Source organism: Tetrahymena thermophila (genome assembly GCF_000189635.1).
Source record: "Tetrahymena thermophila SB210 genomic scaffold scf_8253915, whole genome shotgun sequence".
Taxonomy (NCBI): Eukaryota; Ciliophora; class Oligohymenophorea; order Hymenostomatida; family Tetrahymenidae; genus Tetrahymena; species Tetrahymena thermophila.
The window spans coordinates 1-285,148 of NW_002475974.1; the positions used below are offsets into that span (position 1 = coordinate 1).

The 285,148-nt window shown below is 23.0% G+C and overlaps 74 protein-coding genes across 74 annotated transcripts in view; 42 read left to right on the plus strand and 32 right to left on the minus strand. All coding sequences in view use genetic code 6, as the record gives it.

Moving 5' to 3' along the window:
- Nucleotides 1-1,034: 1,034 nt before the first annotated feature.
- On the plus strand, nt 1,035-2,982 carry TTHERM_00687260 (hypothetical protein; the record flags this gene model as incomplete). Its single annotated transcript, XM_001026927.2, has 2 exons — nt 1,035-1,253; nt 1,391-2,982. Coding segments are annotated over 2 exons (1,662 nt in total), but the record flags the coding sequence as incomplete, so codon positions are not given.
- A 110-nt stretch (nt 2,983-3,092) lies between these two features.
- On the plus strand, nt 3,093-5,806 carry TTHERM_00688270 (hypothetical protein; the record flags this gene model as incomplete). Its single annotated transcript, XM_001026929.2, has 2 exons — nt 3,093-3,702; nt 3,756-5,806. The coding sequence occupies exons 1-2, from the start codon at nt 3,216-3,218 to the stop codon at nt 5,804-5,806; spliced, it is 2,538 nt and encodes an 845-aa protein (XP_001026929.1). The 5' UTR covers nt 3,093-3,215.
- A 993-nt stretch (nt 5,807-6,799) lies between these two features.
- TTHERM_00688280 (hypothetical protein) lies at nt 6,800-7,129 on the minus strand (the record flags this gene model as incomplete). Its single annotated transcript, XM_001026930.3, has 1 exon — nt 6,800-7,129. One exon carries the CDS (start codon nt 7,127-7,129, stop codon nt 6,800-6,802), a length of 330 nt encoding a protein of 109 aa, XP_001026930.1.
- Nucleotides 7,130-7,641: 512 nt separating this feature from the next.
- On the minus strand, nt 7,642-8,508 carry TTHERM_00688290 (ELMO/CED-12 family protein; the record flags this gene model as incomplete). Its single annotated transcript, XM_001026931.2, has 1 exon — nt 7,642-8,508. The coding sequence occupies one exon, from the start codon at nt 8,506-8,508 to the stop codon at nt 7,642-7,644; it is 867 nt and encodes a 288-aa protein (XP_001026931.2).
- Nucleotides 8,509-10,496: 1,988 nt separating this feature from the next.
- On the plus strand, nt 10,497-13,936 carry TTHERM_00688300 (DnaK protein; the record flags this gene model as incomplete). The annotated part of the gene is made up of 4 exons (XM_001026932.3): nt 10,497-10,685; nt 11,009-11,819; nt 12,261-13,366; nt 13,427-13,936. 4 exons carry the CDS (start codon nt 10,497-10,499, stop codon nt 13,934-13,936), a joined length of 2,616 nt encoding a protein of 871 aa, XP_001026932.2.
- A 2,295-nt stretch (nt 13,937-16,231) lies between these two features.
- On the minus strand, nt 16,232-20,602 carry TTHERM_00688320 (zinc finger transcription factor sma protein, putative; the record flags this gene model as incomplete). The annotated part of the gene is made up of 8 exons (XM_001026934.3): nt 20,030-20,602; nt 19,421-19,555; nt 18,761-18,901; nt 18,554-18,640; nt 18,311-18,448; nt 17,470-17,613; nt 16,657-17,178; nt 16,232-16,591 (listed from the first exon to the last, which is right to left on the minus strand). Exons 1-8 carry the CDS (start codon nt 20,495-20,497, stop codon nt 16,232-16,234), a joined length of 1,995 nt encoding a protein of 664 aa, XP_001026934.2. The 5' UTR covers nt 20,498-20,602.
- Nucleotides 20,603-22,940: 2,338 nt separating this feature from the next.
- On the plus strand, nt 22,941-24,231 carry TTHERM_00688340 (SF-assemblin/beta giardin protein; the record flags this gene model as incomplete). The annotated part of the gene is made up of 5 exons (XM_001026936.2): nt 22,941-22,953; nt 23,051-23,361; nt 23,537-23,665; nt 23,874-24,097; nt 24,156-24,231. 5 exons carry the CDS (start codon nt 22,941-22,943, stop codon nt 24,229-24,231), a joined length of 753 nt encoding a protein of 250 aa, XP_001026936.2.
- A 986-nt stretch (nt 24,232-25,217) lies between these two features.
- On the minus strand, nt 25,218-33,455 carry TTHERM_00688350 (RAVE protein 1 carboxy-terminal protein; the record flags this gene model as incomplete). Its single annotated transcript, XM_001026937.2, has 26 exons — nt 25,218-25,327; nt 25,385-25,535; nt 25,584-25,724; nt 25,780-25,927; nt 25,983-26,151; nt 26,216-26,294; nt 26,358-26,579; nt 26,641-27,584; nt 27,646-28,098; nt 28,160-28,225; nt 28,276-28,664; nt 28,718-29,392; nt 29,452-29,846; nt 29,914-30,185; nt 30,242-31,279; nt 31,346-31,424; nt 31,480-31,623; nt 31,685-31,813; nt 31,875-32,263; nt 32,324-32,400; nt 32,461-32,560; nt 32,642-32,723; nt 32,788-32,855; nt 32,914-32,978; nt 33,062-33,192; nt 33,306-33,455. The coding sequence occupies 26 exons, from the start codon at nt 33,453-33,455 to the stop codon at nt 25,218-25,220; spliced, it is 6,666 nt and encodes a 2,221-aa protein (XP_001026937.2).
- Nucleotides 33,456-35,628: 2,173 nt separating this feature from the next.
- TTHERM_00688370 (hypothetical protein) lies at nt 35,629-36,981 on the plus strand (the record flags this gene model as incomplete). The annotated part of the gene is made up of 1 exon (XM_001026939.1): nt 35,629-36,981. The coding sequence occupies one exon, from the start codon at nt 35,629-35,631 to the stop codon at nt 36,979-36,981; it is 1,353 nt and encodes a 450-aa protein (XP_001026939.1).
- Nucleotides 36,982-37,633: 652 nt separating this feature from the next.
- TTHERM_000688379 (EF-hand protein) lies at nt 37,634-38,636 on the plus strand (the record flags this gene model as incomplete). The annotated part of the gene is made up of 2 exons (XM_012800797.1): nt 37,634-38,095; nt 38,181-38,636. The coding sequence occupies exons 1-2, from the start codon at nt 37,730-37,732 to the stop codon at nt 38,634-38,636; spliced, it is 822 nt and encodes a 273-aa protein (XP_012656251.1). The 5' UTR covers nt 37,634-37,729.
- A 704-nt stretch (nt 38,637-39,340) lies between these two features.
- On the plus strand, nt 39,341-42,700 carry TTHERM_00688380 (beta-Pak interactive eXchange factor Src-like 3 domain protein; the record flags this gene model as incomplete). The annotated part of the gene is made up of 7 exons (XM_001026940.2): nt 39,341-40,418; nt 40,481-40,688; nt 40,753-40,835; nt 40,891-40,994; nt 41,050-41,221; nt 41,274-42,496; nt 42,560-42,700. The coding sequence occupies 7 exons, from the start codon at nt 39,341-39,343 to the stop codon at nt 42,698-42,700; spliced, it is 3,009 nt and encodes a 1,002-aa protein (XP_001026940.2).
- A 1,114-nt stretch (nt 42,701-43,814) lies between these two features.
- TTHERM_00688390 (3-ketoacyl-(acyl-carrier) reductase) lies at nt 43,815-44,641 on the minus strand (the record flags this gene model as incomplete). Its single annotated transcript, XM_001026941.1, has 2 exons — nt 43,815-44,167; nt 44,221-44,641. The coding sequence occupies 2 exons, from the start codon at nt 44,639-44,641 to the stop codon at nt 43,815-43,817; spliced, it is 774 nt and encodes a 257-aa protein (XP_001026941.1).
- A 669-nt stretch (nt 44,642-45,310) lies between these two features.
- On the plus strand, nt 45,311-49,075 carry TTHERM_00688400 (ankyrin repeat protein; the record flags this gene model as incomplete). Its single annotated transcript, XM_001026942.3, has 4 exons — nt 45,311-48,112; nt 48,165-48,308; nt 48,366-48,521; nt 48,575-49,075. The coding sequence occupies 4 exons, from the start codon at nt 45,311-45,313 to the stop codon at nt 49,073-49,075; spliced, it is 3,603 nt and encodes a 1,200-aa protein (XP_001026942.2).
- A 1,589-nt stretch (nt 49,076-50,664) lies between these two features.
- On the minus strand, nt 50,665-52,255 carry TTHERM_00688410 (hypothetical protein; the record flags this gene model as incomplete). Its single annotated transcript, XM_001026943.2, has 8 exons — nt 50,665-50,856; nt 50,918-50,988; nt 51,042-51,375; nt 51,428-51,724; nt 51,790-51,908; nt 51,968-52,050; nt 52,102-52,174; nt 52,234-52,255. 8 exons carry the CDS (start codon nt 52,253-52,255, stop codon nt 50,665-50,667), a joined length of 1,191 nt encoding a protein of 396 aa, XP_001026943.2.
- A 1,072-nt stretch (nt 52,256-53,327) lies between these two features.
- TTHERM_00688420 (hypothetical protein) lies at nt 53,328-53,630 on the plus strand (the record flags this gene model as incomplete). Its single annotated transcript, XM_001026944.2, has 1 exon — nt 53,328-53,630. One exon carries the CDS (start codon nt 53,328-53,330, stop codon nt 53,628-53,630), a length of 303 nt encoding a protein of 100 aa, XP_001026944.2.
- Nucleotides 53,631-56,337: 2,707 nt separating this feature from the next.
- On the plus strand, nt 56,338-57,643 carry TTHERM_00688430 (MSP (major sperm protein) domain protein; the record flags this gene model as incomplete). Its single annotated transcript, XM_001026945.2, has 8 exons — nt 56,338-56,357; nt 56,425-56,551; nt 56,619-56,717; nt 56,779-56,850; nt 56,936-57,082; nt 57,142-57,354; nt 57,406-57,481; nt 57,543-57,643. The coding sequence occupies 8 exons, from the start codon at nt 56,338-56,340 to the stop codon at nt 57,641-57,643; spliced, it is 855 nt and encodes a 284-aa protein (XP_001026945.2).
- A 2,349-nt stretch (nt 57,644-59,992) lies between these two features.
- TTHERM_000688439 (transmembrane protein, putative) lies at nt 59,993-60,331 on the plus strand (the record flags this gene model as incomplete). Its single annotated transcript, XM_012800798.1, has 1 exon — nt 59,993-60,331. One exon carries the CDS (start codon nt 59,993-59,995, stop codon nt 60,329-60,331), a length of 339 nt encoding a protein of 112 aa, XP_012656252.1.
- An 809-nt stretch (nt 60,332-61,140) lies between these two features.
- Nucleotides 61,141-64,207, plus strand: TTHERM_00688440 (protein phosphatase 2c; the record flags this gene model as incomplete). The annotated part of the gene is made up of 3 exons (XM_001026946.1): nt 61,141-61,393; nt 61,490-61,951; nt 62,127-64,207. The coding sequence occupies 3 exons, from the start codon at nt 61,141-61,143 to the stop codon at nt 64,205-64,207; spliced, it is 2,796 nt and encodes a 931-aa protein (XP_001026946.1).
- Nucleotides 64,208-64,700: 493 nt separating this feature from the next.
- On the minus strand, nt 64,701-65,341 carry TTHERM_00688450 (transmembrane protein, putative; the record flags this gene model as incomplete). The annotated part of the gene is made up of 2 exons (XM_001026947.2): nt 64,701-65,241; nt 65,289-65,341. The coding sequence occupies 2 exons, from the start codon at nt 65,339-65,341 to the stop codon at nt 64,701-64,703; spliced, it is 594 nt and encodes a 197-aa protein (XP_001026947.2).
- A 341-nt stretch (nt 65,342-65,682) lies between these two features.
- Nucleotides 65,683-66,832, minus strand: TTHERM_00688460 (Rho GDP-dissociation inhibitor, putative; the record flags this gene model as incomplete). Its single annotated transcript, XM_001026948.3, has 7 exons — nt 65,683-65,757; nt 65,823-65,947; nt 66,003-66,141; nt 66,214-66,290; nt 66,341-66,422; nt 66,481-66,546; nt 66,659-66,832. The coding sequence occupies 7 exons, from the start codon at nt 66,830-66,832 to the stop codon at nt 65,683-65,685; spliced, it is 738 nt and encodes a 245-aa protein (XP_001026948.2).
- Nucleotides 66,833-67,958: 1,126 nt separating this feature from the next.
- TTHERM_00688470 (dynein-1-alpha heavy chain, flagellar inner arm I1 complex protein) lies at nt 67,959-82,196 on the plus strand (the record flags this gene model as incomplete). Its single annotated transcript, XM_001026949.1, has 17 exons — nt 67,959-68,219; nt 68,323-68,489; nt 68,643-69,499; nt 69,565-70,189; nt 70,249-71,348; nt 71,409-71,620; nt 71,680-73,311; nt 73,376-74,196; nt 74,252-76,887; nt 76,937-78,249; nt 78,314-78,784; nt 78,838-79,869; nt 79,926-80,367; nt 80,424-80,640; nt 80,702-81,236; nt 81,292-81,899; nt 81,974-82,196. 17 exons carry the CDS (start codon nt 67,959-67,961, stop codon nt 82,194-82,196), a joined length of 13,152 nt encoding a protein of 4,383 aa, XP_001026949.1.
- Nucleotides 82,197-82,696: 500 nt separating this feature from the next.
- Nucleotides 82,697-84,135, plus strand: TTHERM_000688471 (hypothetical protein; the record flags this gene model as incomplete). The annotated part of the gene is made up of 8 exons (XM_012800799.1): nt 82,697-82,980; nt 83,036-83,137; nt 83,189-83,278; nt 83,334-83,423; nt 83,481-83,570; nt 83,621-83,695; nt 83,745-83,930; nt 83,991-84,135. 8 exons carry the CDS (start codon nt 82,697-82,699, stop codon nt 84,133-84,135), a joined length of 1,062 nt encoding a protein of 353 aa, XP_012656253.1.
- A 428-nt stretch (nt 84,136-84,563) lies between these two features.
- Nucleotides 84,564-89,791, plus strand: TTHERM_000688473 (hypothetical protein; the record flags this gene model as incomplete). The annotated part of the gene is made up of 13 exons (XM_012800800.1): nt 84,564-84,632; nt 84,693-84,851; nt 84,900-85,148; nt 85,206-85,377; nt 85,636-85,929; nt 85,982-86,353; nt 86,410-86,897; nt 86,954-87,371; nt 87,435-88,149; nt 88,203-88,347; nt 88,494-88,871; nt 88,932-89,014; nt 89,059-89,791. 13 exons carry the CDS (start codon nt 84,564-84,566, stop codon nt 89,789-89,791), a joined length of 4,275 nt encoding a protein of 1,424 aa, XP_012656254.1.
- A 2,472-nt stretch (nt 89,792-92,263) lies between these two features.
- On the plus strand, nt 92,264-92,754 carry TTHERM_000688475 (hypothetical protein; the record flags this gene model as incomplete). Its single annotated transcript, XM_012800801.1, has 2 exons — nt 92,264-92,423; nt 92,477-92,754. 2 exons carry the CDS (start codon nt 92,264-92,266, stop codon nt 92,752-92,754), a joined length of 438 nt encoding a protein of 145 aa, XP_012656255.1.
- A 1,768-nt stretch (nt 92,755-94,522) lies between these two features.
- On the plus strand, nt 94,523-96,554 carry TTHERM_000688477 (transmembrane protein, putative; the record flags this gene model as incomplete). The annotated part of the gene is made up of 8 exons (XM_012800802.1): nt 94,523-94,682; nt 94,793-94,853; nt 94,905-95,317; nt 95,374-95,511; nt 95,568-95,591; nt 95,754-96,006; nt 96,061-96,412; nt 96,465-96,554. The coding sequence occupies 8 exons, from the start codon at nt 94,523-94,525 to the stop codon at nt 96,552-96,554; spliced, it is 1,491 nt and encodes a 496-aa protein (XP_012656256.1).
- Nucleotides 96,555-98,635: 2,081 nt separating this feature from the next.
- TTHERM_00688500 (calcium-translocating P-type ATPase, PMCA-type protein) lies at nt 98,636-102,479 on the minus strand (the record flags this gene model as incomplete). Its single annotated transcript, XM_001026952.3, has 5 exons — nt 98,636-99,323; nt 99,376-99,977; nt 100,139-101,115; nt 101,381-101,509; nt 101,741-102,479. 5 exons carry the CDS (start codon nt 102,477-102,479, stop codon nt 98,636-98,638), a joined length of 3,135 nt encoding a protein of 1,044 aa, XP_001026952.1.
- Nucleotides 102,480-103,286: 807 nt separating this feature from the next.
- Nucleotides 103,287-105,245, minus strand: TTHERM_00688510 (CDP-alcohol phosphatidyltransferase; the record flags this gene model as incomplete). Its single annotated transcript, XM_001026953.3, has 11 exons — nt 103,287-103,387; nt 103,447-103,618; nt 103,703-103,886; nt 104,049-104,148; nt 104,207-104,300; nt 104,358-104,524; nt 104,591-104,630; nt 104,714-104,845; nt 104,953-104,962; nt 105,021-105,041; nt 105,121-105,245. The coding sequence occupies 11 exons, from the start codon at nt 105,243-105,245 to the stop codon at nt 103,287-103,289; spliced, it is 1,146 nt and encodes a 381-aa protein (XP_001026953.3).
- Nucleotides 105,246-105,990: 745 nt separating this feature from the next.
- Nucleotides 105,991-107,020, minus strand: TTHERM_00688520 (pyridoxal-phosphate-dependent protein; the record flags this gene model as incomplete). The annotated part of the gene is made up of 2 exons (XM_001026954.3): nt 105,991-106,727; nt 106,789-107,020. The coding sequence occupies 2 exons, from the start codon at nt 107,018-107,020 to the stop codon at nt 105,991-105,993; spliced, it is 969 nt and encodes a 322-aa protein (XP_001026954.1).
- A 1,545-nt stretch (nt 107,021-108,565) lies between these two features.
- On the minus strand, nt 108,566-109,091 carry TTHERM_00688530 (hypothetical protein; the record flags this gene model as incomplete). Its single annotated transcript, XM_001026955.2, has 2 exons — nt 108,566-108,602; nt 108,658-109,091. 2 exons carry the CDS (start codon nt 109,089-109,091, stop codon nt 108,566-108,568), a joined length of 471 nt encoding a protein of 156 aa, XP_001026955.2.
- Nucleotides 109,092-110,288: 1,197 nt separating this feature from the next.
- Nucleotides 110,289-112,182, plus strand: TTHERM_00688540 (PTEN tumor-suppressor protein C2 domain protein; the record flags this gene model as incomplete). Its single annotated transcript, XM_001026956.3, has 4 exons — nt 110,289-110,582; nt 110,853-111,158; nt 111,215-111,430; nt 111,496-112,182. 4 exons carry the CDS (start codon nt 110,289-110,291, stop codon nt 112,180-112,182), a joined length of 1,503 nt encoding a protein of 500 aa, XP_001026956.2.
- Nucleotides 112,183-113,136: 954 nt separating this feature from the next.
- TTHERM_00688550 (D-alanyl-D-alanine carboxypeptidase family protein) lies at nt 113,137-115,848 on the plus strand (the record flags this gene model as incomplete). Its single annotated transcript, XM_001026957.2, has 3 exons — nt 113,137-114,127; nt 114,221-115,423; nt 115,481-115,848. 3 exons carry the CDS (start codon nt 113,137-113,139, stop codon nt 115,846-115,848), a joined length of 2,562 nt encoding a protein of 853 aa, XP_001026957.2.
- Nucleotides 115,849-116,623: 775 nt separating this feature from the next.
- On the plus strand, nt 116,624-117,382 carry TTHERM_00688560 (KdD6; the record flags this gene model as incomplete). The annotated part of the gene is made up of 1 exon (XM_001026958.3): nt 116,624-117,382. The coding sequence occupies one exon, from the start codon at nt 116,624-116,626 to the stop codon at nt 117,380-117,382; it is 759 nt and encodes a 252-aa protein (XP_001026958.1).
- A 2,417-nt stretch (nt 117,383-119,799) lies between these two features.
- Nucleotides 119,800-121,206, plus strand: TTHERM_00688570 (amine-terminal domain alanine racemase; the record flags this gene model as incomplete). Its single annotated transcript, XM_001026959.3, has 4 exons — nt 119,800-119,933; nt 120,025-120,683; nt 120,789-121,025; nt 121,091-121,206. The coding sequence occupies 4 exons, from the start codon at nt 119,800-119,802 to the stop codon at nt 121,204-121,206; spliced, it is 1,146 nt and encodes a 381-aa protein (XP_001026959.1).
- Nucleotides 121,207-122,560: 1,354 nt separating this feature from the next.
- Nucleotides 122,561-124,142, plus strand: TTHERM_00688580 (hypothetical protein; the record flags this gene model as incomplete). The annotated part of the gene is made up of 3 exons (XM_001026960.2): nt 122,561-122,619; nt 122,709-123,429; nt 123,492-124,142. 3 exons carry the CDS (start codon nt 122,561-122,563, stop codon nt 124,140-124,142), a joined length of 1,431 nt encoding a protein of 476 aa, XP_001026960.2.
- A 683-nt stretch (nt 124,143-124,825) lies between these two features.
- TTHERM_00688590 (hypothetical protein) lies at nt 124,826-128,014 on the minus strand (the record flags this gene model as incomplete). The annotated part of the gene is made up of 10 exons (XM_001026961.3): nt 124,826-124,896; nt 124,941-125,052; nt 125,106-125,399; nt 125,453-125,686; nt 125,743-126,370; nt 126,427-126,995; nt 127,052-127,407; nt 127,480-127,611; nt 127,690-127,777; nt 127,856-128,014. The coding sequence occupies 10 exons, from the start codon at nt 128,012-128,014 to the stop codon at nt 124,826-124,828; spliced, it is 2,643 nt and encodes an 880-aa protein (XP_001026961.3).
- A 923-nt stretch (nt 128,015-128,937) lies between these two features.
- TTHERM_000688599 (small nuclear ribonucleoprotein) lies at nt 128,938-129,663 on the plus strand (the record flags this gene model as incomplete). The annotated part of the gene is made up of 4 exons (XM_012800803.1): nt 128,938-129,045; nt 129,180-129,251; nt 129,433-129,571; nt 129,629-129,663. The coding sequence occupies 4 exons, from the start codon at nt 128,938-128,940 to the stop codon at nt 129,661-129,663; spliced, it is 354 nt and encodes a 117-aa protein (XP_012656257.1).
- Nucleotides 129,664-130,504: 841 nt separating this feature from the next.
- Nucleotides 130,505-137,083, plus strand: TTHERM_00688600 (Sm protein; the record flags this gene model as incomplete). The annotated part of the gene is made up of 2 exons (XM_001026962.2): nt 130,505-136,705; nt 136,760-137,083. 2 exons carry the CDS (start codon nt 130,505-130,507, stop codon nt 137,081-137,083), a joined length of 6,525 nt encoding a protein of 2,174 aa, XP_001026962.2.
- Nucleotides 137,084-137,791: 708 nt separating this feature from the next.
- On the plus strand, nt 137,792-141,842 carry TTHERM_00688610 (hypothetical protein; the record flags this gene model as incomplete). The annotated part of the gene is made up of 6 exons (XM_001026963.2): nt 137,792-139,087; nt 139,152-139,619; nt 139,676-139,975; nt 140,305-140,574; nt 140,631-141,060; nt 141,127-141,842. The coding sequence occupies 6 exons, from the start codon at nt 137,792-137,794 to the stop codon at nt 141,840-141,842; spliced, it is 3,480 nt and encodes a 1,159-aa protein (XP_001026963.2).
- Nucleotides 141,843-142,544: 702 nt separating this feature from the next.
- TTHERM_00688620 (cation channel family protein) lies at nt 142,545-147,294 on the minus strand (the record flags this gene model as incomplete). The annotated part of the gene is made up of 6 exons (XM_001026964.2): nt 142,545-143,548; nt 144,054-144,618; nt 144,678-144,815; nt 144,864-145,266; nt 145,380-146,092; nt 146,305-147,294. 6 exons carry the CDS (start codon nt 147,292-147,294, stop codon nt 142,545-142,547), a joined length of 3,813 nt encoding a protein of 1,270 aa, XP_001026964.2.
- Nucleotides 147,295-148,513: 1,219 nt separating this feature from the next.
- On the plus strand, nt 148,514-151,214 carry TTHERM_00688630 (hypothetical protein; the record flags this gene model as incomplete). Its single annotated transcript, XM_001026965.2, has 2 exons — nt 148,514-149,135; nt 149,374-151,214. 2 exons carry the CDS (start codon nt 148,514-148,516, stop codon nt 151,212-151,214), a joined length of 2,463 nt encoding a protein of 820 aa, XP_001026965.2.
- Nucleotides 151,215-151,832: 618 nt separating this feature from the next.
- On the plus strand, nt 151,833-154,323 carry TTHERM_00688640 (hypothetical protein; the record flags this gene model as incomplete). The annotated part of the gene is made up of 2 exons (XM_001026966.2): nt 151,833-152,282; nt 152,545-154,323. 2 exons carry the CDS (start codon nt 151,833-151,835, stop codon nt 154,321-154,323), a joined length of 2,229 nt encoding a protein of 742 aa, XP_001026966.2.
- A 1,326-nt stretch (nt 154,324-155,649) lies between these two features.
- TTHERM_00688650 (NLI interacting factor-like phosphatase) lies at nt 155,650-159,907 on the minus strand (the record flags this gene model as incomplete). The annotated part of the gene is made up of 9 exons (XM_001026967.2): nt 159,712-159,907; nt 159,554-159,630; nt 159,232-159,374; nt 158,507-158,995; nt 158,001-158,444; nt 157,406-157,946; nt 156,674-157,358; nt 156,496-156,611; nt 155,650-156,438 (listed from the first exon to the last, which is right to left on the minus strand). Exons 1-9 carry the CDS (start codon nt 159,791-159,793, stop codon nt 155,650-155,652), a joined length of 3,366 nt encoding a protein of 1,121 aa, XP_001026967.2. The 5' UTR covers nt 159,794-159,907.
- A 1,353-nt stretch (nt 159,908-161,260) lies between these two features.
- On the minus strand, nt 161,261-163,488 carry TTHERM_00688660 (histone-binding protein RBBP4 or subunit C of Caf1 complex protein; the record flags this gene model as incomplete). The annotated part of the gene is made up of 8 exons (XM_001026968.3): nt 161,261-161,308; nt 161,367-161,621; nt 161,799-162,003; nt 162,129-162,319; nt 162,443-162,766; nt 162,947-163,034; nt 163,173-163,317; nt 163,467-163,488. The coding sequence occupies 8 exons, from the start codon at nt 163,486-163,488 to the stop codon at nt 161,261-161,263; spliced, it is 1,278 nt and encodes a 425-aa protein (XP_001026968.2).
- Nucleotides 163,489-164,070: 582 nt separating this feature from the next.
- TTHERM_00688670 (FAD-dependent oxidoreductase) lies at nt 164,071-166,033 on the minus strand (the record flags this gene model as incomplete). Its single annotated transcript, XM_001026969.3, has 3 exons — nt 164,071-164,720; nt 164,779-165,244; nt 165,389-166,033. 3 exons carry the CDS (start codon nt 166,031-166,033, stop codon nt 164,071-164,073), a joined length of 1,761 nt encoding a protein of 586 aa, XP_001026969.2.
- A 4,064-nt stretch (nt 166,034-170,097) lies between these two features.
- TTHERM_00688690 (hypothetical protein) lies at nt 170,098-171,636 on the plus strand (the record flags this gene model as incomplete). The annotated part of the gene is made up of 1 exon (XM_001026971.2): nt 170,098-171,636. The coding sequence occupies exon 1, from the start codon at nt 170,269-170,271 to the stop codon at nt 171,634-171,636; it is 1,368 nt and encodes a 455-aa protein (XP_001026971.1). The 5' UTR covers nt 170,098-170,268.
- Nucleotides 171,637-172,200: 564 nt separating this feature from the next.
- TTHERM_000688699 (transmembrane protein, putative) lies at nt 172,201-172,950 on the plus strand (the record flags this gene model as incomplete). The annotated part of the gene is made up of 1 exon (XM_012800804.1): nt 172,201-172,950. The coding sequence occupies one exon, from the start codon at nt 172,201-172,203 to the stop codon at nt 172,948-172,950; it is 750 nt and encodes a 249-aa protein (XP_012656258.1).
- Nucleotides 172,951-178,297: 5,347 nt separating this feature from the next.
- TTHERM_00688700 (EF hand protein) lies at nt 178,298-181,915 on the plus strand (the record flags this gene model as incomplete). Its single annotated transcript, XM_001026972.2, has 9 exons — nt 178,298-178,842; nt 178,928-179,319; nt 179,380-179,483; nt 179,556-179,724; nt 179,797-180,058; nt 180,120-180,725; nt 180,906-181,096; nt 181,151-181,353; nt 181,409-181,915. The coding sequence occupies 9 exons, from the start codon at nt 178,298-178,300 to the stop codon at nt 181,913-181,915; spliced, it is 2,979 nt and encodes a 992-aa protein (XP_001026972.2).
- Nucleotides 181,916-182,652: 737 nt separating this feature from the next.
- Nucleotides 182,653-184,046, minus strand: TTHERM_000688719 (tyrosine phosphatase; the record flags this gene model as incomplete). The annotated part of the gene is made up of 8 exons (XM_012800805.1): nt 182,653-182,835; nt 182,893-182,955; nt 183,009-183,167; nt 183,221-183,454; nt 183,510-183,602; nt 183,655-183,837; nt 183,887-183,966; nt 184,022-184,046. 8 exons carry the CDS (start codon nt 184,044-184,046, stop codon nt 182,653-182,655), a joined length of 1,020 nt encoding a protein of 339 aa, XP_012656259.1.
- Nucleotides 184,047-185,393: 1,347 nt separating this feature from the next.
- Nucleotides 185,394-188,074, minus strand: TTHERM_00688720 (dual specificity protein phosphatase CDC14A; the record flags this gene model as incomplete). The annotated part of the gene is made up of 8 exons (XM_001026974.1): nt 185,394-185,466; nt 185,522-185,778; nt 186,007-186,144; nt 186,248-186,313; nt 186,598-186,942; nt 187,175-187,471; nt 187,625-187,698; nt 187,927-188,074. 8 exons carry the CDS (start codon nt 188,072-188,074, stop codon nt 185,394-185,396), a joined length of 1,398 nt encoding a protein of 465 aa, XP_001026974.1.
- A 3,382-nt stretch (nt 188,075-191,456) lies between these two features.
- Nucleotides 191,457-192,704, plus strand: TTHERM_00688740 (hypothetical protein; the record flags this gene model as incomplete). The annotated part of the gene is made up of 1 exon (XM_001026976.2): nt 191,457-192,704. The coding sequence occupies exon 1, from the start codon at nt 191,517-191,519 to the stop codon at nt 192,702-192,704; it is 1,188 nt and encodes a 395-aa protein (XP_001026976.1). The 5' UTR covers nt 191,457-191,516.
- Nucleotides 192,705-194,730: 2,026 nt separating this feature from the next.
- TTHERM_00688750 (tetratricopeptide repeat protein) lies at nt 194,731-196,875 on the plus strand (the record flags this gene model as incomplete). The annotated part of the gene is made up of 1 exon (XM_001026977.4): nt 194,731-196,875. The coding sequence occupies exon 1, from the start codon at nt 194,851-194,853 to the stop codon at nt 196,873-196,875; it is 2,025 nt and encodes a 674-aa protein (XP_001026977.4). The 5' UTR covers nt 194,731-194,850.
- A 1,180-nt stretch (nt 196,876-198,055) lies between these two features.
- On the minus strand, nt 198,056-198,943 carry TTHERM_00688760 (hypothetical protein; the record flags this gene model as incomplete). The annotated part of the gene is made up of 2 exons (XM_001026978.3): nt 198,056-198,256; nt 198,515-198,943. The coding sequence occupies 2 exons, from the start codon at nt 198,941-198,943 to the stop codon at nt 198,056-198,058; spliced, it is 630 nt and encodes a 209-aa protein (XP_001026978.1).
- Nucleotides 198,944-199,803: 860 nt separating this feature from the next.
- On the minus strand, nt 199,804-201,806 carry TTHERM_00688770 (tyrosine phosphatase; the record flags this gene model as incomplete). Its single annotated transcript, XM_001026979.3, has 8 exons — nt 199,804-199,962; nt 200,083-200,424; nt 200,598-200,663; nt 200,717-200,887; nt 200,941-201,132; nt 201,185-201,295; nt 201,348-201,601; nt 201,725-201,806. The coding sequence occupies 8 exons, from the start codon at nt 201,804-201,806 to the stop codon at nt 199,804-199,806; spliced, it is 1,377 nt and encodes a 458-aa protein (XP_001026979.3).
- An 899-nt stretch (nt 201,807-202,705) lies between these two features.
- TTHERM_00688780 (DNA repair helicase (Rad3)) lies at nt 202,706-207,458 on the plus strand (the record flags this gene model as incomplete). Its single annotated transcript, XM_001026980.2, has 6 exons — nt 202,706-203,101; nt 203,236-203,656; nt 203,730-204,623; nt 204,682-205,007; nt 205,057-205,386; nt 205,440-207,458. 6 exons carry the CDS (start codon nt 202,706-202,708, stop codon nt 207,456-207,458), a joined length of 4,386 nt encoding a protein of 1,461 aa, XP_001026980.2.
- A 1,023-nt stretch (nt 207,459-208,481) lies between these two features.
- On the plus strand, nt 208,482-209,987 carry TTHERM_00688790 (DJ-1/PfpI family protein; the record flags this gene model as incomplete). The annotated part of the gene is made up of 1 exon (XM_001026981.1): nt 208,482-209,987. The coding sequence occupies one exon, from the start codon at nt 208,482-208,484 to the stop codon at nt 209,985-209,987; it is 1,506 nt and encodes a 501-aa protein (XP_001026981.1).
- Nucleotides 209,988-210,839: 852 nt separating this feature from the next.
- On the plus strand, nt 210,840-211,820 carry TTHERM_00688800 (EF-hand pair protein; the record flags this gene model as incomplete). The annotated part of the gene is made up of 5 exons (XM_001026982.3): nt 210,840-210,869; nt 210,951-211,051; nt 211,162-211,309; nt 211,405-211,543; nt 211,651-211,820. 5 exons carry the CDS (start codon nt 210,840-210,842, stop codon nt 211,818-211,820), a joined length of 588 nt encoding a protein of 195 aa, XP_001026982.1.
- A 717-nt stretch (nt 211,821-212,537) lies between these two features.
- TTHERM_00688810 (chromosome condensation regulator RCC1 repeat protein) lies at nt 212,538-218,539 on the plus strand (the record flags this gene model as incomplete). Its single annotated transcript, XM_001026983.2, has 24 exons — nt 212,538-212,676; nt 212,739-212,802; nt 212,883-213,046; nt 213,096-213,254; nt 213,351-213,398; nt 213,459-213,543; nt 213,597-213,645; nt 213,696-213,738; nt 213,788-213,858; nt 213,907-214,062; nt 214,119-214,259; nt 214,309-214,457; nt 214,513-215,121; nt 215,175-215,446; nt 215,507-215,790; nt 215,841-216,041; nt 216,100-216,206; nt 216,266-216,441; nt 216,638-216,714; nt 216,766-217,047; nt 217,188-217,507; nt 217,561-218,059; nt 218,114-218,262; nt 218,317-218,539. Exons 1-24 carry the CDS (start codon nt 212,667-212,669, stop codon nt 218,537-218,539), a joined length of 4,338 nt encoding a protein of 1,445 aa, XP_001026983.2. The 5' UTR covers nt 212,538-212,666.
- Nucleotides 218,540-219,486: 947 nt separating this feature from the next.
- On the minus strand, nt 219,487-230,755 carry TTHERM_000688820 (beige/BEACH domain protein; the record flags this gene model as incomplete). The annotated part of the gene is made up of 23 exons (XM_012800806.1): nt 219,487-219,527; nt 219,585-219,671; nt 219,751-219,898; nt 219,959-220,055; nt 220,110-220,288; nt 220,346-220,594; nt 220,654-221,161; nt 221,221-221,366; nt 221,436-221,654; nt 221,714-221,755; nt 221,814-222,000; nt 222,072-222,180; nt 222,251-222,812; nt 222,875-223,096; nt 223,139-223,494; nt 223,545-223,701; nt 223,750-224,410; nt 224,464-224,572; nt 224,630-227,274; nt 227,390-227,796; nt 227,868-228,665; nt 228,725-228,877; nt 229,355-230,755. 23 exons carry the CDS (start codon nt 230,753-230,755, stop codon nt 219,487-219,489), a joined length of 9,483 nt encoding a protein of 3,160 aa, XP_012656260.1.
- A 1,119-nt stretch (nt 230,756-231,874) lies between these two features.
- TTHERM_000688831 (hypothetical protein) lies at nt 231,875-233,863 on the minus strand (the record flags this gene model as incomplete). The annotated part of the gene is made up of 4 exons (XM_012800807.1): nt 231,875-232,592; nt 232,676-232,956; nt 233,333-233,574; nt 233,674-233,863. 4 exons carry the CDS (start codon nt 233,861-233,863, stop codon nt 231,875-231,877), a joined length of 1,431 nt encoding a protein of 476 aa, XP_012656261.1.
- Nucleotides 233,864-234,886: 1,023 nt separating this feature from the next.
- TTHERM_00689830 (tRNA modification GTPase MnmE) lies at nt 234,887-237,744 on the minus strand. Its single transcript, XM_001026986.2, has 7 exons — nt 237,585-237,744; nt 237,256-237,532; nt 237,108-237,202; nt 236,840-237,055; nt 236,651-236,782; nt 236,386-236,588; nt 234,887-236,322 (listed from the first exon to the last, which is right to left on the minus strand). The coding sequence occupies exons 1-7, from the start codon at nt 237,705-237,707 to the stop codon at nt 235,779-235,781; spliced, it is 1,590 nt and encodes a 529-aa protein (XP_001026986.2). The 5' UTR covers nt 237,708-237,744; the 3' UTR covers nt 234,887-235,778.
- On the plus strand, nt 234,914-235,669 carry TTHERM_00689820 (exonuclease; the record flags this gene model as incomplete). Its single annotated transcript, XM_001026985.1, has 1 exon — nt 234,914-235,669. The coding sequence occupies one exon, from the start codon at nt 234,914-234,916 to the stop codon at nt 235,667-235,669; it is 756 nt and encodes a 251-aa protein (XP_001026985.1).
- Nucleotides 237,745-238,009: 265 nt separating the features above from the next.
- Nucleotides 238,010-239,239, plus strand: TTHERM_00689840 (peptidyl-tRNA hydrolase). Its single transcript, XM_001026987.2, has 7 exons — nt 238,010-238,206; nt 238,282-238,396; nt 238,460-238,578; nt 238,630-238,715; nt 238,775-238,848; nt 238,940-239,002; nt 239,121-239,239. The coding sequence occupies exons 1-7, from the start codon at nt 238,054-238,056 to the stop codon at nt 239,198-239,200; spliced, it is 690 nt and encodes a 229-aa protein (XP_001026987.2). The 5' UTR covers nt 238,010-238,053; the 3' UTR covers nt 239,201-239,239.
- Nucleotides 239,240-239,869: 630 nt separating this feature from the next.
- TTHERM_00689850 (caltractin) lies at nt 239,870-240,382 on the minus strand (the record flags this gene model as incomplete). Its single annotated transcript, XM_001026988.3, has 1 exon — nt 239,870-240,382. One exon carries the CDS (start codon nt 240,380-240,382, stop codon nt 239,870-239,872), a length of 513 nt encoding a protein of 170 aa, XP_001026988.1.
- Nucleotides 240,383-241,751: 1,369 nt separating this feature from the next.
- Nucleotides 241,752-242,126, minus strand: TTHERM_00689860 (transmembrane protein, putative; the record flags this gene model as incomplete). Its single annotated transcript, XM_001026989.1, has 1 exon — nt 241,752-242,126. One exon carries the CDS (start codon nt 242,124-242,126, stop codon nt 241,752-241,754), a length of 375 nt encoding a protein of 124 aa, XP_001026989.1.
- Nucleotides 242,127-243,691: 1,565 nt separating this feature from the next.
- Nucleotides 243,692-246,486, plus strand: TTHERM_00689870 (DOMON domain protein). Its single transcript, XM_001026990.2, has 3 exons — nt 243,692-244,005; nt 244,064-245,335; nt 245,463-246,486. Exons 1-3 carry the CDS (start codon nt 243,715-243,717, stop codon nt 246,345-246,347), a joined length of 2,448 nt encoding a protein of 815 aa, XP_001026990.2. The 5' UTR covers nt 243,692-243,714; the 3' UTR covers nt 246,348-246,486.
- A 1,753-nt stretch (nt 246,487-248,239) lies between these two features.
- TTHERM_00689880 (DOMON domain protein) lies at nt 248,240-250,835 on the plus strand (the record flags this gene model as incomplete). Its single annotated transcript, XM_001026991.4, has 3 exons — nt 248,240-248,524; nt 248,581-249,846; nt 249,951-250,835. The coding sequence occupies 3 exons, from the start codon at nt 248,240-248,242 to the stop codon at nt 250,833-250,835; spliced, it is 2,436 nt and encodes an 811-aa protein (XP_001026991.3).
- Nucleotides 250,836-251,515: 680 nt separating this feature from the next.
- TTHERM_00689890 (cation channel family protein) lies at nt 251,516-255,986 on the minus strand (the record flags this gene model as incomplete). The annotated part of the gene is made up of 3 exons (XM_001026992.2): nt 251,516-252,489; nt 252,548-253,080; nt 253,138-255,986. The coding sequence occupies 3 exons, from the start codon at nt 255,984-255,986 to the stop codon at nt 251,516-251,518; spliced, it is 4,356 nt and encodes a 1,451-aa protein (XP_001026992.2).
- Nucleotides 255,987-257,047: 1,061 nt separating this feature from the next.
- On the minus strand, nt 257,048-260,362 carry TTHERM_00689900 (cyclin-dependent kinase-like Serine/Threonine kinase family protein; the record flags this gene model as incomplete). The annotated part of the gene is made up of 10 exons (XM_001026993.2): nt 257,048-257,550; nt 257,606-257,876; nt 257,933-258,283; nt 258,337-258,387; nt 258,445-258,522; nt 258,579-258,824; nt 258,947-259,026; nt 259,133-259,750; nt 259,925-260,122; nt 260,179-260,362. The coding sequence occupies 10 exons, from the start codon at nt 260,360-260,362 to the stop codon at nt 257,048-257,050; spliced, it is 2,580 nt and encodes an 859-aa protein (XP_001026993.2).
- Nucleotides 260,363-262,316: 1,954 nt separating this feature from the next.
- TTHERM_00689910 (nucleotidyltransferase) lies at nt 262,317-263,130 on the minus strand (the record flags this gene model as incomplete). Its single annotated transcript, XM_001026994.2, has 2 exons — nt 262,317-262,347; nt 262,574-263,130. 2 exons carry the CDS (start codon nt 263,128-263,130, stop codon nt 262,317-262,319), a joined length of 588 nt encoding a protein of 195 aa, XP_001026994.2.
- Nucleotides 263,131-263,815: 685 nt separating this feature from the next.
- Nucleotides 263,816-265,960, minus strand: TTHERM_00689920 (alpha/beta hydrolase fold protein; the record flags this gene model as incomplete). The annotated part of the gene is made up of 1 exon (XM_001026995.1): nt 263,816-265,960. One exon carries the CDS (start codon nt 265,958-265,960, stop codon nt 263,816-263,818), a length of 2,145 nt encoding a protein of 714 aa, XP_001026995.1.
- A 1,439-nt stretch (nt 265,961-267,399) lies between these two features.
- TTHERM_00689930 (hypothetical protein) lies at nt 267,400-270,014 on the minus strand (the record flags this gene model as incomplete). The annotated part of the gene is made up of 2 exons (XM_001026996.1): nt 267,400-268,839; nt 268,920-270,014. The coding sequence occupies 2 exons, from the start codon at nt 270,012-270,014 to the stop codon at nt 267,400-267,402; spliced, it is 2,535 nt and encodes an 844-aa protein (XP_001026996.1).
- A 3,111-nt stretch (nt 270,015-273,125) lies between these two features.
- Nucleotides 273,126-276,889, plus strand: TTHERM_00689940 (hypothetical protein; the record flags this gene model as incomplete). The annotated part of the gene is made up of 7 exons (XM_001026997.2): nt 273,126-273,581; nt 274,019-274,141; nt 274,204-274,368; nt 274,433-274,519; nt 274,581-274,742; nt 274,804-274,902; nt 274,967-276,889. The coding sequence occupies 7 exons, from the start codon at nt 273,126-273,128 to the stop codon at nt 276,887-276,889; spliced, it is 3,015 nt and encodes a 1,004-aa protein (XP_001026997.2).
- Nucleotides 276,890-277,857: 968 nt separating this feature from the next.
- Nucleotides 277,858-280,892, minus strand: TTHERM_00689950 (tRNA intron endonuclease, catalytic carboxy-terminal domain protein; the record flags this gene model as incomplete). The annotated part of the gene is made up of 14 exons (XM_001026998.2): nt 277,858-278,085; nt 278,232-278,865; nt 279,216-279,266; nt 279,320-279,412; nt 279,459-279,554; nt 279,608-279,687; nt 279,740-279,938; nt 279,996-280,085; nt 280,138-280,227; nt 280,288-280,377; nt 280,422-280,514; nt 280,569-280,646; nt 280,695-280,775; nt 280,843-280,892. The coding sequence occupies 14 exons, from the start codon at nt 280,890-280,892 to the stop codon at nt 277,858-277,860; spliced, it is 1,953 nt and encodes a 650-aa protein (XP_001026998.2).
- Nucleotides 280,893-281,510: 618 nt separating this feature from the next.
- TTHERM_00689960 (GPCR-chaperone protein) overlaps nt 281,511-285,148 on the plus strand; it is a gene marked incomplete at both ends in the record, with an annotated part of 4,255 nt that continues 617 nt past the window's right edge. The window contains 6 exons of the mRNA XM_001026999.3: nt 281,511-281,549; nt 281,706-281,820; nt 282,032-284,050; nt 284,110-284,244; nt 284,301-284,749; nt 284,815-285,148. The exon at nt 284,815-285,148 is cut by the window's right edge and continues 343 nt beyond it. Of these exons, the coding sequence (XP_001026999.3) occupies nt 281,511-281,549; nt 281,706-281,820; nt 282,032-284,050; nt 284,110-284,244; nt 284,301-284,749; nt 284,815-285,148 (3,091 nt within the window). The remainder of the gene's footprint in view (nt 281,550-281,705; nt 281,821-282,031; nt 284,051-284,109; nt 284,245-284,300; nt 284,750-284,814) is intronic.

Below are 285,148 nucleotides of genomic sequence, written 5' to 3' on the forward strand. Positions count from 1 at the left end.
CAACCCCAACCCCAACCCCAACCCCAACCCCAACCCCAACCCCAACCCCAACCCCAACCCCAACCCCAACCCCAACCCCAACCCCAACCCCAACCCCAACCCCAACCCCAACCCCAACCCCAACCCCAACCCCAACCCCAACCCCAACCCCAACCCCAACCCCAACCCCAACCCCAACCCCAACCCCAACCCCAACCCCAACCCCAACCCCAACCCCAACCCCAACCCCAACCCCAACCCCAACCCCAACCCCAACCCCAACCCCAACCCCAACCCCAACCCCAACCCCAACCCCAACCCCAACCCCAACCCCAACCCCAACCCCAACCCCAACCCCAACCCCAACCCCAACCCCAACCCCAACCCCAACCCCAACCCCAACCCCAACCCCAACCCCAACCCCAACCCCAACCCCAACCCCAACCCCAACCCCAACCCCAACCCCAACCCCAACCCCAACCCCAACCCCAACCCCAACCCCAACCCCAACCCCAACCCCAACCCCAACCCCAACCCCAACCCCAACCCCAACCCCAACCCCAACCCCAACCCCCAACCCCAACCCCAACCCCAACCCCAACCCCAACCCCAACCCCAACCCCAACCCCAACCCCAACCCCAACCCCAACCCCAACCCCAACCCCAACCCCAACCCCAACCCCAACCCCAACCCCAACCCCAACCCCAACCCCAACCCCAACCCCAACCCCAACCCCAACCCCAACCCCAACCCCAACCCCAACCCCAACCCCAACCCCAACCCCAACCCCAACCCCAACCCCAACCCCAACCCCAACCCCACTAAAAATTATCTATGAAAATTAAAAATTAACCCAGAGTAAATAATTTATTTAATTTGGTTTCTTCTTATTTAGATTAATATTATAAAGTTTACTGATTAGAATTTTAATGAGCTAATGAATGAGTGATCAAAAAGTAAAATTTAATTAATAATAAAGATATCTTTGACTTATAAAGTAATAATAAGTATAAGTTATAATAAATTAATATTTTTAGAATAATATACAATAATTTATTGGTATTTTATTAACAATTTGCAAAAATAAAGAATCATAAAATAAAACTTAAAAATGTCATTAAGAACTGACGATATCGAAGGAGCTCGTCCTAAATATTTTGAGAAGCAAAAACTAATAGCAAAAGCTTAATAGTATAACAATAATTCGAATATATTTTCACCACCAAACATCAACTAGCAAAACATGCTTATGAGAAATCCTGATATTTATTCAGTAATCAATTTAATAATATGAACATATTTAAGATGGATCTCATACTATTTTTTTATCTATTTACTAAATATAATTAATTTATCTCTAATAAATATGATATCTTAATTAATAACTTATTTAAATATATTTTATCTAAGTCATAGGTGTTAAATTAAATTTAATAGCCACCATAATAGCCAAGTCTATAGTAGCTTGACTAAGGTAATATTATTAACAATGTATAAGGATCAGAGAAATCGATGTATTAAATAGAATATGGAAACTAGAATCCTAGCATACTATAAAATAGAGTATCTTAGGACTATAGTAGAAATGCTGGTAGAAATCCTATTTATCACTATTCGTAAGATTAGGGATATGGCAAGATGATGAGTGAAAAGCAATACTAAGAATAGCTAGTTATTAGAGAAATGAAAAAATTTAAAGAACAGTAACAGATTATTGAATAAGATAAAAGGCGCAAGGAGTTAGAATTAAGGGAATTAGAGTTATAAAGAAAATAAAGAGAATAGGAATAGCTATAAATCTATTAATAGTAGCAAGAAGAAAATATGAGATAGTTAAGGTAGCAAGAATAAGAACGCAGATAACAAGAAATAGAAAATTAATTAAAGAAGTAAGAAGAAATGAGATTGCATGACTAAATGCTGTAAGAGAAAGAAAGATAGATTAAAGAAAAAGAAATGTAAATTTAATAGCAACAATAATAGAGGAAATCTGCAAACGTAAATTAAATGTCTATCAATTCATAAGAATTGCCAAATAATTTATATTCTTAAGATGATATACTTGCTAATTAGTAAAATCAAATGTCTCAACCTAGAATTCCTTCATCAAGCTAAAATAATCCACAACTACCTTCGAATTAATATGGAGATGCAAACTATCCAGATATTAGAAAAACTCCTGTTGTTAGTAAGAATTAGTAGATTAATTCATCTTCCCCCCCTGCAAATGCTAAATATTTCAATACACCTCTGCCTTCTCAATATTAATAAATCAATGCAGATAGCATGGAAAATTAAGTAAATCAAATATAGTAATAACCTTCAAAAGTAAGTTAACTTGCTGCTAAATAAATACTTAGTCCAATGTCTGCTCTATTAAAGCATAGTAATGAAGTACCAGATTAAATTAAGTAACAAGCTCGTCAAAAGCAAAAACCAACAAGGATTTTAGCTATAATAGATAGTGATAGTAAGATGAGAGAACAAGTAAATAAATTCTTTAATGTAAGAGGAGTTTATGAGTTTGAAATATTTAGTCTTCCAGGAAGTGGTGCTGGGTTACTTTACGATAAAGGATGGAGAGATACTTTCATGAGTTGCTTTAGCTTCATGAGACAACAATACGATTTTACTGACATTTATATATTTAGTTCTATTGAGAGTGCTATGGTTCCTTTCTGGTATGAATAAAATAGTAGCTCAAGCTAATCTTTAGATAAGATTTTATTAAAAAATTATCATATTGATGTACTAAAATAATCTGTTGGTATCTTATAGTAAAATGTATCTCAGGCAATTAGAGTCTCCTCTTTCTTATTTGATAATAGAGGCGGATCTGAAAAAATATTATGATTTTACTTCAATTTTGTATGAATATATTTCTTTTTTTTGTCATTAATTATTTACAATTAATAAAATATCTTAATAAATTAATGTATTTTCATCAATTATTTATGGGCTAATGTATTTTGTAGTAGAATATAATTGTTTAAATAGCTCTCTTGGATGTTTTAAAAATATGAATTAAATGAATAAAAAACTGCTTAAAATATTATGTTACACTTTTTTATTCATATTTATTAAAAATAAAAAACTTCCTAAATTAAGTTAAAAAAATTTAATTGTTAATTTTCTGATTAGTAATAAAAATATTTCTAGCAATATTAGCAAGCATTTCTTCTACTTATAATTAACAAATTTATTAGTTTTTGTAAAATAAATATTTAAGGCAGTAATGAATAAAATAAAAAATGCATAATAAACTCATTAATAAGAACTCCCTAAATAATTTAAAGAAAGTAAAGTGGCTAAGGATGATAAAAAATTCTAAAAATTTATAAAATGGGTGAAAAAAAATAGAAGAAAAGCTGAGAGGTTTAATGATAAGATAAAAAAATAATAAATTTTGATGGAAAATCAAAATTACAGTTTTGAATTATTAAATAAAAAGGCATAGCTGCAACATCAGCAATAAGATTAAGCGAAAGTAGATAAAATAAATAATTTTAATTTACTTAGTCCAGCTTAAAGATCTAGAAAAAATTCAGCTTATTAAGATATTAACAGTATTAAATAACTCCATTTACTATAGCCTGATTAAATTAGAAAAGAATCACAGTTAATATAAAGCCCACAACTAAAGGATTAGAATCAAAAAAAAATATCTTAGGAGAATTTAGTGTTAGAAAATGATGTTGCTTTACAACAAAAGACATCTTCTTGTATGGAAAATTATTTTTTATCTCTTTCTTTAAATATTTAAAATTATATTTAGCTAACAATTAGAACGAGTTACTTTAAAAGAAGAAAGAAAAAGATTATAATGACTTTAAGCTTCAAATTAGAAGAGAAATGATGGTAGATGATTCAATAGGAGGTAAGCTATCCTATAAGCTTATGCTGAAGATGGAATAGTTTTTTGAAAGACATTAATTAAAAAATCCAAAAGAAAAAGAAAAAATTATTAATCATCTCCATTATGAAAAAGATGCAAGTACTCTTTAGAAACCCATAATTGAATAAGAAGGAGCCTATAAAGATGACAAAGATTTTATTAGACGAGACTCATACTGGGCAAATTTATTTTAAGCTGAAAACAATAACTACGCACTTAGAGCACCTGATTAGTTTTAATATGTTAATGAAAATGATTTATATTTTCCTTTAAATCAACAAAAAATAGATATTTACATATCAGAAACCATTTAAGATAAAATAAACAAAATAAATTCATTTAGATTTCAAGATAAAATCAATAAAAGTAAATAAATTATATAAAATAGAGAACAGATAAGAAAGCAGCTGTAGAAGGAAAAAGAATAAAAAGAATTAGAATAGAAATAAGAAGAAGAACTTATGCTTGATATTATGAAAAAACAGTAACTGAAAAAGGAACAATAGTAGCTATTTGATCAACAAATAGAAGAATAATAAAATCCAAAATAGCAGATTCATTTAAGCTAAGCATACTCAATTAATGAAGGAAAAAATACAAAAGAATTATATTCAATAAATTTACTTAACACTACAGCAACTTAGGAAACTCGTAACTCTCAAACAATAAATTCTTAATCTAATTTTTTAGATGCACATTAATCAAAACGTAACTATACACTTGGTATTGACAACATAGAATTTGAAAAAATCTGTAATTTTGAAGAGCTTAAATAAAAAAAGAGTGCCATAAATAAGCTATACGAAAAACTTTTTCCTTAATAAAATTAGCAAATCTAAAATGAAAAAAATAACAAAAGTAAATTTTTCAAAGTAGAGGAAACATAAAAAAATAGCATCTAAAACATATTTTAGAGGAATTCAATAACAAACTCACCTCAAGGAACACAATCCAAATAACAAAGTTACTCTTAAATACATAAAATACCACAATAAAAAGGCAGCTTATTATTAGATTAGTAATCCCAATTATTTTAGAAAGAATAAAATAATCAAATTGTTAATCAAGATTTGATGAAATCAAATTCATTTTCAAGGAGATCAACTATTCAATTAAAAAAAGAAAAAGAAAAGAAATAGTAATTGGAAGCTCCTGCTAAACTGTAAAAGTAATACTAAACATACTTTTAGCTAAACAATATCCCTTATATGTCAGAATTAGGCTTAGAGCATCAAAATCAGTTAAAGTATTATGCAAATATTTTAGAAGATTATTGTCCTAACCCTTTCGAAAAAATAAGTGATTTAAATGATATTATAAATTATTATGAAGAATAAAACAATCCAGAAATCATTAAAAATTAAATTTATAGCAAAGTTAAAAAACCTACAAAACCAAGATTTGAATTAAAAAAGTATGATGAAATAGAATTTCTGCAGAAGAAAGTTAACTTTTAATATCGTGAGCGTAATAAAACTGACTAGCTGAATATCGTAGATTAAAATCAAAATCAAATACTTTCTCATAATTTGGATAAAAGAATAAAATCATTCAGCACAAAATTTATCAACAGACCTTAAACTGCCTTTTACAAGGAACGGAAAGAAAACCTAACCAAAGAAAATAAGCAAGAATTCGAAAAAGTTAGCGATTTATCTAAAAATTTATCTAAAATAAAAACTTCAGATAACAAAACAGCTAAAACATAAATCAGAAGAATGTAGAAGTTTAGTAATAAGTAGTTTTTGTATACACCATAAGAACATAAACAGATCTAGTATATTTTTCCTCCTTATCCTCTTAAGTAAAAAGAAGAAAACAATAAAACCACAAGTATGATATTCAGAAGTGCAAAATAAATAAAATTAAACTCAAGTCAAAGAATACATAGTGCCTTAGCATAAGTAAAAAAAAGCAATGATGTGGTGTGACAAATAATTAATTGAAATTCAAAAATTATTTTAAATTATTTATTTATTGATTTATATTAGTTAAAAAACCATATTAATTACTTAAAATAATCATTAAATATTAAGATTTACAAAATTGCTATTATTAATATTGCTTTTATAGACTTAATTATTTTACAAAAATACAATAAGATATATGGATGATATGTATTCTCAATTTGTAAATATTTAATTTTAACTTTACTTTTTAAGTTACAATAGGAATAATTATTAGTTTAGTTGCCATGAGTCGAAGAGTTTGTATTTTATATAAAACCTTAGATAATAATATATATCTATATTAATAATAACATTTTTAGATTTAATGCTTGTATAATTTATTTAGTTACTATTTTATTTATGTTAAAATGATAAAATCTAAAAATTTTAATTGATATTAAAACAAGATTTATTTACAAAAATATTAAAATCTTTATGATTTATAAGTTTTAGAAGTGAAAACCAATCAATTATACTATTGATTTAAGGACATTATTGTTATATTTTTAAAATGTTTTTAAGCATAATTAAAATTTATTCAATTATTTTAGCATTTGTATATTTAGAAATAATTATTTTCATGATAAATTTATTATTAAAAACTAACAAATTATATTTACATATTTTAAAGAATAAAAAATTCTAATTAATTCAGTAGTTATTAATTATAGTTTTTCTAGACTAAAAAAATTCAATGTACTAGCTAAACAAAAACTTATCTTTTTGTTGCTAAATATATATAGATAATGCTATATTTTTCTTAAAAAATCAAATAATTAACATTATAAAAATGAGGTTTCTATTTTTCATATTATTAATTTAACTAAATTTACTAATCATATTATCAGTGAAAGTACAACATATAGTCAAATATATTATGGAAATAGAAATTAATATTATTAGATTTTATAATTTTTTATCATTCATTAATTTTGAATATTTAAATTCAATGATTATTATTGGTAGTAGTCTTTCTCAATAGTTGGGAGTGTGTATTTGCTTAACACTTTGAATTTCAAGTTTCTTCAACCAAGGTTAACTCCAAACTTCTACTTCAAATACATTTTTACCTTCTCTGATAACAAATTTATAGAGAGCACCACTGACGATCTTCTAGTAAAATGCCTCAGGATGTAAGATACCATTGGAAGAAATTAACTTTAATTCAGCAAGACGTTGAATAGCGGCTTTGAAAGCAGATCCATGGTACTCTTCTTCATACTCAGCAACATGATATCCACCATCTTAAGCGTAGGTAAATGATATACAACAAGCAACAAGTGCAACAAGTAAAAATTTGTTCATGTTTTTTATTAGTTCTAATTTTTTTTTAATTAAAATATTAATTATACTTTAGAAATTATATTCATAAATCAAATTGTATTAATAATTAACAATTTAAATGTATATTTCTTATCATTATTAAATGAGGTTGATTAGCATGTAAATTATAACCATTCTCAACTAATAAATACATTCCAGATTAATAAAATATGAAGAAAAAAAATGAAATTTTATGATAAATAAATTAAAATTTTTGCTTTAATTCTTTTATTAGCCATTAAATGAATTGAGTGAATATTATAAAAGTGGATTGACAAATATCGATATGGATTATCTTAAAATTAAAATAAATTACTACAGTAAATGAATCCTAAATGAAATTAATATTATCATTTATTATTATATAGATTTTTTTCTTAATTTGCATCTTAAGAAAGACTAAGTAAATATGCTTTGTTGCTTATATTTTATAAAAATAAAGAAATTTTATACATTTTAAAATAAAATATAATAATGATAGCAAATTATTATTTTCATTTTAAAGCTTTAAAAGCTCTTTCGAACTCTGTAATATTGAAATACTCTTATCTTGAGAGGACATTTCTAAATTTCTTTTTAAATTGTTGTTCTATTTTTGGAAAATCTATAAGAGTGGTTTTAGGTTGAGATTTACGAAGGGCAATCCAAGAATTAAACATATCTTTCAAAACAATATCATGCATTTTATTAAATGTATCATCATCTTTTACTAACATTTAACAAAAACTTTTGAAACTTTGTCTATCACAAAATACATTTCTATCTTTTTTTGGATCTAGGTGTTCTGCTAAGTGTAAAATTTGCTTCAAGAAGAATGTTACATTTATGGATGATAAAGCAAAAAAGAAATCATTTTAGGGATTACTCATATCTTTTATAACCAATTCTTTATTGTTTTTTGTGAAGTGTATTATCTATAAGAGAGATAAAACTCCGCCACCTCTAAAATCAGTGCAGGGATTTTTGTTTTAAAAGCCATATTTAATCCATTCTTCATTTTTGTAATTTTCTTTATCCATGGCCGTTTCAGTAAGTAGTTCCCAAAGTTCTGCTAAAATCATAATATGAGTTTGATTTTTTTCATCAAAATATTGCTAAGTATCTTCTTTGAGCATACCAAATGCTTATATTTCTTACTAATCCAAATCATAAGTGCGACTCATACAACTTCCAAAGAGCCACTCCCATGTAGATCTATTTTACCTGTGTGTATCAGGTTCTTGATATATTTATTTTATTTTACCATTTTCTCTTTAAGTCTATTTTATTAATGATTAATTTTGCTAAGCTTCTTGCTATTCTATATCATAACTTGGAATACTTTTGCTTTTGATGTGAATCATTTACTCATTTTCACTCATACCTTCTCCTTCTATTTCCTTAAAAAAATTGCTTTTATTTTTAGTTCTATTCCTATCTTTGTTAAGAAAGAAAAAAATGATTGAGGATATCAATTTTGTATAGTTTGGTTGTATTTGTTTGTTATTAATTAATATTTTAAGCTTTATATAATGGATTAAAATTTTAATTGTTATTTCTTATTGGAATTGTTTGTTATAAAATCAACTAAATTTTTAAAGAAAAAACCCTCGAAATTATACAGAAACGTAAATATTTTTTTTTATTTTCCTTGTCAGCTTAATTTTTTGGTATAGATTAGCTCCATTTCATTTTTTTATTCAAAATAAAAACGCGAAAAATCATAAATGATCAGAAACTGCTAACTAGCATGCATAACATGTGACAAAAGAATATTACTTTTATATAATTTGTGTATATTTGAATGATATTAATTAATATTTTAAGCTTTTACAATCAATTAAAATTTTGATTGTTATTTTTTATTAAAATTATTTGCTATAAAATCTACTCTATTTTTAAAGAAACAACCCTCGAAATTGAAAAGAAATGTAAATACTTTTATATGTATTCCTTGTCAGCTTGATTTTTTTGGTATAATTAGATCATTTTTTTTATTCAAAATAAAAACTTAAAAATGATAAATGATCAGAGACTGCTAACATACATGAACAGCATACAACAACTATAATTTTAAAAATATTTTGAAGTTATCTTATTTTAAAGGCTTTTTGTAAAATAAATAATTGTTTGCTTCCTAAAACAATTATTTTACATTATTTATTAGCAAGAGCAGTAAATAACGAAAAACATCTAGACTTTTAATAAATAGATGATACCTAAGTAATGATTTAAAGTTCCACTTGCTTTTTAAGCATTTTCGCAATTGATTAAATAATAAACTAATTATAATTTTAAAACTAATGAGGAAATCAACAATGACATTTACTGCTGAAGAAATCTACAATTATTTGAAATATAAATATTTTATTAGATTTTTTTATGAAGTTTTAATAATTCTTAAGATAGGAAATAAGCAATCTATTTTTAGAATTTAGAAAATTCTTTTAATCTATATTAATATAAAATTTTGATAATTTTTATTAGATAAAAAAAATTTTAATTACATATTGAAATAGAATATTTATTTTATTAATAATTAATTTAGAATTTGATGTTTATTTTTATAAATTAGGAAGGATTCCAATTCAGCTGATTCAGTGAATGCTAAAGTAGGAGAAAAAAAATATTTATTATTCTAATTACGTGTCGGACAATTGATTTTATTAGATATTAAAGCTCATTCGTCACTTTTAATAGTTTTGGAGTTTTTCTTGTTTTTTGTTACCAAAAATTAAAATCGACAAAATTAATTAAAATGCTACTTTGCTTTAATACTAATAATAAATTGAAAGAAATTTTCTTTGATTATTAATTAAAAATATCTGTTATTGCTATAAATATACTTTTTATGCAAAAGCTGGGGCATTATTGGGTATAAGAAAAGTTATTTTTTGTAATAAAGGATTAATTCATCAAAAATAGTATAAAGTATAAATGAAAATTAAAAATAAGTTCCAAAAAAACTCTAGTAGTTTACATACGAAATGTAAATGTAAAAAGCTAAATTTAAAATATACGAAACATAGCTTGTTGCAAGTGTTCTATAAATAGAATGAAAAGAAGAATAGAATGAATGTTCAGAACAAAAGAACAAATAAGATTTTATATAAAAATAAGTAAATCGAATATTATATGTGGGAGATACGAAGCTTCTCGAATAATTCTATAAAAAATAGTAATTATGAATAGAACTATAGAATTCTTCTATCAAAAAATATATTTTTTTTGAATGAATTAATGAGTAGGTGGGGGATATTTAAAAGATATATGATAAAAAAATCAAATAAAAAATATTTAAATTTATACTAAAAAGAAATTAAAAACAAGAAAATCTAGATACATATTCATATAAAACACAATCTAAAAAATGTCCCAAAATCAGGCTTTGTAAATAGGTGCTATTGGTATTGATTTCGGTTCCTCAAGATCCGTCATTGCTGTTGCTAAAAGAGGTGGTGTCGATGTTATCGCCAATGAAGCCTCCTTGAGAGAAACTAGAAATATCGTAGGCTACGGACCCGCTTAACGTTTTACTGGTGAAGCTGCTAACGCTCAAGTATGTTATTATTTTTTAATTTTTAAATTATTTAACATTAATTCTACCTCTTCCATTATGCAATTCTCTAAGCTTAAAATATAGAATTAGCTTCAGACTTACTAAGAGTTTATTATATTCAGCAAATATATTCAAAATATCTCTAATATAACTAATATACTCATTAATTCTAGACACATTTTGATTTCCCATTTTTAGAGTCGTTTCCATATTTTTTTATCCATTTTCATATTTTGAAAGTCTGAATCACAAATGAAGCAAAACAAACAAACAAACATAGCCTCTCAATATAATATTTAACTAATTGTTTGTTTTATATAAAGGCAAAAAGCAATTTCAAGAACACTGTCTCTTTCTTCAATAGACTATTAGGTATACCTGCTAACTACCCCAACCTTAAAAATGAAACCAAGTGGATTTCTTCAAAAGTAAGCACTAATGAAGAAGGAAAATTAGTTCATGACGTCTAATATAAGGGATAAAATGTTAAGCTTTTACCTGAATAGGTTACTGCTGCTATGTTGGGTGATATTCGTAAAATTATTACTTTAAACAATTTACCCAATCACGAAGCTGTTATCTCTGTTCCATCATACTACACTGAATAAGAAAGAAAGGCTTTGAGAGATGCTTGCCGTATTGCCGGTTTGAATCCTCTCAGATTATTCAACGAAAGTTCTGCCATCTGTCTTTCTTATGGTCTCTTTAGAAAGGCTGAATTGGATGCTACTACCCCTAGACATGTTGCTTTTGTTGATTTGGGTCACTCTAAATTCTCTGCTTTCGTTGGTGCTTTCACCAAGGAAAAGCTTTCCATTGTCTCACAAGTACACGAAAGAAACTTGGGTGCTAGAGACATGGATTGGTTAGTCTTTTAGAAATACTGCAAAAAGTTTGAATAATAACACGGTTTATCAGTCAGTGAATCTAAGAAGGCTTAGCTCCGTTTACTCGATGCTATCGAAAAGTAACGTAAGATCCTCTCTGCTAACAGTGAAGCTGATTGCAACTGTGAATACTTAGTTGAAGATTGCGATTTAAATGAAAATCTTACTAGAACTGAATTCGAATCTGTTATCTAGCCTGTCCTAGCTCGTATTAAGGAATCCATTAATACTATTATCGAAGATTTGAGTAAATAATTAATTATTTTTAAATTTAATAGGAAATTTTAATTAATAAATTTCAATAATCTTTTGCTAAATAAAAATAAATAAGAATAAACGAACTAACTAACTAACTCATAAATTCTTATTTATTTATTTAAAATAAAAAATTTTTTAAAACAAGGAAAAAACAAACAAAAACATCTTTAAAATTAGCTAAAAAAAAGCATCTTATTAAATAAATATAAAAGCATCAAAGATAAATTTGAATATATTTTAATAAATAAATAAATAAAAGTATTTATTTGCACTTAATATTCTAATTAATTAATCAAGATATTAGAATATAAAAAATAAATTAATATAAAATAAAAGAATATTCGAATCATGAATTAATTAATTAATTAATCAAGCATTTTTGAATTTAATTAAATCTATCTTATTAAATATTAAAATTTAATTAAAATAGAATCTAAAAAAATCGAACTACACAGTGTTGAAATCATCGGAGGTGCAGTCAGAATTCCTGCAGTCCAAGCTATCATCTAAGAAGCTTTCAATGTCCCCACTCTTTATAAAACTCTTAACCAATCTGAATGTATTTCTAGAGGTTGTGCTATGATGAGCGCTATGGTTTCTCCTTAATTCAAGGTTGCCCAATACAATTTAGAAGAAGCTAACTATTATTCCATTAAGATGAGCTGGGATTTCTTCAACAGAAACGAAAAAGGTGAAAAGATGGAATAAGAAGGTAAAACCAATGTCATCTTTGATAAAGGATGCACAGTTCCTAATGTCAAATCAATCACTTTTAATAAAAACGATGGTATCAATATCAGTCTTTTCTATGCCCAACCTCCTGAAGGATTTGATGCTCAATTAGCCAACTTTGTTGTTGCTCCTTGCAAACCAAAAGAAACCGAATTTGGAGTTAAGATTAAGGTCAAGCTTGATAAGGATGGTCTTGTTAATCTTGAAGAAGCTCAACTTGTTGAAGATTACACTGTTGAAGAAAAAATTCCAGTTAAGAAGGATAAGCCTGCTGCCACTGCTCCTGCCCCAGCTGCTAACGGAGAACAACCTGCCCAATAAGCTCCTGTCTAAGAGCCTCCTATTGAATACGAAATAAAGCAAAAGAAAAAAACCAGACACACTGATTTATCTCTTGAATTCGTTAGCTTATACTATCAACAAACTAAGGAATAATTGGAAAACTTAACAAATGTCTAAGCAGCTCATCTTTAAAGCGATAACTTAATTATTAATACTTTAAATAAGAAGAATGATTTAGAATCTTTCATCTACAAGTGGAGAGGTTTGATTACTGGTTCTCATTAGGCTTATGTTACTCCTGAACTCTCTAACAAGTTAAATGAAAACCTTAACTAAGCTGAAACTTGGCTCTATGATTAAGGTGCTGACTCCACTCTCTAGGAATATTCTAACCGTTTAGATGCTCTCCAATAATTGACTGTTGCCATTGATAGACGTTTCAATCAATACACTCACCTCCCTGAAGCTATCAACAACTTAAAGAATGCTATTATAACTGCTGAAAACTTCTATATTTCAAATGTAATTAATTTTATTATAAAATAAAAAATTATTTAACTCAATTTAAATTAATTTAAAAAGGATGAATAATATGCCCATATTTCCAAGGAAGATAAGAAACCTCTCTCTGATGAAATCGATAGATTAAGAATCTGGTTGAACAATGCTGATAATGTCTAAAAAACTATCCCCTTGACATCTGATCCCGTTGTTACAGTCGAAGAAATTACCAATAACATCAACAGTTTGTCTAATGTAATTTTTTTAAATTAATTTTTAGACTTTATTTTAAAATTTGTTTATTTGAAAAGATTTACAAGCAAGTTGCTTCCAAGCCTAAACCTGAACCTAAGAAAGAAGAAAAACCAGCTGCTGATACTAAGATGTAAACTGAAGGTGATAATAACACAAACAATTAATAAAATAATAACAATGGTAATGCTAACAATATGGACATTGAATAGTGAGAAATAAGTAATTGATAGATAAGCTACTACCTAAGTAAACGATTAGCTTAAAACCATAACAAATCTGAATAAACATAAAAGCTAAAAAATAATCTATAAATAAATATTTATTATTATTATATGATAAAACATATTTATGAATGATATAAATAATATTCCAAAAATATTATTTGTTTTTTGTATTTTATTTTAATTATATTGTATTCACTCATGTTTCCATTCATTTGTGAATATAAGCTGTCTTTAGAATTTATTTTAATTTGTTCATAAATCACTCACTCTTCTCAAATTAAATAAACATAACAATATTCCAAGTCATTCAAATCATTTGAAAGTTAATACGAAAAAATCCTATATTATTTAGATTATTTAATTAATATTAGATATAATGATATATTTTATTAAATTTTCTACATTTCTTTTTAGAATACAAATTATTTGGAATTTGTAATAATTCTATTAAAAATGAAAAATTTTATAAGGACTAAATTTGATTTGGTTTAAAAAAAGTTAAATTATCTAAAATAAATAAAAATATCTTCTGATCAATGGTCAAGATAAATTTTAAGCAAATATTTTTATTTAAATTAATTTTTTTAAATTTTTTTACAAAAAAATTATTTATTTAAAAAATGAGATCTAATAAATATAAAAAATTATGTTTTGATTTAAGAAGCAATTTCAAGAATTTAGAACATTAAAAAATAGTTAAATAAACGTGCTCTAGTTTTTTCTTTTTCATGTTGCTTAATATATATAAAAAACTTTGTTTTTTATTTATCAAAAAGAGAAAAAATATAATTTTGATGAAATATTTCTATCAGAAAGTTACTCAGTTATGATAGCGCAATACTAAAAATATTAAAAAATTTTAAGGGAAAAGCTAAGATCAATATTTATAAGTAAATTTAATCATATATTGATTAGTATCCTTTTACTTTAAATAGTAAATTGATATCTATCCAATAATTTTTTAAAAAAATATGTAAACCAGATGATTTTGATTAGAAAATAAATTGAGTGGAGAATTTTTCAATAAACAAATAAGTCAGCTTCGATAATCATATAATAGGTAAGTAAATAAACAAACAAATAATTTTGTAGAATGTTCAAGATTTAAAAGTGATAAATTATACAGCTATTTTATAATTTTATTTATATTTGATTAATTTAAGCTGTTCATTTTCAAAATATAATTAGTTTTTTATATTGTAATAATTAAACAGCTAGCTCAAAAAAATTTTGTTTCAATTTCTGAAATTATAATAATGGTAATTTATAAATTGAGGAGAAAGAGTTACTGATTGTTATTTGTAAATGCTTAGAAATTTTCAATTAATGGGAAAAAATAGATCATTAATAAATGCCAGTTTAATAATACTTATTTTTTAAATTCTACTAATTCATTTAGAGCTGCGTATAAGCAAAATATATAAATTTCAGTATCTCTGCCCAGCAAAAAATCACCAACATATTATATTCAAAAAGTATTAATAATTAATTATTGATTAGGAAGCAAAAGTAAAAATACAAATAATTAATTATCTTAAAAGACATTATTATATAAGTTAATATATAAAAAATACAGATAAGTTCTTATTTTTTAAATAGTAAAAAATAGTTTTATATCAAGTAAAATCATATAAATAAATATGTATTTTTTTTAGATAAAAAAAACATAGTTAGCAAGTTTCACTAAAAAAATTATATTTTTGAAAGAAATAAAATATAAAAATCATAATTTAATACGTATTTTCTAAAACTCTAAAAATTACAAAAGTATGAATAAAAAAAGATGTAAGAAGCTAAATACAAAAATTTAAATTAAAATGATTATTTAGCAATGAATATACTCTTCTGTAAATATTTGAATCTACAAAAAAGCTTCGCAAACATTTTATAAAAGTCAATCAAATTATATAAAAGCACATCTTTTATATAAGAGATTTTATACAATCTTGGTATCAAAAGTTTTGATTGATTATTTAAAAAAATTTTTAACAATGTTGGCATAAATAGATAAAAATAACTTGCTCGAAGCAAACTTGCTAAATTTTAGCTATTGAAAAATATGCAATTAATAAATAGTATTTGTTTAAAAGATGGTTTCAAAATAGTTTTGATTTAGGAGTTGTATATTATGTGAAATTTTTTTAACGTAGCAGTAGTACATTGATTATATAGCATATAATAGTTATATTTGAAATTGTTTTACGAATAATTTAGTAGAGTTGTATTTAATAGTTTAATAGATATTGAGGTATGGGCATCTAATAGGATAGTTAACACTATTAAATGCAGAGCCTCGCATATTTTTTTTTGGTATTTTTTTAATAAATAAGTTAAGAAGTAAAAATTTAAGCATCTCATTTTTTGTTTTTGTGTTATTCTTTTTTTTATAAATTAAAAATGACTAAAATCATATATGGAAACCCCCTTAAAATTAGCAATTTTTATATTTATTTTAATTATTAGGTGAGATTGGATGAGGGTTTTAGAATCCATACCATTATGGAGGATTAGAGCGATAATTATATGGGTAGTATGGTTTTTAATGTTATTCATATTAATAGAATAACTACATTTAGCACTACTAATACTAATATTTAATTCTATTCATTTCTTAAATTGATTAGATGTTCAAAAAAGGATGGGCTTACTAAGGAAGATTGAACTAATAATTGCACGATTATTATTCCAAATCTTATGACTCTTTTTTTATTTATGGCTGGCGCATTTTTTATTCAGAATTCTCAATATGAGTACAAATATTTAATGGCTTTATTTATATATAAAATAAATCAGTAGTATAAATAAATTTAATAATTTACAAAAGTTAATTACTTATTAATCTTGGACAGTAGAGGTTTAGAACAATTCGTTTTCTTCTTGCTTTACAAAATTTTGGTATCTTATTTTATTGAGTTGGTCAGCCTTTTAATGACATTCAGCTTCATATTTAATATTAATTTAAGGCTCCAAGTTTATGTCTTAATTACCTTAAATCGCAGGCGTTGGCGTTGAGATGATTTGGGATATTACCTCATAGTTACTATTTTATTGTTCATCGTTTTACTGCATCATGTGTTTAAAACTTTCTTAGTTTAGCGTAGACATTTAAGTTTCTTCTCTATATTGCACTTAGATTTTGTACAAAATTTTTTTTAAGCTTGAATTCGCTTTTCTATACTCGTTAACATCTATTACAGAGCTAACTTTTCTTTTTCTGTTTAACTTACTTTAACCTATTTAAGGAGTGCTGGGGCTAGTATTTTAAGTGCGTTAAGAATCTTAAATATACCAATCTTTTTCATTTACGCCTGAGTGGAGTTAATAAATTGATTTGTAGATTGAGATAAGATTGTCCTAATTTGATATAATAAAATGAATGACCTTTTTTAACTTATCCAAGGGTAAAAAAATAAAATTCAATAGTTTTGTTTGGGATTTATACGAAATATTTGTTCTTTTATTTTTCAAAATCTATTTCAGTTTTATGTGAAAAGAAAATAAATAAATAACAAAAACAAATTTTTTCTTATCTTAAAGTGCAAATCTAGAAAATTTATATTTAGAGTATAATAAAATTATATTTAATAAATATACAAAATATGAGTCATTTTAGATACTCTTTAATTGAATTTTAAAAGCTATTACCTTTATGCTTTGAGTTTCAAAGTGATAATAACTCAAACGCTCTTTTGTTTCTTCCTAATCACTTTTAAGATAATAAAGACATTTCGAATCTTTTGTACATTCAAGAGCCTTTAAAACTTTTTATATTTTTTTCTTACGCTGCACCTAATGTTATATTATATGATGATAAGAATACTAAAAATTATAGGTAGTATTTTATTTATGCTTAGAAAAAGTCTATAAAAAAAGTATATTTTTACAATAAATACCAAAAAAAATTTGTTAGTTTTTATAGAAATATTTATAAAAGCCAAACTGAAGTTGACAAATTTTGTTATTTTTTTCCCTTAAAAATTAGAGGCATAAACTAAATTTAAAACTATTAAAAAAAGTTTTCAATTATAGTGGAAGGTATTTTTTGAGTTTCCCACCCTGTTTTAAATCACTAACTTAATTATAAATAAGATGATCTATTCTTCAAAAAAGCATTAAGGGAAATTAGTTATTAATTTCCAATATTTTTTATTACTTATTTATCCTTGTTTTTTTAAATGTTTATTCTCTTCTTTGATAGATCGCTTGACGGTCATTTGTTACTTTGATAGATATTTAGATTGTGCATGTAAGAGATATTAAAGAAAAATGCACAATTATCTTTTATGATCTTATTAATAAATCAAAATTAAAAAAACCATATTTAAATATCTATTCCTATTTTCCATAAATAGAGTTTTGATTTAGATTTCACTCTTACTTTTGAAAAATCAGAAAAAATTTTCAAGCACCTGTTTTACAAATGCTTTCTTTGTACGCACCTCTATACAAATGATTAATGGAAAAAACTTGGAAATTTGAAACTTACTTAATCTTCCTTATCTGTTGCACCTTGAACATAGCTTGTGTCATCAATCATAATTTCCATTGTGTGGTTTTTTTATATTTCATTTCCAGTTTGGCATTTGCTGAATTCAGTGCATATTTTTTTAACTTTGTTTTGAACCTTTTTTTACATATTTAAAATTTTTGTAAATAGTGTTTTTCATATCTTATTATTAATAAATTAATGAATGTTATGTTTTGATCAAATCTGATGATAAGACTTTACATCACTTTCTGCTGGAAATGTCTTGCTGCATAAATACAATTTGACTGCTTATGAGAATCTTACAGAAAGAAACAATGGGTGAATTATCTAGTTATCATTAAAATTTTCTTAATTATTTGATATTAACAAGTAAATGAGCTTGTTAGTTTTTTGTACTCATTTTTTAAAATCAAAGGAAGTTATTAATTAAATTTATAATCTTCGTACTTTATGCCTAATATTAGGAGATGTAAAATAAAGTAATAACCCTTCAATATTATTTGATATCATAATAGGTTGCTATTTGCACTTTCTTTAAAGAAGACTCTAAGTTAGCTCTATAGGTTTGAAATAGCTAGTATCTAATCCCTTGAATTATTTAAAAAATTTGAAAATTTTTAAGATTTAAAAGAATGATTTAGATAGTTAGCACTATCTCAAACAAGCATCAAAGAGAATAAAACAATATTTTTTAAAAGTTAAAGAAGCTCAATCATTTCTTAAATTGTAATATATGATAAATTATTTGCTTTGGTATTTGTAGGATAAAATTACTCTAAATAAAAAAAAAAATTTTATTATAATAACCTCTTTGATTGATTTGTCATTAATGAATTTTTGTGATTAGCTTAATTTAATAAAAATTGTAATCAGCGTGAAAAAATAAAAAATTTTTTCAGAACTCAAAAAATAGATTAAGAGTAAATTAATAACCATTTTCAATTTATGTTTTTTTTGTTTATTTATTTATCAGTCAGTAATGAGAACACTGTTTGTAAATATCGATACTCTTTTATTATATTAACTTACAATTATTCTTTTTTGAATTGTCAATTTATATATTTGATTAAATTAATTACAGTTTTTAATTAAAAGCTATAATATTACTTTTTCTTGATGACTTTTTTTCCTAGATTTAAGAGAGAATCCACCACAAATGGAAAGACCTATTAGTTCTAAGTTATTACAGGAACTTTCTTCTACTTACTTAAAAGCACATATTGCAATATGATGGATACATCTCTATTTTATTTAAAATTATAAGAATGTATTAATGTGTTTGGTAAACTGTTTCTTATAAATAATTTATTTAAATTTTGAAACCATTACACCAAAAATGGATTATAAATTCATAAAATTTATAAGCGATTTATAAATGAAATAATATTTTTTTATTTTTGTTTTTAGCATAATTTAGAGACTTGATTATTAGAGACTCTAATATCATAAAATAAATGTGAATATTTGCATTAATGTGTTTATTTTGATGGAAAAAGCAGCTTTGATAAAATTCTTCATAATTTATATTTGATTCGCCTAACAGTTTAAAAATTATGATTTATAAATTATATTTTTATAAACATAGTCAGTTAATGAATTCAATCAATCAAATAAATGAATGAATAAGCTGGGTAAATAAAATAGAAAACTAGTAAATTTTTATTTAATAATACGGTTTCTTCAAAATGTTAATATTTTAGCTTATTTATTTATTACTTTTTTATTTTGTAATTTTTGAGGAGTATTCAACTTCAAGCCTTTTAATTCAGTTCTTTGTAAAGATTAAATAAACTGGGAATCCTCGCCTACTAACTCTGTAACTTTTATCACTTCACCTTTGAGCTAAGTTACTTGCACTACTTTTAAAAGAATCCCATGATCAAATCCTTAGTTAGAGTTTTCTATTACTATTGTTGGAAGCTGAACATTATAATAAGCAGACCAATAGCCTGCATTCTCATCAATCTTTTCATACTCAATATTTTTCATTGGGCGAGAGAAAAATACTTCAATTTAAAAGGGTAGCTTCTCCACTTTCCCCCAATTTAAACTTTCTTCGCTTTTTGGTATGTTTAATGTAGTAGCATTATACCTTATAACTCTTTCTTTAATGCAGCATAGTTATTTTTAAACATTTTCTGAAGTAGTTTATACTATTTTGTTATCAACATTTTAATGCTTCATTTGAATGAAATTTTTTTTGTTCTTCTTCTATATTTATTATTTATTTATTAATCTTAATTTCTTTTTGCTTTAACTATTAGTTTTTTTTGTGTGAGCTTATATTCGATTGATAGGCCAATTTATTTAAATAAAAAACATAACAAATAAATTTCATTCAATCCTTTAATAGAATTAACAAAATTTAGAAAGTCAAATAAACAATTTATTTTCAATATATAATTAATTAAATTGCTTGAAATAATATTATGTAAGTTTTTGTGTGTTAGCTTATTCAAATTTTATACCACTCTATATTTTGGTTAGTTTATTAAACATATTTATTTATTATACGTTATCTTTTATTTAAAAATCTACTATAAATATTCCTGAGAGTAAACATTTTATGCTATATTTTTCTATGAATTTTATTTTAATAAACAGTCTTAAAGTTATTTTGGTGATAAAAATAATATTTTTGTCAGACAGATTATTTGTTTATATATATTTAATCATTAAACCATAATTGGGTTAACTAAATATTTTTTGTTATCAATTTATACTATGATTAGGCTTAGTAAATTATTTATTTTAATCTTATTTCATACTAGCATAAAATAATTTTAATCAATTCTATTGTATAATTTTTTATTTTCTTAGTAAATTAATTATTTTTTAGTATGATTGATTGATTCATAAAATTTTAATTTGTTCTTTGCATATTCTCTTTCTTTAATTAAGTAATATTTAAAAATCATCTTAATAAAAATGAATATATACACTAAAATTAGGAAGAAAACTAGATACAAAAACAAGTTTATATTTTCAGTAATATGATCAACAAGCATAATATATTCAACAATAAATTAGTTAAATAACTTATTTTCATTTTCGCGGTAATGATTTTTAAAAAAATTTGTATTGAGTATGTTATATAGTAGAATACATGTTTAATTCTACTTAAGATTAATCCAATATAAAAGTTCCATGATGCGAGTAAATTTGTTTTTAACAGAGTTTTTTTTTTGAATGAATACCAAAATTTTGGTTTCTTAATCATAAAAAAAGCTCAATTTTTGTTAAATAAAAAGCATCTTAACTATTCCTTTGTTTTATATTAAGTTAATAATTTTCAAGCTTATGGAAAATACAAAAATGTAAAGAAATAAACTATCTTGCATAACTCAACGAAATAAATAAGTCACATAAAAGCTTAAGTAATTATTTTTTTTGAATGTTTTAAACAAATATTAATATGTCATAAAAAATAGATTCTTATAAACTATTTCTATTAAATGAATATTTGATTCTTTATAAAATTTTTATAATATACATATTTATATTATTTATTATTCTATAGATAATGCTATGATATATGAATAGTTTAAATGCTTTGTATTTCTTATAAATATATCCAATAAAATTATTTAAATTTAAAAAAATGCTCGAATTTATTTATTTATTTAAAATAAAATATAATATAATAATTTTAGCTTATATTTTAAAATGTAGGAAACTAAATATTTTAATTTCATAAAAGAAACAATTAAATTTTATGAATTTTAATTAGATTTGCGCTATCTAAAAAATATCATAAAAATTTAAACGAGTATATATCAATTTTTTTAATGGAAGCAAAATTAAATTTTTATTTTAGTAAATACCAATTTTGCAAATAATTACAAATAACAAACTTTTGTTTTGATAATTTAATTACTAAAATTATCAAATAGCAACATTTTATAAAATAAATATTTAGAAAACTAATAAAATACTTAATTAAAGTAAAATCACATAAATATATTAATTATTAACATTAAAAGCTTCGAAGTATAATTTAAATTAATTGGGGAAAGGAAACAAACAATTGATGCCTATTTGTATTTATTTTATACAAAACAGATGAAAAGCATTATTAATTTAATTAAACCTAAATAATATATCTATAAGCAAATATAAATATTTTTCAAACAACTCTATTTTATAAAAATATTTAAATTTTATTTTAAAAATAATGAATAATTTTTTCAAATAAAAATGACATTTAAATTTTTAAAATATTTTCAAATTTATTAATTTTAATAATAAAAAAGACACAAATTAATAAATTTTATTAAACAAAAAAATATCCAAGATATTATCTACAATCACATCATTTTTTGAGCTGATAAAGATAACTGGAAAAAAAAAACAAATAACTAAATAAACAAATAAACAAACAAACAAAAAGAAATGTATCAATTAAGAAAAGATTTATTTATGAAATTTTAATAAAAATTGGTTTTAAATATATTCATGTATTTATGTGTGTATGAACGAATGAATGAATGAATGCATGAATATTATTTCCAGTCCTATTTCAAAGGAAGAAATAAATTTTTTATTTATAAATAATTCATTGATACTAATAAATTTTTGAAATTATAACAGACGAAAGATAGCAATAAAATAAATAAAATACCAAGATATGTCATTCAGAGGTTAGATATTTTTTTTATCCAAAAGAATATTTTAGCTTTGAGCTTACAAATTTATAAAAACCTTTATCTTAAAATATTTTAACCATTAAATTAACAGTCTCTTCTCCCCACAACGAAAGAATAGCTAAAATTAGCGAAAAATTGAGCCAAGTACAATCCAATGCTAATAATGATCGTTCTGCAAAATTAGATTAAGGCGAATAAAGAATTAAATTGTTAGAAGATTCATACACTGAATTCGAAGAAAAGCTTGAAAAAAAAGTCACAACTATTAGAGAAACTATTTAAAAACTCTCCAAGCTTGTTTAAGAAGATAAGTTGAACAGAGAACATCATTTCGAGCAAAAACAAAAAGAAATTGCTTCTCTTGATCAAAAGCTTAGCTCTGCCATCGAAAGTGAAATTGCAGTAAACTAAAAATTTAAATAATTTTAAATTAGAATTTTAGCATAAGATTAATAAAGCAACAACACATAATCAATAATTTTATAAAAATGGATTTCGATTATAATTCTGTTTGATTATACTTTTAGTGCAAAAATGATTAGCTATTCTAACATTTATTATTATGAATTAAATAAAGTCAAGAAAAGAAGGTGAAAATAAAATTACTAGAGCCATAGATGAAAAGACAAGTGTTATTAGAGATGAAATTTCAAGAGAATCTAAAATCAGAAATGAAACTATTGAAGAAATCAACCGCAAGTTAGAAGTAATCATTTATTTCCTTATTTTTTGCTTACTTTCTTATACTCCTTAGTTAGATAGCCATTAAATTTATTGAAACAAAGATTGTTAATACAAACAAATAGTTCAAAGATTTAAAATAAAAATTTGATAATCGGAGATATCTTATAAACATACATATAATTTACTTAGAATTTTGATAGAAATATTTAAATATATTTTTTCAACTAAAGATTGAATTGCCCAAGCTCAGAGATGAAGTTAATAACGAAAAAGTTCAAAGAGAGGAAATGGATTAAAATATTATGAAGAAGACCACTGAAGAACTTGTAAAACTCACTAACATAATATAGTAAGAAAAGAAGGATAGAGAAGAAAGCGAGTAATCTATATTTGATATGTTGAAAGAAGTAGTACACCGTGTAAAGACTGAAATCGAAAATGAAAAGAAGAATAGGTAAATCTTACTAATTAAATAGCAAATAAATAATTTAATTATATTTCTAAATTAAAAGAGAAATGACAGAAGAAACTCTTCTTGGTTTATTAGAAGACACTTGCAACAAATTAAATGCTGCTGCCCTTGTTTGAACCAGTATAAAATCATACACACACACATACATAAATACTAAAAATAACTTGAAATTTTTGTATATTTTATAAAATTTAATAATAGCTTCAAAATGCACTAAAATTCTTACTGGATTTGTAATGTTTGTTATATATTTTAAGTAATGTTTAAAATATTTTTCAAATTAATTTTCTTGTAAAGTTTTTTTACTGATTTAATTAAATTTACAAAAAGTATTTAAATCAAAATTAAATTGCCCTTTTGAATATTTAAAAATCAAATACTGTTTCATTTATCTAAAATTCTTTTACATACAATATTATTTTTTATTTAACAACAAAGCCATATTTTTATATCGTACTAAATTAAAAAAAGAAAATTTAATCTACAGTTGTAAAAATCTTGTTAATTTAATGCTTTAAATATCATTTTATCCATACTATCTTATTAAATATTATTTAATCTATAAATTTTTTTGAGCAATTTAAATTAGCTTAAAATAATTTTAAAAAATAACTCTATATTTTAATAAAAATTAATCAAAAAAAATTCTTAGGAAAGTTAAAAATTAATTAAAAAAAAAGTTTTAACCATAAAATAAATATTGTTAAACTAAATATCTAAATTCCTTTGAATGTAATATGTTAACTAATATTTTAGATGAAAAGAAGGTGAATAGTTATAAAATACTTTATAAATATGATATCTTTTCTAAATTTAGTATTTTTGAAAGACTTTGAGCTGAATTTAAAATTAAAAAAAATTATAAATTTTATAACTTAATTTAATTGAAATTAATCTATTAATGTCAATTTAGATTATTTCAATTGGATTTAGAATATAAAAAGACTATTTAATTTTAATTTATTACTTGTCACATTCTTAAAAAATTTACTACATTAATTGTATAATACAAACAAATTACATAATTTTTTTGATACATTAATTATTTATTTATTTTTATGTTATTTTTTACAGTAAATAGACTGACTGATTGACTACCAACTCATAAAATGGCTGGATGAATCATTTATATAACTCCATCTGAGCTAGAAGCAAACAAACTATCATTAATTTACAAAATTTAAGCAACTGAAACTGGAGGCCTCTTTTCAACTAATAAAATTAGCATTATTTTTAAATTTTTAAATAAATAATTTTTAAATATTTTACTTTATTTGAAAACTTAATATTATATGACAAGTGAAAACGTTTCAAGTTCAAAAATCTTAATGAAGCCGTCACTTGTTCCTACTACAAAAGCATTTTCTCTTTTATTTAGGAAAGTACATCTGTATTCTTAGCCAAAGGTCTAATCCTTATTCTAAAAAAAAATGAAAATTAACTTAATATCTATTTAAATGAAAAATACCTCAATATATCTTTTTATGTCATTTTTCTTAGTATCATATATTGATATCAAGCATTTCTTACTATTTGTAATTAATATTATATTTTTGTTGCTAGAATAATTAAGGAAGTTGCCTGGTATATTTTTTATTTCGCTTTAGCTCTGTTATTTGTTAAAATAAATGAATAAATATCATACTCTTAATAAAGAAAAATACTAAATTCAAAGGCATCAATGTGTCAAAAATAAGCAACTGATAATTAGTTATAGCAGCTATCATAGACCCATGATTTATAAAGCAAAAATCATTAATTTATCTTTATTTATTCGAAAGAGCTGAGAAAAATGGACTGAAAAGTTTTGTGCTTTTTTTTAAATTTAAGAATTATTTTTGTTTTTAAGATTAAATAAATTATTTACTTTTTATGGAATTTCCACAAATACAAACTTCCAGATGAGTCAATACCTCCTATTTTTTCACCAAATTTAGATATTTTTAGTGTTACAATAGGGTCTTTGCTTTGGTAATTGAAATCATTAATCTTAGTAAATTTATTGCATGACCAAATCTCAACAATACCTCTGCCACCTTTTTATTTATTTATTTATTTATTCATTCATTTGCTTTAATCAATTTAAAACAAAATTTATACCTGTAAAGAAAATTGGTAGATTTGGGTGGGAAACTATGCAAAGAGAATCAATTTCGTTTATATTTTTGATATTTCCATACTTTTTAAAAAAATTTGATTAAATATTATATAAAAATTTCTAAAACAAATAAATTAATTTTACTTTAATCAAATCTGCTACTTCTTATTCAGTGTATTAATCAAAATATGTATATCTAAATTTGTTAAGTTTCACTTCTTGATTAAGCAAATCTCTCCTTATTTATCTACTATTAAGAAGCTTTGCAGCCAATTTTATAACTAAAGGTTTTTGATCTAACTGCTGATTTGTTACTTTTTGAACAGTTCTCCTATCTTCAGTTGCTGGATCGATTGAGAATGTTTCCTAAAATTGTATTCAAATATTCAGATTATACTAAAATATATTGTATTAATTAATTAATTACTTCTTCACACAAAGATAAACCATCTTAAAAACGAGTCTTATTCACAATTTGTTCTATCAAATCAACTTTTCTGAAAGTTTTATTTGTCAGACAAATTATTTCACGATTTGTACTCTAATAATTATTAATGCAGAACCCTCTTAATTATTCTTACTTTACTTTGATTACTTCTATACCACCTTTAAATATTTCCTATTTCTCCTTTTCTTATAAAAGTGACCATTCATAGTTTGGATGGCGATACTACTAAACAAGTATTTTTGCCTTAAGATGGTGATAAAGATTTTCAAATTTATCAAATTATTTAAGGTTTTATTTAAATTAATAAATCTCATCTGGATCAGCATAAGAAGGGAGATTCTTATAATAAGATGCATGCTAAAAATAGCTAGAATCTTCAAATATACCCAATATCTAATCTAAAATCCTATTTTAGTCAGAGGCAGAAAAGTGTTTCATCAATGCTTTAAATATTTTCTTTTAATTCTTAGCATAAAATTCAACTTATTTAATAATGTTGATGTAATTAAATTTGTCTAATTAGCAATCCATCTTTTCATATCCTTTGAAGTTCTTTGAAAGAATAATTTCCAAGTTTTTAATTGACATATATCTTATCATCGAAAATAGGATCATTTTGTATTTATTATTTTAATTATTTTCTTAATCATCATTGTTAAGATTTTATTTTGAAGAAATTTATTCCTTTTTATCTTCTAGGTGTTGATAGGGCGAAGTAGGGAAAGCTTCTGCAAACATATCTTGGTATCTTGTAGCTTTAGCGTTTTTAAACTTTAATTCTCTTGTTTAGTTAGCCTTTTCGATGAGTTTATTAATTTTGAAACTATACTTCATTTCAAATGACTACTACTTTAAGATGGACTTTTCACTGAAATCGCTTACTTCCTTTAATATTTCATTGACCTCCAAAAATTATTCTAAACCTGTTTAAAATAATAATTAATTTAAATTTTAAATTCAAGACTGACTAAATGGATAATTTACCTAAATTAAGAATAAAATAGCAAAATAACTTATAAAGTTTAAAAGAATTTATTTCTATCATGATATTTTATTCACTCATATACTTCGACTGCTAAATGTAAACAATTGTTTTCTTAAGTTATTCTGTGATATAAATGCAATTCATCCAAAAATGCTATTATTTCAGCTTTAGATTGTTATCAAAAGTTAAGCTATAGAACAAGTGTTGTGATTAAGTGCAAAATTTAAGCAATAATGAAATAGCATTTTCTATTTCTCCGAGAGCGATTTTCATTGAAACAGAATGTGAGAGTGACTTCATTTTTTGAATTTTTTTGTCTGCCATATGGATTAGAGTTTTTTCATCAAATTTTTATTAAATATATGGATCTATGGTGTTAATCTTAAAATAATCAGCAAGTTCACTTATATTTTTTCTAAGTTTCATAAAGTAGTTATCCTAGTCTTTATCAGCTTTTTTATTTAAATCGTATGTATAATTAAGACAAAAGATATAATATTATTAAATATTTACACAAGCTCCTCTCAATTAAAAAGTCAATATGGCTTGAAACCAATTTCTAAATACAGTTTTTAACACCTTTTTTATAAAAATTATTTAAAAAAATTATCAAACGAATAAATTCATACTTTAATCCATTTAAGTCTCTTCTTAATTAGTTTTATAGAAAACTAAACCTAGTAGAGGAAGTTTTATGAGGTTGTAAAATTGCAAAGACAACTTTAGATGAAGAGCTAAGTTTTAATTTAATTCAAGAGTTTCTTCTTCCTCTTAATGTTCCTCAAGGCTATTGCTTGAATTTTAGGGTGAGCCTAAAAAGTCATCAAAGATACTACAATCATCCATTTATTTTAAGAATTTCTTCTAGCTAGCGCTGCATTCTTGAAGCTGATACTTAACCTTATGAGAGTTTTTAAGCATTTCAGCTAGTAGAATTGCACTTGGATGAAAACTGCTCAAATCAGGCTCAAATTTTGGTTTCCAATCCATGCATGTTTTCTTACCAGCTTCAGCGAATCTAAAGATTAAAAAATAAATTAAATTTATTTGAATATTTATAAATTAAAATACTCAGTTTTTTAGCCTTCTTCATAATCTAATTCATAGAGAGCATTCACAGATTAAACATATTTACCAAGAATATAATAACCAATATTTTAAAGGAAAACGTCATTCATTTATTTACCTACATCTATAAAATGTTATTATACTACTCGCTTTAAAATAGGCTTATCTCCTGTTTCAAATAGCTTAAGAGTTAAAATAGCTAACTAAATATCTTCTAATTTTTCAATCATAATGTTTACTGCATCATCTAATTTACCTGCTATAAGATAGAAAGCTGCACATTTTTCATATTATCCTCTCTTTTGAAGTTCAAAAGCATTATTTTCAAGTTTTTATTTAATTTTTGATTGCTCACTTAAGAAATCCTCCTTTTCTTACATACTCATGAAGTCTAAATCTACCTTTGTATGAATATACTATTTTGCTTTTTGTAATAAATCTCTTTAACCTAGAGCTCTCCTTCTGATTGGATCAGAAGTTGTTTGAAATAGCTCATCCAATTTATTTATCAATATATTTAACTATCCTCCTAATACATACCATAAACTTGCATTATTCAGATTAATTTCACCTTGATTTTCTACTTAAGCACTATCTTTTAACGCTTATTCTCTATTAAAGAACGTGATAGTAGCTATTTCGTTTAAGTATTTCGTTATTTGCAAAGTATCAGTTTACCTGTTATTTAAATTTCATAAACAACTTATTTATCTATACATTCATTAAATAAAGCTTACCAAAGTGGATAACAATATCTTCTTAGAATATCCCATTTAAGAGATCTAGCCTCTAAGTATTTACCAAAAAGCTCATTTGATATAAAATCTTTAGCTTCAGAATGGCATGCCCACACTATTTCTTTTGTGAATAATGACCTTGGTTTATATTAAGCTCCACTTATAAACTTCTAGTTGTTAAATATAGAAACGTGGAACATAAACAACTTGCCGAATATATCAAAATCATATTTTTCTTTTAAATCTATCAAAAATTTGACTAAAGTTTCTAAGAAAGCTGTTTGATTACCCTCAAGTCTAAATACATCTTTTTCTTCTTGCAGAACTTTTAAGATGTCATACAAAAATTAATCAGATCTATTTGTGGCATAATCCTTTTATTCAAAGATGTCTTCCTATTAGTAAAACAACAAAAAAGTTACTTTTATTTGATTTTGTTTTCAATTAAAATAAATATATTACAGAAAGAGTATTTCCAATTATAGAGAGTTTAGATACTAAAGATTAATTAGGTAGATCAACATCTTCGAATTCATTCTTTACTTTTAGTGTTCCAATTTTTTTTTGTAAGAACAGGTGATAAAGCTTAGTGATGCTAAATGAAAACTTAGAGCTAACGTATCTATTTTTTATCAAGCTGAGCAAGCATTTGTACAAGATAATTTAAGCAACTTCAAAATTACCTATAGTGAGAAGCTCATATATGAATTCAGGGTGGTGATGAGGTAAAATTTCTTATTTTATTAGAATTGAAAATTAAATTTAATAAAAAAAGCTTTAACTTTTTTACTTAATGAAGACACAATTTTGCGATAAAAATTTTCTGGTAGCAACGTGTGCTAATCTTAAGAGGTATCAAGTTGATTAATATCGATAACTTATTCGTTAAAAAATCCATTAAAACGCATGATCGTTTCATTAGTTTTGATAATCATTTTTAGATCTTTGGTAACTATAATTTCATAGTTTGAAGGCTAAGTAAAGCGAGAGAATCTTTTGTAGTAAAGATCATTAGATTTTTTATTTTATTTTACTAGGTTAATTACATAACTCTATTTACGTTTATCGAATTAAAGATTGAATAGCATTAAATAATTTTCAACAGCAAGAATAAAATTGTTATCGTAGAAATGTTTAACCAATATACTAACCTAACTAATGTCGTAGAGCTTAGTGTCAACACCATAAAGAAGGTTTTTTAAATTAAATTTAGTCAAAATTTCTTTGTCTTCATTGTAGAATTCAATTTCATTATTAAAAGTTATAATATAAAAAAGCTATGGCTTAGAGTTTACCCAACCTGAATATTTAATAAAATCAACTCTTTTTGTATCTGGTTTACGAGAAATATTTTAAATTTTTTTAATTTCAGGGCCTTTGACTTCATAAAAACAAATTTGTTTCTCTTCTCTAGTTAAAAGTTTAAAGCTTACTTCTCTTGAATTGTAGTTGTAAAGCTTAAATTTTTAGAAATAATCAGCAATTTCATATCTAAACAAAACCTCTATCTAAAAGCTCTTCTTATCATTAAAAGCTTCTTAATTCAATTTAAATCTCACTGCAATCAATTTATTTGTGTTAAGAGGATAAATTAAGAATTCTAATAATATTTCTCCATTCTCATTTTAGTATTTGGAGAGTGTCTTGATTTGATATTCAAATTAACTCTTCTAGTAAGCTAAACCAACTATATCTTTAGCTTAATCTTCTATATCTAATTACTGTTGCAATAACTTATTTTCTTAATGTACTAACTGAATTATCTCTAAAACCTTCAGCTTATCATCAAATATAAAAACATTATTCTTATAGTGTTCAACTAATTTAACTAATTCATTTAAAAATATTTTAAAAATTAATATAATTGATATATTTTGGCTTTTAAATTTCTTACTAACTTATATTTTACTATTAAAGGACCACTGCCAATTACTGTCTTCTGAGAGAAAGTCATACCTTTGTGGGAATATTTGCTTAAGATTAAAAAAATATGGTTAATTTATCAAATTCATTTTTAAAAATAGTTACTTGATAAGGAGAAGCTTAATAGCATAGATTTTAATTACTGTCTAAAGTAATAATCGAGTCTGAACTATCATCGTAAGAAAAATTCTAAATCTTACCATACAGCCTCTTATTAGTAATGTAAGTTTTGATATCATTTGGCTAATTCTTTTATTATAATTATATGTCTATTAAAAACAACATCATTTATTAAATAATATCAGCTTACAATATTTTGCTAAACCTTTACTAAATTTCCAAGGTAGTCTAACCCATAAAAGTGAATATATTCGCTATCTTTACGCTTTTTTTCTTAAGCATAGAGCAAAAACCTAATATACTTGAGTAATCTAGGATTCTTATTTTATTTATTTTAAAAATGATTAGAAATAAGTTTAAAATAAAATAAAATTATTTACATTTAAACTAGAAAATCTTTCTATCTTTGAAGTTTTTGAAATATTTCTTAAATGTGAAATACAATAAAGATCCATAGAAGTATCTTTCAAAACTATGATCCAATCTAAGGAAGTAAAGTCATCCTTTTCATATAACCCATAGCTGTTTGTTTGGTTACTTATTGATTAATAAAGATATCCTAAATCTTTTTTGGCATAGTTTGAGCTGAAGTAGACAAAGCTAAATGAAAGAGAGCTAATGTTGTTAATGTTTTCCAATTAAACTGTATGAATATGGAAAAACATGGCTTCATCTTCAGGAGATTCTTACCAAACTTTAAGGATACCTTATACATCTATAGAAACAATAGTGTTAGGCCCATATGGTTGCTAAGGAGATTTGATGCTATCTAAATACATTTGTTAAATTTGTAATATATTTAACTAAACTAAAATATATATATATATACCTCTAAATTTATAAGTTTTTATATCATTTTCATGTTTTAGAACATAGTTTGTTATGTTGTCACTTGGCGTTTGTTATCTTTTTGATATTTTAAAAAACATAATTCAATATAATCTAAACATCTCTTTCTTTGTATACCCTTCATCTAAATAGCCTGTATGATTATCCAATATTTTTATAAAATCCCATACAAAAATAATCGAAGAGACTTCAGACATTGTAGTAAAATATCTTGAATCTATATAGATTGAATAAAAAATTAATTAAGTTTTGAATTAACCAATAAGCAATATTTGTATTTGCAAAACTATTGAATTACCTGGAGAGAATTTAACATTTTTGATATCCTCCCTTACGTTCAAATTGAATATTGGCTAGATCTTAGATACAGTATTTACATTCTTAAATTTTTTGAAGAAAAATTCTTAAAAATTAATTGCATTGTTAGAACATTTAATATATTACATTTTGAATATCAAACAGTACATTCCATATTTTAATTGAGTGATCTGAACATGTGATCAAGTATTAATCTGAAGTTATTAAAAATTATCTTATTTTGCCTGTTAATTTATTTAATTCGTAATTTACCATCAAAAGAGGAATAGCCGTCCTTTATGGATTCCTTTACTCTTTGATTATACACTTTTTCCCATCTTATTTGTAAATAAAATGTTATTGAATAAATTGAATTAAGGATCAATTTTAACAATTTTTTTTGCATAAATGAGTTAATTACTTTATTGAAAAGTTATCTGAATCATAAAAAGGCTATAATATGCTAAACTCTTCCTTACAAAAAACAAATACTAAACCCTATGAACTACTTGTAGCAACTGTCAAAATTTCTCCATGGAATTACCTAACAGTCTAATTTAAAATAAGAATATTTATTTCTTTATTGTTTCATTAAATTGCGTATGTGTAGATAAATATATTAATGACTAATATGACAAATTAATCAACACTAAAATCTAAAATACTTGAATTTATTCAAGCAACTCAGAACTAAAAAATATAAGTTTCTCTTCTGAAAACTAAATTAAATAGCTTAATCTATCGTATGTAAGTATCTTAACTCTAGAGTACCTATTACGAGTTCTATTATCTATCTACTATTATTAAGAATTCATAATGAATTAATGACTTTTATATAAATATTATATCTTTAGGTTTATTTTATTTTATTTTGTTAAAGACTTGTCCTAATATATTAAAAGTATTAATTAAATTTAATGAGGAATAGAAACTAATCAAACTTATCTATGCAAAGATATAGATTGATTTCTGACAAACTAAATATTGGATCATATAAAAGGAAGTATTGCAATTTAAAAATTTAAATAAATTATTTTATCAAAAAGGCTGCATGAAAGATTTAATAATTTTTAATTGAAATTTTATTGGTAGTTAAAATAAATTTACAAAAAAATTATCATAAGATTTATTTTATTTTGAAAAATAATTTCTATACAACTTAAGAATTTTAAGAAAAAAATCAATAAATTTATCTATATTAAGATAAAGATCAATTAATTTCTGACAAAAAAGCAAATTTAATTATTTAAAATTAAATTATTTTTATTAAACAAATTAATATTTTATAAAAGATAAAATAGAAATCTAAAAAATCTAAATTTGAATTGAGTTTTTATTTATTTATAATATCCATTCATTTAAGAACTTATTTTTTAGAGATATTTATTTAATTAGTGAATGTAATCTAATATCGATTTACATATTTCTTAAATGATTTTCTAAAAAATGTGCTATTAAGAAAATCTAATTTGATCTAAGAAAGCAAAAAATAAATAGTTAGGCAATATTATATTTTATATTAGTTAAATTTATTACTTTTGCAGAAATTTAAATGGTTAGAAATTTTTTAAAATTCATTTTTTTGCTCACAATTTCAATGACTAAATATTTTTAATAACCATAAGCTCCTAACAGATATTTATAATTAAATATAAAATGCAACTTGAAAATAAATCACCAAACACATTTAGTTAAAATCAAAAACAGTTGAGCCCAATAAAGGAAGAAAATTAAAGCCTTACTTTAGAATAAGAATTTTTTTGAAATATTAAAATTTATTTTGATTTTAAAGATAGAATTTTTCTTTTTTTTTTATTATTTCAATTGTTTCTAAATTATGGAAGAATAAAATGTTTAGATATTTTCTCATATTTAGTTTATTATGATTAATCAAATATTTTAAATTTGTGCTTTTTAAAATGTGTTCGTTATTATTATATATTTTTCCTTCTATAAAATAAACTTATTTCAATAAATTTTCCAAATAATTTAATGGATTTATATTTTTTTTCAGTTAAAATCAAAAATTGAATTTATTTAAAAAATTGCTTCTATATTAGGTATTATATTTATTTTTATAAAATCAATATTTATTTAATTTTATATTTTGAATATTTATTTTTTTATATGATATACTAATTCCTAAATGTATTTGTTACACCAATTTATTAAACAAATGCTTAGCACAAAATGTATTTAACAAAATTATAACTGGAATAATATGATGTTAATTTTTTTATAAAATTAATTAAAAATGATCTTGTTTATTATTTTATATTCTTCTATCGCGCTTAGTCAAATTAAAAATAACTAAAACAGTTTTCTATGAAATCATTTTTTGATATAAGTTCATTATTTTTATTAAAAGTTAAAAACCTTCTTAATAAATTATTCCACGAAAATGCTAATCAGCTTTTTTATTGCTTTCAGTAAAAAATAAATATCTAACAACATAATTAATTTAAATAATGAATCTTATATTGAGAGATATATATATATATATTTAAAATAAGATTATTTGTACTGAATTAAATATATTAACAACTTTGGGAAATAAACAAGTAAAAGCCTATTAATAAAGTTTATTTAAATACAACAAAGAAGAAATTTAATTCCATTCGTTATCATTACAATAAAATTTAGAATTCTTACTTAAATCAAGATAAAAAGAAATTTTTATAGATATATCTTTAAAAACTAAACGTTGATAAAAATAAATATAATAAATATCATTTCAAAAATTAATAAAGTTAGTATCTTCACTTGACGCCTCCTCCAATTTATTACTGAAACTCTAAAGCGCAGCCAAAATTTTCAAGCTCTTACTAACATAACTATAATAAAAAATCTAGATACCTTTTAAGGCTTATTTTTGGATCTTACTTGAGATTTAAGAACTTAGACGCTAAAATAAACAGATCATAAACAACATAGATTTTAAAATACAAAAAATAAATACATATCAACCTTAAACTGTATCTGGTAAAAATGTGTGATCTGATTTAAATTAGTTCTGACTACCTTTCAAAGTAAGTACCTTCACAGCAACCAACTACTCCATAGTCATAGGGCACGAATTCTACAACCTTGTCTCAAAAAAGCCAAACTGATAACTTTGAAGCTAAAACTGAAGATAGTCCATCAACTTCATCATCAACTCAAACACTTCAACTGGTTGGCAACTTCTATAAAAATATTGATTCACAAGAAAAATAAAATATAGCTGATAAAGATTTAAAAAATGTGCCAACTTTACCATCCCAAAATGATCCTATCTAAAACCTGTACTAAGTTGACACTCTTAAGGAAAAAATGATTTAGTAATATTAATAATTAGATAGATTTTCACTGATCCAAATGTTAATAGAAGAAAAGAAAAAAAATCATAATCTACTTAAAGCCTATACAAGAGATACTGAAAAATTAAAGTCTGAAATTTTGTAGTTGTAAAGAGAAATAATACAAAATCAAGAAAAAGAATATTAAAGCTTAAACAACAACAATAAAAACCTCTAAAATCACAAGCATTCTCAATCTGTTAATCCCAACATCTTTAATTCATGCAAATCTGAATAAATTGAAAGAATTTGTTAAAGCTGCGCAGATTCAGGCTTGAAAAGAATACAATCTCCTATAAATAGTGCTTTTAATTAAACCTTTTCAAATTTACAATAGCAGCTTTAACAAGATTAAATAAATAACTTCGGAAGTGTTAATTTAGTTCAAAGCTATAGTTCTAGTATAAGTAATCCAACTTAATTAAATAAATAGAAATCAAATGATGAGAAATAATTTATATTTTCTAGTTAAAATTCAAAGCAAAAATTGCAATCTAATAATTTCTTATACATTTAAGAAGCTATTCCTCTTTCTTAGGGTTAAGGATAGCAAAAATAGAATCAAAAAAAAGAAAAAATCTCTCAAAGCGTGAATCAAATCAGTAACTCCAACCCTCTGAGTAAATCAACTACTGAGTATGAATTAAAGTATAGACAAACCGAAAAGCTACTTAAATTCCTTGAAGATTTAGTTATCAAGTGTTCTCCCAGCATCATGTTCAAAGATCAATAAAAACCTAGTGAAAAACAAATATGGAAATTTGTTAAGACTATGACTGAAGAATATGTGAACATGAAGAAATAAGAATTAATTAATTCTTAAATAATAAATTCTTTAAAAGATATTTTTAAAGCCTCTTCATTTGAAAAAGTAGTCCAACTAGCCAAGCTTTAATGTGAAGAAGTATCTATTTTAAGAAAAAAAATGTACAACCAAAATTACCAGTAGCAAATTCAAGTATAATAACAATTTAGTAGTATCAACAATAGTAACAATATTTGAATTTGGAATGGTTTAGGTTGACATAAAAAGTAAAAATAAATTTTATGTTAATAAAAAACAATAAATTTATTCAAATAGCTATCAATAATAAATCAGCTATTAATAAATTTGACAGACAGACTCACTTTCTAACTAAAATTATAAATTTTCCTAAAATTTAAAAATTACAATTAGATATATTTCGATTAAAAATAGTGTTAAGCTATTTTTATTTATTTCAAACGATTGAGGAATTCTCCCTCTTTTCTATATGCTATTTATAACAACTATTAAATTTATAATTAATTAATTAATCAATTAATTTAAATAATACTCCTTTGTTACGTCACTATCTATGTTTATCAATTATTAAAAAATTTAGTTTCTTTTATTTAAAAATAAAGACTTTCATTTAGAATTTAAAAAATCTTTTAACATTAATAATAATTTACAATTATATCACTATGATAATTTAACACTTCAAACAATTAATCAAAAGTATCAAAAGTTAATTAATAATAATTAAGTATTCAGAATATATAATATTCAAACATATTGAGCAAGAGTATTTTCAATTAATTTTTAAAAACGCATTTGTTTACTCAAAAATTTTGTTAATCAAATATCTTTATCTATGTGAATTTACCAGTCAGTCTTTATTATATAATTATGTGTAATTAATTATATTTAGTATTTTCAATTCTATAAACAATTTATAATTATTATCATATTTAAGTAGAAGAGTTAACTGCTTATTTCTTTAGAGATCATGAATAATAATAACGGAAATGAGTTTTTTACTTTTAGAGATACTCCTACTGCTTAGCCTAAAGGACTATCATAAGTTTATTCATCTTAATTCTAATAATCTTAGAATTAACCAAAATCTTCTGTATTACAAAATTCTTCAAAAGTGATTTTTAATCCAAGAAAATATGAAAGATCTGGATTCACTATTGATCAGATTGTAGAAATGAAGCAAACGTTTGATATGTTTGATAAAGATAAAGGTGGCACTTTGTCTTATGATGAACTTAAAGAAGCTATGCAGATTTTAGGTTTTGTTTAAGAAGATGATACCGCTTTAGATAGAATCATTGAAGCAATAGATGTAAACGGAGATGGTTAGTTAGGAGTAATTATTTATTGATAGAATTAGTTCAATAATTTATTCATCGGTCATTAAATTTTCATTTATTTTTATTTATCATTTAAAACAGTTTGAAGAGTTTATGAATTTGATGTTTGCTAACATTGCAGAAAACGATTCTGATACAGATTTATAAAAAGCGTTTTCATATTTCATAGATTTAGGAAATTCGAAGTTTTTATAAGATGACGACGACGATGAAATAGTAACAGTCAGATCTTCAAATAAAAAATAATAATAGAAATAGTAAAAAAAGGAATAAAATTTATTAAAGAGTAAAATTACAATTTAAATGTTGAGAAACATTGCTAAAGAAATTGGAGAAGATGTAGAAGATGAAGATTTAATTGAAATGCTTGAAAGAGCAGATAAAGATGATGATGGATAAGTTGGATTTTAAGATTTTAAATACATAATTAAATGGTAAAATGAAGAGACAAAGGCTGAGTTTGAATAATAAGAATAAAAATAAAGTAAAGCTTAATAAAAAATAAAAAGCTATAATAATATTTCTTAAGAGTTTTGAATTTAAAGCTCTGATAAATCTATTTTATAAAATATCATGAGAATATAATCACAATATCTTGATAAAGAATCTACCTTTTTTTTAAAAAAAAGCTTATGGAAAATAAAATATCAGTGATTTTTATTGTTAAAATAAATTTATTTAGTAAATTTGTTATTTATTTAAAAAATAGTTTAAAATTTAATTCCATATTATTGTAATGAAAATTAAAATAAATTTTGGTAAAATTTTTAATTAAATTTCAGATCTAAATTTATAATAAGTTTGTTGAATTTTTTGTTAAAATATTTTGTAAATAATTTTATTATATGGTTTATTATAGTATTTATTCAATAAGATTAAACATGTTTGTACTCAGATGTTAAAAAATTCAAAATATCAAGAATGACTGAGTAAATAAATATTTAAGTGATTGAGTGGTTGATTATATGAGTGAGTGTCTGTTTAAAAGTAATTCAAAATATGTTTGATATATTCAAAATTATTTATTTAATAAATATCATTAAAAAATTAATATAAACCAGTCTATTGAATTAAATTTGAATTGAAATAATAATTAAATTTGCATACTCATCACTAATAAGCAAGAAAAAGAGTGTTTAGAAAAAAATCCCATTCGTAATAATAAGCAAATAAGATTTTATTGATATCATTCATTCATTTAAAAAATTATCTTAATTTTTGAATATTATCATATATTAGATATGAATCAAACAAGATAAAAATTAAACACTGTAGTTAATAGATCTGGCTCTGTTAACAATAGGAGCGTAGGACTAGGGTATAGTTAAAAATATTAGCCTTAGTTTACAAACTAGAATTATTTAGAGTAGCAAGCCAAGAAAAAAAAATAAAGTAGTTCAATACTAGGTACTAACAATGCCTATAATGCTGTTAATACAAGTCATGATGGAAATAAAAAACCAAAATATATAAATGTAAAAAATTCAATTGATACAACAAGCTTTAATATCAATAGTAATGGAAATATTATTAATGATATCTCTTAAAATTAAGAAAACTCAAATCTTTCTACAAAAAATCTCCCAACTTCATTTAAAGCTTATCTCACTCAGAACTCATAAAATATTTAAATCGCTGACTAATATCCAACAAGTACTACTTCATCTAAGTAGCATGGATTACCTTAAAAACCAAATAACACTATTAATACTCATTAGTTCTTTAATTAGTCTTCTTAGTTAATAAGTAATAACTTTTAATCTAGCAATCAGCATGATAATAGCATTGTTGTTCATACTAATAATGATTCCCCCTCTCCAGTAAAGATAATGCCATCGAAAATATTCAATAGATAATCTTTAAATCTGGGAAACAATAGCAACGCTACACTAAGGTAATCTATTGAAACAAGAATTAGCTATAACAAGCAAAATTAAAGTTTCGACAGGAGTTCATTTCACCTGACACCATCAAATGGGAATGGTAATTAAGGGAGTAATAACAATAGTTTTAACTAAGTCAAGTAGCAGTAATAATTACTTTAATAAAATATACATCTCATAAATAAAGATGCCTCAAACAGGAATACAAATTAGCAAAATAGTTAAAATAACATGCAATCAACAATTTAAAATAACACATCTATCAATTTAATGAGTTTAACTTTACCAAGAAATAGCAGCGGAAGTAGTAAAGATGGTGAAAATAAGTCAAATCAAAATATTAAAGTTGTTGAAGATATAATAGATACAATACTTTTTTAATAAACTGAAAGCTAGCAAATTCAAAATTTAATTGAGTAAAACAAAAATTTATTAGGTAATTTTAAACGTATTAATTAACATTTGCATAATTTGAATTTTCTTTTTTTTTAAATAAAGCAACTCAGTAGGCCCTTGGAGCAGAGATACAGAATCTATCTAACAAGGTGTAATAATATGAAAAAGAAATAGAAAAGCTAAAAGAAACAATAATATAAGAAAGGGAAGAGAGCAAACAATAATTAAAGGAAAAAATAAATGAAATGAGAAACTTTTAATAACTGATTTAAATGCAAACTAACTCTTACTAAATGGAAGATGAGTTAAAGTAATTTAAAATTTGTATTTTGCCTATTAAAATGTGTAATTACTATTTAATTAATAACTAAAAGGTAACTAATCGTCAATATTTTTGAGGTTGCTTTTATTTCAAAATCATATGAAACTAAAGAATAACAACAGCCTCTATTCGAAAGTATTTTTCTCTATTTTTTTGAAAATAATAATGAAATATTATTATATCTTAAAAGCATAAAACATATTCTTTAATCTGCTTTAGGCAAAGCTGAAAGATTTAATGCAAAAAATTAATCCTTTTGTTGTTAATATGAACATGCAAAATTTGTTAACAGAAGTAAATTTAAGCTTATAAAATATGTTTAAATTGTAATTAATTTATTTCTTTTTAGCATGGAAATTAAATTAGAACTGAACTTGATCTGCATATTATGAAGATGAAGACTAGTAATATTTTAAGGAACAGTGATTAGTTAATTAGCCCAAAAGGAGTCTTAAAAGCTCTTTCTTCAATTCATCAAAAGAAGAATTCTAGCCTAGACACAACAAATAATTCAAATTCTTGTACTTCAATTATTTATTTATTCTTAAAATAAAATAAAATTTGTTAAAATAGTTAACTTTGGAAAAGCTCACAGTAGACATATTAGTGCAAATAGTAATTCTAACGATTATGGAGCTAAAAACTATCTTTCTATGGAATCTGCTTCTGGATTAGAAAAAGAAAACAATTAAAATTTGTGTAACCTTCTACCTATTGGATAATAAACGTTTTCTTAATAAGATTTCGAGTAAAATAATAATAGTAACATTGCAAATACTAATGGATAGTTTTTATAATATTTATCTCCTCCTTAATTTTAAGAAGAAGATTAAAATAAATTTAAAAATAATTAAAGTAGTTTCAGCTTTTAAATTTAAGCTAAGCCAACTCATATCGAATAACAAGTGACAAATCAACAGCAAAATTAGTAATTTTAAAATTTCGAAACTCTGTCAGCAATACAACCATAAAACTAGGGTGGATTTTATCAGTAATAATTATCAGGAGATAATTTCAATAATTTTTCTTTGGTTTAATAGAATAATTAGTAACCAACATAAAATTATTACGACAACCTTAACAAATAAAATATGCATGGTGGAAACTTTATCTAAATGAATAACTAAATAATTTCTAATAACTAGCCATTAAACTAAAATTTGCAAGAAATTATTTAAATTCACTAATAAAATTAATAAAAACTACAGCTTAACAGTAGCAATCCTCACCAGAAATGTCAAAGCTAATAATTCTTCTAAATTTAAGAAATGAAAGAAAATGATAAAAATACTAATATTTTCAAGTAAGAAGCTAAAATAAACAATAACAGACATCATTCAAATCCGCCAACTTTGAATTCCTTTAATTATAATTAAAATATTAATAAAAAATAAAGTATAAATATACAATAATATTAATAAGAATACAGTAAAAATGAAAATATAGATTCTAACTAAAAGGTCGACAAAGAGATAGAAATAAGTAAGCTTTCTCCTTGTTTTAATAGTTCATAAGAAAACTCTAAAAGAAGTCTTTACTAATCTAACGCTCATAATAGTTTAAAGAAAATTAATAAATAAATTCATGGAAAAGAAAGAATGTCATAGATTCTGTTCTAAAATGATGATAAGCATCCTAACATAAGCTATGATGCAATGAGAAGAGTAAAAACAGAAGCTGATGATTAAGCTAACTTAGACGAAGATTATGAATTTAATTATTCTGAACATAGTCTGTTCACAAGTAAACCTTCGACAAATCTAGTTGTTGCAAAGTACGAGTACAAAAGAAGAAATGTATAAAATAAATTATTTGATATAAAACTTTTTTTAATTTTAAATTATTAAAATATATAAAAGGAAAATGAACTCTCTTTTAGCCAAGGAGATCAAATATAAGTAATATAAAAAAATAAAAAGAAAGGATGGTGGTATGGTATTTGTAAAAACTAAACTGGATACTTCCCTTGCAATTATGTAGAAACAATATAAATGGAATGAATTTAATTTTAAATTTTACCATTAATATTAAAAATATTTAATTAATTAATTTTTAAATAGTAATTTTATATGTATTTCATCAATTTTAATTCCTAATTATTTTTCAAATAAATAATTATAATAATCTACATGGTTAATTCTAATTTCCCAATTTAATCTGCTGTGCTTTAAATAAAATCTTCCACTTTTTAAAACATAAAATTTTAAAACAATCAAATATTTAAAATAAAATAAAATTTAATTAATTTTAAGATAAACAAGTGTACTATATTTCATTCATTCATTTAAATACTAATAAATTATTTTTAAGTTATGTAACTTAGAAAATATCAATTTAATTTGATTAAAATTTCAAATAAATATTAAATTGTATCGTTTTTTTATTTTATGATGCTTTTTTATTTTTTAAATTTCTATAATCAAAATAACTCTATTTAATTCAAATTTAAAAATAAAAACTAGATTTACTTTAGTAATTTTATTAAACATGTTAGTTAATAATTCTTGCCCTAAGTAATTCTAATTATCTGACATAGATAAATTTATAAAATAAATTAAATTTATTATTTTATTATTTATTTATTTAAAAAAATATTTTTTGAAATTTCTTTTTATAATTTTTAATTGTTTTGTTTGAAATAAATAAAATTAAAAATTTATTGTTTAAATAAATATAAAATCTTATAATATTTTCAATTTAAAAAAATTTTCAAATATAAATAGCTGGAGCTACTTTAATAAATTATATTTATTTGTACTGTTTTATTATTTATTTATATAATAACAAACTAATTTATACTCTATTTTTCAACATTTTAATATCAAAAAATTAAACTATTGAATACTTTTTTAATTAAATTGTTAAAAATTTTATTTAAATTAAATTTATTGCATTATTATTTCATTTATATTTTAATATTTTTAATTTCTTAAATTATAAATTATTTATTTATACTGAAATATAAATAGCTGAAACTAAATAATACTTATTTTAACTCAATTATTTTAATTTTAATTTATATTTATATTCTAATTATTTTTATAAATAAGACATATCTTAATTAATTTTAATTAAAAAATTTTATGTCAAATTAGTGTCGCTTACATATAAGCTTCAATCTGCTGAATTTGCTGAATCGTGGGATAAAGTTGTTCCTGTAATTTAAGAGGCAGAATCTGTTGTTAAAAAGTAAATAGAGGCAGCAATATCTTCAGGCTTTGTTAGAATTGTATTAGCAGCCTTCCTGTCTTTTAAAAATAAGATGACTTACTCTTCTAAAGAAATTTTATTTTATTATGCTAATTTTTATATTTCTCCCATAACAGGAGGAGTTGATACCCATCCAGGACATATTGCATTACAAGTTATTCCTTCTTATGCTAGCTCTAAAGCAACAGCTTTTGTTAAACCAACTATTCCATGCTTTGTAGAACAGTAAGCAGAATGGTAAGCACCACCTTTTATACCTTTTATATTTAATTGAAATTAAAATATATTGCTTTTAATAATATTTAAATACCTTTCTAAGATGCGACATTAATTATTCTTCCATATTTTTATTTTTTCATGTAAGGTAGAAAGTGTTGTATTAAAGCAAGAGGAGCCTTTAAATTGATTTCAATTTGGGATTAAAATATTTCCATTGAAGTATCTTCTATGGAAAGGTAATCAAATCTTCCAGCGTTATTTACTAATATATCAACTCCTTAATGTTAACTAGAAACCATTTTAAGATAGTCTATTCTCTCCTTCTCATTTGCGAGATCAATTTGATTATATTGAAGTAAATCATGCTTAAAGCCCTAAATGTTTTTATCTAATCCATTAGCAACTACTCTTATTCCTTTTTCACAAAAGTATTTAGCTGTGCTTAGTCCAATTCCACTACTGGCACCAGTCACCATTGCAGTTTTAATTGTTTTTTCTACTAATCTGCTCATTTATATTTATTTTTAATCAGTAAAAAGTATTTAAGATTTTTAATCTAGTAAATAATATAAGACTGATTTTGCAATAAAATCTTTAAAGTACATAAATCTTATATAATCAAATTTATCTTTTAAACATAATCATCAAAGTAAGCAAAATTCTTTTATTATATTTCAAAAATGACTACAAAAAATTATATTTTACTTTTATGATTTTGATAAAATTCATAAATATTTTTGAAATATTTGGAAATTTAAAAGCATAAATTTTTAGCATATCATAATTTCGGATAAACCAATTATATAATTAGACAATCTGAAATAAAAAAATAATTCTAATCCATGAAAATAAAAATAATTTTTGTATTTTGAAAAAATATTAATAATATTATTAATTTATTTATTTAGATAGAGCTTAGATTTTTATAAAATATAATTAATGCATTTTTTAATTACTTTCTCATTATTGGTTAAAGAGAACTCTGTGAATTTCGGTATTTGATCTTTACAGATGCTATTTAAATATAAGTATGAGCTTATCTTAAATATCACTAATTCGAAGCTAATGTAAGGTTCTAAAGTTATAAAAACAAATAACTTGTTAAAAGTGTAAATTCAAATTATTTTTAGATAGTTTTCTTAATTCTTTCTGTATTTTTATAAAAAATCTCAAATCTCTAAATGGAACTATTTAAAAATGCTAAAATTTCTAATTCAGAATCCAAATTAGAATCAAAAATAGGCATATTTAGCAGAGTTTCCTCTGCAAACAAAATAAAAAATATTCCAGTGAGGTCTACATCAGCAGAATAAATTTAAAAAGAACCACAATTGAACATTAATCAACTCTATACAAATAAAGAGCTCACAAAATTAAAAAAGACTGTGAAAAAAAACCCATTCGATCCTACTGCTTAGCTCTTTATGAGGGAAATTCGTAGATAAGAAGCTAAGTAAAACAGTTTTTAAAGAGATGAGAATAATTTTATGAACAGAACTACATTTCGCTCAGATTAAAAACGAAATTTTTCTAGTGATGATACTTGTAAAACAAAATCTCAATCTTGCTCTAATATTAATAATGTGTCCAGGTAAACAAATGTGCATCATTTAGACTAATCCAACACTGTTTAAAATATTAAGCTTTAGGTAACGAACACATCAAAAATATAATAAGATAATCTAAACATTTAACCAAAGTTTTTGAATAAAAATATGGGAGCATAATTCACAACCAAAGGATCAGCTCGTAATTTTGAGTGTCTCAAATATAGAATGGTTATGTTTTAAGAATATGATAAAGCAATTGAGCAAAAAAAATAGAAGAATAATAATAGTTTTAAAATGATATCCAGTAAAAGCCAACCTAAAGCTTTAAAATAGCAATTAACAAGTGCCTTAGTTTAATTAAAGGAATTTTAAGATTAAGATGAAATGGATAAAGCAGTTACAATTGTTTCCAAGGGAATAAACGGCTCTGAAATTTAATAGAGCTAATAACACAAAAATACTGTTAATTTAGAAGAAAATGAAAAATCTACTTTAAGTCGTTTATTTACTTAATCTGGAAGTAATTCTATTCATTTCAATAAACCATCTTTTAAAAATTAAGGAATAGAACAACTGAAAAAAAATATGCAGGACGAAAGTCCTTGGGTATATAGCACGTTCTCAAGATAAAATATGATTAACTAGGTTAAGGAAATAAATAAATAATTATACTAAAAAAGATCAAATAGTGCATGCTAATAGTAAAAAAGCTAGTTTAGTATAAATACGATGCTAGATTAAGAAAATATTGGAAAAATAAACATTACACAATAAGAAAATAACCAAAATGAATAAAATGCAAACAATCTTTAAAATTTAAACCATTAAAAAATAGACCCTGAAGATAGACCTGTTTATTTTGATGTGAACACAGGTAAAAGAACGTTGGGTGTCACAGAAAATGAAAGAAAAATGTTTGCTAGTTTTTTAGCTGATAAAAATCTGAATGTACTTTTATATAGTAGAAAATTCGATGTAGAACCTAATGGGCATCTTCAAAAGCATTTACAAAAATTAAATCAATAAAATTAAATTAATTAACAGATTCGTGATAAGTTTAATCAACAAATGTTAGATAGCTAAATTAAAAGGGAATAACAAAAAATAAATTAAGAATTGCAAAATAAGCATTTATACACTGATGAAGCTACTCCTAGTATGATATTGGCAAATAATAATACTTCTAATTTTTTATGGAATAAATCTAATAATAAGGCATATAATTCCCCTAGTAATCATTTATAAGAAAGCCAGTTACCCTCAAGTCGGTGTTCTTCAAAAGATCAAACACCTCGTACACCTGGAACAATTACTAATTTAGTATCTAAAATGAGCAAAAATTAATTTATCTCTATAAACGAGTTTTTAAAATAAAATGAATAAACTGGTTAATTTAATTCGTAAAAAAGCTAAGAGTCTTCTTCGGTTTTAAAAGCTAAAAAAATAAACTCGTTAATAAATTAACAAACTCAAAATTTATTGGAAATGAAATAAATATCTTTTGTAAAGCAGCAGAGCTCATCATAGAATAATGTAAGCTCACCATAATCCAACATGTATATTCCTCTTAATAGCGAGTATGCTAACTAAGCAATGCAAACTATTTAAGAAAAAAATTCTTTTAATTCTATTACAGATCCTTCACCTATTATTGGTGGTATGAAAAGTATTAGCCCTATAAAAAATCGTGGTGAATCAACTATAAAATTTTCTTCTTATAATTAAATTATCGAAGGTAATTTATAAGATTTACAATCTAAATCAGAAACTAACTAATCACCTTCAAAAAATGCTAACTTTACATATTTCTTAAAAATGAGGTAATAAGAATTAGAAGAAAATTAAGCTTTTATAGGATTTTTAAGAAGCAAGTCTAATTCAAAAAATTAGAATATATCTTCAGAGCCCTAGATTCGTTTAGCAAGTGGCAGTTTAACAAATACAAGTAGAAAATAGATAAAAATAAAATAGCATATATAAGGTTCGCAAACAACAAGAAACTATGCTTATCCTAATAGTTCTCTGGCCCATATCCCAGAAACAACTACTATGAACTAAATAAGCCAATAAAGTTTAGGATAGAGATCAAAAACTATTATAATTTAACACCTAAAGAAAAGCTAAGAATTATTAAATAGTTTATTCCCAACAAAAAATGACCCCTAGTTAGAAAGAGAACAGTAATCCGTGTTATTAGATAAATATAAATATTTAGTTCCTAGTGAAAAAATCACAAAAGTTAACTTGAAAAAAGAAAGAAGAAAGTAAAAAGGTATTTCATAAAAGCTTCCTAAAAAGATATTTGATGATTAAGGGATAGTTTTTGGTAGAAATCCATTTTTAAAATTTAAATCATCTAAATTAATGAAAATACGTCTAAACTTAGTAAAATACCTTTAAAAAGTGAAACACCTTAATATAAATATTTACGAAGTAATTTATAAACAAAAAATATTTAAAAATATAAATTATTCAATTATAAAAGATTGTAGAAAAGAAGATATTTCCTCTCAATCCATACGAAAGACCAGGTGCTTATATTTTTTTAAATCTTTGTAAAAATGGCACATCTATATAAATAGAAGAAGTATTAAAATAAAATTAATACCATGTTAATGATTTTAATGAAGTAAAATTTTTGTTAAATATTTAAAATAATAAAATCTAAATTCAAAATAATAAAAAGCTTAACTAAACTGGACTTATAATAGCAGCTTATCACAATAACTTAGAAGCATGCTTGGTTTTATTAAAATATTTTTCTGATCCAGATATCATAGACTCAACAAATAAGACTGCCTTATACTATGCTTTGAAAAATAAAAACCATCAATTAGTCAGAGTAAATAAATTTGTTTTAAAATATTTTTTATTTAATTTTTAAAAAAAATATAGTACTTATTCTTTTACAGAGCCAGTCCATGGAGTAGATAAATTATCAAATATTCAGAAATACAAATGGATGAAGAAATGAGATAAATATTTGAGATAGCTAGAGTTGTCCATTTCATGATCTTATTACCATATAATTATGATGAATAAAAGCTTTGGGAGGTCTTTTTAAAAGATCCTCTTCCTGAGTTACTTCCAGAGTCTTAAAATGGCAGCTAATAAGATAGTCAGAGTGAAATAGAAAATTAAACTCCTAATTATAGCTTCTTAAACTAATAAAACTCAAAACAAACATCAAGCTTAAATCATAATAAAAAAAGTGTACATTCTATAGCTGACATTATAAATTAGAAATATGCTTCAATATCAAGCAGTACACCGCTAAATGAGTATCAATCAATTAATTCAATGCAAAAATTAAAAAATGATGATAAAGATAATAAATTTGAAGACGAATAAGAAATTTACTATGGAGATTTATTTAAAAAACAAAATTATAGTTGAAAACAATAATTTAATTGATATAAAATATTTACTACTAGCATACACTATGGATTATACTATTACCCATAATAATGCTTACATATTCTTCAGGTTAGAGATTATTTTGATCTAAATGCTGTGAATATTTTTAGAAAATTTTATAAATACCTAGAGTTAAATTAAAAAATAACTTTAAGTAAAAATTTTTAGTTTTTTTTGAGTTAATTAACTTTAATGATGAAGAAAAACTGAATGTTAAACATGAAAAATGAATTTAATTAAAAAATTTCTTCATGATAATATAAAAATAAACATAAATATTTAGTTATATAACTATAAAAATTGATAAAATATTTAGTCAAAGCTTTGTTTTATAAAAATATTTTTTTTGTGTTTTTTGGATATTTTATTGAGAAAAAACTGATTTTTATTATGAAAATATATTTAAATAAGTAATAAAAAATGCTTATTTAAATGAAATTTTATATGCATTTTTGATATATATATTTAGCAATTTTAATTTTATTATCTAAATATTTTCAATTATTACTTTTTTTATTAAAAGAATTTTCTGCAAAACTTTTAGATTTATTTTTGAATTTATTTTATTTGGCTTTATTTAATCCTTAAAACAATAAATTAAATATCTAAATAAGATTTTATTTTTAACGATTGATAAATCATCCAATAAATAAGTTTCATAAGTATTTTATTTTAGAAATTTTTGAGTAATTTATAAATATTAATGATTAAGAATTACATAATGTAAATCTAAAAGTTATTGTAAATATTTATTAAGAAATCATTGTAGCTAAATATGAAAATAAGCATAAGTATTTATTTACTTATAAAAATTTATAAATAATTTATTAGAAAATTTAATTTGGTAAAAATATTTTATTTTTAGCTTAAGGAAAAATTGAGATTAACAATGAAAATATATTTAAATATTTATTAAGAAACACTTAATACTTAATAATAAAAATTACATTTTTCACATTTTTATTATATCTCTATCATTTATATTAATTCTTTTATTTAAATATTTTCAAATTTTTTCTTTCTTCATTTAATATTTCTCCAAAACCTTTAGATTTTTTAACTAGTTTATATAATTATGTAATCTTTAAAATTATGAATCCTAATATGTAAATATTCATATCTATTTAATAATAAGTATTGATTGATTGATGAGTCATTTAAAAATTAATTTCAATAAGAATTTATGTTGTACATACTTGGATATTTACAATTATTATTGACTATAAAATACTCAATTTTAAATACGAAAATCAATCTAAATATTTATTAAGAAATACTAAATGTAACTATTAAAAAAAATTGAAATATTTTTTCACTTTAAATAGAAATAATTCACTAAAAAATTTAATTTGTTGAAATAATTTTTTATAAAGGTAATAAATAGATAGTTATAAATAAATAACTAAATTTAACTTTAAGTAATATGAAATTATTTCTTGAATTTACTTTTTATCATATTTTAGTTAAAAATATTGATTAGGTTAAAAAGATAAACAGAAAGTAGTTACATCAATTTTTAATCAAATAATATCAAATAAAAATTCAGAAATTTATAAATATGTTAAAGATCAAACCAGCTGAGCATTTGGAGATTTATTATCTTCAAAATGTTTTTTAGCTTCTCCTATTAGAATTTATTTGATTGAATTAGTAGAATGAATTCCTCTTAAATATTTATTGTTCTTAAGGATGTCGTCTGCCAAATGTTTAACTAACTTTTCTTCTATGTTAGATTTATATTTTTACTCTCCTACTGTAGTCTTAAAAAAATAAATAAAATAATTTTAAACAATTCCAAAACACAATTAATAATTTAGTTACTGATTTATCCCATTCTTCTTTACTTTCGTTTTTAATTTTTTCTACTGTTTCTTTTATGCTTTGCATTGTTACTATTTTTAAAATATTTATTTTTAAATATTAAGATATACTTATTAAAGTTTACATCTGGATTTAGCAGAAGCATTACTTTTGCCTTCATTATTAACATTATTTTCTCCTTTATTAGTTCTTTTTTCGTCAACTAAATCCATATATTCTTTCATTTTTTAAGCTTATTATTCTTTATCAGTTTTAACTTATGAATCGTAAATTGAAGGATTTGTTTTTAATTCACTAACTCTATCTTTTATCGCTTTTACCATACTTTATACCTCAAGATCATTTATATATTTGTCATAATCTAAGTTACTAGCAAAATTAAGTAGATCATCACACTCTTAATTATCTTCTTCTTCAAGCTACTTTTCAGTTTTTGCCCATGCAGGTTTTTCTTTTTTCTTTAAATAGTATTAATTTTAATATATTTATTTTCTTATAATACATTTTTACATTTTTCTTTAAGGCACTAGTTTATGGTCTTGCTTTTTATATATGATTATATTACTATTATTATTATTCATGCTCATATTTCTGTTAAACTGGTTCACTTAGTATTTTTTCTAACTAATCTGGATTGATATCTATGCTATTATCATTATAGCTTTGATTATTATTATATTAATTTTATGACTAGTTTTCAAATTGATGCTAATTAGCTTAGCTTTAAGTTTAGAAGTCTGCTTATTGACTCTACTATAAATGTTGTTCTCTTCTTCTGTTTATCAAGTTAATAGATTATTATCTCAGCTAATTATCGTTTAAAGTATAAAAAAGTATAAGTAGGAGCTTATTTAATGAAAAAAAAAAATTACTCTATCCTATCTATCTATTTTATCTAAAAATTATTAATTTTTAGATTGAATTTAATCCCTAATAGTTCTTTTATATCCTTCAAGCCATTGCTTATGCTTTGATAATACATAATGAACTCCTGTATTAAATATAAAATATTTAATATTAATAATAGCTTTATCTTAAACTTTTAACAACTTTTAATTGGCTTGTTCATTTATATTCTAGGAGCTGGGTTTAAGCCAAGCTACTCTTAAGCCTCAACTCTTGAGACAAATGGTCTAATTAAAATAAATAATGAATATAATCACTTTGGTAAAATAAATTCTGACCTATCTACAGCTTATTATATTTTATCATTAGGCCTTGTACATATCATAAGACCCTTATAATTTCCTATTCCCTCTATATATAACAAACAATAAATTAGACATTAAATTTTTGATAGCTAAATGATTGATTACATTTCATAATATCATCTCCCATTTGCTTATGATAGTATTTTCAACTAATAATCGATAAATTTTAATAAACTTTAGTTAGAAAGAGAAGGTTATTTAATAAACAAAAAAGGCTTATTAATATTTTATATAATCAGTGGGAATAAGTGATTTATATTGACAAAGCAGCATTTAAATTTGTTAAGTTTCACAATAATTAGCATTGCGTAGAAATAAATCATTAAAAAAAGTAGAAAAAAATTAAATGATTTTTTTTATTATTCTTGATTGTTTAATGAAAATTTCAACATTTCATTTTTTTAAAGAAATAATTATAATAATAAATAAATAATTTCAGTTTTAAGTTTACTGCTTAATTTAAATATTGCAAAAATTTGATTAAATAAAATAATAACATTTTTATAGTTTTATTATGTAAAATAATTAAATAAAAACTAATTTGGTAATTTAGCTTTTTTTAACTTGTTTTTTTTGGAAATGTTTATTTTTAATTGCTTATGATGTTTTTAACTTATTTGATTAAAATATTTCATCATTAAATAGATCTTTTATTTGTTAAATTTAATTTTTGCTATCGTTGAAATCAAAAATTAATTAACAGCTTTTCTGAAAATTAAATTTGAAATAAATACAGTAAATTATCCATCAAATATTTTATAATTAATTAAAAGCACAATTTATTTCCAATACAGGGGATCTATTGGAAGTGCTTTTACTCCCTAACACAAATAGTTTTTCACAAAGCAATCCTTAGCTAAATCCACCAAGTTTAGCTTAGCTTTTATAAAGGGAGAAGTTTTTGAAAAGGAAAAATGCTAGTGCTAAAAGATAAAAACAGAAGCTTAGCATTGCGATAGCCACGTAACCTGGACAAGATGACTTTATGAGCGGTTTAAGGATGAAGATCATAGACATACTTATTGCTTTTTATCAAATTGAGAGCGAAATCAAAAGATTAAATTTTTAATCCATCCAAAAATTCCTGCCATCCTATCAGTTTTTACATGGTGTTTCATTTTAGGGGGTATTACACGTGATGATCCAAACAAGTTTTTAATTCCCTTTATCATCACAGGAAGTCTTACAAACTTTCGTAAATGCTCATCGCCTTCTTAATGAAAAGATATTATACATTTCGGTTAAAAATGTATTGCTCCAAAAATAAAAATCAAGTAGATTTCGTAGCTCAAAGTAAATCGCTCTAAGTATTAAATATTCGGATTACTTTAAACCAACTGTAATGCTTTCATCCCCAGGTTCATCTCTTTCCTAATTATATATAAAAATATTTTTTAAACCTCTTATTCCCCATAGGTAAAACGATGAAGAAAGATAGATAGACTACTAAATACTAAGCTAAAGATTAGAGATATAAATTAAGTATAAGAATAAATCTATGAATTAAGAATTGCTAAATCTAAGATAAAATATTAATAAATAAGATTAAAATTAAGATATTATTAAAAAAATAAATAAATAAATAAAATCAGCCCTTCTCTTTTTTAAAAAATAAAATCAGCCCTTTAAAATAAATAAAACAAAATATAAATAAAATATGAAACATAAAAATAAAATAAATAAATAAAACTTAAATAAATAAATTAAACAAATAAAATCAAATATTGATAAAAATAAATTAAAAAAATAAAAGTATTACTTAAAAAACTAAAAACACAAAATAATATATTTAAACATTCATTTAAATCATAAAAATTTTTAATAAAAAAATATTAAAAACATATAATACATGAAATTTTACTATTAAATTTTCAAAATTATATTTATCTTTAATGACATTTTTTACTTTACTAAAAAGCTTAAATCACTATTTTTAATTATTACATAATCCTCATTAGATAAGATAAAAAGAAATAGATAAATAGAATTATAAGAGATATTAATTTAATTTTAATAAGTTAATAATTAAATAATTTATTATTTATATTTATATTTATGGCTCCGAATACAATTATTAATTAAAATTTATATACAATTGATAATTAATTAAGCACTTATTTTTTTTCAGACCTGCCTTTCGTGTGTATTTGTATTAAGTGTGATTTAAAATTTAAAAAAATAATTTCTATCTAAAAAATGGGTTTAATCAGGAATTAAATATTTATAATAAAGTAATATTTAATAAATTTATTCTCTAAATCTAGTATGTTACTCTTTTGTTAACTATACAAATATCAATATTGAATTGCCTAAAAATAATATTAAAATTGAAGACATATTTAAGAAATATCTTTTTTCTAAAACTAATATTAAATCAGCCAAGATTAATCATAATATGAAAATATCTGAACATATTTATATACTTAAATGTTATAGATAATTTTGAATTCAAAATAAATAAAAAAATATTTTAAGATACCAAAATGCATTTATCAAATTTTTATTACTGATTAAGCTAAATTCTAATATAAATTTATTAATTTTAAATTATAAAATTGAATTTTAAAAATTTATTTTCTATGTAAAAAATAAAAATAAATTTCAAAAAGTTTATAATTTCTTTCTCCTAAATAAAATTACTCTTGAAATACAGTTTTCTATTTTATAATATTATTAATTAAAAATATAATGAATGTAGAGCTAATCAAGCTTTGCGCAGATATAATTTTTATAAATTATAAATAATAGACAAATAATTAGTAAGGTTTTGGAAATATTAAAATATTATTTAACCAAATTATACTATAATTTTTAATTAATTAAAAATGTATTTTAATCAAAATAAAAGAATCAGATTAAATTTGAGTTAATCAAAAAGTAAAAGCAATTAATCATTAATTCTTTCTGATTCATAATATTGGTATTGTATTATTAATTTTCCTTTTATAAAAGAATTTTTACTAATTTTTGAACAATTTGATTTAAAAAATTATAATTTTTTTGAGAAATCTTATTTGTTTGATTGCCTTGGAAATTTATAATTATTTAATTAAAATTTTTGAAAAAAAAACTTTCATCAGCTTGAGGAGAAAAAAGAAATTAGATAAATAAAATATGATTGATTGATTGTCTATAAACTAAAAATTTTTTTCTTAAATCTAATTCCTTTGGCCTCCTTAAATTGATAACTATGATAAAATTATATTTGAAATGGAATATAATTTTAACTATTATTAAGTTTTTAAGTACTTATTAATCTAGTTTTTTAATCTTGGTTATAGAGATAATCTATAATTTTATGATTAATAAGTAATAAATACGCTTATTCGTTTACCAGGAATCCAAAAACAAATAAAAATGCTGGAATATTTTGACCCAATCCCGACCCATCCGACCCAGTTTTTATTTTTTTAAATATTGTTTAAAATAGATTAGATTGAGCAAATTTTTTAGACATGGAGCATTGAGCGATACTTGTTGAGCTGAAAAGGAAAAAAAAAGAAAAAATAAATTAATTAATAAAAGAAATAAAATTTAAAACAAAAATAAAAAAATAAATAAAAATTAAATAAATAAACATAAATTAATAAAAAATTAAATAATTAAATAATTAAAATAAAAATCATAAATAAACAAACACAAATAAATAAAAATAAATTAAAATCATATGAAAATATTTATAATTCAGATAAAACAGATAAACTTAATTAACATTTTTAATAACACAATTTATTTTTTTATAATTACTGCTAAATTCCCGCCCAATCTTTCTAAAAAGTATAAAAATTTAAATTTGTTTAAAAATATATATCATTTAAAATTCAATTATTTTTTAACAATATCAATCGCTATCTGGCTAATAATTTACAATTGCAAAATTAAAGGATTTTTGGACTAGATTTTATATTTTTGTTTAGAACTAATACTAAATATATCTTCTAATAAATATGGAATAATTACCACTAACAAAACTTTGATTTTCTAAATAAAGAATTGTATTATATTATTACTTTTATTATCAAAATTTTCTTGTGAAAACTAATATTACCTAATGTATGATTGATATCAAGCAAAATAGATATTTATTTATTTTTTGCTTGATTGATTGATTGATTTTTTAATTGAAAAAAGTTTGAGCAAAAATTTTTATCAGAATCTACTTTTTTTCTCAAAAAAATTATATAGTAAAAATCAACAAAATAGGATAAAATGAGTTTGTATAATAAATTGTAACTATTAACTTAAAATAAATGTAGTCAGTTATTCAATTTTCCTAAAAAAATTAATTTAAAATAGATCTTAGAAAATTGCAGCGTTAGAAATAAAAGAAAAAAGGGTTGATCTTTCAAATGATTAGAATGGAAAATCATATTCAGGAAAAATAGAAATCAAAAATAAGCACTCATCAGAAGTTGCTTTTAAGGTAATTTAGATAGATCTTTAATATCAAAACTTAGTTTCAATATTAATAAATAAAATATAATAAATAGGTTAAGTGCAATTATACAGCTTTCTATTCAGTTAAACCTTCTACTGCTATTTTACATCCCAATGAAAAGATATAATTAAGTGTATAAATGCATATAAACGTAAATATATTCTAATAATACTAGTAAAAAGATGAATAATTTACTCTTTTGATATCTAAAGGCTTTAAAATCGAACTTTGGTTAACATAAAATTTAAATTTTGGCATACATTCTTGAAGACCAAGATAAATAAGTTGATTTTACATTTTGCGATGTTATTTTATTCCATTTATCAGTTCTTTAAAAAAAAAAATTTTTTTATGTACTTTTATAAATAGAAACCTATTGATGCTAATTCTATAGATAATTATTTTAAAGGTGAGAATGCAAATAAATTGCAAAAGAAAGTACTAGATATCCACATAGCTTAAATAGATAAATTAGATATGTCTCAAATTTAAGAAGTTGCTGAAGTGAATGATTAAGTAAAATTATATTTGTTTACTCATTTTTAAATAAATTCGATTTTAATAAATAAATATAGTTAGAAAGCGCTAGAGGAAGCCTTTAATATTAAAATATAACCAAATTATAGTAAGATCTAGGCTAGGAAGCTGTAGAAAAAAGATAAACTGAGCTTTAAACTGAGCCAATTCAATTACCAACTAAAAGAGAATATTATGGTAGATAAGCATCAGATATGGAGTATAAGTATAGTATTTTAAAATAGAAATTAGAAGAATAAGAAGCAATTTAAGTAATATATTAGATTTTAAAGAATTATAAATATATTGATAAAATAAAACAGGTAAAAATTGAAAAAGAAATATAATTTTATGAGTAAAAATAAAAAGAAGTTTAAGATTAAACTACAAACACTAAAAGTAAATAAATTAATTAATATTTTTCTTAATTAAATTAATATCTGTTTGGAAAATTAAAAAGGAAATCTCAATTCTTTAATGATGATCGTTTACTTTTTAGTAGGAGTGCTTATTTGTCTATTTTTAAAATCTTAAAATATCTTATTTTTCAACAAAAGCTGAAATGAAAAGTCGAAAATCAGAAAATTTTATATTATACTTCATATAATTAATAGATTTTAACAATAGATTAAAATTAATATTTTTATTATTTTATAACTAAATATTTTTGCTTTAAATTTAAAATTATTATTTCATATTAAGAAAGTTTTGTAATTTATATTTTATTTATTTTTATAGTAATGTATTAAAATCAATATTTTTATTTATTTTAAATTATTAGATTTAGTCAAATACTTCTAAACAATAAAACAAAATTAATTTTAAAGAAAATTAAAAATAATATGGGAGATAATTGGATTTTTTCAATATTAAATTCACAAAGAAATTTTTCTAAAATCAGAAAAATTCGTATCTTATTTTTGAAATTTAAATTAATAAATATAAAAGAAATAATTAAAAGAAAATTAATAAAAAAAAAATAACAAAAGCAAAAAGAAAGAAGGTTTTCTATCCAGGAAGTTTTTAATAATACAACATTTGGAAAAATAATCATCCTTCACCCCAAAAATATTAAATGTATAATCTTTAAACTCTAGTAAAGGTGTCATTCGATATCCAGAAAGTTTTTAATCTTTAAGTTTTTAATCCACAACTAGAATAAGAGATTCATATTATTTAATATAATTTTTTAACAAATAAATTAAGAATCTCTTTCTGTCACATGCTTTTGCGTTTAAACTTTTTCGTAAAACAAAAAAAAAGTATCATAGATTGTCAAAAATATTTTAAGAAAATTAAAAAAAATCATACTCAAATACATGTATGTGATCTCTCTTAGTATAAAAAATATATAAAAAGTATTGTTTAAAAAAATCTAAAAATTAGTTGAGAAGAAAAAGAAGAAGATGTCCTGCACTTGAGCGATTGAAAAAAAAGAAAATTAATAAGAAAGAAATTTTTAAAATTTAAAAAGAAAATTTAAAATTAAAAAGAAATAAATAAGTTTTGAATAAAATTACTTACAAAAGTGAAAAAAATATAAATCAAATATTTAAAAATAAAAATAAATAAAACTAAATAACTTGATTATTTAAATCATCTAAAACTACATTAAGATTATCTATTATTTAATTTTTATTACGAACCGTGATAAAAATATTTATTGAAGTTACATTTTTATTTAGTTATAAAATCTAATTATAATTTAATAAACAGCTAAAATAAATCAAATTTAAATTCAAAATGGCAAAAAAATATATTTAATCAATTTATTAGAAAAAAAACTTAGTCTTACTCTTCTTTAGTACAATTAATTTTTTATTTGTAATAAATAATATTTAAAAATAAAATAAATACTTTAATAATTAAGATTTTAAAAATTTCAAATCACACATTTCTTATTTTTTTTCAAATTTAAATTATGATTTTCTTATTATCAACGAAAAAAATAAATTATATAGATTTAATTTAATATCTAAACAAGTTAATCAAATAATTATATCTTACAATATATATATTCATCAATAAAATATTCAAAATAAATTTCCTCCTATCAAATATTTTTAAAATAGCAAAATAACAAACTAAAAAAAAGCAATAGAAACAATTATCAAATATATATCAAAAAATTATAAGATTTAAATCAGATAAAAAATTTTAATTAAAACTAAATATTTTAAAACAAAAATATTATCCGCAAATAGATACTTAATTTGATGTTGAAGATAAATCACAGTTAAAATAAGTTTAAAAAAATTTTTAATAAAAGCAAGATCTTAAAGAAATAAATTTAAAAGATCAAAGATAGTATACAAAATAATCAAGAGGTAAAATATAAAAATTGAGCTAAGTGACTAATTAAAAAGATTATATTTTAGTCAATAAGGTTAGACAACTTTTCTTCTAGTTTAATACTTTTTTTCGACATTACTATTTTGAATTACGGGTTATCTTAACTTACTGAAAAAATAATTTACATGAAAGCAAATGCAAAACTAATAACTTTTAGTAGCATCACAAAGGTTAAATTTTATGTTTTAAATCCGTTATTTAAATGATTATGTCTAATTTATAAATAAATTAGTCAATAAAATTCTGCTTATCTTTAATATTGCTATTTGCTTGGTGGGTTCAATAAAAAAAATTAAAACTTTTTATCGTATTTTGTAAACCAAATAATTTAAATAAATTAGTTTTCGATATTAATTCATAAACAGAAAATCATGAATCATTAATTGATATTACTGATTGTCGAATTATATTTGAATTCAAATAAAAAGGAATTCTTTGTGACAAATTTGAAGTAGAACTAGATACATAAATATAATATATTTCTGCAAATATTCTCAACAAATTTTTGGTTTAAGCTCTTTAGAGGTATTGAATGTCTTTTAGGGTTATTTTTAAATAATGCTATACCATATAATTAACATCATATTTTTAAAAATCATTTTTTATATCAGTTATTTAAATTACTAAAGCACACTTTGTTATTTAGATCTACTAAATGTCGTTATAATTACTATATTATCCTTTAATAAACCTAATATTGGTTAATTATTATTTTAATCATAAAATGCTTATCTTCAAGAATATTAGTAAAGCTATATTATCAATTGTAAAATAGTAGTGTATTAAAAGATAATTATTATATATATAAGAGTTTTGAGACTTAGGACTACAAGAGGCATTATTAAATTTATGATTTCTTCTCAGATATGCATTAGACTAAAATATAGTTATAAATGATTTTTCTTAAATTTTTAAATCATAAGAAATATTTTTTCACTATGTTTTAAGATAAATATATGTAATAATCAGTTTATAACCATTCATCCTTCAACCCATTACATTCATATTTTTTAAAACTCTACTTTACTTACTTTTAAATTCAATAATATTTTTGAAGAATTATAAGGCTTAGTCAATGATGTCATTTTTATCTAATAAGATCTCTTTAATTGATTATTAAATTTTAAATAAAAAGGAATAACTAAATATAGTTATTTGAGACTTTTGGTAGATAAAAAATTTATTAATATTATTTAAATTTCTTAAATTATCAATGAAAAAAAAATGTAATTAAATGATCTATATTAACTAATTGTTTATTTTTATTCAGTATTATATTAAAAAACAACTTGTGTGAGTTATACCAAGTTGAATTAATTTTACAAAATGGGTTTCGAATTAGTTTTCTGTAAATATTTAATTTGATAATTGAAAATAATTAAGATAAATTTCAGTTTACCAATGTATTTGTGTAAATATTTGACAAATTTGAAGAAAAAGTATGATCTATCTCTCTCGTTAACGAAATTAATAAATGACCAACGATTGATTGATTGATTGGGTATTTTGTGTTTGGTGTATTTTGCACTAATTGATTAAAGATTAATCAATAGTAATAAACATACAATCTGCTTAATCTGGTAAAATAATAACAAAGATTAGAAATTAGACAACGTAATTAATATTAATAAATATTTGAGTAATTTCAAGATTGAAAGAGATATTATTTACTTTAAATTATAAATATTACTTTTACTTCTAGATAAATGAAACCATATCGTTAGTATATTAGTGGTATAAGAGATAATGTTAGTAGATCTCTTGATGTCCATAATGATTAAAATTAGTAAAATCATAACTTTGTAAATTAAAATAATAGCTTTAACCAACAATCATTCGCCAACAATTACTTTGGTATAAATCTTAATAATAGCTATAGTCATTAAAATAATCAATAGAGTAATGCTTAATCAAGCAACAGATACAAATAGAGCGCTAACTATGGAATTAATTCTTAAGGTAATATATTCATCTTAGATAATTAATGAACGAAATAAATACTATTTTGACTGTAGAAGCTAAAAAATGCTTAATAATTATTTTTTTAATATAAAGAGAGAAGAGTAAACTAAAAAAGACAAGTTACAAATAATGTAAATAAAAGTTATAATGGCTTAGTAAATAGAGGGGGAAACTCTCAAAATGGTTCTTTAAATTAATCTCCTTAGTATTAAATACCAAATTAAAACAATACTATTAGCTATGAGTAAGATGGAAATAGTGGAACGAATGTTATTTTTAATAATTATTTAAATAATACTATAAATGTTGATAGAGATGTTAGAAAGTAAGCAGGACACATTAGGAGCTATAGCAGTACAAACAATTATAATGAAAAGCAAGAAAGATTAAAAAGTGTGTATGGATAGAGGTAATCTTAAAGTTCAATGGATAATAGTCATCCTGCACCTTTAGGAAATAATTAGAATCATAGTTTATTTGTTAACGGTATTATTTAGTCAAATACTCAAAATACCAAATCTCACTCACTGAATCCGAGTAGAAATGGTACTAGAGGTAATAAAATTATTAAAATGCTTAATTTAATTTTCTAGTTCATTAAATTTAACAAAGTAGTTAGTTATTGGTTCTATACTAATAAAGTATTATAATTTGAATTTAACTACTAGTTCACTAGCCTAACTTATTTTAATAATTTTAAATTTATTCTTGTTTTTAATCTACTTAATAGGAATAGAAGAGTAGTAGTAAGCCATTCCTAATAATGTTACCAACAGTGTTACCCCTAACAAAATGAGCTCCTTAACTCCTAGAGAAAACAATGTATTAAGGAAACTAAATGTAAATGGAATGAATAACAACAGTTAAAATAGATAAAAGAGAACTAATTCACCAAAAAGCAACGGAATATAAATAAATAACCTCAATAATATATAAATATAAATTCCTCATGGATAAAGTGGATTAAACTCGAGAAATGGCTAGCGTGCTGGCCTAAATATGAATTAAAAGTAGATACTCATGAAGAATAGATAAAATTCAAAGCACAATTACACTTTTACTAACTATCTTAATATGGGAAACTCCAAAAATACAACAGAAAATGGAAATAATATATTAAACACAAGGATATAAATAGCTACTCCTAGCACGAACACAAATAGTCTTAGCAGTTAAGCGAAAAATAATTCTACTTCAAAGAATGCATCAAGCAAAGCTTTCATTCAGCAGCTAATAAAAAATTAACAGCAATAAATGGAGCAAGGATAAAAAAAATAATTAAATAAAGTCGAAAATCAAGAATATCAGAATTAACAAAAGTTAGCTAAACAATAACCGCAACTTAACGGTATTGGATACAATATTTAAAAAATGTAAGCTTAGTAATAACAAATGCAATAATTAAATTAAGCTCCTAGAAATATGCAAGAATATTTATAAGAAAACTCCATTGAACATGTAAATAAAGATGGATCTCTTTCTGCTAATACTAACTCTAAAGAGAACTCGCGTCCTAATTAAAATATATAAAATACATAATTAAATATATTAAATTAAAAGAGAAATTCTTTTGAAAATTAAAATAAAAATAGCAACGTTTCATACTAAAGGAGATTAAAATCTTCTTAAGGAAAATACGGAAGAGGGGCTTCTAATGAAAATTCGCATGTTAAAAGTCATAGTGGAGCTCATTCAAGCTTAGATAATTATAAATAAATTTTAGAAGCGAAAGAAAGAAATGAAAACACCATGCGTCGCTCTCTCAATATATCAACAATTGATAATTCTATGTTGGAATATGTTAAACCAACATTTAAGCTTAACATATCTTATCGCACAAAACAAGGAGTGCTTGCTTCAAACCCAAATAAAACTAATTAGGATTCATACATAATTTAATAGAACTTAATGAATAAAAATAACCAACATTTCTATGCTGTTTGTGATGGTCATGGAACTTATGGACATCATGTTTCTTAATTTATTAAATAACAACTTCCAGTACTACTCTAAAATGATTGGTAATTACTTTCAAATAATCCTAAGGCTGCTCTTTATAATGCTATTGGTTTTGCTAATCATAAACTTTCTTTAACTGATATTGATTGTATGTTTTCAGGTACTACATTGGTATCAGTTTTACTCTAAGGGACAAAATTATATAGTGCTAATGTGGGAGATTCTAGAGCAACAATAGGTCGTCTAGATTAACGTGGACCAGTGGCTAAATATGTTCCTCGTGCGCTAACACGTGATCATAAACCAAATATTTAAACCGAAGCAGAGAGAATTATATAATGTGGAGGACGCATTGATACTTTTAGAGATTAAGAAGGTAATCATTTAGGTCCTTTGAGAGTGTGGCTAAAAACAGAAAATATTCCTGGGCTTGCTATGTCTAGAAGTATAGGTGATAATTTAGCAACATCTGTTGGTGTGACTTGGGAACCAGAAATTTTTGAATTTGATATAGATAAAGATGATAAGTTTATGATAGTAGCTAGTGATGGAGTTTGGGAATTTATTGAAAATGAAGAAATAATTAGCATGATTTCACCATATTATGATAATAATGATTTAGAAGGAGCATGTGATCATTTATTGAAAGAAAGTCATGCAAGATGGACAGTTGATGACGACAGTGTTGTCGATGATATTACATTTATCCTCATATTTTTTGAGCATGACAATCTTTAAAGCAACTCTAGACCAAACTCACGTTCTTCATCATCATAAAATAGAAACCCTAACTATCTTTTCCATTCAATAGATAATTCTTATCTTTCATATAATAATCAATAAAGTAATTGAGTAAATTAATCACAACAAAAATATATTTGATGAAAATAATTAATTAAATTGAAAATCAGCATTAATTGAGTGTTTAAACTATTAAAATAAAAATATAAGAACAACCTACCAACCTTCATACAAACAAAAATACATATACTTAAAAAACTACTCTAACCTATTCTTAACATGAAAATGATAATTAATTAACTAATTAAAATTGTAATACTTTTAGAATAATAAAATAATTTCATAAATTCTATGAAAATATCAAATAATTTCAAAAAAATTAATTAAATATTCTAAGCTGAATAAGCTGCTGCATTTATGACTAATAAGTCGGAGAGCACAAAATTAGTCAGATTAAACATTTTAATGGTATATATAATATATTAAAAAAGCGTTTATTAAGCCTTATATTAAAATTTATACACATTTCTACTTTGTAAATATGCTTATTTATAAGTTAAAAGTAAATATATTGTAAAAGGTTAATAAAACTGCATCTAATATTTCACTAAATTGTTTCTATTTATTCTGTTAATTCCTTATCTTTTTTCACTTTAAGCTTCTTCTTTTTCTTTTTTTTTGAATGATTTACTTATTGACCTTACTTATTTAATTCTATTTCTTGTTTTTTTGCTCTCAAAAAATCATCGAATGTATTCTTTTTTTATTTTATTTCTTGAGCAGAATCTGGTTTTTTACTAAATAGCTTCTCTTGTTTTTAATAAAATATCGCATTTTTTATAAAAATCTATCTTTACTACAAAATATGATCTCTATAAGTAATTTATTCATCTTTGAGTTCAGTTTTCACAGCGAAATAATGCATAATTATAAATATCCCTATTCCTATAAAAAGAACAAACAACCAAATTTTATAATAACTATCTATTTGTTCATTATAAAGTTTTTATAGCAAAACAAAAGCAACAATTTATAAACCAAGTGCTAATGCTATTATTCCTAAGACATAAATAACTGTCTTAATAGTATTTGGATAATGGTCATCTGGTAAACCAACAAGCCTTACTTCACTCACAGCATATTTTCTAAAAACAAAATAAGTAAAAATTTGCTAAAGTTTAATAAAATTTACTTTTTATACTGCTCTTTTTCAAGATTTTCAATAAATTTTGAAAACTATCTCATATAAATTATTCATTTAAAATAATATAATTAATTTGTTTTTTAATTAAATTGCAACTAATATTTAATTAAGATAAAGTTTTTTCAACAAAATGAAATAAAGGAGCTCAGACAAATATTGCTCATCAGAAAATAAGCAATAAGTTTCAAAGAAGACATATGAATTGTATTCAAATTATCAAAGCATAAGATAAAGAATTAAATAGCACTAAAATCATATAAAACACAATAAAAAATTTCAAAAGTAACAAACTTAAATAACTTAATAAAATTGAAGATTTATTGAATTAAAAAACATATATTTTTTTAATATGTAGAACATTCCATAAATAATAATAAATATATCAATCAGTCCACTTCTTGCAAATTTTAAGCAAGTATTCGAATTGCATGTGAACAATACCATCATTATCAACAAACTAAGGATAAATAATATTTGAATAAATGATATTTTAAAGTTCATAATTTTAATTAAAAAAATTACCATAATTTTCCCCTTATATGAACCTCTACCTAAAAATCCAGAAGGAGCCTCTTCAGGATCTAAATCAATTTACTAAATTTCTTTTTTAGGAGGAAAACAACCCATCTTTTCTTCGTATTTATCAACTATAATAAACATCAATTTTTGATAAAATAATTATGTTTACAAATATTAACTTACCTTTCATGAAGTGTCTATATACATTATTCACAAACTTAAGGCCAAACACAATATCATATCTTACTCTGAAATAAACTCTCATGAAATAAACAGACCCTTCTTTAATAATGAATGTTTCTTTTTCATTTACATTCTAATTCTTTTTTTTAATAAAATTATAAATTAAGTATTGATATTTTAAATTATAAGTTGATATAAATAATTAGTTTACAGTAAAATCAAGAATAATATTTCCTTCTGGTCTATCTTTGCAAACAATCTCTATTTTAATTATTTCAACCTCAGTAGCTATTTATACAATACCATTAATAAAATAATATTTTTATCAATTATTATACTCTTCTATTAGGCTACTTCTTCATCATCAACTTCACCAATTAGATCTTTCTTGTATTTTTGTAGTGATGGATCTTATTAATCCTTTTGTTTTTATTTATTTTATGAAAATTCAAAACATCATTTTTATAATTTAAAATACTCTATTTTTCATTTAATGCAATGTCATTCTTCTTTATACTTTCCAACCAGGTGCAAAAGAAGGAAGCTATTTTATTAAATATAAAATAAGAATGCTAAAAACATGACTAGCTTCTCAAATTTATTTTAAAGAAGTATTTAAGTTAATAATTAAACATTCATAATAATTTTAGATTAACTTCATCTTTTTTCACTTCATTGAATGTGCAGGTTTTTTATCTAACTCTAACAGCGGTTTATTGAAGCTCAACTTTATTACTTTTTAGTTGTTCAATTATTTAGTTTGAATGTTCATCGATGCTATTTTTAGCTTCTCCGTTGTCATTTGCTTAATGGCTACTTTTGTCCTCCATATTTTACTCTATTTAACTTAATTGTTAACTTTCTTTTTATTCAAAAACTTTAGGATTTAGATAAAAAATTATATCAAATTATACTAAAAATATTCTCGTCTTCAAAAAAAATTCTTCCTATTATCAAAATACCAAAAAAATTTCTTTGATTGGCACCTCAAAAATTTTATCGGATAAGCTTTAATTTTATGATACCAAGACACGCATAAGAAATTAACTTCTTATATTATGAGCCTATTTTTGATAAGATTTTATTTGCCAATAACTCACATATCTTTTTTTTTATTAAAATTTAAATTAATTAAAGTTAAAATGCTAACCATTTAAAATTTGAGTAAAATATTTTTGATTTTTTTTAATTTTACAAAATAAATTTATTTAATATGTAAATAAAATTTTTATTACAATATTAATATTTTGAAATATAATTTCTAAAATTAAAACATTCAAACTTTCTTAAGAATTAAAAGAAAACTAAAATAGAAAAAAAATATTTTAAATTGTTTTTATTTTTGAATATATTCAAGGTCATAATAAGAATTAGATTTATAAAAAAATAATTTGAATTATTTTTATTCATTAAACTTCATTATGACTTGTATTTATATTTTTATAAGCAATAAAGATAAAAAATACTTTCTAAGTTAGGTGAAAATGTATATAAATTATCAAATAAATATATATTCTTAAATATTTAAAATAAAATTGCATATGTTTTATAAATCAAATACTGCAAGCTTTGAGAGAGTGCAGGGAATATCTGTTTCAAAAAAAATTTGAAATAAAATTGAAGTAAATATTGATTTGTGCATAAATAAATAAATAATTAATTTGATTTGAACTGTGAATATAGAAAATTGAAAAATATATTGATTTATAATTAATTGTATTTTAAAAGAATATTGAGTTTTAGACTCTATAAATAAAATATAAGAATAAAAAGAAGAATATCAAAGGGTTTTTGATATAAAATTGCAGATTATAAAAAGAAAACAATTTTATATTTTATTATTATAGAATTTATAGAGGCATTAACTAAAAATCACCATTTTTTGTTTACTCTAATAATCCTCTTTGAAATAGCTATCACTAAAATTAAATCATAATTTTATTAGCAACATTCAAAATGGAGAAAGATAAATCAAAATATTAAAACTAAAAAGTTCTAAACTCACTTTCAGCAGTGATTAGAAGTGTTTTTATTCCTCTTGAGACTAAATCAAACGATCTCAAGTCAACCTTAGTAAAATTTACATCATAAATCAATCATTCAGCATAGTAAGTATCAGGGACAATAGATATTGAACTCCCTTCTCATAAAGATGATATTAGCGATTCAGAAGCAATTAAAAATGTTGACCTTATGCTCAAATATGAAACTTTATTGGTAATTATTTAAAATTTGTGAAGTTTTTATTAAAAGAATCATATAATTTTTTTTTGAATAATGTTGGTTTGATCTCATGAAACTTATTTTTATATTAAATTAGGAATAATGGTCTTAAACAATTAAAGATACTATTAAGAAAGTTAAGGAATAAAAGCCTGAAAACTCTCACGCCTTAGCAGAAATTGAACTTTAAAGATCTAAGAGTGCTATCCTTTCAACTTTGCACCAAAAATTGAATGATCCTAAAGTTCAAATAGTAAAATAAAGGTATTCATTTAAAAAAATATCTACCAATTTTTAAATCTTAGAGCATCTATAAAAATAATTTAATTAATATAATTTAAAACATAAATTATGAGATTTTTGTAACTTAAAATAATGCTTTATACAAAATTTTTAATAATATTTTTTTTTAATAAGATACCGCGATTTCTAGTCTGACAGTGGTAACACTACTATTGTTATGGATTTTGAAGCTCAAATGAAAGATTTGACTCAATTATACAATGAAGCCAAAGATAACGTTAAATTCTTAAATACTCTTGAAAGATAATTTAAGATTTTGGCATCTGAAGGGCTTGTTGGTGTAGAGGAAACTCTACCTTCCTTAATGACTGGTCTTAGAACTATTTGGATTATCTCAAGACATTATCAATCAGAAGATAAAATGTAGAATTTACTTTCTTTAATTTCAGATGAAATTGCAGATAAGGTAGAGAGTGAAATTAAAATTACTGAACTCTTCAAGTTATCTGATGAATTTTCTTCTTATGAAACTTAATTGCAGCAATCAATTGAATTAATTGCTTAAGGTAGACGTATCCTAACAACTTGGAAGACACTTTACAAAAAAACTAAACAAAAAATTGAAGAAGAAGGTCTTGATAGATGGGATTTCACTGTTCCTGCTTTAAATAACCGTATCGAACACATGGTTGGTGTTTTAACTGAGCTTGAAGCAAACACTGATATTATAAAGAGCTTCTTAGTATTCTTAGGTCCCAATCTAAAGGCTGTCACAGGTAATTCTGAAGGTATTGATAACCTTGTTACAGAAGTTAAAAAGCTAGTTATTCCCTATCAAAACCCTAAAGTCAATTTATTCCAAAAATAACAATCTCACTAATGGAATCAGCTCTCTGCAAAGTTTAAAGCTGATAAAGGCTAGATTAGTGAAAAAACTATTAAATTAATTAATGAAACTTTCCGTGATCTTAGATCTGCAGAAGGTGCTTTCGATTTACTCCTTAAATTTAAGGACGTTCATACAATTAAAGGTAAATTTTAAACCCATTTAATTTAAATTCATATTTAATAAAATATTTCTTTATCTAAATTATAGAAATCCAAGAGTAATTACAAAAGAAATACTCAGAAGTTTTGTATAGATACGAAAGAGAAGTAGATCAAAACAGATAACTCTTTGAAAATGGTAAAGCTTTGCTTAAAAATAGTAAAGGATTCTTAGTTATTAGTAAGAATAAACCACCTGTAGCAGGTTCTATTGCTTGGGCTTTGTCAATTTACTATAGAGTTTAGAGACCTATTATGAAATTCAAGAAGAAAGAAGGAGAATTAGACAAAGACAGCTATGATAATGTAAAAAAAGATTACTTGAAATTAGCCAAGGCAATAGACGAATATTAATTGGCAAACTTCAAAGAGTGGAATGAAAAAATAAGAGAAAAAGCTATGGGTTTCCTGAAATAAAAAATTCTAGTAAAAAATGAAAGATTTGAGGTCAACTTTTCTCAAGAATTTAGAGTTCTCATTAAAGAAGCCAAACATTTAGAAAAAATGGGATACCCAATCTCTAAAACAATTATTAATATATCTCTCTAAGAAAAAGAATATTATATTTATATCGATAAATTACACAGCATGCTTAATGAATATTATGATGTTGTAGACTCACTTTCTGAAATTGAAAAAATATTGCTCGATCAGCCCATTTAAAAGCTTAATAAGTAAAAATTTTTTTGATAAATTTTTATTGTTTATATTAATATTTATATTTAAAAAAAAGGGAATTAGATCCAGGTATTGAAAGTTTGAATCTTTCTTCACTTGGTATTCCAGATTTTATTGATAAGTGTACTAAAGCTATCAATGAATTCAAAGAAACTAAAAAGAAAGTAGAAAAAAGTGCTAGCCACATTGAAGAATTCGTTAGAAATATCGAAGAAGCTAAAATTTTCAAAGACTATGACTTTGAAAGCAGAAAAGATCCTAACTCTAATACTATCAATATTCCAACTGCTAATGAATTTATGACTTATTTTGATGAAAACATGAATAAAGTTGTTAGTGAATGTGTTGAAAAGTATAATATGATTGGAGACTAATTTTTAAAGAATATTGAAGAAACAATTATTGGAACTTAAAATGTCTTACAAGGATATAGCTCATAAAAAATGAAAGAATATTATTACTACTGGGAACGTAGAGTTTACAATGCCCTCATTAAGATGATTTTAAGGGCTTTACTTTCCTTAAAAAACCTTATGCAATAACCAGGAACAAAATCTCTACCTCTATTCTAAATTACCTAAGAGTACGATCACCCTACTCCTAGTACTAATCCTCCAACTCCTGAAGTAGAAAGCTATTTAAATAAAATTAAAACTAACATTCTCTCAACTGCTAGTTAATTCTGGAGATGGAAAGATGGAAGAAGAATCTTTTGTGAGCCTTTGATTGGCAATAATGATGAAAAAGTTTAAAGATACACTTTCCTCGATTAAGTAAATGAGAATCACGTTATTACTTAAGTTTGTTTCTAAATTGCAGACATACAAAAGAAGGCTTTCAACAAAGCTACTTCATTTAAAGAAATGTGGGAAGAAGATAAAAGAAAATCCCTTTGGGATCATAAAGCCAAACTAAATATTGAAAAATTAGTTGAGAAAAAACCATCTACTGTTTAGCTTGAAAGAAAGATGATGCTTTACAAAAATTTAGTTTTAGAATTCGACGAAATGCTCAAAGAAAGAAATGCTCTTTTCATTAGTGTGCATTTTGGAAATGTAATCAATTCGTTTAAGAACTAAGCTAAGGAATGGCTTGATAAACATGGTAATGTAATGAGAGTCATTGGTGAAAGAGAACTTCAAGAAATAAAGAAAGGTATAAATAAAAATGAAGATATTATTATTTATTTAAAATATACATTTTTTTTAAACTTAGAAATTGAAGAATATCATAAGAAGCTTGATAGCGAACCTAGTCATATTGAAGAATTAAAAAGAATGCTTAATGAAATTACAGAAATCTTAAACCAATCTATGATTATGGAATTTAAGATTTCAGATGTGACTGAAAAGTTCAGAACCTTAAAGCAATATGAATAAAATGTCGATCCTGAATTAATGGAAGAAGCTTTTACTCTTGGCAAGAAGGTATATTAATAAAAAAGTAATATTATAGAGAATATTAAAATATTTTTAAATTCAAATAGTGGGATGATTTAGTTAAAGAAGCTAAGAAAAAAGATAAAAAATTAAAAGAAACAAAAGAAACTTTTGCTAACGTTACAAAGGATGATGTTGCTCAGTTTAAAGAAACCTTAAAGGAACTATTTTAAGAGTACAAGTCCTCTGGTCCTGGAGCTTAAGAAACTAACTTAGATGATGGCTTGGAGAGTCTTCAAAAATACAAAGAAAAGGTTATTGAATTCAACAAGAGAAAAGATGAACTCGTTCTTGCTGAAAAACTTTTCAACTTACCTATATCTACTTTCAAAGAACTAGTTATGATTGAAGAAGAAAATAAAAAGTTAAATATTTTATATGAGACCTACAGAGAATTGAGATCAAACATTAAAGAATGGTCTACAATGCTTTGGGCCAAATTAGATGCAGAAATGCTCAGATAAGGCTCTGAAGAATATGAAAAAAAGAGAAAGAAATTAAATAGATAATATGAAGACAACTGTGTTTTCTAAAAGTTGTCTCAAAAAATTACAGATTTCAAAAATTCTATTCCACTTATTCAGTAGCTTAAGAGTGGTGCTATTACTGATAGACATTGGAATAAATTGATGAAAGAAACTGGAACAAAAATTGAAACTAACATTAAAACTCTTACTCTTGAACAAGTATTTGCCTTAAATCTATAAAATTTCCCAGAAAAAGTTAGCGAAATCGTCAACGAAGCAAATCAAGAACATAAAAATGAAGAAGAAATTATGAAGATTGAGCAAGCTTGGAAGACAGAATCATTCGAACTTGCTATGCAAAAGAAAGGCCGTTGCTACATGTTAAAGAATACTGATTAGATTAAGCTAATTTTAGAAGATCAACAAGCAAATCTCTAAACTGTTGCTTCATCTCGTTATGTAGCTGCTTTTGTTAAATAAATTCGTCATTGGGAGCAAGCATTAAACAGAATTAGTGAAATTATTGATGTTTGGCTTATTGTGCAAAAGAAATGGTAATATCTTGAAAGTATTTTTATTGGTTCTGAAGATATCCGTCAATAACTTCGTGAAGAAGCTAAAAAATTTGATAAAAACGACAAAACATTCATCAAAATTATGGAATAAACTTATAAAAATCCAAATATTTACACTTGTTGTGTTACAAATGAAAATCGTCTTATGGAACTTAAAACTCTTTCTGACGAGCTTGATAAGCGTCAAAAGTCATTATCAGATTATTTAGATACAAAAAGAGGTATCTTCCCTCGTTTTTACTTATTGTCAGATGATGATCTTCTTTCTATCCTTGGTAACTCTGAGCCTGCTGGTGTTTAACCACATATGCTTAAACTTTTTGATAATTGTAAAGAATTGAAGTTTGGTAAGAGTGGTAAATTAATTACTGGTTTGGAATCTGAAGAACAAGAAAAGTTTGACTTGTTTGAACCTTAAAAACCTGAAGGAGCAGTAGAAATTTGGATGAAGCGTGTTGATGAAGAAATGCAATCTACTCTCCATAAAAAGACTAAAGAAGGAGTATTTACTTATGCTCAAAAAGAGCGTATTCAATGGGTACTTGAAAACTTGGGAATGATAGCTATTGTAGGTGCTTAAATTTGGTGGACATGGCGTGTAGAAGATGTTTTCCGTAAAGTAAGAGAAGGCAACAAGGTATACATTTTATTTATTTATTCTTAGACTTGTGATTTTAACTTTTAAATAATTTTAATTAAAGCATGCTATGAAATAAGAAAATTCAAAACAAACAAAAGACTTGAATGATTTAATTGATTTAGTTAGAACTGACTTGAATGATCAAGATAGAAAAAAAGTTAACACCCTTATTATTGTTGATGTCCATGCTAGAGATATCGTTTCAAATTTCGTCAGAGATTCCATTTTGGATGCTAGAGAATTTGAATGGGAGTCTTAATTAAGATTCTATTGGATACAAAATGAAAATGATATTAGAATTCGTTAATGCACTGGTCAGTTTACTTATGGTTATGAATATTAGGGTTTGAATGGACGTTTGGTTATCACTCCTCTTACAGATAGATGTGTTATGACTTTAACTACTGCTCTTTCATTTAAGATGGGTGGTGCTCCTGCTGGTCCAGCAGGTACAGGTAAAACTGAAACTGTAAAAGATCTTGCAAAGTCTCTGGCCATCAGATGTTGTGTTACTAACTGTGGTGATGGTTTGGATTACAAGGCTATGGGTTTCATCTTTTCAGGTCTTTGTCAAACAGGTTTCTGGGGTTGCTTCGATGAATTCAATAGAATCAATGCTGATGTGCTTTCAGTTGTTGCAGTCTAAATTAAAACTATCTAAACTGCTTTGGTTTAAGGTAAGAGCACTCTTGAACTCATGAAAAAAGAACTCAATCTTAAAACTACTATTGGTATTTTCGTTACAATGAATCCTGGTTATGCAGGTCGTACCGAACTTCCAGATAACCTTAAGGCACTTTTCAGACCAGTAACAATGGTTGTTCCCGATACCAATATTATTTGTGAAATTATGCTTATGTCTGAAGGTTTTAATGAAGCTAGGTAATTAATTTTGATATTTTATGTTAAGGATTATTAAACTTTACTTTTTTAATAGAATTTTAGCTAAAAAAATGAATGTCTTATATAAGCTTGCAAAAGAACAACTTTCAAAATAGTACCATTATGATTTTGGTCTAAGAGCTCTAAAATCAGTCTTGGTCATGGCAGGTGCTCTGAAGAGAGAAGCTTAAGACATGGCTGAAGAACTCACTTTGATGAGAGCTTTAAGAGATATGAATATGCCTAAATTTATTTTCGAAGATGTTCCACTTTTCATGGGTTTGATTTCAGATCTTTTCCCTAATATGGATATTAAGAGAAAACCTTATGAAAAGAAAGATAAAATCATTGAAGTTATGGAAAGTCTTGGATTATAAAAAGAATTACCTAAGCAGATTGATAAGGTAGTTTAGCTTTTTGAAACAATGTTAACACGTCATACAACTATGGTTGTAGGTCCAACTGGATCAGGTAAATCTACTATCATAGAAATATTAAAAAAGGTTGAAAGTGTTACTATTTACTGCATGAATCCAAAGGCTATCACTGTAAATGAGCTTTACGGAACTATGGATATGCAAACAAGAGAATGGAAAGATGGTTTGCTTTCAAAGATTTTCCGTATTGCTAACGCTGGACCAGGAAATGAGATGCGCTGGATTCTTTTTGATGGTGATGTTGATGCTGTTTGGGTAGAAAATATGAACTCAGTCATGGATGACAACAAATTGCTAACACTTATTAATGGTGATCGTATTCGTTTAGAGCGTTATTGCAAGCTTCTTTTTGAAGTCTACGATCTACAGTATGCTTCTCCTGCTACTATTTCTCGTTGCGGTATGGTCTATGTAGATCCAAAAGATTTAGGATATGCTCCTTACTATGACAAATGGCTCAATAAATGGAGTAAATTTGAGGCTTTGCATGAAGCATTAGTAGATTTCTTCTAGAAATATATTCCTCCCTTGATTAATCTCATATTTGAAGGTATAGAAAACGATGAAGTTACTACTCCCATTCCCTTCTTAATTCCTCGTACAAACCTCAACTTAGTTGAGCAAATGACTCGTATTATGGATTCTATGCTTAATGAAGATGAACCTTAACAAGAAGTAGATATTATTGAACTTATGTACATTTTCTCAATAGTATGGTCCCTAGGTGCATGCTTAAAAGTAGAAGGAAGAAAGCGTTTCGAAGATTTCCTTCGTGGCATTAGTGGTCGTGCTCTTCCTGCTACATCTCTTTACGATAACTACTTTGACTATGAAAAATCTAAGAACTTTATTACATGGGAAAAGCTTGTTTAAGGATATCAACCTCCTATTGATGGTAAATTCTCAAAGATTTTAGTACCTACAGTTGATACTTAGCGTTTTTCTTTCATCCTTGGATAACATATTAACAGTAAAAAGCCTTGCTTATTCGTTGGTGAATCAGGTACTGCTAAGACTGTTATCATTTAAAACTTTTTGAACAACTCTTTGAGTACAGACTCTTATATGAAATTGAATATAAATTTCTCATCTCGTACTACTAGTTAGGATCTCTAACGTAACATAGATGATAACATCGATAAACGTACAGGTCGTATTTTTGGTCCAAAGAACCCTGGTAAATAATTGGTTGTATTTATTGATGATTTGCACATGCCAACAATCGATATTTATGGTACTTAGCAACCTATCGCTCTCCTGAAATTCCTTGTTGAAAAAGGCTATATTTACGAGCGTGAAGGAAATCTCGATTAAAAAATTATTAAAGATATTCTATTTGTTTCTGCCATGCTCCCTCCTGGTGGTGGTACTAATTCTGTTGACCCTCGTTTCTTATCCCTTTATTCAACTTTCACTCTTATCTTCCCTTCAACTGAAACCCTGGAAGTCATTTACTCAAGTATCCTAAAAGCTCATGTTGAATCCTTCCCAGAAGAAATCAAAGCCTTGGTTAAAAAAATAACTTCTGGAACTCTTTTCCTTTATAGATCTATTGTTGATTAACTTCCTCGTACTCCTGTGAAATTCCATTATATTTTCAATCTTCGTGATTTGTCTCGTGTTTATGAAGGTCTATGTCGCTCTACTATAGATAAATTTAGCGTAAAAGAAGCATTCCTCCGTTTATGGAGAAATGAATCCATGCGTGTCTTCTAAGATCGTCTTTTAACTGAAGATGATAGAAATTTAGTTTCTAGACTATTCTAACAAATAGTTAGTGAAAACTTTGCAGAATCATAAGAATAAATTCTAAGTGAACCACTCTTAATTGGTGATTACTTATTAGCTGCTCCTGCTGATCCTGAAGCTGTTGATCCTTAATTATATGAAGAACTAGGAGATTATGAAAGAGTTAAAACTAAATTAGAAAGTATGTTATTAGACTATAACGAAACTGAAGGAAACAAAGAAATGAACTTGGTTCTCTTTAATGATGCCCTTTTCCACATTACAAAAATACATCGTATAGTCAAAATCCCTCGTGGACATGCTTTATTAGTTGGTTATGGTGGTTCAGGTAAGTAATCACTAACAAAGTTGGCTTCATTCACTGCTGGTTATTAAATATTTACTATCACTCTTACTCGTGGTTACCGTGAAAGAGAATTTAGAGATGATCTTAAAAAGCTTTATGAAATTCTTTGTCATGGACCTTGCACTTTCCTATTTACAGATTCTCATGTTATTGAAGAAGGTATTTTCATATTTGTAAATTATATATTTATAATAAATTAAAATTATAGGTTTCTTGGAATTACTAAATAATATGCTTTCAATTGGTATGGTACCCGCTTTGTTCGATGATGAAGGCAAAAAGTAAATGGGTGATTTAGTTAGAGAAGAAGCTAAAAAGAAAGGTGTCAATGAAAGCAAGGATGATTTATGGAATTACTTCTTAGAAAAAGTAAGAGATAACTTGCATATTATTATGTGTATGTCACCTGCAGGTGATACTTTGAGAATCCGTTGCAGAAATTTCCCAGGTTTAGTTTCAAACACAAGTATAAATTGGTTCTTCCCTTGGCCAGATGAGGCTCTTCATGCTGTCGCTGTAAATTACCTCGAAGAAGTTGAGGACATTGGCCAATTCAAAGAAAATATTACTAACCACATCGTCTTAGTACACACAAGTGTTCAAAAATATTCAGTTGATTTTGAATTATAGCTTAAACGTAAGAATTTCTCTACCCCTAAAAACTATCTTGATTTCTTGAGTAACTACAAAAAAATGCTTGCCAACAATCGTAAAAAATTCAATGATATGATAAAGCGTTATGAGGTTGGTCTTGATAAGCTTGAATAAGCTGCTTAACAAGTTAAAAAATTATAAGTAGAACTCCAAAAGAAAGAAGTTGAGGTCACTCATGAGTTTAATGAAGTTAAACAATTGCTTGACATTATTAAAGAAAAGAAAGAAATTGCAGAAAAGGCTTAAAATGTTGCAACTGAAAAAAAGAAAGAATTAGATATCGAAACTGTTTAGATTAATGAAAGTAAGAAAGAAGCTGATAGAATTTTGTAAGAAGCTATTCCTATCTTAGAAGAAGCTCAAGCAAGTTTAAATAAAATAAAGAAAGAAGAATTAGTTAATATGAAAGCCTTAGCTAATCCTCCTGCTCCAGTCAAGGCTGTTGCATAATGTTTGTAAATTTTGCGTCCTAATGGAAATGAAAACGAAGCTGATGGATGGCCTGGTGCTAAAATTATGATGAACGATCCTGGTAGACTTATATCAAATCTTTAAGGGTATGATAAGCAAATCCATAAAGTGAAAGATTAACACATCAGTAAGATCAATAAGATTACTTCAGATCCTTAAAACAGATTTGCTGAAATCGCAAGTATTTCTTCTGCTGCAGCAGGTTTGTATGGTTGGGTCAGAAGTACAGTAAACTTGTATGAAGTCCACAAAAAAGTTAATCCTCTCAAAAAGAGAGTCGAAGAAATGACAATCAAGCAAGTATAACTTTAAGAAGATTTACAAAAGACAGAATAACTTTTGAGTGAATTAGATGCTTAATTGACTGATTTAGAATCAAACAGAGAAAAGAAACAAGTAATTTATAATAAATTTCAATAAACAGATAAATAAGCGAATTATAATTTTTAATTTATTAAAGGTGATTTTAGATGATTTAACTCAGGAAGCAAATATTATGAGAAGAAGAAAAGATGCTGCTGAAAAACTTATTAATGGTTTAGGAAGAGAAAAGGAAAGATGGACATAAGATAAAGAAGATTTAAAAATTAAGGTTGTTAAGCTTATTGGAGACTGTTTATCTTGTTCAAGTTTCCTCTCTTATGCAGGTCCATTCGATTATACTTTCCGTCAAAAAATGGTATTTGAACATTGGAGAAAAGATGTTGGAGAGAAATAAATTCCTTGTTCAGACGAATTCATCTTAGAAGATCTCTTAACAAGTGAGGTAGAAAAATCTCAATGGGCAAGTGAAAGTTTACCTGGTGATGAACTTTCTATTTAGAATGGTATTTTAACAACAAGAGCTTCAAGATGGCCTTTGTGTATAGATCCTTAGTTATAGGCTGTAACTTGGATTAAGAGAAGAGAAGAAAAGGACACTGGTTTCAGAGTAATTTTTATATCAAAAAAAAATTAGTTAATTTCTATTTATTTCTTTATTAGGTTTTGAACTTAAATGATGGTGCAAATGTTTTCTTGAAACCCTTAGAAAATTGTATTCGTTTTGGTAAACCTTGTCTTTTCGAAAATGTTGATGAAGAATTGGATCCTACTATTGACCCCATTCTAGAAAGAAACTTTATTATTAAAGCTGGTTTAAAGCTTATTAAACTTGGTGAAAACGAATTCGATTACAATGAGGAATTCAGATTATACTTTACTACTAAGTTAGCTAATCCCAAATATACTCCTGAAATTATGGGTAAGACAATGGTCATCAACTATACAGTTACTCGTGACGGTCTTCGTGATTAACTTTTGAATGTCGTTGTAGGATTTGAACGTCCCGATAAAGAAAAGTAAAGATTAGAGCTTGTTTAATCCATGAGTGAAAATAAAAAGAAATTGAAAGAAGCAGAAGATGAATTGCTTCAACGTTTATCTGAAGCTAAAGGTTCTTTGTTAGATGATGATGAACTCATTCAAACTCTTGAACAGACAAAAACTAAATCTATTGAAATTGCAGAAGCAATTAAGATTGGTGAGCAAACAAAGATAGAAATCGAAACAGCTTGTAAATAGTATGAACCAGCTGCTATGAGAGGTGCAATTCTTTTCTTTGCAATGAGCTCTCTTTCTGCTATCTCTGAAATGTATGAATACTCACTGGCTTCATATCTATAAGTTTTCAACTAATCCCTTCGTGATGCACGTAAAGATAATATCCTTGAAAACAGACTTCGTAATATCATGGATCGTTTAACATTAAATGTTTACGACTATACCTGTCTTGGTATTTTCGGTCGTCATATTCTTATTTTTGCATTGTAAATGACACTTATGATCAAAGAAGAAAGAAATTTACTTAACCGTGAAGAGCTTAACTTCTTCTTAAAGGGTAACACTTCTCTTGAATAAGTTACTAGACCAAAACCATATAAATGGATACCAGATCAAGGTTGGAAGGACATGCAAAAGTTAATTACTATTGATAAAGAATATGCAAACTTGATCAATGATTTGGAATAAAATGAAGTAAATTTTTTTATCTTTATTAAATTTTATATTTCAACTAAAATTTAAAATATTAGCAAATTTGGAAGAAGTGGTATGATTTAGAAAAACCTGAGTCAGAGCTTCCAAGCAATTATCGTAAGTTAGAACCCTTCTAGACTCTTTTGTTCTTAAGAGTTTTCCGTTCAGACAGAGTCATTAATGGTGTTAAGAGATTCATTATTGACTATTATAACAACAATAACCATTTCGTACAACCTCCAACTGCTAATTTCAATAAAATATTCGACTAATCTCACGAGCGTTCTCCTATAGTCTTTATTCTTTCTCCAGGTGCTGATCCATTGAGTGATGTCTAGAAGCTTGGTGACTAACTAGGTTTTACTGGTAATAAATTCAGATTCCTTTCTCTTGGTTAAGGTATGGAACAAGAGGCAACACAGTTCGTAGAAACAAGTTCATAAAGAGGTCATTGGTTAATGCTTATGAATTGCCATTTACTTCCAAACTGGCTTAAAAGTAAAACGTTTATTTATTCTTTTTACTAATTTACTAAAAATATTTTATTGAAAAAGACACTCTCGAAAAGCAATTAGAAAATATGCATAAACCTCATAAAGATTTCAGACTTTGGCTTACCACATAACCCACCGACAGATTCCCACTTGGTATCCTTCAAAAATCACTTAAAATTGTAACAGAACCACCAGATGGTTTAAGACCTAATATGAAGGGTACTCTTTCTAAGATCAACGAAAAAGATTTAGATTCATGTACTCATGAAGCATTTAAGTAATTAATATTCGAATTCATTCATTTAATTTTTATTTATACTATTAATTTTATAAAATAGACCCCTCGTTTATGTGGTTTCATTCTTCCACGCTATTGTCCAAGATAGAAGAAAGTATGGTAAGATTGGTTGGAATGTTTCTTATGACTTTAACGAATCTGACTTTAGAATATCTTTCCACTTGCTTAATCTTTATTTGACAAAGGCTTATGTTAATAAAGATGAATCTATCCCTTGGAACTCTCTTAAATATTTAATTGGTGAAGCAATGTATGGTGGTAGAGTTACTGATGATTTCGATAGAAGAGTTCTTGTTTGTTACTTGGATGAATATATGGGAGACTTCTTATTTGATAAGAATAGAGAATTTTTCTTTGCTAAAGTAGATGATGTCACCTACTCCCTACCCAAGTAAATGAATCTTGAAGGTTACATTAATACAGTTAATGAAATTCCTATTATTAACTCTCCTGCAGTTTTTGGTTTACATCCAAATGCAGAAATTATGTATTACACAAATGCTGCTAAAGATCTATGGGATAATATGCTTACTCTTCAAGTATAGGGAAGTCATAGCAGTTCAAGTGATAACAAAGTAATTAATTATATTTAAATTTATCTATAAACTAATTAAATTTTTTTTAATTTAGGATGAATACATAGATAATATTGCTTCAGATATATTAAGTAAATTACCTTCAATATGGGATGTCTTCCTCCTCAGAAAAGAAGCTGGAGAGGTCTTGCAACCAACTACAGTTGTGTTGTTCTAAGAGTTAGAACGTTTCAATATGTTGATATTAAAGATTTAGAGCTCTCTTTATAACTTAAAAAGAGCACTTAAGGGTGAAATCGGTATGAGTTCTGAATTGGATGAGCTTGCTATTTCACTTTACAATGGTTTCTTACCTTCAATTTGGGCTAAGCTTGCTCCTTAAACAGAAAAGAAATTAGGTTCTTGGATGGAACATTTCTTGAATCGTGTTAAATAGTATAGAGAATGGACTACAAACGGTGAACCTGCAGTTATATGGCTTTCTGGTATCCATATTCCTGAATCTTACTTAACTGCTTTAGTCTAGACAACCTGTAGAGCTAAATAATGGGCTCTTGATAAGAGTACTCTATACACAGTTGTAACAAACCAAAAATCAGCAGAGCAAATCAAAAAGAAACCTGAGCATGGCTGTTATGTTCGTGGTTTCTATTTAGAAGGAGCTTAATGGGATTTATCTAAAAACTGTCTTAAACGTTAAAAGTAATTAACAATATTTTTATTTAATTTTAGATTATTTATTTCATATTAATAATATTCTGTTTTTAATAATAAAGTCCTAAAGAACTCATCTTTGAAATGCCACTTATTTAGATTATTCCAGTAGAAGCTAATAAACTCAAGCTTAAGGACTCCTTGAACACACCTGTCTATGTTACTTAAAATAGAAGAAATGCAATGGGTGTAGGTTTAGTCTTTACTGCAAATCTTAGAACTGAAGAGCATCCTTCTCATTGGGTACTTCAAGGTGTTTGCTTGGTTCTCAATGTAGATTTCTGATTAAATAATAAAAACTTAAAAATAACTCAAATATACTCAATCAAAATTGTGCAAATTTATACAAAATATTTGTCTTTTATAAATATTAAAAAGATTTAAGAATATTTATTTATTTTATTAAAATTAATTTAGAAAATTTATCATTTACTTTTTTGAAATTATTTTTTTATTTTTTATTATTTGGATATAATTTTTTGTTTTAAAGATAATTTAAAGTTTATTTTATTAATAATATTTATTTTATTTTTTTCATTTTTTGAAATTTAAATGTTGAGTTTTGAATAATTATTTTTGATATTCTTTTTTCTTATCACAATATTATATATTAACTTATTGATTTTATTAAATATTTAAAAATCAATTAAAACACTTACTTTTTTAATTAATTTAAATTTAAATAGATTTATTATAATTTTAAATATATTTTTATTTAAAAAAAGTATTAGGATTATCTGAGTAAAGAATAATAAATGAGATAAATTCATTTTTTAGATGAGAATATGACATAAAAAAATAATAGAAAATAATTAAAGTTCAAAAATAATTTTTATATTTAATCTTTTTGTTAGCAAAAAAAAAAGCATAATATTTAATAATTTTTGATCATAAACTAAGAAATTTCTACTTATTTTGAGTTAATGATGATACAAAAATCAACTTCAAAAGAGATGATAACTTTATTTTAAAATGGTATCATTGGTGAGTATTAAGATAATGAAATTTAAACATTACAACAAATATTAAAAAATTTATAGAAGCAGAAATCTCTTCCAACTTTATTGATGTATTCCTTATAATTTTTTAAGATAATAAATAAATATCGTTTATAATAAACAAAGATATAAATGCAAAGGCAGAGAAACTATACATTAAGAATATAAAAGATTCATTTCAGAAATAAATCTAAATGAAGAACTAATTGACTTAAAAATGAAATTTTAGTAATGCTTTTTGTTAATAGTCAAATAACAGCTTTTATATTTATTTAAAAGGTATAACATATAAGTTGGAAATATTCTCAAAGACCTTTCTTAGGCAATAAGTTAGTTTTATAATTTGTAAGATTTGTATATTTCTATTAAGTAAATATTGATTAAAAGTTGAACCAAACTACAGCTAATTGTTTTCTTTTTAAAGCTACTTAGACTGCTTAAATTAAGACTTCAACTGGCTAACTTATCATTTTAAAAATTTGGTAAATTTAAGAAGACTGTCACTAAATTTATAGTATCTTCTATTCTGAGTAAACCAAACAATTAATTGATTTTAATAAATAATTAAAAGAAAGAATGATATAAATGATTTCGATTTAGTGCTACTATTTTAAAACATTTACGATTGTCCAAATCTGAAAATATTAAAAATTAAATTAGAGTAAAATTAAAAATTTAAATAGAGTTTATATTATCTCAAATATTTTGTAGATATAATAAATTAAAAGAACACTTTTAAGAGCTCAATATTAACCCAAATCTTTAATAGATATAGCTATTTATGAGGTAAATTTTATTTCAATTAAACTTCACAAAATTTGAATTTTTCTATTAGCTAAAATAAAATAAATAGTAAAGGATTATCTAACTTATTAGAACAGCTATCAATAATAGGAAACTCTCTTCAAAAAATATTTATAGATCTCACATAAAATATAATAAATTTTAACAGTAAAATTTCCCTTTAGCTTTATCATATTTTTTTAAACTTGAGATTATCTGATTTCTGCATTCTAACTTCGTAATAATTAATTTTTAAAAACACATAAAATTATTTAAAAACTTGATTTTTATTAAAAAGAGCTTCTAATCCTATATTAGACATCATAAATTTGATCTTTGCTTGCTTTTAGTATGAATTAATGAAAATAAATGTTATATAATAAATAATGTCTCCTTCAGTACTTTTTAATCCAAAATGGATATATTAAGATTTATATATTTGATTAGTTAAAAATTTTATATTTTATAATGAACAAAAAATAAAATTTCAAGTTAAATTTTATATATTTATTAAATTAATATCCAGGACAATAAAATATATTAATCAATTATTAAATAATTGAAAGAGCTAATAGAAATTGGCATGATTTTTGTTTAATTTATTATTAACTAAAAGAATAATCTCAACTTATATTGACGAGTTTTAAATTTTAATCTTTTTCTTTATTCACTAATTAATACAATAAATATATATCTATCTTTGATTGATTACTTAGCTTAGCTAGATAAGGTCTAATATTTAACTACTTGTTTTTTAATTTATTAAATTAGTAAAAAAATTATTAGCCGTAAATTATAATCATTAAACATAAATACTACAATTTAATATTGGTCAAAAATCATTCAAATTTTGCATAAGTACAAAGTTAATATGATAACAGACTACGATGAATCTTAAGTTTTAATTGAAATAACACCTACGACACTATTTAAAGAAGCAGTAAAATAAGATAATTGCTTATTTACTGAATTAGATTTTAATAATTTGATATTAAAACAGTTTAGTGAATACGATGCGTTTATAAGATTGAAGAAATTAGGATAGGCAATTGAAAAAATTACAGATATTCTGCCTTTTGAAAATAAACTTGAATTGATTCTTAGAGAAAAAGAGCTAATAAGATTTTTATTTTATACTAGAATTATAATTCCTGACCAAGTATTTATAATACTTTAAATTTTTATTAAAAATAATTCTTAAAAAAAGATGGAGATGCTGTTAGATTCTTTATATAACAAATTTGGATAAAATGCTTAATTTTTAGAAAATTGTTGGGGAAGTTTAGAGTATTTCGCAGAATTACCTACCACGAATATTGAAGATTCAAAGAAGAGAATAGATTTATCGTAATACGAATCTAAAGTTCTCTCTATAAAAATACTTGACACTCAATGTGCTTATATATTCAAAAAATGGACCTTAGAATATGCTTTATTAATATTTGAAACAATTATTGTATTCAATTTTAATTAATAAAATAATTAATATGCATTTTTTTATATATAATAAAAGAAAGATGCCATCTTCTTAAATAGAAATGATCCTCTTATTCTTTTTATGCATTTGATATAAAACTCAGAAGATTAAGAAATATTATAAAATACTTGCTTAGCACTTGAATAAATTAAGAGTAAGTACCCATTTCTGTGGCATCACAAAGAGGTAGATGAAAGAATTTAAGAAAGTAATTAAGATTTTATATACACTATTTACTTTATTTAAATATATAAAGATTGAAGAAAGATAATAAAAAAAATATTTTTAATAAGCTTTTCAAATTTATGTTGAATTGAAACACATATTTTTTAGTGGTAGTTAACTAAATTGGTTTTCTGTTACTTTTTTTTGAATTTTTATAGCTACCTTAGAAGAAAACTGCTCATACTTCAAAATTTTTACTTTAAAAATCTTAAAAACTTAAATAAACATATAAAATAATTAGTATTTATGGAGAAAAGCTCTAAGTATTGTAAAATACCTGAGGTTAAGAGGATTGATGTTGAAATAGAAGTAAGGAAAGATGTCAAAGAATTTTTAGATTAAAAAAAATATACTAGGAATAGCTCAAAAAAATAAACTGGTATGCCACTCGTGCTTTTAGAAAAATCTGGAGTGAATAAATTTCTTAACTAAGATAGCGATGACGAAGCAGGAGATGGAAAACTTTAGAGATCTTCAAGCATATCAGATTTAGTTAGTTAATTTCCAAGATAACTTGAGTATTGGCTATATGAAGGTATTTAATAATATTTTTTTAAAATATTAAAGGTAAAGATTTTTATGAAAAGGAAATTCAGATAAATTGATGATATAAAAGAATGATTTTATCATGGAATCACTAAGAATGTATGAAAATGTGTAAATACTCCTCTCGTTTATTTTAGAGCCAAAACAATACCAAGTTTCAAGAAAATGGGCTAAAAGTATTGCTAATCTGCATTATCATATTGATCACCCTATTTTCTATACACCAACTTTCAGATAAGATTTAAAGGAGCTATATGATGGGAAACCAAAAATTTATAATAGCTATTTCTATAGGAGCTATAGAACTGTTTAACTGATTAAAAATATAAATAATTATAAATTTTTGATGAGTGGAGCTATTAACATCATAGAAATATTTTTTTCTGAATTATATTGCTTATTTTAAAACAATTGTAATTTCATTTAACATACTTTAAATTTTGAATTTTTGATAAACAAATATTTAAAGAATAAAATATTTCAGCTAATATGGAACATATAGGGAACTTGATGAACTTCTTTTTAATACAAAATAATGAAACAACTTTGAAGATGATCATAGAATATAATATTTTATTTAATATAATTCCATATGTAGATATACCTAGCATTAATAATTTTCTTTAGAAAATCTTTTGTGTGAATTTCGTAAGTAAGTCTGATGTAAGTATCGAAACGTACGAGAAGTTTTGGTTATATGCAAAATATACTTAATTCTTTGAAGAGCTATCAAAAATGATGTTATATTGTGATTAAAGCAAATTAAATATGTTTAAATGTGAAAACATGTATAAGTCGTAAGAGTTGTATGACCTTTAAAAATCAATAAATAAAGTAGATGTTAACAAAGTTAATTTTACCTTTAACAAGTATGTCCCTTACTGGCCTGAAGATGATCATATGTTTAGAGTAGACATTGACAAAATTAGGGTTTACAAAACTAGATAAATAAGTTGTGTACATATAAATATTAATTATTCATTTTTTTATAATATTAAAGTTAATTTTTAAAGAAATTAAAAAAAGCCATCGATTCCTAGAAAAAAGGTTCTGAAAAATTTGGCTCACTAGTGCTATAAGATATCCTACCTTCATTAAGAAAAGGTTCTATTAAAGCCAAAAATGAAGAAACCAAAGAAGTACCTTTTAACAAATAGATAGATTTTAAGCATCGTAATAGTGATCATGAGAAATTTATTCAAATTAACACAGAGATAAATTCAATGAAATAAGCTAATCAAGATTAAAATTCTAGAATTTCTTTCATGGAAAGAATAAATTTATTAAAAAATAATGTAAATGAGCTTCCTTAAATCTAAGTAAATAAAAGTAATAATAAATTAAACTAAGTCTAGAGTAAAATTTTATTAGCATAGAAGTAAGAATAGCCAAAATAAATTCAAGAAAATTTAAGAATTCCAATCTCTTAAAGTAAAAAATAAATAAATAAATATTCTTATTTATTCTAAAGATTAATTTATTTACTAAAAATAGTATAAGATTCAGATACACCTTATAATGGATAAAAAACGAAATCTCAAGTATCTATACCATATAAGAAAAGTTACCCAATAAGTCCTATATCTGTTAAGAATAGTCAAAATTACTTAAGTAGTGATATGACAAACCTAAAAGAAATAATCAATTAAAGATTGGCATCTAGTGATATTAGAACAAGGTTCATGACATCAGATAAACTTGAATAAAATAAATAAATAACTAATGGTAGATATGGTGCATCCCCATTTAACAAAAATAATCAAACAATCTAAAAATCGAGCAACTAAATTTACAATGGAAAAGTACTTTTAACTAGTAATGATCAAGGGAATAAAAAGGAAGTATTATAGAGAATAAATTTCCTTTATCCTATGAGTTTAAACTAAATAGATTATTCTGAGATTGAAGCAGAAGCAAAAAATTTTAATACTAAAGATGTTTAAGCAAATGATAGATATAGCGAATCTATAATATGTCTATTCTTTGAAATATATAAAAACATTATTGAATAAGAAAAACAAGATGCTTTCTATAGCCTATTAAAGGTTGTTAGAATTGATTACTCTAATTTAATTTAAGCATCGTTATCTGATAAAATATTCTTAGATATTTGCTAAAATTATTTTTACAAAATAAAGCTGTCATAATCAAATATAACCAACAGTGCACATACATCTCTAAAATTGATAAACTACTTATTATCCAATGTGTAAAATTTACTTGTGATAAAATTAAACTTGATATATTTTTAATAAAAATTAGTGAATACCTACCTAATGAAGAGTATAAATTTAGTATGATAAATATTATGGAAAACTATTTTAATTTATAACTAAAAATAATTATGAACTCATATGCTTGGACTTGTAAATGGTAATAAAACTAAATAAGAATTGGAAGTATAGATGTAATTTAATTTTAATTAACTAAGTTCTCATTTTTTAAAAAAATTTATTGATTATTTTAATTTGAATTATAAATATATACCTGAATTATAACATTTAATTTTTTTATACTTTTTAATTTTTTATTTAATATTTTTTTTATTTTAAGATAAACTGCATCAACATATTCAAGATAGACATTATTAAAAACCTAAGATTATTTCTTGATCTTGTTAGTCCTGATAAAAGAAAGAAATTCGTTTAATAGATTTATGAATCTACCTGGAGTGCTATTTTATAATTATGCTTTGAGAACAGATTTAACTGTCCTATTTAAAAAGAAGTTTTTGAAATAATTAAATATGGGAACTTCTGCTTAAGCTCTTAGGGGATGATTAATTTATGGGTTAAACTGAATGTCTTTGATTTTTTTAATTAGTAATTAGAGGTTATTTTGCTAAACAACAAATTTAATCCTGCATTTGGTTTACATAATTTTTTCATTTTTATAAAATAAGTTGTAAACTAGCTAAATGAAATGACTGCTGTAACAAAAATAATTTATTTTTTCTAAATATTTTTAATAAATAATTTATAATTTAAATAGATAAGGCAATAAGATCTTTAACAATTTTTGAATTGTATTAAAAATTTGAGTTCATGGAATTTACTGAGAGGGACTATTTTAAAGTAAATTTTATTAAGACAACATTATTCTAAATTTTATATTTCAGTATTAAAAGTCCTTATTAAGATCATCTAAGTATTGATATAAACACACTTGATAAAAGAAAAAGTAATCATTTCTCTCTTGTATAATAACCAGATATGTATAAATTATAGCTTCATACAAATAGAAGTAATTAAACTAGCCATTCAAATTAAAGAACAATAGTAGCATAAACTCCAAATAAAGAGGAAAAATTAAAATTGCAGAGAGAATAGACTCCTATAAAATTTTATAATTCTGGAGCATCAACTGCTTCTAATTCTGTTTTAATAAACAATAATGTATCTGTCTCTGCTTAGCATTTAAATAAAGAATTATATTCTGGTTCATAAACATCTTCTGCTTCACTGAATAAATTTGGAAAACATATTTTATACTAAGGAAATAATAAGATTAAAAGTATGTCAAATTTAGACAAAGATGCTATTGGCTAAAATAATTCTTCAATGAGTTAGTTTAATCTAAGTCAAAATACAAGCACTATTTAGCAATAATAAGCAGAATTATAAACAAGTTTTATTAATACAAAGACTAGTTTAAAAACTGATACAAAATCAAGCAACTTAATTGTAAAAAATAGCTCAATAGGAAATTCTTAGTTGCTAAAATTTAAAATTGTTTAAAATAAATATAATGAATAATAAAATTTGCATGACTTAAGAATGTAAAATTAGAAGAATTAAAAATAATATTTTAATAATGATAATAGATCAAGAAGTGAAAATAAGCTGCTTTGATTTAAATAATATTACAATCAAAATAAAAATAACTTACAATCAATTTTCTAAATGTGAGAATTTTATAATTTTCAAATTTTTTGAAATAAACATTTTTTATTCGCTTCAAATAAATATTCCTATTTTTCATCTACATTATCTTCTTAAAATTAGTATTAAAAAGTATCTAAATAAAATATTATTTTTAAAATTAATGAAATATTATATTGTATCCTTACATATACTTTAAAATATTTAAAAACTATTTAAATATATTTTGTTTTTCTTTTAGGGATATTTATTTATTAAATTTAAAATTTTATTTATAATATGTTGAAAAAAAATTTAATCAAATCAAAAATATCCTATGTTATTAATAATTTCAAAAAAATCATTAAATTTATTAATATGGTTAAAAATTGTTTTAAATAATTTTTGAAAGTAAAATTTAGTTCTGCAAATAGTTAGAAATTAAAATTTTTTACCCTAAAGTTTGTTTTAATTTTTAAAGACACTTTTAATTTTAAATATAAATTTAATTAATATTATTAGCATATTTAATGTTAAAAAACTTTCAGTTAATTTAAACAGATTTCATTTTACAATCTATCATAAAATTTTTTTAATTAAATTATTTTTTACTTTAGTATTTGTATTATTTATTAAATATTTTTTTATTAGAATTATAATAAAATTAAATGAAAAAAAATATCTTTTTTAGAAATAAATTCGCTACATATTAAGAATAAATTATATAAAATTTAGAAAAATGTGCTCAAATCAATATAATTTATAAACTTAAATTTTATTAAATAAAAATTAAAACACTTTCTAACTTGATAAATTAATTAGAACTCTAGTAAAAATGTCTAAAAATAAATTTTTGCTGTAGAAGTATAATTAAATTAATATAAAATATATTATACTTTATTAATAGATGATAAATACTCTACAGCAAAGTTATTTCTAAACATTAATTTATTAATTTTTATTATTTACTATTATTACAAAAATTTACTATTTATTCTTTCAGGTAGATTAATTTTGAATTATTTTCATTATTTTGTTAAAATAAATTAATCTTCCTGAGTTTAAAAAATTAAACTAAATAATTATTTGAATGTATTTAAAAGTATTAATAAAGTTAAAAGTTGTATTTGATTCTTACTAACTAATTAAAGGAATAAAAGATTAAAAATACTTTAAATAGTTTATGAAATAAAACTCTATGTTAAGTATTTTGCTCAATATAAATTAGATGATTTCGTAAACTTTTTGCAAGAGCACAATGAATTAGAAAAATTAGATAAAATTTATTTCAATTTTAATTAATTTTAGCTTACACAGTAAACTAAATTAATTATTTTTATTTTAATAATTAATGGCAGTCTCTTTTTAATAATTTACATATTTTTATGTTTTAATTACTCCTTTGTTAACCCTTAAGCTTATTGGTTATTATTTTTTCATGCTATTTTAAAATCTATTAAGTAAATTTTTATGAAAAATTTTGATAATTAATTAATAATTAAAAAAGACTTTATCAATTAATAAAAAGGATAAAAAATATTGATTTTAAATTAATTATTAAAAATAGTTACGAAAAAATACCTAAAACATATTAAAACTTCTTAAGAAAAGTTAATGAAAATATAAATTAGTCTTTATTCATTATTAATATGTTATTTCATTAGTAATATATTATTAGTTGATGCTAAATGGACAAATTTAATCAGAGATAGGAGCTAACTAAATTGTTAATTTAAAGAATAATCTAATAATCTCTTAATTTTTTCAAGTGCTTAATTAGGTATACAAAGTGCTGATAAAAGTTTTTCTTTATACGGTTGGTGGTAATTCTATATTGATAGTTCTCCTAGTAGGGTAATACTTACTTTTTCTGCTGACTAATTAAGTAGTAATATAAGTAATTAACTTATAGTTTTAAAGTTAAACAAAAACTAATAATTTGAAATAACCATCCTTTAGAATTACTCTTTTTAAAGTTCGATTTCTTCTTTAAATTTATAAAGTTAATGGAACTTCATATTCCTGTCAATCACCAGGTAAGAAATATTTTTACATTAAGAGAGAGCTATTCAAAGATGTGAAAAAATAAATTAATACAATACATTTCAAAATTTTGCATTAATTTATTTTGCATACGAGATTTAATTACATCATAGAACTTAGTTCATTATTCATTTATATTTTATCTTAATACGTATTTAATAAATACATATTAATATTTTTTATTATTAAAAAAGAAATGACGATGGTAATCTTTCTGTAATTTTATAAAACGAAAAATCAATTTTTATTACACAAACAATAATGCTTCCCTCATTTTCGTTGTAGAATAGTGCTAATTTTGGATTATTTCTAGACTACTATCCATTTGATTCAAGCTATTTATATCCATCAAGCTGTGCGTATGTTAGGAATCTTTACTTTTATTCTGGATAATAAATTCTACAAGATATTTAATAATATATGAGAAATGAGCCACAAATTTTAGCGCACTATTTAATTAACTCACCAATATAATCTGAAATTTTAATGGATTCCTCAAACAATGAAAATAATGCAAAAATTATTAATTTCACATCTACAAATTATAATGCTGAAGCAAATACAAAGACATTAGATTTTAGTAAAGATAGCTATATTTAAATTCCTTAAACTATAAATCTATTTAATTCATAGGAGTTCATATTATCTTTTTACATAAAAATACAATAAAACAGTATTAATTGGAATTCATCAAGTAATGGCCCAAATATTTTGAGCTTTCTAAATAAGCAAAATGCTCTTTTACAGTTATATCTTACAGGGGATTCTAGTCAACCTACACAAAATTTGAATATTAATATCTAAAATTCATAGATCTCTACAGGGATATAGCTTAACATAAATTAATGGAATCGTGTTACTATATCCTATTATTGTTACTTCGAAAGCAATAAATACTAGTATAGAATTGAAAAAAATTTCATAAATTTTTAATAAGCATTAAATAGATTAAACTCATATTTTATTTATCAAATTTATATTTTTTTTACCACACAAAAAAAATTTTTTTTTATTAACAAACTAATTAATTAAGGTTACTTAGCTTTTTTATTTCAATTAAAAAAGAAAAATCTGTAACTTAAAACTTTATTATCACTCAATTTACTTTTAAAGAATAATAAAGTATTTTTTAATAAAAAAAAGAATTATATTAAGAGTCTAAGATGATTTGCAATACCAAACATCTTTTATGAATTGCTTAGGAGGAGATAGCTATGATCTACTATTTTTTCAAAGATCAACTTTAATTCCTTAAGTAATATGGAATATTAGAGATATAATTTTGTTCAAAGGCTCATTAATGAGATTTTAAGATATTTAAGGATAAAATTGCAAATAATTAATAGGTACTCAAATAGAAAATGGAGATGGATATTGCTTATTATGTTTTTAAGGTTTTTATTTTGATGGAATAAGCCAATGCTTAGATATAAATATTTTAATACCAGACTAACAACTGTATAATTAATAATTAAGGTAAGTTAGCAGAGATTTACTTTGTGTTAGTTAAAGCTTAAATAGATAAATTTAGGTTTCTGATAATACTTGCTAATGCTCATCTTATAAATTATATATATATAATACTCTTTCGAGTTAAGAATGTTAAAGATGTAGTAATAACTGTGAGAAGTGTGGAGTGTCAGCAAATCAGTGTTTAAAATATAACAAAGGATATAATTCAGGTAAATTTATATATTTCAAATTTTATTTCAATTTAATTTTTAAATAAATAAGATGGAACTTGCAGTAAGTTTGATAATGGGTTTTAATGTGTTGACTTAGTTGAAAATTATTAATTTTAAGAAACTGCTAACTTTATCAGCAATACTGATCTTTGTTCATAGAATAATAATTTGGCAATTGTTAGTTAAACTTAATTAAATAATTCAAAAGCAATAACTTTACAATTCACATCAAGCTTAGTTAATGGAAGTATAAATAACACTAGTTTTCCTTTATTTTAGCTTTAAGATTTAGTTAATTTAGCAATCAATTTAGAGTTAGTAATTTTTTACAGATCAAACTAAAATTTAATTGAAATAAAAGTTTTTTTCAATTCTTAATACAAAGTAATTTAATTTTAATAATTAATTAATGTTAATTTAATTTAATTTAAAAATATGAAGTTTTCGCTATTTTCAGGATTAGGCATTTAGCTATTTTATGTTTCAGTTGATTTAGAGTTATAGCAAATTTAAATTTATATTTTCCTAAACTCTAGTACGAAAATAATTTCCAGCCAAGCAACTACTGGTTTGTCGAACTTATTAACTTTTTAGTAGGTTTAGCTTAAATTTGGAGGGACACAAACAGTAGGGAATTATTGTAGCTAATACTTATCTAGATATTTTGTTTACATTAACTTCTCTACCTCTAGTATAATAGATAAAAGCTAATTAATGACACTGTATTAGGATAGTTTTAAATAATGGTTTATCTCAGATATATATAAGTATTTATCTATTATTTAATATGAGAGCAGTGACAAATCAATCAATAATTTAGTAAATAATCAAGCTATTTAATATACATCTAAAATTTCTATTTTCGGCATATTCGAAGTTTATTAAAACTAATAGATAAGTTTTGCTTAATAACCATTGTCAGATAATTAAATCTTGATTATCAACTTTCATTTTCAAATGAATATTAAAGACACTAATACTATTATTAATTCTAATGGGTGGACACTTTACTCTGCTTTGTAATCTTCAAACTCTTTAATGTCCCTACAATTATAATAAAGTTCTCTATTTAATTTTGGCGAATATTACTTTAGGTTTTGTTTTTCAAGCAGCTGCTAAAATGTTAATTTTGTTAAAATACTTCTTGATTAATGGTATCATATAGTATTTACTGTATAAAAAACATATTCATATAATTAATCAATAATTTTGACTCTAAAAATATGTTTAAACTATGCTTGTTAATCTTTTAATATTTAAGAAGTCTAATCATCTTTTTCTCTATCAAATATTTCCTCCCACCGTTTCACAGGTCCTGCTGATATGTAATCATTATTTTAACTTTAATAAAATTAATTTTAAATATTTTAATTTAGCCAATCTGTATTTAACCTGTATAGGATAGAAATATATTCTAATAATTACATTGCAATAGCAACAGATTATGGTTACTTTGATGATAACTGCTTTGTTTAGGTTAGCCCATAAAGCAAGACTAAAAATTGTTTATTATGCAAGCCAAACTATGTTTAAAAAAATTATGAATGTATCCCTTATGATAAAAATGATATATGCTAAAATTCATAAAACCCATAAAGTTATTACTTTTATTACAAGTAATTTAATCAATGTATCTAAGTAAACAACCCAATTAAATATTGTGCTTAACTGAATTCTACATATTTAAATTAATGTGAAGTATGCGTTTCTACAACAAGAGACCCAAATAATCAATGTTAATGCTACCCTTAATACTATGAATCTAATTAATAGGATTGTAAACCAATAGGTAAAGAGTATTTTAAATATATTGCAAAATTTATTTAAAATTTTTTTAATTTATAGATTGTAACTCTGTTTGCAAGTAATGTAAATACAATCCAAACAACTGCACTGAATGCTGGGAACCAACAAGAGATGTTTCTAAAAATTGTTAATGCAAAGATGGTTTTTATGAAGATAATTTATCCTCAAAATGTTTACGTATTATTTATTTTATTTATCAATTATAAAAATATATTTATCTACAAAAATAAAAGCTTGTGATCCAAAATGTAAAACATGTAAATACTCTTCAAATAATTGTCTTTCATGCATAAATAATTATATGAATGAGATTCCGACTTGTTAATGCTACGATGGATTTTTCTATGATTAAATAACATAAAGTTGTTAAAGTAATTGTTTCCTTTTTTTAATTTTTAAATTTTTTATTTTTTTTAAAGAATGTAATAGTGAATGTAGCAAATGTATAAATTATTCAAGTAATTGCATAGAGTGTGCTATAAACCGAATTAATTATCCTAAATGTTAATGTCAAGTAGGATATAAAGAAAATTTACTAGGTGAATGTGTTCCAAATTAAATAGGCTGTAATGAAGATTGCGAAATATGTGACTCAGTTACTCCTAGTATATGTATTCAATGTAAAAGCTCAGAATAATCTGGAACTCAATGTTTATGCTAAGATAAAAACAAGTATAAAAGCTCTATATATTGTATCTAATGTTAGTCAAATTAGTATTTTGATAGTAAGTAAATGGTATGTTCTAATTGTGATCCTTCATGCTTAACATGCAGTGGAGGTTAAAATAATGAATGTTTATCCTGTAGTTATAAATAAGAGTTAAACTCCTAAAAATAATGCTAATGCTAAGACTAGAATAACTTTATAAATTAAAATGGCTTATGTGAGGAAGGTTTTGATATTAATGATGTAACTTTATAGAGTGATCTTCAAGTTACTTTTACTTTTTCAGAAGAAATTAATGTTTAAGATTTATCTCTTTTAAATTAAGGAATTAAGCTTTACTTAACACAAGTGAGTAGTACAAATTTCAATCAAGAAATAGTTTCTGCTTCTAAAAATTAAATAATTATGAAAGTAAAAGTATTTTAAAGTGTCACATCTGAATACTTATATGTTATAATAAAAGATAACACAATTATTAGAAATGAGTAAAAAACAAAATAGTTAAAGCCTAAATATAAACTTAAAAGTTACTATTTTAAAGTAGGTCCTTTGATATTAAAGACAAGTTAAGATTAAAAGGAAGCTATTGCTAAAATGAACGAAATCTCTTAGTTTTTTTAGAATAATAATAATTAGATTTTGAATGTTATTTTCACTTTCATGAAAAGGTTTTTCATAATATTTTAGATTCTAAACACAATTTAACCTATCTGCTTGATTTTACTTATCAATACTCAATTTCCTCCTAGTTTATATAGCTTTTTAAGGATATTTGGCTCATTTCTTTTTAAAAATGTACCTGAAGAATAAAACTTGTCACAATAAAACATGTCTAAACAAAAATATAATTTTTGGTATTCTTTATTTAGTCTTAATGAGAACGAAATTATTTTACCTTCAAATCAAATCCTAATAAATTATGGACTTCTCAAAAATTTTTTATATGTAGCTTAAGATGCTATACTATAATATGCAATTATTTTTGTATTAATGTGCATTATGTTTATAGTTTTTCATTATCTCAACAAAAAAAGATTTTACCTACTATAATCTTTAGATAACACATATACTTTGATAAATTTCAAAGAAGCAAAATATGTAGATAATATTATTTAAATTGTGATGAAGTTAAAGTGTTTAGTAATATAGCAAATTTTTGGACTGTTAGATTAGAGCTATTTATTGTTAGTTTTTGGAATATATCTCTAAATCTAATGCTCACTTGAAGAGTATGATTAGTCTACTTTTACTAGATTTGGACTTTATCTTTCTATTATTTTTGCTTTATTTCTATTATATTATGGAGTAAGCTTGTTTATTGCACTGAGAGATAGAAATTTCAAAAGGTTGATTAACGAAAATCATGAAAAAGGAAACTTAGCCTTAGAAATATTTATTTAATATGATTTTTTTTCACGTAGCTATCATTTTATAGGATATCTAAAGAAAACAATCTTATGCTTCGTAGTTGTTTAGCTTATAAATTATCCTAATATTGTTGTTGCTGCTGTACCTATAATTAAAATTTGCTTTTTTATTTCATAGATCTATTTGAAGTCATTCAAAAATTAGAAACTTAAAATATACAAGATTATTGGAGATAGTATCCTAATTGTGTCATGGTTTTTAATAGCTATAAATCACTATTTATTCATCTACTTAAGAACTCTCGAAACGATTCCATAATATTATTTTAACCTTTACATGAATATAGGTCTTGTTACTGGAGTACTCATTTTCATATACAATGTGATATATTTCTTGATATTTATTCTGTAAAATGTACCTTTTGAGAAACTCATAAAAATTTGTAAACTTTCAAAAGGTTTGACATTGATAATTAATGTGGTAAAAAAATCAAATTCAAAAAAATCGAATTAAAAAGGATTAGAAATTAAATAAGTAGGAATACCTCTCCATAATAAAAAAAGAAATATAATTTCAATAGGTAAAAAGATATATAAAAGCCCTAAAGTTTCAAAATAAATGTCAAAAAAAATAGACATATTTTAATAAGCAAATTCATAAATCGATTTATCCTTAGGAGATATAGAGCTAGTCAATCAATAGACAATTAACCTAAAATGACATAAAATTCTAAAAACCTAAAATTCTCTTATTATAATTTTAAATAGTATAAAATTGATTTAAATTTTAAGGTACGAAATTGATTTTAATTTATAATTATAATTGTAACAAATATATTTTATTTATTTATTTATTACTTGTATCAAATTTATCTTAACGTTTTAAATACATGAGAATCAAAGTTAAAATTTTATTTTTAAAACAAGGAGTAATTTATTTGATTATAAATTTCTAAAAGATTGATTGAATTAAACTTATTATCTTGTATCAAAGAAAAATATTAAAACAAAATACAAAAGTTATAGATAGATAGCATGAAACAACTTTTAATTAAAAATAGTTTTTAGGTTATCTACACCACTTTATTTGAGAAAAAGCGAAAATATTTTAAATATATTTCCTACATTTTATCATATCATTTAAGAGGCTTCTTAGCAGCTCACGCTTTTAATTTTTTATCTTTTTTAAATAAATTAAAAAATTAATGAGTAAGTCTTATTTATTTATTTATGCTAAAAGATAAGATTACATGAAAGGGTTTAAATATCAACCTTAATGGGAAAATTCTCTAGAGTTTCCTTTGCCGCTCATATGGGTACCCATACGAACTGAACTCTTTCTACGCATCATAGAAGTGAAAGAACGATCCAACTTAGCTTGATCCATTTCTTCCTCTCTAAAAAGCTTAATTTTATTGAATAAGAAATTAGGGAATATTTTAATGACAACACCTACAACTAATGAACCAGCTCCAATACCAAGACAGATTAAATTTTATTCCCAAGTTAAAGGAGTAACACCAACATATCTACCACCAAGATCAACTAAGAGGAATTATACTATAAATGTGATGATGATAACTACCCAGAAGAGAGCATTATTGAATAATCCTGCGAATATATTAATATCACTCTTTTCTAATTTTCTAGCATTGAATTCATTAAAGACTTGCATGAAAACAAATGATTAGAAGAAAATTGTAAAATGTTAGGCTTAAACAGGATCATACTTTTCCATTTTGAAAGAATTAGGAACATTAAACCATTCAGGGCCCTTGAAGAGGAGCAAAGTAAGCATAATTATTTAATAAAGTGATTAACCAAAGATATTACGCCACATATTAGGAGTAATAATACTTTCGTCTCTAGCATATGGTTTTCTTTCGAGTAATTTATCATTTGGAGGTTCAGTTGCAAGAGCCAATGATGCGAAGGTATCAATAATAATGTTTACCCTAGTTTTTATTTATTTAATTAAAATTATTAAAATTAAAATAGGATTTTTACCAAAGCATTTCAATAGAATTGAGAGGACTTCTTTTGAGAATAACAGCACCAGTGAATGACATGAAAAGGGCAACAATGTTAGCAGTTAATTAGAATTAAATAAACTTTCTGATTGAATCATAAATGTTTCTTCCCCATTTGCATGCAGTAACGATACTTGCAAAATTATCATCCAATAAAATAATGTCGGCAGCATCCTTAGAAACTTCAGTACCTGCAATACCCATAGCGAAACCAACATCTGCCTTTTTAAGTGCTGGGGCATCATTAGTACCATCTCCTGTAACGGCTACTACATGACCAATTTAGATTAAACCAGTAACTAAAGTGTATTTATCATCGGGAGTACTTCTGGCTAATACTTTTAATTCTCTTGCAATTGCTTTGAACATTTCAAGATTTTATACTCTAGAAGCACCTTTTTCAGCAACACTCTTTCCTTAAGGATTTTCATAAACGATACCTCCAACAATTTCTCTGAATTTCTTACCTTCCATAACTTCAAATCCTCCAGTGTTTCCAGATTAGTTTTGGAATGTATTTGTTTTGGTGGATTCAGAGATAATGCCAGCTTCTTTAGCAATTGCAACAGCTGTATTTACCTTTATTTGAGTGAATAAAATTTTATTATTAAAATTATATGGGATTAGAAATATAAATTAGGTGAAGATGGATGAATGTTTATCAATCTTCTCTTTATTTAAACTGTTATTGATAAGTAATAGCAGAAATGAAATAATCAATTGAATTATAAAGTTATTACATTATCACCAGTGACCATTCTAACTGTTATACCAGCTGATTTACATTTTCTGACAGCTTCAGGAATTTCATTTCTCAAAGGATCTTTAATACCTGTAATAGCAATTAATGTCAAATCAGATTCAAGTACATTTTCTGTCAATTAATCATAATTAGGATTATAATCAATATCCTTGTAAGCTAAAGCAAGTGTACGGAAAGCTTCATTAGAATATTTCAAAATAATTTGTTATTTAATCTTACTGGAATCTTCAATAGGTTTAAAATATGGTTCAGATTTTAGGATTTAATTTGAGCATTTATCCAAAATAGTTTCACTAGCTCCTTTGACATAAATACGTATTCTATTGTTAGGGAGTCTAATAAGAACAGTCATTTTCTTTCTTGAAGAGCTGAAAGGAATGGTACGGAGAATCTAATTTTATTAACGTACTTTTACATAATTGTATCCCAAATTATCTGCTAATTCTAATAAGGCACATTCAGTTTTATTACCAATTTATTCAAACTTTCCGAAAGAGTTTTTAGTAGGATTAGCTGAAGAGTTTAAGCAGGCACATTCTGAGAAAAGCTATGCAAGTTAAGCAGGGATAAACTCAGGAGTAATATGAGGAGGCTTGTAATTTTAATTGTCAATATATAATCTTTGAACAGACATTATATTTTGAGTAAGAGTACCAGTTTTGTCAGAGCAAATAGTTGTAGCACCACCCATAATTTCACAACTTTGCAACTATTTAACCAAGTTGTTTTCATCCTTCATTTTGTTGACACTGTAAGCAAGAGCAATAGAAACAGCTAAAGGAAGACCTTCTGGGACAGCTACGACAATAATTGTAATAGAAGTCATAAAGGCTTTTATAATGTAAGAGACTGTTTCAATGCATGTGAAACAGTGATGACCAAGGTAGATATCAATACCAAGATTTACGATCATAGCCAAAAGGGTAAGACCAGCAAAAATTGTACCTACCTCACCTATTTGTTTTCAATATATAATAAATTTAAATTAAAGTGTTAAAAATTAATTTGTTGAAATACAAAATTGATTTGTTACTTAAAAATTAATTTAAGAATTTATATTATATTAACAAACAAATAAATAACTAAAAAAATTGTAAACTTAAAAGTTAATTAAAACCAATTCAAAGTGAAATTATAACTTTCATATGATTTCAATAAGAAATTTTAAATATCTTAAAATAAAAACATATATTTTCATTTTTATTTTTCAAAAATTTACCGATTTATTCTGCAATAGTTTCAAGCTTTAGCTAGAGAGGTGTGGGAGGTTGTTCTTCTTAAAGTCTTTCTCTTAGTTATCCTAATTGTGTATGAACTCCTACTGAACAAATCAACATTTTTCCACTACCTAAGATTTTTAAATTTAATTTTATTTAGAATTTATTTCTCATAATCTAACTAAATAATTAAATGGAATAAAAATTATTTCTTCATGTTAAAATCTTAGCAAAAAATATGAATCCAGAAATCAAAGGAGCTTAGATAATGAAGTTGGATTTTGAAAATAATGTGATGCATTTTAAGTAGTTTGAAAAATAATAATAAATAAAATAAGTAGATAAGCGAATAAATATTTTACCATCCATAACTTTAGATCCACTGATCATAAAAGGTTATTGCTTCAAATTAGCTTAAGTCATATTAAAGATTGAAATCTTAGGAATAAGATCAGATTCACCTGTAACACTAGACTCATCCATGTAAATTTCTGAGCCTTCTACTAAAATACCATCTACAGGAAGGAGATCACCTATTTGAATATGAAGAATATCTCCTACAACAAGTTATTTGACATCGATATAAACTATCTTATCATTACGAGTTACGTGAACACTCATCTCCTCTCTCTTTGCGTTAAGCTTCTAAAATTACTTTTCCTTTGCATAGTTATTACCAGCAGTGACTGATACAATTAAGATAATAGCAACCATAATAGCTGCACCTTCCATCCAACCAGAAGCCCAACCTTCATCTATTATACCTATTACAGTACTTACCAAAGCAGCAACGCAAAGAATTTAAAGCATGAAATCTTCAAAGCATTCTAAGACCATTTCTAAAAGAGAACTTGACTCTCTTTAAGGAGGTATATTAGCACCGAAACTGTTTTATCTTTCTTATATATCCTAAGGGGTACCTAAAATACCTCTTTAGGCATCGGTCCTTAGCATTTTCATAACACTATCAATACCAGCATAATCTTTATTTATAATCTTAATACTGTCGTGATCACGAACATTATCTGGCTCAAAAAGTCTTTAGAGCTAAGCATTTTCAATGCCAAACGAAGATTAGATACTAGCTCTTTTACTACTCATTAATATGTATGGAACTAATTATGTAAATTTTTATAGTGTTCTTATACTACTACCTAGTTTTAAAAGCTTTGTCTTCCTTCCTTTTTATCCGTAACTTATAAGACCAATATAAATTTTATTTTACTAATTTTTTGTTTATATATCTTTTCAATCTATTTTGAGGAATTCAGTTTTGAAAATTAATTTTAATTTGGTGGTTCCCTTTCTAAATGATAGGATCATATTTTTTATTTTACAAATGCAAGGAAATAAACATATATGTGTGTATTTATTTACAACTTTAGTATTATAATTTTCAAAAAAAATATGAAAAATAAATAAAACTTTTCATGCAATTTGGGTTTCTTCCAATAATCTCATCTTATCTTATGAACATTGTAATTATTTTTTATTTATTTCTTATTTCATAAAAAGCATTCACCACTTTTTAGAAAGCAATTAGGATTAACTTTCATAATTTTATTTTAATCAACAGAACACAATCGTTAGCTAACGATAACACTTTCGTTGCAATATATTTTTTTCCCCCTTTTAGAAAATTCAAAAAGTATTACTAGAAAAATAAATAAATACTTGATTTAAATAAATTAAAGTAAAATAATTTATGATTAAATAAATTATAGCCAATTACATAGGTAGGTAATTAATTTTTAAAAACATAAGAAAAAAAGTATATTTTTAACATTTTTATTCAGTATATATAATTCATGATTCACACAAATATATTATACAAAATTGAGATTAAAATTATTTAAATATTATTCTTGCTATTATATATTAATCAAAAGTAGATTTTTATTAATTCTTTCAGCTTGTCTTTTTAGTATCAACAGGTTTAACATAGAATGTTCTGATATTGAGTGCGGCACAGAATTAATTAATGGAACTAATTACCATATGGAAATATACTTTTTTAATAAATTATATTTATATAAAAATTATACTATTATTTATTTATTTATATTACCTATTAAAGAAAGAACCAAAACAATCTTCAACATAAGAACTTCACAAACTGGAGCACTTCCTAAAATTTATCCTGCAATAGTATTACCTAAGAGAGGTACGAATAAAAGGAATGAAGCTTTTCTAAACTAAAAGTAATCAGATCTTGAGACATGACACATCTATAAAATTGACTGTTTTTTATAAATATTTTATTGATAAATTTAAGACATTATTTTATTATACTTAAAATAAAATAAAAAAAATTAAACTATTACACAACTCTTGCACCAATGCAAACCGCTAACATACATTAAAAGTCTAGTATGAGTGTATCCAATATTAGCTGGAGAAAAGAAGAAAATATAAGTGATAGCTCCATGAATGAAGAAACTGAAGCCTGTATTTTAAACAGCCTCAACTAAAGTATTCCATCCTTTCTTAAGATAAATTCTATAAAATCTTTTAAAAATAAAAAAGATAACGTTTATCCATTCAGAAAAAAGTAAACATATAATCAAAAAATATCAAAAATAAAATAATTATTTCAAATTAAATGTTATCTATATTAATTAAAAACTAATTTTTGAAAAAAATAATTCATTAATGTTTATTTATTCTTACATGTTTAAACATGTAACAAAACCTGCAACTAAAATTACAAATAAAGTAAATTCTCTTCTATTCATTCCCATCAAAAAGTCAACACCCCAGAATTCAGGACCTTTTAGTAAATTAATTAATTAATAAAATATAACAATAAATTTAAAAATCTGTATTACCATATAAACCAGAAACAAATATAAAGAAACCAACAGCAAAACATCCTTCAGCAGCTCCATTTATTAAAGGAAGATACATAATATCTGTATAATACTATATGATTAAATTTCAAAAATTTTGCTTTGATAATATTTGAAATTAATTAATTACTTCTTCTAAGGTAGTAATGTAAAAAGGAATAGCTCCTGATGCATAAACTAGATAAGCAAGGTAATTGTTTCCAAAACCCATGCATGTTGCTAAAGTAATGCCTTGTACAAAAACTATCATAGCATCACAACCGTGATCAAATAACAATCCCATTGGTGATGAATTTCCTTTTGATATAGATATCAATAATCAAATACCAACCTGCACAAAATGTTAATATTTATTATAATTACCAGTTTTTCTTGCTTGCTTGCCATCAAGGTTGTCAAAATTCTAATTTTTGATTTATATTTTTTAAAAAATTAACCCAGGAGTTATCTGAATATATATAAACTAACTCTAAAAAACTATTTTACCATGTAAACTAAATGCATTAAGCTTACAAAAAGACAATACCAACGAGGGACATCACCTTCAAGTTTATCAGGGAACATGTACCATAATATCAAGTGAGGAATTAAAACACATAGAAATCCCATAAGAGTGAGCTATTTGTTTAATTAATAAATTCAATTTTACATTTTTAAAAATTTTCTATTTGGTTTTTTTGAATAACTATATTTATAATAATTCTTAAAGTTGCTAAAGTGTTTACTGTGTTAGGTCTATTATATAAATAAAGAAAGTAATTGATAAATAGTATTTTTAAAATAATTATCTTACGCAATCCAAGCTGGAGTGATTCTTCATATGGAAAGGTTAACATTTAATTAGTAAAATAAAGTTAATACAGAAGAATAATTGAGATCAAAAATATATTTACTTTAAAATAAGCTCTGCAATAGGGCCAAGAATATAGTTGTAAAGTAGGGAGTTATCACATCCAGTGTATTTATAAAGCTTTAAATTCTATTCGTTTTAAACTGGTATATATTTATATGAAAACATTGATCTTCTTTCCTTAAAAGTTTGTTCTACTCAATAATATTAATTAATTTTATGCGTATTTAACTATAAGATATTTATTTTAAAGATTTATCAAAACTTATTAATTTAAAAAATTTTTTTTAAATTATTTATTTTTTTTTTTTGTGAAATATATAATTATAAATTGATTCATAACAACCCAAATATTCGCATATTCACTCACTCTTTTACTTATTCATATACCATTAAAAGACTTTCTTAATTTAAATTAATTACTAACGCAAAACATGAAATTCTTTGAGAAAATTTGAATGCAAGATTATGTAAATTTGACAATTGATATCTTGCATCATTTATCTCATTTAAATGAATATGTTTTCCAGCCTTTAAGCGCCAAAAGATTATTTAATAGATTAGCAAATGGTGTATTCATTCAAGTCATAAACAAAATGAAATAGATTAAACTTCTGCACATAAAATGGAATTTACATGCTTAAATTTCTTAAAAAAAAAATTTAGTAATTATAGATCTTTAAGTGGATATAAAAGTAATTGTAAGTAAAGTTAATAATATACTAAATACCATAAATTAGTTAAATATATTTGACACATTTCTTTCAACACGTTGATAAATTATATTTATTAATTTAATTTGATATTTAGGGGATTATTTCTAAATTCAAATTGATTACTATTAAGAATAATCAATAAAGTACGGTTTTACTTAAGTAATCATATTTTATTGCTTTACATACATATTCATTATTCAAAGCTTTGGTTTATATTCAATATCTGTGTTACCTCCTGTTAAAACTAAAGCTATGCTTTTGCCCTTAAATAATTCTTTGTTTTTAATTACAGCTGCTAGTACAGTTGCAGAAGTAGGTTCAACTATTATTTTCATCCTCTACCAAATTAAATTTGTTGCATCAACTATTTCTTGTTCTTCTACAAGTAAAATTCCATCACATTTGTCCTTAATTATATCAAAAGTTTTATCTCCTAAATTTGCTCTTATTCCATCAGCTATTGTTTTAGGAGGAAATTGAGGTTCAACCTTGCCGCTAATCAAAGATAAATATGCATCTCTAGCCAAAAAAGGCTCAGCTGCAATAACCTTAGTTGATGGTGAAATAGCTTTTGAAGCAATCAAAATACCACTTAATAAGCCACCTCCTCCAACCGGAGTAATGATAAAATCTAAAGGTTTTTAAATTTATTAATAAATCTCTAAAGCTATAGTTCCCTAACCTTTGATTACTCTATAATCATTGTATGGATGCACAATTTCACATCCAGTTTCTTTTCTAGTTTTTTCTAAAGTACCTTCTCTATCAGCAATAGTTGCACCACATTCTATGATTTTACCTCCATAATTTTAAACAGATCTTTTTTTACTATTAGGTGCATCAAAAGGCATGATAATGTAGGAGGGTATCTAAAAAATTTAAGCCATTCTGGCTAACGCTCCTCCATGATTTCCTGAAGAGTGAGTGCCTACTCCTTAAAAATAAAAATCAACAGTTTTAATTTAAATTCTATAATTTTAACATAAAATCTTTACCATTCTTTTTTTATTCTTTGCTTAATGACAATATTGCATTAGCAGCTCCTCTTGATTTAAACGAGCCTCCTTTTTAGAAGTTTTCACATTTAAAATATAAATCAGCTCCAACTAACTGATTCAATGAAGTGCATGTGATAATTGGAGTTTAGTGGATATAAGGTTTTATTTTTTAATGAGCCTATAGAATATCTTCTACAGTTGGTTACTTTTGCTAATTACTAGAGCTCATCTGATAGATTACTTAATATATATAATTAATTTAGAACAAGTAAATCTTATTTTTATTTAGTTAATAGAAATACTTATTATCTCAACTAAAATCTTTAGTTTTTAAAATGGCTGATAGTAATTTATTTTTAAATATGTGATCTTTTTATTGTAAATAAAATAGAAAATAAAGGAGTATAACTTTAATATGAAATTAAATAGAAGTCTTAAAATTTAAGAAATATAACAGAGGCCTCAAGTATTTTTTGTTAATTATTAGTCATATTGCTTATCATTTAATAATAATAGTAATAACCAATTTACAATCAGAGATATCTGATTTAATTAAATTTGTTGATTTTATACAATTATATTATTTGATTCTGAATCAAATTAAAAAAAATTTTCTATGAATTGAATATATTTTTTTATGCTTAAAAAATAGATAGACAATAAATTTACATATTAATAGAACAAATTTTAATTAAATATTTCATTACATATTTACAATTTAATAAAACTTTAATGCTATGATTTGGAATTCAGTGTAGAGAAGAATGAGCAGGTTATTTTTAATTGTTATTTTTTATAGTATTTACTTAAATTTAAGATGAATTTTTTCTTTCTTCAATGTTAGAAACTTTATTTATGCCTTTATCTATAGATTAATTATTTTAGGATTGATTGTTTAGCTAAATATTTTAATCATTTTATGGTTTTTATAGTTTTGTTACAGAAAGGTTTAAAGTTACTCTTCCTGAAATAAAAGTTCTTGGAACTGATTTTTTTACTTCTAAATCCAGATCAATATTTTCCACTTACTAAGAAACATCTATTGTAAATTCTCCTAAAAATATGTTAGTGTTATTTCTATTTTGCCAAAGTTAAAAAGTAACTTTTTATTCATTTTACTAAAACTTCTCAGATATGAAAGCAAGGTGATAGTTACTGCTCTGTATTTTTTTAAATGATTTAAGTTAAGTCCTGTTAGGTTTATTATCCCCTGCGTTTATGATAAAATAAAATAGATCATCATCTGCTTCGCTTGGGATGAATGTTTTAAAATTAATTTTTTTCATCCTAGCAGTTATAAATATATCTCTCCCTCCTAATACATATTTTTTAGTTTCTTCATCTATGATTTCCTTTTATTTATGATTATTGCTTGCACTTTTATTTGACTCTTGATTATTCTGAATTCTTTATGGCTATTACTACTTGTCATCTAAAACTGATGAATCTATGCTTTTTTCTATTGTAAAATCTTTAGATGGTTCACTGATTTGATCAATAGATTTTTATTAATTTTAACTATCTAATGGCTAAGTACTGTTGATATATTTAGGCCTGCTTAAGAAAACTTAATAGTTAAATTTATTTTCTCGTTTTTTCATTGGTGTTTATTTTTATGATAGAACAAAAGAAGAATTGTTATTAGGAGTACTCATTCCTAAAGGGCTATTTACTTATGATAAGTGAGTGGAGTTAGTTGCAGTATGCCTAACGAGCTCAAAAACACTATTATTTGGTGAATACTCATCAAGTTAATTTGATTATACACTAAGAATCAAGCTCCTATCTCTTTTCCTAAACTTTTATACATTCTTTTTATATTATAAATGAAATTAAAAATGCGTATTATGCTATTCGGAGGTGTACTAACTTTTCAAGTTCATTATCCTAGAAGCAAGTTAAAAATTTTCTACTTCTAGCTGCTTGTTGTGATCATTTTTTTATCTTTAAATTATTATTTTATTATTATTATATAGAGTTTAAGAAAATTTATTATGGTCTTAGGCATGCTTATTATCCTTACTTTAGCTTGTAGATATTTCCTCTAGTCGTTTCTTAATTCTATTATTTTCTTATCCCAAGTTGAAGATGTACTCTCTCCTGTTAAAATCTTTGATTAGCTCTCTTTTTTTATGAGAATAATCTATAAGTTTATCTAAATTTGAATATTTTCTTGCAACATCAATTTATTTATCATTAATTTATTTAAGTCTTTTAATATGAGCCTCATAATCTTTATCTTCTTTCCAATTCTGATAGTAAGTATTTGATCCTATACCTTAGAGTATATTGGATTTCATCTTTTTTTAAGTAATTTAGTGAGTAAGGTATATATTACTTTGAAGTTATTTTGATTTATGTGCAATTATTAATTAATTTAGTTACACGAAATATTAAAATAAAAATTAAGAATATCAATTTAATTATTGATTAACTTAAAATTAATGGTAAATCTTAATTAATTTATTATTTTATCTAAATTATTCAATTATTTGCATTATTTATCAACAGATAAATATTTTAAACAATTTTATTCTCATTTAAGTCAAGCAACATATATAAATATAGATCTAAATTATATTATTTGCTGCTTTGTTAAATTAACAGATAAAAATTTTTATATTGCTATCTGTAAATACCTATTTGTGATTAATTGCTTTTATTTTTAATAATAGAATACCACCTAAGATAATTTCATAGACATCTATATTTATCTAAATAATATTATCATGTGTTTTGTTAATTAAGAGATAATTAATTTATGTTTTATGAAAAAGAAGAAATTTGTATAAATACCTATCTATAGTTAATTATTAATGTTAAAAAATAACCACCTTAGAGAATTTCATAGATATTAATATTTATCTAAATTATTTTATTGTTTGCTTTATCAATCAATAGCAAAATTTTTTATTATATTTTATATTAAGGAACAGAAATATTAATTATTATATATTTCTGTCGATTACTTTTATAAGAATTAATAGAAGAATTATTTTCTAAAAAAATATTTCATAGTGGTAAATAGCTTGATTTATTTAAATTATATTAATATTTTCTATATAAATAAAAAGTCAGATAGCTATAATAAAATTAATTTCATTAATTTTTAAAGTATGTATTGATGATAGCTTGATTATTTTATTGAAAAGATAAAAATTTAAAATTAGTACTTCAAAATTTTATATTTAATTTTCATTAAAGTATCAATAAATTTTGTTTTTTAATAAAATAGTAATAGCCTTAAAATTGATTTTAAATATTTTGATTGTTTTCAAATTTATTCTAACTCTATAATACTATAAAAAGATTAGTATCAAATAGGGGAATTATAAATATTATTATAAATTATTAGATATAGATATTCTTTTAAGGTTTTATATAAGAAATAAGAAGAAAAGCGAATGAAATAAAATTTGACTGATTAGAAACAAAATTTGCTAAACAAAAAATAAATTAAATAAAAACCTTTTTTGATTATTTTGTGAGGATAGAAAATGAACTTCTTAAAAAAAGCAATTAACTAAGTTTAGCAAGAACTTAAAGTAATATAGTAAAAAGGAAAACAAACAATAGAGAAGATAGAATAAAAAATTTAAGAAAAAGTAGATAGCAAACACTAATATGAAAAGGATGTAATCTAAATTATAGATCGTATTTATTGGATGAATTTCCCTACATAAGATAAAATAGTAGGTCTCTCAAAATATTTAAATGAAAGATTCAAGCAATAATATTATATTTGGAATGTTTCTGAACATAAATATGAAGTCTTCCCTTTCAATGAGCAGGTATATATTATTTATAGATTCAAAATATAAAACTAAAACTTTTAAAGAACAATTATTTATATTTTCTTACTCCTTAAATTTATCATATTTTTTATGAAGATAAAACGTAAAAATGCTTTAAAATTATGCTATTTCTAATAAATTGATTATTAATCATTTACAAAAAAATAGTAAATTGATATAAATCTATATTTTTAAAATTTAAGCATTTATTTAATAAAAAATTTAGTTTTATTTTATAAATCATTCATTTTAAAATTAAATTAAAAGGTAGCTGATCACAATATGCCTGGTTATCCTAATCCTTCCTTGTAAGAGATATTTATGATTTGCAAAAGTGTGATTTCATGGTTAAATAGTGATCCAGAAAATGTAGCTATCATTCATTGCTAAAATACACGTGGTAGAAGTGCACTTATAATAAGCTGCTTACTATGCTTAAATAAAACGTTTAATCATCCAGGAGAAGCACTAACTTTCTTTTGCAAATAAACTAAAACCAAAGATTTAAAGATTCTATTTCCTTCATAGCAATTATATTTAAACTATTTTGCTAATATACTTAGTGGAGTAAAAGTATGAATAAATTATTTTAAAATTTGTTTTTATATTAATTAAATTTACAAATATAGCTTAACAACAAGCCTCTAAAGCTTAAAAAAATAATATTTAGTGAAGTACCAAAAATAATGAGAAAAGACGAAAAAGGAAATGAAGATATTTCATTTAGACCTTATCTACAACTGTTTAAAGATTCTCAAATTATTTATAATTCCCTAGGATAAGGCAGAGTTGCTTCATATAGCTAAAATGATTTATCGTTATGGTTTGATTTAAATGGTGTTGAAGTAACTGACTATTTTTAGTTTAATTTTTTTACACTTTAATTAAACTTAAATTTGTTAATAACAAGGTATATGAAGATATTCTTTTTAGGTGCAAGCACTATCATTCAAATTAGCTTAGATATCCAATATTTAGAATGTTAATACATACTGGATTTACTCACGACAATGTTTTAAGATTATTGAAAACAGATATAGATTTTACATCTAATGTTTATGTTTCTGATGGATTCTTTATTGATCTTCTATTTGAAGAAATCGGAGCAAATAAACCAAATTAAAATGAAAATAAATAGCAAAATAATTAGATCAAAGATTAAGAAGAAGAAGAGAAAAAGACCAATTTAGAAATTATTGTCAGCGAGTGCCTTAGAAAATTAAATAATGAATAAAGCTAAACAAATTAATAAGAAGAAGAAGATGATGAACATGATAAAGAAATTTAAAGAATTTTGTAGAAAAGTACACTTGCTTCTAATATTTAGGAAGTACCTGCTGCTTCCTTTTCGATCGGAGTACCAGAGTTTGGTTCTGCTGAAAAATAAAAGAAAAAGAATAGTGAGGAGGAAGAGGAAGTAATTGATGATAAGAAAAGTGATAGCCATGCAGAAGAAGCTGAGGATGAAGATAAATTAAAAAGTAAGGAGAAAGTAAACAAGCTTTTGTTTGATGATATTGACGAAGATTAAGATCTTAATCATTAAGAAATAGATGACTATCTTGACAATTTAGAAAAATCAGATGAAGAAAATTGATAATTGTTTTGATTTAATCTTTATAAATTTAAATATCATTTATTTATTTTTCATTTAAGAAATAGTTAAAAAGTACTAAATTTTATAAAGTGTATCCTTTTAAAATTAATTAATTAATTCTTAAAAAAAAAATAAATTTATTTCATGTTTAAATAGTTTATAATGCTTTACTTGAGATAAAATTCCTTCTTACTCAATAGAAAAATATTGATTATTTAAATAGGAAAATATATGCTATTTTTTGATTTAATACAATAAATAATGGTATATAAATTCTAATTTATTATAAATATGATAATAAATAAGTAATTTAAAGAAAAGTTTATTAATTTTTAATATATCAATAGTAATTTATTTGATTTTATTTTAAGTTTAAAATTCTTAATATAATTTTTCTAATATTTTTATTTAAATAGATAAAATAAATAATACAATATTCGATGATTAACTTCAGGACTTAATAATAATATTATAAATTATTTGATTAAAAATTAGAAAACAAAATAAAATTACTTTTTATTTCATAGAATTTTTAAATTAAAGAATTCTGTTAAATTTTATATCTTAAATAAAAAATAATTTTTTGTAAATAGAAAATTCAATTTAATATTTTTGCCAAGATATTTAGCCTGTTTTTTATATTTATATGTATTTATAAGTAAAATATTTATAAAAAATATTTTAACATGATTAAAAATTTGAGCTTAACATTGATTTTTCAATTAACAAGGATTAAGTATTTAAATAAAAATATAACCTTACAATTTGATTTTATGAAGATGATAAATAAATAAATGATTATATTATTATTTTTGATAAAAATTCATTGGTGTTAAATTTGATCTAAATTAGATAAGTATTTAGTGGTAAACAATTTATTATTACATTACACAATATTTAGTTTAATTTAATTAAATTGAATGTTTTTACTTTTCTTTAATTTACAATTTAGAAATGTTTTTAGTGGACCATTATAAAATATAAAATAATGATGATATCTATTCTTAAATTTTTGTCAAATCCAACTTAGAAAGGGTGTCTGCCCCTACTTCAATAAGATATAAAAAGAATGTTCTGTTTTCGCCAATAAATAACAAAGAAACCTAAAAACCATCTAAGTTAGTAAAATAATTCTTGGAGACTTAGCACATAGATGTATTTCCTAAAATAGAAAATGTGATGAGTAAACATTTAAGCTCAAGCACCCAAAATAAAAATAATTGTAGAAGATCTATTTCATAGAACTCTGCTGAAATTACTTAACAATAAAGTATTAAATCTCCTGATGCTCTATAAAAATCCTAGGCTTATTGCTATAATAATAGATAAATAAGCTTAGTTTAGGATTAAAAATTAGATTTTAAAAAAATTGATAAAATTCAAACACCGAAAAGAGACCTCACATTTAATGATCTTTTAGCTAAGGTTTCAAGAAAAATAGCTGAATCAGAATTGAGGAATTCTCCCATTAATAATATTTAAAATTAGCAAGAATCTCCTTCAAATAAAACAAAAAGAATATTTTAATTGCCTTTGTGCAAAACTAGATAGAAAGGTTTTTCTTCTTGTCCTAAAGATAAAAAATATGCAAGCCCTCCTATATATATCACTTAATATAGCTTAAATAATAAGTGCTCCTCTCCTTCATCTCCTAAAGGAATTCTATAAAATTAAAAATAGGAAAATACTTTTTCATTAAAAGAAAATGTTGTCTAATTTCTAAAGACATCGATTGATAAAAACTATATTTTTCCATCAACTGCAATGATTTCAACAAAATTCCGTAAAGAATCTAATAAAGCATTGTTAGATTTAAACAAAACGCATATTCAGAAACCTTAAAATCATAATGAATCATTTTTATTTTCACCCAACCAGAATGGGAAATGCATAGATATGTAAAGAAGTTTAGATGAATTTTCTCTCAGCTAAGCTAACGAATCCAGTAATATTTATTTATTTTTTTAATAATTGAGCTCATAATTTAAATGTTTTTAAAAGAAATATATTTTAACTTAAATATTTTTGTATTCTAAAGCTATTATTGAAGCTGAAAGTATAAAACTTCCAACTAAGTACTAATAAAATATTCATAACAGTGTAAAGAACCACTAAAAAAAAATTGATCTACCAAAACTAACTTCTTAAACATAAAAATAATATGAAAAACTTGTTAAATAGTAAGCAAATAATTAAAGTCTTGAAGAAAATAATATTAATTCTAAATCAAAACAAAAAAATCATAGGTAAGAAATCAATTTAAATATTGATCCATAATTTTATGATTAACAGGAAATAAATGATTTTACATTTCCGACATAATTAAATGTTTAACATTCGTAATAAAAAAATTTAGGTTTTAATGGTTTAAATAGCTGTACATAGATTTCAACTACACCTCATAGATCTTCAATAATTAAAAATAAATTTTCAAAATAGTATTTCTAAAACTAAAAACAGCAAAATAAAAAAGATAGGAGCTTTGATAACGCAAATAATTATGAAATAAACGAAAATTTATTTGATAGCTAGATTATAGAATTTTAATTAAACTCTGAACAAAAAAAAAAAAATTAAGAAAGCTTTTTATAATCCTAATAAAGTCCTAAAAATAAAAAAATAGAATTTAATCCTCCTTTATTATAAACTAAAAAACAGAGATCAAAAAGTCCTAGATATAGAGATATAAACAAATAAATAGTTCCTCCAAAAGAAGTTACTGCTTAAAGCTGGTCTGTTTTTGATTTTGAGAGCAATTCTTTAATAGATGGGAAACAGTGCTATGTTTAAAGAGAAGTAGCTTCACTTACAAAATTAATGACGTTTTATGTTGCTTATAAATTATTTGAGAGCCTATAGCTTGATATAAAGCTAATTTTACTGTAAGTAACTGAATGTTGTACCTAAATAGAAGGTACAAGTGGAAAACTAGTAAAAGATACATGGCTAAGTGTTTTAGATTTATTTCATGGTTTACTTTTACCCAGTGGAAATGACTGTGCAGAATTAATAGCAATAAAAATTGGAGCCATGTTAGATATGGATTAAAATAAGTAATTAAATCCTTAAATGGATATGTATTAGTTAAACAGTGAGCTTGATAAGCGAGCTTCTCAAGCCAAAATGATCTTTATAGTTAAAATGAACGAATTTTGTAAAGATATTGGAATGCATTCTACATTTTTTTCAAATGTTACTGGGTTACCAGACAGCAATAATGTTTCTACAGCCTATGACATAGGTAAATAAATTATTTAAAAATTTTTTGTTTGTTTAAATTGCCTAAATAAAATAATAGGGCTTTTGTGTATAGAATGTATGTAAATTCCAGTATTTAGATAAATTGTAAGAAAACAAGAGCATATTGCTGACGTATATGATAATTAGAGTGAAAAATCTGATAAAATATGGTTTAATACTAACAAGCTACTAAATAACGGTTTTTGTGGAATCAAAACAGGAATTACTCAATCAGCAGGACCTTGTCTTGCTAGCTTCATAAAAATAAAGGATTCTGAAACAGGTATAAAAAAATAAATTATTATAATCTTGCTTGACTGCTATACAGTAGAAGATAGATGGGAAGATTCTTATCTGCTGGCTAAATGGGCAATTAAAGCAGTCTAAAATAATAAATTAAGATTTAGTGACTAAAATGAAGATTGAAAAAATAAATTAATATTTATAAATATTTTATCATTCATTTTTAAATCTTTTAAAATGATGAATTTTAATTTAAAACTAAACAAATTAAATTAAATATTAATAAATTATTTTGAATTATTAAATTTCAATATATTAACATTAATATTTGGAATGTTTTTAAAATAATTTAAATATAAAATTAGATTTTTATTTTGGACTAAATATATAAACTCTTTATGAAAATTAAAAATACTAAGTATATTTTTAATGAATTTCACAGATATTAATTAACTAGTTGTTTATGAAATATTTGAGCTCACTTTATTTTTTAACTTATTATAAATTTATTATGACAAGAAGGTTAGAAATTAATATAGTTTCTTGTAGTTAATTTTATCAATGAATGAATAAGTCAGTACTTATTTAGAAATCAAATATGAAAGAAATTAATAAAAAAATTAAAATAAGATTTATCTTGAAAAACTTTATAAAGAAAGATTTTTTATTTTAAAATAAAAATGAAGAAGAAAGAAAAATATAAACACAAACACACATATTTATATAAATGCATGAATGAAGATGAATGATTTTTACAAAAAATTACAAATAATTTGTTTGTTTGTTTGTTTAATTGTTTATTTATTTATTTTTTTGAAAATAAAAATTGAATAAAATAAAAGTTATAAAAACTTATAATCAAAATCCATTAATATTTTGATAACTAAAAAATATCTAAAAAATTCTTCAGAATTACCTTTATAAAAAAGTAAAGCAACAATTAAACAAATAAAATAAAATGCAAAAAAGCGGTATCTACTCAAGTCCCTACGCTGAACGTTTCAATAAAATCAGTGAAAAGCTTTCCTAAATTCCTCTTTCTTAAGAAGGATCTAGAGCAAACAGAATCGATAATTTTGAATAGCGTGTCCGTTAACTTGATGAAAAGTTTAATACATCAATTGAATAATACAATAAGAAAATTGCTGGATTAAAAGAAGAAGTATTCAAGCTTTAAAAGTTGGTTGAAGATAACTCAAAGAGTTTCGAATTATAGCTTGAAACTCGTAATAAGGAAATTACCAACTTAGACAACAAACTTGCATAAAAATTAGAAAACGAAATAGCTAGCCGTCGTGATTCCGAATCAAAGTAAGTGAGATACTTAGAAGAAAAGATCAACTTCCTCCGCGCTGATATTTCAACTGAAACTAAGATTCGTTCAGAAATACTTAGCTCTCTTAATGCAACCTTAGAAGCTGATCTTCCCAAGCTATATGAAATAGTTAAATCTGAAGGAGTTGAAAGAGAAAGCTGTGACTCTATTACTCTTAAGAAGGCTGCTGATGAAATTAAGAAAATCCATGACTTCCTCGCTACCTAAAAGAGAACTCGTGAAGAAACTGAGTCAACCATTTTCGAAATGCTTAAGGAACTCGTAAATAGAATCAAATCAGAGATTGATGAGGAAAGAAAGGATCGTGAACAATCTCAAGAAACTTTAGTTAGTCTCCTTGAAGATGCTGCTAATAAGCTATGTGCAACTGCTCAAGTTTGAAAAGAAAAGAAGCATTTTTTAATTTAAAAAAAGAACTTTATATAAAATAATCTTCATTATCATCATTTCTTGACTCAATTAACTTTAATTTTTTGATTGAAAGAGTTTATAAATATGGATAGAGAATCTACTATTAAGATTACTTGTAGGCAATTTAACTAAATGTAGAGTGCTAGATTTAGATATATCACACACAACACTTTTATTTAATTACCCACAAAACCAGTATATAGTAGCAAAACTATTCACTAACATGTATCGTTTTTGTAAATTTAAAATTTATATATTCTTATCCGCAACAGCTAAATAGATAATAAGAATAATTAATCCTATGAAATTGAATTTGATCGATTTATGTATTTAAGATATTAATTAGTATCTCTTGATTCAGTCATATATTTTATTTCTTTTTTATTTTTTATTTATTTTTTGCTGGTTCTCTTTTTTTCAATTTATTCATGATTTGGTCATTCCTTCATTTATAAAAACAAAATATTCCTTAAATAAATTTTAAATGCTTAATTTAGAAAAAATATTTATTAAATATAAAATTTATATTGAATTAATTTATTTCATTTAATAATATCTTTAAATTAAAAAAAGACTAAAAACCTGGATAATAAATAAATAAATTTTTTATTGAATCAATTAAAAACATTTTAAAAGTGCAGAATAGTTTTATATTTGGGTATTATGAATTTAAGCTTTGTTTAATTATAAACTGAAGATAGGTAATAATTAAATTATAAAATAGTTAAATATTTTAATTTATTTTTGAATTGTTTCTTAGCATTCAAATATTTTGAATAATAAATGAGTTAATATAAATTTAAAAATTATTAATAGAAATTGAGTTGACTAAAATATTAACACAGTTTCTCATAGATAGCTACTACAATTAAATTTAATAAATGAAATTAAAGTATAGTAAAGTATTTTTTTTTAGTGGAAAATAATAATAAAAGATAATTAGAAAAATTTTAAGTGTAATCGTAGACTTGAATATATTTTATTTATTTAAAAATGGATTTTTTTAAATTTTGTTACAAAATAAATATTTAAATTTGGGTTTATATTTATTAGTGGTAGAAAATTTATCTATAACTTAAAACTATCTTTGAAAATATTATTTAAAAAAAACAAAATTATAATAAAATTCACTAAAATTAATTAGAAAAAAATATTTTAAGATGTAAAGAATAGTTTTGAGATATTAAAAAATTTAATATTATTTTCTAAAAGTATTAAACTCTTTATATTTAACTTTTAAAGAAAAATTAATCAAACTAAAAATTTATTGAAAGTTAAAAAATAATATCTTAAAAAATTATTTTTGATTTTGATATAAATTAAGATTCAAACAACACCATATTTATTTAACAAAAAAACATACAAATAAAGTAAGAGTAAAAATTGTGAAAGATTTTTTGAATGTATTTTTTTAATTTTATTTTAAGATATTCACCAATATTTGATTTAAGAATATTAATTAAATTTCTTAAATGAATTAAAATCATAATTCTATCCATGAAATGATTTTATAACAGCTATTAACAGTATGGCTTAAAAATTGATATAATAATTTTAGTATTTACTCTTACTTTAGTAATTGATTATAACCTTCTTCAAATAATATTACTTATATTTTATAAAAATGTTAACTTGTTGATATAAATAGTTTACAATAGAAGATATAAGCACCTTTGACGTGCAAATTAATATTTTATTGATTTGAAAATACGTTTAGATGATCTTATTACTCTTAAACACATGGAAACCACTTGTTTTAATTTATTTAATTAAGATTAAAAATTGCAATTTTTAATTTTATATATCGCATGTTTAGACAGAAATCATCATTACTTTCTTCAAATATTCTTTTATCTTTCTTTTAGATAATTATATCAAAAATTGTCCAAAAGAAATTAATAAATATCTTATTAATCATTTTGAAAAAGTAATTTGACAATTATTTATTCTTTTATTTTTCTAATGAAGAAAAACTAACTAAAATTAGCTTATTTTTGAATTTGGCTAGTTGTTTTTTCTTTTAGCATGAAATTCTCCTCTTCTAAGTTAAATAAACTTTTAAATTTTTCAATATTTATTGACTCTAATCTCCATACAAAAGTCAGTTTTCCTTTTTAGAAACTTATTAGTTTTTTTCTAGAAAATATGAATTCTCGTTTACTAGTTTATGGATACAATTAGTATTGTGTGGTTTATTTACAGGCAATTTTTGATGTTAATAAAAGAAAAATAGATAAAAGAATTTAAGATGTTACTTACTTTTTATATATGATTCTGATTAATATATATATCCTTCGATAATAAATTTAGAAGTAAATATATAATTCATAAAATTAGAAAATAATAAATAAAATCAATCAAATCTTTATCAAAAAAGGAAATAGAAAATGTTAGGAAACTTTTTGGATACAATCACTATTCCTAGTCCTGTTGTCAACCCCAATATCATTCGTGAGAATGTTATGAGAATGAAGAAAAAAATCGAGAGTTTTAATGCTAATTTCAGACCTCATTTCAAAACGTAAAAAAAAAATTAAATAAGCCTTTGTTAGCTACTTAAAAGCTATATAGAATATTTTTATTAAATAAACATTTTAATATTTATTAAATAGACATTAATGTGCTTATGTTGGCACCATTGTCAGAGAATGCGGAGTAAACTAAATTGCAGTTTCTAGCGTTTCTATGGCTTTTTATTTCGCCAAGAATGGCTGGAAGGATATCACCTTAGCTATTCCTTTTAATATTAGAGAACTTAAACCTCTTCTTTAATTAGCTTAAAAAATCGATGTCTTAAATATCATGATTGACCACGAATAAACAGCTCAATATGTTGCTGAACATGTATAAGACGCTAAGTTAGGAATTTTCTTTAAAATTGATACTGGATATAAGAGATGTGGTGTTTAACCTTAAGAATATGAAGCTGTTGATAAGCTACTTTCTATTATTGGTTAAAATAATAATCTTACCTTTAAAGGTTTTTTGACTCACTGTGGTCATACTTACTAGAAAACTACTTGTGAAGAGAGATAAGAAATATTAGAAGGAGCAAGAGAAGCAATGATTGCTTTAAGAGCTAGATATATTACTAAGTTCCCTAAAATTATTATTTCAGTTGGTGATACTCCAGGAATCTCTGCAGCTAAAAACCTTGAAGGTATTGATGAGGTCAGACCAGGAAACTATGTTTTCTTCGATGTTATGTAAGCAAGAATGAACAATTGCGAAGCTAAAAACATTAGTATTACAGTAGCTTGCCCAATTATAAGTAATTTTTTTAAACTAGAACTTTACTTTTGCTTTTTAATTCGATTTTTAATTTTGTAAAGTTTTTTTCCAGAATATTTATAGAAATTATTATAATTAAAAATAGGTCTTCACCCTGAAAGAAAGTAAATAGTTGTCTATGGAGGTGGTACTCATTTATCTAAAGAATATTTAGTTTCTGAATAAGGATAAAAGATCTGTGGATGGGTTGTCAAATACAACAAAGATGGTACTTGGACTCATTTACCTAATGCTCTTGTTACAACTCTTTCATAAGAACATGGTATTATTACTTTTGAAAATGCTTCTGATTTGGATCAATATAAGATTGGTGACGTTATTGGTAAATTAATTTTTAATTTTATTCAAATGTTTCATCTAATAAAAAATTAAATTAAAAAAAATTAGGTATGCTCCCTGTCCACAGTTGTATGACTTCCTGTGTATCTAAATTTATGTACTCTACTGATGGTACCAAGCATGGAACTCTCTTAGGTGAAACTGAAGATTATCCTAGCTTCTGAAATTAGTAGCAATTTTTATCAAAAAAAATATGAAAAATTGTATTTAAAAATAAAAATCTTTATTAATTTATATCCATAATAAATCACTATTAAATTTAAATGTAAAAGTTTTATATTTAACAAATCCTATTTGTTTGTACGAATTTGTCTAAATTATTGACTTTCATTAAATTTCTAAAATATGAACTAAATAAAATTTTTTTTGAAATATTGTCCTTTGAATACTTTAAATGACATAAATAAAATGATCCTCAATTCAAATATCCTCACTATATTTAAGTGAGAAAATTATATGCTAAATATTTTCCATTTAACTATAAACAACAAATATAAAATATTTGCTTTTTTCTTGATTATTCAATCTAATCAAAAAGTTTATTTATTATAAAATTTATTTAGATTTTTGTATTTTTTTATTTATTTAAATATAAACTAATAAATTTAATTTAAGTAATTGACTTTTTATAAAAAATAATTTAATTTATAATTAATTTATCAATATTATCCTCACACATTACACATATCTCTTAAAGATCTAGTTATTATTATGCTTTTATTTTTATTATAAATAAATATACTTCAATTTAAAATAAATATTTAGGGATATTTGATCATACTAATTTTGTGATGGATAAAATATTATTTTACTTTTTCAAATAAATATTAAAATTTTGTTGAATTTTTAATAGTAGTTTTTAAAAATTATAGAAAAAATGAAAAATATTCTTAAAATTAGCACAGTAGATAAAATTCATTAAATTTTTCTTTATTATCTTAAAGAAATTATTTGTACTGAATTATTATTCAAGCAACATTATTCTTTATTATATGAATTTATATTTTTAGAATTCCTAAAAAAAGTTTATTATAAAAAATTTTTGCCAGCAAATTTTAATGAAGTCATAATTCCAATAAAAAAAGCAGTATTCATTATTTGTATCAGATATTTTATGACAATTAGAAATAAAAAATATGCATTTTTTGTTAGTTAACTAAGTAAACATATACTAGCTGATTACAAAATGTAAAAGAAAATATTTACCATATTCAAATATATTATTTTTATTAAACTAAACAACATAAACCATTTAAGTTAACTCTATTTTATTATTATTATATTAAAAACCTAACAAAAATTTGATTTTGTTATTGAATTTTAAAGACTTTATAATTTTTCACTAATTTACTATAATTAAAGTTTTTAAAAATATTAATATTTATTAGTAAACAAAAAATAAAAATCAAAGCACAAATTTAATAAGGTTAGCTTAAAGATTCATATTAGACATGCTCGAATACTTGAAAAAAAAGAAAGACTCCCCAGAAAATAACCAAAGTTAAAAAAGCGAAAAAAATGAGTTCTTATAGCAAATTCAATAGTTTATTCCTTAGCTAGACATATGCAAAAAAAAAGTATAATAGAAAATAATTATTTTTCATTAAATACAAAGTTTTCATCATTAAAAAACTAATTTTCAATAACTAATTTTAAATATAAATAGATACGCAAGAAAATAGATGCCCAAGCTGAAAAGCTCTAAAAATATAAATTATATAAAGCAAAAATCTAGAAACACGTTGATATATATACTTAACAATATGGTATAACTTTTTTTAACATTTAAGCTACTAAAATATTATCATAATTTAGGTGTGATTGATAAAGATTTAGAGGAACTGCAAGCGAAATTGTAAGAAATAAATGCCCAATTTTTAAAATCGAAGATACCAGAACTTAAACATTTAAAAGAAGATGCTGGTAAAATTGTAGAAGTATTCGTTTATATTCAAACTGGTAAGGAGAATAACTTTGAAAATGCTAAGGGATACTTAATGAAATAAAATACTATAGATTTGAATATTAATTTTATGGATACAGGCTCAATAGAATTGATAAAACTTTAAGAGGTGTGGACAAGCAGGCGTACAATTTTAGAATCAATAAAAAATTAAAAATAGTATTAAAAACATCAGTAGATATTAAAATAAATGCTTGATTGGATACTCATTTTCTATGAGATTATTATAAAATAAGAAATTTTGAAGAATATTGAAACTATGTATTAAGAATACTCAGAAAAAAAGGAATTCTACATAGCACAATTTATAAAAAATGAATTTATTTATAAATATTACAAGTAACTTTACTAGCAGCTTTAAAATTATATAACAGCTATTAAAGAGGAAAATCCTCTTGTTGATGAAGCGTTTGCTGAGAGTTTAGTATGTTTATTACTTTCTTTCTTCATAATTTTTATTTGATGTTTTCTTTTATTTTTTAAAAGACCAAGTTAGTAGAAGAAATATTCAGAAAAGACTCTTCTTCGACTAAAGATGAAAAAGAAGAAGATTTTAATGCAGAATATGACAAAGAAACAGTTGATATTAAACCAAAAGAAGATGATGATTATGGGATTAAATAAAAGATAAAGTCTAATATTTATTTTGATAGCAAATAATAATTATGTAATGAAGATGAAATAAAGAGATTTGATTAGATTGAAAAGGATACCAAGTTAGTAACAACCAACTTAAAACTTCAAAAAACAGATTCAAGAGATTCCTCAGAAATGAAGATAGTAACAACGATAACAGGTGATAATAAAAGCCATGATAATGATTAAGAACAAGAAAATACTTCATTTAAAAAACTACTTAATGAACATAAATCATTTTAGTCTAAGAAAAGAAATGCTTAATCAACAAATACCGTTCAAACAGAGCAGCTTGAAACTCTGAACTTAGATTTGAATAATAAATTATTTCAAAAGCAAAAATCTAATTCTTCTCATGCTATAAAATTAAATGAAAATAAAAAAATAAATTAATAAATGTAAAACTTTTTAAATGATGATGAAACGAATAAATTAAAAAACAGCAATCAAATTGTTACTGAACTTGTAACGATAGGTCAAAATTAGAAAGCATAAGTTTGAAAATTTTAGTTAAATTAAATTACTTAACTTTCGACATGTGTGTATTTTTTGCATTTCTCTTTATAAAAGTAATTACTATTTTGTTCATTATCCAAACTAAAAATTAGTATTTGTTCAAAATATTATTATAAATCATCTAAAATAAAGCTATTTCAATCATAAATATTTATCAGTTCAATATAAATTAGCACCAATTTTTAAATTTTTGATTTAATTAAAATACTTAACTTGTTAAAGTAATTGATACTTCATTTATATTCAATCAAGCTTAAAATTTTGATAATAAAATTTATATTATTAAAAACAAAGGAAAATATAAAAATTAGTTGAGCAAATATGGATTTTTAAAATTTAAACTACAAAATTAATTAATTTAATAGAGATATGTATGTATTTTTTGCATTTATTATGTTAAAGTAATTGATACTTCATTCATAATCAATCAAGCTTAAAATTATGAAAATAAAATTTATATTATTAAAACAAGGAATTAAATTTATCAAAATATAAAAATTAGTTGAGGAAATATGGATGAAATTTTTTAAATTTAAACAACAAAATTAATAAATTTAATACTAAAATAAAATAATAAAATGTAATATAAATGGAATATTTACAGTAATAATTCATATAAAACTCTTTTTTAATTAGTAAATTTACTTTATATTTAAATTATATATAATTCATATGAGATCACATTCTTCAATATAGGAAGAAAAAAGTGGTATATCGACATCATCAGCTTTTATTAATCCTTAAAACATAATTAAAATAAAATCTAACAGATTTATATATTACCAAATAGGAAGGGTGCTTAGAAAATATAAGCTTCTTAAGAAGGCTATTTAATTTGAAGTGAAGCTTGTATTGGTTAAATATAGGAAGTAGAGACTAATATCTTTGAAATTATCTATTTAAAAAAAAATGTTTTTATTAATCAATATTTTATTAATTATTTTCTACTTATGGTGCAGTGTCAGACTCTTCTTAAACATCTACTGAGTAATTGTGAAAATCTAATGATTTTTTAAAGGTTGGTATCCATAATTCATCATTTTTAACTTAATCCTTATTAGAGCTATTAATAATTTCATTCACAAATTTACAAAGTTTCCCTTATTTTATTTATTCAACATCTTATCCTTTAAGGTTTATAATAAAGGCAACTATAGATTTATCATCTGTTGGAATTAAGTAAATAGGTGATGAAATTAGAGGAGAAGTTGCCATAATATAATATTGCTTATTCTATTCATCCTATTTAATGAAATAAATTATTTAGCTAGCAATTTAAATAAAACAAATTTTACAATTTTTATTCTAATATATGAGTGATTGTAGTTTTCAAGCTAGAATGTATGAAAATTTAACCATCTATAACATAGCTTGCTAAAACAAATATCACTAAGCGTATTTTATTGTAATAAGCCTATAGCATTACTTGATTCGCTTTGGTCAAAAATTTAATCATAAACTTCTCTAATCCTATCATTTAATTTTATTTTTTCTTCTTTGGTCCCAGGAGGCACAAATTATTGCTATTTCTATTTGATTATTTTTATTTTTGAGCTTTATGGCATTAATCAATAAACTATATTACCTTTTTTGGAGAGCTTTATAAAACGGCTTTTAGAATCTCAGATGAACATTTAGATTTTTATAGTAGTCCAAGGATAAGGAGAGATTAATCATAAGATTGAAACTCTAGATTTGGAAATTCTTATGAGCTTTTATCTTGAAGTATAGAGAGTTGCTTATAGCTAATTGGCTCTTAATTTTAAAGTTTTATAGATCCTTTCTAAATAGTCTGTGGTCTATTTAATCCAAAGATTGTACTTTTTAATCCTGTATCTTTTTCACTCTACATTTATTTCCACTTGAAACCTATACTTTTAAGACTATTCTAAATTTCAGCATTTATCTTGTAGTCTTTGTTTTCATCATATTAGTAATGTAGTGTTATTCTTATTTCATCCGTATAATCATTGCTCCAGATATATTCTATAAATTTCTAGAGAACACTTTAAAAGTTTTCCTGATTTATGCTAGAGACATGAGAGATAACTATTCTTCTTTGAGTAAAGCAATTTTTATCGACATAAAAAATACATAATCCTTGCATTAATTTTCCAAAATTAGTGGAGATCTTTACCCAATTTAATTCTTATTCGTATTTAACATTCTCAAAAATTTATTTTGCATCACTAACAAAGCTATTTTTTATAATTCTAAATCAAAAGTTTATTTATATTTATTTATATTTTAACAATAACATTTAATTTACAATGGAATTTCTTTCAAATAATTGCTGAGAAAATCTTCGGCTTCATCTTCAAACAACCCAAGAGGAGAAATCAACAATTCATTTTATTTTATCTCTAATTTTGCAAAAATTTTTTCCTCTAATAAAATTAATTCACTTGCCCTAATTCTCTATAAGACATCACTTTTAATAGGATTGTTGCAAATGAAGGAATTATTGGAAGACTAAGTAGCAAGAAAGAAAGGATCAGAAGTTGAAGACCAAAAAGAAAAATAATTTTTGAGGTAAGAATCACAAATGAATGAATAGTCGTTTTATAAAGTAAGTAAATAGTTTTCTCCTTAAAACAAAAATTTAAGATTCTACATTTTTTACTTGCTGCTTATAGATGATAACTAAGAGAGGTAATCTCTCCACCTCAGAATAGATTCAACTATGTTTAAAGTCAATATTCTTAAATGCACAATTAATTCCCCAAATTTATGTTGGCTTTATTCACTTAAATTCTATTAATTTTCTTATTCCTACAATATGTATTCTCTAATTGTTTTTAAGCATTATTGGCGAGCTCTTAATGCCCTCAAGCATATCTATAGTTAAAAGAACAAATAATTTACTGTATAAAACTTAACTTAAATTAACTTACTTATATGAAAGACTTCCTCTCTTTTAATGATTGAATCTCCTACTAAATAATTGTTGTAAATTACTTTTTTTTAAATTGTTTTGTGCATTCAACGTATAAAACTCTATGAAAATCAGGTATGTTGTTTTCCTCCCATAAATTATTTATTTATATCTTTAAATTTTTTATTGTTTCTTCAGATATTATTTAGCTTTATTGTATTGAAGATGCATTCTCATGGAAGACAGCTTGTTTAAGTTAACCATGAGGATGAGTAGTTGAATAATTAACGCTAGGAGGCCTTACTCCTTAATTTTAAAGTTCCTTAATATATTTATTGACAACACCGTTATTGTTTTCATTTTATTTAACTTGGTCTATTTATTTATATATATTAAAGCCATTCAAAATTTTAATATTCACTTAAAAAATTATCAAATTTTATTTACATTAAAACTGTGATGTTGAAGGCCTCTAAATGGATACAACTGAATCTTAAGTTATTCTTCTAATTCTAATTGATTCGTAATTATTTTCTTATAACTTGCTGGCATTATTTGAATTTTTAACTGAAACTTTAGCTAATTTATGCAATTAAAAATTATCAACTAAAGAATAAAAAATTAAAAATTTTAGTAAAATAAATTTATTATTCATACTTGATTATACTCTTAGGTTGCTTTTTGCACTTTATTGCTTGAAAATAGGAATCTATTACACGTAAAACCTATCATTCCAATCTTCTTCCTAAATTTTTGTAAATATCATTATGATATTAAATCATGCAATAAATGATAGTTATTATCAAAAACATTAATTTTTTACTCTTTTTTTGAGCTATTGTAAAACACCAAAATGTCTAGATTTTCCACTTTTATGCTATTAAGTTTAATTAGATACAGATTTACTGTTATTATGGTCTCTTAAGCTGCTATTTAGACCTTATCTAATACTATTGATAATAAATTAATTTTAGCTACTCATCAATCAAAATTCTAATTTTTAATAATAATAATAAAAACCAAGCATAAATTTGTGATATTTGTATTAATCAACCAAATATTGAAATTTTTAATTTGTTTCAATAACTACTAATTTAATATTCAATCTTTTCAAATCAAAATAATAAATTCTCATAATTTGAAAATATATCTACATATTTTAGATTTAGCGTTAATATTTTTTCAATAATTTTTTTTACAAATATTTTATATTCTATTTCAGTTTCAAGAATTTATAAATAGTAAATGATAAAAATATATTTTAATCTTAAAATGGTTTTAAAAACATCATTATCAAAAATTAGAGTCAAAAATTATTATTAGCATGGTAAAAAAATATTTGTGTCTTTATTAATACAATTCCATATTTTTTATCTTTAAAACAAAACTAAAAAAAAATATTTTATATTAATTTTTATATTTAATTTATTAATTTAATTATTGATAATTTCGTTTATGAAATATTTTAATTTATTTGATCATAAAAAATAAAATAATTATTTTAAAATTTGATAAAATAGAATTTTTAGCTATTAAATATTTCTTATGTGCTTTAATAGTAGTTTATATTAAAATATTGTTATTAATAATAGCATTTTGAAATTAGTGTCTAGATGATTAGTGATTGATTGAATGAATTATTTATTTAAAAGATATGTCTTTTTAATACTGTACAATCTTATAAAAACAATTTGTAAAAAATTTAGTTAGTTTGTTTGTTTGTTTGTTTGTTATATATTCATTATATATTTATATATAAATGAATGAATTTTTTTGTTTTGTTTAGTTAGTGTGATATTTTATTAAATAAAAAATAAAAAGGAATCAAATTTAGAAAATTAAAGTAATATTTTCAAAGAACAATATATAATAGATACATATAAATAAAGTAAATTAGCTTATAAAATGTCAATTGGTTTACCCGTTAAAATATTAAGAGAAAGTGAATCTCATGTTGTTACTATTGAATTAAAAACTGGAGATTAATTTAGAGGTTACTTAGCTGAATCAGAAGTAAAATTCTTTCTTGTTAATTGGAATTATATGGTTTATTCCTAAAGAAATATTTAATTTAGATTATATTTATCAATTATTGGTGCTACTACAAATGAATTTATTAAACATTTCATTTTTAAAATTTAATTTAGGATACTATGAATGTTAGATTAGATAATGTTACAATGATTAATAGAAATGGCAAGCAAAGCTAATTGTAGTCCGTAATATTTAATAACTTTTTTTTACTTTTGATAGAGTTAATTATAATTATGATACACTAAAGAGCAAACAGAATCAAATTATTTAAAATAAAACAGTTTTTTCAGATTGTTTTTTGAACATTAAAGCTTTTAGTATTGCTTTTAAAATAGAAATTAACTATTATAATAATAATTTATATAGGTTTACTTGAGAGGAGCTTAAATTAGATTTATTGTTATTCCTGACTTCTTTAAAAATGCCCCTATGTTCAAAAGAATTAAAGCATAAAGTAAAAATAAAAATAAATCTGCAATCAGAGAAAAGGCTAGAAAGATAAGAGGTAATTTATATTAATTCTAACAATTTAAAAATATTTACTAAAAAATAAAATATTTAGATTAAGTTATTGGATAGAAGCAACAGAAAAAGTGAGTTAATCATATGCTGCTGCTAACTGTATGTATGTACTATTAAAATTAATATCTTAATAATTTTATTTAAATAAAAATTATTCTAATGACCATAAGCAAATTAATACCATTGAAGTAACTTATATAAAAATAAATAATTTTACCATTGTTTTTATCATGATTTTTATATTGTATAATCCAAATATTATTATATGCGATATTTATTTTATTTTATTTATTTTTTTAATTTAAAAAATATTTTTAACATGAGAGATAATCAATTATTTCTATTAGATAGCTTACTAGCTCATAAACTTATTATTAAATTTGAAATAAAATCTTTATATAAAGTAAAATTTAAATCCTTGTGAGCTCAACATAAAAATTATGGATTATAATTAATGTATTCGTTATTTTCAATTAGTAAAATTTATATTAAATTTCAGTAAACATCCTAATAGAATAAATTAAAATTCAATTTACTAAAAAATATAAGGCAGGTTTATAATTAATTAATTAATTATTAGCGCGTTTTCTATTTTATAAATAAATTTTATTTGGTTTTTTAATTATATCTTTTCAAATTTTGAATCCTATAAATTTAAATTTTTAAAATCTGATCAATAACTTTAAAAAACCCAATAAAAAAAGCAGAATTAAAACAATTGGCTAAAATGATTTATTATTATATTTTTTTTGTAGTGTTTTTGCTATTAAAAATGGATTTTTTTTTTTAAATATTGAAAATATTTTATTCAGTATTTAGTAATTTTATCTTGTTAACTCTAAGTGTATTAAGAAGATTTCTGAGCAAAAATTTAATTATAATATTTTTTTAATTTGCAATTAAATTTGAAAAGAAAATGATAACTAAAAGCGAGTTAGAAAAAAAATACTGCTAAATGTAGCCTTAATTGTAAAACCTTATCTAATAAAATGAAATTAAAAATAAGCTATCAGATAGATAAAAAGCTATTATTATAACACCTAAATCTCTAAAACAATAGTTCGATGAATCTCTACTTGCGAATAGCAACAAAAGCTAAAATGATAGTATTAGATCTGGAGTTTATAAAGCTACAGAGCTAGACAGTAAATTATAAAGCATTTTAAACTCAAATGGAAAATCTGTTGAAGCTATGATAGTAGATAGATCATATAATCCTGCAAGACTTAAAAGCTAAAACACATCTTTTCATGTGAGCGGAAATTAAACACCAATAGTAGAATATAACCAAAATTATGAAAGAGCCATGAAAATGTAAAAGTAACTAGAAATATAGGCTCTTTCTTCAGCACCATCAAATTAATTAAACAATGAAAATATTTATAATCATAGTGGGGCTACTAGTTTTTATAGTATTTCTAGCTATTCATCTAATCCTCAAGCTAGCGTAAGAGTCCCTTCTTCAGAATATGCAATTAATGAAGAATTTTCATAATAAAAACCACTGTTTAAATAGCCTCTACCTATTACCAAGGAAGAAAATTAACAGAAATCTAAGTAATTTAATCTATTATAAAGCAATTAAAAAATTCAAACAATTAACTAACTCGCCAATTTGAAAGAAATAGTGAGATAAAAGAAAATTAATGAGCACATTAGGCAATACTAAATTCCTCTAAAAAAGATTAAACAAGAAGAAAATTTAATTAATTAAAATAATACAAATTTGAATTTATAAAATTTAGATAACACATCTAGTTTAACAGTTAAAAACAGCTAAGGTTTAAATACTGCAGAAAAAAGTATTCTTTATAAACCTGAATATTATTAAAAAGTTGGTTTACCTATGCCTGACTCAGTTGCTAAGTAAAAAAAGTTAGAAAGAGAGATAGAATATGTAAAAGAAAATGTAAAGCCACAGACTAATGACAGTAAATCTCTTTGGCTAAATTAAAACTTTAGAAAAAGCGATTAAGAAAACAGAAATATAAGTTAAAAGTAAATTAATAATGATCAAAATAAATAGAAAGAATAACAAAACAATTAAATCGAATTTAATAATTAAAATAAAAATATTAATTTGAAATAAGGAAAACAAATATTAGGTTTTAGGGCTGAAGATATAAATTAAAAACCATCTTTTTAAAATTGTTTGCAAAAGAGTATACAAAATTAAAGTACTCAATAATATAATAGCTCTAAAGATTAATCAAATAGCAATTTTAACTCTTAAGACCCTAGACTGACCTTATAATAAAAAGTATATCCTTAATAAAATAAAGATGATAGTTTATTTTAAGAAAATTAAAATAATAACAAAAATTCTTAGTAATTTAATTTCAACAATAATCATACTTTAAGTTAAATTTAGCTTTAGTCATCTTTAATTAGTTAAAATTCAAAATAAGAAAATTAAGGTGAATAAAATGCCATTAAACAACTTTTAAGTATATAATAAAATTAAAATTAATAATTAATAGATTAAAAAGACTAAATTATGAACTAAGTTAAAGATGTAATTCTTATGCTTATAGAAAAAGAAAAAAATAAAAAAACAGAAGAATAGTTAAAAGCAAAATAATAAAATTAAGAATAAAAACCAGAAGCAACTATGAATAATCTAAATAAAATCAAACAATAACATGTAAACGATCCTATTCAATAGCAAAGAACATTTCAATAATTATAGAATTTCAACAAGCAAAGCAAAAATGATACTAAATTTTAAGAAAAGTAGGTTTATAGAAATGATTAACTTTAATAAAAAATAGATGAAAGCCAAAGAATAAACCTAAATTAAAGTGGATAGAGTATGTTAAATGAAAACATAAAGATTTAATAAAATTTCTAAATTCAGCATTAAATTACTTCTAATTTATAAAATAATAATATTTAAATTTCAAATATGCCAAGCAATAATCAATAAACCACATAAAATAATTTTGTTAAAATTAATTAGTAATAACCACAAGCTTATTAAACTTAGCATTTAATTTAAATGAATTATAATAATTAGTTTAACAATACCTCAGTTAATAACTCTTAACTTAACAAAGAGCAAAACATATACTAATAATTTAAAAAACAAGAAGATTGCCAAAAATAAAATAATTAAAATTTTTTATAAAATTAAGAAAATATTTTAGATTTACTAAATCCAAAGCATCTACTTAATTTTAATTCTTAAATTGCTGATAATCAAGCAAATTAATAAGTTAGTTAAAAACCAGAAATTGTAATTTAAAATAAAGAAGGAATATTCTCATAAAATGGACAAAATAATATTCATTTAACTTAAGCTTAGTAATAAAAATAATAGCTTAATAATATTTAATAATTATAAATTCCTTAGTCAACCTCTCAAGCAAGCTTAAAAATCCCTGATTAAATAACCTGCTCCATACCATAGGGTACATTGGCTGAAATTAAAAAAGCTCAAATTGAATTTTAATAGATATAAACTTAAAACTTGTAAAAGAGACTTCTTAGCTAGCATGAAAAAAAGGTTTTATTTATTGTTTGGATGAAGAAAAATCTTTAAGATTTTAATTATTGGATTTAAAAATCAAAAAGCATTTTAGATTTTAACTTTATTGAAGAAAAAGGATAATTCAAGTGTGAAGCAAAGCTAAACATCCCTATGGATGGCATTAAGTGCTTATGTGCTTTTGGATTGGGATCTAACAAAAAAGAGTCAAAAAAGAATGCTATGGAATAACTAGCTATTTATGTAATATTAAATGATTAAATTTTTTGGGTGGGAATAACTGGAAGATAGTATCTAGAAAGTGTTCTTTAAGAGTATAATTCAATAGTTAATACATAGGAGGGTTAAACTATTCTTAAATAAATAAAACAATTTACAAACTTTATTGATGATGATGAACCAAAAACATATATTGATTAAAATATGGAAATTGAATAACTAAATTAGCAAAATCTTCAATCTTAAAAAAATTCAAATTTAAATGATACTGATAACTTAAATTAAAATAATAATATAAATGGAAATAATTAAGCAAAAGCAAAAAATTAGCTTAAATAGCTAAAAAAATAAAAAATATCATAAAATAAATCACCTAAAAGTGATATTAAGGAAGTTGATAAATTGAATGATGACTTAAGTGGATGCAAGAGTAAGCTAAAAGTTTAAAAGTATTTGAAGAGAATTTAAAGTTGCTTACAGGAAGATAAAATTATAGAAGCTTTAGAAAAATTAGCGTTAGTTGGAAGCTTAAAGAATGAATTAAAATATAGAGATTTTTGTTATATTTGGAATTATGCTATACAATCTAGGAATTTAACTGTTCTTAAAATATGCCTTGATGTTATACATTACCGTAAGATGTCAAGCCAAATGACAGAGACAATTTAATTCTAATCGTCTGCAGATACAGCAAAATAATTGTTTAATCCTATTTTGTAAAGTGAATAATTAACTTAAATTAATTTTACTCTTCAAAAGTTTGTTTCAACCCAAAGAATTCCTGTTATTAATAATTAATTTGAATAATTTAATACTAATATTTCTTATTTAGTAGATGATGAGTGGTTTACTATGAGAGAAAATCCTAATGCTCATTTCTTCTCATAATTTAATTTTAATAAATAGTTTTAAAATTAAAGCTTTGCTAGTTAAAGTGATACTTAGTCGATATATCAGGCAATCGACTTTGATAATTTCTCTGTTGAAAACAACCTAGAAACAGTCTAACATCTAAGATTTGCTAGAAATCGTTTTTAGAAGAGTGGCAATAAGAGTTAAGAGAATTCAAGCTCATCTAATAAGTAAAAATTATATATATCAGCTGGTAAGAAAAAAACTATTTTATCTGGTGTAGGCGGAAGTGGATAAAAAGAAGATATAGACCTAAGGAATGCATCATTTGTCAGGTCCTCTGCTTTATTCTTCAAAAACTTAATCAATTAGTAGAGAGTTAGTAATTTTAATATTGCCTAATAAAGCCAAATTATAAGAAAAGATCCTTACTTGCAGTATCTTAGCTGGGAAGACTTGAATCAAATGTACTCCAGCCTTTTATATATAGACGATCCTATATTTGCTTTATAAGCCTGCGAGTTAATTTATACATAAACAAAAATAGATCAAGATCTTCTTATCAATGGATCTTTGAACTATTTTGTAAACAGAAAAGTAATTCTTTATGAAGACTTTTTTGAAAGTTTACTGGCTAAAATTAATAAAAGTAATTAATTGCAAAAAAATAATAGCTAAGAATCCTAAAATTCATAGCAAATTTAATAGTAACAATAGCAAAGTAATGTAATAAGAAAGGGTGAAAAGTTTGTATGTTAAGGATTCATATAGTACCTGGGAAGTAATTATGAGTATGATCAATTCAGTTTTAGAGTTTTAGGTGAAAATGGAGAAATTTTACCATAAGGATGCTATTAAATACAAGAAGGAGATCTATGTGTGTTATAACCAAAAAATTTACCTGCATTATAAAGCTACTCAACTATGATAAATTAAAATAATAGATATATTTGCTTAGTTAAAGAATTAGGTGAAGAAAATGGATTGCAAAATAATATTAATTAGGGGTAGAACTAAACTAAAATTAATAATCTTGCTAACACTACTTATCAGACATTTAAATTAAGCATTGTCTTGACAAACTGCAAGTAAAGAAGCAAGCTGATAGCCGATTACTCTCAAGTTTATTCTCTGTATAAAATAGCTTCAACAAATTCATTAAGAGAAAAAAGTAAATCACTTGATAATATGTGTACAAAAGTATCAATGCTTCATTCAATTTTTAATTCTATCGTTTTATGCAATAATTTCAGTACTAATTAGTAGCAGATTTAAGTTATCGAGCAAAATAAAACTAGTCCTCAGCAGAGTTAGAGAGAGGAGCAAATGAGGTAATCAACTATAGTTGCAACTGAAGTAAATTTGTAAGAAATAGCTATGGAAAATAATTTAAATTAGGATTAGGTAGATGCCTTGTACAGTGGGAGTGTTAACTCTCTTACTCTTATTCAGGGAGTAAAACATACTGGTAGATTTAGGGTAGCTATCAGTATAATTCAAGAATGGTTAATATAATCAAATTTAAAAATTCTTGTAAAATGCGATACTGATTATAAAGCTAGGTTATTTTACAATAGCTTAGTTAGTATGTAATAAAGTGTATCGGTTAACTCGTAATCTAACTTTTCATCTGAAAGTTCATCAAAATTACTAAAAAATAGTGCTTTTTAAGCAAATATTTGCTTTGTTTTAGAAGATAGTTCAATAGAATTTTTTAACTCAACATCTAGACAATTTATGACTTCTAAAATGAGTGCAAAAGTAAAAAGATCAATTGATGAAAGCAAAATAATTATTCTTGGTTCATCTTCTCTCCACTAAAGCAATAGTTAATGCAATATAGTTAATTCTGTACAAATAGCCAACAATAGTAATTGCCAACTACTATCTGCTTTTAGTGCTCTTAGAGATTGTTCTTTTAATAGGGTAATATTTTACAATTCTGAATAAATACAAGAATCAAATACTTGGGAATATTTGGTAAAAAATTGTAATTAATGTGTGATGATTGGTGACTTAACTGCATTCTAAAGAGAACAAACAAGAAACCTTTTCACAAAAAGTAGGTTTGGTGATAGAAGTATTTTTGAAAATTTAATACTGAGTGGATTCAAACCAATTGTACTCAGAAAAAGATATTTATTCAAATAGTCATTAGTAAATAATTAAAAAGTGGTTATTAAAAGTTAAAATATTCCTACTAATACTTATAATATTGCTTCTCTTCATAATAACTTATTCTTTGATAATTAATTGATTTTATTTAACAATGATAATAATTCACCTTCATAAATTAACCCAGAAGCTTTGAATGATTCTGAATCTTCTGAAATATTAATTATCGCACTTAAAGGAAAAGAAGAAGTTTCTAATCCAACAAGCAACAGAACAATCAGCGATACAGGAAGTATTTATAACACTGATGAGATTTATATGATCTTAGCTATAGTAAATAATCTAGTAAACATAGATAGAATCAACCTCTCTTAAATTAGAGTTATTACTCCAACTATTGCTCAAAAAACTCAATTGCAAATTATCTCCTCCTAAAAATTAAAAGTAATTCATTTATTTAAATTTTATTAAAAATTAATTTTTAATTATTTAATTTAGTTTGTTGTCAATGCTCAGACAATCTAAGAGCCTATCAATTAAACATATGAATATGTGTTATTCTCTGCAGTCAAAAGTAATGAGAGAGAGGATATTGGTGTAGCTAGAAATCCTTCTATACTTAGTAGTATGCTTTAACACACAACTCAAAAGTTTATATTTATAGGTGATATAGATCTTTATTCTATAGATCCAACTTGGTCAGATCTTTTTTAAAAGGCATTTGCAAAAAAATAAATCAAATTTTATCATTAATACCAAAAATTATCTAAAAATTTATGTAAAATCTTTGACTCTGAAGAGAAAGAGTTAGGAGAACTATGATATAATTAATTTCTATATATTGATAAAATATATTTCAAATAAACTAAATTTAGTAAATAGTTGTTTAATTAGATTTAAGATTAAAATTAGAATTAAGGTAAATTATCTAAAAACTTGAGAAATATTGAGTTAGGCCTATTTTAAAAGCTTTTGTAAAAGATAAATTCTTTTTTTCATATAAAAATTATTTTAAAATTTTGTGTAAAATCTTTAACTGAGATGAAAAAGATTTAAAAGAACAATTATAATTAATACTTATTATTATATATTTCAAGTAAATTAATATTTGTAAAACTTGTAAATTTTAGAATTACTTAAAAATGAAGAAATAAAAAGTTTTGATAATTTTTTAATTGGTTCATTATTCATTTTGTATTAAATGTTTTATAATTTACAAACATTTATTAAGCTTTTTCTTTTGCTTAGAAATATCTTATTTAAAGGTTTTCAAATTATTCTAAGTTACTGGATTATCTGATTTATAATTATTTTGTAAATTTTGTTAACTTTTAAATACAACTGATATTTTTATTAAATTAGTGCATAAAGAAATTTTAATATTAACAAACTTGTAATTTTGTAATTATCATAATCAAGTATAAAAAAAATATTAATTTTTATAAGCAAAGATTGGCTATTCGCTAAATATTTTAGTAGCTTTATTGAAGATTCATTTACAATTTTAAAGACTCTATCAATTATTAAAAAATGTCTAAGAATTAGAATAATATATAAAGCCCTAAAAATAATTAAATAAAGAATCAAACATTTTCATTTAATCCTATAGGGAATGAACTTATAACATAATAATCTTTATCAAATAATAATGATCCTAATAAGTAAAAGTTAGATAATCAAAAGATGCCTCTTATAAAATAGTCTTCAAACTCCAGCAACCAAAATAAGTAAAGTTTAATACAGTAGTCATACTAAACTCCTAAATAAAATCAACTAAATTTGAGTTAAAATAGCTTTTACATTCCGAATAATTACAAAACTACTGCTGAAACTGTCCCTACTTTAAATACAAAAAATAATTCTACTCAATAGGCCTTCAATCCACAAACTTCTTAATCATAATAATAACAGAACCTTTAATAGAATTAACTCTCAAGTAGCATCAATTTTTCTAGATAATAATTGAATTTATAACAGAGTCAAAAGCAAGTTTAGAATCTAAGTATTACTAATTAAGTACGACATAATAATTCACAATCAGCATCGGGAATTAAAATAGGGATAATTTAATAAAATACTCTACCTAGCAGTCCAGTTAAAATAGGTTCTATGAGTTCCTTACAAGATTCTAATTATAAGAAATTAAATTCAGTGTAAGCTTCTGCCACTAAAGGAGGAGAATTATCATAAAATATTGGTAAAAGAAACAACTCAACTAATAGTATTAACTTTAACGTTGGTTCATTATCAAATACATAAAAGTCTTTTTAAGCCTCAAACTAGGCAGGTAATAGATAACTAAGCATTAACTAAAGCACTATTGAATTGTAAAAAGATGATATTTTGATTAAAGACTCTCAATATATTAAAGAAAAAAGAGAGCAAATCTATGAAACTTTAAGGAATTGGTCAATTTCAGATGGAGAAAGTATGGCAGCACTATTAGAATCAAACAATTTATAACTCTTAATTTCAATGTTTAAGTGCTTCTAAGAAGAGTTAGAAAGTAAATATATTTTGCTGCCATCAACAGAGCGTTCGAGTCTACAAAGAATAGTAGACATCCAAAGATTATTCATTAAACATATAAAAGATTTAGTGTCAGTATTTTAAAAGAATGCTAAAACTATAGGAGGCAAGGATTAATATATATAAAATCTTGTCTAGAATTTAGGAGTTTTTTAAAAAACAAATGAAAAATTTATACAATAGATAAATGAATACAAATTGATTGATGTAGAAGCTAATTAATTTATCTAAAAGGAAAAGTAATTTGAATAATCTGCTATAAGTTTAAATTTTTAGAATACCAAACTTTAGAGCTAAGTAACTTTATTTTATTTATTTTAATTAGAGTATTGCTATTAACAATTTATGCTGATAAAATTAGGTAGATAGTTTAGTAAAGAAAATATAAGAAATGGAAAGTACTATTGACATTGAAGCATTAAAGAAAGAAATCGATAGTTTGAAAAGACTAATAGAAGACTAAACTTAACATTTTAAAGAATAAACAACATTGAAAGACAAATAAATTTCAGTAGCATAGATAACTGCTGGAAGTTTGAAAATTACAAATCAGAAACTTGAAAAGGAAATAGCCATACTAAGAGATGCATTCTAAAAGCATACTATTCAAATTAATACACTTTGTGCTGAAAATGAATAGCTTACTGAAGAAAATAATTAATTCAGAGAAAGGCTCTATATGCTCTAAGAAGATATCTACGGAAAAAATCTTAGAGCTTAGGAAACTAAAGAGTTATTGAAAAAATTTTAAAATGCTTACAAAAAACTGTAAGAAAAAGTTGATAGAATAACCTTAGAAAAAAGTCTTAACATAGATCCTCCTGATAATGTAAATAATATTTATTCTCAATAATTTTTTTAACTTATTTTTAACTGAAAATAAAGCCTGATTTTGAGGAAGAGGTTAGGTTTTTTGAGACTGTAAGAGCAGTGTATAAAAACAATCCTTTGTTTACTAAAAGAATAAAAAATGAATATGCAGGACTTAATATAATTGAAGTAGATAAAAAAGTAAAATAAAATGATGAAAAACCAAGGGTATTTCAAAATTAGGTATCAATCAATATTAACAGTAATGAACCTAATTTTAATATCAACCATTATAGATTCTATAAATTTTCTTTTTTTACCTTCTGCTAGCATAGATATGAATCTATTATTAAAAACAATACTCAAATCTACAAGGTAAACAAACATTCATTTTTAATTTGGTTAGAGTTGGAAACAAAAATTTTTATAATGAAAAGAAATAAAATTCCAAGAAAAATAAAGTTATGTTTTTTTTATAAATAATTTTGACATGATAAAACAATTTTTCTTGATTGATTAATATTCAATTAACTAATACTTATAAAAAGGTTTATGAGGTTGAACCTAGCTATTTAGATATTTAATATTTTTCTGCAACAAAAATGATAAACAATAAATTAAAATTTTACATTTTAGATTCAATTATTTAAAATATTATTTATTTAATATTTATTGAATGGTTTTATTTTTTATTTTATTATTAGTTTAGAAAAGTCACAAATCTCTTTATGGGTTAGCTTAGAGGCATCTTAGATTCAAAGTGGAATGAAGCTGTTAGTATTGAAAACTACCAATCGTTTTCAGATTTTTGTGATTTTACTTATAGTTGGTTGACTACGTTCTGTGTGGATAAGCTTTCAAGAAAAATTGTTTTAAATCAAGAATACAATGAAATGGATCAAACCTTAAAAGAAGTTTATATAGCTAATTTTTATGTTGATTTATATAATCCTATTCTCAACAAGCTATGGGAAGTAAAATAAAATTTTAGAACATAAAGATATTTATTCTGATTATTCATTTTAATAAGGTTATAACATTCAGAGAATTTTTAAGCTCAAATACTTCAAATGATGAGATTTATTTTTATCTTCACTGCAGGAATTTAATCTTTAAAGGTCCATAGTTAGATTATATGGAATCTACCTTTTAGCCAATACATTTTATTAAATTTTCTCATGCTAAAACAATTGTGGAGATGGTTATGTGCAGATATGATCAAGCTAACATTGAATTTATGATAGGCACTCTGTTTAGAAAATCAACTAAGAAAAAAGGCTAATATTTAATAGATTCCTCTCTTGTTTTAAGACTTCTACTTGAATATTACAGGGCAGAAAGAGTTCAAAGATTTAGACTTATCAAAGAGTTATTCTTTTCATAATAAGGATATGAAATAAATGGATAGTTTGCTATTAACTTTGATTCTTTTTGTAAAATCTTTAATGATAATTATAAAGGTATTTATCAATTATTTAATGATAAAAAATATCAATCTCATCTATTTTTTATATTTATTAATAAAGGTACAACAAATTTAGAAAAGGCTTAACTTTATAGAGATTGTATGACTATAGGTAACGGTATTGTTACTTCTGATATATTTTACGTTGTAGCAACAGAAAGAAATTTTTTTATGAAAAACCTTAGATTAAAAATGCTTTCTGAGCTACCAGAGTTCGATAAAAATACTCTAAAATTTGAACCTGATTTTGATTTTAGATCCAAAATGATTACTAAATTTTTTGAAGATTGTAAAATAAAACTTAAGGGATGCTTAAAATACTTAAAAGATTATTCAATGAATTAAGGATTAGAATAAAATTACATGAAAGTAAATGAATTAATTGGATATGTAGCTGATTTAAAAAACTTTAATTTAGATTCTACAACAATTCAAGGAAAAAATCTCCCTCTTTACTTTAGTTAGCTGATCTCTAAGTCTATTTAAGTAGCAGAAATATAAATGTATCAAACTTTCTAAACAGGAGTCAATGTAGGAGAAAGTGAAATGATGGAATTACTTTTAAATAGATTTGATAATACTATGAATTTTGTAACAGATTATTTAGAAACAAAAAGAAGCAGATTAGAAATAAAAAAACTAACAAAACTTAAAAAATTTTAAGTTTGGATTAAAAAAAAAATTAGTAAATGGTATGGTGTTCTAAATGTCTTGCTATTAGCTAAACTTTAAGAAGCACTAAAGCAAGAAAGGTAGTAGTAACTAAATAATTATTGATTTAATTCAAAATTTACAAATAATTCATTATATGAATTTATTTGTAATAAAATGTTTCTTATATAAAAATTCTTAATTTAAATTAAATGATTAAATTAAAATAATTTATCAGCTATAATTAAAAAATATATTCTCAATCGATTTAATTTTTTAATCAATTTTATTTTATTCTTTATTTTTATTTATAAATGTTAAATAGCATGATAGAAAATAATAGTTGGGAGTGAGCTAAATTTTTTTAAAGCAATTGGTTTCAATCCTTATAAAAAATCAAAAACCAAAATTTTTAAAAAATTAGCCATCTCATGTCTCATGATGAAAATTTGTGATAAATATTTACATGCATTTTAAATATAAATTAATTAATAATATAATTATAGATTAAAAAAGAAATGGAATTAGTAATCTACCATAATTTAAGTTATTAACACTTTTTATTTCAATTTAAATCCAAAAATAAAATAACTTTTTAAAATCAATAAAAATATTTCTTGAAATATTTAAGAAAATAAATAAATTAACTGTATGATTTAAAAAGATATAATAATATTTTTATTTCTTGCATTTTCTTTAACAATATATAAAACTAATGAGAAAATTAAGGTTTTATTAGTAATTTAAATTAAATGCATTTAATTGTAATTAATTTATTTTTTATTATAAAGTTATTAATAAATACCAAAATAAATATCAGTCAGTTAATCAATTTATTCCAATATTAGTTTATGTTTAAGATTGCTTTAATCTTGTGAAAGTTTGAAGTTTACTAATTTTTAGATTTTAAATTTATTTAATTCTATGTTTAGTTTTTATTTATTTGATTACGATTGTGTAGTTACTATTTGGAAAATAAATTAAATACTCTCTTGCTGTATCAAATTCTGTATAATACATCTGTTCTGTAACTTTTAGATTATTATTAAAAGCAAATTAATAAATCAGAGGATCGATTAATTGATTTTAGTTCAAGTTATTTATACTTAAACGGTTGTTTTATAAGCTATCTAACATACTAAAAGATTATAGGTTTGTATCAGCTTGAATTATTGCAGTATTAGGATTTAAAATGAAAATAGAATTCCTCTACTTACTCAAAGGTTATTGCTGTTGCTGTTATTTTTATAATTACTAATAATGCATTTAAATTTATTAATTAGATATATTAGATAATTCCTATTTAATATTTATTGGAGAGGATTCAAAAGCACCTCTATACTTATTATAATAATTAGATGTCTAATTAAAATTATTTTGATTATTATTGTAGCTAACTTAATTCATCTTATAAATATCTTACTATTAACTTAAACTATTTTTTTTATTAGAAGGTGAATTACCGTTTCTATTATTGTTGCTACTTTGGTTATTTTAAGAAATTTCATAATTCAATTAGAAATTAGCAGCTTGATTTCCTAATATAGTCTTAGATTTTATAAAAAGTTATTAGTTGCTTTTATAATCTCTTAAAGGTTTTTATGTTAATTGCTTTTTAAAAGAAAGTTGCTTCTATTAATTTCTTTCATTTTTTTCTATCATAATGTGTTCATTTTTTTGTAAATCTTTGCTACTCTTTCTATCAGATATTTTCTTATTTTAAAATAAGTTTAATTCATTTTAGTTACTTATTTTTGGGGTTTTTTAATTTTCATCATAAATTTGTATGTTTTTAAGACTGGCATTTTTCTGTGCTTTAATACTAGATTTATCTATTATTTTTAAATTAATTTTTTATTTAAAAAATAAAATAATAGTAATAATTATAAATTAATATTTATTTATTTTTAATATTTTAAGTTATTCCAACTTCCTTAAAATATTTGCTTCATAGTATTTCAAATAAAGAATACTTTAAACTCTAAGTTATAGCTAATTAATTAATGCCTTACAAAAATTTAAAAATATGGAATCAAAAATTCTTCAGCAGTTTTGAATATTTTTTTTTATGAAATTCCACCGCAGATAATATACAATATATTGAGTAAATTAAATTGATGAGCTATTCATTGTATTCAATTGTATTTTTTAAATGTATAATTTTTTTAAATTAATTTTTAAGTTAAATGGAGTCTTCATATTTAATTTTAATTTTTATTTGATTTGGAGAGTATAATTTAGTTTATTTTGATTAATAATTTCATTTAATTTTAAAAAAATAATTTAGATCTTTTTTAAGGATTTATTTATAAAATCTGTATTTAAAATTAAATTTACTCATATATCTATGATGATCTTATCTCTAAGTTAATTTTGAGTCTTCTAAAATTATTGATCCTTTATAATCACTTAGAGAACTTAAGCTCTCCTCAGATTCTTCTTCTAACTCTTCTAGATCTTCTTCTTCTTCATCATCATCATCAGGATATAGATATGGTTATTTTGGATCTATTATAAATTTTTTTGTATTTTGATCGTAAGCAAAACATTCAATATTGAGGAAAAATTCTTTATCTTTTTTATCAATCAATTCAATTAAATGTTGATCTTCTTCTTTTAAAGTTGACTGGATAGCATTAATTCTAAAACTTTTTAAGTCATGCTTTATTATATCAATATCTTATATATTTTTCCATTTAAACCTTCCTCTTTATTTTATTTCTCTAGATTAACAAGGAGAGAATAAATATTTTTATATGGCAATCTCTTTTGATTTTTTTAAATGAATAAATGGGCAATTCATAATTCCATGTCCATATTTTTTGCAGGAAAAGCAATGAAGCTTTTAGTCATTTTCATTTTCATATAAAGACATCGTATCTTTCAGCATACAAAATTTTTCCTATTTAAATAGAAATAAATATAATTAATTTCTTTATTTTAGTAAATAAAAATATCAACATAGTCAGCAGGATACTATTTTATTGTTAGCAAAAAATCACTTATTGTTATATAGGCAAATGTACAATGGCTCATTGTTTTTAAAGAAACTTCTCTTGGTTAACCTGTGATGAATCCTTTAGATCCAATATCGCCTTTCTAATTAAAATAAAATGTTATTTAAGATTAATATTCATTTAATATTACATCTATTTTGACTAAAGTAATATCTTTCAAAATTGGATGGTGAAATGTTAGTTAACAAATTCCCTTAGTAATAATGAGAAGTCTTTAATCTAGATCATTTTTTGTAAATACATAATCACCTTATCTGTAAAAAGCTTCTTTAGCTTTAAATGTAAGTTCAGTTATAAATTAAGGAGAAAAGTTAGAAGATAAAAAATATGAAGAAGAAAGTGCTTTCCCGAAATAATTTTTTTAAATCTATAACCTTAAATCTTGGGAAAGTTTACCTAAAATTTCTTCTGTTTATTAATATTCTTAAGCAGCTTCTAGATGATAATAGCTAATGTATTAATATACTTTTGCTTAGAGTTAGGAATCTATATCACGTGCTCTCATATAGTAGCCAATATCTCTTTTTAATATTCTGCAATTTAAATTAATTTTAATTAAAAAAAAACGCATTAAAAAAAATTTTTTTAATTTTTTCTTTAATAAAATTTATTTTTGTTTTCTTAAATAATTTATTTGGAAATATACCTGTAGCTAATAGATTTAGATGCTATGTCTTAGAATATTGCTCCGATAGTATTGATAGAGTAACCAAAAACGGCAGCTGATATCAAAGTCATTAATATTACATACACTCTCTCAATATTTGTTTAAGGTACTACATCTCCATATCCAACAGTGATCATAGTGATAAAGCTGAAATACAAACAATAAATATATTAGACTTGCCATGTATCATCTTATATACCATATTTAACTAACCAAGTAATGCTACTGGAATCATTTATTCGCTCAAGGTAAGCAATTATTGTAAACCCACAACCACAGTAATGAGCTACAAAAAAAATAAGAGAAAACAATTTAAGAAGTGTCCACACTGAAGGAAATTATTATATAAACTGAGCTCTATCCTCAAACTACCTCAGTTAAATAAAAAAATTGTAAATGCGAATAAGAAACAACACTTTTGCATAAGGGAAATATTGAGATAATGCGAATCCACATACTGTTATTGAATCCAACCAAAATTAAAGTTTCAAATAATTTTCTATTATTTCTTATTTGTCTTCTACAATTTATCCTTCTCTATAGAATCCTGTGTTAAAATTTAATCCTATTTCACATACTAATACGCATATAGGTAAATAATAAAAAGCGAGAGATGATCCAACAGATCCCATTTCTTAGTATTAATTTAAAAACTATAATGGAACATCAAAAATTGTTATCAAATATGTTATCTATTTATTTTTTGTTAAAGTAAAATGAAAAATTTAATAAACCATTTCATTTAAAATAAATTTTTAATTAATCAATAAACATTTTTAACTAAAATTATTAATGCACGTTAAATTGCAAACAAAACTTTCAGTAGAAGTTTTAAATTTTAAAGAAAATGATTAAATAAATTCTTATTTGTGGATAAAATATTAAAATAAGCAATATTAATTACTACTAAAATAGCCTTCCAAACTATGAAAAAGGATGAATCTGGTGAGAAACTACTCTTTGTAGTTAAATAAGATAACAGCTTTTTTATTTTCTTCTTGATATTAAACTAAGAAAATCCATTTGTTAAATTTTTTACAATATGACTTTAATCATTTAGTAATTGTAACTAAAAAGTTGTTAATGAATCAACATCTGATTTTGTTATACTACTTTTCATTTTATTGTTAAATCTCTTGATGATATTTATTTATTTAAGCTATCCCATAAAAGTAAATTAAGGACTATTTGTTTTATCAGTCGTAGCTTGTCTATTAAACTGTCTTTTTAGCTTTAGCTTTTTCAATAAAGAGCTATTTATTTCGGGATACTTTTATTCAGATTATTAAATCTAACTTGATGTTATTTTTTACTCCATCCTCTAAACAGCAGCTAGTTGATGATTTCTATTTTTCCTTAGGGCACTTTCATTCTATTTTATATTTTTCGGTGAATAAAAATTTAGTTAAGGCGACTGAATATTCTATTTTATATTATGGCTTGACTAATTTTAAATACCACCAAATTCATCTTTATCAGTTTTTATAGCTTATGGAAACTCACAATTCTCTTTGAAAAAGAGATCAGAAGTAGCTAAATCGCTTTCAAGTACATTATCATTTTTTGGAGATGAGTAATTTATAAGTTCTGAATTATACTTTAGATTTTATTTGTTTAAAAAGCTTATTTTTTTATCTTTTATTTCTTCATGTTTTTAGTTTACTTGTCTTTATGAGTCGCCATCATCATCATAATAGTACTGAATTTATTACTCCTAATTTTCTTGTGCTTTTAATATATTTTTAGGTAAATTTAATGGTAAAATAGATTCTCCTTTCTCATCGTTCTAATTGATTAGCCTTAATTTAGGCGATTTTATAATTTATAATTAAAACCCTTTATTTTTAATATTTTTTTGTGTGCCTTGCTTTGATACTTCTACTGAATCCTCCATCTGGTAAAAATTATTAAAAATTTACTTTTTAATTAAATATATTCAATCAATAATTAATTCCTTTGAAAATAAGCTTTATAAAATGTTAGTTATTATATTTATATTAAAATTTATCAATTCTAAAGAATAGTTAAATCATACTACAATCAATCAATTTAAATTAGTTATGATGTATTTCTGTTGAATATTAAAAAATAAAATTATTCTCTTCAAATTATAGTTTTATTTGAAATAAATTTAAGGTCAAAATTAAGAAATATATATTTATTTAATACAAGATAATGTCATTAACATACTGATTTATTATAAATAATTCAGAATAATTTTTTAATTTTTTCCAAGTAAAGTTTAAGAATAATCAATGTTTTAATTATTTTTGTTATTTAAATATTTTAGTTTATAATAGAACTTAAAAAATAAATTTTAAAATAAAATTAGAAATAATTTTTAATATTTTTGTTTTTTATATAATTTTATCAAATAGTAAGTTATTAATTATTAAGGTAGCTTTTTTTATCAAAATAAATAAATAAATACATATGATTAAATTGTCTTGAGCTTTTTTTAATTATTGTTTCAAGTTAATTTTTTATTAATAAATAAATTGCAATACAAAAATATTTGTTGATTTTAATCTTATATTGTAATAATTTATTAATGAAAGTTATTTTATTGAGTTTGCTAAACATGGTAGAAAAATAATAATAAATTTACAAAAAATTAATCAAGACTAATTTTTTTACAAATATTTTTATTTCTTATTGAAAATTAAATTTGGTAAAAGCTAGTCATTACCAACCGTGAAATATAAATTTACTAATTATACACAAAAAATATTCTTTGAATTTTATGCGATGTGATTCTTTTTAAAAAAAATTAACATAAATTTTTTAATTTTAACATAAATTTATATGCTTGTGCGTAAATTCTAATTACTTTGTGGTATTTGTTAGTTTGCATATAAAAGAAAATATATAGATTGATAAATAGATAGATATTTAAAACTTTGAGATATTTTAATGTTACTAAAACCATATGTATTTTAGATAGAAAAAAGAAATTCAGCAGATTATTTATTTATTTATTTGCTTATTTATTAAAAAGTTTGTATAGATAAAGAAATTTATAATCAATCTCGATTAATATTTACTTAATTTTTAATTTGATGAAATTAAAGAAAAATATATAGTTTTAAATTAATATAGATTTTTGATTTCGTATGTAGAATTCAGTTTTATAGATAATGAAGAACCTCTCTGATGCAGATTCGCCATATTTATTGTCAAAAGTTTAAAAAGCTGAAGAAAAAGGATACATTAAAAAGCCTACATTACTTTTAATTCAGCATTTCCATAAAAATTATAAGGCTTAAATCGATCATGAGGAGGACGAAGATTATCTTAAATTTAAAAATAAAAATAATTCGAAATGTTTCCAAAAGTTTATTTAGAAGTTTGATATAAAAGAAACAGCTAAGAGCATAGATTAATATTATTCAAGGTATTAAAGTTTATTATAGAATAACTAAAGTTATAAGAGCGAATTTGAGTAATACTTAAATGAAACTATTAGAAAGAAGTAAAAAAGGATTGATGAAGAAGTTATTGGCAAAAACGGAAATAAGCAAAACTCAAATCATCAAAAAGAAACAAATATTAATAATGGTGTAGAGTAAAAATAGTAGGCTCTATAAACATATATATAGTAGTAAGATATAGCTTCTTAAAGGGATAAGGAAATCATTTAAAAAGCAATACAAAATTTGAATTAAAGTTAATCAATTTAGAGTGCTCAGTAAACACAATCTTAAAATGACAGAAAAGATTCATAAAATTTAAAAGGTAAATATCATCATAAAAATTAGTTAATAATAAATTATGCGAATATACAATATTCCATTAAAAACTAACCAATTTTTTTTTTAATTTGGTATTCTTTAATATTTCGAAACACAAAGCTAACAAATATCTTTCTATAATTTTTAAAGTGACTTTTTGATATACTTCCTGATAAAATCTATATTAAATCTTAGAAATTGTAGGCAAATATTTATAGACTATATATTTTTTATTAAAATAGGATAAGATTACTTTTAAAATAACTAAATTTAAGTTATGGAACCTCTTTCAATTTATACATAAGAAAACTCTCAATCTGTGCAGCAAATTGATACTAAAAATATAAATTAAGATTATTCATAAATTTAAGGGGGGAAATAAATGATAAAAGGGAATAATTTACCTTTTAAAATAAAAAAGCAAAGGGATGTATAAAAAAAATCAAGAGAGAATCAGATAATTGGTAATAATTAGCAAAATGAGGCAGATTAAATCCATAAAGATTTAGAATCAAATAGTTAATAAAACAATAAAATAATTGATAAAAATCCTTTAAAAGGTGCTGATAAATAAACTATTAAGCATAATATGCAAAATAATTAAAATTAAGTAACAACATAAAATTAAAACGAATATAGCTAGGAGTATTATTAACATTCTTACTATGATAATCAATATTACTAGCAATATCCTCAATAATAAATATGGCAATAAGATTAAAATTAATTGTTATTTGATCCTCAAAGCTTACCTCAAGATTTGTACTAAGAATTCATATTTTGTGAAAATTTGCAAAAAAAATTAATTGATGATATTATGAATAAAAATTATAATTCTGATGGATTAAATATGGATGAAAAAATTTAACAATACCTTTCAAGAAAAAATATGTTGGAAGAAAGATTGAAGCCATTTTAATAAAGATAGAATTATTCTGAGTATGAAGCTTAAAAAATTGTAAATTATGATCAAGAAAATGCTTTAAATAAAAATAAAGAAGATTCTCAAATCCAAAACATCAGGAATGATAGTAAAGAGTTAAAAGAATAAAAAATTATTTCTAATAGCAAGCATTCAAATAATAACAAAGAATCTCCAACAGGTATTTATGAAAAAAGGTAAGCCATAATAACTGCTGGATAACAACCTTAACAAAATTAAAAAGGTAATTTATCGAAAAAGTAAAAGTTATATGAGGGAAATAGCTTAGAAGATAACTATTAACAGCAATAATTGCAAAAAATGAATTACTCCCAAAATGAATAAACTTATTCTGATTCTTCGAATAAAGAATCCAAAATATTCTCTGGATAAAAAAATGAAGCAATAACAAAAGAAAAGGCAAGTTAAAAATAAAATGGAAAAAATGATTTTAGCCAATAAAATAAAATATCTAATAAAAATTTCAATCAGCTTTAAAATACCTTGTAACTTTAAATTAACAGTTTAGGATACTAAAATCAACCTCATAAAATGCCATATAATAAATACAATCCATTTATTTATGAATCGTAATAATATACGCATCACCCAAATTATCCTCATCATCAGCCTCCTCCACCATACACTTCTTATGAAAAATCACATTACTACTAGCATGCATATTAACCTCCTACTAATCACATTCCTTAGCAGCCTCATAATAGCTAATCTTAGATAAAACCATAATAGCAATAACCTCCCCCATACATAATTCCACATTAATAATAAATACCTCCTTATAAGTTAAATTATAGCAGTAATATGTACCCTCCTTAAGTTATGCAATAGTATCCATAGTATTAATATAATGGTTTGTAAAATGAAAATATATAATTATAGAATTACAATAAGTAATAGCAAATATAGAAGTAATAATTGCATTAGCAACCTAATATTGATAATGAATATTAGTCGAATAAATTGTAAAACAGTTAAGGACTACTGAGCTCTAAAGAAACTATGTAGTTAAAAAACCTATCTGATATAAAAAAATAAATAAATAATTCATAAAGAGAAGAAATTAGAATTACAGAATCAAGTGAAAGTGATGTTTAATTGATCGAAGATCATTAAAAAATAATTTAAGAAATAAAAAATTGAAAAAAAATTGTTTCAAAGATAGATAGATAGATAGATAGATAGATAGATAGATTGTTATTATGTTATGTTTATATTTATATATATTTTACTTAAAAGCAAAAAAAATTTATTTAACTAGCTAATTAACTAAATATTTTTTTTAATTTTTAAAAATTTTATGATGTGAATACATTAAAATATATTTTATAAAAAAAAATAATTTAGAAGGAAAATTCTCAAAAAAAATTATTTATTTTTATTCTTACTATAATATTATGACAAATTAAATGCTCATTAAACAACAAATACCACTACTTATTGATTAATTAATTTATTGTTTAGAATTATTATTATTTTTTTTGAATAAGAAAAAATAAGATTGATTAATATTATATCAACTATTCTTTATTTGTTTGTCTTTAGTTATTAATTAAAAAATTCGCTATAAAAATCAATAGGTAATATTCTAAATACATTCAAGAGAATAAGGAAAGCGAATTAAACATAGCAAAAAACTTAAAAAAATAACATAATTTCTTTTAAATCCCATTATTCTAGTTTAGATTATTTTAGAATAGGAAAATTGGACTTAGATTCAAAATAAACATTTTATAAAATTCGATTTTGCGCAATAAATTCATGATTAATAATACAAAAAATGAATTTTCTGCTGATTATGTTAAATGGATAAAGAGGCTCTAAGACTCTAATTATCTCAATCCTAGTGGAATTGTAAGTCATGTCATTGATAAATTCTACAATGCTAATATAAGCTTAAGTACAAGAGAACCCGAAAAGATGAAAAAAGCAGAAATGATCTTACAAAAACCAAACAAATGTATAACAAATTTATAAAGTTAGCAAAATCATAGTTAAGATTTTTAGGTTGCTAAGAATCTAGATATAATATAATATGAAATGCATAAAGAATAAAATAATGATTAATCAAATGCAATGGAATAAAAGAATCAAATTTAAGAAACTAAAGTATAAGAAAACAAAGGATTGAATGATGAAGTTCAACAAAAATAAAATTCCTTTTATTAAGACACCATTATAAATAAGTGCGCTTATAAATCCAAATAAAAAGTAAATTCCTTCATTTTTATAAGTTTATCTATTAATTTTAATTTTTAATATTCTAAATCTACAATTTTACTAATTTTTAAAAATAAAGTCTATGTAAATATAACCCCTTAATTCTTTTTAATTTTTCTTTCTAAAAAATCGAAAATGTTTAAAAAAACTCAAACACATATTTTTTTTTTGCACAAAAACATAAAATAATAATTTTTTACTTGCTTTTTTTTTCATTTGTTGGATTAAATCTCAGTTTTATTTTTTAAAAAAGGAAAAAGAAGTCTTGTTTGTAAAATAATAAGAAAAACAGAATACACATATTCAAAATAATGATTAAACAAAAGCATAAAAAAATACAGAAATAATTTATTTAGACTTTCAATAACTCTAAAATAGTAAGCTTAAAGAATATTAGCAACTTGAAGAGAAAAAAAAATTTTGTGAGCTTGACAAAAAGCAAGTTAAAAAAGAAAAGTTGAAATATTAGAAAATTCTGCACTATTATCAAACTCAATTAAGTAAAATGGAGTAGTAATTATTAGAATTGGCTCAAAATTACACTTTTCTTTTAAATAATGAAGCTATAAATGATATTTTAGATATAGAAGATGAAGACTCTTTATTATTTAATGGTATATCAAAATAATAAGAATAAGAAATGAGTAATAATTAAGAATTTGATGAAAAGCAATAAACTTTAAGTGGCTTAATTTAATAATAAGATCATTCAAGTGATAGGGATTTTTCTTAGGATTAAATTATTTCACATGATTTTAATAAAAATCAAAAATAATTGAACTACATATCCTTACTGTAATCTGATCAATGTTTAAAGAATATTAAAATATTTGATTAGTCTAGCATTAATTTAACTAATAAAAATGCCTATTTAAGCTAATTAGATATTAACTAAACTAGTTTCATCAATAAAAAATAATAAAATATAACTAGATCTGAAGATTAAATATTTAAATTGAAAACTATTTTTTAGTAATATATTGAAGATATAAAAAAATACACATGCTCAAAAAAAATTAAAATTAATGGTAAATCATACGCTGTCTTTGTTGTTGATTCTAAAAAAGTTATAGAAAAAAGTATGTAGCAGTCAAAGAGGTTATTTAAAAACATAAATAATATTTACATTTTTGCCATTTTGAGACTCAAGTAGATCAAAAAATGTCTCATTTAAAAACAAGATGAATGTTTAGAAAGATTGGATGAGTTATTTAAAGTGAATTTTTGGCCAAAAGAATACAAGTACACAAGAGAAAAAGGCTCAAAAGAAAAGCAGAAATAAATTCAAGATGAGATTGAAAAAAATAAGCCTTTGTTGTATTAAAATAAATAACTTCTTTTAGACATTTCTAAAAAGAAATTCGAAATGAAAAAAGAGAATCCCTAAAAGAAGAGAGAGATTCAAAAGCTTGAAAATTACCTTATAAAGAGGCACCAAGATGAAAGAAAACTCTCGAAAAAGCTATAGCTCCACAACCAAATGAAGAATTTTATAATGTATTCAATCAGATATGTTGCAGATAATATTGCATATGATGATCCTGAAGATGTTAACCGATAAAAAAAAATACTTAAGTACTTTCACTTAGCTTATAATAAAAGTGATTTACAGGCTCTAGTTTCTCCTTAAGCTCCTTACACAATATAAAATATTCAAAATATAATATCATTAGATAATTAAAAGGCTTAATTCAAATATAATTAATTTTTCGATTATCAAAAACAAATGATAAGCTAATACAGCTAATATCTTTTAGAATAAAACACTGAGAACAATGATGATAAGCAGATTCAAGTAATCAATATAACATGGGAAGATTTACTTAATTATCCCAACATACTCGAGAAATTTAATGCTGAAATAATTAGATTGAACATGTTTAATAAATCTAATAGGATATTTATGTAAAGATTTTGCTTATATGAATATCATAAAATAATTCTAAAAGGGAAAGGAAACAAAATAGATCATTTTTATGGAAATAACTTTATATTAAGTGCACTATCAAATCCTAAAATTATATAACTATGAAAACACCCACTTTTTTTAATTACCATCCGCATATTTGTTAATCACAATCCACATTTTTGTAAATTAAAGCTTATATTATAAAAAAAAATATAATAATTATCAATTTAATTTAGATATCTGATCTATTTAATTTATGGTAATTATTTGTTATTACTTCGTTCTTTAAAAATTTTATATTTAATAAAATTCTTCAATTTATAAAATAATAATTAAGAAAAGGATACCCTTAAATATAATAAATATTTGTGAAGATAATAAATTGAAATTGTTAATTTTTATTGGTTTGTTTTAATTTAATCACTAAAAATTTATTTCATAATATATTACCAAAAAAGAAAAACAAATTAATTGTCACAAACCTTTATTCTTTTATGACAAAATCTGATTGATGCTTCAAACTAGATGCGCGCACAATTAACGAGATAAGTTAATATTGATGATATTTAAACTATATAAGCACTTGAAGCTTGTAGCCAAATAAAACATTATCATTTTTCTATTAGACTTTTTGGACATATTTGTTTTTCTTATATTTGGAAACAGTAAAGCTGATGAGATTAAAATAGCAGGCACATTATATTTTTTTGTAAATTTTTTTTTTTGAATATATTGGAATAATGTTAAGAAAAATAAATTATATTGTAAAAATATCTAAATAAAAAAAATAATTAAAAATTATTTTCATTTTGAGAATCTGTAGTTAAATATTCTAGGCTTGTGTAAGTTCTTTGCCATTTTAGATTTTTCATTTTTAATTCCTAAAATACAAAAATGGGTGAAATTAATTATTTTTTTAATCTAAAAATATTATTAAGTTAATCAATCAAATTAAGATTAGTAATTGTAAAAAATCAGATAGCTTTGAGGATTTTGTTCTCTATTATTATCTCAAATATATATTAATTGATCTCTATGTATTTTATAATGTAATCAAAGTAAGTATATCTTTTTAAAGATTATTATTTGTCTTAAAATTCTTGCTTTTCATTTAGAAAATAAAATTTAATTTATTTTTAAATTTAAAACATTTATAAATTAGAAAAGCTCTCTCTGCCTGCTATTTGCAGTTTAAAATTTAATAAAATTCAATCAATTATTTATTTAGTAAACTAAGAGCAAATTTTTAATATAAATTTATGGTACATTTTTAATGATATTTTAAATAAAATAATTATTTTACATAAATATTTATAATGAAATTTTTTATTTTAATTAAGAATGAAATGAAATGTAATTTATTTCTATCTATCTTGCTTTTTCATTAATTTAATATATATTTTAAATTAAAAAAGATCTATTTATATTTCTATCTATCTATACTTTTATTCAATTGTTGCTATCTTTGATAAGTTCTAGCTCACTTATTTAAACTATTTGGTTATTATTATTGTCTTACAAACAATTTTTAGACATTTATTAAGTTTACTAGTATAAAACAGGCTGGATATCTTAGTTTGAATCTTCAAACACATCAGCTTCATCTCTTTCTAAATCGTCATCTTCGTCTTCCTCATTAGGATTATCTTCACCTTAGCTGCTATTATTTTTTTAGTTATTATACTGTTAGTTTTATTATTAGTAATACATATCTTCATCCATTTATTAATATTAATTATTTTCCATTTCTTAAATTTAATCGTTTTATTTGATACCATAAACTCTCTCTAATGCCTCTTCTACAGACTCACATTCTTGGTAGATATTCAGCTTAAAAGTTTTATGAATAAAAACTCTAACATCATCCTTGTCAAGTAACTTTTTCAAGAAGTCTGTCAAAAATTTAAGCTCCATATCTTTTTTATTCTCAAAGAAAGGAATTATTGGAATTCCATTTTCAATTTAGAAGCCAAAAGAGTAAGCAGCATTATCTACAATTACTATATTCTTTAATTCCCTGTTCTTGAATATCCTTAAATCTTTTATATGGACACCTTCTTTTGTCATTACACAATTATCTCTACTCAATACATAATTAATGTACTGCCTGTTTGGGTCTAAGTATTCAATAACTCTTTCAGCATAGCAACTATGTGAGGCAGTAAAAACAATAATTTCAAAATACTTGCTGAGCTCTTTCAGGCATTCTTTAGCATATGGTCTAATGTTAATTCCAGCCTTTTATTTGATAAACATATATCAATTTATTGAAAATGTGTACTTTTATTTTTTTACCTGGACTAATTCTCCGTTCGGGAATGTAACTGATATAACAACATCAGAGTAAACATTTGGGTCTTCGTTGCAATGAATTAAAGTTTCGTCTAAATCAAAAATTATTGTTTTCTTTTCTTTAATTTTAAAATTAAATTATGTTCAAGTATGTGCTTTATTTTTATCTAAAATATCTTACTATTTGGATTTAGTGGAAGTTCAATTAATTTAGATTCCAAGACAAGAGGGTCAATAGGCTCTAATGATCTACAGAAGTTGAGAGCATTAAAGCTTTGAACAAAATGTTCTCTGTATATGTTGCAAAAATAATCGTCTTAGTTAGGGTATCTGTTGTGCATATCCATGCTTGTATTATAGTAGCAAAATCCTAAACTGATTGGAGTTTCTATTCTGTTCTTTCTATGAAGTATCTCATTTTATACTGTATCTAAATCAGAGAGCTAAAGAGCTTTGTCATTTTAAGAAGATCTATTCTCAGCGTTAAAGCTGGATTTCTTACTTAATTTTAATTCTACGTCTACATTGTCAATTTTATCTATGTAATCATTTCTAGGATAGGATAGATACTACTACATTTACTAAGGCTTAACCTAAGAAACGTACTAGCTTAATCCATTTTATACTTAATTATCTTGCTATATTTGTTAAGGAATTTAAATTTCATCACTTTGCTTTTTAGATTGAAGTATAGAGGTTGTTTAGTTAATACTAGCAAGAGCTTTTAAGCTAAGTTCTAGCTATTATTTGTTCTTCACTTCTTTACTTAATTAGTTCACAGCTTTTTTAGAAGAGTTTAAACTGCTAGTTAATGAAGAGCTCACCTTTGTGCTGCTGCTAAAAATATTTTTGATGCCTGTTTTTTACTAATAAAATTTTGATAAAATTAAGTCTATTTTAAAAATTAATTTACTTTTTGCTAGCTCTACTTTAAAGGTGATTCAGGTTTTTTAATTTATGATGCAACAGGTTTCTAATTAAGGCTTTTTTAAGCTTAAAAAGTATTTAGTTAATTTTTCTTATCATTTTTATTGAGAGAAGAAGATTTGTAAAATTCTGATCCTGTCCTTGTCATTGTAACTTCAAAACTCTCCCTCTTTTTATTGGCAGTATTATTATAAACTGGAATTTCTTTTTATGGTTTAATTTTTTTTGCTGAACTTGGTTATTCATTAATTTATTTCTAAGCCTTTTCGTGATTATATGAGCTGCCAAACTATTGCTAAGTAAGAAACATTTATTTTTTATCAGTTGATTTTTTGAAAAGAGCAGAGTCGTTTTTTATAGTAAGCTAATTAGAAATTGTGGTGGATTTAGGTATAAAGTTTAAAAATTAGTTTGTCTTGTCCTCAGGAATTTTCTTTTTTGAAATTATATCTTTATTAATTTGTTTAATGTTATTTAAATATTCTTCTTCTATTTCTTTTTCAATATCTGCTTTATCCTAGTTATTGCTTTTATAAAAATTCAATTAATTTTGTTATGATATAATTATTTTTTTATATTACATTTATTATTGATTTTGTTAGGAATTATATAATAGTCCATCTTAAAAGCAATATAACTATTCATAGTCTTATTTAGGAGTGGATTCTGTTTAATTAAACTCTTTACCTTTGTTGTTTTAAACACTTTTCGAGAAGTATTCATGAGACTATGTATTCTTGATAGGGAATGTTTGTGGATTCTAGTTCTGCTAAATTTTTTAGTTATTTATTTATCTCTGCAAGGAATTGCTCTTTTTTTGTTAGCCTGGATTAGAAAAATTAGATTAGAATGATCCGCTAGTTTCAAATAGTTTTTTTTGTGGTAGTATTTTACTGCTATTTACAGATGCAATTTAAGAATTAAATTTTTTAGAAAAATTATTATTGGGTGAATTAAATCCACTAGAGGAAGCGAATATCTAGGTAGTTGGATTATTATTTTGCTATTCTTCTAGAGTATAAAATCTATTTATAAAATAAAATATAATAAATACAATAAATTTCATTTGATTTCTTATGATATTTACTAATTTGAAGTATGAGAAGTTGCTTAAGTAGTAGCTAAAGTAGAATTTTATGTCTATATCAAACTCTTAGCTTAATTTGAATTAGAGTTTGCAAGTACCTAGGGGTTTTATATGCCTTGATTAACTCTATTCTTTCTTTAAGCTGTCATTTAAAGCATTTATATAAAATTTTAGGAAACGAAATTCGAGGGCACATTTGAATTTGACATGTTATTTTAATTTGTTATAGTTTCTATGACTGCATTTTGTGCTTATGAAATATTTGCTAAATTTTAATTTTCTTGTTTTTGCTTTATTTTTTATTAAAGTTTAAGAGGAGCTTCATTATTTTATCCTCTGTGAGAAAGTTAAGGTTCTTCTAAGGTTGAAGGGCCATTATTTTAATCAATTTTAGCTGTTTAAAATAGGGCAGAATTATTTTTTAATCTTATTTATGTTTACACATTTTCGTTTTATAGCTATTCATCCTTTCCACTTAGCCTATTCACACTTGATTAATTATTTAAAAATAAAATCATTATTTCAAATTTTAAATCGCATATTAACAAAAAAAGCTGCATATTTGCTATAGAATTTAAATAATAGTTTGAATTTCAAATATTTCAAGAAATAAATTTGTTATCAAATATTTAAGAATTGAATGTATTTATTTATTAATTTCTATCTATCTATTTGAACCTATCACTTAACAAACAAAACACTTCAAAAAGCTTAAAATTGTTTACAAATTATTTTTCAAAGCGCCTTATATGTTCCTTGCTGATTACCCAAAACTTTTTAGTCCCTCTTAGAGTGCAGCACTTTAGTTGTAATTGAGTTATTTTGTAGAAGAGTAATGATTAGGCTTAGCAACGTTTGTGGTTTCCTACTTTAATTTATGAACAAAAATATTGAAGTATTTATTGATCCTTTATTAATTAATCATTTTAAAAAAGGAATAGAATGGAGTTTTGAAAGGATTTATTTTAAATGAAAAGCAAGAAGTTTTCATTTGCTTGTTTCTTAAAAATAACTTTAAATAGGACTTAAAAAATATTAAGACAATACCATAACATCGTTCTTTGCCTAACTCATCTTCTTTATTATTTATTAAACTGCTTCCGTATTGTATGGGCTCTTCTTATCTTTTACATAATGGTAAATAATTTATTATGTTTAGTAAGAAATTTGTTTAATTTTATTGAATTTTTAGGTTGCAAAATTACCTGGCATAATCTTTTTTAGCTTCTCTAGTGGCTTTGGAGATTATAAGAATGCAACTTCTCCAAATTCTTTGTTCATTTTCATATATAAAGGTGCTTTTATAACAATCCTTCTTCTATTTTTTAGTATACTTTCCTTTTAATAATCTTTTTGACAAACTTGATTTACAAAGTGTATGTTATTATTATAATTATCTGTCAATAACTTTTACACTATCTTAAAGTAAAAAAATAGATTAGAGGTTGAGATTAAACCTTCAAAACAAGATTGAAAAGCTAATTTTTATGCTTGTTATTAAATATACAAAATCCATAAATCTATAACAAAACCTAAATTCCGCAAAGTAAAGTGAGGTAAAAAAAACTATACAATCAACGATCAATGTACAGCTGGTGTTTCTTTTTTAAAAAAAAGAAGGTAAAACCCTAATTTCAATTAAATTTATAAAAATTAATCTATTATTACAATGACCTATACATCCAGTAAATAACCAAAACAATATTTAACTAAAATTGCAACTTATCTAATGGAATAAAAACCATGTTTAAAATAATACTATTACTATAAAATTAATTGCCTAACTTCCAAAATACCTAATAATTTCATACTCTATTTAATTAAAAGTAAGTTAAGGTTAATTATTTAGACTCACAAATCTCCATAAAACAAAGTTTTTTAATAATATCAAGAATTTTTTAGAATTGAATTTTTCTTATAAATTCGAAAATAATTAATTAAGAATATTTGTAAAAAAGTAGATAAGTAAGTATATTCATTCATACATGCACTTTTATTTTTATGAAAAATATTTTTTCTTGTTTTTAAAGCTTGCTTTATTAAAATTAAGCTAACATATATTAATTTTCAAAAGAATTGCTTTTAACTTAATTATTGATAAATAAATATGAATAATTTTTTAAGTAATTAAATATAGCAGCTCTTTTTACTTCAAAAATGATGAGTGAATATTTTACTATTAAGATTTATTTTAGACAAATTTATTCTTATCAAATTAAATAAAATCAGAGAGCTGAAAGTTAAGTATTTTCGCGTTTAAATTTAAATAATAGCAAGAATTGAAAATAAAAAAATTAACAGAACAAAATATAAAAAGCTAAAAGGAGATAAATATGTTATTGCAAATTAGTAATAATAACTGAAAGTGAGGAAGAATGTAAAAAGAGTAAGATATTTATTTGCTGTGCATTTTTGTGTTGTGGAGATAAAGAATAGAACAAAATATAAATAAATTAACTGATGAATCAAATATACTTATTTACTTACTTACTTAGTTTTATAATTTATTTTTTAACTTTATTTATTTGATCCCTTTTTTAATTAATTTCTTTTACACAATATGAAGCTTTCCTATTAATTTTATTTCTAAATTGATTTTATTTAGATATGATTAATTGATTGATTTATTTATCTATTTATTTTGTATATTTTTATATAAAGTTAAAAATTTGTAATATTTTGTTTGCTTTGTTGGTTTTTATTTTTATACTACTCAAAAAGTTCATTTTTAATTAAGTAACTGAGTAAATCAAATCAGTCTTTCATTACTTCATCATCAGTATCATCATATATATTTCTAGCCTTTATTATTTTTTAATTAGATTATTTATTTAAATTCATTTAATATATTTAAATTTACCATTTGCCAAACTTGCAATATGTTATTTTCTTCAACTGAAGCTAAAATTAAATTTTCTTTTTGATTCCAACTGATATCATTTACTTTTGCTCTGTGGCCTCCATGCATAAATAGAAGCTCTGGAGGTCCATCGACTAAATCTTCATTTTTCATTTCCTAACCACATTTGCTGATATCCCAAACAATAACTCTTCTATCAGCAGAACAACTAGAAAATACACCAACATTGAAAGGTGACCATTCACATCTCAAAACCTATTTAAAATTTTCACATCAATTAATTAGTTTTAAAATGTTATTTCAAATTTAAAGATAATAAATAAATCCAACAATTATTTTGATATTTAGAATTTTATCCTATCCTAAAAATGATAATTTTTTATTTATGCTAAATAATTTTGATCAATAATTAAATAATTTAAGAATCTTTACTTGATCAGTATGTCCTACAAAAGTATGTAATCTTTTAGATGTGTTTCTCATATCCCAAAATCCAATATTTTTATCTTCTGAGCCTGTAATAAATAAATATTCGTTGAAAGGATTAAAATCTAAACAATAAATATCTCCAGTATGAGCTTATGTACAATGAGTTGGATTGATTAATCCTGCATTTGATTTTTATCTCATATCCCATCTTTAAATAAAAAAAATATTTAAACAAAGGTTATCAAGAAAATAGAAAATAAAAAAGGCATCTTATGAATCAAAGTAATAGTAAAAAATCATTTAGATAATTTTAAAATAAAATTAATTTTTTACATAGCTACAGTACGATCATCACTAACTGAACCAAATATATCAGGATTTATTTAGTGCCAAGCAACATCTTCTACACATGATTTATGAAATTCGATATCATGGAGAGGACTAATAGATGAATTTAATTATGAAGCAGCTTCAACATTCCAAATACATATTTTTTTATCATAACCACCAGAAACAATATAACCCTAATTAAAAATTTTAATAAGTTTTATTTATCGCAATAAATATCTATTTTAATAATTATTTAATATATCAAAAACTATAAAGCTTTTAATTAAAATTTCTTTAAAAATTATTTTTATCTTTACTTGTTTTTTAGGATTCCAAGAAATACCATAACCTTCTGCTGAATGACCAACGAGTCTAAGCTAAGGGCGAACTTAGTCATTTTATGGGGTAGTAGGATGTTATGTGTAATCAAAAACATGGATTTCACCATTTGTTACTTTTGTGGCAATTACATTATACTTTTAAGGCATGTATCTAGCTCTATTAATTTCTCCATCATGCAATATTTTTGTTTCTATTTCTATTCTATTTTCTCCAGCTGACAAACCAGTTTATCCGACTTCTTTTGCTTAATTTTGGTATTCGCTAATATCTGTAGCAGTTTCTTCAAGTGGCAATCTAACCTTTATATGGAAATTTAAAATATAAATAATTCAATTGTTTTAAAATGAATCTCATTTAAGGAGCTATTATATTCAAATGTAATGTGATATGTTGAAAGACTTTCTTTTAATTTTATTTGTCTGCTAACATATTTAGCATTGCTTTTAATTATTTCTTATCTTATATAATTAACTAATTACCTTGGCAATAAGCAAATAATCTTTATCCTAACCAGATGTATGAGTTCCTAAAATCAGTTTATGAATTGCATAGTCACTTTCTTAAGGGCTATAATATTTTTTTAATTATTTATTTTAGTTATTAAGTATTCTATTTTAAATTTTAACTATCTTTTTAACTAACATTATTTGAATTCTAAAAATATTAATTAATCATCTAATTAATTTAAATTATAAAAATTGTTACATATCTTTAGTAGGTAGCCACTATACAGATAATGAAGGCCACTCTAATTCGTGTGTTATTGCTATATCATATAGGAAAGGAGCATTTTTTTTCCATATCTTATATTCATCATTAATAGCTTGGTTTTCATAACCATCATTAAATTCTTTATATTTTAAAATGAATGATCATTAATTAACTAAGTCATCATTATTAAGTATCAATTTATTTATTTGCTTGATTGAAATAATGGAATTTATTTATTTATAATAGGCATTATTATCATATATTATTAAACTTTAATTTATCATATACCTTCAGCCATTTATTGATTCATTGTTTAGTTATCTTCGCTTTTTAATACTCAGTATCTATTTTTTATATTTACACAATTTTTTTGATTATATTGAATATAATTTTATTAATATTCTTTTCTAATTTCTTTAAAGAAAACTTTTGTTTAAAAAAATAACAATAAATAAATAGATAGATATATAAATGATTATTCCGCCTAGTTTATTTATTGTATCTTTGTTCAAAAATTTATGAATTATAATTAATATTTATTTATTTTAGGCGGATATTTATTTTTATGACTTTGTAGCATGATAAAAACAATTAATCAAAAAAAATTTCTATTTTAATTGATATGACATTTAATTTCATGAGCATCGCATCCCATAATTACATAATCCATCAATAAAATTTATTTTATTTTTTTTTGAAGATACAAATTAAAATTTAATTTGTTTCATGCTGCCCCTTATAAAATAAATATAAATACATTATTCCTACATATACAAATAGACTAACATCTTTCAATAAAAAGTCATAAAAAATAATAATACACTCATTTTAAAAATTGTTTAACTGAAATTTTGTTGAAATTTTTTCATTAAATTTTAATCATTTTAATTATTCATTATTTTTGTTAGTGTTGCTAAAATCTTTTAAATATGAATTCCTAGTGCTATATTTAATATTTTTAAGTCATTTCTACAGCAAGTTTTCCAATATAAATAGCGAATTTAAAACCATGTCCAGAGCAAGGGCTCAAAAAGACTATATCAGGATTATCATTTAAGTAATCAATTATAAAATGATGGTCTGGGGTTGTTGTATAATAGCAATTACATTCTTTTTCTAATGATTTAATAGTTTAAGAATCAAATGTTTTATCAATTAGTTTGTTAATCAAAATCTTATTTTATTAAAAACTGTCATTATTTTATTCGGATTTATCATTTTTTAATTCAGAGTACGAAGAAAATATTCTTCCTGAGTTATGCAAGGCAAATTTAACCAAACCCTTTTAAGAAATCTTAGGAAAACCATAAATAAATGCCTTTAATTCTTCTTATTCCACAAAAAATAAAGGAAATTAATCTTATTAAAACTAATTATCATTTTAAGATTAGAACCAAAATAAAGTATTTTCTTATATTTGTAACATATCTTTATATTATTGAGAGTACTTAGAAAGGAAATCTGTTGCCCACATTCCAGCACTTATAATTAACTTTTTAGTGTAATAAGATGCATTATTAGATAAATCTACTTTAATGAGCCCTAATTTATAAGAATATAAATTAATAGTATTATAAGTTTATATATTGTTTTTATTTACCTTTTTCAACTTCAGAGAAGGAAGTAACTGATAAATTTGTTAATATTTTTGAATCATTTGAATTTTTAAGACCTAGGTTTATCATATTTTCTATGCATTTTTCAGGGAATAATAAACCTGCTTCGGTCTCTAACATTCCAACGTGTTCATTTGAAAATAATTAAAATTCAGGAAATTTCTCTTTTATTTCTTTTGAAGAGAGCTTTTCATATTTTATATTATGTTTTTCAAAGCCAATTTGTAAGTCTTTAACCAATTAAGAGCCCTCCTTACCTATACTCAATGCTCCTGTTTTGACAAAAAGTTTTTCACCTGATTGGATTTCTAATTCTTTCCACATTTTAAGAGACTATTTTACTAAAGGAATATAAAAGCTTCCCTCAAAATAACTCTCTCTTAGAGCTCTTGTTTCACCATGATAAGAAGCCTTTTAGTGCAATAGATCAAACTACTCAATACCAAGAACCTGTTTTGCATAAAAAATATTGAGTAAGCTATCTTAAATGACAAGTAAATTAGAGGTATATTAAATGGTTTACTTTGTTAGTAAAGTAAATAAATTATAAGAGTAGAATAACTACTAAATTAATTATTTAATAGTGTTTTTTACTTTCTTTCCCATTTAGGAAGCGTGATAAAAAGATGCTGAGCCCATAGCACCAAGACCAACTACTATAATATCGTAGACATAATTTATTTTTTGATCTTACATGTCCATTTCTTGAGTGTAAATTGAATTTTTTAAATAGTGACTTAGTGAATATCTTTGATCAGGATTTGTTTTTTAAATATAGATTATCAAAAAAGTAAGCAAGAAAAGATAATAAAATTACAAATTTTAATTTTTTTCTAAAATTAGTGATTAATTCTCAGCTTATTTTTGTGTTTAATCTATTCCTTAACATTTTTATTTATCAAATCTCTTAGATAAAAGATATTAAAGAATTATAATAGAATATCTTAGTTTAGCTATGCAATTTTATATTATTTGAGTATTTAAAAATTTTTTTATTTTAGCCAATTATAAATTTCGTATGTAGAGAGAGCTCTATTTTTCATAATTTCCCCCTTCAAACAAAATAAATATTTACTACATATCAAGTTATAATATTAATAAAGCTGAATCAAAATTTCTAATAAAATCGATGTTAAGAATTCTGTATTTTTATAACTTGGTAATTAAAATTTAGCTATAGAACTAAAGACGATTTGTCTATAAATTGCTTAAAATATCATTTTTTAAAAATATCTGCATTTTTTTCTTCCAAAGTAATTAAGTTTTCAAAGAATTTTTAGAAAAATTTCTTTCCTACCCTATTTATTCATGTTTATTTAATGATTCTTATTATAATCAAATAATACAATAAGATGTTCTGTGATTAAAATTTTCTCTTAAAAGCTTAATTTATGTATGATAATCTCTTACTTTGTTAAAAATCAAAGCAGATTTTAAATGAATAAGTGATCACGGTATTAATAAATTATTAGCTTACAAATGGTAAAAGCAAATCAAACAAATAAATAAATAAATACAAACACTTAAAAATATTAAATAAAATACAAAAAGTAAACCTTTACTTTAATATTATTGATTGTTACAATTCCTATATTTTCACAGCATTCCTAAAAGAAATGTTAATGGCATAATTTATTTTCCTGTATTTAATTTTATAGACTTTATCTAATATTTATAATATAGCAATTTTTACTGACCTGAGATCCGTAACAAATAAATAATTTTAAAACGTTTTCTTTAAATTAAAAGAATTTATTTTTTTTTAAATATTACAAACAGGATTTAAAAATAATTTCATTCCTATTTTTTAACAGAATTTTTCTTTTTCTCTTGAAAAAAATACAAATAACAATTTTAATTTGAATAAAGTGTAAAATGAAACATTTAGGTGAATAAATACGCTTTTAAGTTTTCGCTTAACTAAAAGATACAAACTTATTTAATTATATAGCGATTTTAAAATGGGAATCCAGTAATAATTTTTCAATATTAAATCTATAAAAGGAGAGATCCAACAAATCCGAATCTTTTTCTATAAAGATTGATAGTTAGAGGTTAATAAAATTTCTTTTTTTTATCTCTATCGAGTAAATAAAAATTTAAGCTTTGCATCATTGTGCTTTGAGTAAGTAGGTTCCTTTTTAACAGTATGTATGTTTTAATAAACAAATTTAAATTCATGAATGAAGTAAAAAAAATTAGTAATTTATTTGTTTATTTGTTTGTACTTGAATGAAAATATTCAATGGGTATTAATATTTATTTCTTGAACTAGCGATTAAAGTTAAGAAGAAATTAATATCAATAATTTTTAAATCAGTATTACTAATTTGTCAGATATACACAGATAAAAGTAATTATTGCATGAATTAAAGTTAGGAAAACTAAATTATACTAGCTGCTTATTAAATTCTGTTCTTATCTTGCCTTAAAATTTTGCATACCTTACTTAAAGAAGCTAGAGATTTCATTAATGTTACTTTACCATAAAAATTATTGAGATGTTCTTTCATAAATACTTTAATTCCATATTTTAATGTTTATGCGTTAGGGCCTCTAATATGTAAGAAATGTTTTTATTAGTTCAAAAAACACAAAAAAAAAATAATATTGTAAAATTTAATTTTTAAAGAAAAACAAACGAGTGTATTACCATTTTACAGTACTGGTAGGTATCTCTCTTAACGAGTGTGAAATATGTTTACAAAAAATAAAATATTGTTATAATTAAAGTTTTTAGAGAGTTATTAAATAAATCTAAAGATTACAGATTACTTAAACCATAAATTAAGTTGTGGTGATAATTAGAATTTATTTGAATTTAAGTGATTGCAATAGGCTCAGATTTTGATCAAAGTGAAAAGTATTATTATACTGTTTTGTAAATTTGTGCATAGGATTGAAACATTATTATATCAGAAGGCAGACGACAATATATATAATAAACCATAAATAGTATTTAAATAGTTGTCATATTCATAAATTATTTATTAAAGACTTCTTTTTAGAGAAGTATTTGCATAATATTTTAAAAGCATGTAAATTTTATTAGTGTACTTTTGAAATATTAAATGTGTAAACAAGCATGTTAGTATTATTGAAATAAAAGGCTTTTAATGTTGATCTTTTTAGTTACCTTTTTTATTTATTATAAATCTATAATAGCTTGTTTGCTTACAGTCATGTATATAGAATTTTTCAAAATCCACACATAAATTTTTGGATACAAACACACATTAAGCTATAAAACAATCAATCTTATTTTATACTGACTGATTGATTGATTGATTGAATTTTTTGGTTAGTTATATTTAGCGTCGCTAGCTATCTAATTAATTAGATGTATTGAATTAATTTTTTATTTATTTATCTTACTTAGTTCAAGCTATTATAAGAAATCTTAATTAATCGATAATATTAGAATCCAAAATCACTTTTTAAAAATTTGCTTGTACAAAGAAAAAAATTAATAAAAAAGCAATTTTTAGATTAAAAGTTGTATTTTTTCTATGATTAATCAAACCATTAATTTATTAAATTCCTTTTACAATAATATACTGTTTGATTTTCTACGCTCTGAATGCAAGTAATTCAATTCTAAAGCTCTATGTTTCTTTTAATACTATTTTATGATTTGTAAAATAATGGTTTTATGTAAGATTAATAATATTTTTAGTTTTAGACTAGCCATTAATTTAATTTGCCATACTAGTTAAATTGAGGTTATCATCAACAGCTATAAGACTACTGTAATCAAAAATAGTTATTATAAAGTTTTTATATAATATAATAACATTTATTCATAAATTTGCAATTTAAAATTATTTCTAATTCAATCTCTCATTTCGTCAATGTTATACCATCTTAAGTAAATTTAATAGACTTACATTTCTCTTTTTAATGGATTTTTAAGAATAAAAGGGAGGGAAATAAGTTTATAGTTTTCTTTACTATGTAATTAAATTTTGCATAATCCAAGCGACAGACTCTTCTGATTTTATTTGAATTAATTTGATATTTTTAGTATTGGTTGATTGAAATTATCAATGATTATAAAAATGGAAAAAAATAATTAATAATATTTGCTTTTCAAGCATAAACTTTTTCGCAAAATTAGAAATAGGTTAATTCAAAATGTATACTTCTTTTTTAGGTTAATATCTTGGTAAACAGTAGGAGTTTATTTAAAGATTAAACAGTAATTAAATAAACAGCTATTTTTGATATGAATATTTTTAGGTTAATTGATAAATTAATAAATTGCTAAGGAAAACTTTGGTTTTTATGGGATACAAATGTATTGAGGAGAAATTTCAAAAAAAAAAAATACTGAGTCAGCTGCATCGTTTATATATGAAATTTATTATTTTTTCTTGAATTATCTTAAAATTAACCAGTTAATGTTAAATTCTGATAAGTACAATAACTTTCTTATGTTTCCTTAAAATATGTGATTTACTTACTATTTGGAGTTAACGCTTTACAAATAGCAAGTAGAATGATTTGTGATTTTAGTAAAATATTTAAAATATTGTTCCATTCATTTTTAATTTTTCATCAACTTGCTTGTCATAAAATTTGAGCTATTTTGTGATTGAAATAATATTTAATACTAGTGAATAGGGGATTTTGCGAAATTAAATACAAATTTTTCAACCTGACAATTATTTATTTATTTAATAAAAGCATATTTTATTTGTAAAAAATAAAAACTCATTTTTACTGCATTATTAAAATATTTCCATCATTAATATTTATGTGTACAAATATTTTAAAATCTATTAGAATTGATTAAATCTCATCATTTCTTTTTATATTACACAGTGTGTTAGCAGAATAATTAATCCTCATTAAATTTGATTAATATCAAATTATAATCTCTTTTTATTCAGTAAAGTAAAACTAAAGTATATAAATTCTTCAAAATATTATACAAAATAAGAATAAAGTAATGATTTACAATAAGCAAAATAAATGAGGCTACTTAATTGTTTGAATTTGACCATTAATGATGGCTATCTCTTTATCTTTGCTAAAATAAATGAAAAAGAGAATGAGTTAAAAAAAAAAATTTCAAGCATTTAATATAATTTCCTACCCCTTAGATAATTACAGGTTGCTTGCTTGTTTTTGTTTTTAGAAAGTTAAAAATTAATTTAGTGGTTGGTTCAAATTATTAATAACTTGAAAGCTGCTAATTTGATTTGTTTTGCATGGGAAGTGTATTGATTTATCTAAGTAAAAATAAGAGTATAAATGAAAATCAAAGCGTCTCTATTTCAAAAATAAGCCAATAAAACATCATAAATTTATAATAATTAAAATCATAACTAAATAAAAAAAGTAAAAAAAAAAATTATCAATCAAAGTAAATAAAGTTTAACTAACTAATTTACCTTAAAAATTAAAAACTAACAAACTCTTAAACTAAAAAACAAACACTCTCCTTATAATTGTTCTACACAAAAATAATAATGTAAGCTGCTTTCCTCTACAAAGAATAAATAAAGGAAGATATCATCTACCTCTCTCAACTCAAGAAACAAAAAGGATCTGAAAGAAACATCTTAAACAAATGGTTTTAAGATTCTATTAAAAACTACTTCTTGGAAACATATGCCAGTCCCTTCCTTAAAAATGAATTAGGTGAAGGCTTTGTTAAGAAAGTTAAATAAAACATTGAAAAGAAAATGTTATGCGATGGTCTTAAGTTCATGAATCTCCTTAACCAATATAAAATTGAACTCGAACAATATGGTAAGGCCCAAAAATTCGTTAACTCATTGATATCCATTATCATTGACGATTAAAAGCTTGAAAGAGGTTCCGCTTTATGGGCCAAGCAAGCCAAGAAGAAATTCGTCGCTTTAATGCTTATCGTTTTAATGGACTACAGTGATGGTAAGGTAACTTCTTTCTACGATATGTGGAATTACATCTTCCCATCTGAAACTTAAATCAAGAAAAAGCTCTCCAAGGATGATAAAATGAGATTGAAATACAGCTCAAACACCAATATCCTCCTCGGAACTTCCCCCATCAATTCCAGCACTACTCTCGGATATTAACAATATGCTTAAGCTACCAAAAATTACTAAATCCATGACAACTCTTCTTAGTGTTCCAGAACTTGCGACTTTTAAGAAATTGAAAATGCTCCTATTGTTGCCAAGAAATTCAAAATTGAACCTAAATAAGAAAACTATGAAAACTAATACATTAATTAACAATACTAATAACAACAATAATAGAATATCCAATAACAATAAGCTCAACAATTCTAATTCATTCCTGCTTAGTCTTTCTAAACTCTTAAACAACAACAAGAAATGTTATTGAGACCTCACTCCAACTCTTAAATTAATCAATAATACAATCCTTCATTCTTAAATACTCCTGATTTCATAAGAAGAATGAGCTAAGCTCTTCCCCTCAAATAAGAAGTTCACGAATAAGAATTGATCAACCTCGACGATCCTTAGTTCTTCTAAGATAAGATCGATGAAGTTCAATTATAACAATAAGCTTAAATTCCCTAATACTAATAAGCTCCCTAAACTCCTCTTTAATTTGCTCAACAACCATAGTTGAATTTGGAATAAACTTTACTTTAGAACCTCCATAACTAACAATAAGTTTAACATTAAGGTCTTTACTAATTCTAAGAATAAGCTATGAATGCCTAAGCAGTTCATATCCCTTCTTAAGCTTAACAATTAAATTAATTGCCTACCAACCCTAACAACGGTTACTTCTACAATAATGTTGATATTAACAACTACTTCAGTGTTGATCAATTGTTTGCTTAAAACAACTATGCTGCTAGCTCTAATTTATATTGAAAAAAAAAAAGGAGTAAAACCTTTATAACTAAACATATTAATTAATATAATACCAACTACTTTACAAAAATTGAACTATTCTTTTATATATAAATCTCACCTTTCACACATCCACTGACTACTAGTCTTTCTTTCTCATCCACTTTTATTTCAAAACAAAAAGTGATAAACCTATATACTAATTATTATAACTTCACCTCATTTCTTTCTCATTATCTCATCTCATATTGTCACACCTATACTATATATTTCATCTCATACATTAATTATATTATAATGTCTTTCTTAATATTCAACAGTTTCTTATACATTAAAAAATGTATTAATTAATAAGTGTTCATTTTAATTGGTATTTATATTTCTCTTCATGTCATTTGTCTCACATATTATAGAATTGAATCACATTTCATCATAAAATTTATCATCATTTACTTAATAAGTATTATTTAATATTTCTCTTCTCTCATTACTTTTCTTGGTGAGCTCAAAAATTAATAGAAATATATGTTAGAGAAAACAAAATTCGATTAAGATTAATATTCTACAAAATCGCGCGCATATAATATGTAGAACTATTAACTTATTATATATATTCTCTAGTCTTTATAATAAAAAAAAAGATAATAAGCCCTTTCAAACTTTAAAAATTTATTTTTTCATAAACAAGAACTGAATACTTAAATATACACAGTTTAGATTAGTTAGGAAGTTGATAAAAAATAGTCAATATAAAATTTTGTCAAAAGATAAAAATGTAATTTGAATGTATAAATAAAGGAAACAAAGGAAGAAAGAAAGAAAAAAGAGTCAATGATAAATATTATTTCAAAATATCTCACCTCCCACAAGGTTAATCAATCAATATTATAATTTCAAAATAATTATTAAATATCTTTCTTTCCTTCTTTAATTAATCTAAAAAAAAGAGGGATGAAATAAATTAAGAAACAAATTTTTAATTTAACTAAGCTATATGATGCCCTTTATATTGATTTTCTTAAAATATCATTTTTTAAAAATTCATTCATTCATTAATACATTCATTCATTCATTCATTCATTCATTTATTCATTCTAATATATTTATGAGCTGGCTGGTTAACAAATAATTTGTTAATTTTTTGAATTCAGAGACTGTTTTTAACTCCCGCTATTTATAGTAATTGATTTAATAAAAAATAAATGCGCTGTCCATGTTTTACTTTTATTATCAATTAAATTAATATCTTCTCTTTTATATTAGATAATTTAATCACTTTTAATTTTAATCTAAATTAAAATTATTCCTTTCATTTATAATTTTTTTATGCGTTGAAAAATAAATTTCTATTTTTAACATAATAAACTTAATTTCTTTGAATTATATTTAATTTTTTTTGCTAGCGCGCGTGCTATTATTTTTTTACTTAAAAGCAAGCTAGTCTTTCATAGAATTTCTATTTTAATTACAAAAAAATTTGTTATTCAATCATTTAATAAACAATCCAATTTTTGTTTGTTTGGTGTTCAGTATTCATGAATTATATTTCTATTTATTGAGCTATTTTCATGTAATTAAAAAATGGAATTGAGTAATAAAAGTTAGAAAAGCTCTAGCAAGAGCTTAAAGATAAGAAATTAAAATAAATTTATTCGAAATTTGTTAGTATTCAATGATCTGTACTACTAATTGAATGAATCGATGCATAGTATCATCAAAAATTATTGATCAATACATTTAGTAATAGTGATAATATAGAAAACTCTAATTTACTACTAAATCCAGATTTAATAATCCAAAATAGCACTCCTGCATTGTCTTATTTGTAAATTTGTTAAATTGAAAAAATAGTTGCTCAAATAGAAAATTAATTCTATTAATAGATTGAGAAATCAATGATATTTAGAGTAACTTCTATTTGAGCTATATTTTTTAGGATTATTTAGAAAAAAATTGTGAATCTATTCTAATTATTAAACAACTTGTTACAAATATTTATATGTTAACATAAGCGCAGCTTAGCTTGATATGAAAGGTTAAGACTGCTTAATTCCCTCGTTGATTTATTGATTAAGTTATTGAAAATCTGATAAAATGTAATTTAATTGGTAATTATAAAATTCTCTTTTGGCATTTATTTAAATAAAATATATGTTATTTAATATTTATTAATTATTTTTCTCTTATTTGCCCAAAAATACATCATAATTCTTTTGAAGTGCTGACCTCTTAAATTTATTATATATCTTTGGACAGTAATGTTTTTCAAAAGGCTGATAACAGAATTGATTATATAATATAAGCTTTATTAAAAATAAGTGTAAATCTTAAGAGTTGATTTTTTTTTCAAATTTCATGAATTACTTAAAAATTAAATGCATCACCTTAATATTAAAAAATAGTTAATAAATTACATATTATATTCATGACTTTTGCGATCAAAGTATTTTTCTATTATCTATTTTATTTATGACTTACTAACTTTCTTATTTAAAATATGTGAAATTTTTGTATTGTTTCTTTCAAATATCCTACATGTTTAGCACAAATGATCACAAAAAATAAAAAATCATATTAAACTCCTTCATATTTTTTGAGATAGTCACATCAGAAATAGAAATAAATTTAAATTTTATAGGATTTATCGAATAGTTAAAATAATTGTCATGATTTCTATTTAATCGCATCTAGAAAACAAAAAATAAATAAATAAATAATATAAGAATAACGAGTAAAGATAAATTTTAAATTACACTATTACAACTCATAGTGAAAGAAGGCAAATAATTATTAACAAGTTTTTCTAAATCAACTTCTTCTTCATTTTGCTTTTATAATATTTTACTTTTTTTTAGATTTTTAAACAACAGATCTCCTTCTTTTTTTAAGTTCAGTAAATGAAATTGTTCGAGAAAGTGAATACAAGGGATAAAATATCTTAAATTTTAGCTTGATTACTTTTATAAAAAAGACAAATTGAACTACTGGAAAAATTATAATCGCAAATAAAATTTTATACAAATTAGATATATTTTTCATTGGTATATAAGATTATAATATAATCTGTTCCTTTGTATTTACAATATTATGATATGCAAACCCACACACATACAAATAATTAATTATTAATATTTTTTTCAAATTAAAAAAATTGTTTGATTACAGGTTACTTATAAGTAAAGCAAAACCCTAGCGGTTGCATACAAAGTTTGTGAAAAGTATTTACTTGATACAAATATTTAATTAAAGGAAAACTACTATGAATAAGATAACATGTTATAAATGTCTCCTTCTATCAGAAATTATCAATAATTTACTCCTAATTTTTTCTAGCAGGAATATTTACATTTTATTGCAAAAGTGTAGATTTTAGTGTTTGATCCAATTGTTTTCTGCAGTTAATGATAAACTATAACAGTAGTAAAACTAATTTTGATGAAATTTAATAAAACTGAAAACATGTAGCGTTTGTTTTAGAATTTAATAAGCTTGAAAACAAGTATTATTATTTTCTAAATAAAATAGAAGAAAATGGTTACAAAATATAATGTTTTTTATCAATCAAATCAAATAAATAATTTTTACTTTGAAAGCTGATAAATCATGTAAGGTAAAAATTTTGAAGGAAATGAATGCATCTTTTGAAGAAAATATTTATATTCAAATGATGTAATCCTTAATGATGATATTTTGAATAGCAATTATCTGATTTTGTATTCATTAATTAATTCATAGGTATGAGCTGAAATTTGATTAGTGAAGGGATAAATTACTCAATATAAAAAATTTTTTAATATCAAATTATTAATTTACTTTTTTAATGCTGCTTGTATTAGAAAAGTATAAGCAAATAAATATTAATTAATTAAAAGAAGCTCGCTACAAACAATATTTAATAAATAGAAAAATAAATAAGTCAATTTACAACCATAAAAATCCTTTCAAATATAATAACCACCTAAATGTTTCTTTATCATGAATGTAAACTGAAAATTATTTAATGCATTTATTAATTAATATCTTCTTATTCTACCCATCTATTTACTTGCGTAAATTATTTCAAAATGTAAATATGTGATGAAACAATTTTATAGCTAAAAAATTTTACTTCAAAAATAAAATTTTATATCAATTTTAGTGTTTTCCATTATTAACATAATATTTATTTACTTTGATTTTGTTTCTGTAGATTATTTTGTAAATATCTTTGTTTGTTTGTACCATATTTTCAGTCACTCTATCTTTTAATAAATAACTCTTACTTTAAGTATATTCTTATAATAAGATTTAACTAAAAAAGTATTTAATTGTTTACTTTTTTAGATTATTATAAAAATTTAAATAAACTTAAAATATTTTCATTCTTTAAAAAAGCTATTTATCAAATTCCTTGGAATTTGGTGTTGACTTTTTAAGCACTCACAAAAGAAATTTGGCAAAAAATAACTGGAATAAAATCAGTAAATGTGATTTAACTCTTTATTAATTGAAAATTTTTAAGGTGGAATCAACTCGTTACTCCAAATTATGTATAATAAATAATAAATTCAGTATCTTTCTAATTATTTTAGGTTAGTAAATAAATTACAAATTAATTTAATTTAATAATCTTACATATGTAAGTAGTAATCTTAGTAAAGGGTATTTATTCAAACTGCATCGATGATTAATTTAATCTGCCAAATAAAAGACTTTTATTAATTAATTTATTTGTTAAAGTATCTTACCCTTTTTAAAGCTTGAATCAGCAATAGATAACTATAATCTCAATAATATTTTAACAAATCTAATAAATTCAAGCAATGTAATCTATCCTAAAACGGACAGTTATTTATTTATTTATAATTAGTTCTTGAAATTTACTGATAAAAAAGTTACACAAATAAAAAATCTTTCACAAATTTTGATAATTAACAAGTAAATTTAAATGATATTAAAATTATAATATTTCTTACTTTAGCTTAAAATAGTTTACATAATCAAAATATTCGTTTAAGTATTAAAATGTCATAAATAAATATTTTCTATAGTTCTACCACCCAATGAAACTTAATACTTAAACACTATAATTAGATTTAAACATACTTATTCTTTATTTTTTGCTAGTACAAATTTTTTGAATTAATCAGATACTATTAAAATCAAACATATTTTTGCTATTAGAGGAACTAAAACCAAATAGATATATTTACTAATAAAAAAGCTAGAATAATATATATATCATTACATCTTCAGATTTTTAATCAAATACCAATTTTATCTTATGACAAAATTATAAAAACTAAAATAAAATATAATAAACTTCAAATTGAAAAATTTTTACATTTTCATGTCATTAGCTAAATTATTTAGGTTACACCCGATAATTTATATCATATATCTATTTTCCTATCATCAATACTTTTTATTTTAATTTACAGAATTATAAAAAAATTTTTCAAGATAAATAATTAAAACATTTTACATTACTTTTGTTTGAAAAATTAATTAAATTTTAGAAAATTAAAAAATTGGTATTTTAAAAATTATAATTCTTTTAAAATTATATTAAAAATAGTTTTATCTTTAAAAAAATATAATTTAGAACTAATTTAACTTCTCTTCTTTATTCATAAATGGTTTGTAATAAAATATAATTTTATACTCAATCTTTTATCTCAAAAATATATCATACCTTATTTTTAAGCTCAATCTTATATTACCATGATATTAATGTAAGATAAGTAAATATTCATACAAGTATATATTTACATATATATATTATATATTTATCTATATTAAGAATTCTTATACCAACTACTAATCAAATAACCAGTTTTATATATGTATTTATTTAAATTAATTAAAATTTATTTTTAATTGAAATTTTATTTTTAATAAAATACAAAAATTTATCAAATAATAAAATAGGATTTCAAGTTTTATTCTGAAAGGAATTAAAATAGTTTAAATCAAGATATTTAATTCATTTTTATTTTTTGCATACTTCAATCTTAAAAAAAGTGACTAAAAAATACTTTTTAAAAAGAAAAAATTATTTTATTTATTTATTAGATTTTTATTTATAAATCTTTTTATTAGGGAACAATAATTAAAATAATTTTGAAAAAATTATTATTTTTGAGGAATTTTTCATTAATAAAAGCTTTTCACTTTGAATTATTTTATAAAAAAATAGTTTTATTGGCGGACTAAGTGTTTAAGTTATCAAAATTTGAATCAAATATTTATAAAGTATAAATTAAAATATTAAAATTAATTGAATGTTTTTTGTTTTTTATTTTAGAATATTTTAATAAGAATAATTTAAAAATAAAACACTTTTTCTTATCTGTCATTTTTTCTAAGTTATTAAAATTTATCATTTTCATTATGGTATAAAATAATTATTTTTATTAAACAATAAATGTTAGAAACTTAATAAATTATTATTTTATACTGTATGGTTGCTTGTGTTTGTGTTAGTGAGAGTATTTTTATAATTTTTATTAAATTACAACTATTTAACAATTTAACTTTGTGTAAATTTAAGATTATCATTTAGCTAATATTTAATTGAATTCAAAATAATAAATAAAAAATTTTTATAAAAAGAAAAAAATTTGAGGTGCATTTAATTATTTATCTATTTATTTATTAATTAATTAATTAGTTTTTTAGAGTCTTATCAATTATTGAGTTAATGCACAAAAATTTTAATGTCAAGCAATAAATTTATAATTCTATTGATAGAAAAGCTGCTATGATAGATATTATTCAGTCAGGAAATAACACTTTTACATGCACAAACTCTATGTTTTAATCAGCAGGCAAGTTTTCAACAACTTTTTAAACTCCTAGGTTAGATAAAACAGGATCTAGCATAAATAGTGATTTCAATTTTTTTCGAAGTAGAAGTAATGTTTATCACAACAATAGAGATAATCAATTTGTTTAGTCTTCCAATCCAAGCTACAGATCAATTGGAGTTACTCGATTTGAAAGCCCAAATTCAAACATAGATTAAGAAATTGAAGAATCCAGATCTGTTAATAGCAATAATAACCCTTCCATATAGATTTTATAGAATTCAACTATAAAACATTATTATCAAACACATAAGTAGAATAAAATAAAAATAGCTCAGCCTTAGAATTAATAAAATGAATAGAGATACATCTTAGATACAAACAATCACCAGAGCAGCAATTTGATTAGAAATAAATAAATGACAAAGCTAAATCATTTGTATGCTTTCTTTTTACTACTATTAATCTAAAAGAATCATTTTTTATTTACTATGTTATATTTTTTTTTTTAATGAATAATATAGATTAACTAGTATAAAATAACCAATAAATAGACTAAACTCCCCTCTACTTCCAACTGATAGTAAATAAAACTTTTATCAAACAGATTCTAAATCATCTAAATGTTCTGTGAACTTGAATGCATTTAATCAAGCAGCGAATAGTTAAAACTTAAATAACTTATCGAATGCATAAGATTAGGTTGCAAAGTAAAGACTTACTTTTTAAGAATTCAGAAAGATTGGAGGATTTAAAGAAAAAAATATTTAGCTCGCTTCTAAATTTCATAAACGTTCTATATCAAACCCTTAAAACCCTTACGAAGAGTAATTGAAAATGTTGGATAGTCACAAACAAGGGATATAAAATCTAACATTTAGAGAAAATAACATTTACCAACTATAATAATTTTAATGTATGATTAATTAAAATCGTAATAAAAACTTCATTCATCAATCTAATATAATAAATAAAGAAAGCTAAAAGCAATCTCAAAATTAAAGAGAAATATTTCTCATAAATTTTTCTGAATGCTCATCAAATAAAATATAAGTCTAGCCATACATAATTCAAAAATATGTAATTAAAAATCTACTTACTTGCCTGACAATCAATTTATTCAAATATATATTTTTGAATTTATTAAAATAGGAATAAAATACCATTGATTATGATGATAAATATTATCAATAGATGCAAGAAATGTTTTAAAGTGCTTCATTTTTATTTTAATAACAAATATAGTACGCTTTCCTTTTAAATGAATGCCCAATTAGTCTACTTTAACAAATACCAGATCATTCTAATTGCATAATTTTATGTAAAAGCTGCTTAATTTTAATTTAATAATTTTTTATTTTTGATAAAAAGAAATTTATTTTTTAAAATTTAGCTTGTAAGCCAAGACCATTTTTTTGGAAAAAGATATTATAATTACACAAAATAGAAAACTAGAAATCGTTTTAAACTATTAGAGATGATGTGATTTCAATTGTTAATAATCTAAAAACTGAAGAAGAAATTATTCACTTTTTAAAAAACCCAAAAAATTATTAACTTGAAAAGAAAAGAAAAGTTTATTCTATTCTGGAAACATTTTGTCATACAAATAAATCCTCAATATTTTAAAATTCTAAAAATTATAAAGATTTTAGGTAAAAAATAAATCGTTAAATATTCGTTTTAGACTAAAGTGAATTTTTTATCTTTCAATAGTAACAGAAATACCCAGAATTTCGAGCACAGTTTATCAAGATCTAATTCTAAAGCTGATTCCATGATTTCGAAAAAGATTGAAGAAGATTTTAGCTAGGCTAACAAGGTTATTGAAAGAAAGTTTGAAATACAATATCCTCTCATAGATTATTTAGCTTAAAATAGTGGAAGGTTATAAAATTAAAAATAAAAAATTTATTAAGAAGTCTCAAAAATTATTGAAGAACACAAAAAAAAAAATTTGATAACTGATGAATAAATAAAGAAACAAGAAGAAGACTTCTAAATGTCTAAATCTCCCATTACAGGTGAACTGTTAGATAAAGTTTTACAAGAAATCCCTAAAAAAAAACCTAATTTATTATATTTCAATAAATAATAACTTTTAAAATTAAAAATTAAGTAAAATACAAACCAATTTGCAATTCATGAAAATTTCTACTAGCAAAAATAAAAAAATAATTCAATTTTTAAAGTTAAAGTTAATTCTAACTAAAAAATTAAATAATCAACTGAAGAAAAAAATATGCTAGATTAATTGTTTAATTCTTCAAACCGTTAAAAAACTCCTGATGGTAATAAAAAAAACTATTTGGAAATGAATAAGTAAGCTTTTTTTTAATTTTATTTTATCAATTTTAATTTGTTTTAATTCAAAAAAAGAGTTTCTTTCTAAAAACAATTTAAGTTTTAAATAATTTTTTTGAGAAACTATTTTATTTATTTTATCTACAATTTTATTTTATTATTTGATTTACTAATTATACTTTATTTTATAAAAAATAGAAATAAATATTAAAATATATTGGAGGATATTAATCATGAATTCCCTAACTTAGTTGCTCATAATATCCCTAAAATAGAAAAGAAAACAGGGTTAACTAGACAGTAACTGCATTTGATGTTTTCAAAGTTCAAATCACTTTTACATTACAAATACTTATATAATAATAATAAAATGCAAACAGCAAAAGAGAGTAAATTAATTAAAAAAACATTTAAACTAAAATTAAAATAATTTTTTTAAATAGCGGTGAAAAATGGTTTTGACACATATATTTTTAAGAAAGGAATACCTAAACTGAATATTGCTCCTGATCATGCTGTAGAGAAACTCTTTTATGATAAAAATAAAAATTCAGATAATACAAGTCTATTATGGGAATAGTTTCTATCTGCATTAATTATTCTTGAGTCTTAATCAGAAGATTCTAAAATCGATTTATTCTTAAGGGTAAATAAATATATTTAATAGAAATTCTTATTTATTTATTTTTAAATAAAAACAGATTATTGATAGCAACTAAAATGGATATCTTTCTTTTGAAGAAATTTTTAATGCAAGCAGAGAAGTTTTTAAATAAATCTTATGTGAGATCTAGCAAGGAAAGGCAGTATAAAAAAATAATTTTTAGAGATAAGAGACAAAAAAAATTGCTTAGTTTTATTAAAAAACAAGAAGCTAATTGATAGAAGATTACAAAATAAGTGGAGATTAGTTTAATTATTTAGAAATGAGTGAATTTTTAACCAGGTACATATTTGATTACTTAAACTGTCCTTATGATTAAGAAATTAACACTCAATTAGTTAGATCTAAGCTTAGTGATTAAAGTAAAGAGTTGGACCTACTTTTAATGATATGCTTTTAAGATATAAATTAATAGCCAAGAGAAGAATATGATAATCAATCTGATGAAGAAGATTTTAAATTAAGAAAAGAAGAAGAAAAAAATAAATATAATTAACAAAAAAATGAAACAAAAGATAATGACAATAATAATAACAATAACTGAATTTTTTAGATTTTTAATGAATAAAAATTAATAATTAGTTAATATTTATAAATTTCTTTTTAAGTATTTATAATTATCTAAAATATAATCAATCTCCTTTATATTTAAAAATTTTAAATATTCTTTTTTGCTATAATTTTAACTTACAATTTACTTCCTTCTCTAAAATATAAACAACTATTTCAAATACATTAAATTGTAATTTTTTATTTGGTTTAAAGTTTGAGATGAGCCTGAATATTTTATATAAAAATACTATCAAATTTATAATTCCTATTATTAGGAGTTAGGGCATTTCTAATTCAAATATATTGAAAACAATATATCTCTAATTAAAATATGAGAAATTAATTTCTGCTTAAGATAAATAACTTGAATTAAAATCCATAGTAGTTTTAGTAAGCATTAGTTGCTCATATACTTAATATTAAATATAAGAATTAGATTCCAAAAATTTTATTAAGTAGGATAATTTATTATAGAATAACAATATAATTAATTAATATAATTTTTTTATTGAAATAAATATCTTTGTTTGTTTGATAGCAATAGCGATTTAGTAGATTGTAGATATATTATTTTTTAATATTGAACTGAATTCAATCATTTTAATAAATTTAATTAGAAATCAAGTTTTTAAAACTTAGTTATTATCTTTTTTTAAAATATTTTTTATTATGTTTTAGTTAAAAAATTTAAAAAAAACATTTTTAATTTAATTTAATTTTTTTTTAATTTCATTTAATTTATATAAATAAATTTTATATAGTTTATTCGTTTTCATTCAAAAACTATTCTTATAGTTAGCTTATACTTCCAGGCCTTATTAATCTAATCCAATTTATTATTTGATATGATTCTAGTTTATATTTATATAAACAAAAGCAAGCAATCATCAAGCAAGATCTACCAGATCCTGACTGATTAAAATTATAAAATTAATTAAATTATTTCTTAAAAAATAAATATATTATTACAGTGCAATGAATAGCTATTTTATCTTTTTGGCTACAAATTTAAATAAACTCTCTTATTTGGTCCTAAAGTATATTTAATATTTAATATAAAATATAAATTATTCATTTAAAATTACAAATGTTGGCAAGGAATTTTTTGGAAAATATATATCATGATGTTTAAAACCAAAGTTTGTAAACTTATAAGATTTATATGTCTTTGAGTTTAGCCTAATGATTTGAGTAATTCCTAGATTTCCAAGAACTTCTAAGTATTAACTTGGATCAAGCTGGCTCTTTTTAAAATATTTATTTTCATTTTTAGAATTGATAAAAATATAATTAATACTTATAATTAATTTTTTTAGGGTGATGAGTTTGTGCTGTCATAATTTTAATTCTAAAAGATTTTTGTTAAATATTTATCATCAACAGGAGAGGAGAAGCAATAGAGTTTTTGAGGTACTATTTCAGATAAATTATATTGTATTAGATTGATTGCATATTACTTTATATTAAATTTATTGCAATCAATCCATAATAACTATCTGATCTTTTCAATACTTTACAAAGCTTGATAAAGCTTTTATAAAAGAAATTAAATTGATAAGATATTTTCAAATAATAATAGTAAATACTTTTTAAATTTCACTTTAGATAATACACTTTGGCTTTATTATTTGTTCTATCAAATTTATAAAGGATTTTGAATCATTTTTCAGAGTCGTGATCTAATTTATTTAATCTAAATGTAAAATTTTATAAATTTAAAAACTTTATTACATAAAAAAATCCGATAATTAATAAGAACTAAAGCATTCTACTATCAAGGTGTGAAATGCAAAAAACAATAGTGTTGTTTGGATATTTATTCAGAATCGATATAATTTCATTATTGAATTTGATGATTGAGCCAATATTGAGTTAAAAAAAATTCTTATCTTAACTATTTGTATCTAAATTATTCTTTAAATTTAAAAGTTTAAAATTTATTTAATCTTACAATTTATTTTACTAATTCAAACGAAAAACGCAATAAATTTGAGATATGAGATAGACCTCCTGAATCTTTAGATATTTATATTAATAGCTTTTCTATTTAATAATACAGTATGAGTAAAACTATTTTAGTGTATTAAATCATGCTTACCTTTCAAAATAGTAATGCAATTCATATCAGAATCTTTAAATGTATTTTGAATTCGAGGGTTTATTTCTTGAGATTCGAGCAAGGTATTTTTTATAGTTTTTATTATTTTGCAAATTATTAAGAATAAATATTATTTATAAAATATTCAAATAACAAATTTCAAGAAAACTTAACTCAGATATTAGGTAATATTTATTTATTATCGATTAGCAATAATTAAATTATCTATTTAAATCAATGGTCTCAATTTATCTTAATAACAAATTTTAATTTATAATTTAAACTGAGGTTGTTATTATTTTTTCTGAATGGTTTACATTAGTGTAATAAAGGTTTTATCAATATTATTTTTATTAAGATAAGAAATATATAAAATGTGTAAATTAACTAGTTATTCGTAAAAAGAAAATATAAATGATAAAAAAATTCTGAAACTCAATTTATATTTATTATTGAAGTAAGTAAAGAAAGTGAAGAAAAAATTTATCTATTTCATCAAAATAATTTTAGATAAGTAAGATTTTTATATATTTTTTTAGCCCTTGATAAAAAAAATAAATATGATATTTTAAAGAGATATTTAAGCGTTTTCAAACTACTTTTGAAAATCTAAAAGCAAAAATAAGACATTAATTTTTTCCATTAGAATAAATTTAATATGGATTGATGGATGACTTAAGAGATATATTTAAATTGTAAAATATAAAAAATTAGAAATGTAAATAAATCAATATAAAGAAATTAGTTATCAAAGAAGTACAATTAATTTAAGAAGTAAATTAAAATAATCAAATTTAGATGTAAATTAATAGAAATGAAGTAATTGAATAAAACAAATTTAATTAGTAAACTTAATTTATCAAATGATGTAATTTAAAATTAAGAAGATCAGAAAAAAAATATAAATAAACAAACAAATTATAAATAATTAAATGATGGATGGATGGATTAGATTGTTTTATAGAAAAAAACATAATTTACAAAGGTTTAAATATACATTCATGCCTAAAATATTATACAAATTTAATTTGTTAATTAGCAAAATAAGTGTAAGTTAGCTTACATTTGACTCAATATTATTTATTTATGGATTTTTTATTTTATAAATACACGCAAAAATTTAAAGATAATTTAAAGTAGTTATTATTTAGTATCATTTAGTAGTAAATAAAATTTTGTTTTGTTTATTAATGTTAAAATAAGTTAATGAGAAAGTGTTATTTATTTGTGTTTATGTGTAAGGAATATTATAGGATTAAAATTTATTCATTTATTTTGTTAATTTGTTATTATTAATTGAAAGCTATCAATGCCAATATACTTAATTTTGTAAATCGCTATTTTATTTAATAAGTATTCATTGTAATTCTGATCATTATTAATTTTATTTTTCTGACATTAATTATTAGATAAAAACAAAGTTTGGTATAGGTTTTGATTTCAAACTATTTTATAAATTAATCATTTTTTAATTAAAATTTTTAAAAATTTAATATTTACGTTCTTTTTTGTTCAGAGGATGCGCGGGACTAGCTTGCTGAGACAACTTTAAACTAATTTTTTCTAGGAAATTGGATATCTGGTAAAGATTATTCAACTATGGGATTAGGTCTAAATTTAATAGGAAGTTCTGGGGTGTTTTAAATATTAGGAAAGTTAGGTTGCTTTTTTATGCTGACTACAGGTCTTGCTTAACCAATAGAGAAAGTTCTTTGTCTTGATCCTATGCTCATTCTGAACAACCAAGGCTATTTCTCCTTTATTTATTAAAATGAAAAATGTAAATTTTGATAATTTGAATTGGAAGAGTGGCTGAGATTGATTTACAATTTGCTTAGATTAAAATTAATTATTTAGGGGATTTTTTAAAAAGTAGTAATCAAAATATTTTGGTTTAAGTTAATACTTATAAAAGCAAAAAAGGAGATCAATTTAAAAAAGAGACAGCTTAAGTAGAATAAATAAATTGTTAATAGGGTTTTTACATTCAAGAAAGTGTTTTAAGGTCCATGAATAGATCCAGGTCTGCACAAACGGATCCAGCCAATAAAAGCTCTGGCTGGGAATTTAAAGTGTTTCATAGCATAACATGCTATAAGTGTTCCAGTTCTTCCAAGACCAGCCTTTATATTAAAATTAAAAGTTAATAACTTGTTACTTGCTTTGATTTGATTCAAATTAAATAAGTAATTAAATTCAAATATCAATATTCAGTTAGTTAGTTACCTTGCAATGAACTGCGATTTTTCCTTTAGTTTCTTCTGAGACCTTTAAGAATTTGAGAACTACATCCTATTTTTAGATTTTACAATAAATTAAAAATATTGCATGTAAGTGAATTAAAGTTAAGTAAATTGTGTTTAGAGTTATGAACATGCGATCAATCGAACAGAGTGCTTAACAATTTCTTTTAATTGTAATCAGGGTTTTTGATTAATGTTTTTTTCTAATCTTATTAAATTTGATCGATTATCTTTTTAGTGATCATGAATCTTTTTCAGAATCATAATTTTGATTGGGTATTTTACTCCCAAAAAGAAGCAAGGAAGATTAATTAATTAATTTAAAGTTATTACATCTGAAGGAGCAGATCCATCAGCAAAATATAAATCTGTGTGAGAAATACCGTTTTCTACAAATTTGTTGGCATCATATTCTTCAGAATTGAGTCTAACTATTCTTTCTATTCCAAGCTATTAAAATTTAGGAATTATATCTTCTACAGTGCAGCGTCTCCTGTTTGCCTTATCGTATTGGGTAGCGTAAGGATTTGAAAAGGCTAAAAATTTATTTGGAATAATCCAGTTCATATCTCCATTCTCGAAAAGATACATATTAGTGTACTAAACTAGATTAAAGGTTTCTAAAGAAAACCAGCCAAGACTTATGGCCTTTTCTAATCCTTTCAAACAGTCTAAAACCTTTAATTTTAAAGAATTTTAAACTTAATTTTCAGGTATTTTTATTTAACTAATTTGTGAAATTCGTTTGTGAAGCAATATTAAAATTAATTTTTTTATCCATTCAAATTAAGGATTTTTATTTGACCTTAATGCTTTTCAAGGTTATTACATTTATTTTGAGAAATTTTAATTAGATTGTATTGTATTGGCAATTTATAATAAAACTTTAAATGTTAACGAAATAACTTACGGTCATATCATAAGGATAGTTATGAACATCTTTGTATGGTTAGAGTGGGGGAGATATATTGATAAAAGGTTCCCAGCTTTATTCTGCAGTTCTTTTTAAAACGAGCATTTAGTAGCAGCATATAAGGAGAACTGCATTAGTTCTCAATGTATTATCTTAGTAAGATGTGTAGTGATAAAGGATACTGTTTGAAAATTGCTTTTCTTTTAAAACTTTATCGACATGTATTACGTATCTGTAGATTTAGGAAAGATTTAAAGGTCCGAATTCTTTTATAAATGGTTCATAATACAAATCCTGAGTATTTATTAAAAAAAGAAATTGAGCTTTTAATCAAGGTTTTTGTTAAGATAGATATTTATCAATATAAAGAGGTGTAATAATCTTATTATGCATATATAAAATTTCAAATCTATAAAATAGATAAGATATCTTCGAATTATTTTTTACCTTGTCAGTGCAGAAATAGAAACTATTTTCATCATATTTAGGAGGAGATTATGCTGAAATGAAGAAGAACCTATCTATTTATTATTTAATAAAATATTTTTATTATACCAAAAAGTATTTTTTCTCAAAGTTATGCGAGAGGCTAATAATTTTTATGAATGTTTTTCCCATATATTGATCAATCAATCAATAAATTGAATAATATAAAAAACAATATCAATAATTGTAATTAAAACTTATTTTTTTTTATCCTAAAAAATACATTCAATAAATAGATTATTTTGAGGAATAAATTTAATTACTTTGAATTATTTCAATTATATTTTTTGGTTCATCTCCCTAGCTGCTGGTAGACGCTCTCATGTCCTAGATTGGAGGAGTAGCTGCAGCAGCAGTGGGGCGAGGAGAAGCTTTGATTTTTTTAATCATGGTTGGTTAAGCAATAGACATTTTATAGAAAAAGTAGTATTTAGTTAGTTAGTAAATGAATTAATTTAGTGGATAGCTTTTTGCTTTTTTTTTATTTATTTATTTAGTTTTTGAGTTTAGTAGTTGTTTATTTATTTTGATAATTATAATAACACTGACAACTCCTTATTTTTATTATTTAAAAATAATATCTTGTAATTAACACAAGCAAGGTTCTCCAATTATAATTTTTTTTTTATTGGTTCAATCAGAGCTAACTCGATTGGAAATTAATTAAAAATTAATCTTTGGATAAAAGATTATTTTGTAATTTGCTTCTATCTATTTCTTACTGAAAATAATTCCATTCATTTTAAAATATTCTTTTCCATAAATATTTAAATATCAATGGTTATTCTAAACAGATTTGCGTCAAGCAGCATTTAAACCACAAATCCTTATTATTAATAACTTTAATAAACATAAAAGCCTATATCTTACCATAATAATTAATCAAATTCCATTTTAATACTTTTCTACCTGAAGCAATTACTTAAGATATCAATAATTAAATATTTCAAGATAATACACAGTCACAACCTTCATTTATTTATTAATTTAAAAGAATACCTAGATATTAATTTTGCTGATTCAGTCCATAAATAAAAACATATGAATCAAAGAATTAGCCTCTAAAGCAAAATTAGCCACTCCTAAAAATTATAGTATTTTTATATTTGATTATTATTGCTAAGTTTTCTCACCACTCATTGCAGAGTGATAAATATAAAAAACGCAAAATTTGTCACTTTAATAAAACATTATTTAGTATATTATAAATAAAATAATCTATAAGGTAACATCTTAAAAAATTAGATATTGTGCTTATTTAATTGAAGAAAATTGACAAAATTCAAATTATGTAAGAGCTAAACATTTTTGACATTTATTTTTGAAAAATTATTTATTATAGATGAAAAGAAAAGCAATAATAAGATATTTATTTCGCACTGATAAGCAATTTTAGATTTATTTATTGATGTAAAAAATATTCAAATTCCAAAATAATTTTGAATTTTTGAATTTCTATTTTTGTTAATGAATAGTGAATGAGAAGAAATTAATAAGGAAGAATGAATAAAAAACATTTAAAATTGAAATTTAAAATCCAAGATTTAAAAAATAAATACATTTAAATATTTGATAAATTTAATTATGATTTTAAATAAATATTTTCATTAAAATTTTTAAATTAACTAACTAAATGGAGATTTGTATAAAATTTTTTTATATTTATCCTTTTAATTTGTATTTCTAAATAATTACATATTTATATTTATAAAATATTCCTTTTAGAAACTTTTGATTATAAATTCACTAAATGAGTGGTTCACATTTATGTAAATCTAATTTAGTAATGGTTTTATAAATATCTTTAAGATATCATCTACTTTATTATTAGAATAGCACTTAAATTTCTTAATAAATTAAATTCAGCATTTTTAATTTATGTTAAGTTCTTTTAAAAAGAAGATCAAGGAAAGAAGTATTTATTTAGAACTCCAAAAATGAATTGAGTAACCTTTCCCTGGCTTACAATTTTTTAATATAACTAACAAATTTTTCAAGTATTTAGATAAACATATAATCAATATACTACAATTAATTTCATATTAAGTTCTTATGTTTATATATTTAAAATATATGAAAAGCTCCTTTGTTTTTAATATCAGTCAAATTTAAAAAAAAAATAATTACTAATATAACCCTAATTTTTATTTACAATTAATTACTCATATTTGAGTATTAATCAATCTACTAAGTAGGATTTATTTATAATAATACATATACAGTCTAAATCAACTATTACGAAATGAATTACATATTTATTGATTTTTAATTAATTTAATAAAAAATATTCATTTCTGATTTGAAATAATTTAAATTTACTTTGTTCTAATGCAAATATCATCCAAACGATATCCTAAAATATAAGAAAGTATAATTTATAGTGTATAATGCTAAAATACATTCAAGCTTAAATTAAAAATTTTTAGTATTTCGCTCAAAATAATTCAAGTGTAAAGTGTGCAAAGTAAAATAAAGTTTGTTTTTACTACATTTCTTTTTAATCTAGCCCAAAAAATTTATGAAAATCCTACTTTAATATTGTAAAAAATAATTTTCAAGCATTTTTTTAACATTTGAGCATATAAAAAATATTTTAATATAGGCTATTAAACAATGAAAGAACTAATAATTCTATTTGTAATTATATACCTTAAATTTTATTTCATGTTTAGAACAAATCAACTTTTAATTGTTTTTTACACTTTTATAATTTTGCTCATAAATAAAATTTAAATTTGCCAAATGTTGTTTTTTAAAATTAGTTTATTATCTATTTTAACATTTTTTAATGAATGATAATTCACATTTTTAAATTATTTATTTTTAACCTATAATTGATTGAATCTTTTGCAATTTTTTTTACTTTTGAAAATAAAATTATTTAAAAATCTATGCTAATTAAGTTAGCCAATATTTTAACAAGAATTTACTTTAAATGATTTAGATATTTTTTGATAGAAAGAGTTATTCTTTCATTATATTTTCTTCTAATATATTGGACTACTTTTAAATTCTTATTTTCTAAAAAATTTTTAATAGCTTTTGTGTTTTTTAAGTTGGTAAATAATTTAATGGCAATTATTTTTATAGAAGAGAATATTTTCCCTATAAAAAAAATTTTTTTATACATATTAATTTATAATTGATTATAAAATATTCTTATTTGTTTATTTAAATGTAAAAATTTCTTTTTTTTAACTTAATTAATATTTAAGAAGAAGATATTTTTATACAATCAAAGTTCTATTCAAATTATTGTGTATTTTAATTTTTATTTATTTATTTTCAATATATTGATTATTTTTAAATTCCTATTTGTTTATTTTAATAAAACAATATTTTGTGCTTTAAGTTAAGTGATATTTAGCAAATGTTTACTTTTAAGGAGTAGATATTTATATGAGAAAGAAATTTCAATAAAAATATTTTTTTACAAATTACATCAGTTGTTTTGGAATTGTTATTAGCTCATCTACAAGTAAAAATATACTATTTTTATATAAAATAGAATAAATATTTTTACTTTAACAATTAAACTTTAGCTGTTATTTTATATTTTACATAAAATATATTAAAATTCTTTTGAGTTTCTTTATAAATTTAGTTATGCTAAAATTTGTTGTAAAATTAAAAATAATTTTGAAATGCTTTTTAAATTATATAACCAACCAATAATTTTAAATGTATGATCAATATTTATAATTAATTGAAAAGAATGGCAAATAAAAAATAAAAATTATCAAGATCTATCAAAGAATATTTTAATTAACCTTAAATTACAATTCTTATTTTAAAAATAAAGGAAATAAAATAAAAATAATTAAATCTGATTATATTTATTGAAGTAGAAATTATGAGTGCAAACAAATAATAAATTTTAGCAGAATTGAAATAGAGAGATCTAAAGTCATAACATGGAGGAATAAGCCTCCTCTCTGTTAATAGTAGATAGCAATAAAGAGAACCTAATAACTATATATAGATGCATGGTACCCCTGTTAGTTAGGTTTAAAGAGTTATACCTATTGTGCAATACGTTACTACCAGCCCTCCACCATTTGTTCCATAGTTAATTAAGCCAATTTAAGAAAACTCTAAGCAACCTTTAGATTAAAATTTTTAAAGCCCTTCAAGGAATAACAGTTCGTTCAAAAACAGTATAAAAAAGGACTCCGGCTCTAAGAATGTATCCTTTTATTTACCTAATTCTGATTAATATTAAGGAGATTAACAATATCCCATCTCAAATAACAAGCATAGTAATAGCAACAGCAACAACAATAGTAGTACTAATAATCTAATATTTTAAGATAATAAATTATAAAATTCTTAAAAAATAACTGCTTCGAATGAAACAAGTCCATAGAGAGTCGTTTAATAAAGTTCAAGGATATAGTTAATACAAAATAAATAAAAAGAATTACCATAAGCAGTTGAAAATTAATTTTTGAAGTCTGGAAATGTAAATGGTTTAATTAGCGCAAGGTAAAGTTAGCAAAGCTTGATAAAGATTATTCCAGCTCAAAAAAGTGTTGAATATAACTTAACTCCATTAAGATAGGTAGTTAGTGCGTTTAATACTCCTATAAGAAAAAGAGAAGATCATCTAAGTATCTAGCAAGTCTAAGAAAGAATTAATGGAGGAGAAAATGAAAAAACAAAGGAAATCTTACTGTCAGCAGATAAAGAGAGGTACAAAATATTTACAGACGAGCTACTAGATTAAAGAGAAAAAGACTTAAAAAGGAGAATAGAAAATTTAGAGCTTTAGAGAAACCTAATTGACGATTAATTAAAATTCAAAGAATAATAATTAGAAAAGGTTTCCTCAGAACATTAATAGTGTTCTTAAAGGATACAGAAACTAGAATAAACTTTGGTTGATGTTTATTAAGAAAAAGAGGAAAACGAAAAAAGACTTAATAACAACATAAATTAATTACATTTAATCATTTAAAATCTCTATGAATAAAATAATAAACTTTTACAATAATTTTAGTAAGCAAACAATCCTCCACAAATTCAATAAGTGAATCAATGATAACAGATATTTCTTGTAAATATAAAATAAATATATCAATAAATAAATAGTTAATAAATCTTGAATGTATATGATTAATAAGTTATGTGTATATATTATTCTTTATATAAAGTTTAAATTGCTCTAACACAAATTATAAATTAATTCAAAGAAATTTTCAATAGAATGTATTTCAATTACATATTAAACTGAGCCTTTTTTCATACAAATTATAAATTTATAAAAAGTAAAATAAAAAAAATAAGCAAATAAATAAACAAACAAACAAATATATCAATAAAAACTTAATAAATCTTGAATGCATATTGATTTTATTATATAGACTATTCTAGTTAAGAAGAGCTTATTTCATAAAGATTATACATTAATAAAAAAGGAGGTTTTGGAAAATATTATCCCAAAAAATAAGCAAATTAATAAATACATATATGACTAAAAACATATTAGATATTGAATTAGTATAAATATTTATTTATGATTCTAAAAAAAATGAATATTTTTTCATATAAACTATAAATTTGTTTAAAAAAGAAACTTTTAAACAATAGTTAATTAAAAGGCATGCATACATATATTTTTTAATTTTCACTTTAAAAAAAAATTAATTTTAAAAAAATTCTAATTAAAAAAATTTATGATTTAAATTCTTTTGAAAAACAAACATTAAAAACTGAATAACTCGTTCTATTTTAAATTTATTTACTTTTTTCAATTATAATTACAAAAAAATAATATGTATATTATTACTAATGGAAACATATATTCCCTACTTTTTTTTGTACTTATTAAAATAATTTTTAAAATTAATCTAAATTTTTATGAAATCAAATTTTTTTTCCCCGTTGTGTTGCTATTTATTTTTAAATTTATCTAAAATTATTTGAAAAATGATTTAAAGATTTTATCATTTTAAAAATATAATTGAAATTATAAATTTTAGAAATATAATATCTAATCTTTATTCAGAATTTAATCAGTAATATTAACATTCTCTCTTTTTTAAAATATTAAATTAAAAAATTTCTAGATAAATTGTAAGTTGTTTGATAATAAAGTACTGTTGATTAAAAGTTGCATCCATTTAAAGAGTATTTTTTAGCTTAAATGTCAAAAATATTATTTATAAAAAATTATAACTAAAGAAAGAGGACTAATATATATTGTTTTCAAAATTTCAATTAAATTTTATGAAAAACACTTCAGCTATTAATAAAGTTTTCATACTTAAGTCATTTTATAAGAAAGGCTAAATAAGTTTATGAGTGACTTTATTGATCTTGATTTGCAATAAACTCTTAGCTTCAATTTTTATTATAACTTTATGTTTATATAAAAAGAGAATTAATTTCGTCTAACAATATTTTCTATTAGAATTTAGTTATCTAATTTTTTTGTTTTGATAATCAATTATAAAGCTGATCAAACTTTTTTAACACTTTTTAAAATATGAAAAATCTTAAAAGGCACTGATAGTTCCTATTAATGCAAATTAATGAAATTTAATCATCAAATTAACAGTATGGTAAGCATGAACAATCTAATTTATTAAGCAAAATGATGTCAACTAATTAAAAATTAAATGATTTTTACTATTAAACAAACAAGTCTAAATGTGGACAAATTTACAGAATAAATATAGAAGCTTACTAGTTTATTTGTTTATAAATTCGATTTAAAATGCTTATGTGTAAAACAATATGTAGTTGAAATAAAACATACACAAAGTTATTCAACTTCAGTGCATTTTGCACTTTTAAAATTTAAAAATAGTATAGACAGCCGCTGAAAGAAAGATTTTTATTTTTCTATTTTATATAAGGAGAAAAGACAAAAGTGAGACTTAAAAGCTATTGAGAAGAAGAAAAAATTACGCACTATCTTATCAAATTTATGATCATTAAAAAGTGGGTAAGTAAATTTATATTTTTATAGTGACCTAATATATTATAGATAAATTCATAAAGAACTGAACCATACAAATTCTAATATAACAAACAAACAAACTCTGATTGATGCATATACTTGAAAAGAGGAAACATTTCAAGAAAAATCAAATAAAAAGCAAGTATAAAATAGAACTATTTTTAATTAAATCAAGGCAATTAATAATCAATAAATATTATTTAAAACTGCTTATTAAACACTCATGTTGAATATTACCACAAAGGTTTAAAGAGCCTTCTCCATGAAAGCTCTTTGCGATTAATACAAATAACTTTCATTAAACTAAAATACACAATAAACAAAATTTCAATTCGGAACTATGACTTCTTAGATACTTGAGTCTAATAAGTAATAATCTATAATAATCAATAAATAATAGCAATTAAGACTCAATAGCTCCAGGACTTAACACTCTTTCAGATTATCTCTCTAATAAAAGGATAAACATTTTTCCAGTCTCTTCTTCAAAAGTTAAAACACATTTTTCACTTCTGTGTTTGCTAATAACAAAATCTAAAAGCGTATTAGCTTGATTGAGTAGGAAATTGAGAGTAATATGGATAGTATGAATGCATAAGAATTGTTAGATAAAATTACTGAATTAATTAATTTAAAGACTGAATTTCACCAAGATAGCTAATACTTAGGATACATTTCAGATTTGTAAAAGAAATCAAATGCTCTCTACTCGTTGCGCAAGACAGACTAAGCTCTCTCTATCTTAAAATAAATAGAAACATAAGTTGAAAATACTTTAGCATCAGGAGTAAATCTTAAAAGTGTGTAGGATAAAAAGTAAGAGACTATTAACTTAAAAATTGAATATGCAAATACAATTCTAATGCGTGCTTAGATGCAAGATATGTATCACAACGAATAAGAAGCTAGCTAGGCAATTTAAGACTGCTTGAAGGCTATAAAAATACTAGAAGAGACAAAATAAGCTGAAAGTGATCACATGGTTGTTGCCTAACAAACTCTTGGTGAAACTTTTTATAAGTTAGGTTACATTAAAGAGTCTGCATAATCCATAGAAAAAGCAGCTTTCCTTCTTGAATAACTTATTTCTGAAATATAGGAAAAATAAAATAGTAAGTAATCTAAGCATAATGAATAAGAAAACGAGTAAAATATGCGCCATCTCACATTAAGATAAGCTATCTTATTTGAAACTTTAGGAAATTTGCATTTTGATTTACGTAACATGCAATAAGCAGAAATGTTTTTCACTGCTTCTTTAAATTTATGGGAGAATAAGATACAAAATAAGAATTAAAACAACTTAAACTCTCTTGATGAGTTAGTTTAGTAATCCACCTAACATAACATAGAAAATTCAAAAAGAAATATCCACCCATTACATATGAGATGCCTGAATAGTATTGGTACTTTTTACAGCACTAGCGGCTAAACAATAAAAGCTCTGTAAGTGCTTAGTAATGCAAAGAAATACATGCACTCTGCCAATATAGAAAATGCTGATAACTACTCGTGGGTTTTACTCAATATGGCTAAATCTTATTACAAGTAGTAATAGTATGGAACATCATTCGAACTAACCCTTGAATCAGAATAAGTTGCTCGTTAATTCTAAATTTCAGTAATAAATCTAGCTTAAATTCTTGAACATAAGAGCTCTCTTCTCACTATGTAAGCAAAGCATAAAGAGTCAGAAGAAACAATAAATGAGGCTTTAAGTCTATTTAAAGAAAACAGCTAAGAACCAATCTACTGTCGTTTACTATTTTCAAGAGGTATGCAATGCATCTAAAATGAATAATTTGAGAAAGCAATAGAATATGCTTAAAAGAGTAAACATTTAGTTGAAACCATTCGTGGAGAAAACGACGAACAAGTTGGTGATGCTTTGAGAATTATGGGTATGGCATACTGCTCAATATCTTTTAGGATCAGCAATAAGACCTCTGAAAAGGAAGATACATTTAATTATGGAATAATGTGTTTAGAAAAAGCCATTCAAATTTTTTCAATCAACCATGAAACCAGACTTTAAGATCAAGAAGCTATACTAGGAGATTTAGCAAATATCTACGAATATACAAATAATTGGAAAAAGGCAATTATGTCTTATGAGTAATAAAGATCAGTCAGAATATAAATTCTTGAAAGTGTTGGATTACCTGCTAATACAGATTAAATAATAACATTAATTGATGAAAAAATATAGTAATTATATGCCAAAAAAAATAAATCTCAGGCTAAATGATTAATTGACTAACTAACCAACTAACTAATAAATATAAAAATTTCCTATTTATTAATAAACACGCACGTTTATCTCTTTCTTTCTCTCAAATTTACTTAAAATCTTAAAACTAAAATTTCTTAATTATCAAGAAAACACGTTATTTCAAGTATTTTACTTCATTGATTTCTTAAAAATTAATTTATATTTACAAATGAGGTATATCAAATTGTTTATATTTATTTTTATAATGAAACAGTTTGTTTATGTTTTCGTTTATTAACTAATTCTGATTACAACCAAACCATCAATCAAAACATTTTAATTATCTTCATTTTATTTTGGATATGATATTTATTTTTTATTTAAATATGATTAAGTAAATTTAAACAATTATGTCATTCATATTGACCAAATCCAACCAAAAGGATATAATAAAATATTTATTTTTTATGTTTGATGTGTTGATAATTAATGTTTAAGTCATTTTAAATATCAAATAAATTAAATTCAAATTTTTATTTTTCTGATTTAACATTTTTTTTATTATTAATTTTAAAAAAATCTTTTTAATTATTTGCTAAATGAAAAGAAAAAAAGTAATTTTTAAAAATAAAACTCAAATAATAAATAATATTTTATTTTTAATTGGTTTTCTATTTTTAGTATTAATAAGTGATATCAATTAATTTTGTAAATTTTAAAATTTTTATTTTTTATTTTTAAAAAAGCTTTTTAGTTATTTGCCAAAATAAAATAAAAAAAGTATTTTTTAAAAATAAAACTCAAATAATAAATAATATTTTATTTTTAATTGGTTTTCTATTTTTAGTATTAATAAGTGATATCAATTAATTTTGTAAATTTTAAAATTTTTATTTTTTATTTTTAAAAAAGCTTTTTAGTTATTTGCCAAAATAAAATAAAAAAAGTAATTTTTAAAAATAAAACTCAAATGATAAATAAATATTTTATTTTTAATTTATTTATTTTTAGTATTAATTAAAATATAAATTAATTTTGTAAATTTTTCAATCAAAATAATTTTTTTGAAATTAATAGTTGAATATTAATTTATATATTTTATATTTATCTTAATATTTTACAAGTAAAGATTTATGACAAATATTTATTTTCTTAATTGATTATAGAAGTTTTAAATTAAAATTTTATTTTAATTTGTTAGTAATAAGTAAATCAGTCAGTTATTTCCTCCATTAATATTCATATGCTAATTAGTTGCGTTTAAATTTTAACTTATATTTTAATTTGAAGTAGGTATATTGCCTACAGCTAATACACTTTATGAAATTAAACCTTTCATAGTATCCATTTCTTCTTTTAATTCTTTAATTTTTAATGTATAATCTTCAATTGCACTATTTGTTTTGACATATTCATCCTTTTTAATTTATAATTATTTATTTTAAATAATGATTTTTGAAATAAAAATTATTTTCATATCAAATGGCTAAAAACATTTTTAAATTAAAAATCTTAATATTATATAAGCAATTATTATTTTGATTGGGACATCAAATTTTAACTGCCACAAAATATTAAATAGAGAGAGAATAAGTCTAATAGGTGATTTAGTTTTAACTTAAAATTTCAGAAATATGCATCGTTAAATTTTAAAAAAAGTAAAATTTTAATTTACTTGCAAAGCTGCCCTTTCAGCAGTTATATTTTCTAATTTATCTGAATATTATTTAGCTGTTTATTATAACTATACTCTTTATTTTACTAATTCTTCTAAAGCTAATGAATTTTTCATCATCTCACTTTCATAAATGTCTTTTTCTCTTTTTAACTTCTTTTTTAAAGAACGCAAATTATTTAGTTCGTCAACTTCACGAGCACATTTTTCACTTTCCTCCTTATTTGATTTTTTTGAATTCTCATATTAATACTTCAGATTTTCTTCTTGCAATTCAGCTTCTTTTCTTACTTCATAAATCTATTTATATTCTCTTTCTAATTTTTCTTTTTCTCTTCTAAGCACATCACATTAGTTTTTAGTGGCTTCATATAAATTTTTGGCTTTTAAAATTTTAGCAGAAAATTCTTACAAAACTTTTTCGCTCATGTTTGAATATACTTTCTTTGATTTTATAAAATAATGGCTTTGATTAAAAAATATTTTTATTTATCAGCAATTGTTTTGCTTATTATTAAAATTTTTTAGAATTAAATTTACAAATTTATTAATTATTGAAGGAACGAAAATAAATAAATAAATAAATATACAATATCTGAATTTTACTTTACCTTTTTAAATCCATGTAAATTTCAATATAAATTTCTATGGCTCAACATAAACAATATTTTATAACGAATATTTATTTATTATCACATATTTTGTAGCAAGTTAAGAAATTTGAATGGTTTTAATTTGTTTTTAACAATAGCTAAAATATATTCTTCAATTTTTTTGGAAAAAATTTATGGATAAAATACAAGCAAGATATTACTTTTCGATTACATTTTAATTTTAATTAAAACTTTAAGTATGCAGCAACAAATTTTAATTGTAATTTAAAAATAATTAAGATTAAATAAATATTTACAAACATAGTAATATTAAATATATAACTAACAATATAATACTTTTTCAAAAAAATTTACTAATTAAATTATTAAAAAATAAAATTAAAAATATCTCTAATTCAAATAAATATACATCTTTATATCTTAAAAGCTTATAAGAAATTATTTTTTTAAATGAAAATGTTTTTACAAACACATAAAAACATTAACAAAAAATTAATTTACATTTAATAGAAATTTTGTTTTTAAGATAGATGATAATATTAATTAAAATAGTATTAAAATTAAATGAAGTAATAATAGTATAAGAAGGTTCATTCATATTTATTTGTTGATAATTTGAAATTTTTAAAATTTTAGTTCCTTTATATTTACAATCAAGTTAATTATTAAGTTTCATCATTTCTTTCTCTAACTTTCTTTTTTGGAAAGAGCTTTATTTTGAAGTTCGATTAATTTTTCTGCTTAATTAGGCTCCTCTTTATAGAAGTCTATGTTATCCATATTTATTTTGGTTTTTTCTTAATTTTTCTTTTTAAAAATACCTCCAAAGCAGCTCTATTTATTAATATAAAGGTAAGAATAAATTTAATTAATTAAATTTCTGTTTTTTTCTGAATGAATTGTAATATGAGTAAATAAGGTAAGTATTCAAAATTAAAATAAATTAATATTTACCCATATATTTATTTTTTTATTGTTCTGGCTTTTGTCTTTCTAGTTTTATTGTTTAAGTTACTATTCTTAGACATTAGCACTGTTATTTACTTATTTCTCTGATAAAACTTATTCTATTCCACTTTTTTAACTTTCTATGTCACTTGAATCTGAAGAATTTTCTTGTTTAAAGATTCCTTACTCTTTCAAAATTTATTCATAATGCAATAAGAATTATTATTACTTTCCTAAAATACTTCCACTTCTACAAAGTCTGATCCATGCAATAATTTCTCTAGCAGGAAAATTATATTTTTATATTGCATAGCAGGCTATTAAAGTACCTGTTCTACCTAATCCAGCCTTTTTAAATTCACCAAAATTAATAAATATTTAGTCATGTAAATAGGTATTATTATTAATAACTATAATTCAAACATAGTATTTTTTTAAATTATATTTTTTTTGATAGACTCATTTTAAGCGAGTGATCAAATTTTTCCAATTGAAATAAAAATTCTTTTTGAAAAATTTACTTTACAATGTACACCAACCACACCATTCGAATTATCAACAATTTCAATAAATGATTTGATTATATCCTTTTAGATAATTTTAAATATTGTAAAATTAAAATGATAATTGAATGGATTACATCTTTTGGACAGCTTCCATCAGGAAAAGGAATGTCAAAATGATCTATGTTATGTGGTGCAAAAATAAATTTATCATATTCCTCTGGAGAATTACATCTGACAATGGTCTATACCTTAATAAATTTTAATTATGGAATTAGCTGCTCTGGATTGATTCGATAATATCTAGTCTATAATAAATTAATAAGATACATTAATATAATTTAATCAACTTTAATTTTACTTTTATTTAATTTTATTCATTATTTTTTTCACTAACAGGTCCTCTTAATGCCACAATTTTGTTTGGTATTATGACACTAATGTTTCCACTCTCTTAGTCTTCAAGCTTTTCATATTCTTTTATATTAAATGTCTCTACATTGAACCATCCAAGATCTATTGCTCTCTTAATTGCTTTCAAACAGTCAAGTATCTAATTAATTAATTGTATTGTTAATAAAAAGTGATTTTTAACTATTTGTTACAGTACACTGATAATTGCAAACTTCATTATAGCTTGCATCTCTAAATGATAGCAAATCTAAATCTTTGATTTTATCCCAAACATTTTCTACTGATTAGTTAAGCACAATAACCTATTATTAGATAAATAAATTTAGATATTTTTATTAACTAATTAATCTATACTTGAAAGGCACTTATCAAGAGTGCAGCATTTGATTGCTTTTCTTTTTCATTACTAGAATGAAAGAATAAAGGCTTATCTTTATAATTTTAATCTTAGAATAAATATCTCTTCACAACTCTGCAAAAGTTGACGATGTTTGCAGTGCAAACTGGGCCAAAATCTTTATAGTACTTTAAATATTTAAGTTTATTATCTATATTAAAATAGTGGACATCTGTAGGAGGAAACATACTACTTATCCAATATAATTTTCCTATTTTAAAATTTTTAATCATTAATAATAATTTATATTTTACTTGCTAGCTTTTAAATAATGTTTTTAAATCTCCTTCATGATTTATTGAAAAAGTCATTTGAATAAAGATAAATAACTCACCTTTAATAATTTCTATGTTTATATTAACTTCATTTGAGGAATTCAATTAGCTGCATTCGTTATTATGCTGAAATGATGCCATGTGTTTTATTAACTTTAATTTTTAATTTTAATTATCTTTTTTGTTATTTTTTAATTAAGTAGTTAGAATTGATTTTATGAAAATATTACACTATGCTAAAAACATAATGTTTTTGAAAATCAATCAGATAATTAATTATAAGCTTTTCTATTTGAAAATTTATCGATTACATCAAACGTTATAAACATATAATTAGATTTTATTTAAAACTGAAAATTTTATATGAATTTTAAAAAAATCTATTACTATTAAAATTTTCTAAGTTCAAGCAAGCTACTTTTATGATTAAATTAAGAGTAAGTTACTATAAGGTTATAATTGATTAGATATAATAATAACCACTTAAAATTACTCTTAATATGCTCGAAACTTAATTATTTGTGCAAATATTTTAATAAAATTCTCTTTTAGCTCATAGATAAAAAGTGAAAAATTATATAGCTGTTAAATTTGAATTATCAAAATTAAATAAATATTTTGTCCATCAATTTATTAATAAATTAAAAAAAAATATATTAATTAATTAATTAATTAATTAATTTATTTTATGATAAATTATTTATAATAGATGAATACTTTCTAATTAAATTAAATGAAAACAATTATTGATCAAAAGAATTAATCAATATAAGTTGGCGCAAAAAAATATTGAATAATCTAATTCAAATATTATTTCTTTAAGCATTTCCTTTTCTAATGAAAATTCATTGCAAACATACATACTATCTATATTTTAGTGTATTACTTTTAAGTATCTTGAAAATTAAATATAAAAATACACTAAAAAGGTAATTTAAAGGCTTGGGAGGGGTAAACTTTTCTAATAGATTTTAAATAGTGAAATAAATATTAGTGTGAAATTATATTGACCTCTCAAAGCTGCATAGGTTGTTGAATTTATGAGTAGTAGTGATATTTTAGATGTTGAACAACGATAAAAAGCAAAGCTAGAGCCTATCATAAAAGTAGAGAAGCACCATATTAGCAAGAGAGAAATCGAGTTAGATTAAGCAAAAATGTTAATACATCATCAATTAAATTTTCATGGTGTTGATATTTTATTTCCTTTTAAGCCATACCAAATTTAGGAGGACTATATGAGAAGTATCGTTGAAGCTTTGAATTCTAAAAGTAATGCTTTACTGCAATCTCCTACAGGCACAGGCAAGACTCTTTCTCTTTTATGTGCCTGCTTAGGTTGGCTAAGATAAAAAAGGGCTAGTTAATAAATTTAAAGCGATGGAATTGTAAATAGAATATATTTTTGCTCAAGAACTCATTCTCAGCTTAAATAAGTAAATTATAGCATGTTTTTTTCAAATTTTAAATTTTTTTGGTCTGTATCCTTTTAGCCAAATAAGCAAATTTTCACTCTAAAGCATTCAAAGAAATCAATTTACATATTTTTAAACATAAATAAATAATAAAGGTTATGAAAGAGCTTAAGGCTACAGCGTATAAACCTAAAGTATGTATCATGGGTTCAAGGGAATAGTACTGTTTGAAAAAAGAATATTCAAATTTGAAAGATTTAGAGCTAAATGGATCATGCAAAGATGCGATCAAGAAGAAAACTTGCTAATTTTATAATTACAGTGGTGATGGAGGTAAATAACAACCAAAAATATTAGACGAAGTCCTAGATATTGAAGAATTGTAAGAAAGGGGGAGATGCAAAAAATTTTGTCCTTATTATTACTCAAGAGAAATAAAAGATGATGCTGATCTGATCATATTACCGTATAGTTTTCTCTTAAAGTAAAGCAGGTTTTAGGAATTTTAAGTTATTTTAAAAGATTCTATTATAATCTTTGATGAAGCTCATAACGTTCCTTCAGCTGCTGAAGAAGGTATTTTATTTAAATTCTAAAAAAAATAAAAAATTGCTAATTCTATTTGTATTTACTAAATCAAAATTATTAGGAACAAGCTATAAGGTAGATTAAAATTTAATAGAAGAATCAAATAAAGAGCTAGATTATTTAGAAAAGAATTTAACACCTAATATGAGAACAGATACATATCATATAAAAGAAGCTAGATAACTTATAAATGCTATAGGAAATTTGATAAAATATTTTGAGAAAGAAGGTAAAATAGAGAAATTTAGAGATGGAACTAATGGCTTTGTTTGCAGTGTTAGCACTTTGTTTGAAAAAATAGAATAAATTGGTGGATAGTTACTAAATTATAGTAATAACAAAAAGAAGATATCTTATGAAAAATATAAAAAAACTTCATTAAGTGGAACATAATTTTTTGATTACAAAGACATGCTCACTAATATTAAAAAACAAAGAGATGATCGTTCAAAACCCTAATCTTCTTAATAATAACCTACCTTATTTAACTTTAATTTTAAGAAAAACGCCATGTAAAGTAATGAATTAGTCTGTGATAAAACCACTAGTGATGATTTAAAGGACACTGACTAAGAAGACAATTAAGTTAATGATAATCAATTTTTGAGCTCTTTTGGCTATAAAAGTAATAAGTAGTCTGCAGAGCTTAGTATGAAAAGAATTGTTTAAATTAGTAAAAAATTGTCGATGATTATATAAGATATGCAGACTATGAAATGCTAAAATATAGATTTCTTCGCAGGCTTTATTGTTGGAATATGTGATATGTATGAATAAGAATAATTGTTTTTGAAAGGAAAAACTATTAAAAAGTTATCTGATTATTACAAATTTTATTTTCATAAAAGTTCAACTAAATATGAATAATCAAGTATTAATCTATGGTGTCTTGATCCATCTGTTGCTTTTTAAAATATATTGAATGAAGGTCCCTATTCGATAATGCTAACTTCAGGTAATATTAAAGTTCTTTATTTTCTATATTAATAGTAAAAATTTTAATATATTATAAGGTACTCTACATCCTATGAACTCATGGGAAAGCGAACTGAATATAAAGTTTGATGTCAAACTAGCTACTTCGCATATTATAAACATCTAAAAAAGTGTAGTGGGAGGAGTTGTAAAAAATGGACCCAACAAGATGGAGATGAATTTTTCATTTAACAATAGACAAAACGGAATAAAAATTTATGAAGAATTGGGATAGTTTCTAATTTAGTTATGCAACATAGTACCTAATGGAATTCTTGTCTGCTTTAGCTCTGGTTCATTGATGTAATTAGCAAGAGATTCTTGGTTAGAATCATAACTTAACATAATTTAGAGATTAAATGCAGTAAATTATTTATTATTTTTATATTAATTAACAAAAATGTAAAATAAAGATAAAAGATGTTTTCTTTGAGCCAAGATCAAATGTGGAACTCTCATCAACTATGAAATCATATTGTAATGCTGCTGAAAGAGATGATAGAGGAGCTATTATGTTTTGTGTTTGCAGAGGTAAAATTTCTGAAGGTATAGACTTCACAGACAAACTAGCAAGGTCTGTAGTGGTAGTAGGTGTTCCTTTCCCTCCAGCAGCCGATACCTGGGTTGTAACTAAAATGGATTATTTAGATAAAAAGTAATCTAAAGAAAATACCGATATTGAATTAAAGACTTTAAATGGGAAGGAATGGTATTTTTTGTGTACAGTTAGAGCTTTGAATCAGGTTTTTTTAGTTTAAATTTCAACTTAAAGCTCATTTATACTTTAAAAAAATAGGCCATAGGCAGAGTAATAAGGCATAAGGATGATTATGGAAGTGTTTATTTATGCGATAATCGTTTTACATAAAATTAATTTTAAGATTAAATTTCAGGATGGGTTCGTCCTGCTTTAAAAAATTACTCAACTTTTGAATACTTGCTGAATGATTGTTAAAATTTTTTTAATTCTAAGAATTAAAGTGTAACAACTTTTGATGAAATTCTTAAGCTAGGAAATAACAAAAAGAGCAATGTTTAATCTGTTAGAGAAATTGCATAAAAAGAATTAGCTGAAGGTAAGCTTTCGTGTCTCACTTAGGAAAAGAGTATCACCTAAAATGCGGATAGTAAACGTAAGGTATATGGATCATTTAAATAGATTCTTATGGAAAAAGAAAAAAAAAATTAGCAAAGTCCTTTAAATAATGTTGCCTCACCAAACAATTTTAATAATTTCTCTATTAGTCCTAATAAATTTTAATAATAATAATAATAAAGTGGAGATAACCAATTTACTAATATATTCTTGGAAAATTAAAAGAAATTGATGTCTCAATCGAATAGTAGTAATCAAGGAAAAATTTAGCAGTCAATACCACAAAATATATCAACAAAAAACATATTTTAGTTAATTTAAGAATGTGAGTCAAGCAATAGCAATCCATTTTTATACGAATAGCCAAGCAAAAATGATTCTTTTTATAAAACTACATAAGATCACGAAAAAATGAGATCGGATTTATAAACTTTTTAGTAAGCATTTAGCAATAATTAATAAAAAAATAGTACACTAAAAGATATAGAAACAAGTTAAATGGAAATAGAAAATTAACCAATTAAGCCAAATGATGCAAGGATTAATATTAAATTTGAAGATTCAATGACTAATTAGTCATAATATTAAGATTAAGACACTTCATTTTCCATTAATTCTAAGAAAGGTGGCATGTTTGAATAAATTAGATAAAAAAGGAGAATTATTATTAACGAATCTCAAGAACCAGTAGTTTTTTAAAAATCTCCAATGAGCGTAGAAAAAAACATTGTGTGCAATAGCTAATCATAATAAGATTTACAATAGCCTAGAATTTTAAGATTAAAATCAAGCTCAATACCCAAAGAACCTTCATTTATTATGAACTAAAAAGATAGAGCATTAAGTTAATAGTCTTTAATTACTCTTAACAAACCTCTCATAATGAAAGGAGATAGAGATGAAATGATAAATCTTTTTAGAAATGGATCAGATGATGAATCTTCTAATAGTTTTGAAATTATGCGTCCTTAGAATGATAGAGGATCCTTAAATATAAAATCTGTAGAAAGCAAAGAAAGTTCTTTGAACTTTTTAAATGATATATTCAAAAAGCACCAAGCATTACTTATCAATGAAAATTAAAATATTAGAGAATCATCTTTAGATCAAAAAGTAACTTTAAGCCTATAAAAAAGTAAAGAGAGTTCTTCTCCTTAAAGTGAAAACTTGATTGAAAGTAGCTTAAGAAAAAGAAAAAAATCTTTAAAACTCACTCCATCTACAAAAGAAGAAGGAATGAGCTAACAAAAGTCATTTATAGAAATAATTAATTCAAGAAACTCTACAGGTTCTATAAAAAGCATCAGTCCTATTTCAAAACTGTAGCAATACAACTAAAACGATAACTAATAGGACGATAAGGTAACTACTAATTAAATAGTTATCTCACCTTCTGAGTAAAAGCTGAATGTTAAGCCTAATCAAAAAATAATGCTGCAAAATTCTGCAAGAGGATTAGCAAGCTTTGATGGGGATGTAATTAAATACTAAAGAAAGTAAAATAAGGATGAAGAAACTCCAATAAAATCTGCTTCAAAAGAATAAGATAATTTATGTCCTATTTGCTATGAAGTACCTAAAAACAATCATAAAAGCACTGCTTGCTAACACTATGCCTGTTATTCATGCTGGTAAACATGGCTAGCTGAGTAATTAACATGCCCGATGTGCAGAGTGAGATGCAGAGTGGCATATTTAGAACCTTTTTCATTAAACTGATTTCAAATATAAAATTAAATCCACAATAAAAAAACTAATATAAAAAATTTGTTACTAAATAAATAAAAATGAAATATTATACTATATATTATTTATATTTAAAAAAGACCACTAAACTAATTTATATCTTTATTTTAACTAATATATACTTATTTATAGTATTTTTTATGATTTATTAAAATATACTTTACTTATCAAATTAATTTCATAATAAATATAAATATTCATATAATAATTTTGATTAACCTATTCTATTTTTGAATTAATAATGTTGTATTATTGAGAAGCTAAAATAAATGATTCTCAATCATAAATAAAATTCCAAAAATTTTTCATTTATTTATTTACTTATTTTAAAACTACTTTAAGAATATTTTTAAATACATAATCTAAAATAAATTTATTTTGAGAAGAAGAATTATTTTTGTGAAAAATTTATCTAATTGTTTAAATAAAAAATTGAATTTCATAATACAAGAAAAAGAATATTGAATTTACATATTTCTAAGGATAAGTTTGAGAAAAATTTGAATAATTATATTAAAAAATATAAATGTAATAAACATTATAGACAATTTCTAGAAAAATATTACTTGTAATTAATTATCTTAATTTTAGTTTTACTAATTAAATATTATTTATTTATGAATAAATAAATAATATCAAGGATAATAGTTATTATTATACTTGAATAAAGACTTGAAATTTGTTAAGAATGTGAAATTTACTCTCTTTTTTTATTTTTTTTATTTTTTGCTAATTGTTTTACTAAATCTTTTAAATGTTTTTTGATTTTCTTCTATTTTATTTAATATTTTCTTATATAAATAGAATCTTTTTAATAATAATAAGTTTTACTTAATTAATTTATCCTCTTACAACTCTTTTCAAAAAAAATTTCTCTAAAATTTCTGGAATTATTTCTTAAATTAATTTATAAGTCACTCCCTATTGATTATTATAAAAGTAAATATCAAAAATAAATTCATTCAAAATATTGAATATTTCCCCAATAATTTTAAAATGGCTTCAAAATATTGCGTTTTATATTCTTTGATACTAATTTTGCTTATCTGCTAAGTTAGTTCTTTAAAATATGAAACTATAACTAAATTATAAGATGTTTTAGGAAGTGGAGATTCCTATCCTTCTTAGCTACCAGTTGCCTCGTCAAAAAGAGCCTTAGAAAATGTGAAAGTCCTTTTTGCTTTCTCTCATGGCGTTGAAGATTAAGAAGTTTACTACTTTTATAACTATTTGATTGATAGAGGAACTAAATAAATTACTCTAGGAATTGACTATAACGGTTTGGAATCAGATGTTATTCTTAGTGATTTCTACAAGCCTTCATACAGAATTCCTAAATAGTTTACTATGGATATTAACAAAGTAAATTTTAATGATTACGATGTCATATACATTCCAGGTGGTTTACCTAGTTCATCAGCTTTGAGAAATAATCAATTATTTATACAAAACCTTAAATCTTTCTATGAAAATAAGCAAAACTAAGAAAAACTGGTAATATTTATGTGCTCAGGAACAGAAGTTTTTATTTAGTCAGGAATCATAAGTGATTATCATGGCTTAAACTTAACAGGCAGTCCTGCTTCAGTTCATACATTCTCAACATACTTAAAAGCCCATAATATTCCTTTAAATACTTTTACTTCAATTCCAGCTATCAATCTTAAGACTTATAATAAACCTAGAGTAATTCTAGCTCGTGATCCAAACGCTTCAACCTAATTTGTAACTATGGTGTCTAATGAACATTTTCACTTGAATGAGAAATTACCATCCGCAAACGATTTTACTCCACTTAGAACAAAAGATGGTTACCCAGCAGGAAAATTTTATCTTAAAGGGTTATTTGAAATGATTCCAGAAAATACTATCCTATCCTCGCTTCCTATTGCAAATTCGATTAAACACTTAATGAGTTAAAATCGTTTCTTAAGATCTGAATATTAAGAGATGTTAGCTGATAGCCAAAAGATCTCATTGATTGCTATGTCAAGTGGTGTAGTTTAAAGAGAAATTGATTAACTATTTGAAAAGTTAAAATTTTCTCCAAACTTAAGTTATACAATTTGTCCAGGTTGGGTAAAGTAGTATAAAAACTCCTAAATATTTACTTTTAGCTACCCACCAACACAACCTTTAAAGAAAATTATTTGTGATTATTCTTATGAAGAAATTTTAGAGAAAAAAATTCCTTTCGATAATATCATCATTCCAGGTGGTCTTTTCTCTACAAACGCTGTTCTTAGAAATGATGATGGATTTTTAGATTTCTTGAATTAAGCCATTAAACAGAAATCAAAGCAAATACTATTTTCCTCCTCTGGCTTAGATCTCTTACTTCCTTTGAAACTTAAATATCCAGATAATTAATTGATTTAAAGAATTAATGAAGTTCCTGAAGACAGAGATGTAGGAGTTGATACCAAACTAGCTGGGTTAAATAATAGGAGGGATAAAAAAATAATTTCTTTAGAGTAAATTACTTTATCCACTTTTAATTGAGTAGCAAAATATATATATTATCATTAAAATTATACTGTAGCCTGAACATAAACTATATATTATATTATAAATTTATGTATTAAATAAGCTACGACTTTAAATATATTAAAATTTTATTAAATTAAACCAAAAGCTATCTATTTTTTGTCCTTATCTGAATAACAAATTTGATTATTTGCTAAAAATATTATTTTGAAATTGTGATGATAATTACAATTTTCAGATAATTCTATTATTTTTTAAATCATCTCAAGATTATTTTTTTATTGTATCAGATTATTATTATAAACACTAATTTTATATTAATCAAAATAATGATTATTAGAATTTAAGGACGGTTCTGAGAAAAACAACAAAAATAAACGCATATTTTTAAAAATTTAATTTGGTAATTTATTATTTGGTTTTTTTTTTGGAAAAATCATTAATATCAAAAATAACAAGATTAAAATAATTATTGATAAAATAAATTTTTTATTTTGAAGACTTAGAAAGTTATTTTATATAGAATTTATAAATTTTTTATTTGGCTTATCATAACAAATTTTTATTATTGATTAGAATTAAAAAATAAAAATCAAAGTCAGCAAAAATTAATTGAAGTATTATAGGTTTGATAAGTAAATTAATTATGTTTACTATAATCAAATTAATAAATGAAAACATTTAATATATGCCAATAAATACATATAAATATATCTACCTCTTTATCAAATAGTAATATTAATATCAATATTTAATCTAAACTTAATAAGAAAATTAATTATTCTTTAATTATTTTTTATAAACAAAGATTGTTATTAATAGTAAGAGTTATCAATAAAGATCTAACTTAGTATTTTATTAATAGAAATGGGTTGCACTTCTACTAAAAGCTCTAAAGTATGCATTTGTTTTCTAATTTAAGCTCTAATACTATCAATATTTATCAGTCTTACTAAAATAATTATTTTATTGAATTAGGGATTATCTCCAAAGCTTAGAGATAAAGTTCTACAAATATTTAGAAAAATCGATGTAGATGGTTCTAAGTCTATAGACAAAGATGAAACAATAAAATATTGGTATTTATTTGCTATAAAAAATTAATATAAATAGGGAAATTTAAAAAAGAATTTAAATAATCTCAACAAATTAAGCATCTTTTTCACAAGTTCATAATTCATAAAAATAGGAAATCAAATTTTGCTAAGATTAACACCAACGAGCTATTTAAAGCTGTAGATTTTGATAATAGTGGGCAAATAACAGAAGATGAATGGATGGCCTTTTGGGAAATAGTTAAAAGAAGTGGTCATACTGAAAAAGAAATAAATGAAGAAGTAAAGAAATTATAAATTTTTAAGAAACAAACAACATTTTTTTTAGCAAAGTAGATTAAATAATACTAAAATATTTATGAAAATGAAATAAACAGTTAGATAATTTGATTGATGGAAAGGCATGGGTTAAGTTTAATAAAGTAGAAGAATTCGTTAGGAAAGATAAAGAAAGATAATCTAGCTAAATTCATAGATTGGTAGATGAAGAAAAGAAAAAACTAGAATCTGAGAAGGGTAATAAAAATTTTACAATTAAAAATAAATTTATATAAAAGCTTGAATTTGATAAATTATTTTCTATTTAATTTGTTATATTTTTATTTAATCCTATAAATAATTAGTTATAAATGATCGCCGAGTATCTTAAAATATGTCAATATAAAATGGATAGAATGACAAGAACCTTTCAAACACATAATACGAAAAGAAACAATCAAATATATAAAACGAGAAAAGCTCATTTAATGACCAAAAAAATAATAAAGAGCATAAAATTGATAAAAACTACTGATCTATCTTTCTTTCTTTCTAAAGCATTCACCACTCAATCAATAAATAAATCATTATCTCACTCATATTTATCATAATTTAATAAAAAATAATAATGTAGACACAAAATAAAAGAATAAAAATTATTATAAAAGAGGATCTGCTTAGTTAATAAGTTTATAAATACTTAAAAAATAAATATTAAAGATAAGCTTGCTTAATTTTATGATTGAGCATTATTTTTTATCTAGAAAATATAATGAAACTGACTATTATAATATTTATTAGCATAAAATAGTATAAATATTTATTTATTTTAATTTTAACTATATTTTTTACATAGAATTAAATATTATGTCTTCAACCTAATTTATCTTTCCATATTTTTACTTTTAAAAATAAATTATTAAATTTACATTTAGAAATATTATTCTTACACAGTTTATTTATTGTAGTTCTTAATTATTCTAACTGATTTAAATATTTTTATCAATTTTTTAAAATTTTAATTAAGTGTAATTTTTTGCACAATTCTTTGAATATTCTACTATATTCATTATCAATAATCTTTACCAAATAAGTAAGAAATCTAAATAGTAAATTAATTAAATAATTAAAAGAAATTTTCAGTATTTTAGATAACTCCTATATTATTAACTATCTTTGAAAGTTTATCTATCAACCGTTGCTTTCAAAATTTTAATTATAAAGTTTTGAGCAATTAATTAATTAATAGTCTTAAAGATTTTTCTACTAGAGAATCAATCATCCAAAACTTTAATTATTCTTAATTATCATTTTAGTTTAGTATCGTTAGTTGCTGTTTATAGAGTAGAGTGTATATAAATTTTAATAGAGTGATATAAAAATGACTTAAGGTAACTAGTTTCTATTGAAAAGAAAACAAATTTGTGTTATGCTTACAATTTTATAAATATAGTTTTTTATTTTGGCTAAACTTCAATGTGTCCTATAATTGATTATAAATTTAATTTGTCCGAAGTGTAAATACATTTTAAAATTGCATTAATTTATAAACATTTCAGAAAATACTAAATGTTTTTTATATAAATTTGCCATTCAGGATTAAATGCGTGAATTTTAATCCCTCTGAGCTTACATAAATGGAAACTGAAGAAGAAAGAGAAATTTATTCAGATTATTTGTAGATGATTTAGCATATTGATCCCAGAAAATTAAAATTTAAAAAAGTAACATGCGGATATAAATCCACTCTTTTAATAGATGGTAAAATGCTTTAGCAGAATTATAATTTTCTTAAATATTTTTAACTTAGAAAATAATGAGTTGTGGGGATTTGGTTCCAGTTTAAATGGATAACTAGGAACTTATAAAATGAAATATATTGTAAACAGACCTTTTAACATTAGTAGATTGAATGATAAAATGTTTTTGAATGCTTGTATAAGCTAAACTCACGCACTTGCAATTTCAAGTAATTGTTATTTATCTCTTTAAAATAAATATCTTTAGTATTCAAAAAATCATTTTTCTTAAAATTTCTAACTAAGTTAATATTTTTATAAAAAAGCTACAGAAAAACTATATAGTTGGGGAAGTACTTAATATGGCTGTTTAGGTAAAAAATATAATAAATAAGTGATAAATTAGATTTAAACAAAAATAACAAAAATATTAGGTGAAAACATGAAAGAAATGCATTAGTATTAACTCCTAAAATTAAGGAAAAACATGTTTGTGTCTCAAAGCGAATCTTTTGAAAGGTGAATTTATTTTATTTGTTTAATGATCGACATTTTTTTTAATTTTTAAATAGAAAAACTGTATATGATGCTATAGCTTGTGGAGAACATTTTTCTTTAATTGTAAAAACATAAGAATTATTATTAAACTATTTACAATTATTTTTTAATAGGTTTGTAATGATAAATTGTTTTCTTTTGGGAAAGAAGAAAAAGGTAAAATAAATATTTTTGGCATATTTGAATAAAAGATTTATCTTTAAAGGAAGATTAGGATGTGGTTAATAGAACATATAGTATACTTAAAAGCCTTTTTAAGTGTTATTACCTTTGAATGTATTATTTAAATTTATGGAATTCAGTTTGATTTTAATTTATTATTAGGTAAAATAAGTAAAAGGAGTATCGTGTGGAAAAAACCATTGTCTGATGTGGGACTAAGATGGATTGATATATTCTTGGGGAGATGGAGCAGATGGTAAACTTGGACATTCTAGTGTCAAAGGTAAATACAACTACGTAATAGTAGATCCTCAATAAGTAAAATAAATAGTCTGTAAACAACTGTTAAATTTATTTTTACAAAATTAAATTAGATTAAAGCTTTAGAAGAGCATAGAATTATTTAGGCTAGTTGTGGGTATAGACACAGTTGTGCATTGACTTTTAAAGGAGAAATATTTACATGGGGAAGAACTGTTTACTACAAACACGAACAAAGAAAAGAACTTCCTTTAGTATGAAAAAATTCAAATTTATAAAGAATATAATATATTTAATATCTAGGATTATTTGAGACCAAAGTAGATATCAAGTTTTTTTTGTTATGATGATAAAGCCATATCTGCTGGTGCGTTTTTTGTAAAAATATCCTCATGTGCTTATCATAATGCTGCAATAGATCGAAAGGGATTCCTATACACATGGGGTTAAAAGTACAATTTATTATTGTCATTATTTTTAATGGTTATCACGATATTCTTAATTTAGCAAATAAAATTGCTTAGGACATAACAACTCAAATGACTATAATTATCCAATTTTAGTTGAGGAATTTACTTCGATGAAAGTTGTTGATGTTTCTTGTGGGCATCACTTTACTGTTGTAATTTCTACAAAGGCAACGAATGAGCTTGCTTACAAAAATTTAAAAGAGTTTAAGTTAAACTTAATTAAGAATGCAAAATAAAATATCTCTAAAATCTAAGAATACTTTGAAAAAAAGCTTAGGAAAAACTCTTCACTAGGAAGAAATAAAAGTCAATCTTAAATAAGCACTATAAAACAAAATGATCACTAAAACAAAGAAGATGAGTAACATCATTAAAATTAGTATTAAAAGCAAACACTAATTTAGAAATAGACTCATCCTTAAGTATTTGCTGCGCCTAGATCTCTTTCATAGCCTACACTTTTTAACTAAAAAGATTCATAAAATTAAAAATAGACTCCTTCTATAAATAATTAAGTTAAAGAAAAGTATACTTAGCTTGCTATTTCTGATAGTTTATACAAACAAAACATCAATACCAAAATTATGTTGCTAGACTAACAATAGAAATAGATTCTTAATTAAAGACCTTTGACTTCCAATAATAGGTTAATCTTATTATATATATATATATTTATTATTTTGCTAATATCTTTTTTAGGAGTTATAACAGTAATCAAGATTTGCTTTAAAGAATAAAGAGCTAAAGTAACTACACGGCTACACATAAAAATTTATTGTAAAAATAAGAAAGTACATCAAGACATAGAAATCTTAAAAAGAAAACATCTTTCTTTGAGTACAAAGATAATCAAATTATATTTGACACTATTTAAGGTTAGCTAGATTAAGAATATGAAGAATTTTGCTAGCAAGATAATTTGGAACAAAAATCACCTAAAAATTAAGCTATAAAATAAATTCAAGACGACTGTAATTATTATATTTCATTTACAGGTTTTTTTATTTATTTATTTATTAATAATATATTAGATGCAAATATTTAAAGAAAGCAAAGTGATGTTTCTACCAAAAGAGAAAGACTTAGTGAAATATAAATGAGAGCAGAGCATAGAAGGACAATTTCGAATCAATAAAAATAAGGGATTATCCTTAGTGATACAATTTTTAACTAAGAAATAGAATAAATTTATAAAGAATATAAAGATGCTGATATATTACATAATCCAAAAAATGCAGTGAAAAAATATGTTAGACAAAAAAGCAATGACTTTTAGAGGAGTAGATAATAACTTAGCTCTGAAACAAGGAAAAAAGTAATTAACAATTTCCTAAAGAAATACAAATTAAATATCTATTTAAAAAGTTTTAACAGGCAAGAAGTGAATTTACATCAAACTAAAATTCAGAACCGTTTAAAACCCCACTTAATTCAAGTTAGACATTAAGCATCATTTAAAACTAATTTCCTCTAAGTAACTTTACTTCTCTTTCAAATCTGGGAAGCCCTTAAAAATAGCTATACAAATCTGAAGATTTTTTAGCTTAAGATAAATGGAAATTAAATGTAATTAATTATTTTATTTTTTATTTAAATTTTTTAATTTTCTGAAAATTTCAAATAGGAAAATTATCTTATTGAGAAATATGAAAATCAGTAAAAAAAAATTATACTTCATGATGAAAGAATTTAAACTGTTTTAGAACGTAAAAGTTAATTAGAATAGTAAAAGTAATTTTTAAAATTTTAAAGGAAATTCAATATAATTTAAAAATAAATTTTGGTTTTAGAAAGGAAGATAGAGAATAATAGAGATAATAATTATTGCTGAAAAGTAAAGAATATTAGATTTATTTAGAAAAAATGTCTGTAATAAATAAAAACTAAAATAGCATAAGAATGAATTGGCTTATTTATTTAAATTTGGAAATGCTTTGTCATAGCTTTAAATAGTTATCCTAGATCGGTAAAAAAGTTTATTCATATTAATTTTTATACCTAAAATAGCTTATAATTCTTAGTATTTTTGCCTAATTAATTATGATTAAATTTTTAATCAATATTTATCAAATATGCTGAAAATGTTTAGTAAAAGAAAAAAATAACATTTAATTTTACATCAATTTAATAAATATATTTAAAAATAAATTAATCTATTTTAGGTTTAGAAAGAGCGAAAGAAAATTTCTTTTTTGTAACGAGATTAAAGAAGATTTAGAAGCACTTTCGAAAAAAATTGGTAAAATAATTTAAATAATAACTAAGGATTATATTTATTGGTTTGTTTTAGGTTCTAAGAAAGATGTTCACACTTACTACAAAACAAAGAATGATTCTAAGAATTATGTGCTTAAAATTAGTTTATAAATTAAGAATAAAAAACACACAAAGAAGAGTTCATCTTATTGTTTTGAATTTTTTAAAGAGAAAATCTATTTAAAAAATCTAATTAAAGCTAATTAGCTTGAGAAATAATATCTTTAGGATTCAAACATTTATGAGGTGGTGCTACAACTGCTAAAACTTTTAACTTTATTAGCTCACTAAAATATGGGATACACATTTAATAAATGTATGTTTAAATCTAATTTTTTTATTTATTTCACCAAATATAGAATTTTTTTTTTTTTTCATGATAATTATCAAATAAAATATTTTTTATTAACTTTATAAATTTATTTGCATTATTAATTAAAAATAAATAATCATTAGCTTTGTTAAAATGGGAACACAACAAGATTGCAAGATCCAAAACATTAAGAGATTTACAAAGAAAAACTTGAAAGACTCAGCTCTTAATATTGTGTCAAAAGGAGCTAAAGCGGTGATTTTACAGTAGCTTCATCAAAATATGAAGATTATTAAACTTTTTTAGAAAAAAAAATGAGCTTTAGGGGAAGTATGGTGTTTACATTATAATCAATACCAGATTTTTATGGTCAGGAACAATCAAATAATTAAAATATTGAATAATTAATTAATGAGTAAGCAAATAAAGAATAAACGAAGTTAGGATTAATTTTGTCAAACTTGTAAGTATTTTTTTTTCATTTATTTTAATATTTAAATAAAATAACATTATAAGAAATGTAGGAGCAAAAGCTCATGGGTAACAGTTGAAGGAAGTTTTAAGTAGAAATATTCTTTAAGTAGAATAATAAGAGGTTTAACTAAAGATAGGTACAAGCCCTTTAAAAATAAGCAAAAACTAATCAAAAATCTAGTCTTTAGAAGATCTTAATGATTAAATGATTTCTTAAATGGGTTAAAAAGACAATACAAATAATATTTCTTAAGAAAATCAATCTCCTTAAAAGAAGAAATTATAAATTATTGAAAATAAAAGTCACCATAGGTCTTAACATACTAATTATAAATTTGATTTTTCTAAAAGTTTACTTCCTTATAGCATACATGCAAATGATATTGTTACACCAAATATTTACTCAATAAGATTAGAAATTATCAAAGCAAATGAGTAAGCTATGAAAGTAGCTTCAGAAGCAGAATAGGTTATCAAAAAAAAAATATTACTTTCTGTTTTAAGATCAATAAGAAGCAGGCATTAACACAATATTTAATAAGTAAATTTTTTTTCAAAAATTTTATTTAAAAAAATTTCTTGAATAATAAAACAGTATGAAAAAATATTGCAAAAATTTATGCAAGATAATTAAAATTAAATAAATATGGAAAGAGCTAGATTGATGCTAATTACTCCTGCAAATATTCTTAATTAAATTTGGAATAAAGAGCAAGACAACGTTAAATTCAGAGGAGTCAAAAGGTTTAAATTTAAAAATAAAATTCTTTAATTAAACATTTAAAAAATAAAAAATAGGTCAGAGAAAAATCATAAAAAGGATCACTTACCATTTTTTGATTTAAAAATAAAAATAGCATCTTAAATTTAAAACGCTCCTATCAAGCCTTCTTTTAAGCTTTAAATGACTTAAGATTACTTTAAACAATTTTTCAATAAATATTATGATCAAGTAAGAAAGTAGTATGCTTTATTAGAATAAAAAGGTTTGATAAGAGCCTAAGTTAAAAAGAAAAACTGAAAATTACTTCTTTTGTTAGAAAGGCAAATAGATAGAAAAATAAAAATTCTTCATTATTTGTATATAAGATATTATTATGTGAAGAAACGAGTGATATAACAGAAATTTAATTATTTCTAAATTATTCATAAATTCTACAGTTACTTAGTGTCTAAAAAATATTTTTAAGAAATAAAAAATAAAAATTTTGAGGAGTTAATTTTAATAAAATATATTTAATTAATCTATATAAAATTGGTTTCTTTTATATTATTTTAAAGTAGAACAGAAAATATCAGTTTTAGTTTTAGAAAATTAAATATAAATTAAATAAAAATTATTGCTTTTTTTTGCAAACAAAAAATAATTCTATTTTCTTATTCAAATATATAATTTTAAAGTTAAGATTTTATCATTCTTAAAATACTAAAAAAATTTGGATCATTACAAATTAAAAAAAAATATAGTTATTATCTCAGAAATATATTTATTTGATTTAATAAATATATCGACAATTCAATATAAAATATAGAAGTGAATGAAAAAAAAAGATTTTTAAAAAAGTAAGATTATATTTATTTATTTGTTTTTCAAAAATGAAAGAAAAATTTTTTTATTTTCAAATTATTGTGCCAAGTAAGTTTGCTTAATTTATAATTAATAAAATTATTTCTTCAGCAGAAAATAAAGTTAAATTTAAAACATAATAAGACAAATTATAATTAGAATGCAAATTAATTTAGATGAATTATAAAGCAATTAGAATAAGTTTATTACAATAAATATGTATAGATTATTAGTATTTACAATCCATTAATTGTATTAAACATATCAGATTTTTAAATTATTTGTTAAATTTTGCTATATATATATATTATTCATTTTATAATATAATTTAATTTTTTAGGTTCTGACTTTATTTATTTGCTTATTCTTATTGAATTTTTTATTTTAATTAATTATTTAATTCACATACAAGCCCAATCAAGTTTGTTAATAATTCTTTACTCTTTTAATTTATTAAATAATTGATTTACTTAATTGTTGTTATTTTTTTTAAATTTACTTTTTGATGTTACTAGGGAAATGAACTAATCACTTGAATCGTTTTTTCCAGATTTGAAGCTACGCAAGAAATAGATTATAAGTGTATCTAATCAGTAAATAAAATAAATAAATGTATGATAATTTTTTTGATATAAATATAAAAATAATCTTAATAATTTTATTACTTCTATCATAGAAAAGACCAATATTCCTGTAAACACAATTATCTAAAACTTATGCTTTTCTATAGTTTTTTCTAATTTATTTAGCACTATCTATGAAGTGGTACATAAACATATCCCAAATTTCGAATTTCTGCTTTTTGCAAACTACCTATTTTAATATAATTTGTATTTTAAATTTACAATAGATTCTTGATTTATATTAATTTACCATAGATTTATAATTAATGAAAGCCATATCTATTATCTCTTCGTCATGACTACTAACAACATGTTAATAATGGTCAAACTAGTTGTAACAGTTGATACTTTTTTATTATTGTTTTAGATAAATGATTATTTTGAATAAAAATAGAAATTACTCTAGTAAATAAAGAGTGCTTAGTAAAGTTTTTGGGTATCCACCTCTCTCAGTTTTACATAAAATGCAAATGTAGCCATCAGGACTCAAAGTCATTTTAACAATATCTCTTAGTAATATATCAGGACAATACTTTCTAATACATTTACCGTCTGAGTTGTGTATTAAGAATGTACTTTACTGTTTTAAAATTTAATAAGCATTTTAATAAATGAAAGAGAGTTTTTAATAATTTACTTAGTCAACTGAGACAATAATATCCAATTCAGCACATACTTCTACTAAAGTAATAGGTGAATAATGTCCATAAAGAATTTGAATATTCTTAAAAACAGAATTATCTCTAATGTGGAGCTATTTGAGCTGCTCGCTCGATTTTTTTATTAAACGGATATCGAAATCTGCTAAGAAAATTTTAGAGTTAGCTACTGAGACTAAAATACCACTATTAACATTGTTTATGCATTTTACTATTGTTAGAGGTTACTATTTTTAAAAATAAGTGATAATAATTAAAAAATTTTTATTTTACAAATAAATTTTACATTCGAAAAACTAACTTAGCTAGCAATTTATAAATTATAGTATAGATTGATATTATTAGATTTTTAGTTAATGGCAAAGAAAATATCACCATCAAAAAATGCAAGCAAGTTTTAGTATTATCTAATCGAATTTTAATTTTCATTTATTTTATGCTCAATTTGTACAAACTTTCCTTTTTTTTCTCTATCTTATTTATCTTTAAAAAGTTTGCTTTTTATAACAATTATGTAATTAGAATCTTTGCTAGGCTGATCTTTTTTGACAAAGTAAATATCTTAATTTATTATTTAAAAGAAAATGTTGGTCCCTTCTTTCTCTTCAAGTTCGATATTCATCCTATATTTTTTGCTATTTTATTCAGGATTTTAAGAATACCTTAAATCAGTACTCATCTTTGCTGGTATTTATGAATTTCTTCGTTCATTTACTAGTATGTCTTCTCCTTAATTTTATTCAGCCTTTTTGTTAGGTAATCTATCGAAATTCTAAATAATATCATAATTCTCCCTAATATTTTTAGATAATGGTTTTTAAAATGGTAAATATATATCAATTAAATTTATTACAAATTATTTTTCATAGGATGTTAAGTTGTGAACAACTTAGTAGGGAATGTCCCAAAGCATTAAATTTAAGTTAAAAGTGATCTTAGCTTATCAACATCCTATTATGATGCCAGTTTATTATAGAGATCTTTAACTTTCATATTCATCTTTTCATATTTAAAAAAAAATTTATTCAATAAATGAAAAATAAATAGCTTGCTTGATTGCTTTTTTACCTTATCTTTATAAGTTTTAATATTAAACAAATTATCTCTCATTTATTAATTTCTTCCCCATATTAAATCAATCCAATAATTCAAATTTTCAGAAACATATCTACTTTCTAAAGCTGCTCTTTGTACCTAAACAAATAAATGCGGGCTACCGTGTGACCAAGGAGGAAGTTCTACATGGTTGACTTTTAGATCTTTCTTTTCTTATTGATTATCTGAATTCTAAATAAAAAATATGTATAATTATGGAATGTTATTACACTAAAATAGTGGTTAATTACCTAATTTTACCTCAATTACCTCTCTCCAAAGTCAAGCTCTGACTATTATTATAAATAAATATTGATTAATTTTAACTTCTATTTTAAATTTTTATTTTACTTTATTAATAAGGAAATCTGGTAAAAAAAAGAACTCAGGAATTAATTCTTTTAGATCTGAGCTGTTTTCAGTACAAGATCTCCATGTTTATTCTATACTAAAGAAAAGTCTATCAGGATGATCAAACTTTCCACTCTATAATTAAATTCCTAAAGATGAAAAAGGTTCAATCCTGATTAGATAGTAGCTTTATTTATTTAATCAGTTAAAATTTAATTAGATTATGCTTTTATTTATTTTATTTTTGGCATATTTTACATTATGTGAACTGCAGTAGAAAAGTGAGATCCGTAAAATCCGTACTTAGAGTCTCCAAGAACCTCATATTTTTCAAGATATTCTCTATATCTCATTTCGTTTAACTTACCTAAATTAGTTTGATTAAAAAAATAAATATTTTTTACGTTTATTAATAATTAAAAATAAATATGTTTTACCAAGAGGATATTATAAATTTCTATATATTTGTAAATTATTTAAGTTAATGTGATCGCTTTTATAGTCTTATATTATCCATGGAAATACATAGTATTAATTTATATCATTGAGTGAACGACTAGATAAAGAATTTAATGCCATCAAATACTCAAAATTTGTAATTTCATCATCTTACCATTGCTTTTAATATTTGATTAATTTTTTCTTTTTTAAGCTATCATCAATAATCTAAAAAATATAGCTTGTCCTATTTTATTTTTAGATTTTTTTAAGAGAATCCAAAAACTCCTTTTTTGTTTATTCTTCAAAGAAAACAAAAAAATAAGATTTGTTGTTTTTCATGAATATTTCAACTGAGTTTTCTAGGGCATTAAAAGTTTAACAATATATTTCTAATATGTTCTTTATTTGAAGATTTTTTTTACGGTCTTTAGATTGTGGTTCAAGAGATCCTAGCAAATATTTTTTGTAATTTTAAATTTAATTCTTTTCTTATTCTTTTGATTAATTATTATCTTGGTAAGGCATTGAGGTTATCTAGTAATCATCTTTGTTTAATGACTATTTTTTTAAATTAAATAAAATTTAATTGATATAAATTATTTATTTGATTAAATGAGTACATCTTAATCAGGTCTTTTAAAAACTTTATTGCTTTCGAAAATAATTTCTGATTCATCATCTTGAAGTTTTAAGATTCTAATAACACCAAAGTATGAATTTGTCAAAGAAATATATTCTCCCTCCTTTTAAAAAATTAATTTAGGCTACTGAGTTTTAGCAAAAATATCTTCTATTTATTTTTCTGAGTCATGCTTAACTGTGTCTACATCTTCGCTTAAAAACTAAAAAAGATATTAGACTTTAATTGAATGAATTCTATTTACTTAATCTTGAATAGTATTGATACTGCTTTCTGATTTTATTTCGCATTCTCTTACTTTAGAATTATATAATTCTGATTAATCATCAAAATTATCTTCAGCCTATTTTTCATCGTTATTTTATTGATTTTTAAAATACTCTTGCTAGTATTGTTGATGATTTTTATAAATATTTTTTTTCTTAGATTTTGTGTAAGTTAAGCTTCTTCTGCCATAAATATCGATAGTTTTAGAAATAGTTTGAACAGATTTATAATTATCAAATTCTCTATAAAAAACTCCCTTTTGACTTTCCAAGTTTTTTTGAATTTTTTCCCACTTCTTATCGAATATTTTATCATAGTTATTAGCTTGTGATTCTTTTAATTATTTTAAAAATAAATTTAAAAAATATTTTTAAAAATCTTACCCATAAAATAAAATTCTTAATTCAAATCAATAAGCTATTAAACTTTGTAAATCTTCAAAGATTTTAAGGAGGCAATTGTGTCTTAAATTGATTAACAGTTTTTATTTTTTTCAAATAAAATCATTCTTTAAAGCAAAAGAGGCATCAATGAAGAAACCTTTTATTTAAAAAATTAGTTATATTTAATTTTTGAAAAAATTTTTACTAAATCAATTGAATTGACAATAGGCATGTATAAGCTAGGAATTATAAGACCGTCTATTGAATATTCCTCAAAATTTTGTATTTAAGTAAGCTTTAAGTATAACTGGTAAATATTTTCATCAGACTATTCTTGAGATTATTTGAGGGCGATTTAAGATATTTTTTGATAAAAATCGAATTTATCTAATGAAGAAGGATTTTTTTTTGGTTGACTTTCGTTTAATTTTGAATTCTATTTAAATTGGCTATTTTTTCTTATATTTTAAATTTCTAATTGATTTTCTTAATCTTCAGTATTATTATTATTGTAAATTCTATCTTAATTCTAATAAAACAATTCGAAATTGTCTTTGAAGATTTGAATTAGGTCATCAATTTATTGATCTGCCTTATCTTTAGATAGGTCCTCGCAAAAATACTAATAATTTATATTGAGTTAATTATTGAAAAAATATTCTAAAAGAGTATTGGATATTTCCTTAGCTCCTTTTTTAGGTTATATTTAATTCTGCAAATTTTAGCAAACATTATTTATTTATGAAAGGCTTTCAATGCATTTTTATTTATTCATCAGATTTAAAGTCTGTATTATTAATTATATAGTGATCTTTATTTCCTTCTGCTCTTGTAAATTTTATTTGGTTAAAGGCTCATGGATTTTTCTAATTGTTAATTAATTAGTTAAATCTAAATAAAAAAATTAAAAAAATCTTACTTAGATTAGTGATAAAAAACTCTGAAAAGGTTAAACAGGATATAAATGGTTAGGTGCTCTTTTAATGCTGAATAAATATTCTATTATTGTGCTGGGTATTTATTTGTTTCTATTTCATATAAAAAATGCATAGGATTACCTAGCTAGACATTTTTTAAAATATTACCTTCTATAATATAATGCTTCTCTTTTATTAGAGAGCTATTTAACATTGAATTATTCGATGTTATTTATTAAATATTTTCTAAAAATTAACAGCTTTAAAATATTTTGAGAAGTTTTTCAATGAATTATTTTTATTCTTAATGTTTTAATTAGTGCATATTTTATAATTTTTATATCAACATAAATAAAACGTTGATAACTGAACGGAGGGGACCTCCATTAATTTGGTCAACTCCTTTGAAATTTTATTACATTTATTTTATCAAATCAATTTGACTAGGGTTAAAAAAGCTGTTTTAATTCAGAACTTTTAAAATTGGATCTATGTTATAAATTAATTTTGAATAAACTCCAAAATTTACAAATTGTTCTATCAAATTAATAATCTCTTTTATTATACTCTGATCCAGCTTTTAAAAATCTTAAGTTTGAATTATGTATTCGACAATAAAAATTACATTTAATAAGCATAGCTGATGTTATTTAATATTTTATTTTTTATCTGAAGATTTAGAATTTTCTAAAATTCTCTGAATAAGACTTTTCAATCCGATCAAATAATCTTCTAAATTTGGTGATTCAAACTATTATTGCTGTTCATCTTGTTAGTACTCATCAAATTACAAATGATCATATGGAGGACCATGTTACAATAGAAGCTCTTTCTAATTCACAAATCTCTCACCATCGTTTTTTTGTTTAGTATTTTTTGACTCATATAATTTTTAGTAATCATTTTGATAGAGGAATAAAGATAGTATTGCAAGCATTTCTTCTAAAATCTATCGAGGATCCTCGTTATATTTTATATTGTAGTAAAGATAACTTTCTATTAATGCAGAAATAATTTCATGTTTAGTTTTATTTGTGTTTATTTCTGGCTTAATTGAAAATTCGTTAATGATTGTATTTAGCAAATATAAAAATTCATGGCGTTTGTAATTTTTCCTACTCATAATAAGATTAATTTTTTTGTGAAACTCTAAGATCACCTGCAGCTGAGTTTTGTTGCTAAAGTAAGAAAATTTATTTATAAATATATTTAAAATACTGTTCTTTTAGTTTAAAACTGATTATTCCTTTTAAAATATCACTTATAAAAGATTTTGTTCAAAAGCTGTAGAACTTTTTTCTCCCATTTCTACAAGATTTTCTCCAAGACGTAAAATGAGTTGATTTAAAAAATTTGAATATACTTCTTGTTTTGATTAAAAGGATTCCTCAATAACTGATTGCTTAAATTACTCATAAAAATGATAAACAATATCTATTAAGTAGCGCTAAACATTTTCTTAATATTAATTATCTTTTGAAATGTGATTATTGTTTATTCCCATAATTATATCTAAGTATTTATATTTAAATAGAGCATTTTGATAAAAGTACTCTTAGTCTAAGCTTGAAGGATCTTCTTCTATTTTGTTCAAAGGTTTTTCTACTATTTATTGAATTAAATTCTTTTTAACGCCTTGCATAGTTGTCTTTCTACTCTATTAACTACTCTAGCTTCCATTAATCCTGTTATTAATATCAAAATCACTACCATTGAAGTAGCCTTCTTATTCTCTTGTATATTATACAAGAGGAGTTAAAGTCATTTAAGAGCTTTTAATTGATGTTGATTCTGATTATAAATTTACTTAATCAAAATTGTTTGAATTGGCTATGTTTTAATTTTTTATACCATTCTAAACAACTATCATTTTTTCTTCTTATACTAAAAGAGCTGTCATTTAACGTCTAAAAATATATTATTTTTCTTCTGCAGTTTATTTGATGTCTTTTTAAGTAGTTTATTTAATGGTTGGCTCAGTTGTTTTGACCATCAAACGACGAATAATATAAATTAATTCTTTAATTAGCAAACTAAACTGCAACCTTTCTAATTCATAGGGTTGTTTTTCAATTTGATGCTATAGATTGCATTAATTACAATAAAATTAATCAGAGAAACCCTAAGTTGTAAAATCATCATCATTTTGATTTGAGTAATTTGTTTCGCTTGGAGCATTTGAATTTTAGCAGCTATCATTCGAATATGATTCCTTTCTTATTTTCCCCTGACTTAAAGTTGCTCTTCCGGCTATATTTTACTTTTCTTAAGTGAAATTAATTTTATTTGTTTAATTTAGAGTATTTGGAAATAGGAAAGTATTCCCAAAAATCTCTCCCATATCCTTAAGGTTGTTTTGACTTTAACTTTATTTTATTACTTTTGTTTAAGGAGTCTTTAAATTGCTTAGATGCTAGGTTGTTAAAGAACTCCCAAATTATAAATTTAACTTTTGATTTTATCTATCAATTAAAAGTGGGCAATTCAATTGTTAAGATTACTGACATTACTTTTGTAAATAATCGAGCTTATTTCCCATATTAATTAAGTAGCTTAAGTAGCTCAAAATAGTTTTAATTTAATTTTGAAATATCTAATGATAAATTTAATCTTCTCTAGGTTATTTTACTAAGATTACATGATAAATGATATTAAAAATTTATTTCAAAAGAGTTTCTTTATTCTTAAAATCAATTATTTTCTTTGGAATGTCCTTTTCTTCCATATTCTTTTATCTCTAAAAATTAGCATAAAATTAAAATGTCGAATTTGATGCATCACTTGATGTTGTATAGCTGTCTTCTTCCTTTTAGCTATTATAATAAATTTAAATTTATTTAACGATTGATTAAATAAAAGAAGGAAGTTTATTATAAATTAAAAGTTATTTAATAATAATGTAAGTAAGTAATTAAGTAGGTAAGTTACTTGTAAGGACTTTTACTTGAAGAATTTAGACTTTCTTAGCTTGTATCACCAAAGCCTTGTATATTTTTGAACGTTAGCTTTGTATTTGAATTTGCAGATTAATTGACTTTTTTGTCTAATATAAACTCATATAAATCACTTAGATAATATTTGATGCAACTATACAAAATATATTCTATCTTATTAGATTTTTATAGCTCAAAGCTAAATCTTTTAAAAACCTATTCTTTGATTTCTCTAAGTATGATCTCCTAATCAAAGTAAGTTAAGCAGTTTATAATATCAAAATTTAAAATGACATTAACAAAACATCTATAAAGCATTTAGTTATCGAACTCCCATGATCTATAATATTTAATTAAAATATCTGCAACAGGAAAATTTCCTTCTTTGAATACATCTAATTTCTATATAAAATAAAATTAAAATGTAATGTATACTCAATGGAATTTAGTTAATTAATCAATATTTAACTTACTTCTTTAAGGAAATTTTGAAGCAATACAAAACCATTCTTTTCTATGAAAAATTGATTGATTGACTCCAATTGCATTTTAGAAACCTGGCATAGCATTGATTCTTTTTAGTCTTTTGTTATTATTCCTTGATTGCTCAAATTTGTTAGGTAAGTGTCTAAACTTTTTAAAATGTGCGAATGAGAGTAGTTAAATTACTCCATAATGCTGAAAATAACTTTTATTGTGTTAAATTTAGATTCTATCTTGATTTTTTTTGATTAAATATCTAATTCAAGAATATTTTTCAGTATATAAAAGAATATATCCATGTTTCCTATCTTTTCTAAGATATTTAAAGGGTAGTTATGCTAATAAAGCCTAAGGTTTACATATTTAATAGTCATTTCATTTATTTTCCAAGATGCCTTTGCCACAGTTTGTTCATTTAGGCCAAAATTGGAGCTTTTATCACTTGATTTGAAAATCTTAGAAAAAAAATTAAGTGATTTTGCTTCATGTCTTTCAGTAAAATTGAAGTGATCATATACATCAGAATTTTTGAATTCGAAAATGAGATTATCTTTATCAATTTCAGATTACTTCATGTTATTTATATATAATTTATTTGAAGGATTTTCGATGTTTAGGCAAAGAGTGTGATATCTCTTTGAAATAGTTTAGCTAAGTATATAAGATTGCTGCACGTCATTAATGAAAGTAAGATTTCTTAACTTTATGCCTTTAAGCTATTTACCAAAATTTAGAGACCATAATTTAAAAAGATATTCTTCATTTTTATTTGCATTTCTTTAATTACTCTTATTAGTGTAAAAAAAAATATTCTTTTATATATTAAAAAAGAAAAACTAAATCTTACTTAATTCAGGATGCTTGTGGTATTGAAGTCTGCTTCTTGGTTTCCTATAATAACAGTAACGTATTTGCTTGCATCAATAAGATAATTATTAGGCTAAATATATTTTGCAGCTAGCTGTTCTTAAGAATAAAAGTCATCTACAATAATTTAGATCTATTTGATATTAATAAATTGATAAGATTTAAGTTTACCTTATTTTAATAAATAGATAGATATATATGTGTCAGTGTTATTAAGTTTATAAAAGAAATTCTAAAAATTTCAAATCAAATGTAAATAAACAAATTATTAATTTATTTTGATTTTTTTTTTTTTTCTTTTATTTTCTTCTTTGCTTTATTTGGCTAATTAATTTCAAAATTAATTAACTCGATTTGTAAAAACTTTGATATTTTTTTAATTTGTAATTCATATTTTTATCACTCTTATTCCAAAAACTCATTTTGAAGAAATCTTTATCTTTTTATTAAGAATTACATATTATTTTGTCTAAATATTAATAATATTTTTAGAATCTTTAATGAACTTACACTATTTCAATAGAAGTCAACTAAAAAAAAAGTAATTTGGTATTAAAAAAAAAAGTAAATAATTAGAATAGGATATTTCAATAATATTTTTCTAAATTACATGCTCTTTTTATTGCCCTGGAAAGATGATTTGTAAAGTGAGCCATTTTTACACAAACTTTTATGTAGAACCTAACTCAAGAATAAAATGTTCTGTTTTTTATTTGCCAAGTATATCAATTTCTAATTTAGTGTTAATATTATCATAGTTAACTTATAAAGTCAGCTTTAAAAATACTTCTTATTGATTTTAGGAGTTTTTTTCCGCTAATATTTTTAACAAGTTAAAAGTTGTTCTCCTTTTTAATGACAACTTAAATCCCATACACATTTGAAAATCTTATAAACCCTTACGTATTTTATCAATTTTTAAAGAGGAGCTTTTTGTGAATAATAAACATTAATCGGAGTGATTATTTTAAATTCTTTGCTCTTCCAAGCATTTTAAAATTTAAAGTAAGCAATCTATAATGAATTCACTATCGTAGTTATTCGTATCTATGCTTTACATTGATATATTTTATTAACTATAAAGTGTATTATCTGAACGATAAGCAGAATTTTATTATAAAGATCCCTCAATCTGAGAATTTTTCTCTTTCAGAACTATATCACTAACCACCTCATCCTTTTAAGTATAACGCTAATCAAATGGCTACACACTTTCTGAAACATTACTTTCACTTACATCTAAAATGATAGCATTGTTAGGCTAATTAACTTGATTTTTTTTTGGTTAAGATTTATCTTCAGAGCTATCTTCTACTTCCTCTAATAAAAAAGTTAATTTTTCATTGAATTTGTACATAATTTTTATAAGCTAATTAATATCTAAACCATTCAATATCTAGCAGCTAAATTGAAGACACCTAGACTTCTTAAATTCAGAAAAATATTTACGTTTTGTTTATAATAATTCAGTATTTTGCAATTGATTGGTATCATTTTATGAAGCAACGATGTTAGGTTCATTTATTTACATTTATTGCATTTTTTTTAATTATAATGAATAACTTTCTAAATCACTCTAGCATATTTCTTTGATAGTTTCATCATCTGGTTCATAAGACCAAGCCTTCAAAATCAAACCTAAAATCTAATCGTAAATATCTTACTGTATCTATTTAATTTATAAGCCTAATGTTTCATCTTGCTTACACATAGCACTTATCAAACAAATAAAATATAATATTTATCTAGGACGCTGCCTTAACTCTTCAGATACTATAAAAGCTTAAATGTGGTCAACTACATCAGTAGAGTAAAATGTATCATCCTTTTGAATGCTTAATTCATCTCTTCCTCTGAAAATCAATTTACCACTTTCGATTTCATCCTAAATTACTTTCAATAAATTCATATTGTGCTAAGGATATTTATTCAGGTTTTCATATAGAACCTATAAAAATTTTTTAAAATCATTTGTTCCGCTAATACTATTTGTATTTATTATTTCCTTCATTAATATTCTATCTTGTTATTATATTCAGAAATTGGTTGCTAAATAAAAAAGATACTTGTAAGCTAAAATAAATGTTGGCAACTTATTCTCAATTTATTTATATTGAATTTAAAAACTCTAAAGAAAAGATTAGCTTGTTATTGTCGTACGAAAAGCTTTTTAGTTTCTATTTTATGTAATAGAATTTGATTTAAAGTTAGAGTTCTCTTATTAATTATTAAAATAATATCTTCACTTTTAATTAATTAATTAAGATCTGAAATTAACTAAGAGCCCTTTTAATTTTTTTAATTTTTTGTTTAATGATTTATTTATCTTTTTATAAAATCTTTTTTGCTTATTTAATAGAACGAAAAACTATTGAATTATTACACATAAAAAATTAATTAATTAAAAATTGCTAGAAATATGTCCATACATCCATCCATCCATATTAAGATAATGAGTTTATTCCTTTAATAAAAAACACTGTTTTTTTATTGATCAACAATCCAGATTCATATCATAAATTGTAAAACAAGGAATACAAATAAATACTTATGCTTATTACTTATTTCTTTTTTTCATTTACCTTCTTGATAACTCCTTGCAATTAATTAATTATTAGTCAATCAAAAACTAATATAAATTTTACCATCAATAAGTTTACATTACATTTTATTGCCCAATTATTTTAATATCCTACTTGAACTTATTGTTCAATTTTGAAATTGTCAAAAAATCTTAGAATTAGTTTTTTAATTTGAAATGAAAAACTCAAATTAAATTTTATTGATTCTTTTGTAAGTAAAATAATTAATTAATAAATTAATTTACATACACTATATATAATACACTAATATATATTTTACCTAAAATTTTAATTTATTTTGAATTAGATTATTATAATTTAAGTCTAATTTTATAAAATATTTTACAATTATTCTTAATATATTAATTTATTTATTTATTTATTGATTTATCACTTTATACTCTGTGAATGTTTTTACTCGTTTTTTATTATTTATAAGTTTTTAAACTAATCTGTAAAATAAGATAAGTTAGGATAATTTGATGCTAAAGCCTATTAAATTAGTAATTATTTATTGATTGGTTGATTCATATAATTTGAAAAATATATCAAAAATTGAAAAGAGTATCTGCTATTGAATTAAAAGCTGTATCTTATGCCTCTTAATTAAATTTTTTCATTTACTTTGAAACTATTTTTTTCTTTTTATTTTCTCTTTTAGAACAATTATTACTAACAGTTGACCTATTATCATCAAATTCTTCATTATCTTAGTCATCTATTTGATTACAATAGCTGTTTTTTCTACTAACTTCATTTATAAGCTAGTTTTGCTATTGCTTTTTAATATTATTATTACTATTATTATTATTATTTTAATTTATTTGCTTAGGTGGTTGCTTCTTTGTTAACTATGATTTTTAGCTTATAGAACTTTTATCACTATCAAGTAAAACAATCTATTTAATTGGAGTTTTATTATCAACCTATTTATTAGCACTTTTATTTTTTTACATATTTTTTATAGGTGTTGCATTAAGCTAATTCCTTTTGTTATAAAAATCAGTTTTTTCTTTCAAAACCTTTACACTAACATCGCTTTTATTATCATCATCTATGATATATTCTTTCCTTTACTTTATATTTTTACTATTTATTCCTTCTGTTTCTAAACTTTTAAGCAATTTTTTAGTTAAGACTTCACAACTATTTTCATTTTCTATATTAATAAAAGAGTTTTCTTAAAATTGTTAACTATTTTTAGGCTTTCTTCCTCTTTTCTTTTTTTATACTTCCATTTAGTTGCTAGTTCCTTTTGCTAATAACCTAAAATATAAAAATATTGATTGAATTTATTTTTTGCTATTTAAATCATAAATAACTAAGAAATTATTAATTAAATTGTTTACTAATTATTATTTGTTTAGAGCAATTTTAAATATTCAGACTCAAGCTATTAATGTTTTTTGAGTAATTCATCGTATTACTAGACTTTATCTATATACTTATTATATAAATCTGCTTTTGACTCTCTGTTTTTCCAACTATCGTACAAATAACTGCAAATATTCAATGATTTTTAACCAGAGCGAAAAACGGCTATTTTTTCAGCTGACCTATCTAACTCATTATGTATTTCTTTTAAGACCATATTTTCATTTAACAAATTTTAATTTCTCTCTTATAGTTCCTATCAGTTTATGAAATATTATTAATAAAATGCAACAAAAAATATTATAATTAGGAAAATAAATAAATAAATAAATAAATACTCTTTTATTGGAGATTATATAATAGATAAGGGGAATTATTGCCGGTCAACCCATATTAAGAACCATAAAACCAAAAATTTAACGTAAGTTAAATTTTTGGTTTTATGGTTCTTAATATGGGTTGACCGGCAATAATTCCCCTTATCTATTATATGAGATTAAATTTGCTTTATAAAAAAACATTGAAAAGAGTGACATAATTTATAGTTAATAAATAATTGCTTATCTTTTAATGCTTTTTAAATTTTAAATTTTTATTATTATCCACCTAAATAAAATGAATTCAAAAATTACCTTCATTTGTTTAATAAAATATTATTTTAACTCAAATATTTCCATTTCTTTGTCATCATGAGACTCCTTTGATCTTTAAATTTACTCTTTTACAAATTAGTTCATTAAATTTAATTCCTATGTGATATCTTCGCATTTATTTTCTATGATTTGCTTTCCTTTTATTGTTTCATCTCTCCCTGGAGCATCTATATTGGATGGCTTTTTAGCGAACAGGGACATTATATCAAGCGATCCTTTACCTTTAATAATATTTTATTTATTGTTAATTTTAAATTTTTTTCTATTCTTTCTTTTTATGTCTAACTTTAATAAATTATGCATATAAGATAAATAATTACCCATGGGAGTAAGATTGAGTTTTCTTGGAGTTATATCACACTTTTTTGCAGACGAAGGAGGTGAGCTTTCATCCAAGACAACAGATTTATCGATAGAGAGAGAGTATGCAGAATAGTGAGAAGGCGAGGATGAAGATACTATTTCAATAAAGCTTTTGGCATTACCTGCCATCATGTAAGATAAATCCATAGTTACTTTACTTTTACACTTTTTATAGTATGTTTGTCAGCTATAAAACTATAATATTTAAATAAATGGTAGTTGATTCTTGCTAAGTGGGCTGCTAAACTTTGCTTTTGCTAATTCTTATTTTTTATTGCTTAATCTCTACAAACTTTATAATTTATTTGCTGTTTTTTATACAATTTTAATGATTAAAAATGCAATATGAAATCAATAATAATATCAGAAGTATTTGATCTAAATTATTATTGAATTATTAATTATTACAATTGATAGAAGTAATGATGCTTTTGCTTTTAAAACTCAGGCTGATTATATTTGCTTTTTAACTAGTTTTTATCAATTTTTTGTTTATAAAAATTTGGGAAACTTAAAAATATCAATTAATTAATTTATCAATTTGTTTGTCCTGCTTTATTATTAATCAAAGAGATTATTTATAAAGAATTGTACTTTCATTTGATAAACAAACACTAAACATTAATTAAAATATTAAATTCTTAATTTCAATTTATATTAAAAATCAAATTTAAAAATTTAAAATATTAATTTTGAAAGCAATTTATTTATTTATACTAACTAAAATAGTATTTCTTTATCTATGAATTTGTATAAATAAATTATCATTTTATCTAATCTATTTATTTTTTGAGTTATTTTTTTTAATTAACACTTTTAAGTACTTTATTAAAGAATTTTTATTTATGTTAATTCTAATTAAGAATTAGATTAAGTTTTGTATTTTGAGAGTTTCTAAAATTCAAAAGCAAAAATTAAAATGCAAAATATAATTTTAATTTAATCAGCTAATCAAGTAAATGGAATTAATTTCTTATTTAAGGGATTAATATTAAAACATAATAAATAAATAATTACATAAAATTATAAATATTATGATAAGAATTAATTTTGAAAAAATATAAGGCTTTATCAGTAAAATATAAAGTGCTGATTTGCGTATAAAGTGTCTATCTAAATATCTTTAAAAGGCTATTTTTTTTTAAAAAATTAAATAATATTTATATTTTAAATTAATTGATTTTGTAATTAATTATTATGGAAGAAGTAAAATAAAATTTGGAAGAAAAAATAAATCTAAATCATGACTTTGATTTTCTCTTGATCTTAGATTTCGAAGCTACATGCAGTAATGATGAAAAACTAAATGTTTAAGAGATTATAGAATTCCCTATAGTTATTTTAGACCTTAAAAAAAATGTAATTTTACCTGAATACTTTCATACATATGTTAAACCTACTTATCATCCTATTCTGACAAAATTTTGCACTGAACTGACCCACATAACTTAAGAATAAGTGGATAATGGAGTCATTTTAGAATCTGCTATTTAGTAAGCTGATGAATTTTTAAATAAAATGGGTATTATTGATAAAAAATTCGCTTTTGTTTGTTGTGGTGATTTTGATCTTGGTTAATGTTTACGCTTAGAGGCTAAATTCAAGAAAATAAATTATCCATAATACTTTAAATAATATATCAACATAAAAAAATAATTTCCTAAAGAATGGTACACAGAAAGTATTATTAAATGGAATAAACCTCCAGGTATGGTAGCAATGCTAAAAGCCATAAATCTTGAGCTTTAAGGAACACACCACTCTGGGTTAGACGACTCTAAAAATATAGCAAGAATAGCATAGTTTATGGTAGAGCATAATATAGTATGGACTAAAGAAATGCTAAGCTAAGTTTAACGAGATAAAGTAAAAGAAAAAAAAACAAAAAAAGAGAAAAAGCTATTAAAATAAAATAAGTAAAGAGATGACCTGGTGGAAACAAACAATAAATGAAACTTAAATAAATAAATTAACGAACATAATTAAAATAATTTATTTTATATTTTGATTTAAAAATGAATTGATTCTGATTGAATATATGATTAAATATTATATTTTTTTCTCACTTTCCAATACAAAATTCTGAAAAGAGTACATCTAAAACTTCTTCAACATCCACTCTACCAGTTATTCTTCCTATACAATTAACTGCTTATCTTAATTCTTCACACACAATATCAACTGGTAAGTTTTGCTTATTTCTTGAGAAAATTTCCAGGTGTTCTAAACATTTTTGTAATTCTAATCTGTGTCTTGTTTAAGTTATAATTGATATAGTCCCACTGCTCATTATTCCATCAGTGATATCTAATCTCTCATTAATTTTTTTAGTTAATTTATCTAATAGGGAGTTTATGTTTTAATTATGTTGTGCTGATATTTATCCATCTATTTTAAATTTTTTATCTCTTATTGTAATGTCAGTTATTTCTTTTTATGAGTTGACTTTATCAATTTTATTTATAAATATAAGAGTATTCTAATTTGATTCTAATATTTCTGATATCTCTTTGATGTCTTAAACAATATACGACCCATCCGCTTGTTTTATTACATCATCTATATCAATTATCCAAATATTTAAATCTGACTCTCTAGCATGTTATCTTTTTATTTTACCAAATTAAAGTTTTAATTTTATTATTTATTTTAATACTTGAATATTTTACAGAGCTTTATTGACACCTTTTTCTTCAATTACATCTTTAGTCTACCTAATTCCTGCAGTGTCATAAAGAAGTATTGGAAAACCAGAAATATTCAAAGAAACTGACAGTGCATCACGAGTAGTGCCAGGAATTTCACTTACAATAGCTATATCTTTTTTTGCTAGACAATTGAGCAGAGTGCTCTTTCCAGCATTAGGCTTACCCTTAAAAATAATTAATTTTAAAATATTATAAAAAATAAAAACCTTCAAAAATGAATAATTACTATAATTGAAATCTTCATTCCATCTCTTAATATTTCTCCTCTATTTCTATCACTAAGCTACTCATTTATATCCTTAATAACTTATTATACATTTTCTTAAGTTTTACCTAAGATGTTAAATTCGACATCATCCTGAATTTATTTTTTTTAATTAATTCAATAATCTATTCAAAATTATTTTCATTTTACCTAATCTGACTCGAAATCAATAAATGCTTCTGCATGGGCTAATGCACGAATAAGCTAAAACCTCCAATCTTCTAAAATTTAACTAGACTTTCCTAGAAACTATTGAGTTGACTAAACTCTTTAACTCTCTGTTTCTGAATTTAGAAGGTCAGCAAGCCCCTCTACTTCAAGCAAGTCTAATTTATTATTTATCATTGCTCTCTTTGTGAACTCTCCCTTTAAAAAAAAATAAAAATTGATATCAATTAATATTATAATTTTGATTTACTGGATCTGCCAATCTGAAATTATTAAGCTAAGAAAGTTCTAAAAGTACTTTCTTTTATAATGCTCTACTGCCATGAATATGCATTTCAACAATATCTTTTTTAAATTAATTTTTCTTAATTTTTAATATAATATGAAAAGTTAGCTACCTTCTCCAGTGTAGCTCTTTGGCCCTTAAAAGTACATGAAAATTCCTTAATCGATTTATTAGTAAATTAAATCCTGTTTTTGAAAAGATTGGTTTTGAGGAGAAACTGTAGGGTCTATCAAAGAATATAATTTTTTAAAATGAGCATATCTATTTTTGAGATTAAGATAGTCCTATACTTAAGAATTGTTCATCCCTTTTATAAGCTATCTTTGCTATGCATTTTAAACAAGCATCTATCCTGCTTGTAAGCAATTAGACCCGCTTATCCTAATAATCTACAAATAATCTAAATTATAATTTGCGAAAAATAAAACTAAATATGATTACTGAAACACCTGCTTTAACATTTCCTGAAGCTATAGCGTAAATATTATCAGAAAAATGAATATTTGTAGAGCAAAATTAATATCTAGAAATAAATTGAAGTTTATTATATTTAAGTAGATTCATATTTTAAGTTTTTTAAAGAAAAATATTGATTTCTTGAATATTATATAATCTTATTTAATATTTAATTACCAGAAACAAACTAAAACTGTATTATTTTTATATTTAAATGTTCTACTTTATTCTACTAAATCATTTCTACTAAATAAATTCATCAAAAATATCCTTTACTACTTAATTTTGCATTAAAGTTGTTTTTTGCTCAAAAATAAATGCATGTATTTGATTTCATATCTACTCAATTTTTAATAGTTAGAGTATTTGCTTTTCAAGAAAAAAACTCTGAAAAAATAAATATTAATAAATATAATTTTTATTTATTATTTAACAAAAATATATTCACAAATTTATGCTAACTTCAACCTTATTTATTTATATTAGTTGCATCATTTTAGGCCTCTTTATAGCGTTATTTTCAAGTAAAAGAAAAAGAGAATTACAATAATAAAATTCTCCTTCTGCACAAAATACCAAAGAAACTCCAATTTAGCTTGATAAGCTCGTAATTTAAGAATTCAATATTCTTTATTTATCTTTGCATTCTTCAAAAAACGAAGGATTATATATAAAAATATAGATAATAGGTTTAGGTAATCCTGGCTAATAATATGAGAACATGAGACATAATGTAGGAAAATTATTTATTTCTTACACTGCTAATAAATTTAATGCATAGCTAAAAAAAATAAATTGTAATAGTTTGCTTATTAAACTGAAAATGCTTCATGTATTTTTAACTTGATAATTATATTTAGAAGGATACTTAGCCATTTTAAATGAAGACACTAATCTACCTAAAATTGGTTTATTTAACACTTATTGCTATATGAACATCAGTGGAAAATCTATTTCTGAAGTTATAAAAAAGCACCAAGTATTTTAAAATTTTTATTTAACACTCTTATTGAATAAATTTGAAAAAAAGGTAAAAGTAGAGAATATAATTGTTGTTCACGATGACTTAGATAATGCATTTGGTAAAGTAAAAATTAAAGAAGGAGGCAGTGCAGAGTAGGAAAATTATTTAAAATACATTTATGAAAAACTAAAATTTATTCTAAAAAATTTAGAGGTCATAATGGTCTTAAGTCTATAATTGAATATTTAGATACAAAAGAGTTTTTGAGATTAAAAATAGGCATAGGTATTTATTTATTTGCTCATTCACTTATTCATTCAAATCCTTTTTATTTTAATTATATTAATTTTTATTAAAAAATTTTAAATATTTGCAGATAGACCAAACTCCAGAGATCCTATTGTAATAAGTCCTTATGTCCTAGGCAATTTTTCAACAGGTAAAATAGCAATTTATGTAAACGATATAAAAAATTAATTTAATTGCTAGATATTTTAAAATCGATTTCTTCTATTTAGATAATAAAAACTCAATATAAAAATATTATTTTAACATAGATTAACAAACTAGACTTAACACTGAAATATTTGAGAAAGGAATAGAGATACTCAAAAATAAAAATTTTATTTAATGTTGACAAGATAGAAACCTTAAAATTTGAATATAGTTTAGAGAAAATCTTCATAAAAAATATTTAAATATACTTTTAAAAATATAATTGTTTGAATAAATAAAGTGTATTAAGATAAAAATATGTATTTTATTTATATTTGTTGTTACTTAAAAAAAAAGATATCGTTAATATTAATTGTTAGAAAGTGAAGATCTATCAATGGAAAATTTTATAAGATAGCCAATGAAAGAATTAAAATGTTAATTTGATTTATTTACTTTATGTTTAAGACAGATTCAATTGATAAATTTTTATAAATTTGTTTATGATTAGAATTTAATAACAAATTAAATTTGAAATATTAAGCAAAACACAAATAAAATTATATAATATTTGAATTAAATGTTGCTGTGATAATCAAGAAATAATCCATCAAAAGAGCAACAGAAATGCAGACATACATGCATAAAGATTAAAATCAACAACGAGATAATAAAATTTTTAAAATATATAAGTTTTAATTCATATTTTTTAATATTGCTACTATTTTGATGCTATTTCTTGTATTTATTTAATGGATGGCTTTATATATAATGTTTTTAATTGCAAATATGTTTACTATTTATTTTTCATTCATTAATTCATCTTTTCATTCATTATTTTGTATATACTATCATTAATTATTTTTATTATTCAAACAAAATTTTTCTTTGTCATAATATTGTAGAAATCATCTTCTGTTACCAATCCATCACCATTTGAATCAGCTCTTTCAATCATTTCTTATAATTCAGAATCATCCATTTATTCACCTAATTCTTGGGCAATTCTACGAAGTTACTTAATTGAGATACCAACATTGTTTTCGTCATTGAAAAGCATGAAAACTTTTCTGATATCTTCTCTTGAGTCCTTATCAGAGATACGAGCGGTCATCAAATTTAAGAATTCAGCGAAATTGATTTAACCACTTTGATCAGTATCAAGATCTGCAATCATTTTATAAATTGTTTAATTTTTTGCTTCGAAACCCAATGATCTCATAGCAGCTTGAAGTTCAGAAGGATCAATTGTGCCACCAAGATCCATATCGAAAAGATCAAAGGCTTCCTTAATTTCGATGACTTCGTCTTCAGTAACACCTGGTCTAACATAATCTGCAGGATTAAATTTCTTTTGTTAGGTTTAATTCTTTCTTTGATTCATTTTCGTTAGATTTTATTCACTAGTTTACCTTTTTATTTATATATTTTTTTGAAGATATTAATTTTTTTTATTTTAATCAAATGAAATTTTTCTTTATTCTTAATTTGCTTCTTTATTTCAAATTTTTGAAGATCCTAAAAAGCATTTAACTAATTATGGTAAGCATTGAGTTAGCATTATCAATAATCAAAATAAATTAAATATTGATTTTATCTTGTTAACATTTGAAAATTTAAAAAAAATCAAAAAATAACCACCGAATTCTTTCAAAATTATTTACAATTATATTATTGTTTAGTTGATAGATGGATAATATAAAGTTTAACTTACTTAATTTAAATAGAAGCAACAAATATAAAATATTTATTCTACTAAAAAATAAAAATTTTATTTTAAATATTTCGAAATTTTATACTTGAAGAATAGAGAATAAAACCTAAATTGGATTTTTGCTTTGAATATGCTATGGGATAATAATAACTATTTAAAATTAAATTTTAAGCAACGAATTAAACTTTATGGAAAATTTAGAATAAAATCAATTATTTTAATATAAAATAAGATAAAATTTGCTTAATTAGTTTCTTTGTAATAAGTAGAGTCATAGGAAAATATTTAGTACATATTTTTTTTGACAAAATTTGATCCTTTATTCTTTCAGTTAAATTTTCTTTGCTAATTTAAAAGTAAAAATATAATAACTGAAATTTATTTTAGAAATGTATTTAGAAAATAAAAATAATATTTTAATCATTATTGATTATTTTTAATTTGAATTATGTAAAAGATAAATTATAAATTTATTAATATATTAGCAATCAAAATAGAAGTTAAATTTTTAATTTTAAGTTAAATTATTTTTTAAATTGAATAATTAATTGTTAATTTTAGACTTAAAAATGTTTTGAAAGATTTATCTTAAATCGTTAAACAATTTTTAATTGATCTTAAAAATAAAATATTTTGAAAAATATAATTTTAAATCAATAAATTAAATGATTATTTTATTTGAATTAAACTTTATTTTTTAATATGAAAAAGGAATAAACTAATATAACCTTTAAAATATTAGATTCATTTTTTGGTAATAATTTATTTAAAACCAGAAAATGCATAAAAATTAACTGCAATTTACTTTTCAAAAAATATTTTAAAGATATTTCTAGAAGGAATTAATTTGATTTAATTTAGATTTAGTTTATTTTAAAAGCATTAACATTTAAAAAGACGCCAAACGTATTAAAACAATTTTAATCAACTCAATTACTATTTAAAAATTATTTTAACTTTTATAAACAAACTTTATACTTTATCCTAAAATTTCATGTTATGAAACTAAGATGCGTTTAGATATTTATTTAGATTATCATCATTTAGTGACACTATTAATATATTATTCATAGTATTTAGGTGTATATTTACGATCAAAGCTTATTAAAGCTTCATTAACTTTTTTAGATACATAGAAAGCATGCATAAAAGAAGGAATTGCTATACCTAAACCATAAAATACATAGCGAGATTTTACTGGCATTTTAAAATTACCAATTTCATAAATTCTAGTCCAAAATAATGAGAAACACATCACCAAACCTTAAGCTTTAAGAGCATTATAGCTAACCTAATCATATTTTTCAATATCATCTGGGTCTACTAAGTTAGCTGTTTTTAAACCTAAAAAGGCACCACGATAGACGTCTAGTTATTACTTATTAATCTACTTTTACTCCTATTATACTTACATTTTTGTTATTTTTATTATACCTTTTTGGCTAACTTTAAAAGAAAACAAATTAAGATATTTTTTCTATTGAAATTTATCTTTGAAAATTAATTTACCTAGGAATATCTAATTATGAATGAAATTTATAAAACTTTGATAAAATAATGAAGTAGGAAATATAATTTTACTTAAAAATAACGACTTTTTAGTTACTAAATTATATTTTTTAAGATAAGCAGATAAAAAAATGACAGACATTATATGAAGATATCATTTTTTGATTATAAAAATAGATGAAAAGTTTAAATTAAAAATGTAGACTTAATTAAAATTAAATATTAATTTCTCTAACATTCATCAATTTATCAATTTGTTACTTTATTTTTTTGCAATATTTCTTTGTATTTTATAGTAACTTTATCAAATATCACTCAACATTATTATTTAAAATAAGAAATAGATATTTTAATGTTTTGTAACTATTTTCAAACTTTTGATATAACAAAATGCAATTAATGGTATCAAATATCTTTAAAAAATTGTATTTTTGTTAAGATTATTGTAATTAAATAAAAAAAAAATAATATGCCAATTCTTATATGATGTAGTTTTCAAACTAAAAATAATATGCTCGCATTTAAACTCAGAAAATTTAATAAGAAAAACATACTTTAATGTTAATATATTCTTTAAATTAAAATAATATTTTTAGTTGTTTTCAACCATAATAGCAAGTTGTACTATATTAAAATAATTATAAAATAGATAGATAGCTCGTATTTGCTTCATCAAATATGAGCTACTATTTATAACCATTTAATCATTTAATGATTACTTAAATTATGATTACTTTATGCATCGTAATATAATTATCAAAATTTAAACTACATAATAGAATTTATAAGAAAAAATGATGGTCTATTAAAATTTATATAAATTAAATTGATAAAAATCTAATTGTATAAAAAATACTTTCTATTACTTTTTTAGGATTTTAAATATCTTAAAGAGTTTAAAAATATCAGTTATTTATAATTTTAAGTGAATATTATTTTGGCTAAAGAAGGGAATTTATAAATTATTTGATCATTAGAGATAAGTTTATTTGAAAATTATTTGTAAATTTACTCAAATTCTTTAGTAATTGTGCAATTTACATTTTACTGGAGTATTTTTTTAAAAATTTTCTATTTAGAACAGTATTAAAGGTACTATTGAAAATAGAAATTTTAAAGAAAAATTGAGTAATTAAGTTAATAGGAAATAGTATTAATTTCCTTTGATAGAAAAAGACTAGAAGGTTTTAGAGTGAAATAAAGATGTAATAAAAATAATTAGAAATTTTTTAAATATAAAACAAAGATGTTTATCGGGTAAAAACCAAGTATAATAATATAAAGCTCTTATTTTAAAATTGAATTTTTCCAATTTTTAGTTTTTTCTTAGAAGTTTTAAAGAAAACTAAATAAAAAATCATTGAACATAAATATCATTGTTAGTCTATTTATAGATAAATTGTTCTAGAGTTTCAAGTTTATTTAAATACCACATAAGTTCTAATAAAAAATTAAAAATTTTTAAAAATATTTAGAAATTATTTTTTTATAAAATGAGGAAACACATTCAGAATACTTTGTTATTCATAATCAGTTTGGGTTTTGTTTTAACATCTTAATTTGAAGAATAAAGGGTTTTTTAATAAAATTAAAATGACCTTACACCACTTAGCTCTTCTCTATCATTGACTAATGGAATAACTCTTAATTTTGAAATTTAAGGAACAGATATAGTTTTTATGATTGAATCTACAAAACCATAAGGCTGGATAGGATTAGGATTTGGTGCTACTATGACAAACACAGATATGGCCATTTTTTTTGCAAATATGAATGGTTAACCTGTAATTTTATTTTATTTACTTAAAATTGGAGTAATAAATTTTTAATAACAATTTATAGGCTGTTCAAGATGCTTATTCTACTAATACAGTAAGACCGCCCTTTGATACTTAGCAAGATTGGACTTTGCTAGGCTCCTCAATAACTTCAAACAGTTTTTAAATGAAGGCTAAACGTGCTTTAAATACTGGTGATACTAATAATGATATTATTTTACAATAAGGACAAACATATAATTTTTGTATTGCATGGTCTTCTTCTTAAACTTTTGGTTATCATGATAGTTATTATTCCTATTCTATAACATTAACTAACTCTTAAGGGAACAAATAAGCCTCTGAAATATCTGTTGGAGTACCTAAAGATACACTTAATATCCATAAAATTTGGTTATTTTATGCATGGGGAATAGGAGCAGATATTGCCATTTTTTTTGGGCGTTATCTCAAAGCTTGGAAGCATCATACTTTAGTTCATTCTATATTATTCTTTATCATTAACATTTCTACTATAATCCTTGAAGCCTTGGTCATAAATGGTAACGATTACAAGCTTAAAAATGTTGATAATCTCGATAAAAATGTTAAAAATCATTTTATAATTGGATGTGTAATCATGGCCTTGATTATTTTACAACACGTAGGAGGAATTTTACTAAAATTTGGTATAGAGGGAACAAATAAGCATGTAAATACTATGAAAAAATTTCATTTAGTATCTGGAATCATAATTTATTTACTAGCAAAGACTAATTTATTAATTGGAACTGATATCAATAATATAACGTAAGCAAATTATACATATAGCTAAGGAGTTATAATTTCCGTAATCTCTATCGTTTGTCTTTTCTTATGTGAATTATTTTCAAGATTATACAACTATAAAAGTTTGAAATAAATTCATAATTCAAGAAATTCTTATTTAACTTAATAATCTTCTTTTGAGAATCTTGAACATTAAGAGTTAATGAGGATGCTCAATGATGAGAAAAGAGAAATATCATAAATAAAAGCAGCTCTACCCAACTTGAAATGGGTTATCTATAACTAGGGAGTCTATGACATATCAAATTTCGTACATCCAGGAGGATAGTTCATTATAAATGAGATTATAGGAAAAGAAATTGGAAGATATATGATTGGTGCATTTCCTTTGGAGGGATATAATTTTAAGCCTCATAATCACTCTTTTGCAGCTATTAAATTGCTAAAAGAAAATAAGATAGGCAGTCTAAAATATGAAGAATCAAATATGCTGCAAGTAGTTAATTAAGAAAATGAACCTCAAAAACCTGCTTAGAAGCTAAAAGTGTAGTTTTATAATCTTTTCAAGGTAATCAAAAAATGTTTTATTAAATTAAATATTTGATTTCTATTTATTTAGCTGCTTCAAATTAATTGAAATTAAAAAACAATAAAAATTAATTATCATAATAATCTATTATTTAATACTTAATTAGATGGTTAAAAGGATACAATTATGTGAGAATATTTATAAGTTTGACTTTTAGGCAAATGACTTATAAGTGAAAAACATTTTACATGGTGTGGATTGGATTGGAAGACACTACATGATAAAGACATAAGACTCAAGTAAGAGTAGACTATATACTTAATTGAATTGCATGACTGAGGAAAATATAAATTTTAGGCAGCAACTGATTAATTATACTTAAAATTATATTGAAAAAAAAAATACTGATAATATAGAAATAAGAAATGTTAGTCAATTTTCATAGTCTTTACCATTTATAATTAAAAAGTATAATTTTTCTGGAGCCTTATCAAAAAAAATACATGAGAAAAACACTTCAATTGATTATTAAATATATGGTCCTCTTGGTAATGGTTTGGGATTTAGTGAGCTTACAAAAAACTAAGAAATATGCATTTTATGTGGTGGAACAGGAATCTTGCCTTTCCTAGATTTATTTGATTTTTTATTAAAGAAATAAATTTAGCAGACAGTTCCTGATCGTGCAAAAGAATTAGATCCTTTCAATATTAGTTATGATTAATATTTCTAAGACTGTAAATTTACCGTATATGCTGCATTCTATCAAATTGATGATTTTATTGGCAGAGAATGGATTGTTTACCTTAATTAGTTAAGTAAGCTATCAAATAATAATCTGTTCAGGTTCGTACTTAAGTTATCTAAAGGTACTATCCCTGAAGGTATTGAGAAATTAAAATAAAATAATTTTTAAGAATTAATATTGAGTGAAATTAAAAGTGATAGCTATGATAAAATATTCATTTGCGGCCCTCCAATCATGTACAATAAAGCAATGGAATCTTTAGAATAAAATAAAGTAGAAAAAAATAAAATTTTTGTAGTTTGATAAAATAATTCTTTGGTAAATAATTTAAATTATTAAACTAGAAAATATAATCTAAAAAGCTGAGATTAATTCTTTGAAGAAATTTGTATTTTTTAACAAAAATTTGAAAATAAAATCATTTGAAACCATTAACTAACTCTCTAAATAATAATTAACAATGTTTAAATTATTTAATACTCTTTATATTTCATTTATTTTTACATTTTCAAAATATCTTAATAGTAAAATCATTAATTAATTATTCATACTGTACAATAAAAAAAAATCATTTTGAGGTAACTAAATTTTTTGAAAAAATAAATTTTCAAAAAATGTAATGTCTAAATAAATTATATAAATAGATTAATATCTTTATAATATTTAAAAATTAAAAAAAAAGAATAAAGTTAATTAAATATTCAAAAAATCTACATAATAGCCCTAGGTATCAAGTTCATTCATGTTTGTGTTATCTTTTAAAAATACATTTTGTTAAATTTGACTTGATTGTTTAATATAGTTTTTATTAAATTTGTATCAAAAATAGTTTATTTTTTTGTTACACAACAATGTTTTTAATAAAATCTCTTTTTAAGTATTTAAATATTTATTATTGAATGAAATATTATTTCCAATAATTAATTAAACAAAGTATTTTTCATTTTCTTAAGAAGTAACTAAACATATTTTCCTTCAATTTGATTGTAAGAAATTTTTTCATTTTTATTAAAAACTTTTTCTCCAATTTTTTATTTTTATTAAATAATAGATTTTAATATTATATAAAAATCTATTAATATTGATTAAAGTCATTATTTATTTTTATCTTTTAAATAATTTCTGTTTCGTTTCTAAAATTCATGAAATACAAAGTTATTATCTAAGTAGAATATTTATTGTCTCTATCTTCTTATATTTTGATGACAATTAATTTTTGTAGATAAAGATATTAATAATTACCAGATCAAAGCTATTATTCTGGAAAGAAATTAATTTTTATTTAATCGTATTTAAACAAAATTAGCAAATAAATGATTCTGGAAGGATTTTTTTGTTGTAAGATAATTTATAAAACACTAATAAAAGTTTATTGTTTTTTAAATAAATTTCAGTCTATTTCTAAATTATTTAAATCTAAATCTCCTCTTGAAAGATAGGCATAATTAATCTAAACAAATTAATTTCAGGCTATTTTACAAATTAAAACGCAAATTTGCAATTTTAGGATAAATTTTTCAGTAAATTGGATTTGCAATCAAAATATTTCTCAATTTATATTTGTTAAGATTAAATTTTAAAAATTAAATTTATACTAAATTATGAGGACCAGCCCATTCTCTTCTACATAGAATTTGATGAAATATAAGGGTAAAAATTTAGTCTAAATATCTAAGATAATAAAATTTGACGGTTTTGTTAATTTAGGAGAATTTATGAAGAATAATCATCTATTAGTTGGTCTAAGTAATTAATTAAAAATTTCTCTATTAAAAAGTCTTACGTTGCTAGAAAGTTATATGAAAAATAGCATGTGCATAGAGCTATTGTAATTATCTGTAATAAAAAAAATTTGTTTTAAAGGAAATGTAAATAAGAAATAAAAAGAGTGGCACACACACAAAGTTACTTATTATTTAGTTAAAATGTTAGATAAAACTTTTCCAAATTTAAGAGCTATTTTATTTATTTATTGAAAATGTAATTCACAGAAGCTAACACAAATAAATAAATTGTACTTTTTATTGATTTTCATTGCTCTGATTTAAATAACTTAAAATAAGTAGCAATTTTTAATTTTACTCTTCACTAATAATTATGTTTTTTTTTCTTTAAAATTAAAAAAAATTTGATAGGTAGTAGTTGAAATAATAAATTAAAAAAAAAAAATTTGTAATAATATTAATCATAAATAAATGATAAAAACAACTTGCGTTTTATTTTGCTTATTTTTAAGCTTTGGCCTAACAATTTCTACTCAAAATAATGAATAAAGAATTTTATAGGCTAATGACCTCTCACCATTAAGTTCATCTATGATGTTAACTAATGGGTTAACTTTAGACTACTAAATATAAGGCACAGATTTAATTATGATGATAGAGTCTACTAAATAACAAGGTTGGATTGGAGTGGGATTCGGAGCTACTATGTCTAATACAGATATGGTTATCTTTTTTGCTAATTAAGGTGGGCAACCTGTAATTAATTTATTTTGATTATTTATATAATTTTAACTAAAAATAAACTTGCTTAGGCCGTATCAGATGTATATTCATCCGGAGAAGTAACACCATCAACTGATACTCAGTAAGACTGGACTTTATTAGGGTCACAAATTACTTCAAGTAGTTTTAAGATGAAGGCTAAGCGTGCTTTAAGTACTGGAGATAGCCAAGATACTGTTTTAGTATAAGGAAAAAGTTACAGCTTTTGTGTTGCATGGAGTTCATCAACAAGTTTTGTTTAGCATGATGACTATTATTCGTTTTCAGGAAAACTAGATAATAATTTAGGAACTGTTTAGGCTACTGCCATTAATATTGGAGTAGGAGAAGTTGCACTAAATGTTCATAAAGTTTGGTTGTTTTATGGATGGGGTATAGGAGCTGATATAGGTATTTTTGTTGGACGTTACCTAAAAGCATGGAAGCATCACATTTTAGTTCACGCAATGATCTTTTTCATAATCAATGTTTCTACCATTGTCTTAGAAGCAATAGTAATAAATGGAAATGATTACAAGCTTGGTGATGTCAGTAATCTTGATAGTAATGTTAAAAATCATTTTATAATAGGATGCGTAATCATGGCCTTGATCATTTTATAGCATTTAGGAGGTATTTTACTAAAGATAGGTATAGAAGGAACAAACAAGCATGTCAATACTATTAAAAAATTCCATTTAGTTTCTGGTATTATCATCTACGCATTAGCAAAGGCTAATATTTTGATTGGAACAGATTTAAATAGCCCTACTTCTATAACTTACAACTATAACTAGGGTATAATAATAACTGTAATTTCAATAGTCTTTCTTTTCTTTTGCGAATTATTTTCAAGATTTTACAAGTACAAAACCTCAAACTAAATATTTGACACCAATAAATCATTTGATAACACTATTCTTAATGAAAATCCTGATCATTAAGAACTCTTGAGAATGCTCAATGTAGAGAAAAGAGAAATTTCATAAATAATAGCTGCTTTACCAAATTTAAAATGGGTTATTTACAATCAAGGAATTTATGACATATCTGATCTTGTTCATCCTGGAGGATAATTTATTATTAAAGAAGTTATAGGAAAAGAAGTCGGAAGATATATGCTCGGTGCACTACCTTTGGAAGGACATAACTTCTAACCTTATGCCCATTCTTCCTCAGCTTTTAATTTATTAAAAAAAAATAAGATAGGCGATTTAAATTATGGTGAATCTAACATTCTAGCATTAGCTAACCAAAAAGAATCAAATGAAGCAGAAAACAATAATAATAAGCTGAAACTCTTTAACAATTACAAAGTAATTATTTAAAAATTATTTGTGTGGAGGATTTATTTTAGTTTAAAAACTTAACAATTTTTGTGTAATTAATTAATAAATTAATATTATTTTAACAAATATAGTTAATCAAAAAAACACAGATATCAGAGACCACTTCTTAATTTGAATTTTAGGCAAATGACTTGGTAATCAAAAACGTTTTATAAGGAGTGAATTGGATCGGTAGACACTTTTTGATAAAAACTTAAAACTCCAACAAAAGTAGACTTTATACTTAATTGAACTGCATGACTGATGAAAATGTAAATCTTAGACAACAACTAGTTAATTTTGCCAAAAACAAACTAGAAATGAAAAATACTGACATGATAGATGTTAAGACTTTAAGCAAATACTCTTAAACACTGCCATTTATCATTAAAAAGTATAACTTTTCTGGAGCCCTCTCTAAAACAATTCATGAACAAAACTCTTAAATTAGTTATCAAATTTATGGTCCTCTTGGAAATGGTTTAGGCTTCAGTGAACTTACATAAAATAAAAAATTCTGCATTATGACCGCAGGAACAGGTATACTACCATTCCTTGATTTATTTGACTTCTTACTTAAGAAACAAATTTAGTAGAGTGTACCTGATCATGCAAAAGAATTAGATCCTTTCAATGTAAATTATAATAAATATTTTGAAGGATGCTAATTTACAGTATATTGTGCCTTTTTGAGTCTTGATGATTTTGTAGGTAAAGAATGGGTTTTATTCCTTAACTAATTAAGTAAACAAACTCAAAATAACCTCTTTAAATTAGTTCTTAAGGTTTCTAAAGGTTAAATGCCTGAGAATGTAGAAAAGTTGAAATTTAGAGGCTTTTAAGATTTAATAACAAGTGAAATTAATAATGAAAGCTTTGATAAGATATACATTTGTGGTCCTCCTGTAATGTTTAACAGTACAATAGAAGCTTTATAAAAGAAATAAGTAGAAAATACTAAAATATTTATTGTTTGATCATTTATTTATCTATATTTGTAATCATTTTTGTTTACTTATTTATTTTCAAATTCAGGTTTATTCTTATCAATTTTAATTAGAAAAAAGCAATCTGCTTTTAACTTATCTTCTAGAAAAATGATGATCAAATTCTGGTTTATTTTTAATTATTGAAAATTTTTACTTTTAACAATAAAAAATAAATAAAATTAAATAAATAGATTAAAGTTAAAATTTATAATTGTAAACCCTCTTCCGTTAAAAAACCCCCCAAATAATTCCAATTATTTTAAAAAATGGTAAAATAATTAAATAATTATTTAATTTTATTTTTTTGTTAGTTAATTATGAGAATTTACATTCAGTATTAATTTTTCTTTTTTATTTATTAAAATTGAGTAAACTTTTTAAAAATAAATAATATTCTTTCACAATAATAATTATTTTTTGACTATGCAAAGGTAGTATAGCCTAAGCATGAAACTAAAAAATGATCTTTGTGATTAAAACGAGGGATTGACCAAATATATGAATAATATAAATCAATTAATTAATTTTAATAATAATTTTTTAAATGTTATTATAAATCTAAAAAAATTTACTGATTTTATTTTTTGAATACGCTTTAAAGTGAATAAATTATTGATTTTTAAAAAATAAATCTAAAAATATACACTTAATGCTTTTTAATTTTTGTTTCATTAAAATTAGCTTTGAGGGAGTTTATAATATAGTTCTTTACTAAAATCACCCTTAATGAAATTCTTAAATTATTATTGATTTTCAATATTTCTAATAGACTTAATATGAACTGACTTTTATTCTTCTTATTCTTGAATATCTAAACTCACATTTAGCAATAAATCTTGGATTATATTTTAAAGTTGTGAGGCTTTTCTATTCTTTTATTAAGATAACTAATTATTATCTCCTTGCTAGACATAAAGTCTCTACTCTACTTAACCTAAATTTTATGGATTTTCATTTTCATTTAAATTGTTTCTAAAATGAATTTGTTATTGACTAGGAATTTTCTTGATATTCATTTTATCTATTTGTACATCATTTAATGAATCATCTTCTATTTTTTTAGAAATTTTATGAGAAACTTTACTGACCTAATCTGTCAGATTATTATCCTCAAAAACATCAATTTTTTGTAAATAATTTTTCATTTAATCATATTTTTTATTAAATTTATTCAAATAATTTTTATTTAGTAAGCTTTCTTATTTATTCACACAGTTTAAATTTGATGAATTTAATTCATTATTAAATTATTTTTATATATTTTAGGCATTATTAATTATAGAGGCTTCAACATTAAATTCAGAGTTCTAGCTCTATTTAACTTACGAATCTTATTTTGTAGAATTTTTACTTTTTTTAGAATTGCTATATATCAAACTTGTGTTTTAATTTAAATTTGAAATATTTTATTCATTTTATATATTTTTTTTATGTTTAAATTCTTTAGACTTAGACTTAGACTACTAAGACAATTATTTAATAAAGTGTAAATTTTAAATATATTTATTTTATAATTTGACTTATCCATATTCTTCTTCTAGCAATTCATCATCAGCAAAATTTTCAGATTAGCAATCAGAAAATTAACACTAGTTATTTTTTTCGCTAAGCTCTTCTGCTTCATCTAGCTTATAAATAGCTTCTATTAAAATAAAAAGATAAAATAATTATAATTTTTGAAAACAAAATAAATTAATTACTTTATTGACTAAATTTATTTTGAATGTTGACTTCTGAAAATCTTCTGTAAAATTCAGATTTACTTCTATTTTTTTAAGAGTTAGATTAGTTCATAAGATTTTATTTAATTGCATTTATATCATTTATTTCTTGGAATGATTATTTGAAGTTAGAAGATTCAAAATTCTTTTCTTTTTAGTAATAATGTTAGCTCCTTGGAATGCTTTCAGATATAAATTTTTAATTAACTTAATTTTAATTTTAAGATAGTTTCTAGCTATTAAAATATTTAGCAGATTTTGGATTTCTATTTTCTTGAAATACTTAGGAGTTGCTATTAAGGGTTAGGGTACCCTTTTTAGAGAAGCTGGCCTAATTCAGCTACATAAACTAATTTAAGCTAATCTTAGTTGATAGATTGTTATTTACACTTTTTTAAAAAGCAATTATTGAATTGAAACGTTATTTTAACAGTGAATTCTTAGTGCTTTCACATTTCTATGCCATATAAGCTATATCACTTCTCTCTTTTTAGTTGTTTGTTTACAATTTTCTATTTTAAAATAACAAATAAATAAAATTAGAATAATTATTAATTTAATTTAATTACTTTTCTTGAGAAAAAGTTTGGTATAATTTCGCTATATCTAGAGTCACAACATAAGACATTTTAGAAATTTAAAATGTAAGTTCTCTAATTGCTTTATTAGTTTTCGAAATTTATTTTAGCCTGTTAGCCATATAAATAATTTATGCCTCATACTCATCATTTTATTCAGTTTTTTAGATATTTTCTTATTCTTAACCATCAAACTACGATACAGTTCTTTTAAAATGTATCTTTTACTTATCACCTATTCTATATTAGCTATCAGTTTAATTTTAGTTATTTATGCTCTTTTCACCCTTTTTACTTTACAAAAATGTATTTTGAAAATTTTAAATATTTTATTTTTATATGGTTCCTTGCGAATTTTAATAATTTTATATATCATTTTTATTTTACTAATAATTTTATTATTATTTATTGACATTAAATATCTACTCTGGCTTTTAATTTACCATTTCATCAATTAAAAAACTACCATTTAGAGCTTAATTAAAATTTGAGTTTTAAATAATATCATTTTATTAATTTCTGTTTTTATATTTGACATTTTAATTATTTTAAGGACTGATTTCAAAAGATTAATTGATTTGAATTTATTCATTTGTTGACTTTTCTTTATTATCATTTTCTTACGTCATCTATGCAGAATAAAATTTTTTAAAAGAAGCATGTGCTGAATTTTAAAGCTTTTTAATTTACTCAATGCTTTTATTTTTGATACTTTTAAATCTCTCCATTTCTTTTTATTCTTTATATATAACTTAAAAGTCATAGCTAATGATAGCGATTGGAAGTCCAATCATAAGAGCATTACCCACAAAAGCTATACACATAGCTACTAATTTTCCAAGTATTGTGTTTGGTATTTTATCACCATAACCAACAGTTGACATAGTTGCAAGTGTAAACCAAAATGACTGAGGTATAGATTCTATTTTTAAGCTTTGATCAATATCACTAAGTTATAAACTGCTATTTGTTAAGTGATTTTCTAAGTAATATATCAAAGTGGATGCAAAAAGTGCAATAATTAATATTAAATTCAAAACAAAAATTAGTTATTTATAGGATCTTTGCAATGCTTTGTATAAAATGGAAAATCCCTTTATATATTTAGAAAGTTTAAAAACACGAATTATTCTAAGCAAACGCACTATTCTTAGAATGTAAAGTTACTTGACTTGAGTTTGTTAGAAGATTAACACAATATAAAATGGGATGATAGATATTAAATCAATTAAATTCACTGGTTATTTTAGATAAGCTTTAACTGGAATGCCAAAAGAGCTACAACAAACTAATCTTAAAAATAAGTCAATAGTAAATATAATTGAAACAATAAACTCAGCATAAATAGAAAAAATAGCATAATTGATAACAGATTAGCTAATATCGTTAGTAGATTAAGAAGATAAGTTGCTTGAATCAGTAGAATCAGAGTTCGAATTAAAATTTATTCCATCAGTCAAATTTTATTCAGTATCACTAGTAAGATAAACAGTATTTAATATAAAAATTAAACAACTCAAAGCAATAGTGATTTATAAAAAAAAGCATATCATTTTAGAAAAAAAACTATATGAAGGATCTTCAAATGTAAGAAAAATCCATCTTCTAATAATATTTATTTTTTCAAATAAGCTAATGCCTTAGCTTTATTCATCTTTGTCTTTATTTGTTGCATTTTATCTATTCACTATTTTTATATTATTTTTTTGTTCTTAAGAATTTATATTTTCTAGAATTTACAAATGAGGCTCGGTTTTAAACCTTTCATTTTAATTATTTTAAATAATTTTTTATTTACCAATATCCTAAAGACTTTTTGAAATGAAATTTTTAGTTTTGATATTATTTGTTTTCTATTCATATTTACTAGAAAAAATAGAATTTATTTTCTAGTTTTTAAATATTTCTGGCATATTTTTCTAGTATTTATATAATTAATTTAAGTTTTCTGTAACATTATTTGTATAAGTCACTTTTACTTTTTTTGTATCTTCAGACTTGCTTCTTTATTTAATTTCCTTTATAAATTAGATGCATGAGTTATTTAATTATTATTGTTAATAAATACTTTTGTCGTCATTTTTATCTTTATCTCGATAATTATCATTTATAATATTTTGATATCTCAACTGTATTTATTATGTTGAATCATTAACTAAATTAGCATTTAAAATATTTTAAGAATTCCTATTATTATATTGCTAAAATGAACTTTTTAAAGAATTATTATTTCCTTATTATCTAGCACTACTCTGTAATCGTGAAGCTAAGATATTATTTTTAATTGGTTAATTGCCACCATTACTGTTGTAATATTCTTCTTCAAAATCATCAGGTATATTTTTCCATTCATTTTCACTAAAAAATTCAGGTTTATTAGCAATTCTACTTATTTTCTCTTTCCTGTTCTCATTAAAAATAGAGTCTAAGTCAATATCTTATCCATGACTGAATTTTATTTTTTGGGATTATTCTTTATTTTAGTTATAAATTTAACTTGTATTTGAACTACTACTTCTTTACTGAGAAATAACAGAAGGATATTTAGAAATAGTTCTACATTTTCTAAAAAAAGTTTTCTTAAATTAATCTTAAACAGAATAGATTGAATTTTCTTAGAATGGATTCAGACTTTGCTACCTCAAAAACATTTATCTCTACTTTTAATTTATAATGCCTTATTAGCTATTGAAATCATCTTACCCTTATTGATCTTATTTTAGCTTTTGATGGAATTACTCAAACTATTAAATATTACATTCTTGGTTCATATTTTACTGAAAAGAGTTCTTACGAAAATCAATTTAGTCCATTTTATATTAAGCTATACCTTACTTCATGCATTAGTATATAAGTATTTTTTGCTCTTAATTAATTAATTTTTGATATAAGTAGAAAGTTAAAAGAAAGGTTATTAAAAAAATTTTTTATTAAAAAATTTAGTAAAATATAGATAGATATACAATTTATGCAAAATTTATTTACAATTGAGTATTGTTTTTTCTAATTAATGGCATAAATTGAGTAATTAAATATACACTTCATAAATAGTTATAAATAATGGTTTAAAGTGACAAATTAATAATTTAAGAGAAAGTATTTATTTTGTAAAGATAGTTTTTTAATAGAAAATATTTTGATATTTCTTTAGCTTTTACTCACATTATTCCTTTTGTTTACATAAAAGCATTATTTAAATTTATAAAAATTTTTTATAATAAACTACTAACTCACTCACTCATTCTTTGCTTTCCTCTTTTTCTAGTTCTTTTCATATTTGATTTTTGCACTAGGAATTTTTTAAAAAGTATTATTTCCCAAAATAAAAAAGTAAATTTTAACCTATGTTACAAAAATTAATATTTTAAAAAGCTAAATAATTAATTATAATTTAGTTTCTAATTGGATAATTATGAGAATTTTTTATACAGAAAATGAATGAAAATGAAAATTACAAAGATTATTTATTAATAATTAAAATAATATTGAGTTATTCTTCATAGATAAATAGATAGATAGGTAGATATGTATGTAGATTTTTAGAGTTTTTTGAGCTTAATTGCTAAATAACAAGAAAAGCCTATTTTTTATTATGTTTGGTATACTAATTATAGCAAGAGTTAAAGCTTAGCTGAATAGTTTTATCTGACTTAATTATTTATCATTAGAAAAAAATTTTTTATTGTTTTTTTTTAACACTTAAAAATCTGGTTTACCATCATTTTAGTATTTAAAATAATTTAGGTTAATTGAAAAAGGAATTTATTTTATTTTATCATTTTATTTATAGCTGAGAGAAAAGTAAATTTATTGAAAGTGAGATGAGGATAGCAATGCTAAAAATTTAACAATCCAGAGTTAGTATTATGAATAAATTAGTTCATGCTAACTAATACACATTTCATTCTTCTCTCATTTATGTATCATTTTGATCAATTTCTTATTGCTGATTGATAAAAACTTGATTATTGTTATTATAATCTACATAATGTTGATTCATCATATATTACTACTATTACTATTATTATTATTATTACTGCTAAATATCCATATATTAATTACCACCTTCATGGTTAAACACAGCCTAGTGCTGTAAATGTGGTTATTACTATTGTTGCTAGTATTCAATATTTTATGTATCGGTTTAGTGCTACTGTTATTATACGTTATAATTCTACTAATATAGCTATTGCTACTATTGTTAATAGTGCTAATAATTTTGCTATTCCACTTATGAAGGTGAAAAAATAGTGTTATTATAATAAGGCATCTATATGAATTGCTAGTCCTAAATCATTTTACCATTTCCATCTACTCCTATTATATCTTTAACCATCTTTTCATTAATTTATTAGATATTTTAAACTACCTATTATGGCTAATCATTCTATCCTAGCTTATAATCTATTTTAAAAATGAGGTAAAATTAAATAAATTTTACAATTATTATTTTTATTACCTATATATATTTTAGAACCATCATAATCAAGTGTAAATAAATCGGAATCTCTTTTAATAGGGATGTGGTATGTTTCCTTGTTATTTTCATCAAAAGTTGGGTGGAACTTTAACATTTCTTGATAAATTGCATCTTTCAATTCATCTAATGTAATATCTTCTCTTTCAAAATCAAAATCAAATTTAACTTTTGCTTCTACTTCAAATTCTGATTCACGAATACCTTCAAAGAAGGGATGTTTAAGAGCTTCTTCTGCACTTATTCTTTTATCCTAATATAATTTTTAATAAAATTGTATGGGAGCTTTTATTGCAAATTCAAAGTTACTGGATTAAAGACTATCATTTTGCTAATAAGATCAATTGCCTAGGGTGAGGCATTTGGTATTAATTTAGAAAGATCTTTTGGAGCTTTATTTCCTAAACTTATAATGAATTATTTGGCTCTATCACTTTGTATATTTTCTAAATCTTCTTTAGATGGAGTACCTGTTAAATTAAGAGTTAAAATGAGCTAATTTAAGTAACTTTCTCCTGGCAACAAAGGCTTTCTCATGTATAATTCGCTAAAAATGCAACCAACAGCCCACATATCTATAGCAGTTGTGTACTTATTCCAAGATAAAAGCAATTCAGGCGCTCTATACCATCTCGTAGCTACATATTCTGTCATTAGAACCTAAAAATTGAAAAATTTTTAGTAAAAAAATAAATAAACTTCTATAAAATTACCAAGACATTAACCTTTGTATCAACAGTTCTTGCAAGACCAAAATCACATATCTATTTATATAAAAATATATCTAAATTAACCTAAATATTGATTTGAGCTAAACTTACCTTCAACACACAGTCTGAGTTTACTAATAGATTGCCTGGTTTTAAATCTCTATGGAATACTCCTGCTGAATGAATGTACTTTAAGAAATAATAAATTTAGTTAACATACTAATAAATTAATGAATTTAAAATACTTTAAGACCGCATAGCAATTAATAAATAAAAAATTATATGTGATCTTCACTAAGAATTTAGTCTGAAGCAATAATTTAATGTAAATCAGTATCCATAAGTTAAGAAATAATATAAATATCTTCTAATTTTTCTTTAGGAACAGGTGATAAAACATCTCTAATACTAATAATGTTATCATGCTCTAAAGCTTTTAATATTTTAATTTCTCTCAAAATTCTTTTTGTCTCTAATGGATTCAAGAAAGGCTATTTATTTTAAATGAATAACATTTTAATATAAAATCATTTAAGTAAATTTATGAATAGTTTTGTTTGATCTCTTATTTGTTTTGCTGACTGCATAAAAAGCTAAATAAAAAAATAAATACCTTAAATATTTTTTTTATAGCAACAAAATCTTATTTCTCTTAATCAAATGCTTTAGCAACAACTCCATAACCTCCTATGCCTTTTAAATTACATAAAGAAATATTTTTTATTTTTTTAAAGATGAATTAATAATATAAACAAACAACTATCTATTTATATATTATTTGTTAAGCTTAAGCATTTACCTATAGGGACAAGAAGCTAATATTTCTTGGGAACATCAAACCTATTCTAGAATATGAATATAGAGTTAAAATAGGGATCTTCGGTGTCGCTATTTGGTTGTTGTTTGAGTTTTACTTCTTAATTATTCTATTTTTGGTTTTATTCCTATAAAGTATTTAAATGCTACTGCTTCTAGTAAAACTAGGCTGACTAATAGTTTGGATTCCCTATTTAAGGATATTAAGAATTGACAGTAGCAGGCTTTAAATCGTTGTTCATACCATAATTTTAGTCAAACTAATGATTTTAGAGTTAATTGTACATAGTATATTGATGATCTATTTATACACCTTCTCCACCACCCATCATATATTAAATTTATTAAAAGTCATTTCCCTATTTCAATATTTATTGATTTTGCATATCACCTTGCATATTCACAAACTGATGCTACTAGTTTTGTTAAGTATTCACTCCATTCATAGGATAATAATTTTAATCATCATATTATTACTACTAATGAATAACCTAAGCGTTTGGGTCTTAGATATATTAACCCTAAGGCGGCATTACCTACTGTTAATTCAACATTTAATTTTTAACCATATTTATGTTATTTGCAGCATACATGTTATTATCTGTTAATAAATTTAGTTGATTAATATTAGTAAAATAAAATAAGTATAATGATTAATACTCCATCAAATGAAAAAGAATTTAATTAAATATTTTTTGCAAAAGATAATTGAGTGCAATGGAATATAGATCATTTAGTTAAAACTGATATTCAATTAATTCAAAATTTAAATTACTATTTTCAATAAAATTCTGCTATTGAAGCTAATTATTCCTATAATAGTTCATTTCATTAGGATTATTTCCTCCATTAAAATTATTCTGATACATAATATCCTGTTTGCTTTAGTCTACCATGTTTCCAGCAGTTGGGTTCATGCGATTTGCTTGCATTCCATACTTTTCTTGCTCTTAATTTGGATGCATTTTATTAACTTTTTTATCAAAAACTGTATTATCTTTTACTATATCTTAATAAGTTCTTTTATACTTTTTTTCTTTCTTCTGGCTTTTTATTTATTTGTGTTTTATCTTATTTAAAAATAATATTTAATATAAATTTTTTCTTTTCTTTTGTTTGTTATGCTAATATATTTAATTACATTAGTATATAAACCTTTATTCAATAATAAGCAATTTTATTGTAAAATGAACAAAACCAATAGCTCATGCATGCATCATTTTATTTCAAATAATATTTTTTTATCAGAACAATAAGAAAAAAAGCAAGCATATTTTCATTTCTAATATCTATCTATCTTTCTTGCTTACCCAAGAAATTAAAAAAATATATCAATATTCGACCAACATAAAGTTTTTTTACTATGATAAATACTTATCATCAATTAATTAATGTCTGTCTGATACTACATTTTGCATTTATTAGTTTCCTACCAGTAAATAGTAAGTTGCCAAAAATTTTTAAATCTTATATAAAATAAAAGCATCAAAAACAGTCAATCAATTAAACAAAAATAAACTAACCAAATGTTTTTATTATATAAAATATTAATATTATGGTTTTATTTTTAGACTCTATTTTAACAAGTAAGATTAGAACTAAATAAAAGGCTTGTTAAAAATTGTAAATGATTTATTATATTAAAATATCATCTGTTTAATATTAAAAATAAATAGATATTTCTTCTCTATTAAATTGGCTTTAAATGATTGTTAAGAAGCTATTAATTTAATTTTAACATGTATTATAGATAGATAGATACCAATAGAAAATAAATATAAAATATAGATAGATAGTTATATTGCTATTATTATTATTATTATAGTAGTAGTATTTAATAGTCATAATTGCTTAAATATTTTATTATCTTTAAAATTTTTTTACTCTAGATATATTAAGATTTAAGACTGACTATTTTGATTATAAATTAATACCTGCTATTTTGTAGCTGATAATAATTACATAAAATTATTGATTGAAATAGAACATTCTTGCAGATTTTTTTTTAAGTTTGCAAGCTCTTTATTACTATTTGTTGTTAAATAGTCATCCATCAATGTTTTTAAGTAAAAAATTGATTCTGTAGATGGCCATTCTTGCAAACGCCTGAGAAAATTTAAATCCTATAGAGAGACATAATATTAAATAAATTAAAGATTTGTATTTCATTTAATTTTGCAGTTGTTTGGATTAGTAGCGGTATTCAGAAGCAGTAAACCCATACATTTTATAGCTCCTTCGTATTAATGTTGTTGCATTAAATATTGCCAAAGGAATTAAGAAAATAAAAAGCAAATAACTTCTATGTATAAAACTTAAAGTAGTTACTAATAATTAAAATATGATTTCAATTGGAATGTATTTAGATAATATTTGAGTCAAATTATAGGCAGTTATTTTTTCGTTTTTGAAGTCTTCGTGAAGAAGGTAGAAATAGACAGCAAGCAATGTTGCGAAAAAATTGCTTAAAAGCATTATAAACCAAAGAATTGTTTCCATACTTATTTTGATTGGCTTAAAGCTTAATTATTTCTGTTCTATTGTTGAAGAAAAAAAAATCGGATTTTTGAATTAATAATTATTGATTATATTTTCAAAAGAATAAAACTTTAAAATATTAAAAGATATTATAATAACAATACAAAAACAAGTATTTCCTTTATTTATAAGCTCTTAATATTTAAATATTTAAATTGATCAAAAAAAAAATTCATCAAAAATTTGATCAAAAATATTTTATCCAAAATTTACTCATAAATTTAAAAAAATGATCAAATTTCCTTAAGTTAAGGAGATAATTCTAAGATGAAATAAGAATTATTCTGATGATAAATTATCAAATATAATTAATTATATTTGAAAATAAATAATTATAATTGATAATCAATCTTTTTAAAAACTTATTTTACAAATATAATTATATTTGAAAATTAATATTTTTAATTGATAATCAATTTTTTTAAAAACTTATTTTATAGTTAAGTTATTTTCTTTAATTATTATCAAATAAAATTATTTTTAAGCATAGTTAAAGCTGAATAAAATATTAAATTAACTTTTACAAATAATTTAGTTATTAAATCAAAAATAAATCACACAAAATTTCTATCAAACAAGATTTTTTGATAACTCCTACAAAAATAGTCTAAATATGTTATTAGATTTCTTCAAGTGGTCAAAGTCGTTTCTTTCAACAGGCTATTCATTTAAAATGAAATTTTACATAAAATAAAAATAATCATTTAGTCTCTAGTCTTCCAAAAGCATCCTATTTTTGTTATCAAGCTTTTTTAATTAAAATAAAATCTACCCTAGTTCATACATCTTATCAATTAATTGTATTAATTCTGAATTATTTTAATCTTTGCTTTGCTCTAAAAAGATTTACTTTACTTATTTATAAATACTTTCAAAATTTAATTACATATCTTAAACACCGCCTTTCATTTTTATATATAATACTTAATAACTTTAAACAATAGAGTTTAAAACATCTTTCACAATAATCAATCCGTCATCTGATTATTTAGACTTAATAAACTTTTATTAATATTTGCTAATTTTACTCCATATTTAAAAGATAGGAGGCTAAATGCTAGTTTATAAAAGAATCTTTAACTCTTTAGGAATTAAATCTATGTAAACACTTTTTGTCTATAACCAAAGAGTACTTTCATCTAAAATTACATTTTTACATCTATCTCTTAAATATTTCCTGAGATCTATCAATTCAAGATCCACGTCTATATTCTGATTTAATTTTGTTTCATGGTTTAGTTTTAAGTAAGAGGTTAACTTCAATACACTTAAATATTTATCTTCAGAATATAAAAAGAAGCCTTTAATATCTACATCAGAATTTTCAGTTTCCAAGCCGTAAGATCTTGAACCAGTTTCACCTGCAAAAATGATCTTAAATCCATACTACTTTTCAGTTCCTAACAATAATTCAAACACCAGTTTTTTTAATTTTTCATCCATTTTTTGTAATTTTTACTTCTTAAGATTTTACAGTGCCTTTATTAAAGATTAATTTTAATATCTTTTACAAAATTAATCAAAAAATTAATATTTTATATGTAATTAAGTAGAGAATAGAAAAAAATCTAGAATATAAGTAGACTCTTTATTTTCTTATATTTTCTCTCTAAACATATCAACACAGCTTATTTAGATATTGTTTTATAAAAATTAAAACCTTTTAATTGAAAAAAAATTATTGTTGTTTTAATAATTAACCGTTTTATTATTTTTTATAATGAAAAAAGCTCAAATATAAATATGAAAGTTTGAAAACTGAAGTTTTAGTAGAACTTAATTATCAATCTGTTATCCTTTTGATTTTTATTTTTTTTTATCTAAATAAAGGAATTCAAAATATATTTAAAAAAATTACTAATTTAAAGCTTCTAAAAAAAAAAAAATTAGAAGTAAGAACTCAAGCTTGTAATGTGATCAGCTTATTATACATTTTCATATTTTTGAAGATATTTAAGGATATAAAATAAAGACAAATTATTTATATCATAAAATTAATATTTTCAACAAAAAAAATAAAAGAAATGATAGTTTATAATTTGTTTAAAAATAAGGTATTATAAAATAGTGTTATAATTAATGTAAGCTAAAATTATGAATTTTAAAATGATGAAGAAAGAATATATCATCAATAAGTCACGTAAGTGTTTACAGGATCAAGCAATTCTGCTAACATTATTCCTGTATCTTATATAGCTTAGGAAGAATCGAAACCAAAGGGATAATCATAGTTAAGAAAACCATGTCTCATTAAATTATATACTATTGTTTTAACATTTTTGTGACCTGAGAGTACTAATTTTTCTGTAAAGCGAATTGTATCATCATGTAATGAGTCATCTTCTCCAACCATAATACGCATAGCTGGTAATATTTTCATGATTTCACTTGGGAATAGTATTGGGCTGAGGAATGGATCCTTCTTAGAATCTTCACTATTATTGACATACATAGATACACAACTTTTAAGGAAAGTATGGGGAACAATAGGATCAAATAATGAAGTTAGGAAAGAAGGGGTATATATATCTGTACTTAAATTAACAGCTGGATAGCACAAAAGTAAACCATCTGGCTAGCGTATCCCATATTTATGTGCTAAGAGACAAACACCAAGAGCCATGTTAGCTCCAGCTGAATCACCTGCTAGCAATATTTTATTTATTTTAATATTATAGTAGTCCTCTGCATTAAATAATATCCAGCAGTAAGCTTAAAAACAATCTGCAACTGCTGAAGGATATTTATTTTATGGAAGGAGTTTGTAATCAATTGAGAATATTGGGACATCCTTTAACAAGTTAGCCCATCTTCTTGTATAAATTTGATGAGAAAAAGAAGACATACTTATCCATCCTCCTCCATGAATATGGAATATAACTTCGTCAAACACTTCTCTTTCTCCTTTCAAACTAGGCTATCTATAAAATACGTTTCCTTTATCATCTTCATCATTTTCAGAATTTTCATCTATATTATTATTAGGTTTTTGTTGACGATTTAATTTTAGCTTTGAAGAGAATTTAAACACATTCTTAACTCCTTCTATCAAAGTAGAAGTAACGCTTTTATTCTTTGAAGGGAAATTTAAAGGCTGGCCATATTTTCTTCTCTAGAGATTTTTTGCACATAATACACGAAGCTGTATTTTATTTGGTGAAGCTGTGTCTATGTCTTTATCTTAAGGAACTCTTTTAGTTACTGGTTCTGATTGATATTTGTTATAAATCGTATTGCTTTCAATTTCACTTTTGATCATTTCTTCAGTGAGAGTAGGATATGCGTTAGCATCTATTTATATTACTTCGTGATATTCAATTTTATCAATCACATTAGCAACGAAAATTTCCCACATCTTTATCTATTCTATGACATCCCAAACAAGGATGGCAGCTTTAGGATCGGGATTAGTTTAAAACTTAACTGTTATAAGACGAGCTTCCTCGTTAAAGAAAAAATATTAAGCACTACGTACTAACGCCATAAACTATTTCAGGGGCTTATTTTCAATATTGTATATTTTATAGCAGAGGGAGTTAGCAAGGTAGATAGATTTTTCAAATACTTTTAACCTGTTAATCAATTCAGCATCTGAAGCAAGCTTTCTGTATCTAAGTGAATTCCTATAAAGGTTTCTCCATCTTTCATCGTAGCGAGGAAGAGACATTAAATCATTTTTATTAAAATAAACAATTAGAGGTAACAACTCGATTAACAAACTTAACTTTCCATTGGCAGACAAAAAATAAGCAATCATTTCTTCCATAACCCTCTCATTTTCCGCATTATCATTTAAACCTCTCTATCCGTGATCCATCATAACATCAAAAATACACATTTTAGTTTTTTCCATCGCTTCTTCTAATATAAAAATGTTAACATCTTACTTAAGTGAGAGAGTTATTTTGCTTTTAACAAATTTTTCTTCTTCATTAGATTCGCTTGTAGATTCTTCATCATTATTGATTTAGTTATTATTAAAAACAGGGATTTCTTCCTCTATATTATCAGTATTTTTTACTTTCTTAACATCAAACAGGCATTTAAGAAGAGTGTCTGTGTAGCAATCTATCTAGGCTATAAAGTCTGAAATAGCAGGTACTTCGATCTATTGAGAAATTCTTTGATAGAGCATCCAGAGCATTGCTCTAGTTTATTCAGCTCGCTTGATATTTTCTATTGTCTGAGGAATAGTTTACTAGAGCTAAACGAATAATTCTCTGTTTTTAAATACATTTTAATAACTAATCTCTCCTTATTACTAACTCTACATTCTTCTAAATATATACTCTCTCTACTAATCACTATAAAACCTTTCTACAATATTTTCTAATTGTTTGTGATTTTCTTTTTTATCCTTTTACTAAGATTTTTGTTTCAATAATTTTTTAATTAATTTATAAGAATTGTAGGGTTATTGTTTTTGTGAGGATGAAAAATTTAAATATTAAAAATAGTGTCAAACCTGATTTACACAAAGCAGGTACAAACAAATACTTAAGAAATGAGAAAGCAGTATCACATAAAATTTAAGACTTTTCAATAAATTAATATGAAACTTTACTTTAGTGAAAAATTAAATGAAAGAGAAAGCATAACTTTATTAGCGATAATATTAATAAGCGTCATAAGTAAATACATCATTTGAAAGAGTCTGACAATATCTAATATTAATAATATCATTAAAGCTAGTTTTATCCATTAATTAAGGAGTAATTGAAAAAGAAACTCACTTTAATATTATTATTTCATCTCTTAATTGTTAAACAAAAATAATTACATCTAATCTAAAGTATAAAATTAATAATTAAATAATATTATTAACTCATTCACTTTCATCATTTTTTCCTTTTCAATTTCTTATTTTAGCATATTAAAATTAAACAAATTATTTTTAAGACTTTGAAAAACAAACAAAAAGAAATGTATTTATGCAAAAATGTTTTACAAAAAGTTTGATTTATTATTTTTTTATGCATTCAATAATTAGCATTTCTTTCCCTCCTCTTTTATATTTAATATTTTACAAACAAATTTACTATTTAATTAATAAATCTGAAAGGAAAATTTAAATTTAATTAGCTGAAAGAGAAAAATATTTGCTTTTAGTTAGTACTTTTAACTTTACATTTGGACCTATGATATTAAAAATACTTATGAGCTTAATAAAAATACTAAGTTTTCAATGTTTTTTTAATTCAAAAAAAAACTAATTTGATATTTGGCAACTACACAGAAAGTATAGTAGAGCTGCAAAACTATTTAATGATAGGTTAAACATTTTTTTTCAGATAAAATCAACTACTTTTAATATTTTGGAGATATTCTGAAATCGTTTACAGCTCAAATGATTAGAAATTTTATGACTATTACAAATTTAAATAAATTTTTTTAATGATAAAAAAATTTAAATTTAAAAAAATTATCGAAAGTTTTTGTCTTAAAAAAAGATAAAATTTAAAAAAATATTAATTATGAAATCTTTAATAATGAATTTTCAAAATAAATGCATAAAATTTAGCAAATATTTTTAAATCTTTTTATGATTTAAAAATTAAAACAAATTTAATTAGCTAAGAAGTCAAACAAAACCTTGAAATCTATTTAGTAATCTTTCAATTAAAATAGCAAAATAAGTATGATAAAAAGAAGATTTGATTATCACCAAATTTAAACACATTTAAACTGTTTATATATATATATAGATTAACTTCAATAGTATTATTAGTGATATATCATTTTATGAAGCTTTTTTTGTTCTTGTTAGAGTTCCTCAAATTTGCAACCTAAGGACTCGTCATCAAAAATATTAAAGTAATGATGGTCATATAAGTCTAAATCTTCTCCTCCCAATTCTTGATATTAATGTTAATTATCATATTCTTGCAAGCCATTCTATGACTTTGGTTGCTATAGTTCGTTTCCCTCAAAACAATAGTTTTACATTTCATCTTTTTAATAATTATTATAGTTTTATGGATAGTCAGTCTGATATTATAATTATATATCCTGAGATTGACCATAATCACTTTTTTAAATTTTATTTTTTTATTAGTAAATATCTTAATCAATATAAGTTTGATCCTATAAGAAGCATTCGTCTTTAGAAATATGATTCAACTAACTAGGATCTTCATTTATTTATTCAGGGTATTAGCTTGTACTGAATATGTTTGATTAAACGTTATTGTTGTTGCTTTATTTATTTAAAGTGTTTTAATTAAGGTTGTTGCTGCTTTATTAGAAGTGGGCTTTACTGGCAAATTAAAACAATTAATTTTTTTAAAAATTAGGTTATTAGTTTAGTTCATTTGGTTATATATTATAAGTATTTTACTTACTTTAATCATACTAGTTTTTACTAATAAAATTATTTTGATTTATTTGGTTTTATATTAACTAGTAATTAACTTTAGTTTTTTAAGAGTCTTCCTATTTTTATCCGTTATTATTTTTATATATGTTTTACTCAGGACTGCTTAAAATATTTATATTTATATTTTCAGATATTGATGAGGTATTACTGCGAACATCTAAGCTGTCTGCCCTTGAAGAAAAGTCATTTTTTTATTCAGTTTACTATTGAGATTCTCCTTAAATATTAGGTGACACCAATTTTTTTGGAGCTGCAGCAGCAGCCTGATTTAATAGTATTTTTTATACCTCCTATTCACTATAAAACCTTTCGATGAAGGCTTAACTCTTTTTAGAGTACTTTTCATCTAGCTCATGCTAATCATAATTTGGATGGCGTTTATTTTTACCTGTCTATGAAATATCATTTACACTAGATTAATCTGAATGAGATCTTTATTTTTATTCTTATTTATCAACATGTTGTTCTAATTCTTTTAGAGTCATAGCCCCTGGAATATCTTGGTTACTATAATTGCTGCTATTGCTATTGCTCCTACTTCTTTTTGAAATACTTGCATTAGTAGAATTAAACTTTTTATAAGAAAAGCTAGTTTCCTCTTCTTCTTTCTTGATTGGCATCTATGACCTTTAATCGTTATCTTCATCTATTGACGATCTCTAGGAGTGTGATCCGTTATTTTAGTAATAATTGCCATACAACGTACTTTAATTAAAAATTTATTAACAATTGTTTTCAATCTTGAAAGTATCACTGCTTCTCTAGGTATATGACTGCTAATAATTTGTTTATTTATTTATTTATTAGTAAGTTTTTTAAGTTAATGTAAATTAAAAATAATTTTTAAATATTTTACTTAGTTTGTAAATGCATCCAAATTATCATCTTGTTAATCTCTTAATTGTTTAGATATTGGGTTCTCTTTATTAAATGCTGAGTAAGTCAATGAAGTAGAAGGTGGTAAAGGATCAAATGTTTTGTTGTTGAAATACAGCTCATATGGTAAACTCTTAAGCTGGTTATCTGACTTTCTCATCTAATAGAGATATGATCGAGTTTCAGGTGATATTGTAAATCTAATAACTTCAACAAATCCAACGTCAACAAATGTCCTAAGATTTTGTACAATTTCAATCTCTGCCTCCACCTAAATTAAAATCTTATCAACAGTGTAGATTTTGAAAGTTAGTAGTTATCTACCTTCTTTCATTAAACGATTAAGCAGCATTATGTTTTTCATAATACGTTAAGATCCTCCGAATACCTCAAGCCAACCCTTTCTGAGGAGGATATTTGCACATTCAGCCTAATCAACTCCACCAACTATTTCTGCTAGCGCTTTGCTTACGATAAATTTAATACGTTTAGTATTATATATATTATAGTCAAGCTGTAAAATAGATACTGCGTAAAGACCGTCAATAGGAAGACTATCAACATATTCAGTCGCTTTTTTTAAAAAATTTTAGAATTTATATTCATAGAGACGTGGAGGTACAGGATTTTGGAGCATCTTTTCTTTGATACGACGTATGAAGTGCTAATAGGCTTGCAAGTAGTGAGCCAACTACTTATATACATCATTAGAGCAGCATTAAAGCTTTTAGATGATAAATTCAAATTCAGAGATACCTTGATAGCTTGCGTCAATAGTCATTTCTATTCTATTATGGAACTATTCTGCCTTAACAAATGGACGCCATTTATTTAATGGTGATTGCTTGATGCCTATAGGGAAATACTCTTCTTCACTGTCGAGTTGAAGCTCTAAATTTATTTCTCCGATTAAAAAAAATTCATATAGAGGCTATATATTGTAGTACATAGGAACTGCAATAAGTCTTTTTTTCTAGATTTTTGGTTCATGAGATAAAGAAGGACTTTAAGCAACCACGCTATTATTCTACAAATCGGCGATAAGCTTTCCTAAGAATCTGCGCTTTTTGTTCATTTGGTGTAGGATGGTCAAAATGAAAGATTCGGAGTATAGTTGGTTATAAATACTTGCTGTGTAAACAAAACTTTTTGCTTTCTTCTTATAGCTAAATGCAAAGCAGGCTCTTCTTGTTATTCGCTCTTTTATTACTCTTGATTAAAAACTCTTTAAATGGAATTTTAATTAAGATGCTTATGATGATGAATAGATATTATTTTGTTAAAAGCGAAATTGGAGTATAGATCACATCCCATAATTTTTAAGTGAATTTTTCTAAATTAATCAAGAAAAGCCTTTGTTCATCATAATAATCTTCTTAATTCTGGCTGATAGCTTGATTCAAAGATCCATAAATTATAAAAGCAAAAAATCAAAATAGAGACTCTTTAAGTAAATTTTGTGTCAAAATATTTATTAAATAAAGCAAGAAGAGAACTTAATTAATACTTCGAGAATAGAAAAATTAAAGAAATAAGAAGAAAATTGAAAAATTGTTTATCATTTATTCACTTTCTCTATATTGCATTCAAAAGTTTTATATAAGTTTTTATTAAAATTTTCATTTTTCCTCATAAATTTTCTTCAATTCCAAAAAAACAATTTACAAGCTGATTATTGCAATATTTTTACATAATTTTCACTTCTATTTCATAACACAAAAATATTATTTATAATAAATAATTTAAAAAGCACTTTGCTTAAAGACACGCAATACTCAACATTATCACTGATAAGTGATAAATCCAATTATTCGAATAGATTATTTATCATAGATCTTTAAAACAAATTATTTATTTATTTTTTATAAAATATAAAGATTAAAATATTTTTATTATTGAATTGTAAAATATTTATTGAGTTTTAATAAAAATAAATTAATTGTTTTTCTTAAAAGAAATGGAAATAATTAAATTTATAAAATCTAATTATTTATATTCTATTTAAGATTAAATAATCATATAAATTTTATTTTTTTTATAATGCGATTGTCTATAATAACTAATAAAATTTTTTAGAAATTATAATCAATACTATTTTTTATTCTTTGAAAATCTGTATTGAATAATTTAGTTTAAGTATACAAAAATAATTAAAAATTGGCTAATAGCCAACTAAATTTACTTCAACAAAAAATATTTAAACTAAATGTAAATAAAAATTATTAAATATTTATTAAATTTCACTTACTTTCCTTGAGTTATTTATCTATATTTAATATATTAATTTATGAAAATAGAATATGCGTTTTAGGAGAAATTAATCTTCTAAGTAAAAAACCATTAAGATTAAATGTAAATAGTATAATGAATAATTATTTTAAATTAATTATTTAATAAGGTACAGTTTACAAATGATTAATAAAATATTTTAGTTTGAATGAAACAATTTAAGTTATCAAGTATTTAAAATAATGGAATTATTTGCACTAGAAAATTAATTTGTTATTTTTGTAATTTTAATTTTTTTTTTAACGAATTGAACGTTTGAATATAATGAAATTTAATACAATTTATTTATCATTTAGTTTTTTACTTTTTTTTCTGGTAGCGAAGATTTTATTATAATGTAATCGTTTAAATTAGATTTTATTAAATATAAATTTTACCAAGGTGAACAATCTTTTTTTGGGATAAATTTGTATTTTTTACACAAGACTTAAAAATCCAAAATTAAAAAATGATTAACTAATTAATAAAAAATTGATAATTCTTGCTTTAAAACGATAAAGCACAAACCTTTAGTCAAAATATTTTCTTAAAAATCATTTTTTTATTAAATAACTTACAAATTTATGCTTTTCAACCTCAAAAAACTGATATATATGTAGTTGCAATCAAAATTTTGATGTAAAATGAATAATTTAGCTTTAAGTAGATTTTTTTTAGTAAGTAAAACCTGATAATAGCTTTTTGTCCTAATATAAATTAAGTTATATGCTAATGAGCGTTAGTTGGCTTAAATAAACACATATTATTCGGCATATAACATTTTAAATTTACTTGGAGTAATAAGTGGGCTTTCTATATGAATTTATTAATTATCTTTTTTTAAATTTTTATAAATTCATGCAAATTAATAGTTGGGTAAGAATCTGATAATATACAGATGTAACTTGTTAATTATTTCAAAATTTAGATTGGTCTGAATGTTTGTTAAAGGAAATGACCTCCTAAAAAAAATATTATCAAATTTACTAAATTTTACTAATTTAGAGCCTTAAAAAAATAAAATAAAAATATTTATGACATAATTCTATGAAACATTTATATAATCATAAAGTGCTTTTCTAATATAACTAAAAGATTAATCACATAATAACAAGTAAGGTAGAGAAAAACAAATTTGAGCAGCAGGCAATTATGGATCATAGAAACAAAGTTAAATTTAGGATTGAAAGATAAGAAGAAGAAAAAATAAATAATTATTTACAAATTATCAATTATAAATTAATTTAAAAACTGCTTATAAAATGAGTTTTGTAATTATTTAATATGATATCTCCCCTGTTTTATTCACTCGCTAGTTAAGGCTAGTTACAAATCATAAGATGTGATATGAATTATGAGTAAAAAAGAATTAAATAGAAAAAATTTTTTCACCGTTCAAGTAGTAGGTTTGATTGTTTGTGTCTTTGTTTGTTTGTTTGTTTATTTGTTTGATTGATTGATTGATATATTGCTATCATTATTTAATTAAGAAACTCAATCAAATTTTGTTAATCAAAGAATGTAGAATAAATTATTGAGGAATTTATTTTTAATAAAATATATAATAAACATATGGGAGTAATTGAGTATAGATTGATTAATTAAAAGTAACAAAGTGAGATGCAAAAAGCAACTGGGTTTTGATGTACTTAATAATTGATTTAATTATAACTATTTCCTCTCCCAAAACAAATATCAAACAAAATAATAAATACAATATACAAAGTAAACGTGAGTGAAAGAAAAGATAAGAAGCAAAATCTCTCTACTTAAACACAATAAAACCTTCTTTAAAACCTCAATTGACCATTACTATTATTCAGTAATAATTTTAAATTGAAACAATTTGAAAAACAACACCTTTTAGATAAAACCTGTCATTCTTGACTCCGTTAAATATTTGAGCAAGGTGACTCTTATGAAAAAATCATAAAAGCAGACTTAGAATGAAGGAAGTCATATGAGTGTTCTTAAGCAAAACGAAATTTCTTTAGCAAATGGCCCGCTGAAAGAAGTACTGGTTGAACATTCCAACAAGATAAAATCGTTTTCAACCACGAAAAGGAGCGAAATAGAGTGGCTAAGACTTGGCCAATCGCAAGCCATATCTGTAGATTTTATTGATAGAAAGCTATTTGATAGGAAAGAAGATAAACTTCTTTTATTCAAAAACATAAACATTCCTTCTATAAAAATTAAAGATACAAGTTTTTAGTGCTAAAAAGCTCACTTCCTTTCTGTACGTCGTCTTGAGAGTGAAGACAAGTACAGATAGATAGAATTGAAATCAAAGTCACTTAGCTTTGTTTTCGATTAACATGGCGATTGCTAGATTTAGCATGTCAGATTCAAAGAAACAAGCTTCCATCATCATGTAATTTATTTTTTCTTCTACTTAATTACATTAGGGAATTTCAATATTTATATGTATTTTTTTAATAAATTAATTCCATTATTATTCTTTTTGCTCTAATTTAGTTTTCAATATTTTCTTAATAAATATTCAAAGAAGTATCTTTTGATTCTTTTTTTTTTTCCTTCTTCTTTTCTTTCTTCTTCTTCTTCTTCTTCGAAATGTAATACACTTTTTCACTTCATTTAATATATCATAATTGTATTTATTTCAAAGGCATATTTCTCAAAACCTTATCTCTGAAGCAAATATATTCAAAATTTATTCCCCCATACATTATATATTCACTCTAGAGAAAATTTAAATTTCAATATACGAATTAATTTTTCTTAAATAAAATAATACTCTTCACTCTATTTAACCAGCAACTAATTAATTTAATTTGATTTAAATAATAGGGCGATTCATTTTAATTAGTAATTGCTATGACTAACTTTGATAATCAATTAGTTTCTACTTTCATTTCGTCACCCTTTATCGTTGAAAGTAGAAAAAAACCTTTCTAAGAGAGAGCCCACAAGGTATACGATCTATTGATTATTATTTTGACAAGCTAGACTCAAAATTTTACTTTATAATTTAGGAATAAAATATATCCACTTTGTATGATCCATTTCTTCCATCTATCCTAGAAAAATAATACAACTTAGGGGGAAGCTAAATTGAAGCAGGCGATAAATCTAAGATAATTGGAGAAGATTTACAAAGCTTGATTATATATTTTTCAGCTTAAAACATCAGACATAAAGTACTAAAATTATAATAAATTGAAAACTTTAAGTTAAGCTTTTTTTTTCTTCATTAAAATATAGATTATCCACCCATTATATTTGCTTTTTAAGTTCCCGAAGGCTATCTCTTTGTTTTATAATAAAAATATAATCAAATAAGAAAACATCGTAATTTATATTAAATTGTTCCCCCAGAAATTAATTTTTCATTTTAATTAAATATACAAAGTCACCAGAAAATTTGATTATTCAAATTTAGAGATACATATATGAGAAGTTGCTAAACGCAAGTCAATCTGATTCCATCGAAGATGAATCTGAATAGCGTCTTCTCATTTTATGCTTAAAGTCCAACAACTATTCGATAAACATTAATAAAGATTTAGCAAAAGTAAAACAACATTTCTTTAATTTAACAATTTTAGCATAGTTTTTTTTTAAAAAATAACTAGGTTTCTAAATACATGTCTTTTCTAGAAGGCCCAACATTGACTTTCTTAGAAAAAACCCCAACTGACCTACCTAAAGAATTCAAGTTGATTGAAAATATTGTAAATATTTTATTGAGTATAAATAAATTCATTACTAAATTTCTTAAATAATAATATTCAATAGGACGAAATGAAAGCTGCTTACTCTAAAGTATATTGCGAGATTTCATAAATAAAAATAGAAATAAAAATGAATCAAGATAAGTTAGAAAACTAATTTCACTAAGTAATCGAGAAGAGAGGTGGAATTCCAAGTTTAGAATAGACTCTGAATATTAACTATAATAATAATGAATAATAGGATTGCAACTAAACACCCAGGAGTTCTTTTAAGAAAAACTCCTTCCATTACATATGCTATAATTTGTCAATTTAAGATTCAAACATAAAGCAGAGGTTATAAAAATTTCCTATTGTATTCGAGACAGCCAAAGATCAAAATGAAAAAAATAATCAAATGGAAATCGAAAAAACACAAGAAGAATAGCAAACTGCTTAATGCAAAAAATCTAAAAACTAAACTTAATAATTTTTATCGAAATAATAATCCAAAAACTCAAATTACGAAAAAGAAAGAGATAACAATTCTATACAATTAAATTCAATCAGAAAAGAAATAGATTAGATTAGCTAATTAAGCTATCACATTGCTGATGACGAATACAATAATAGCAATAGTACGATGAATAATTAACAAAATAAGAAAGTTGCTAAATTTAGAGTTAAAAATTAGAATGAAAATCAAGTTAAAGTTATTTGCATCCAGTCATATTCTAAAAGTAAATTTGAAGATAATCATTCTAGCAAGATCGATTAAAATCCATCAAATCTAAAAAAGAGAAAAATCTCTTTATTGATAAAAGATAATTAAACAACTTAAAATTAAAATAACTAAAATTAAATACTTGAATACAACATAGTAGATGTAGAACCTTAAAAGAAAAGAAAGCAATAATCGAGCTAGACAGATGAAGGTGACCAAAAAAATAGTTAGAGTAAGAAAAAATAAAGTAGCATTTAGGTTGAAAGCGATCAAAAGCAAATCAATATTAAGATGAACAACCTCCATTTAAATTAGCAAAATAGTCAGTAATAGTAAAAGCTATAAAATACTAACTATAGAGAGCTTGACAAAAAAGACTTTTAAGGAAATACTAGTAGCACAGCATCAACATTTAACAAGACAATTAAAAAAATAGGACTCGATAGCAATAAAAACGGGTAAAATAATTCAAGTTCTAGTAGTGTGAGTAGTAAAAATAAAGATGCCAGATAAATCAATTTCTAGTATAATCACAACAAAAAGAAAATTATTATTGCCACATAATCAAGTAGCAGTGATTCATAAAATGTTAATGGGAGTTATAGTGTTATGTTGAGTCATTCAAAGTAATAGAATAATAGTATTAATGATTAAGAGTGCTCATTATAGAATGACAGGTCTTTACACAACTCTCACTAAAACAAAATGGAAGTAGAATTTTTATATGAAAGGCTTTCTTAAGACTCAAATGAAAGAAAGAAAAAAAATATGTAATTTAAAGAAGCTAATAATATGGATAGCGTTTACAACGGTTATGAAAGTGATTTTAGCTAATAAAATGAAGATAACGACTCTGAAGTTGATAAAGATGCTGCCCAAAATAAATAAATTGGTAAAAAATTCAAATTAGAGTAATACCTCAAGGGCTACGAAAATGATGATGAATTTGATTACAATGTTGAAGATGATGATGAAGATTTCAGCTTCGATTAGTCGTAAAAAATAAAAAAATAGGATTTTTTTCGAAGAAGAAGATTTTCTTTAAGCAATTCAGCATTTCAAAGTCAGTCATCTCTCATCAAAAATCAATTTAAAGGCAGTATAAATACCAACAACAAAAATAATAGCAACAGTAAATGCCTTTAATTAATTCAGAGCTACGAAGGCTAAAATAACAAAGATAATAAATGTAAATACAAAATAAAATAAAACTTACTAAAAACTTAAATTAAAAGCTATATCAGCTGCAATGAAGAAAAATCTAATCCAGTAGATAGTTGCTGAGCGAATAAAATTTTCTCTCTAAAAAAAACAAAAATGAATGATTTAAACAATCTAATAAAACCTAATTAGATATTCTAAAATTTTTCAAAAATTAATTTATTTTTTTTTCTAATAATCAAACAAGCAAGCAAAGAATAAACAAATTATAAAATTAAAATTTAATTATTAAATATAAAAAATTTTAAAACTATATATATTATTAATTAATTTCTTAATAATTCTTATACTTAATATAATAAAAATGTACCTTTATTTATTTTATATATAAATTATAAATAATTCATACTAAGTTATTAAAAATTGTTAACTTTTTTCATGTATTTATTTAATAAATTTTATTTATTTTAACTAAAAATTACTTAACAATCATTCAAAAATAAAGTAAGGTAATAAATTTTATTAGATTTAAGTATTTATCTACTTAAATAAATTTAATTATGAATCATAAAAGACATTTATCAATTTAATTTTAAAAGGCAAATTTTTTATTTTCTAGAATTTTTAGATAAACTTCATTAAAAAAATTTCTTTTTCTAAATTTACAAATAAACATTAATTAATTAATTATTGTCTACTCTTTTGTAGCAAAAAACAAATTTTTTTTTTTAAGATTGTTTATTTCTTTTAAAATATTTAATTTAATTATTAAAAATTCTTAAGTGCTATAAAAAAGTATAGTATATTTTTGATTATATGCAATGAATTATTGTTACTAACACAAATAATCATACAGCCAATAAAAATAAGTTTAATATTTCTTTTTTAATGCAATATTTTTAATTTAGACAAAAAATAAAAAAAATAAAAGTTATATTAAAAAGTTAGCAATTTTTTAAATTTTGGCAAATTAATGAATTCTGAATACAGAAAAAAAAAATGAAAAAAAAAATTAATATTTATGAAAATAATTTAAATAATTTAAACTGTTTGAATAAATCATTTTTTAATTTTTAATTTCTAATTAATTTTCAGTTGTCTTTACTAACTCCAAATGAAATTAAGTCTAGATTAAATAGCTCTACTAATTTATTTATTTAAATTTCGAACTCTTCTTCTTTCGGTTTAATATTTTAGCTTTAGTTTTCACGTTCCATTTTAATATTTTTTTGTTGAAACCAATCTTTTATAATCTAATCAAAACTACATAAATAATTTTCTTATTTATTATTATAACTAATCTGAGCTATTATCATAACCTTTTTATATAAAATAAATCTAAAAATTACAAATTTTATAAATTTTCATGCATTTAAGATATTTTATTTTTAAAATAAGACATTTAGTTAATAAACTAAAGCTTTGCTAAAATACTCAAAATTGCAAAAATATTTATTCTTATTACCTTGTTAACATTATGAGCTATTCTTGCATAACCTAGCCACATGTTTAATGCTCCACCAATTTTTAAAAGATAAACAGAATGCTAATGCTTTTAAGTTTAAGCATCTAAGTTTTCATCTTAAGTATTAGTACTTAATTGATATAATGTATAATCAACACCATAATTTTAAGCATCTTCAATTTAGTATTTATTTTATTGCCTTAGTTTAAAGTAGACAATTAGTCTATCAATCGATAACAAATTTCTTTTAATAATGTTTAGAATAAATTCTTTAATTTATATCTCGTTGCTATATTTTTCAACTTTGACATATTTAAAAAACTCTTCAGTATATTGTCTTTTTTTTGAATCGAATTCATCACTTTCATCAATTTGCTAGACATTCTCAGATGTGTTTAATATTTCTTGATCTGTATTTAATTTGCTGAATTATTTTGATGGAACATTTTTTTCTTAATTTTCTTCATCTTCCTCTTTCTTCTAATTTAAATCTTAATTTAAAACCTCCAGTTTATCATTGCTTAATATGCTTTAACCGCTTTTTGGATTTAATTTAAGTGTATTATTTAGCTACTCTGTTGTTTCTTTTTTTTCTAAATTATTATCTTCTACATAGATGCTACTAGCTTTAATGCTTTTTAGGAAATATAAATTATAAATAAACTCTTCAAAAATGAGGATTTGCCTTGTTTATGGTTCAAAAACAATGGAATAATTTGAGTAAAACATAATTATGATTTAATGTTTAAAATTGATTTTATCTTTCTGTTTAAAATAATAAATATACCTTATTTATAGTTTTCATTAAATATTTAAATATTGATTTACAAACAAACAAACAAACAAATAAATTAAGAAAATATTAATAAATCTTTAAAGATACTTAATAGCCACAATATTCATATAAACCATTATTTTAACTATAATTTTTTGTCTAACTTCTTCAACAATTTATTGATTATAATTATTCTCATCAATTCTTACCTTATTGTTGTTAAGTATCCTCTAGGGTTAAATAAAAATTCTTGTATTTGCCTAATCATAGAAAAATAATAAATTTATTTTCTTACAAAATATTTTTTAATTACTCTAAATCTATATTTATTTGTGTCAAATATCCTACTTCTAAAAGAATCCTGCAAAATTTTAAAAGATCTACCTAAGTATCTTTTTATCCTTGTCTTAAAAAAAAAAAATTAATTTATACTATGTAAAAAATGGAACTACTTTAAACTTAACTTGAGGTTGAGCTTTTAGAGATTTAGGAGTTAGGACAAAATTTAGTGAATTTGATAAAATCTTTAGTTACTCAAATTGTTGAAACTTTTTTTACATTAAAAACCTTAATAATAAATTTAGTTTTCTTTGAAATTTACCTCAAATCTAAATCAAAAAATCTAATATTCTAATTAGCCTAAATTAAACTAACAAAATCAGCAAGCTCTTAGTCTTATATCTTAGTTTTTATAAGTTTATGAAAAAACCTTGAAATATAATATAAAATATACATTGCATTCAGATAAACTTAATTTAATTCTGCTAAGCGATTTAAATGTATTAATAACATTAGAGAAGTATTTAATGCTATTTAGTTCATTTAATTAATTATTATCACATAAAATTTCGATTTCTTATAAATTTTAAAATTTATTTTAAGTAAAGCTTATAAAAAAATTTTAGAGTCCTAAAGAATTAAATATGTTTCTACTATATTTTATTAATATTAAAATTTAAGAATTATAAATCATTCATAAATTGGTTTACCTAATATCTATTTAGATGCTTTCAAGATGATTCATTTAAGAAAAAGAAGATCCTAATGATTACAAATTATTATTATTTACTCCTGAATAACTATTAAATTTATTATATAAATTATTTTATTGAAAATACACTAAATATTTACGATAATAGGAGATCTAGATGTTTTAAGTTATTTAATTTTTAAAATAACTTACAAATATTTTAATGAGATTTTTAAGATATTTTATTTCCTCTAAATAATTAAAATTTTGGTTACTTAAAATTATACTTTGATTATTATTTTTTAATTTACCTGAAATCTAATTATAAATCCTCTAGTTTACTTAGCAAAGATATATTTTCAAATAAATCTTCAAAATCATCAATTTTATTATTCATATTTCTTTTTTATTATATTTTATCATTAGATAGATTGCAAAAATTTACATCAGTGACAGACTGAATTTTTTCAGGTTAGTAAGCATTATGAGTTCTCTACTAAAATTATGTACATCCTTTATGTCATTTATCTTATTTCCGCTTGATTTAATAGCAAAATTAATGGAAATTTAGTAAAAATAGAATCAACCATACTCTAATAGACAATAGAAGTCTGCAATTTGACCATTTATAACCCAAAAAACTTCAATGATTATTTGTATATTTTAACATCTTTTATATCATAAGCTACATTTAAAATATTTCAAATGAATTAATTACGTAACCCATAGAAATATCATCTAATTTCTATATTTTATTCTTTCTAAAACTTTTTCTTGCAATCCTTCATCTTAATCACTCCTTTAGAGTAATATTAAAAATAAACAATTATTTATGATAAAGAATAAGTAAAAAATAAAAAATATACTCTATTCTTAATATCTTGTATTTTGAGTATCTTTTGAAAAGTCTTTCCATTAGATTATTTATTGAAATAAATGCAAATTTTTAATGTTGCTCAAGTTTAAGTGTAATTCAATATATATTAATACAAAAAAATTTTTTAATTCCTAGGTTATCTTAAACCTTATTTCTTTATTGAATGGTAATTAAAATTTAGAACATTTAATATTTACTTCTGTAAATACAGATATATTATTTATTATTTGTTGTTTTTGTAATAATTTTTTTTTAAATTAACTTTTTTAATTATCATTTATAAAATATTTTTAAAACTTAATAAAAATGAAGGAATATTTGTTAAGAATATTTAAAAAAACAAAAAAGAAAATATTTTATCAGTAATAAAAATATATTAAATATTTTTGTGTTCATTAAACATTCAAAAATAATTTGACCACCATAATAAAAAATGAATCAAACAAATAAATAAAAAGGAATTAGATTGTTTGAAATAGTTAAAATTTACATAGCTATGGATTTAGGGTAGAGAATAATAGATTGGAAATATTATTAAAAATAGAAAACAATAATCAGTAAAATTGAGTTTGAAATTATTAGCAGGTAATCTAACTAGTAAATAAATAATAAATTAGGAATTAAGCAAGCAATACTACTGAATACAGCTAAAGAAATATGTAGAAAAAAAATGAAGATTTTCATGATGATTTCACAGTATGATATTTTAATACACATGAATAAATTAATTGGGATTCATACATTAAATTTATATTTTTTTTTGTAGCCTAATTCATATTTAATACCAAAGATTTTCTAATTGTTGAGTGATAAATGGATTATTGATTGATTTATTGTATTTAAAATTAATAGTAAATTGACGAAGATGAAAATGAAAGCAGCAAAAACGTTTTTTCTAACATGAAGAAGCTAGGAAATAGTCAATACTTTTCTAATCCTTCAAGGCTGTAAAAATAAAAAATACCAGGTAATTTTCTGCTATATATTTATTCAAATCATACACCTTTAGTTTTAGACAAAAAATTTCTGTTTTATGTGCGATTATTTTATTTTCTACATGCAAACGCAAATAATTTAATAATCAACCTTATATTTTAGCAAGTGCAAAGGATAGCCAATAAAATTTTGATCCTAACAAGAAATATTTTAAAATTGTTTACAAATATTTATATATAAAGATTTTGAACCTCGCTCTAATGATTTGAATGCAATCGTATCTAATCAATCGCTGAACAGCTAAGCATATAAATCGATTGGCTCAATTTAATATCCAAACTCTTAAAGTACTACAAATGAATATGATAAAAAAATATCTTTTTAACAACCTTCTTATAGAAATGGTTCTTAGCCATAAATATATTAATAGCTAGGTGGCATGTAAAATTAAAATCAATCTTTAAATTTAATAGAAATGGGTAGCGATAGTAAACATTAGGCGTACCATCATATTAAAAACAGCAATCATATACATATTAAAGGATACGAAGAAGAAAATATAAATGATAATGATTATAGTAGCTCTGAGTTTGATGTTAGTGAAAATGAAGCTGTAGGACCTTCTTATAATATTAACTAGTCTATACTTAATCAGTACAAAAATACATTTTTTAACTAAAAGATTAAAGAATTTAATGAAAGGAAAGCTCGTTGTCATACTCTTTTACCAAAATAAGCATAAAAGTATTTTAGAGATTAAAAAACTACTAAAAGTTATATTGAGCATACTCCTAAGAATATAAATGATGGGTCTATATAGGTTTAAAGTATAAAAGCTAGTAATTCAGTAAAGCGGTTACAAGATAGTTCATTTGATGATCTTTAAAAATAAAACTTTTCTGTGAAAGGAGTAAGAAATAAAAGTGCATTTTAGTAGCGTACAAATAGCGATGAGAACTTAAACTAAAACAATTATGAATACAATAATAATTAGATATTAATAAAACAGGGTGTTTCAAATGATATTAAAATATAATAGCAGTAATAATTGTAAAACTAAATAGCCTAAGTGTTACCTTAAAGTGTATTAGATGCTAATAAATTTAATTTAAGTTTTAGTAGCCAGCAGAATAATTTATTGTAATAGAAGAAACAGAATATTTAAAGTTAAGATAATGTTAAAGATACATCTTCAAAAATCAATGGAAATGGCTCTAAGTTTTAACAGCATAATATTCCTAATACCTAGACTAAGATATCTCCGAATGAATTGAGTAAAATTCTACAAAATAATAGCAATCAATAACCTAATTAAAAATAAGTTAATAGTTCTTCTATTTAAACAACATCTGCATCTTAATTTTCTATAACACAAGCTAATCAGGCTTAAAAAAGTAGTAATTCTTCAAATAGACCGACTTCTTTTTCATATGGGATAAACAAATAAATAAAAGAAGAATCCATTCAAAAGCAAGTTATAAAATCGTAGTAAGTTCAAGCTAAGTTAGAAGAATAATCCAAAAATATAGAAGAAAAAAAGGCAGCCTTCTAAGAATAGCTTTAGAAAAAATTTAATAACGCTCAAGCATAAAATAATAATGAAAATAAAAACTTATAAAAAAATAATTTTTAAGAAACAAATAACATATAAAATTAAACCTATTTAAACAATAAATAAAATTAATTGACATAAAATTAAAATAACAAATAAATTGTTTCAAACTAATAAATTTAAAGCTAAAACTAATTTGTAGGAAATGATACAAACTCTAAATTTTCTAGTATTATTTCTCCTAATATAAAGTAAGAGCAGTTTTAAGACATCGACACTCTTAATGTTAATTAAATACAATATAATGTTCCCAATAATTTAGCTAACAGTATTTCTGACTTAGGTCTAGATGCTTAATCTAGATCATCTATTTCGCAAAAATATGGGTTAGAAAAATAATCCAGCTTTAAAATGCAACAATTACAGAATAATTTTAGTAATCAGTAATATTTGTAAGCAAATGATGCATATTAACGTAAATCTAAAAAATCTTTATAAAACGATCATGATTTGTTGGCTTTTCCTGAAAATGAGACTTTTGTGGGTACAATTAATACAATTGATGTTAAAGTTGATACTCAAACAGTAAAAACAGCACAAGTGGTAGATAAAAAAGAATAAAATAGACTTATAGATAGTGAAATATATGATTCGCTTGTGAGAGCTATTTTTTAAAGCAATATTCAACTAGTTGAAACAATTGTTAAGAGTATTTTTTTTAAAGGAGATTGATTTAATAAATCTTAAATAATATTAATTTTTAAAAAGGAATTATAAATGAAGAAAGGTATCATTTAATTAATAAAGTCGATGAAAAAGGTAATACTCCTCTACTGCTTGCAGTCAAACTATCTTATTCTAATCCAAATTATTACAGTATCATAAAAATATTGCTCAAGCACGGTAAAATAAAGATATTAATATTTGCTATTTTTATATAATTATTTTTGTTTTTTCAGATGCAGATCCACGAATTAGAGACAGATAAGATTGGAGCTGTTTTGAAGAAGTAGTTTCTCAGAAAGACCATTAATTAGCCAGCTTACTTTTCGAAAATCTCATTAACTTTAAAAAAAAAGCTTTACTTTAGTAAAAAAGAGAAATTGACAATTTGTTGCTCTCAGATGTTCCAGATTTTTATATGGAGATGAAATGGGAATTTGAGAGTAATATTATTCCATTTGTGTCTAAACTTGCACCTTCAGATACATTTAAAATCTGGAAATATGGAAGGTCTGTCAGGTGTGATAGCACATTTGCTGGATTTTAAAAGTATCGCTCTAAGAGAAGAGCTTAATCGCTACTTTTTAATTGTCTGAACTTGAACTAAAAATAAGTAAACATTTAAACGGACTTTGATTTTTTGACGATTGTTCAAAAAGAAGAAAAGACTTTCCATTTCCCTCTCGTAATGATTATTTAGATAACTTTTTAACCTAAATATAAATGAATTAATAAAAATTATTAAAATAGTAAGAAGTAGACCTTGAAGAAAAGAAAAAAATTGTTTAAGATCTCTTAAACTCTACAGATAGCATTTAAGGAAATCTTAAGATAGAAAAAACTACTATAAATTAAAGTAAATCCTTCTTTGGATCAAAACAAAGTCACAAAATATAAGGCTACACATGTGATAAGTATGATTTATAGCTAAGATATAGATATATGATCTTTAAAAAAACAAGAATACCATTCCTTAAAAACTACGAAAAGTATATTAGCAGCAACTGCGATTTATCTCCTACCAAATCTGTTGTTAGTCCTAACGAAGCTTCTTACTTAAGTGATAGGAGAAATGAGAGTATGT